Raw genomic sequence first — 243,793 nt, forward strand, 5'->3', positions numbered from 1 at the left:
AATTTCGTTTAAACCCTGGAAATGATGCGAACTTAACCAGAGTATCAGTTGGTTAGTGACAAGATGAAGTTGGATTAACAAAATCCTTTTGCTGATTGACTGCATTTTGCACTTTATAGGACCATTTGAAAACTGTAAAATTCACCAGACACACATAATGCTTAGTACACAATATCCCTGGGACATGAAAGTATCTTCAGGGTATAACTGAGATATATTTTATGGAAGCAAATTTTTAAATTTAATTTATTATATAGAGATAGGGTCTTGCTATGTTGCTCAAGCTAGTCTCAAATTCCTGGCATCAAGCAATCCTCCTGCCTCAGCCTCCCAACGTGCTAGGATCACAGGCATGAGGCACTGCGCCCAGCCTGGAAGCAACTTATAACAGTCTATCTGGATAACATGAAAGTTATTAATCAAATTTAGGAGTTACAATGACTAATCTGAAAAATAAGATATTTTCCAAAATGGTCTGGAAGTGAATGCTTTGTGTACTTCTCTTAATTTGTACTAGTACAATTGTCTCATTGATAACACTACAAAGATGTATATGTATACTCTACCTCCTCTAAAGAGATTAAATTCAATTTTAGAAGTGTTAGTTCAAGTTTTAAAGATTGCAAAAAAAATTATCTATGAGGGGTTACTGTTCCCACTAAATTATTCATGCCATAAAAGGCATCTTTTCTGTTAAGCCATATTTGAGAGTGACTTCCTAAGGACTATTTCAATCAAATTGAAAGTTCACTCTTGGACAAAATAAAATGTGCTCACAAGCGGTGAACAATCCAAATATTAAATTAAGAAAACAACTCCATTTACAATAGCATCAAAAAATTCTTAGTAGTTAACAAAGGAACTATATAGGCTTACACACTGAAAACTAAAAAACACCAATGAAAGAAATTGAAGAAGACCTAACTAAATAGGAAGATGTCTCAGATTTATGGATTGGAAGATACTGTTAAGATTGTCCAACTTTGTTAAGATGGTAATACTTCTTAAACCGATTTACAGATTCAACACAGTTCCTATCAAAATCTTAGCTGGCTTTATTTCAGATATTGACAACCTGATTCTAAGATTTATATGGACATGTAGGAAACACAGAATAGCCAAAAAAGTCTTGATAAAGAAGAACAAAGTGGAGATTTTGCGCTTCCTGATTCCAAAATATACTCCAAAGCTATAGTAATTAATACTGTGTGGTACTGGTATAAATGTAGACATATAGACCAATAGAATAGAAGTGAGAGTCCAGAAATAAATTCACACATTTATGGTCAGTTGATTCTTGACAAGGATGCTAAGATGAGGAATAAGAATGTTAATGGTGCTGAGACGATATTCACAAGCAAATGAATACATTTGGATCTTTACTTCACATCATATACAAAAATTATTCAAAATGAATCAAAATGTAAAACCCAAATTTAAGAGGTAGAACTCCAAAACTCTTACTAGAAAACACAGGTGTAAATGCTTGTGACTTTGAATTAGGCAATTTATTTTTAAATGACATCCAAATCACAAGCAACAAGAGGGAAAAATACATAAAGTGGACTTCATCAAAATTTAAAGGTTTTGAAAGCAAAGCTAACAAATGCTTGGGTATTTTTACAAAAGTATTAATGTATATATTTGTGTGTGTTCCTTATAAATAAAATTTTGTTTGGTGGTGTCTTTTTTTAGTATTTTTATATGACTACTCTGTAATAGTTACTTAAAAAAAATTTAATCCACTAAAGTTGTTATTAAGTAGGCAACACCTAGGGACAAGTAGCCATGAAAAAGTCAAACAGCAAAAATCCCAGTGCAGCAGCAAGCAGACAGTCTCGAATTTCAGCTCTCTTGTCAGGAGGACATTTGTTAGTGACAGACTAGAAAACAACCACAGCACAATGGACTTCCGGAAGACACCCAATCAAGAGAAATTTTTTTTTTTTTTTTGTCTGAAGGCTGAGATTTATAAAATTGTCACCCACCCAGAATTTTGAACCAGCAATTTTGCACATGTCCTTCACTGAGTGCCCTGGCATTGGGAAAGCCCCTCTTCTTGCAGTTCCCTTGTTTATAGCTTTGCAAAGTGATCAACACAAACAGCCAGGGCAGGTGAAATCTAGCCAATAATGCCTTCCTAATGAAAACTAAAAGGGCTTCTTTGTATTTCAGCATTTCTAGCCACTGCAAACCAGACCTCGAGTCTTCCCCAATGAAAGAGGTTGTTGACCTGGTAGTGAAGGAAGCACAGAAGCAAATCAGAAGACAATGTAGAATCAAGTAAGAGTTGAACAGAAATTAGTCTACAGCAAGATAGAATCCCTCTCTTAGTCTCTATCCCAACTGGATTTTTAAAGTATATTTTTCTTAAAGTATAAGATACATAAGGTACATAAATTATAAGGGTACAGATTGAGGAATTTTCTAAAATCAAATACTCCCCTAAGACCACCATTTTGATCCAGATATTGACCGTATCATCCAGTACTCCAGAAGCCTCTATCCCAGGCATTAGCTCTCCAAAGGCAGCCACAAGTCTGGTTTCTATCTTCATCAGCTGGTTTTACCTTCCTTCAAACTTGAAACAGTATCAGAAAGAAGAAAGGCTGAAAATCGGTGATCGAGGTACCTATCTCAAAAGTTAGGAGAAGGCACAAAATTAATCAAGAAAAAACATTAACGATAAGAGCAGTCATTAGTGAAAGTGAAAGCCGACATATAATAGAGAAAATCAACAAGGCCAAAAGTTGTTTAAAATAAAACTAGTAAAATTCACCAATTTCTGGACTGAAGAAAGTATATTACTATACATTCTATATGCATTAAAGTGAGAAAAAATGTATTAAGAATGACTTGATCCAATACATTTGAAATTTCTGGAAACTAAAAATGAAAGAAATGATTTTTTTTTTCTCTTTCTTTCTTTTTTTTTTTTTTTTTTAATTATACTTTAAGTTCTAGGGTACATGTGCATAACGTGCAGGTTTGTTACATATGTATACTTGTGCCATGTTGGTGTGCTGCACCCATCAACTCGTCAGCACCCATCAACTCGTCATTTACATCAGGTATAACTCCCAATGCAACCCCTCCCCCCTCCCCCCTCCCCCCTCCCCATGATAGGCCCCGGTGTGTGATGTCCCCCTTCCCGAGTCCAAGTGATCTCATTGGTATTCATATGGAATACTAAGCTGCTATAAAAAGGGACAAGATCATGTCCTTTGCAGGGACATCGATGGAGCTGGAAGCCGTTATCCTCAGCAAACTAATGCAAGAACAGAAAACCAAATATCACATGTTCTCACTCATAAGTGGGAGCTGAATGATAAGAACACATGGACACATAGGAGGGAACAACACACACTGGGGCCTATCAGGGGACAGGACAGGGGAGAGAGAGCATCAGGAAGAATAGCCAATGGATGTTGGGCTTAATAACAATATGATGGGTTGATCTGTGCAGTCAACCACCATGGCCCATGTTTACCTATGTAACACCTGTACGTGTACCCCAGAGCTTAAAATAAAAGTTGAAGAAAAAAAAAATAAGAGAGAAAGGGCCCTGCCAGGCTCCTGGAAAAACAACCACAAGCAAACAAAAGGAAAGGAAAATACCAAACTCTCCTGAAAAGGAAGAAATTCTGCCGGTCAACTGTCTTTGGACTCAAACTGCAACTCTTCCCTTGGTCTCTGCCTGCTGACCCATCCTGCAGATGTACAGATTTTGGACTTGCCAGTCTCTGTAACTGCATGAACCAATTCCTTAAAATCTTGATACAGATTAGATGTAGATGTAGATGTAGAGTGTAGAGGTAGATGTAGGTAGAGGTAGAGGTAGAGGTAGAGGTAGAGGTAGATGTATATAGATATAGGTACCTGTTGATTGTTTCCCTGGAGAATCCTGACCTATAAACTGGTTTTTGTATTTGGGGTTTGTTTGCTTGTTTGCTGTCCTAAATACAACTTTATGTTGATGATTATCTCAAATCATTATTAAGATTAAGATCTAGGACTAGGTTTCAATTCAAAAAGGGTGAATGTTACAATGCCTCTTAATAAAAGTCCCTAATTTCCCTCCAAAAAAGATTGTACTAACATATAATGCCTCAGTGTTATATCAATATATGTTGGCCACCACAATCTTGTCAGCACAATTCACATTTTAATTTATAATTTTTAATTATTCTGTAGGTAGAATATGACTCTGTACATTTACTTCTTGGGTATGTTTCCTGTTACATAAACCTACTGGGTATGTTTCCTGTTACATAAACTTCTTGTGTGTATGTGTATATATATTGGTCATTTGTTCCTGGAGTTTTAGAGGTGCTATATGAATTCTTCATATGAACACTACTTATGACAGGATAAGCATTGTAATCAGTAAGTCTACATGTGTCATGGTTTAAGTCCATGAGGAATCTGTTCTTTGCTTATGCAGATTAGCTACGCAGTTACTGGGCTGACACACAGCATGCAGCTCATCTCCATTCCAGTTAGCAAGACTAGGGAAAGGAAAGAGAGGGGTATTCACAAGAGGGTTTTTATTAAGCCAGGCCTGGAAGTGAAACATTTATATTTACTGCCAATGCATTCAGTACACTCAGTCATGAAGCCACCCTCATTGCAGAGGTTCTGGAAAATGCAGTCCAGCTGCGTACCCGGGAAGATTTTGTATCCCCATGGATTGTGGTGAGTCGTTATCAGTCATTACCAGGGTATGAAACCTGCTGTGCTCAGTGGTAGAAACATGGACTCCAGAGTGAGACACACTCATGTAACTATCATATCCAGCAAGGTACTTACACTGTCTGATCCTGAGTTTTCTCATTTTCCCAATATAACATAGAAATAAATGTATTATAGGGCAGTTGTAAGGATTAATTTACATAAATATGTGCAAGTTCATGGCATAGAGTAGGCTTATTATGTTAAATTCCTTTCATAATTTTTCTGTCACATTTTTGGTAAATGTGTGTTTATATTTTGATTTTTTTCAATTTACACTTGTTCTTTTTCTCTTTTACTTTTAGTTGATACATTAAAATGACATATTTATGGGATACAGAGTGATATTTCGATAAGTGTATACAACATATAACAATCCAATCAGTGTAATTAGCCTATCCATTACCTAATTTTATCATTTCTTTGTGTTGTAAACATTCAAAATTCTCTTTTCTAGCTTTTTAAAAGTATATAATAAGTTATAGTTAACCATATTGCTCCTAAGTGCTGCAGGCATTCATGTTCCTGTGTTTGGGTATATAAAATGTTGTTTGTATGAAGTTTTACATCGTCTTTCACTTTGTCGTTTCCTGTATTGCTTCCAAGAGTTACAAGCTATCATTCCTCCATTGTCAAGTAGGATGTCTCCTCTTTTATTTTCAGCTTATGGTCTGAATTTTTATTTTCTCCTCTAATGCTCCTATATTGCATGGTCTGAAACAACATCGAGACCTTTCAAAATGTAAAATTCCAAGTGTGAGATAGGACAAGGATCTCTGTGACCGACCTCTCTATTTTCCATCAGTCCTTCCCTCCTTTTCCCCACCCTTGAGTCTTGTCCCCTATCCCTCTCCTGATTGCCCACTAAGTCTCCTCCCTACCATCATTTGCCCTCAAGATGGCAGCTCCATCATGTCAAGATGACAAATACCATATTAAAACAGTGATGTCAAACTTTGGTAGAAAAAAAAAATGACCTGGGGGCTTGTTAATATGTAGATTGGAAAATTTCTGATTCAGAAGATCTTGGTAACAAATTAACATTTTAACAAGCACCTTGAGTAATTTTTAAAGAGCTAGTTCCCCACTTAGAAAGAATGGCTTAATTACTTCCATAGATGTTTTTATATAAGGTCTTCAACCATAGAAGAGAAAAAATATTAACATCTTTTCTTCAGGCACCTGACTATGGATAAGAAAACTATTCTTGAGTGTGAAGGTTTCCTGTCCTATCAAAATTACATGCATTTTATTCTTTACAGTTATAAGTAATATAACCATCTTTTATTTTTACAGTAACAAATACCTAGTGATCTGTGGCTTTATCCAAAATCAAACCAAGTGTTTTTCAATCAATTGCTGCATGGACTCTAAGCCGTGTGATTTTACATTGAAGAAGGCTGAAGCAATTGCTTTGTGAGGTGCTAGTCTTATAGCCAGGGGATAAAATCAAGTAGAAATAGCAAGTTATATTTCTAAATGTGAATTCCTCTGAATGCTCCAGCCACTTCACTCTTACTGAGTCCTCTAACAACTTTTCTCATTTTAAAGAAAATATGTCCCTTTTATCTTTCTTCTGAGAGAAAGTACAGATTTTAACTAATATACAGTCATTTTATTTCTTACCACACAAGGATCACACTTTCCAAACCTCCTTACTGGATTGAGTAGGTAAAGCAAAACTTTTCCTAATACCACAGTGTGACAATGGAAGAATCACAGGACTTGATAGGGCCAAGTTACAGGAGTGGCTTGATGCAGTCCCTGTGGCATTTCACCCTAGGTGACTACCACTTCAGCCATCACCCTGCAGAGGCCTGATCTTAAAAAGACTAAGGATAAGGACAATATGTAATAATACTCCAACATGGAAGAAAGTTCTCAGTGCACTAACACCTGCGCTGCTGATAGAGTAAGGCAGAACTGAAGGCCAAGAGCCTACGGATATAAATATTCTCCTAAGGACTTTCTAAGACATCTGTAACAGAATTATTAGTGGCTTTGTTTGATCATCAAATGAAAGGCTGTTATAAATCAAGAAGATAAAGGATAGTTTTCATCCAGAGGACTGAAAAGTCTTCAAACATCTGGCCTGGAGAAGGTTCAGTGGAGTGAGTGTAACTTGGATATCCTACTGGAAATGAACTGAAGCCTGCAGTTGATTCATGTCTTTTTTCAAAGTACAGGGATTAATGAGAAGATAGGAGAGTTAATGACCCAACCAGGATGGATTATCATTCAGCCTGACTGGCAGAAATCCCTTTGGGGCTATCCTTTGACCCATATTGTCCTATTTATTAAATTAGCTACCTCTTTTTTTCCTTAAAAGGAAAAGTTTTCTGTGTTTCCTTTTCCCCTGCTCTCATTTTTTTTTTTTAATTTTAATTGTGGCAAAATACACACATAACATAAAATTTACCATTTTAACCCTTGTTAAGTGTACAGTTCAGTGGCATTAAATATATTCATACTGTTGCATCTCCCCTTGTTTACAGTATTGAAAACTTAATTTTAAGTTCACTTTTTAATATCAATCAAATCAGTGAACTATTCTATGATAAAACAGAGGGTTCCAATAATAGCAAAAAAATTGTGCCTCTGCGTGTGTCTCTCTTTCTCCTAGTGTTCTCTTAGGACAAATAGCCTCTTTTAAGTCCCTCTTCCAATGCATTCCCTCAAAACACAAACACACACACACTCCACTACATAATGATTTCTGGAGTCCCAGGGGAATCTCAGACCGTGTAGACTTCACTTGCTTTGTGTTCTGCTACTGTCAGAACAGCTGGCACCAGAGTTCCCAATTCACCAAAACAAGGCAACCAGATTTCTTTTTCCTATTACACAGCTCCCAAAGCACAGCAGTTTTAAGTCCCCAACTCTCTCCTGTCTGCTCTGCTCAAAGCCCTCTCCCATGAATCAGTTTTGTGGATTGGGCCACAGGAGGCTCTGAATGATAATTGTCATGGTATCCTCAGGTCCATCCTCCTCTACAAAACCAGAATCTTATTAAACCAAACTTGTCTTGACTCTCTCATTACATAGTATGAGGTGCCTTTTTTTCCTCTTACAAATATCCACTTCAAGAGCCTGTTGCCACAATCCCAGGCATTGCCAGACATGCCCAAAGCCAAAAGGAGACAGTTTACACTCAAACTTGGATCTCCATTCTGTTTTCCTACTTTAGGATAGCACTCTCTGGTATAAAGTTTGTATGCTTCTAGCAGCCCCTTTATCTAGAATTAAAAAATGCATGATAAACATGGCTTAATATTCATAATGTTTATTTGCTAGCCATGGAGGAAAGCAAATCCACTCTTCAAATAAATGATGACTTGAAAGAGCCACCGTATTACATCACATCAAACTCCAAGGCTCATAACCACTTCCCAAGTATTACCACTTGGCAAATTGCCACGGCTATCAAACAAAAACTATTATGATGGAGCTAGGTATAGAAAATGTACAACGGTCTCATGCTGCTGTAAAGCTATGGCAATAATAAAAATGCCTTATATCTATTTGTCTAGGTCTTTCTATAAATAGACATAGTTCAATTCAGATGCTTATGGTAACCATGGTCAGGATGAGAGGTCCTATAGATGAAAAGCTATTGCTTAAAAGATCCTGAGGTAAAATGGCTAGTAAGTAACAGAGCTAGAGGAAGAACTACAATCACCTGACTGAGATTTGTTCTTGAGAATTTTAGGCTTGAGACATAGATTTACCAAGTCACGAAATTTTTCTCACAGTTGTCTCCTTCTAATAATTTACTTGAAAACTCTAATTGATGCTGACAAAAGAGGATCTTGACAACTGATAAAATGTCCTAAACCAACTTGGACGAATCATTTATGCTACAGATCAGAATAATCTGTTCAATGAAGCAGCATATATAGATTATGCATACAGCTGTCGTGAAGATAAGTCAGATGACTTCACTATTTTAAACTGAGTGCCCTAAGCAGTTTTAACTTTGCCATTGACATTTTTCTCAGCCAGCAATGTGGTCAGTGACTACACATCACCAAAAGTGATATGAAGAATGTGAAACTGGGCTGACTATCGTGGTACTCACCTGTAATCCCAGCTACTCAGGAAGTTGATGTGGGAGGATTGCTTGAGCCCAGAAGTTTGAGGTTGCATTGAGCTATGATTATGCCACAGCACTATAGCCTGTGTGACAGAGCAAGACCCTGTTTCAAGAAAAGAAAAGAATGTGAAATTGACTTGCTATCTAATCCTTAACAATAGAGCAAGCCTAAAAGATATGGTTTAAACTTTTCTCATTGATTAGATGAGAAATAAATATAAATCACAGGTCAGTTATCAAATTAATAATACATATTTCCATAAGAAATAACAAAAATAATCCTATAGTTTTTAAAATGCCAAAATTACTATTGCAATAAAAAAGATGTGAAAACAGAAAATTTTGTTCTTGATTTAAAAACTGATTGACAGAATAATAATATCTTGGTGGTAATGAAATATATGTTTTTAAACTGACCTGATAAAAACATAAGAACATAACTGACATTGGCTTTACACAGTAAATTTATTGACTTAAAATTGATAGAGAAATCTATTTAAACCAGGAAAATTGAACTTTATAGAAATAATGCCCATTACGATAGCTCTATGAACCTAGTAGGAGTCATTGAGTTGTATTGTTAAGTTTAAAAGGAAAGTTTAAAAAGATTATAAATAGTAATTCTATCTTTTATCGAAGAAAAATTAAAGTATTGGCCAGGCACGGTGGCTCACGCCTGTAATCCCAGCACTTTGGGAGGCCAAGGTGGGTGGATCACCTGAGGATGGGAGTTTGAGACCAGCCGGGCCAACATGGTAAAACCCCGTCTCTACTAAAAATACAAAAATCAGCCAGGTGTGGTGGTGGGTGCCTGTAATCCCAGTTACTCAGGAGGCTGAGGCAGGAGAATCACTTGAACCCAGGAGGCAGTGGTTGCAGTGAGCCAAGACTGTGCCATTGCACTCCAGCCTGGGTGACAGAGCAAGACACTGTCTCAAAAAACATACATACATACATAAAAATAAAAGTATTAAGAAAATATATATGCTTTTGCTTATAAGAAACACAGGAGGTGAGGCACAGTGGCTCAAACCTGTAATCCCAGCACTTTGGGAGGCCAAGGCAGGTGGGTAACTTGAGGTCAGGAGTTTGAGACCAGCCTGGCCAACGTGGTGAAACCCCGTCTCTACTAAAAATACAAAAATTAATTTGATGTGGTGGCAGATGCGTGTAATCCCAGCTACTCGGGAGGCTGAGGCAGGAGTATCACTTGAACCTGGGAGGCAGAGGTTGCAGTGAGCCGAGATCATGCCATTGCACTCCAGCCTGGGCGACAACAACGAAACTCTGTCACACACACACACACACACACACACACACAGAGAGAGAGAGAGAGAGAGAGAGAGAGAGAGAGAGAGAGAAAACCACAGGAAAGATAAATCAGTAACTAATGAAAGGAAAGAAAAGAAAAGGACACACACACACGCACAAAGGAAAGAAAATCACAGGAAAGCTAAATTAGTAACTAATGAAAGTAATTACCAAGAGCAATGTGTAAGAATGGGCTAGAGGGTCTAGGAATTGGAACAAGGTTTTTCTGATTGTAATTTATATTTTAATTTTGACTTTTATACCATGTAAATGTTTTACATAGTGAATGCATAAAATTAAATCAGAAATGATGGAAAAGGTAAATCCTAAAATTAAATGCAATCAAAACAAATTATCCTAACCATATATGTAATTGGTGACAACCACATGGAGAAAATAATTCATGCAATTATCCACAGAACACAGTACTGTGGATACATTCTGAGGACAAAAAGAACCGAAAGTAATCTTAACCCTTCCTTAATAGGTTTGCTGGGATTGGTGCTGTAATTCTGAAAGTGTAGTATATTGCAATTTGGAATAAATAAGTAAATATAGTGATGTTGTTAGGAGCCAGTAGTTTCACTGCTAAAGAAAGAAGATGCACAATAAAATGGACAAAAACAGGGAAAATTCCAATATTGTTGAATTTGACCAAAAATAGTAGTACGATTGATTTTTAAAAAAATTATCCTAGCTCTATAGGGCCTAGATGTTGGTTTCTAAACATTATTCTCTGTTAAAAGGAACCAGAGCTGTTTGGAGATATAACCGATTTCAGAGCTGGGATGAATCAGGAACACTTTATTGTACTGGAAAGCAAGTAAGTACTCAAACATGAGTGGGGTCATGATAGCAGGACACTGGAGCTGGCTTTTGATGTGGCACACACTGGCTAAATTTGGAACGAGGTTGGCATCAAAAAGAGTAATGATGGTCATGGACTTTATCACACTGAACAGAATAATCCTGAAGGAAAGATGTTCTGCAGGACCATATGCCTCGACTCATCAAAGAAGTCAGTGTCATGAAAAACAGTGAGGCAGTGCGATTGTACTGGTTTGAGGAAGACTCAGGAGGGCCCACAGGATCATTGGAGATGTAAATATATAAAGGTCATGCAGAAAGGCACAAGGGGATCAGCCTACCATAAAAAAAAAAAAAAAATCACCAGTTCATCTAAAAGAAAAAAAGCAAAACTTATCAAGGCTACCCAGGTTACATAGTGTAAATACAACTTTCCATCATGACTAACATACAGGCCAGGTGTCGTGTTTATGTGTGTAATCACAGTGCTTTGGGAGTCTGAGGTAGGGGGATTGCTTGGGGCCAGGGGTTCAAGACCAGCCTGGGTAACATAGCAATGCCCTGTCTCTACAAAAAAACAAAAAAAAACTAACAACATACTGACAAAGATCATAAAATATTAACACTGTAAAAGTTAAGGATAAACTTGCTTTTGCTAAAAAGTTTAGGCTTATGGTAAACGTTCATACTTTGTTTTTGTTTAGTGATCAGAAACATACATGGTGGCTCAATTACCTTTATTTAAGTAACGGTGCGAAGTGCTTTTTCTCTTGACTGTGATGGGTTGTGAGTTGTTAACAGTGGAAGAGTATCAGTCTTGCTTCAGCAAGAGAAACAACAGCTACATAAAAGGCATGAGTTGATTGGCTCCCAAATCAAAAAATAAATAAACAAAAACTACAAAGGACCTTTTGGACACAATGTGGGAAAATTTAATATGGTCTTTATGTTAGTGAATGCTATTGAATTACATTGATCAAATAATTTTCCCCTTCTTAACTCTGGGCCCAAGACAACTAAGGAGTTTGTTTCTGTAGAATGTTCTTGTCCTTGGGACTGACACGCTGAAGTATTTAGGGGTGAATTATCATGATTTTGTATCCTATTCTCAATGATTTGGGGAAAGGAAAATGTTAGCTGGAGCAAGTGTCATAAGAACTAATGATTTCAGGAAAGGAATATATGACTGTTCATTTTATTCTTCTTTCAACTTTTCTGTGAGTTGGAATGTTTTTACAATTTAAAAAATTACAGAAATAAAGGCAAAATAAATTTTATAATGGCAACAAAAATACATATGAATAAAAACAAAATTATCAATACATTTTGGTATAAGCTTTCTATAGAAAAAAATTAATTCTGATGAAAGTACAAAAAAATTAATTCTGAAGAAAATAAAATCGGAAAAAGGTTTAAGTGCTATATAAAAATTTTTGAGTGATTAAATTGAATTATAGAGAATCGTGAAGGCTTCAGTGTTGGCATGATTTCAATTAAAATATTGTAATCATCAATCATTCATTGTAACCTATTCCTTGTTAAAGTAGGGGTCTCTAAACATGGACATGTTAGTTTGGTCAAAATGGTTCATGTGGGAAAAAATATTACAAACTTGTCCTGGGTAAGTGGCAAATGCTACTGTTGAAAAACCTGTGCTTTGGGGAATTGGAATTGCTAGGCCCAGGTAGTTATTGCTATGCAATGAGTAAGAAATCAATTTGAGGGAGAAAGAGGAGAGCAAGAAGGGTGTAGCTCACTAGCAGGTACTGCAGAAAAGACCTAATTCTCAGAGACTTTCACTTCCTCCCCCAGGAAGAGGACTTGGCTTGAGTTTTGGGATTCCTGCCTGTGACACAGGCTCCAATACTTTTGAGCACCATTCTTATGTAACAATTAGCCTCATTTTGTGGATGAATGGGAAGTTAAGAAGCTTGTCCCAAACAAAGTGAAGCAAGACTCCATCCTGTTATCCCTTAATCTGAACCTGCTTTAAAATGTAATGCGGATGCCCCAGAATAAAAAGGTCTCCAGTTTTATTCTAAGCTTTGCATTCTATAAGGATATTGATTTAATGAAGCTGTGTCTTTAAAAAAAAATTGATCCATTGCTTTTGTTCCAGTTGCTCAAGAATTGGAGAAAACAAGATTTTTGTTGTGTTAAATAATTACTAGTAAATCATACAAGCATCAAGTAATTCATCATTGTTGATCATTGTTCTAAAATGACATACTCAGAACAATAAGTACACGGAATGGCCATTTGATAAATGATTAAATGATGTGATCATTACGTAAGAACTTCACAAGAGTGTTCTTACAACTTAAAGGAAGAGAAACAGAACATTCTGTTCTGGATCATAATGTGGCACTTGGTTTGTATTTATAAATGACTCCTAGGTCACCACACAGAAAAGAGGTCTGATTTAATAATATCACTGAGTAATATTTGCTTAATTGTACCATTCCTATTGGTTACAAAAGCATTAAAAACCATGGTATACTTTTTGTTATGAAATTAAAAAGCAAAGAGATCACATCGGCTTCTCCAGTCTGAACTAGGTGCCTAATCTGTTTTTTTTTTTTTCTCTCTTTTTTTAAAAAAATGGGACGGTGGGTGGGGGAAGCTGGGGGAGTGGGAGGGTGAGTGATGGGGGTGTCACGTAAAAAGAAGCCTTCACTTCAAAGGGACGTCTGGCAGGGAGCAGGTGGGCTGCTCTCCAGGGAAGGTGCAAGGACAGTTGCTGTGCTGAAATGCACATGTGGCAGCACAGCAAATGAGGAGCATTGGAAGATCAAAAGGAAACCTGAAAATCACAGGTCACCCTCACTCTGTACCTCTCAACTAGGATTACCAGGTCAGCCATTTGAAAGGGAGCACCCGATCTTTACAAGGTCAAGAGCCACTGACTTCAGCGAGTCTGTAATAGATCTCAGTCAGTTTCATTGCTGCCAAGTACAGAATACATTCCAGCCGGAGAAACTCAGGTAGCTCCCAAAGCTCTTTCGAGTTTGTGGAGGAAACCTGCATTCCACAGGCTTCTAAAATGGTTCTTTTGAAGTATCTCTAGTATCTAAGCAGCCTTTCCAGAAGGGCTTACTTAGCAATGTTCATAAAGAGTGATAAAAGTTCTCCAAAATTTGCCCCATTTTGTTTTGCCAGAGCTGCCATCCAGGTAAAAAGAGGACAGCCTCCTTCCATTTTGCCCTAGGACAAGGTCGCCACTCATGCAATGATACCATTTGTAAATATTTCATGTATAAATACATCTAGTTTCAACACTTCACTCTTGAAGCCCTGGTCTTTGTTTTTGATTAGAGAAAAAAAAAAGACACTATATTTCTAGGTTTATTTGGATTGAAGTTTCTATATGCAGTAGAGCAGAATGAAGGCAGTGTACAGCGTATATTATGCAACTCTGTGGCTGTGGCAGAGGGCCTGGTAGGGGTTGTTTCTTTACTTCCACATTATGAAGAGCAAAATAATCCAGTTATTGATTCTATTAATTGTGACCATGGTAAGTTCATATGATGTTATGTGTTCTGGGTTTCTTCCTTTTTATTTATTTATTTTTACTTTTCATTTTAGGTTTGGGGGCACATGTGAAGGTTTGTTACATGATAAACACGTTTCATGGGGGTTCGTTGTACATGTTATTACATCACCCAGGTATTAAGCTCAGTACCCAATAGTTATCTTTTCTGCTTCTCTCCCTCCTTCCACGCACCTCCTTCATGTAGACCCCAGTGTCTGTTGTTTCCTTCTTTGTGTTCATAAGTTCTCATCTGGCTCTCACTTGTAAGTGAGAACATGTGGTATTTGGTTTTCTGTTCCTCCATTAGTTTGCTAAGGATGATATCCTCCAGCTCCATCCATGCTCCTGCAAAAGACATGACTCGTTTTTTATGGCTACATAGTATTCCATGGTGTATATGTGCCACATTTTCTTTATCTGATCTGAAACTGATGGGCATTTAAGTTGATTCTGTGTCTTTGCCACTGTGAATACTGCTGCAATGAACATTTGCATTCATGTGTTTTACATCCGTCTGGGTATATACGAAGAATGGGATTGCTGGGTTGAAGAGTAGTTCTGCTTTTACCCCTTTGAGGAATTGCCACACTGCTTTCCACAATGGTTAAACTAATTTACACTCCTACCCACAGTGCATAAGGGTTCCTTTTCTCTGCAACTTCACCAGCATCTGCTATTTTTTGACTTTTTGTTAATAGCCATTTTGACTCATGGGAGATGGTATTTGTGATTTTGATTTGCCTTTCTCTAATGATCAGTGATGTTGAGCTTTTTTTCATATGCTTATTGGCCACATGTGTGTCTTCTTTTGAGAAGTGTCTGTTCATGTCCTTTGTCCACTTTTTAATGGGTTGTTTTTCTCTTATAAATTTGTTTAAGTTCGTTACAGATGTTGGGTATTAGAGCTCTGTCAGATGCATAATTTGCAAATATTTTTTCCCATTCTGTAGGTGGTTTCTCGCTTTTTAAAACCCTTAACTCACTCTCAAAGAACACTTGATAGTATTTATAGAAAATTTTGACTAGTTCAACACACCTCAAATGCTGGCTTGAGAATTAAAAAGTCAATCAATAACGTTTTGTTCATGTGCATCTTATAGATCCCATTTCCAAAATTAAATTTTTTATTGACTCTTCCTTTTTTTAACTAAACATATTAAAAAATATATAAAATGTGGTTATGGTTTGGTGTTCCTTGGAGGAAAGACCCTCTAGGTTAAAAAGAATCCATTTTTTTTTTCTAGCTGTAATCACATTTGTTTGGATAATATAAGCCACCATTACTATGGCATTTTCCTCCTCAGCTGGTGCTAAAAAATCTGGACAGCTTAGAGAAAAGTAAATTTTGCTCTGTGGATAATATGTGAGGTTTATTACATTTCATATCTCATCTTGCATGGTTCAGTGTGTCTATCAATACAATTTTACAAAAGAAAAAATCCAGTCCAATACATGTTTAAGTCATGTTCTCTCTGCTTGGGTACCTAGAACTGTTAACTTATTTGATATAATTATACAAGAGCAAATCAATAAAACACAATTACGAGAAAATTTCAAGCTATGCATGCTCAATAAATTTATTCATTTCACCACCAGAAAACATGCCAAAGAGTCTGGCAGAAAATTCAAATGATCTGGTGATATTTGATTAAAACTGAAGTAAAATCAGTGGGGAGAAAACATCAGTCATTTGTAGCGAAACCCCCACAGGAAACTCAGATCACATAAAAATTAAGTTAACTCTTGTATAATATTTAAGATTCACTATCTGAAAACCCTGGTCTTTAGAGACAAGGGCTGAAAAAATCCAATTCAATTAGAAAGGTTTCTGTTTCTGAAATGCAAGTACTGTTAACGTTTTATTATTTTCAGCAAAGAAAAATGACGAGAAATCATCCCCGAGTGGATGGGCGAGGCAGTGCAACAGGGTGGGGGGCTAGGCAGAAATAATAGATCCAGCTGCACCGAGGCAGGTGGAGGGTGGCAGAGCTACCCATGCAATGGTATCCTAAGCCAAGCATCCTGTGACAGAATTTTGGCTGTGCCTAACCTGTCATGGTTTCTGCCCAAGTTGTTTTTCCAGCTTTCCCATAGATTCTGGCAGCCTAGATAGACTTTCAGTAGATTCAATTGCAGCTTGAAGTAGCCATGTTTTTGCTGTTATTTGCAACCAAGGATCCTACAAGTACAAAATACAATGAAGGAAGAGGAGTTATGGCAAATAAGGGAAGGTAAATAAACAAGAACCCAACTAATTTATCTAGCTGAGAAATTGGCAACTTTTCTTAGGAAGTTGTGAAACAGCTGACTAAACAGTTGAATTTTATACCTTAGGGTGCTGAGGCTGTTGTATAAAGGCAAATAAGAAAGATTTATGATGTTGGAACACATTACATATGACTGTTTTGTTCTACAAAAAAAGAAAGAAAGAAATCTGGGCAGATGGTAGCCTGTTTGAAAGCAGGCAGCTTAAATGTGATTCAACTGCTGAATCCAACAACTTCTGGATTTCCTCTTATCTGAGTTAATCAACTTCTTTAATGTTCCATCAGTTTGAGTTGTCAGTTACTTTCCATCAAATCCATCTTAACGGTATACACAAAAAGTTGGGTCCCAGTCTGCTCAAGAGGAGAACAAAGACCTGATATGTGTCCTGCTGCATAAAGCTTCTATTATGGGGCTCTCTACACACACAGGGCTAACTGCATTTTATCTTGATTTATGTTGAGAGGTCAGGCATTCAAAGGGCTGAACTGCCCAGACTCAAGTCTTCCCCTGTATTCCAATTCATATTTGTACCTCCAATTCTCTCGGCAGCACCTACCTCCAGGGCCCTTGGCCATTTGTTTTTGCATCAGCTTCCATGGCAAAAGCCAGCCATGCCTCACATCATGCACACAGCTCCACACCTCTACTCTCCTCCCGGCTTCACCATTGCTGCTGGAGCATGAGAAGCCAGGGATCCTCCTAATGGTTCATTACGTGTACCGTGGAAGTATGGAATTCATATCCCATAAAGAGCTCGTACTCTGTAGGGTAAATCTTTGACCAGTGGGAAATGGAGGCTGTCATATAAATTCTTCTCCTTTTTCTCCCCAGACAGGCTTTCCTAAATAATTTGGTAGCTCATGTGGCCTCTCAGAAAATGGTCTTGTGAAGTAGAGCAATCAGTTGAACTCAGTATCAGGTGGTAGCCAGCTCCATAGTGCACACCCTTGTACTTGCCCTCCCTCCTTCTCTACCTCATTCCTATTTCCCTCATTCCTGCTTCCCTGGGGCTGCACTCCCTAATAATGTATTCCAATATAAGCTTTTGTGGGCTCTAGTTTCTACAGAAGCTGGTCTAAAATGACCCTGATATTTAAAAATATATCCCTTATTTCCAACCATCCTCTTAGATTTCAGCCTTAGCCCCTAATTTTTCCCTAAATTAAAAACTGTTGTACTGCATGTTCTCACTCATAAGTGGGAGTTGAACAATGAGTACATATGGGCACAGGGAGGGAAACACACACACTGGGGTCTGTTGGGGGGTGGGGGGCCAGGGGAGGGATAGCATTAGGAGAAATACCTAATGTAGATGACGGGTTGATGGGTGCAGCAAACCACTATGGCACGTGTATAGCTATGCAACAAATCTTCACGTTCTGCACATGTATCTCAGAACTTAAAGTATAATAATAATTAAAAAAAAATGTTGTGCTATATTCGGGTTGCATCTGCCAGCTTTATATTCAAGGCCTATATATAGCAATTAATTTAGAGGACAGTCTAGGAACCAAAGTGGTATTTGTTGGGTCCAGACCTCAAATTTCTGACACTCCCCAGTCTTGGTGAAGTTCTCCCCATTTTGGGGCTGTGCCACAGCATTTGGCAACACAGTGTCTCTCTGTGTGTTCCCAATTCTTGGAAAGCCATTTGCTATTCATAAAACTTCTTTTCCAGTCTTGTGCACACATGTATGTTCACGCATTTCTCTCAGGGTTCCTGATGACTCCCAACCTCCAATCAAGGGAGAGACTCTGACGTCTGAAATTATCTTAGCCTTTGGAGCCCACACCCTATTTTATTTTTCTTTATTCATTAAATATGAATCTGAATTAGGCTGCTAATGACAGATTTCATCACCGAAAGGCATTATGCATTCTAGAGCCTGCTAATCTGTTCTAATAGTTCATCTGTATGTAAGTGTATCAACTGCCACTCCCTCTCCTCATTACACTGCCATTTTCCCAAGAGTATTGATGAGAAATAATAAAATGACTAAAGTTTATTGGCTATTTATTTTTTAATATAAGCACCTCTTATTATAGGAGAGGTAAAGTCAGAATTAAGGTAACAGCTACTAAGAACAGCCAAAAATATTTCACCCCAAAACATACTCCTTCTTTGATATATTTTGGGATGGATATTCAGAAGACCTGTAGACAGAAATAGTCCTGCAAAGCTGTTTTTTGTGGAGGAGGTTTGCATCTGTAGAGAAAAATCTACATTAGGGAAATAAATAGCCAGGCTTTCTCTGACAACGCCTCCCCTCCAGTCTGGACCTAGGAGACATTTATCCTTTCTGGGAGCTAGTACAAGTGAGGTTGCATGTACATAACAAGACCACTCTTCCTAGCCATGCCTTTTCCCTTCTCTCCATCCCATAACCTGTCGTGGCACACTCCAAGCCTCTATTCTTTCTGGGTAGCTTTTACTCATGGTGGAAGGCAAAGCAGGAGCAGGCATCTTAACATGGCAGAAGCAGGACTAAGACATAGAGTGGGGAGTTGCTACACACTTTTAAACAACAGAATCTTATGAGAACTCCATCACAACAGCACGAAGGGGATGGTGCTAAACCATTCATGAAGCATTCACCCCCACGATCCAATCACGTCCCACTAGGTCCCTCCTCCAACACTGGGATTACAATTGCACATGAGATTTGGGTGGGGACGGAGACCTAAACCATATCAAGTGTCAATTTTCTGGGCCTTTCTTTGAGTTTTTATATTTTGTATGACTCCTGTGCACATGTGTGTATGTTAATTAATTTGATATATCTTTTCACCTATTAATCTGCCCTTTATCAGTTGATTTTCAGCAAACCTTCAGAGGGCAGAGGGAAAACCCTCAGCCTGTACAGTTTTGGTGCTGTGAGCAGGATAACCAAAACTGCACTGCTCTTCCAGAAGCTGCAGTCAAGGGAACCCAGGACCCAACAAGCTGGCAGAAGAGTAGAAATTCCTTAAAGGTTAGATTCTTGGTTGTCTGTGGAATCTGGTTGAGGGGACAGTAAAAATCACTGTCTCTTTTTTCCTCTTCCAAATTTAAGATTGTGGGAGAAAAGCATTTATGCAGACTGGTCTTAGGTTTAACAATTTTGATGTTATTGTCATTGGTTTTGTATAAATAGGTGTATTATCTTATCCTTTTTCTTCCAGAAATAGTCTTTGTTTTTTCTTTGTCTTTGTCTTCCTGTGCTGTTTTGTCATAAAGAAGGATTCTATAGACTACGGAATAAAACCCAAAAGTTGGTCAGGTATGGTTGCTCACATTTGTAACCCCAGCACTTCGAGAGGCTGAGGTAGGCAGATTACTTGAAGTCAGGAGTTCGAGACCAGCCCGGGCAATAAAGAGAAACCCCCCCGCCCCGGGCAACAAAGAGAGACCTTCCCTATCTTTACAAAAACAAAAAAAATTAACCAAGCATGGTGGCATCTGCATATAGTCCCAGCCACTCGGGAGGTGGATGGACGACTTGATTGCCCAGGAGTTTGAAGCTGCAGTGAGCTATAATTGCCACTGCACTCAAGCCTGAATGACAGAGCAAGACTGTCTCTGAAGGAAAAAAAAAAAGCAAAATACCCCCCAAAACACTGGAGATTTCCCTCTCATTTTGTTGTACATCCTTGACTTGTGATCAAGTGGGAGCACTCTATCTTGGTCTCCACCATCTCAGGGGCCAGGATTTTTGGGTCACATCCAGTGGACAGTATGAAAGGGCTGAGAACCCCAAGAAACATAAGATATTAAGAACACTTTTTGTTCCAAATGTGCCAAGCTTTCAGGGGCGTTTGTCTTAACAAATCCCGTCTATAAAGAGTTTTTGTTGTCTCAACTTTTGTTGCCTGGTTAGTTCTGGGAAAGTCTAATCCTAGGAGGGCCTACCCAGTGTCCCGGATCAATGGGTCTGTGACTGGCGCTCCCCTACACACAAATTTGTGGGATACCAGAGGCATCATATGCACAAACAGTATCCTTAACTGTCTGTGGCAACAACAGCCTTTTGTTATCTTAGACTATATCTGTGAGTGACTTTTTTGGTGGGGAGTCATAGGGGACTGCATCTTCTGTGCTGATTTTTAAGACACCGCTTATATCTATGGTATTCTAAATCTGGAAAGTTACCACTAGAACTTATCATTAAAAGGGATTATTGGCCTGAGCTGCTTAGGGAATAAATAAATTGGCTATATTTTTTTAAAAAAAACATTTTAGAGAGTGCTCATCTTAAACAGCTATCTTATTGGTACGTATTAGAAAACACAAACAAACAATAGCCTTAAAAACTCCCTTGGCAAGATCAAAAGAAAAAAATAGCAGATATCAGTTTTAAAACAAAGTTAAAATCCTTTGTATACTCAAACTGTCTGCTTTGGGTCCCCTGCAAGATTTGCAAAGAAGGGACTCTAGCCTGTACTCTTGGGGCCAGGATTCCACATTTTAACCACCATGGTCCGGGTGTGAGTCCTGTCTGGGAGCCCATTCCTTGGAAATGTAAGTCCTTTAAATCAAAAGGAAAAAAAAATCTATAAAAACTGATTTGATATTTGTATGACTCTTAACTTTTAGGGTATCCATTGTTTTGTAATCCTTTTTACCCTCAGGGACAGTTTTGATGTCCTGTCTTACAAGAGATGGTTGTCTCTTGTAATCTTCCATCTATGGGGCATGCTAGATGTCAGGCCTTTGTGTGCAGATGGTCAGCTAAGAAGCTGAGACTCCAGAGAATATGGTCAGACAGAAATGTGGGTTGTACCCTATTTGGGGTGAGTGAAACTTTCCTTTCTTTGAGCTGTCATTGGGGATGGTCTCTTGGGTGAGTTGCAGCTCTCCTCCCTCTTTGGAGACTTTGGTTAAAACCATAAAGGGCTTCTTGCTTTTAGTCTCATGTGTGCTTATTTGTTTTGGTTTTGAATCATTCGTTCAGGCATCCCTCTGCTCTAAAACTTTTATATTTAGAGTGTGATAGCAACTTTCCCCCCCGCCCCCCGGTTGATCTTGCTTGGTCTAGTGAGCCAGGCAGCCATACCTCCCTCCGCCACTGGAAACCAAACTGGTGAGCTGAGGAGGTGGGCCCTACTGCAGCCATCACACTCTCAGCTCTGGCAAAAGGCTGACCGCTTGTAGGAGAGAACACTTGCTGCTTGAATATTTAAAACAAATTTTAAAGAGCTTTATAGCCAAAATTAAAAGCTGATATTTAGGCTATTTTTTTAATAGCCTTTCTGCTTTTTCTCTTTTGGATCCTATTTCTCCCCTGGGAACTTTTTTAGTTGATTCAAACCCCTCTTTAAAATGTATATGTTACATCTCTCTGTTCACTTCCTTTCTTGTTGGCATGATTTTTGCTGAGAAAAATGTAAAACTTCATTGACGTTTTTGGAAGTTTAAAACCTCCCCAAATTGGTTCTCATTTACTTCTACTCTTCTCTCTCTTTTGCTTCCTTCAATATCAAATGAAGAGATATACATGGGATGTCTAGTGACCCTGAGACCTATGTTCTTGAAAAACACAGAAAAAGGTACCACACACTCACTTTGGGGGGCCTTCTATCTTCCTCACAGACCCTCAAGAGTCATAGACAGCGTCCTGTCAGGTCTTAGGCTCTGCTGCCTTTTGCACTAAGTTCCCTGATCTCTCTGGCTTTTGGGAGTATCGGGAGTTACTTTTCACTGTGAGTGAGCACTTGACCTTTGAGTATGCTGTGGCTGGTGAGTCCCTGGCAAGACTGCAATTCAGGAGGCAGCTGACAGCAGTTTTAGTGAATGCTTATCACTACAAGGGGCTACTTGTTTCTTTGTGTGTTTAGATAAGCAAAGCATGGTCTGGGCACTTGGAGGCTGTGGGAACACTTGCCATTGAAGGATAAGACTCCCATGGGGGATGGGCCGATTCCAGAGTGAACTGGTTGGCATTGGATTGCCCACCAGCCTCAGGGGAATGTCCTTGTAGCAAAGTCCACTGTGGAAAGGTATGGCGCTTCCTCTTGGGCTTTTGCCTCAGCTCTGGAGAACCCAGGATTTAGTGAAAAATGATACCTGGGGGATCCAAGTGCCGTTCCAGCTCTGCCTGCTTTCCACATGTATCACCATTAAGCCCCAGAAACTGCAAATGCTTTGATGGCCCTATGCATTGATGGGCTCTGCCCTAAGCTCACTTGGAAAAGGAAGACTTAATTGGAAACTATCTAACTAAATTGTTCTCCTTATAAAATCTGCTAGTAAATTCCTACATTTTTGTGTTATTTTGGCATCCATTTTCAATCTTCCTCTAACACACTCAACTTCTTCTTGAAAAAGCTTAAATTATCTCTCTGCACTTTGAGATGCAAATTAACGACCTATTTTTTCTAAAACTTGGTAAGGGCTTCGGCCATGTGGAACAAATAAACTTTAACTTGTTCCATTTACAGAGGCACAGTTTAATCCAACTGTCCTTTTAAACTAATGAGTTTTACCTGCCTCATGGCTAAAATTTTAGAATCAAAGCTATAAAATCTTTATGTCTGTCTGTTTGTGTGTGTGTGTGTATATATGTGTACACGTCTGTGTTTATATATTCTCTACATGGTACTACATTGACTTACAAATAAGCCAGTACTCATGAGAGGTGAAGCCAGCTAGACTTCCTGGGTCGAGTGGGGACTTGGGGAACTTTTCTGTCTTACAAGAGGTTTGTAAAACGCACCAATCAGGAACTTTCCTGTCTTACAAGAGGTTTGTAAAATGCACCAATCAGCGCTCTATAAAATGCACCAATCAGCAGGATTCTAAAAGTAGCCAATCGTGGGGAGGACTGAAAAAAGGGCGCTCTGATAAGACAGAAAGGGAACATGGTAGGGGCCAATAAGGGAATAAAAGCTGGCCACCCCAGCCAGCAACAACAACCTGCTCAGGTCCCCTTCCACATTGTGGAAGCTTTGTTCTTTTGCTCTTCACAATAAATCTTGCTACTGCTTACTCTTTGGGTTCGTGCCATCTTTAAGAGCTGTAACACTCACTGCGAAGGTCCCTGGCTTCATTCTTGAAGCCAGTGAGACTGCAAACCCACTGGCAGGAACCAACTCTGGACCCACTCATAAATTAAATAACTTGCCCAAATATTTTTCACTTTAGTAATACAGTTGACCCTTGAACTGCAAGGGTCCACTTATATGCATTTTCTTCTGTCTCTGCCACGCCTGTGGCAACAAGACCAACCCCTCCTGTTCCTCCTCCTCCTCAGCCTACTCAGTATGAAGATGATGAGGATTAAGACCTTAAGGATGATTCACTTCCACTTAGTAGTAAATATTCTCTCTTCCTTATGATTTTCTTAATAGCATTTTCTTCTCTCTAGCTTATTTTATTGTAAGAATACAGCATATAATACATAACATTAAACAAAATTGTTAATCAACTGTTAATATGTTGTCAGTAAGATTTCTAGTCAACCATAGGCTAGTTGTTGTTACATTTTGTGGGAGTCAAATGTTTTCAGCTATGTGGGGGATTGGCTCCTCAACCCTTGTGTTGTTCAAGAGTCAACTATATTTGGTAAAGAAAAATAGTTTTAAAATTTGGGGTAAAATAAAATTAAAATGCCTACAGAATTTTAGACATTTTTGCTTGGGTCAACTGGTCAGACATATTTATATTTTCTCTTCTAGATGTTTTAAGGTAATAAACCTGGTATTTTTTTATATTTACTCAATTTACTTTGTCTATGAGGTTATGTCTTTGGTTTTGAGACTTTGAATTTAGGAGTCTAGCCAAGTGGCCATGCTGAGTCCTGGGGACATACAGAGCTTGGGTCACCAGCTGCAGAGCAGGGCCAAGCACAATATGGCCCCATCCTCCCTGGCTCAGCTATGCCTTGTGGATGTGCTGGGAGAGTCGGATCCTCCAGGCATGGTCTTCACAGCTTTGTCCTCTCTCCTGAGCTCTGCACTTTGTACATAACAATTAAAATTGCTTACTTACCTCCTGGATTTTCACTGGAAATTAGGGTTATTAAGAGTTAAAATAATTATATATATGTAATTAAAACTTGTAGATATAAGAAAAACAATTCTGTATGTAAAGAGTACAAAGAAAGCAAGATATGTTTTGGTTAGGAAAATTATAAAGGCATGAGGACGTGTGTTGAGAAAAAATTAATTTTGTCTATAGAGGTTATTTAAATATTGTTTAAAAACAAAGGGGAAGGGTCTCGTTCCAAGATGGCTGAATAGGAAGAGCTCCAGTCTACCGCTCCCAGCGTGAGCAAAGCAGAAGACAGGTGATTCTGCATTTCCAACTGAGGTACCGGGTTCATCTCACTGGGGCTTGCTGGACAGTGGGTGTAGCCCACAGAGTGTGAGCTGAAGCAGGGCGGGGCATTGTCCCACCTGGGAAGCACAAGGGGTTGGGGAATTCCCTTTCCTAGCCAAGGGAAGCCGTGACAGAGGGTACCTGGAAAATCGGGACAGTCCCACCCTAATACTGCACTTTTCCAATGGTCTTAGCAAATGGTACACCAGGAGATTATATCCTGCACCTGGCTTGGAGGGTCCTATGCCTACAGAGCCTTGCTCACTGATAACACAGCAGTCTGAGATGTAACTGCAAGGTGGCAGCGAGTCTGGGGGAGGGCCATTTGCCATTGCTGAGACTTGACTAGGTAAACAAAGCAGCAGGGAAGCTCGAATTAGGTGGAGCCCACCACAGCTCAATGAGGCCTGCCTGCCTCTATAGACTCCACCTCGGGGGGCAGGGCATAGCTGGACAAAAGTCAGCAGAAACTTCTGCAGACTTGACTTGAATGTCCCTGTCTGACAGCTTTGAAGAGAGTAGTGGTTCTCCCAGCATGGATTCTGAGATCTGAGAACAGACAGACTGCCTCCTCAAGTGGGTCCCTGACCCCTGAGTAGCCTAACTGGGAGACACCTCCCAGTAGGGGCCAACTGACACCTCATACAGCTGGGTGCCCCTTTAAGATGAAGCTTCCAGAGGAAGGATCAGGCAGCAATATTTGCTGTTCTGCAATATTTGCTCTTCTGTAGCCTCCGCTGGTGATACCCAGGCAAACAGGGACTAGAGTGAACTTCCAGCAAACTCCAACAGACCTGCAGCTGAGGGTCCTAACTGTTAGAAGGGAAACTAACAAACAGAAAGGACATCCACACCAAAACCCCATCGGTACATCAACATCATCAAAGACCAAAGGTAGATAAAACCACAAAGATGGGGAGAACCCAGAGCAGAAAAGTGGAAAATTCTAAAAATCAGAGTGCCTCTTCTCCTCTAAAGGAACGCAGCTCCTCGCCAGCAATGCAACAAAGCTGGATGGAGAATGATTTTGACGAGTTGACAGAAGTAGGCTTCAGATGATCCCTAACAACAAACTTCTCCAAACTAAAGGAGGATGTTCAAACTCATCACAAAGAAGCTAAAAACCTTGAAAAAACATTAGACAAATGACTAACTAGAATAAACAGCATAGGGAAGTCCTTAAATGACCTGATGGAGCTGAAAACTATGGCATGAGAACTACGTGATGAATGCACAAGCTTGAGTAGCCGATTCAATCAAGTGGAAGAAGGGGTATCAGTGATTGAAGATCAAATGAAAGAGATAAAGCGAGAAGAGAAGTTTGGAGAAAAAAGAGTAAAAAGAAATGAACAAAGCCTCCAAGAAATATGGGACTATGTGAAAAGACCAAATCTATATCTGACTGGTGTACCTGAAAATGATGGGGAGAATGGAACCCAGTTGGAAAACACTCTTCAGGATATTACCCAGGAGAACTTCCCCAACCTAGCAAGGCAGGTCAACATTCAAATTCAGGAAATACAAAGAACGCCACAAAGATACTCCTTAAGAAGAGCAACTCCAAGACACGTAATTGTCAGATTCACCAAAGTTGAAATGAAGGAAAAAATGTTAAGGGGAGCCAGAGAGAAAGGTCAGGTTACTCATAAAGGGAAGCCCATCAGACTAACAGCGGATCTCTTGGCAGAAACTCTACAAGCCAGAAGAGAGTGGGGGCCAATATTCAACATTCTTAAAGAAAAGAATTTTCAACCCAGAATTTCATATCCAGCCAAATTAAACTTCATAAGTAAAGGAGAAATATAATCCTTTACAAACAAGCAAATGCTGAGAGATTTTGCCACCACCAGGCCTGCCTTACAAGAGCTCCTGAAGGAAGCACTAACCATGGAAAGGAACAACCGGTATCAGACATTGCAAAAACATACCAAATTGTAAAGACCATCAATGCTAGGAAGAAACTGCATGAACTAATGAGCAAAATAACCCACTAACATCATAATGACAGGATAAAATTCACACATAACAATATTAACCTTAAATGTAAATGGGCTAAATGCTCCAATTAAAAGACACACACTGGCAAATTGGATAGTCAAGACCCACCAGTGTGCTGTATTCAGGAAACCCATCTCACGTTGCAGAGACACACATAGGCTCAAAATAAAGGGATGGAGAACGATCTACCAAGCATATGGAAAACAAAAAGAAACCAGGGATTGCCATCCTAGTCTCTGATAAAACAGACTTTAAACCAACAAAGATCAAAAGAGACAAAGAAGGTCATTATATAATGGTAAAGGGATCAATTCAACAAGAAGACCTAACTATTCTAAATATATATGCACCCATACAGGAGCACCCAGATTCATAAAGCAAGTCCTTAGAGACCTACGAAGAGACTTAGATGCTCACACATAAATGATGGGACACTTTAACATCCCATTGTCAACATTAGACAGATCAACGAGACAGAAAGTTAACAAGGATATCCAGGACTTGAACTCAGCTCTGCACCAAGCAGACCTAACAGACATCTACAGAACTCTCCACCCCAAATCAATAGAATATACATTCTTCTCAGCACCACATCATACTTAGTCCAATGCTGACCACATAGTTGGAAGTAAAGCACTCCTTAGCAAATGGAAAAGAACAGAAATTATAACAAACTGTCTCTCAAACCACAGTGCAATCAAACTAGAACTCAGGATTAAGAAACACTCAAAACCACTCAACTAGATGGAAATTGAACAACCTGCTACTGAATGACTACTGGGTAAATAACAAAATGAAGGCAGAAATAAAAATGTTCTTTGAAACCAATAAGAACAAAGACACAGCATATCAGAATCTCTGGGACACATTTAAAGCAGTATGTAGAGGGAAACTTATAGCACTAAATGCCCACAAGAGAAAGCAGGAAAGATCTAAAATTGGCACCCTAATATCACAATTAAAAGAACTAGAGAAGCAACAGCAAACACATTCAAAAGCTTGCAGAAGGCAAGAAATAACTAAGATCAGAGCAGAACTGAAGGAGATAGAGACACAAAAAACCCTCCAAAAAATCAATGAATCCAGGAGCTGGGTTTTTGTTTTTGTTTTTTAAAGATCAACAAAATTGATAGACCACTAGCAAGGCTAATAAAGAAGAAAAGAGATAAGAATCAAATAGACACAATAAAAAATGATAAAGGGGATATCACCACCGATTCCACAGAAATACAAACTACCATCAGAGAATACTATAAACACCTCTATGCAAATAAATTAGAAAATCTAGAAAAAATGGATAAATTCCTGGACATATACACCCTCCCAAGACTAAACCAGGAAGAAGTTGAATCCCTGAATAGACCAATAATAGGCTCTGAAATTTAGGCAATAATTAATAACCTATGAACCAAAAAAAGTCCAGCACCAGACGGATTCACAGCCAAATTCTATCAGAGGTACAAAGAGGAGCTGGTACCATTCCTTCTGAAACTATTCCAATCAATAGAAAAAGAGGGAATCCTCTCTAAGTCATTTTATGAAGCCAGCATCATCCTGATACCAAGCAGAAACACTACAAAAAAAGAGAATTTTAGACCAATTCCCTGATGAACATTGATGCAAAAATCTTCAATGAAATACTAGCAAACTGAATCCAGAAGCACATCAAACAGCTTACCCACCACGATCAAGTCAGCTTCATCTCTGGGATGCAAGGCTAGTTCAACATATGCAAATCAATAAACGTAATCCATCATATAAGCAGAACCAAAGACAAAAATCGCATGATTATCTCAACAGATGCAGAAAAGGCCTTCGAAAAATTCAACAGCCCTTCATGCTAAAACTGGAAGTATTCCCTTTGAAAACTGGCACAAGACAGGGATGTCCTCTCTCACCACTCCTATTCAACATAGGGTTGGAAGTTCTGGCCAGGGCAATCAGACAGGAGAAAGAAATAAAGGGTATTCAATTACGAAAAGAGGAAGTCAAATTGTCCCTGTTTGCAGATGACATGATTGTATATTTAGAAAACCCCATTGTCTCAGCCCAAAATCTCCTTAAGCTGATAAGCAACTTCAGCAAAGTCTCAGGATACGAAATCAAAGTGCAAAAATCACAAGCATTCCTAGACACCAATAGCAGACAAACAGAGAGCCAAATCACAAGTGAACTTCCATTCACAATTGCTTCAAAGAGAACAAAATACCTGGGAATCCAACTTACAAGGGATGTAAAGGACCTCTTCAAGGAGAACTGCAAACCACTGTTCAATGAAATAAAAGAGGACACAAACAAATGGAAGAACATTCCATGCTCATGGATAGGAATAATCAATATCCTGAAAATGGCCATACTGCCCAAGGTAATTTATAGATTCAATGCCATCCCCATCAACCTACCAATGACTTTCTTCACAGAATTGGAAAAAACTACTTTAAAGTTCATAAGGAACCAAAAAAGAGCCCCATTGCCAAGACAATCCTAAGCCAAAAGAACAAAGCTGGAGGCATCCCACTACCTGACTTCAAACTATACTACAACGCTACAGTAACCAAAATAGCATGGTATTGGAACCAAAACAGAGATAGAGACCAATGGAACAGAACAGAGCCCTCAGAAATAATACCACACATCTGCAGCCATCTGATCTTTGACAAACCTGATAAAAATAAGAAATGGGGAAAGGATTCCCTATTTAATAAATGGTGCTGGGAAAACTGGCTTGCCATATGTAGAAAGCTGAAACTGGATGCCTTCCTTACACCTTATACAAAACTTAACTCAAGATGAATTAAAGACTTAAATGTTAGACCTAAAACCATAAAAACCCTAGAAGGAAACCTAGGCAATACCTTTCAGGACATAGGCATGGGCAAGGACTTCATGACTAAAACACCAAAAGCAATGGCAACAAAAGCCAAAATAGACAAATGGGATCTAATTAAACTAAAGAGCTTCTACACAGCAAAACAATCTACCATCAGAGCGAACAGGCAACCTACAGAATGGGAGAAAATTTTTGCAATCTATCCATCTGACAAAGGGCTAATATCCAGAATCTACAAAGAACTTAAATAAATTTACAAGAAAAAACAACGCCATCAAAAAGTGGGCGAAGGATACGAACAGACACTTCTCAAAAGAAGACATTTATGCAGCCAACAGACACATGAAAATATGCTCATTGTCACTGGCCATCAGAGAAATGCAAATCAAACCACAATGAGATACCATCTCACACCGTTACTATAGCGATCATTAAAAAGTCAGGAAACAACAGGTGCTGGAGAGGATGTGGAGAAATAGGAACACTTTTACACTGCTGGTGGGACTGTAAACTAGTTCAACCATTGTGGAAGACAGTGTGGGGATTCCTCGAGGATCTAGAACTAGAAATACCATTTGACCCAGCCATACCATTACTGGGCATACACCCAAAGGATTATAAATCATGCTGCTATAAAGACACATGCACATGTATGTTTATTGTGGCACTATTCACAATAGCAAAGACTTGGAACCAACCCAAATGTCCATCAATTATAGACTGGATTAAGGAAAATGTGGCACATATATACCATGGAATACTATGCAACCATAAAAAAGGATGAGTTCATGTCCTTTGTAGGGACATGAAGCTGGAAACCATCATTCCAAGCAAACTATTGCAAGGACAGAAAATCAAACACCACATGTTCTCACTCATAGGTGGGAACTGAACAATGAGAACACTTAGACACACGGTGGGGAACATCACACACTGGGGCCTGTCATGGGGTTGGGGGAGAGGGGGAGGAATAGCATTAGGAGATATACTCATGTAAATGATGAGTTAATGGGTGCAGCAAACCAACATGGCACATGTATACATATGTAACAACCTGTAGGTTGTGCACATGTACCCTGGAACTTAAATAAATAAATAAATAATAAATAAAATATTTTAATATTAAAAAAAAACAAAGGGGAAAAGATGGTTGACTCAAAGCAGCTGGTGTACAGCACTGTCACGAAGAGGAAACAAAGAGGCAAGTAAATACTAGTTCTTCACATGAATCATCTAGGAGATCATGCTGGGATTCAGCAAGGAAGCAATGGGGACATGGGGAGAACAGAGAGGAATAAAGTTGGGCAGTTGCCCTCTTGGAACTGGCATGGAGGCAGGGGAAGCTCCCTAATGCAGAGAAAAGGGGAGTGAGTGACAGTCTCCCGTGGATCCACACTTCAGCTGTGGATCTTTGCAATCTTGGGCACAGGAGACCCCTGGCCCCTCTGGGCCTCCAGAATGACACAGAGAGTGACCTGGAGCTTGTGCAGAGGCACCAAAGTTCACATGGAGCTCAACAGGCCTTGGGTCCCTGGGCAGCCTGGCAGCAGCTGCCATAGCCCTGCCAAAAAGGGATGACAGGCTCTTTTGCACTCCTCTAGGACAAATGCCACCTGCAGACTGCTTGATCCCCCAACCCCTGCTGCTCTGCACCAGGCAGGGCCTGCTGATTTGGGCTCCCAGAGCAGATGACCTGCGCCTTTCTAAACTCTGTGGTCGGTCTAGGATGGAACTCCCAGAGTTAACTCTGCCATCACCATTCTTGCTGTCCCTGCCCCTTCTTTCCTAAGGCCACGGAGAGAATAAAGAGGCTGAGCATATTTGAGCCCTTCAGAGGAGTGTCACAGCCGCCCCACTAAGAGGTGGCCAGACTGTTTACTGTGCAACCCCATCCCTGCTGCTTCTCGCCAGGCAGGGCCCAGCAGCTTGGGCTCCCAGTGTAGCCTCCCTGTCCCCACCTGAACACTCTTCGATGGTGGCTTTATGTTCTTCTGGGAGCAAATCGCCCATAGGTGGCTGATAAGCCCTTCATAACTGCTGCTGCTGTTGTTCCCATCCCTACTGCCCTCAGGCAAGGGAAGGAACAAAGAAACTGGGCACTTCTGTGCACCTGCAGCAAGGATGCCACAGCCAAGACACAGAGGAGCAGTAGACAGACTACCCAGCACACAACTCCCTATCTCTGATGATCCCTGACGAATGGGGCTTGCCCAGTGCACCTAACCTGCTCTCACATGCACATTTCAGCTGTGGTCCAGAGTCCTTCTGAAAATCCTAGCACCACAGGTCTGTGATCTTCCCTCTGGCTCCCACCACCTAAGCATTCCACCTGCCCCGACCTGAGAGTTCAGCAGGTGACCTGGGGACCAGCCCACCCCTCCCCATCATAGTCAGCACCTGAATTCTGGGCTCACCCAATCAAGGTCCAGCCCTTTCAGGACTCATACACATTGTCCAGTGGGCCATCGAGGGGCCTGGAAACTGGGGAACTAAATACCTCTTTGCCAACTCTGCTGGCACCTTACCACTTCCCTAGGGCCTGAGGTTGGGCCAACCAAACCAGCTGACGATACCACAGCCAACACACACCTCTACAGACCCAAAGGTGTAGCCCCCTCCCCCACTTTACCTGAAGCAGCAGTGCTACTACATCAGAGAACAAGGAAGCCATAAACCGATCTGTATCAGACAGAGTGAGAGGTTCTACCCTAAAACCACTTCCATGGCCAGTGGCAAAACAGACATTTACCATGGCTTTCAATCACATTGGGGTCCAGAGATGGACTACAGTGTTCATCTGAACTAGGAGTCATGAGTCCCGGGACAGGGGTATGATAGGGAAACAGATCGTATTCCTGCCTATCTAGCATGTGGAGCTGGTGGAGCCTCCTCACCCCATTGCAGAGACCTCACTGTATTTCTTTAGGAGCTCCTCCCAGCCACCTTTGTCAGGGCTGGTGCTTGCACTCACCACGGGGTATTCGTGGGCAAGCCAGGGGCTCCATTTCTGCTCAGCTGTGTCCCCCATGGAATAGGAACCTAAGGGCACTGGGAACCCCTGTCCAGACCTCTACTTGCAACAACAGAGAATATCTCACAGTAAATGAAGATCAGGTACAGATCCAACTGCTTGAGTCAAAGCGGCCTCTTAAAAGCACTATCTAGTGGCCTCTAAGTCCAATCATACAGCCCAATATAAAGCCCGCTGACAGAAGTGCACAGGGCTATAGAAGCAAATCCAAAGGATTCTACGCAACATACTCTGCAGTCACACTCCCCTAGGGAGAGGGGAAAGGGAAAGAAATATATAGGGAAAGAAAAAAAATCAATATTCGTATGAAAATAATTATAAAAATTGGAAGTATTAGCATCGCCAGATGAGAGTAAAATAGCACAAGAATTCTGGCACTATGAAATATCAAGATAGGATCAAACCTTCCATATCAATATTAACTTTGAATGTAGATGGTCTCAACACCCCACTTAAAAGGCACAGAGTGGGAAGTTGGATTAAAAAATAAACAACAACAACAAAAAGACCCAACCACCTGCTGTCTTCAAGAGCTCATCTCACATGTAATGAAACCCATAGACTCAAATTCAAGGGTTGGAGAAAGATCTATCATGCAAATGGAAAACAAAAAAGAGCAAGAGTAGCTATTCTTATATTGGACAAAACAGACTTTAAACTAACAAAAGTAAAAAAGGACAAAGAATGGCATTACAAAACCACAATGAGATACCATCTCACACCAATTAGAGCAGCTATTATTAAGATGTCAAAAAATAACAGATGCTCGTGAAGTTGCAGAGAAAAGGGAACGCAATATGTTGTTGGTGGGAAGGTAAATTACTTCAGCCACTGTGGAAAGCAGTTCGGAGGTTTCTCAAACACCTAAAAATAGAACTACTGTTTGACCAAGCAATCCCATTACTGGGTATCTACCTAAAGGAAAATAAATTGTTCTATTAAAAAGACACCTGCATTCACATATTTATCACAGCACTGTTCACAATAGCAAAGACATGGAATCAACCTAGGAGCTCATCAATGGTGGATTCAATAAAGAAAATGTAGTACATATACACCATGGAACACTAGTCATAAAAAAAATAAATAAAATTATGTCCTTTGCAGCATATAGACGCAGCTGAAGACCAATATCCTAAGCAAATTAACACTGAAACAGAATATCAAATACCAGATGTTCTCACTTACATGTGGGAGCTAAACACTGGGTACACATGGATATAAAGCTGGGAACAACAGACACTGGGGCCTATTAGAAGGGGGATGTAGGGGGTGCTTTATGGTTTGGCTCTGTGTCCCCACCCAAATCTCATGTCGAATTGTAATCCCCATGTGCTGAAGGAGGGACCTGGTGGGAAGTGATTAGATCATGGGGGTGGACTTCCCCTTGCTGTTCTTTTGATAGAGTTCTCACGAGATCTGTTGGTTTAAAAGTGTGGCACTTCCCTGACTTGCTCTCTCACTCTCCTGCCTCCATGTAACACGTGCCTTGCTTCCCCTTCACCTTCCACCATCACAGTAAGTTTCCTGAGGTCTCCTCAGCCAAGTGGAACTGTGAGTCAATTAAACCTCTTTTCTTCATAAATTATCCAGTCTCAGGTGGTTCTTTATAGCAGGGTGAGAATCGACAGGGGTACAAGGATTGAAAAACTATCTCTTGGGCACTATGTTCACTATCTAGGTGACAGAATCATTCATACCACAAACCTCAGCATCATGTGATACACACTTCTAACACTATTGCATATGTACCCCTGGATCTAAATGAAAGTTGAAATTTAAAAAAAGCAAAAACCAAAATGAAGGGAAACAATTATATAAATAAAAATAAAAACAAATGGGGTCAGAAAGCTGGGGGAAAAGAGAATTTCAAAACGTGGTTAAATTGACCAAAATTAAACAACTTTACTATAAGGGTTTTAAAATTTGTATGAGGTTGTTGAGCCTTAATATAAAAAATATACTAATGCAAAATTTGACTTTCTCTTTTGAAGATTTTAATGTATTTTTAGTAATAGTAAAAAAAAAAGTGTTCATTTTTTAGTAAACTGCAATAAATGGTGGGCGGGAGGAGAGAAGGAGAGAAATTCTGTTTGCCTCATGTTGTATGGAAAACTGAATCTCCTCTCTGTCAAAGACTAAGATATTTTTGCTTTTTGAAATCTTTTAATTATCACTTTGGCTAATGAATGACTATTATTTTATAGCAACCTGTAATCTTATTTTGATAAAGTATTTTAAAACTTTCCTATTTTGATAAAGTGTTTTAAGCCTTTAATATGTCTGATAGTCTTCCCAACATCAAATTTCAAAATCCCTAAATTAAGCTTTTTGAACTCAAACTAGCTTTGGGGTGTTACAGAGAGCTCCTGAAACATCCAAAAGAGAGAAAAATAAGCAACCTGGTTAGATATGTTAAGCAGGTTCGTGAAAAGGAGGAACGACTGACAGGTACTCTGAAGTACGGGCCTGTGCTGATTATTCAACAGGATGAGGTAAGAATTTCAAAACATCCCATGAACAAAACTGGACTCACGGAACTGCTAACCTAACGTCAAGCAGAACAAGAATTAAGTACGTGAGATTGAACTGATGGAGGACTAAAATAACATTACGACTTTTTTGGTCTCCCACTCATCTGACTTATAATTACGAAAAATTAACCCTAGAAACTAAAGCTGGACAACTTGATAAAATTTTGGGAAAAATCACCACATTAACTTATATATGAACAGCCTTCATGCCTACTGATGTATGGACTATTCAGAAAGTTCATGATTCAAACCCAATTTAGAAAAATCCATCAAATTGTCACTGCCTACCCACTCCAACTGAAAATGCTTTAGAGACTCTAGAAAAATAAGCTTATAGATGACTCCAGACATTAATCTTGGTTTTTCTTTTTTCTTCATAGAAAGGTCTCTTGTTGAAGATCTGTTTGTCTACACCATATATAGATGCCTAGCTTTGAGGCCCATCAGCAATGCCATCTCTTGAAATGAGACGCAACTGTTGAACTGAGCTGATCTATCCTCTCAGGACTCAGGATTGAGTCAAGAAGATATGGGTGACTTGTTCCCATCTATGGGTATTTTTTCTTCCCCTTTGTCAATCTCTTATCTCACAACCTCTACCCCAAATCTCTCCATAGCTACCAATCCTACTTTAATATGTGAAACTTTCTGAAAATAAAGTTTCAAATGAGGAACTAAAGGAAACCAAAAATATTTCACCCCAAAATATACTTCTTTGACACATTTTGAGAGGACTATTCAGAGGGCCTACAGACAGAAATAGTCCTGCAAAGCTGCCTTTTGTGGAGGAGATTTGCATCTGTAGAGAAAAATCTACATTAGTGAAATAAATAGCCAGTCTTTCTCTGACAACGCCTCCCCTCCAGTCTGGATCTAGGAAAGACATTTATTCTTTCTGGGAGCTGCTACTAGTGAGATTGCATGTACATAACATGATCACCCTTGCTAGCCATGCCTTTCCCCTTCTCTCCCTCTCATAATCTGTTTTGCCACACTCCAAGCCCCTATTCTTTCTATAACCTCAAGAAGGGATAAAGGTGTCAACCATCTAAGCCCTTTGCGTGTTCATATTTTGTATGAATCCCATGCACACGTGTGTATGTTAATAAATTTGGGATCCCTTTCTTTTCTCATGTTAATCTGCCTTTTGACAGCTGATTTTCAGCAAACCTTCAGAGGGCAAAAGGGAAAAATTGGGGGAGTTTTAAACGTTGCATTTGTTTAAAAGAAATCTTCTGGCCTGGCACAGTGACTCACGCCTGTAATGCCAGAGTTTTGGGAGGCTGAGGCAGGAGGATTGCTTGAAGCCAGGAGTCCAAGACCAGCCTGGGCAACAAAGTGAGACCCTGTCTCAACAACAACAACAACAAAATTTTCAATTAGCCAGGTGTGGTGGTGCACACCTATAGTCCTAGCTACTCAGGAGGCTGAGGCAGGAGGATCACTGGAGCCCAGGAGTTTGAGGCTTCAGTGAGCTGTGATCATGCCACTGTACTCCAGCCTGGGTGACAGAGTGAGACTCTGTTTCAAAAAATATATATAATTATTATAAAAATAAAATAAAATAAATAAGAATCCCATATCTGTAGCCCACATCAGCTAAAGTGAACTAGCCTATACTTGCCAGAACTTCTCTTATTGAGGCTGTAACAGTATTTCTGCAGTTATCATCTAATACTATTACACAATTACAACACATTTGATTAAAGTCCAAATACCAGACTCTTTGTCTTATCTTGCATGTTTCTGAGCCCAGATACCATCACAACGATATGTCCACAGATATGAATATAGAGAAAGAATCAACATTTCAATTCCAAATTAACCAAGACATTGTTTTATCCAATAAAAGTTTGGACTAAAGTGTTTCTTTCTCTCCCATATGTTCATCTCCAAGTTTTTGCCAGAAAACAATTTATTTTTTGTCTATTCACAAAATGGAGAAAAGGTGATGCTACCAGGTGTATGACAGGATTTTTAGAGTATGACAGAAAAAAATCTAAATAAATGTGTCATCTTCTATTTAATTTAATACTGTTTTAAGGATAACCAATAATGTGGTGAAAGACGGCAAAATTCAGTTGCCTAATAAGTATAACGAAAACCAAATGAACACGTATTCTGTGTGATAAGGTCTTATACTTATGTAATAGGTTTAAGGATAAAAAGCAACGGAAGGGCTGATTTTTAAAAACATACTGACAATGTAAGATTTGTCAATGTACTTTGGGAGGCCGAGACGGGCGGATCACGAGGTCAGGAGATCGAGACCATCCTGGCTAACACGGTGAAACCCCGTCTCTACTAAAAAATACAAAAAACTAGCCGGGCGAGGTGGCGGGCGCCTGTAGTCCCAGCTACTCGGGAGGCTGAGGCAGGAGAATGGCGGGAACCCGGGAGGCGGAGCTTGCAGTGAGCTGAGATCCGGCCACTGCACTCCAGCCTGGGCGGCAGAACGAGACTCCGTCTCAAAAAAAAAAAAAAAAAAAAAAAAAAAAGATTTGTCAATGTTTGAAACTCTAAAAATTAACGGGGAAATGTATTCCTTTTCCTAAAATTGTTCCTTGTGCAAAAGATAAAGCTACAGCTATGATTAGTTGGCAACATAGGTTAAGAGCAGCTTTTAAAAAGTGGCAACAGATGTTTTGGCAATTCACTATATTATTCCTTGACAATTAACTGCTAGGAATTATAGTGAGAAACTGAACTAATCAACAGATGGTTTTAGTTCTATTTATAGTGAGAGTAACCCCTTGAATGATAGATTATTTTGTAAATGTTTGATGACATAAAGAAGAGTTTGTATACATTATGCTACAAAAGGAAATAAGTTGACCCTCCAAAGGAAATTATTTGACTTTTTTGGTTTAATATTTGATACCATTATTAAATACTACTATTTTTTAGTCTATCAAATAAAATATTAAGGAAATTAAAATATTGTGAAGTTACATGAATCCCTTTCAAATAATAACCTCTTTCATTTGAAGGTTAAATGAAATCCTTCTTTAGGGAGAAGAAAAAGATTATTAAAGTAAAAGAAAGCTTAATGAAAGTTTATAGATACTTTTACATAATTTTAAAGTAGGCTTGTCCAGAGAATTTTCAGTTTCCATTCCTGTAGCAATCAGAAAATGACTGGTTTAAACTAATGAACTAAATATATACACTCTCAATAGGAAGCTGTTATAATTCTCATATAGACATTCAATGGTCTATATGATTTTTACAATACAATTTTCTGTGATTTACCCGTTTTTAAAAAAGAAATGGAACATGTTAGCCATCATTTTCAGGAAGAATTAACTGAACTAAAAATTGACTTTGAGAGGAAAGCATAAATTAACTAGTGTAACTATAAAAGGCTTACATCCATTAAGACTCATTTTTTTGCAGACCGAACCTAATTACTTATTTATAGCTTTCCAATTACATATATGGTTGAAAAAGTTTTCACTCGAAAAGGGAAATTACCATAAAATATCAAAGCAATTATGCATATGAACAGAAGAAATTGGAGACTATTTTTTACAGTTTTACAACAAAATTTTATTAAATTAACATACACATAAAATGCTGGAATATCATTATTGTATTAATAAGATTGTTTATTAAATATCCCATGTTATTATCACACTTTAAAAAATTTTTGTGAAGCATAATGATATGAGCAACCTAAGGCACTGAAAGATGTGTTTTGAAATTATTTGTCTTTGGGTTGCCTGTTGTTTTTCAGTCTCACTCCAATATTATGGCCAGAAGTCTGTGCCATACAACTTCTCTATTGTTGCTTGCGCTTCCATTATCTTTTCCAGTCCATCTTCTATTCTCCATTACTTATGTAAGGCTAGGATCTTCAAGGTCTTCTTTTTTCACTCGTAACTACATTAGTATGTTTCTCTGATAAATACATTTAAAAAAAATACAACCAGTACTCCATGATCACATCTAAAACTATAAGTTACTCAGGTCAAGTTTGAGAATTGAGTTAGCTATTCAAGTCTTTTGTAACATTATAGATTTACTTTGTATGCTTGCTATTAATATACTTGTTATTGAAATAGATATAATCTTGCACTATAATTGTGGATTTGTCTTACATCATTTCTTGTCTACTTATCATTAATTTGGCTTTATATATTTTGGAGCTGAAGTCATATTATTAGATATATACATGAAACTTGTACAATTTCTTGTTGTACTGATCCTTTTATAATTATGAAGCATCCCCCTCTATGTCAAGAAACACTTTTCCTAAAGTCTACCTTATCTGATATTAGCATACCTGTTGTTTTGTTGGTTAAAATTTGCATGATTTTTTTATCCATTTATTTTCATTATTTCTCTTTATATGTAAGGTGTAGCTCTTAAATGTATTTGTATATGTTTTATTTTTTAAATTGAGCCTCACAATTCTTGATTTTGAATTCCATTTCTATTTAATATAACATATGTATTTGGGTTTGAGTCTACTATATTACTGTTTTTTTTTTCAATTTGGTCCACCTGTTTTATATTACCTTTTCTTCATTTTTGCCTTTCTCTGCATTAGTCAATTATGTTTAGCGTTTCATTACTGCCCTTTACTAGCTTTATATATATATATATATTATATATATATATATATAAAATTTTACACTGCTTTTACTGGATATTAGGGATTATAACATGCATCATTGGCTTTTATCATTTCCCAGACAGTTCAGGAATCTTACAACACTGTAACTGCATTCTTCACTTTCCTGCCTTTTGTGTTATAATTATCATGTATTTTAACTCTTCATATTTTAAATTTCATAAAACATTCTTTACATTGTAAATATTTACATTTGCCCATTTATTTACCCTTTCCCCTCCCTCCTGACCCCAGTGCCCAGAAATTTCCATCAGGCTCAGAAAAAAAAGCAAAGAAAACAGATACTGCATGCAATGGGTTAGGAGAACTCGTGAGCCAACGTGGTCTCTTGGGAACACACAAAAGGGAAAAATTTTTAATAAATGATTGGTATTTTTTTGCTTTTTAAAGGAAGTTTAGTTTTCACTTTTATCAAGGTCTCCAATTACATGGGTGGAGGTGGTAACAAGCAGAATAGTTATGTGTGAAACCCCTTCAAAGTAAAAATGTGTTTTGCTTATTTATGGATATCCTGGGAATTTTAATATTTTCTAGAGGGAGGAATACACCTCTAAAAAAAGAAGATGAATTCATACAAAGAGTGGGAATAGGAAGTTATATGTGGTGGGAAAAGTGTCAAATATACATTTTTACATTTCAATGTCCTACCATTTAGCATAAAACGTTTTTGTCTGTTTGTCCAAGATGTTTCCTTAATCCCTACTAAGAGTTAATCCACTTAATCATGAATAAAAATGATTTACTCTTTCTCATTTATGCAGATCAAGTTGAGCATTTCTCTTGAAAATCAACTAATATTTTTAGGATATGTCTGAAAACAAAATTTCTTCCACCTAATTCCTTTTTTGGAACAACCTACCTCTTCTTCCCAGTTAGAATAAAGAATTTCAGTCTCATGTAGACATCCCTCATCATAAAAGCAGAAAATAGTCCACAGAAATTCGTGAAGATAGGAAAAATGATTATGAGGATCCAAAGTTTGACTTTCAAAAATTCTAGGATTTCTGTCAGTGAACATTTACTGGGTATGTTCCCAGTGTATGCTTACTACAAAGTACCATGAAGTGGAGAGAATAGCTTGTAAGTTGATTCTTGCCCTAGTAGAATTTTAGATTTGCAAGAAAGCTCACTGACAAAGAACTAATATTCTGTCCTTCTACATATAAAAAAATGACTTAAAATTTATAAACTCTAAAACATCACTGAGGACCTGTGTAGAATCATGCTAGAAAGCACTAATAAAAATTTTTTGACCATAATATTTCCACCACTGCTAAAAATTTACAATAGAAATTAATGATTTACTTTAACCCTTTTAAAAAAGATTAGTCTGGCAGTACAGGGAGGGAAAGAGTAATGATACAAATGTCAACGAAAATTTTGTGATCTGTTGATTTGAGATATGTATTCTAAGACTGGGGTTGTTTTTATGCTTCATGTAAAATGGTGCTGTTATGAAACAGTAGAGAATGAAAACCAAGCTGGCTTATTTCCTTTAACAATGAAGTATTTTCTTCCTAAAACATGGCAGTCCCAAAGATATTGATAGCAAGTCTACAGTATATCATGTATTGATTGTACTGTCCCACTTATGTAAAATTGTATAAGACTATCTCTAAACGTACATAGGCTCAGAGTCATATAATATCTGGGATTATGTTCTGGTGGAAAGGTTTGGGACAATTCTACTTAACACTTCATATTTTTCCTGATTGTTTAAGTTGCTTCAAAAAGGACAAATTATTTTTACCAATGTAGTCAAAGCATGTATCAGATCCCCCTACATGAAAATATTGCTTCTCCGGCCACTGTTGTAGTCCTAGACTTGAAGCAAGGCACTCTGAGCTCCACAGAAAATGACCAGGGTTCAGCTTCTTGCATACAGCAGCCCATTGCTCACTAAGTTCCCTGGTTAACACTGCCTATTCACAGAAACCCACCAGTTATCACCAGATTCCATGCTCTTATCCTTCCCTGCTGATAAAAATCACCATACTATGATATTCAGTTTTTGACTCCGTGTGTCTGGGGTGGAGCATAGACATTTGTATTTCAACAGGATCATCAGGTGATGCTGAAACATAATAAACTTTCAAAGCATATGGACTCAGCATATCCCAGTAAATGTTCTCTGCAATGGAACAGAGCTTTCTGTGCCCTACACATCAGTTTGCCTCATCAAAGTCTTAGTAACCAATGAATAGCTTCAGAATCCTGAAACTACACCTCAATGGAATAGTGAATCAGAATCATGTCAGAATAATCTTTCATAGAAGCCAGGCATGACCATTAAGAAATGGCTCCCTCCCTGGCAGATCTAAGACTATAAGGCTCTTTTAAAAGCTACTACAGGTTCTCTCTCTAGCATCATGTTTTAAGACCATGGTGTTCTAAGATCTTACAATATGAGAACATCATGGTCAAGAATCTAGGCTTTGACTTTCACCACACTTACTCAACATCATACTGGAAGTCCTAGACAGAGCAATTAGGCAAGAGAAAGAAATAAAGGCCATCTAAATCAGAAAAGAGGAAGTCAAACTATATGTCAACGATATAATCTTATACCTCAAAAACCCTAAAGATTCCTCCAAAAGACTCTTAGTTTTGATAAATGAATTCAGAAAGGTCTCAGATTACAAAATCAACATACATAAATCAGTAGCCCTGCTATACACCAATAACAACCAAGCTGAAAATCAAATCAAGAACTCAGTTCCATTTACAATAGCTGCAAAAAAGCAAAACAAGGTCAGGCGCAGTGGCTCATGTCTGTAATCCCAGCGCTTTGGGAGGCCGAGGCAGGCGGATCACAAGGTCAGAAGATCGAGCCCATCCTGGCTAACACAGTGAAACCCCAGTCTCTACTAAAAATACAAAAAATTAGCCGGGCGTGGTGGCGGGCACCTGTAGTCCCAGCTACTCGGGAGGCTGAGGCAGGAGAATGACATGAACCCGGGAGGTGGAGCTTACAGTGAGCTGAGATTGTGCCACTGCACTCCAGCCTGGGCGACAGAGCGAGACTCCACCTAAAACAAGAAAAAAAAGCAAAACAAAAACAAAGAACCCCTAGGAATATACTTAAGCAAGGAGGTGAAAGATCTCTACAAGGAGAACTACAAAACACTGATGAAAGAAATCACAGATGATACAACAAATGGAAAAATTCTATGCTCATGGATTGGAATAATTAACATTGTAAAAATGGCCATATAGTCCAAAGCAATTTACAAATTCAATGTAATTCCTATCAAAATATCAAAATCATTTTTCACAGAATTAGAAAAAAAAACTCTAAAATGTATGTGGAACCATATGATAGCCTGAATAGCCAAAGCAATCCTAAGCAAAAATAACCAATCCGAAAGCATCACATTACCTGACTTGAAATTACGCTACAAAGCTGTAGCAACCAAGACAGTATGGTACTGGCATAAAAGTAGACACACAGACCAATGGAACAGAACTGCAAACACAAAAATAAGGCCAAATCCTGCAACCAACTTATCTTTGACAAAGCAGCCAAAAAAAAAAAAAAAAAAAAAACTGGGGAAAGAACACCCTATTCAATAAATGGTGCTGGGAAAATTGGATAGCCACATGCAGAAGAATGAAACTGGATCCCTATCTCTCACCATATGCAGAAATTAACTCAAGATGGATTAAAGACGTAAATGTAACACTTAAAGACATAAACATTCTAGAAAGACCAGGGTGTAGTGGTTCACGACTGTAATCCCAGCACTCTGGCAGGCCAAGGTGGGAGGACAGCTTGAGCTCAGGAGTTCAAGTCCTGAAGTGTGGATGACACAGGGAGGCCCTTGTTTCTACAAGAAAAAAAACAAAATTATTATTATTTTGTTTAAGTTACCTGGGTGTCGTGGCACATGCCTGTAGTCCCAGCTACTTGGGTGAGAGGTGGAAGGATTGCTTGAGTCCGGGAAGTTGAAGCTGCAGTGAGTCACGAAGACCCCACTGCACTCCAGCCTGGGTGATAGAGAGGGACCCTGTCTCACAAACAAACAAACAAAAAAGAATTCTAGAAGAAAACCTAGGAAAAACTCTTCTGGACATTGGCCTAGGCAAACAATTTATGACTAAGACTGCCAAAGCAAATGCAACAGAAACAAAAATAAATAAATGGGACTTAATTAAACTAAAAGCCTTCTGCACAGCCAAAGAAATAAACAACATAGTAAACAGCCAACTGACAGAATAGGAGAAAATATTTGCAAACTATACATCTAACAAAGGACTAATATCCAGAATCTACAAGGAACTTAAAGAAATCAGTAAGAAAAAAACCCAAATAATCCCATTTAAAAACTGGGCAAAAAAACATGAAAAGACATTTCTCAAAAGACATATAAAGGGCCAACAAATATGAAAACATGCTCAACATCACTAATCATCAGAGAGATGCAAGTTAAAAACATAATGAGATACCATGTTACCTTAGTCAGAATGCCCATTATTGAAAAATCAAAAAATAACAGATGTTGGTGCCGATGTGGTAAAAAGGGATCACTTACACACCATTGGTGGGAATGTAAATTAGTATAACCTCTATGGACAACAGTATGGAGATTTCTCAAAGAACTAAAAGGTAGATCTACCATTTGATCCAGTAATCCGACTACTGGGTATCTACCCAAAGGAAAAGAGGTCATTATACTAAAAAGACACCTGTATGCATATATTTATTACAGCACAATTCATAGTTGCAAAGATATGGAATCAACCTGAGTGCCTAACAACTGATAAGTGGACAAAGAAAATGTGGCATATACATTCCATGGAATACTACTCAGCTATAAAAATGAATGAAGTAATGTATTTTGCATCAACTTGGATGAAACTGGAGGCCATTATCCTAAGTGAAGTAACTCAGGAACATAAAACCAAATACCTCATGTTCTCACTTATAAGCTAGAGCTAAGCTATGGGTATGCTAAGGCATACATACACAGTGTTATAATGGACACTGGAGACTCAAAAGGGAGGAAGGTGGGAGCAGAGTGAGGGACAACAAAATCACCTGTTGGGTAAAATGTACACTATTCAGGTGATGGGTAGATTAAAATCCGAGACTTTACCACTATACAATTCATCCATGTAACCAAAAACCACTTGTACCCCTAAAGCTACTGAAACTTTTAAAATAATAAAAAGGAAAGAGAAGCAGGAGAAGACAGTGAGTGAAGGAGCCAAGGTTCCATCCAAAAATTAAAATAAAAGCCCAGATATTAAAAGTTTTTGTAAAATGGGCAATCCAGGTTTTGGAGTTGACATACCACTTTTGAATCCTAGCCATGGTGGCCTTCAGCAAGCCTCGGTTACTTTATTAAGTAGAAAGAATATTTACTTCATAAACTTTTTAAAGTTTTCATTTTCAATAACTGTATTGAGATATAATTCACACAGTATAAAATGCACACATTTAAAGAATACAGCTCAATGGTTTTTAGGACAGATATACTGGAGATACTGCAAGTTGAGTTCCTGACCACCGCAATAAAGCAAGTATCATAATAAAGCGAGTCACACAAACTTTTTGGTTTCCCAGTGCATATGAAAGTTACATTTACACTATACTGTAGCCTATTAAGTGTGCAATAGCATTATGTTTAAAAAGATGTACAAAACTTAATTTAAAAAATACTTTATTGCTAAAAAGAAGCTAACGGTTATCCAAACCTTTAACAAGTTGTAATCTTTTTGCTGGTAGAAGGTCTTACCTCCAATGTAGATGACTGCTGACTGCTCATGTTGGTATTTTCTGAAGGCTGGGATGTCTGTGGCAGTTTCTCAAAATAAGACAACAATAAAGTTTGTCATATTGATTGAGCCTTTCTTTCACAAAAAGTTTTTCTGTAGCATGTAATGTGGTTAATTTGCTGATAATGTTTGACCCACAGTAGAACTTCTTTCAAAGTTGGAGTCAATCCTCTCCAACCCTGGTGCTGCTTTATCAACTAAGTTTATGTAATACCCTAAAGCATTTATCACTTCAACAATATTCATGGCATCATCACCAGTAGATTCCATTTCCATAAATCACTTTCTTTGCTCATCCATAAGAAGCAACTCCTTATCCATTCAAGTTTGAGCACGAGATTATAGCAATTCAGTCACATTTTCAGGCTCCACTTCCAATTCTCGTTCTTTTGCTATTTCCACCACATCTGCAGTGAAGTCTTGAACACCTCAAAGTTACCCATGAGAGTTGGAATCAAATTCTTCTAAACTCCTCTGAATGTTGATATTTTGAGCTCCTCCCATGAAACATGAATATTTGTCATGGCATTTAGAGTGATTAATCCTTTCCAGAAAGTTTTCAATTTACTTTGCCCAGATTTGTCAAAGAAACCACTATCTATGGCAGCTACAGCCTTATGAAATGCATTTTTTAAATAATAAGGCTTGAAAATAAAAATGACTTCTTGATCCATGAGCTGCAGAATTGATGTTTTACCTAGAGGCATGAAAACACATTAATCTTCTTGTACATCCCCATCAGAGCTCTTGGGTGACCAGGCCCGTTGTCAATGAGCAATAATATTTCTAAAGAAATCTCTTTTTCTGAGTAGCAGTTCTCAATAGTGGGTTTAAAATATTCCAATAAATTATGCTATAAACATATACTGTCATTCAGCCTTTGTTGTTCCATTTCTAGAGCACAGGCAAATTGACTTAGCATAATTCTTAAGGGCTTTAGGATTTTCAGAATAGTAAGTTAGCATTGGCTTCAACTTAAAGTCACCAGCTACAGTAGCCCCTAACAAGAGAATCAGCCTGTCCCTTGACACTTTCAAGCCAGGTATTGACTTTTCCTCTTCAGCTATCAGAGTCTAACTAGCATCTTCTTCCATTAGAAGGCTGTTTCATCTACACTGAAAATCTGTTGTTTAGTGTAGATACTTTCAACAGTGATCTTAGCTAGATCTTCTGGAGAACTTGCTGTAGCTTCTGTATCAGCACTTGCTCCTTCACCTTGTACTTTTATGTTACGGAGATGGCTTCTTTCCTTAAACCTTCTGAGCCAACCTCCGTTAGCTTCAAACTTTTCTTCTGCAGCTGCCTCCTCTCAGCCTTCATAGAATTGAAGAGAGGTATAGTCTTACTCAGGATAAGGCTTTAGCTTAAGGGAATATTTTGGCTGGTTTGATCATCTATTCAGACCATTCAAACTTTCTCCATATGAGCAATAAGGCTATTTCACTTTCTTACCATCTGTGTGTTCACTGGAGTATCAATTTTAATTTCTTTCACAATTTTTTCCTCTGCATTCAGAATTTGGCTAACTGGTGCAAGAGGCCTAGTTGTAGCCCTGTCTTAGGTTTTTAACATGCCTTTCTCACTAAGCTTCATTTCTAGCTTTTGATTTAAAGTGAGGGTTGTGTGACTTTTTCACTTGAACACTTAGAAGTCATTGTTGGGTTAGTAAATGGCTTAATTTCAATACTGTGTGCATGAGGAGAGGGAAAGAGATGGAAGAATGGCTGGTTGGTGGAACAGGCAGAACATATGCAACATTTATCAATTAATTTGGCTGTCTTATAATGATACAGTTCATGGCATTCCAAAACAACTGCAACTGTAACATGAAAGATCACTGATCACAGATGACCAAAACAGATATAATAACAATAATGTCCTCATATTTCAATACCAACATTGAATGTAAATGGCCTAAATGCTCCACTTAAAAGATACAGAACTGCAGAATGGATAAGAACTCACCAAGCAACTATCTGCTGCCTTTAGGAGACTCACCTAACACATAAAGACGCAAATAAAGGGGTGGAAAAAGGCATTTCATGCAAATGGACACCAAAAGCGAGCTGGGGTAGCTATTCTTATATCAGACAAAACAAACTTAAAAGCAACAGCAGTTAAAAGAGACAAAGAGTGACATTATATAATAGTAAAAGGCCTTGTCTAACAGGAAAATATCACAATCCTAAATATATATGCACCTAACACTGGAGCTCCCAGATATATAAAACAATTACTAATAGACCTAAGAATAAGATAGCAACACAATAATAGTTGGGTACTTCAATATCCCACTGACAGCAGGAGACAGGTCATTAAGACAGAAAGTCAAAGAAACAATGGATTTAAACTACACCTTGGAACAAATGGACGTAACAGATATATACAGAACATGTCATCCAACAATGACAGAATACACATTCTATTCAACAGTGCATGGAACTTTCTCTAAGATAGACTGTAGAACAGGCCATAAAATGAGCCTCAATAAATTAAGAAAACTAAAATTATATTAAGCACTCTCTCAGACCACAGTGGAATAAAACTGGAAATCAACTCCAAAAGGAACCTTCAAAACCATGCAAATACATGGAAATTAAATAACCTGCTCCTGAATGAGCATTGGGTCAAAAACGAAATCAAGATGGAAATTTAAAAATTCTTCAAACTGAATGACAATAATGACACAACCTATCGAAACCTCTGGGATTTAGCAAAGGTGGTATTAAGAAGAAAGTTCATAGCCCTAAATGCCTACATCAAAAAATCTGAAAGAGCACCAACAGACAATCGAAGGTCACACCTAAGGAACTAGAGAAACAAAAACAAACCAAACCCAAACCCAGCAGAAGAAAGGAAATAACCAAGATCAGAGCAGAACTCAATGAAATTGAACCCCCCACAAAAAAAATACAAAAGGTAAATGAAATAAAAAGCTGGTTCTTTGAAGAAATAAATAAAATTGATAAACCATTAGCAAGATTAACCAAGACAAGACGAAAGAAAATCCAAACAACCTCACTAATAAATTAAACAGGAGATATTACAATTGACACCACTGAAATACAAAAGATCATTCAAGGCTACTATGAACACCTTTACACACATAAACTAGAAAAACCTAGAAGAGAGTGATAAATTCCTGGAAAAATACAATCCTCCTAGCTTAAATCAGGAAGAATTACATACCCTGAACAGACCAATAACAAGCAGTGAGATTGAAATGGTAATTTAAAAATTAGTAACCAAAAAAAAAGTCCAGGACCAGACGGATTCACAGTAGAATTCTACCAGACATTCAAAGATTTAGTACCAATCCTTTTGACACTATTCCACAAGATAGAGAAAGAAGGAACCCTCCCTAATTCATTCTATGAAGCCAGTATCACTCTAATACAAAACCAGAAAAGGATATAACCAAAAAAGAAAACTACAGACTGATATCCTTGATGAACATAGATGTTAAAATCCTTAACAAAGTACTAGCTAACCAAATCCAACAACATATCAAAAAGATAAACCACTATAATCAAGTGGTTTGCATAACAGGGATGCAGGGATGGTTTAATATACACAAGTCAATAAATGTGATACACCACATAAATAGAATTTTTTAAAAATCACATGATCATCTCAACAGCTGCAGAAAAAGCATTTGACAAAATCCAGCATCCCTTTATGATTAAAACTCTCAGCAAAATTGGCACAGAAGGGACGTGCCTTAATGTAATAAAAGCCATCTATGACAAACCCACAGCCAACATAATACTGAATGGGGAAATGTTGATAGTGTTCCCTCTGAGAACTGGAACAAGACAAGGATGCCCACTCTCACCACTCCTCTTCAACATAGTACTGGAAGTCCTAGCCAGAGCAATCAGACAAGAGAAAGAAAGTGCATCCATATCAGTAAAGAGGAAGTTAAACTGTCACTGTTGACTGATGATATGATCGTTTACCCTGAAAACCTTAGAGACTCCTCTAGAATGCTCCTAGAACTGATAAAAGAATTCAGCAAAGCTTCCAAATACAAGATTAATGTACACAAATCAGTAGCTCTTCTGTACAGCAACAGCGACCAAACAGAGAATCAAAACAACTCAACCCCTTTTACAACAGCTGCAAAAAAATAAATAAATAAATAAAATACTTAGGAATATACCTAACAAAGGAGTCGGAATACTTACAAGGAAAACTACAAACTACTGTTGAAAGAAATCATAGATGACACAAACGAATGGAAACACAGCCCCTGCTCATGGATGGGTAGAATCAATATCGTGAAAATGACCATACTGCCAAAAGCAATCTACAAATTCAACACAATTCCTATCAGAACACCACCATCATTCTTCACAAAATTAGAAAAAACAATTCTAAAATTCATATGGAACCAAAAAAGAACCTGCACAGCCAAAGCAAGACTAAGCAAAAAGAACAAATCTGGAGGCATCACACTACCTGATTTCAAACTATACTATAAGGCCATAGTCACCAAAACAGCATGGTACTGGTATAAAAACAGGCACAGAGACCAATGGAGCAGAATAGAGAACCCAGAAATAAACCCAAATAGCCAACTGATCTTCGACAAAGCAAACAAAAACATAAAGTGGGAAAGGACACCCTTTTCAACAAATGGTGCTGGGATAATTGGCTAGCCACATGCAGGAGAATGAAACTAGATCCTCATCTCTCACCTTATACAAAAATCAACTCAAGATAGATTAAGGGCTTAAACCTAAGACTTGAAACTATTAAAATTCTAGAATACAACATTGGAAAAAGCCCTATTAGACATTCGCTTAGGCAAGGATTTCATGACCAACAACCCAAAAGCAAATGCAATAAAAACAAAGATAAATAGCTGGGACATAATTAAAGAGCTTTTGCATGGCAAAAGGAACACTCAGCAGAGTAAACAGGCACAGAGTGGGGGAAAATCTTCATGATCTATACATCTGACAAAAGACTAATACCCAGAATCTACAATGAACTCAAACAAATCAGTAAGAAAAAAACAAAAGATCCCATCAAAAAGTGGGCTAAGGACATGAATAGACAATTCTCAAAAGAAGATATACAAATGGCCAAATAACATAAGAAAAAATGCTCAGCATCACTAATGATCAGGGAAATGCCAACCAAAACAACTATGTGATACCACCTTACTCCTGCAAGAATGTCCATAATCAAAAAATCAAAAAACAGTAGATGTTGGTGTGGATACAGTGAACAGGGAACACTTCTACATTGCTGGTGGGAATGTAAACTAGTACAGCCACTAAGAAAACAATGTGGAGAGTCCTTAAATAACTAAAAGTAGAACTACCATTTGATCCAGCAATCCCACTACTGGGGGAAAAGAAGTCATTATTCAAAAAAGATACTTGCACGTGCATGTTTAAAGCAGCGCAGTTTACAACTGCAAAATCGTGTAACCAATCCAAATGCCCATCAACCAATGAATGGATAAAGAAACTGGCATATATATGTGTGTGTGTGTGTGTGTATATATATATAATTGAATACTACACAGCCATAAAAAGGAATGAATTAACAGCATTTGCAGTGACCTAGATGAGACTGGAGACTTTTTTTTTCTAGACAGAGTTTCACTCTTGTTGCCCAGAGGAGTGCAATGACATGGTCTCGGCTCACTACAACCTCCACCTCTCGGGTTCAAGTGATTCTCCTGCCTCAGCCTCCCAAGTAGCTGGGATTGCAGGTGCCCACCACCATGCCTGGTCAATTTTTGTATTTTTAGTAGTGATGGGGTTTCATCATGTTGACCAGGCTGGTCTAGAACTCCTGACCTCAGGTGATCCGTCCACTTTGGTCTCCCGAAGTGCTGGGATTACAGGCATGAGCCACCGTGCCCAGCCTTGGAGACTATTATTCTAAGTGATGTAACTCAGGAATGGAAACCAAACATCATATGTTCTCGCTGATATGTGGGAGCTAAGCTATGAGGATGCAAATGCATAAGAATGATGGACTTTGGGGCCTTGGGGGAATGGTGGGAGGGGGGCGGGGATAAAAGACTACAAATACGGTGCAGTGTATACTGCTCATAAATCACCACTAAAGAACTTACTCATGTAGCCAAATACTACCTGTACCCCAATAACTTATGGAAAAATAAAATTAAAATAAAATTTTAAAATGATAATAAAAGTTTGACATATTTAAGGAATTACCAAAAGGTGGAACAGAGACACAAAGTGAGTATATTTCATTGGAAGATGCCAATGATTAAGATTTGCTTGATACAGGATTGCCAGAAACTTTCAGTTTGTGAAAAAGTGCAATAAAATGAGGTATGTCTGTATATTCATAAAATTATGCAACCATCCCCACTATTTAATTCTAGAATGTTTTCATCACCCCAGAAAGGAACTACATATCCATTAGCAGTCACTCCCCAGCTCTCTTTCTTCCCACAGCCCCTGGTAAACACTATTTTGTGTTTCCATGGAATTTCCCTGTTGGGTCATTTCATATAAATGAAATTATACATGATGTGGCCTTTTGTGACTAGTTTCTTTCACTTAGCATAGTATTTTCAAGTTTTATTTATATTGTAGACTGTATTAAAAGTTTTTCCTTGTTACACCCAAATAATATTCCATTGTATGAATACATTTTATTTATACATCCATTGATGGATATTTGTGTTGTCTCCATCTTCAGATTATTAATAGTGCTGCTATGAACATTCATGTACAAGAATTTCTGTGGATATATGTTTTCATTTCCCTTGGGTATAAACCTAGGCATGACTGCTGGGTATTATGGTAACTCGATGTTAAACATTTTGAAGAGCTGACACTCTGTTTTTCAAAGTGGCCGCACCATTTTACATTCCCATCAGTTTTATATTTCTCCATGTCTTTGTTGTTATCTTTTTTTATTAATGCCATTCTAGTGAATACGAGGTATTAACTTATTGTGGCTTTGGTTTTTATTTCCCTAGTGAATAATGACGTTGAGCTTCTTTTTCACGTGCTACTATTTGTAAATCTTATTTGGAGGAATGTCTATTCAGATCCTTTGTCCATCTTTTAATTAAGTAGTTTGTCTTTTTATTATTGGGTTGTAAGAGTTCTTTATATATTCTGGCTACAAGTCTCTTATTGGATATATAATCTACAAATATTTTCTCCCTGTGGATTGTTTTTTCAGTTTCTTGACAGTGCTCTTTGAAACACAAAATTTTCAATTTTGATTAAGTCTAATGTATCTATTTTTTTCTTTGGTTCTTTGTGTTTTTGGTGTCACATATAAGAAACTATTGCCTAATCAAAGTTTATTAAGATTTACTCCTATGTTTTATAGCAGGGGACCCCAACCCCTGGGCCATCAATGGTACTAGTCTGTGGCCTGTTAGGAACCAGGCTGTACAGCAGGAAGTGAGCGGTGAGTGAGCAAGCATTACCGCCTGAGCTCTGCTTTCTGATTGTTTTGTTTTTTGAGACAAAGTCTCACTGTGTTGCCCAGGCTGGACTGTAGTGGTGCGATCTTGGCTCACTGCAACCTCTACCTCCCAGGTTCAAGTGATTCTCATGTCTTAGCCTCCCAAGTAGCTGGGATTACAGGCACACGCCATCACACCGGGCTAATTTTCATATTTTTAGTAGAGACAGGGTTTCACCATATTGGTCAGGCTGGTCTCAAACTCCTGGCCTCAGGTGATCCGCCCACCTCAGCCTCCCAAAGTGCTGGGATTACAGGCGTGAGCCACCGCACCTGGCCTTGCTGTCAGATTAGCAGTGGCATTAGATTCTCATAGAAGCGCGAACCCTGCTGTGAACTGTGCATGTGAGGGATCTAGGTTGTGCTCCTTATGAGAATCTGACTAACGCCCAATGATCAGAGGTGGAACAGTTTCATCCCGAAACCATGCCACTTGCAGCCATTCGTGGAAAAGTTGTCTTCCACGTAACCAGTCACTGGTGCCAAAAAGGCTGGGGACCACAGTCTTACGAAATTTTGGTGAAGATTAACTGGGATAATGTATGTAAATTCTGGGCATGTAACTATCAGTGGGAAGTAATATCTGATATTGTCACTCAGACAATTCCTCCAGGCTTCCACCTCATCTAATTTCTTCCACCTTCATCTAATTTATCTGGTATCCACCTCTACCACACCCTCTGGATTTGCCTCTTGGTTGGACTGGCTCTGGCTTTGATTTCAGACTCTTCAGTTTCAAGCAAGTGATGCTGACAGTTGCTTAGCTCAACTGACTGTCCAGGAGGGGGCATCAGACAACAAGAAGAGAAGTCCCTAGAAAAGACAGCTTTAATCAAATAATACTGCCATTCATTGAAAACCTGCTACGTGGCTTCCTCTTTATGGGCATTATCTCTATTCTCTAGAATAACTGTGGGCATTGAGTACAGTATTACTACCATGATATAAAATGGGAAACTGATTTTCTAAGTTTAGTAACTTTCCTAACATTTTCCAGTTTAGTAATTGATGAGGTGGGATTTGACTGACTATAAAGCTTCTACTATTTCTTTTATACCACCAATCTCGATCTTACAGGGCTACAAAAAATCCTGAAGCAAGCATCGGAACTGGCCTCTATCTTTAGTAATTCTAAATAACATTAAAATGTGTTTAGAGCATTAAAATGTGTTTAACAAAATGTGTTAAGAGAATATGTCCTGGACTTACGGGACAAACTAGAAATCAAGCTTCCAGACCTCAGGATCTACAATATAAATTAGAATGCAAAACACAAACAAGCAACATACCCAGAAGGTAGTTATGAAGTAATAATGACTTGATAAAAGTTAACATCATACATTCGATACTTCATTGAAATTTTCTCCTCTGGGCTGGTCTGTGATGTTTATAAACATCTAAACTATGGCTTAACTTCCATGAAGCTTGAACCTGACCAATTTCTTTAAGGCACTGTATTTACAACTTGAGTATCATTCACCCAGGGGACAGTTAGTATTATTTTCTCAAAATGTTGTCTGGGTCTATCTGCAGCAGAATCCCCTGCTATGCTTATTAAAATGCACACTTCAAAGCCACTCCTTTCATTTACTGATGGTCTACGCTGGTGCCTGACATGCTGTATTTTTAAGCAGCTGTTCATTAAACAGCAAGAAACAGTTATTGCCTCACCATTGGACTTCCCTTTTTGCCATTAAGAAACAGCATCTCCCCTTTAACTTCTGCCTCTCTTACCATGAGTCCTAAACATTATAAAAGCAAGAGTTTATAAAGTTAGTCAAATTTCTATCATTTGGCACATAGTGATAATAACAGCTAACACTTTCAGAGGACTTACTGTGCTCCAGGTACTAGTCTAAGTCCTTTACCTATGTATTAGCACACTAAATCCTCACAACTGTCTCCTGTTGTTGATTCTATTAACTTCAAATCTGTTATACAAATGAGGAAACAGACAGTTTAAGACTTGGCCAAGGTCAAGTAGCTTGAAATTGACAGAGTCAAAACTCGAACCCACAGGCAACCTGATTTCAGAGTCTAAGCTTTTGAATATTATAATTATTCTCTTTGAAAAATGATTTAATGGCAAAAGATTTGAAAAAACAAACTGATATATTCATCACTAGGGGAATGGTTAAAGAAATTATGATTCCTCCAACGAAACGCAGCTGTGAAAAAGTAAGAGCTGAAAGGCAAGGTACAGAATGTGTATTACATGCTGACTTTGTTTAAAATAAATCTTTTTTCAAATTGAATTTTGGATCTGTATTAGAAGTTTAGTTTTTGTTATACGAGGTAAAAAATTTTCCCAATTTGTCATTTAACTTTTTATGTATTTATGGTATAATTTGCTATGCAAAAGTTATCTTTAATTTTATGTACTTTCATTATTTATTTCATGGTTTTTGGATTTTGAGTCATCATTAGAAAGAACTTCTCCACTTTAAGGATACAAAGTAATTATCCTAATATTTTCTTCTGGTGCTTTCAGGATTTCTTTCTAAACGTGTGATTTTTCATGTATGTTAAGTTTACTGTGATATACAGGTATGAACAAGCTCATTATTTGTCGCAACACCCAGTATTAAGTTGCCCTCTTTGCCCCACTAATTTCAGTTGTCCTTTTTATCATGAAGTGAATTTTCTTATGTATTTTGGATTATTTCTGGACTTATTTTGTCCCTTTGAGGACTACGTTTTTAGTTTATGAGGCAGCCAGAAGCATTTATTTTTGTACTCAAGTATTATTTTAGTCCTGGAGATAAATTTATGGCCTGTTTAATGTACCATGTTATTGCTGACATCCCTTATCATCCTAGGGAAGTTACAGAAATAATGAACAGTAGTTTTACAGCGATGGCTTCAGCAGAAAACAGATCTAGAGAAGCACTGTCCCTGAGGATAGCGCATTGAACCCCTCACCTGCTGAGATTTTCAAATTCGTATCATTCTGTCTGCTCAACTCTGCAAGTACCTTTCATCTTCCTTTGGGAAGCAGCAGGAATGAGGATTAAGGTTAAATTCCCATTGTCTGTGGTCCAAAGAGAAAGCATACTACCACTGTCTGTTCATATTATTGCCATTGTGTTAAAGTGCAGAACTAAAAGCAAACTTTCCAATTCTTCATACTCCTAGCTTGGTGGGTGTGTCTGCTGAAGGCACCCAGGATCTGCCTATATTCCCCAGAAAGCACATCAAAATAGCAGCTTGACTCTCCTGAGAATGGAGACTCCCTATCAGACTCACAGTCTCAAGTTACCAGCTCATAGTGGATAAGGCGGTGTGAGAGCTAGTCACAGTCTGAATATGATTTGGTCAGTGCTCTTGGCTCAATCCCTGCTCCATGTTAAGCTGCAATAACCACAGGTGGAATGTGTGTTTGTGCCCTCCAGGTCTGAACAGCTGGAAGAAGCCCCGCCCCACCCCCACCCCCCAACACAAATTAAATTAGGAGGTGTAAAATGCTGGGGGAAGAAAAACAAACCAAGATGACAAAAACAGGTGCCAAAAGGCATTTGTTCACAATCCCATCACAGTTTCATTTTTTTTGTGTATGATTAGCAGCTCAGCTGCCTTAGGGCACATTTCATACTTCTTTGATCTTTTAATGTCTTGAAAAGAAAAAGAAACAGCATCTACTGATGAAAGATATTCCAAGAGAATAGCAGGCTCTGTTCTCCAACAATCTCAAAAGCTTAACTATCCTGCTCTGTGGACAGATTTAAAGACTGTGTCTTTTAGAAACCAATCTCTTCAAGAACTAGCTGAACAGTAGAAAACAACTGTCCGTTTATTGTTATTTTCCAATTTATTGTCAGAGGATTATCTGTTAATGAGCCTTAGCTTATTTGAAAGACTTAAGGAAGCTAGAAACTTTCACCACAATAGCACTGATTAGTTTGTCATAGTCTGAAGTAACTCTCTCGTACCTGATGATTCATAAATTCTAAATAGGAGACCAAAGGGGCAGCAGTTGTAAAGAGAACAGCCACACAGCCCCATTGCACAATAAGCTTTGTCAGCACAGCCTGTAGATAAACACTGGGTTGCAATATAGCCACTAATGACTGGTTCTCTCCCTTGTTCATCCACCCTTGGGGACCTACAGGTGCCTTAAATTCTCCCTAAATTGTTCTAGAAGACCTTCTGTGTTCCTTAGCCTGGTCTTCTTGACTACCCCCCTTTTTAAAAAAAAAAAAAAAACTCTCATCTGCTAAGTTTTGTGCCGATTAATACCTGTAAAGGTACCACCATGACTGTTAAAGCCCTCACTGTCACATTTCTGTGCCCAGATTGTAAAGCCATAAGTTCCATGCCAAGTTCCTGACATCTTGTGCTCTCAATGTCCTAGATTTATTCATTTTCGACCTTATCTTTCGTTATACCCTTTACCTTCAGACACACAGCAGAAACAGGATTTGAGGACCATCTAAATGAGTGATAGACATCCCCTTCCTGACCTACTATTGTTGAACGCTCTTCCAACACAGTGCATGCCATTCCAAGTTTCTCAGTCCTTCCTGCCAATGGTGCCTGGCCAGCCTGTGGCATCAGTCCTCTAGACTTGTCTTAGTCTTGGGACAAACTTCTGTAGGTCTTCCTTCTAGTAAAACATTGAGATAGAAAAACTTTGAAACTGTTATATCTTCTTGAAATTAGCATTATGAATGTATCATCCTTAAGCATTCTGAATGTATCATCCTTAAAGTTTCACCTCTGATAAATATTACAAGTCATCTGGATTTCTTTCCAAGTCATTGGAGGGGAGCAAGAATTGATAAGACAAAGAAAATGAATTCATGCTTGTCACTTTATAGAAACAGACCCACTAATTGATATGAAGCATTAATAATGCCTTACATGTCCTATGTCCAGTTTCCAAGGAGTCATCCCCTTAAGTGTTATGTACTCAGAGCTCCCACATTCATGAATCAGTCAACCACATATGCTCGTATCTCATGAGCCACTGGTTTTACTGTCCTAACCATTTGCTCCCATTGTGATTCACAGTCCAGTCTCTTTGCTTGCAAACTTGGCTTTCCACCCAGTGGCTCTCTTCTCTCACTATTTGGAGGCAGAATTACAGAGTGATTAAGAGCAACTTGGAATTCTGGTGCCAAGTCTCGACTGTGTGACTGTGCACAGATGATGTACCCTGCCCCTATAACTAAGTCTCTCCAGCTATAGAATGGAGATAATAATAATAATAATACTTAAATCTTTGGGGGTTTTAAAAGGATTTAAAGCACTTCAAATGTCAAGCACTCATTAATTGTTAGCTAGGATTGCTATTATTCAGGGAAAGGCATGTCATCCATCAATAAAGAACAGCCTCATGAATCAAACTCTAAAGGGCCACTCTGAAGTGGAGAGTTAGAAGATAGAATGTAAAAGTGCCTAATTATTTTTTATAAGTTGTAAGCTGACTCGTGGTAAGCTTATCTCCATGACTGCAGCCCAACAGAAATAAATTAAGTAACTCTGTAAATGGAAGGCTGTATCAATGCACTTCACAGCACCAAGACCAAAGGATGGGCTCTAAGTACCAGCTGGCAGATGAACTAAAGAAACAGAAACTATTTTTTTTTTTAACGCTAATTTGATGCTGTTTTATTTATATAAGAAAATCCTCAATGTAATTTGCAAGCTCAGCAATAATTCAAGAAATACAAATAGCTCTGCAAAAGAATGTGTGGACATCATTTATAAAGCTTAACTTCTAATGAGTGAAAAGTTTCCTAAGAAAAACAAATGACTTAGGCTAAAAGGAAAATAACTCCTAAAGCAACACATCCAAGAAGAGCCAGGATCCAGAATCTCGCTGGGTCCCACGTCTGCCAGAGCTCTGCTTGTCAATGGTTCCCAGGTGCCTAAGATGTGTTCTGTTCTCCAGACACCTGGCACACCAAAGCTGTTCTGCTGAACTGAGAATTCATTATGATTTCATTTCTGGGCTACAATCTTGGCTACGTGGAGTCAGTGCCCTGTGACTCCAAGGTTTTGCAGTGATTTGGGGAAAGCCCCTCTTTGAGACACTGCCCTCTGTGTTATTATTCCTTATTCGTCACTGGAGCAAGGTTATTTGACCAAGTTTTTATTCCAGACTCCCTTTCACTTCCCTTAGGACACATTGTCTTCCAGAGGGTTCATAGGGCCTCTCCATAAGTCAACTATATGTACGCAAAAGCATCTGAATCCTAGAATGGGCACAGCTGAGGCTCAACCTAGCCCCTGCCCTGGAATGATTTTATCAGTGAATAGGGTCACTTAGCCAGTGAGTTACAGAGATAGTATTTTAGTCAGGAGACTCTTATTCCAATGCCCCTTTTCTTTTTATTTCTCTCACTGCACGTTTACTCACTCTGTGAAAGAGCTCAGGTCAGTTACAAGTAGAAGTAGCCAGGAAGGGACAGGGTCTCACCACAACTAATAAAGGAATATCTTTCCAACAATTAGTCTTCAGCAGAGGGAACTAGTGAATTCCTTACAAGCTGTTTTCTATGCACCAAATTCAGACAAGTGGAGTTTTGGTGGGATGTACTTCTGTTGTAATAGGAACCAAGACCTGGTGTCTAATCGTCAGGATATTATTAATTGCATGATTGTAAGTATCATTTAAACAGACTCCTCAGAGGGAACTCATAATTCTATTGCAAATACTTCCTACGTAAAATGGAAATAACTATCGCTTACTCATATATGTATACTCAGAACTTCTGAATGGTATTTCTGGGTTTTAAGACATGTATTTGAAAATTATCTTGATTTCCTTCACCCAAAGGATGATTTTGCTTTTCCTGTTGCCCTTGTAACATCTATTGGACAGGAGTCTGCCACACTTGGGCTGCTGGCCATGACTATGACATCTCTCCATTAGAAATCTCCTTGCTTGTGATGTTCTAGGAGAGAATCAGTGGCAGGCATCCATATTCCATACCATAAAGCACTGCCATGGCTGATGGGACAAAGAATGGCTCCTGATCCAAAGATGACTTCTGAGGTGCTCCACACTGAAATCTCCACCCAACAGAAATGCCCTAAACTGGATGTTGACTGGGTAAATCAATCAAATCCTCTCTCCTGGATTGAGCACAAAGAGAAAAAGGAATGAAAAAAATTCCAGAAATGTAGGACACCACTAAGAGAATATCTGGGTAACAGAGTCCCAGAAAAAGTAAAGGAACCAAAAACAAGAAATAGGTAAAGATAATTTTCCAAAAATAATAAAAGACACAATACTGTAGACCCAAGAAACACAACTGTGAGAAAGATGAAAATACACATGTGCACAGGAGCATGTGCTTACAGACACACACACTCCCCTAGACACATCATAGTCAAACTATAGTAAAACAAGGATTATTGAAGGCACCTAAAAAATTAGAATAATAGAAAAAAAGGTGCAATACATACAAAAAAAGAGAAAAGAATTACAGCAGACTTCTCTAACAAAACCAAGCAAGGCAAGCAATGGAGTGATAATTTTAAAAAATCATTGACTATTTTTAAGTACAGTTTTAGATTTACAGAATAATTGAGAGATAGTACAGAGTTCCATATATCTAAACCATCCCCCTCCTCATTCCCCATCCTCAGTTTTTCCTATAATTAAAATCTTGCATCAATGTGATACATTTGTTATAACTGCTTAAGATAATTAATGTAATTATAATAATTACATAATATAATGATTGCATTATTAGTAACTATAGTCCATCGTCTACACTAAGGTTTATTCTTTGTATTGTACAGTTCTGTGGGTTTTGACACAAGCCCTAATGACATGTATCCACCATTTTGATTTCATTCAGAATAGTTTTCCCCCATCCCTCCCTTCTCTCTTCCCAAGTCCCTGCAACCACTGACCTTTTTACAGTTATGGAGTGGCATATACCAAGTACTGAAAAAAAGTATAGTCAACACAGAATTCTATGCACAGTGAAAATATTGTTCAAAAATGAAGGTGAAATAAAAACTTATAGGCAACAAAAACTGAGAGAAGTCAAAGGCAGCAGACATGTCCAACACTGAATGTTAAATTAAAAATTTTCTGGCAGGAGTATTATTACCAGATAGAAACTTGGATCTGCACAAAGAAATAAAAAGCATTGGAAATGGTAAAAATAAATGTAAATATAAAAGGTATTTTTCTTGTGTTTAATCACTTTTAAGAGATGCTTGACTAACATAAAATAAATAAGCTTATTATAGGGCTTATAGAAATATACCATTATAAGACTCTTCAGCTATAAATAAAGCTGTGTAATATTATTTTAAGGCAGCTGTGGTGAATTAAAGTTGTATATTTCAGATCTTAGAGAAACCACTCATTTTAAAAAGAAAGTAAAACTAATAATAACCCACTAGAGAAGATAAAATGGAATCATAAAAAATATTCAATACAAAAAAGATTAAAACGGGATAAAGAATAAATGGGACAAATATAAAGCAGTTACAGCAAGACAAATTTAAATTCGACCATATCAATAATTAAAAACAAATGGTTTAACTACATTTAACACATTAAAATGACCACATTTAATATATTACATTAATATAAAGTAAAAGGCAGAGATTTTTTTAAAACAAAAAAAGCAGCCGACTCTGTCTTGTCAACAAAAATACCTGTTAAAACAAGAGTCAACACACTACAACCCACTGGCTAACTCTAGCCGCACATATTTTTTTTAAGACCTTAAAGCAAAGAATGGTTTTACATATGTGACCTATATAGTGTCTAAAATATTAGCTATCTACCATTTACGGAAAACGTTCGCCAACCCTGTCTCTCAACAATAAAGACACAAAGAGCTTAAAAGTAAAAGAATGAAAACGATACACTATTCAAACACTAACGAAAGCTGGAGTGGCTTTATAAATATCAGATGAAGCATACTTCAAAACAAAGAATATTGCCAGGGATAAAGAAGAACAGTAAGCAATGATAAATTGGTCAATTCATCATATAGACATAAATATCTTATATATGTATACACCTAAGAAAAAGCTTCAAAAACATGACGCAAAATCTGACAGAAATAAAAGGAAACATAGATAGAATTATAATTTTAGTGGGAGACATCAGTATTCATCTTTCAGTAATTGAAAGACCAAAAAAAAAAAAAAAAAAGTTGGTAAGGATATTAGTCTTAAATAGCACAATCAACCAGCTTGATGTAACCAACAATCACTGAACACGCTACCCAATAACAAGCAAAATATATATTCTTTTGACAAGACAGATCATATTCTAGGCTACAAAACAAACTTCAACACATTTAAAAGAAATCACATTAAGTGTGTTCTCCAACTAAAAAGGAATTAAACTAGGTATCAATAGAAAAATATGAAAAAAATCAAAATATTTAGAAATTAAACAACACATTTCTAACCCATAGGACAAAGAAGAAATCAAATAGAAAAAGAATAACTTCTGAATTAAACTCTACTGAGCTTTACTGTCCAGAGTTCTTATTGGGGATTCATTACACAGGCACAACTGATTAGCCAGGTGACTGAATCCAATCTCAACTCTTTCTCCCCTCCTTAGAGGTCAGCTGGCTCAAAATCCCAAACTCTAATCACAGGTTAAATTTTCTGGGGACCAGCCTCCATCCTGAGTCATCTCATCTTGTTACCATAAACTTGGGTAATCCAAGGGGCTCATGAATCAAACACATTCCTATTACGAGGGAAATTCCAAGGATTTACAGTCTCCCAAGAATGAAAGAAAAAGCCCAAATTCTTTATTATGCAACAATGTTTATAGAAGCTTTATTAATAATCACCCAAACCTTGAAATAATCCAACTGTCCTTAAACTGGTGAATGGATAAAATTGTGGTAGATCCATACAATGAAATATTATTAACAATAAAAGAAACTATTGATACATACAATAATGTAGATGAATTTAAGCATATGACCATTTTTTACACAGACATTGTAAATGGAATAACTATCAATACAGCATCATCTTATGAACTGTAGCATCAGAGAAACAAATGCTTTTTTATAAAGCCGTAATTTAGTTCAGTGTTTCACAGCCTTAGTGCTCTTGACATTTTGGACCATATAGTTCTTTACTGTGGGGAGCTATAGGATATTTAGCCTCATCCCTGGCCTCCATCCACAAAGTCACCAGTTGCAACGTCCCAGTTGTGACCATCAAAAATGTCTCCAAATATTATCAAATGTTCCATGACTGCTGAAATTACCCCCAGTTGAAAACTACTAATTTAGCTAAACACTTTTTTTTATATCTTCATAATCTTAAATGTTTTGTGGAAACAAAAATCTTACCTGACCTATTAAATCAGTGCATAAAATTTATGGCATTCAAATTATGCTTTCCATAGAAAAACATATCAAAATTTTACATAAATTACAAACTTTAGAGTAATATTATTTTTCACATCAAGGCAAAGATATACAGTTGACTTAAATAAAAATTAACTTGTCTAAATTGTCCAAGTATTCACTTTGTTTAGTATTATTACCTGATGTTTTCCCACCATTTACATAATAAATAATAAAAACCTCATGTTTTTTAGAGCTGAGTAATTTTTGGTGATACATACTTGTACATATTAATGGAACATACGTGATACTTTACATGCATAGATTCTGTAATATCAAGTCGGTATTTGGACATCCAACACCACAAGTATTTATCATTTCTATGTGCTGAGAACATTTCCAGTCCTTACATCTACCTATTGTGAAATGTACAACACACTGTTGTTAAGCATAGTTACCCTACTCTACTACAGATTATAACTTATTCATTCTAAATGTATGTTTTTGCCCATTAACCAACCTTTCTTCATTGTCTGCCCCCAACACCCTCCCCACTGACATTCTTCCTAGCCTTTTATAACAATCATTCTACTTTTTACCTCCACGAAACCAACTTTTTTAGCTCCTACATATGAGTTGGGGGGCATATAATAGCTTTCTGTGGCTGGTTTATTTCACTTAATGACCTCCAGTTCCATCCATGTTGCTCCAAATTATGTGATTTCATTCTTTTTTATGGCCAAATAGTATTTCATTGTGTAAATATACTACATTTTCTTTATCTATTCATCCATTGGTGGACACTTAGGCTGATTCCTTATCTTTGCTATTGTAAAAAGTGCTGTATAAACATGGTGGTACACGCATCCCTTGGATATATTGATTTCCTTTCTTTTGAATAAGTACCCAGTAGTGGAACTGCTGGATCATATGGTAGTTTTATTAGTTTTTTGAGAAATTTCCACACTTTTTCCATAATGGCTATACTAATTTAGAGTTCCATCAACAGTGTATGAGAGTTCACTTTTCTCTGTATTCTTTCCAGAATCTGTTATTTTCTGTCTTTTCAGTAACGGTCATTCTAACTAAGGTAAGATGACATCTCATGGTTTTGATTTGCATTTCCCTGATTAGTGATAATAAGCACTTTTTCATACACCTGTTGGTGATTTGTATGCTTTCTTCTGAAAAATGTCTATTTAGATCCTTTGCCCACTTCTTAACAGGATTAAAAACCTCTTATTTAAAAATACTGAGTCTTAGGTTGTTTCCTGTTATTTGATAACATATGCATACATTTGTTTCTTGTAATCTAGCAATCAAGGCCATTAAATCATCACTAACTTCTTCTACCCACCTCAACTATTTGAAATTCCTTAAAGAGCCAGCAAACTTACCCATTGACTTTTTTTTTTTCACTTTCTCTCTGAAAATTATTTGGTTCTTACACAAGTCTTACTTTGTCTGTTTATGCCAATTGAAATAGGAGCTTGTGTTAAGCTGTTCTCGCATTGCTACAAATGAATATCTGAGACAGAGTAATTTATATAGACAAAAGGTTTAACTGGCTCATGGATCTGTGGGCTATTCAAGCCAGCATCTGCTCAGCTTCTGGGGAGGTCTCAGGGGACTTTTACTCATGATAGAAGGTGAAGCAGAAGCAGGATTGTCACACAGTGAAAGCAGGAGCAAGAGAGAGGAGGGGGAGGTACCACATACCTTTTACGCAACCAGGTCTCACATGAACTTATTCATCATCAAGGGGATAGTGCCGTGCCGTGCCGTGCCATGCCATTCATGAAGGATACGCCTCCATGATCCAAATATCTTCCACCACGCCCCACCTCCAACACTGGGGCAACATGAGATTTGGAGGGGACATAGAGCTCCATTAAATTTAAGACATTAAAATCTAATTTAGTACTTATCTCTGGAGAGAAGCAAAGGCATGCAAGTTTATCAACAAACGTATTTAGAAAATATTGTATAACTCATGATAAAATACTTTTATCTAACATTTGGGTACTCTGGAAGAGTTTAGTGCCAAATTTCTTTCCATTTCAGTATTTATGTATGTATGTTTTGTTTTTAAACACAAAACTTTTTCAGACCATCTGATTTGTGTTTGATTCATTTTATTTTATGGGACATTTTTTCTTTTTTTAAAGAAAGGATAAAGAAAACTCCAAGCTACTCAACACCCTTTAGGTTGCTTAGGAGGTCACGAATCTACAGAAAAACCAGAAGTAATTTCCCCATTCAGTCTGCTGTCTCATTCCATTACACTTACATACTCATTAATATAATTTTTTTAGAGGAAAATTCTTAAATCTGAAGTCTTTACAACTATGTAAAACTAATTTCAAATTTTTTACTTAAATCCCTGCATCACTCCCTCACATTTGATGGTTAATCTGTATTTTTAAATTAGATATCACCAGTAGTGCATAGAAGTGATAAATTTTTATGTCTAATTAATATCCATAATTTCCAGAAGTTGAGAGACCATAAAGTGGGTAAATGCCAGCTGCAAATACAAGAAATGTTACAAGTATAAACATCTGTAAAAAGCTTTTACAAGGAGAAGTCCTTTTTTTTTATTCACACACACACACAAGAAGTCTTCTATTTACACACACACATACACACAGAATTAGCAGCCTAAATTTAATAACTTCATCCTTCTTAATCAAAAATAAAGAGTGAAACTCACCAACTTATTGGAGGAGAGAGATCAGAGACACAAAGGATAGCTGAAAGATGGCTTGCTTTCCAGCAAGCATGAAAACTATTTTCTTGAATACTTTTAAAGCTCATAGTACTGTGTAAACAAGACAAGGAACATGCCCAAGAAAGGGAGTTCTCTGGGCTTCTCAGTACAGGGGACCTTAACCTAATGGGCTAGAAAAAGAGAAAGGGAGGTTGAATTCCTTCCTTACAGCCAGACCCTGCAACACAGGTTCCAAGGGTCTAAGCCTCCTGCCCTGGCTGATGCTCCCCGACTCCACCTCAACAGGACCCTAAGCCCACCGCACAGTTGAGCTGGACCAAGCTGAGGAGTTGCTGGAGCAGCAGCTGGAGCTGAACCAGGCCCTGCTGGAAGGGCAGGAGGGGGTCAGGGCTGAAGCTCTGGTGCTCAAGGTCCAGAAGCTGAAGAAAGAAATAAAGAGGCACAGATAGAGTCTGGGAGGAGACACCAAAGCTTCCCACCAGTGCCCACAGCACGCTCTATCCCTGGAAATACTGGGAACCAACCCCCAGGAGCCCCGGGATCAGAAACATCTGTCTCTTTCAGGCCAGATAAAGCAGAAGAGACCCCCACACAGGGCCAGCAATTGGTAGGTAGTAGGGGAGCCAGGACTCTGCAGTCTTAGTCCCATTGCCCCTGACCTCGCAGCAGGGCACCCAGGCCTTACAGTTTACCCTGGACCATGCCCTAAAATAACCTCACCCCAAATACAATAAAACAAGAGAGCACCCACACATTGAAAAATAATAATAAAATAAATAAGACAAGGAACATGAAGGATTCTGCCACTGGCAGAAGAAACTGATCTAGGCTGCAACATGAACCACGTAATCATACAGGAGAGACAAGATATTGGCCTGACCAAGATGCCAGCTGATAGCAAGAGTCTTGAAGACATGAAGACAATCAAAAAAGATAAATAGCTGCTTGGCAGAAAATTAGGTCAGACTACAGAAGTCAGCTCCCTAACACTGTTTCCACCAATTGAGAAATAAAGTAGCTATGCACTAATCAAACTCAAAACAAGACTTGACCGAGACCCAGAAAAAGAGCCATGAGGAGGGGAAAGTAGAAAACAGTCAGCGAGTGTAAAGCCTCTAACTGTTGAATGAGGTCCATCCCTGGAGGCTAGGTGAGCCTGGATGTAAACAGCCAATGAGGCAACACTGGCTCAGGAGGTAAGTCACCGGGGCATCCCAGTGGAACATCCACCTGTCAAAGGAAAACTCACACAACAGCATTTAGGAAAGGAGTTTACTTGCAAAGAAGGCTGCAGGTGTTTGAGAACTTAAGATTTTAGGAGTGTTCCCATCAATTCCCAAAACTGATAAAAATGGCTCAGTAAGCCTAAACTGTACCAAAAATATGGCATATGTTGACCACAATTTTCTGAGAAAGAAATTCCATAAAGGAATTCCGTTATGTGCCAGGCAGAGGGTGCCTAAATAAACTGCCCTCAATAAAACCCCAGGCACCAAGTCTCGAAAGAGCTTCCCTGGTTGGCAACATTTTACAGGTGTTGTCACAACTCCTTGCTGTGGGAGTTAAGTTGCATCTTGTGTGACTCTACTGGGAGAGAACAGTTGGCAGCTGGAGCCTTGTTCCCCCAGACTTCGTCCATGCACTTTTTTTTGCTCTTGTTCTATATCCTTCTGCCATAATAAATCTTAGCTGTATGACTATATGCTGAGTTTCGTAAGTCCTCCTAGTCAATCACCAAGGGGAAAACTCCTAATACATAGTTTTATTGTTTCATTTCACTCTTGATGATATGTAAAAGATCATGTTTACCAATTTAAAATATCATCTTTAACACACATCTCACACACTGCATTGGTAAACCCATGGGTTAAGTTTCATTTTCACTCAGCTACTGCAAGTTTTCCTAAATCAAACATATTACCTGTCATTACATATATGGGTCAATGTCTGGCACAAATATTTTATAAACTAAACTGTATGGCATTTCCTTCTTCCCCTTACATTTTCGAGTTACTATTCTTCTGGTCACATGAGCAAAATCTGTGGAAGTATCTTTCCCGCTTCTCATGAGATGTGCTCTATTATTCCTCACTGAAGTCATTACTCTGGTATTCAGAGCCAAATTCTACTCTTTAATATCTGCTATATAATCAGCTGTTAACTTTCCATCTTCACCCTTTTTCCATCTTTCCCTTTTCTTCCAAAGATTGAACTTTCCATTAAAATGGCAGGCAAGAAAAAAATCTTTGTGCTCCAAATCCACTGGGTTTTCTGTCCAGTTTACATTCCCTAACTAAAGACACTTCACCTTTTTTTCTCTCCTACTAAAGATTTTCCAAACTACATTCCGTGAGAACATCATCCTCAAGCTGCTCGTGACAAAAGATTCTGAGGTTAAGTTTAGGAAATTAGGTAAGCAAAGTTCAACAGGTTTCTTATAGAACATCTCAGAATTTTTGATATAATCATTTGAATTATGAAGGAATATTTTTGCTTTTTGGTTCATATACAGATAGTCCTGTATACGTTACATAAAAGTATAAGACTTTCCCCTCAGGAACATCTTATAGGGAACAATATTTTACCACATGCATTTTAAGAAATATTATGCCAATCCCTGATGGGCTAGAAGTTATCACATCTGATGCCTTAGAAGTCTATTGAAACAGCTCCAAGAAGGATGCAAATATTATGACCAATCTACTTTTAGAAAGGAAAAAGTCTAAAATATTAGTCAAAATATGAATTTAAAATGAGATCAAATAAAATGGATTACTAATTATGAATCTTTTCAACTGTGGGAAAAATATTTTATAATTTTATATGATGAGGAAGTATAAAGTTTCTTTAACATTGTGGTGTAAATTATTTGCCCCATAAAAGAAAAAGCTAAATTCAGTCCATTTAAGTCAGTAATCACTCAAGCACTCATCTACCAACCTGGAACTTGAATTGATTGATATCTAAAATAAAAGAAAATACAAACAGACCTAAAAATAAGACTACTGAACAAGCATCTTAAAAGTAACAAAAATACATTACTACTAAATGAACTCAACAAAAATGTTTGTTAATACTTTATTAGTATTTTCTAATGGACAGAACGCAAACCAAATAAATTTTTTAATCCTTTTAGTTGAATAAAAATAACTGACATTCTGATTGTTGTTTCTTTGTTAAAGAAGGAAAGTATTGATAGAACAGTTAGGCACACAGTTGACACTTACTGTACAATGATATGCACACATTATCTTTTAACAAGTATAATCCTAAAATGTGCTCTTTACATTTTTTCCCTTGTAATACAGGAGCCATGCTCCTATAAGCAAAATTTACTACTAATAAAAGAATTTTCCAAGGAGTGACAAAAAAGACTTTTAAAACAAGTCCTTAAATAAAAGGATGCAGCAACAACGGAATGTAAGTTGTTGGATTAAGAAGACAGTTTAAGCTACATCTCAAAAAATTAAAAATTCATTTCTTACAATTACTCAAATACACATGCATTAAATGAAAATATTGCACAAAATTAAAATTTTAGATTGAGAAATTTATATTATTCTTAATTTTTATAAAAATTGGTACACTTTCTGGTAGCATTTAACTGTTTGATTTTTTTTCCCAAATACCAGCAGCACAAACTTAAAATGAACAAACTGAAATACTCAAGAAAGTTTTTAATGTTTTCTTTTAAAAAAAATTAAGGCTAACCAAGTGCATCCATTGGTCAATGGCACAATTGATTTCAGCAACTATTTGGAATATCCTAATTATAGGAAATGCCCATCTAAGTGATATATTTAAATAATACAATCAACTTTTTAAGGTGAATAAACTATGATGGTTTCTAAATAGTTTACACGTTACCTGAAAAATCAGAAAACACAAAGAATGATTTAGAAAGTTCTTGCCTAAAGGCACTACTGACTTAAAAAACATTCAAAATCAAATAAGAGAAGACATAAAGCCTCTTCACGTATATATTCATATATGCAATAAATGCATTAAATGTAGTAACTTTATTAAACATAGTACACTGTACTTGACTTATGGTTAAATATTTTACACACAGCTTGACCAAGTCATTCAAAAAGTTATCTCTAATTTTAGCACGACCACAGCTCTTTCTGATGTAAAACACAGATGTGCATAGAGAAGATGCACCACCATTTACAAAGACTATCATTTGACATTTTCTGCTTCTGAAATATAAACTCTTTTAAACAAAAATTACTTTAAAAATCTATTTACTCAAATAGTTTTTGGTATGATTGCAGTTATCTTGTAGGGCTCTATTTTGAAAATTTACAGTATTACATGACCTTTCTTTCCCTGGTTGATGGCCAGTGCTCCTCACATTATATAGAAATGCTCTTTCACATGTACACGCTAGGCTCTTACATGAATCATTCCGTATACTCTTAGATTTATTCATGTCAAAAATATACTTGAAATGGGCAGGGGCATATATGAAAATCATTGCACTTATGGCCATGCTGATGCTTCCCACAGACATGTTTCACACATCTTCACTTTTAAAGCCTAGGGCTCAGGGAGGGGCCAAGGCAGGGAGACACCCTGAGAAGAAGAAATACTATTTCTTCCACCAGAGCCACTAAGGATCTCTTCTCACTTGCAAGTTGCAATGAAAGGGATTTCATTTTATGTAATTCTGAAGACATGCAACATATGCTGAATATATGCATACTATAAGTATACACAACAGCATTATTAATAAATATGATTATTATAAAGCTTTAAAGGAAGGCTTTATTCTGTTAATAGGCCTCACTTTGAAAGTAGGATCTAAGTGAAAACAAGACAGTGATATCTTGTTCCAATCTTAAAGCTCCCAAATAACTGGGATACCAATATGCTGTCCCTTTATCTTAAGCACCCAGACTTTCTTTTAATACCAGGATCTTGGCTCAGTGGTCTGATAAGTAGCTTCACTATTTTAAGGTTTTAGTGTTAATTATTTTTAAAACAAAGAAAGCTGACACACCCAAACCCTTAGACAATGAAAATATTTAAAACTACGCAGAAATCCTGCATAGAAGGGATATGAAGACTTCTAAGATGGATAAAATGGACAGTGAGAAAATTATAGGAAATACAGAAGCTCCAAAACTAGAGAAAGTATTTTATTTTATTGGTATAAAATTAATTTATGGGTTTAAAGGTATACACTGAGGGGTTTTGCCTACTAGCTTTATTTTGTAGAATTTTACATTATGTGAAATATAAATAAAAGCATATTTTAAAAAATATTATAGTTCTTTTTTCATTTATTTTCATATATGTACACTGTCATAGAATTAGGAATCTGTATGTTTACTATGACTAATAAGCTCATTAATCATTTAATTTGCTATTTCTGCAGTTACCTAAGGCATGTCTAGATCACATAATTAAAAATTATCATATGGTAACTTTCCAGACTACTATTTAAATTTCCATATTTTTAGAAGGACAAAATGTATTTGGCAGTTCTTCCAATAAATTATATCTTCTGTATAATCAGTAATCTGTTAAAGATAAAACTAATAATTTTGAAATTTAAATGAGAGCCACCACATGCTTCTTTTTTGCACAAAGAATGCCAAAAGGAAACACAAAACTGAGTACCATAAGAGCATAACACAGCCCTTAAAGCACACATAAGAATAAAAATTGTTGTATACCAATGAATAACAAATCCAATCAAATTCTGTGTTTGATTGGTTTTATTTTATACTCAGCTTTACTTTATATCACAAAACTGTAATTCAGGTATAAGGTTATTTCACACTTTAAGGGCATTTTGTCTCTTTCCCCAGACCTGAAAGAGATGTTTCAAGGATCATTCACCTGGCTAATTCACAATATATCAAAATGCTGACACAGACCTACAAAATCATTATGCCAAATTCCTCCAAATCATACATTGCACAGTCTCCAACCGTTAAACAAATTAGCCAATTTATCTCTGAACCATTGTTTTGTGCTTTCCTTAGCTTTCATATATACACTCTGGCATTTTGTCATTGCTGGAGAATGCTGATTAGTTCGAAATGGAAGAAATCAACGCCATTCTTGCTTGAGATGGGGGCAGTTTTCTCTCAATGTTGCAAAATATGCACCAAATCATTTAAGACACAGAAATCTCTCTTGTTAATGGTGGATTATAGATGAGAATGAGAAGAACCACAGACTTATGGATGTATTAATAATCTATTTTGAGACACTAAAAGACTGGTGCAGACACAACAGTATTTGAGTTAAGCCCCAGAAGATCTGTCCATACCATTAGTCCTGGACAAAATGAACACCAGCTTCATAGAGTGGAGTGTCACCTTTTCTGTAAAGAAGGCGCTTGCGTAGTTTGAAGTTTCTGTTTATATTTCTGCATCTGCTTTGACCGTGAATGCAGTTTGTTGAAAAGTTCACGGAATTTATACTGTGGAAATAAGGTTTCTAAAAAGCCTTCCAAGAAGACATAAACCATTCTCCTATTTAATTGGTTATGCTGAAACATTTCAAAAACACGAAGAATACCTTTCCGTGTTGTCTCAGCCCCAATAATGTGCTTCAGTTCATCTAAATGAAGTGGGGGAAAATACACACAATTACTCAAAGGAAACACAAGGCCTAAACTCTTAAATGCTCTTAAATTAAGGTACACAGCAGAGTAACTGATAAACAGTAGGTAACCAGTTAATGCATTTCAGCTATGTACTACAGCTGAAGCTTAATATGCATCTTCGCATGCATGCATCTATTTACCCACTTATGCAAAAGCTACTGGGAGAGAATACAGCACAGGTGTAAAAGATAAAAAAAGTCTCAAAGATCCCAAACTATGATTACAAACGTGTCCCTTAATACCCATGTGATACTTACCCACCACCCTGACTCTTTCCTCATCTGAAAAGGAGAATTTATAATAACAAACATCCTTATAACTATAAGGATTTATAAGTCTTTAAAGAGATAATGTGAAAAGTGATCTGTAAACTTTGTAATATTATACAAATATTCTTAGTACACCTAATGAACAGTAACAAATGCTATAAAGAAACAAACTAATCCATGATGGTGAATAAAGTTTCATTGGAACACAGGAAAAAAAAAAGAAACCGTAATCCCTGATCTACAAAAACCCCTGACATAGTAACCATGCCATAAAAATGCTAAAAGTATAAGAATATTTGTAGTGGGGAGACTTCCAGATGTGGTAACAAAGAAAAGTTCCCTTTAAGAAAGTGACAGGTAAAGGAGACTTTCTACTTGGGCAGGATTTTGATAGGTGCAATGAGATGAAGGATTAGCCTTGGTGAAATGGACATGAATGAGCAAATAAGCAGTAACTAAAATAACAAAGCATGTTCAAGAAATGGGGATAGTACAAGTTTGGTTGAATTTTATTTAAATTCAAAGTGAAGAAAGTGAAGAAAATAGAAAACTGATGGTGTTGTGACTAAGAGTGAGCAAATTTGGCATTTATTCATAAATAACACCAAGTTACTACAGAGATCTGATTATGAGACCAACATGTATGATTATTAATTATTCATATTCATAATTATTCATAATATTGATAATATAAGTATCATTTTGCTGCTTTGGAAAGAAACATACAATTTCCAAAAAGTCTTTATCTAACTAGGGGTACCAAATAATTTATAGCAAAAATTTTGAGAATTTACTAAAAAATAGGCAAGGATTATGTATATATAAATTCATATACTTTTATATGTACCCTCACTTCCTTCAAATCTTCACACCACTGTCATCTTCTCAGTGAGGCCTGCCCTGGCCACCCCATCTAAAACTGCAACCCATCCGACACTACCTATTCCATTTTCCTGCAGTATCTTTCTCTTTAGTACTTACCACTTATCTAACATACTACATTCCATTTATTTGTTTTGTGTGTTTTTGAGTCCCTCTATTTCTATTGGAAAGTAATCTCCAAGAAGGCAAACATAAGTGCAAAGAACAGCATCTGGCACATAATAACTTTCAATAAATATTTGGTGAATAAAGATTTCTTCCAGCTAGATAACTGAGTCAGTCTATATAGCACAGTCAGGTTTACTATAATAGTATATTAAATAATATCCTAAGCAATTGTTTCTTATTTTTCTAAAATGTTATTTCTATAATTTGCTTTTTTACCAACAAATGAAACAGTATATAGGTAAGAATTAAAATCATGTGGCAAATTTTTAATTTAATTGACGGAAGACAAAGCTGGTCATTAAAATTTATGGAGAAAATAGAGTTCTGAATTATAACAAAATTAGAGAAAAAATAAGTATTGTGTGATATTAAATAATGCACAAATATGTCTGTTCATTCTCTACATCCAGAATTAAAATACAGAGAAAAGACATGTCGGCATTTTCAAAGATACTCATTAACAAGTGGCAAAACAACCATCACCACCTCCCAGCCACATTAAATTGCTTTTCACATTATATAACTTCTCTGATTGAAAGAAGAAAAACGAGAAAAAGTAAATCTAAGGTAGTGAGATAGCTGTACCCTAATGAAGTAACTAAAATCAGACCAACAAAATGCTACTAAGTATATTTTGTTTGGGATTATATATTAATAAAGATTAATAATCAGCCAATCAGTTGTTTCTATGTAGATGGAGTTTTTTAAATAATTTGTTTTCCTAAGTAGAACAAATATTCTTCCTGAAAAATTCATATCTTATATTTTATTAGCCCATTCACCTGTCATGTATTTTATTTAACTTAACTCCCAATATGTTTCAAGGCAGCAAAGCAAATGGTTAAAAGCATAAGCTTTCACATCACTTAAAGCTGAGTCAGAATACCAACTGTTGCTTAGTAGCTATAAACATTGGATAGATTATTTAACCTCTCTGAGCTTCTGTTTCCTCACATACAAAGTGGTGATGTTAACAGTCCTTAGCTTTACAGTAGGGTTATGAGGACTGATTAAGAACATATGAGAAATGCCTAGCACAGTGCCTGATATGTATTAAGTCATCAAAAGGTAGTTGTTATAATCCAAAGGCAGTTACACTGGCATGATGAATGCTAAAAATTCAGAAGAATGACAAATTATAGAGATTTTTAACTACACATGCCCACTCACCTGGCATAATTGCAAGTAATTTCGTTTTTCCTGCTACTCTTGTTCTCATTCGAATACTTTTATCTCTGCATGGAACAGTCTCTGCTAAAATGCCATTTGGCCAAAATGCATCTCTATTTGAGAAGATTAAATAAATTTTGTAAACATTTTCATTTTCTAATGATACAAGTTGATAAAATTATTTCAAATTTCTACAGAAAATACAAATGCGAACTTTTATTTATATATTAATATATAGCTTTAATGATATTCAACAAAGACCAAGTGCAGGGTTCAATTTTTGGGGTTCAAAAAAAAACAAACACAAGAAAAAATAACAGATAAATTATGCACCAATGCAGTTTATAAACACTAAGGAAGACAGCAAAATGGGATACATAGATGACTATATCACAGGCATTTAAACTCAAAGTGGGCATCCGCTGATGGAACATCTCATCCAAATGCAACCCTACAATATCTTGAATTTCAATGCCTTAGAGTTTAACACCTATCTCCTTCAGTTATGCCATCCCACTCCTCTTATAATTAAGCCTACATAAGACTAAATTCCAAGCCCACAACTTACAGATGGATTGACTTTCACACGTAAAACAACCCATTCTTCTTAACTTTCAGTGGGCTTTACTCCTGTTCCCCAACTCTTGGTCTGAAGGCAGGGATGAGCACAAAAACTAACCTTTCATCTGGGAATTTGGTGTGAGGGTCAGACTCCCCAGAGCAGCTGTTCTTAACTTTACACATTAGAAGCACCTGAGAGCTTTACAGGCTCTTAATGTACAGGCCTTTCACTGGATTAAGTCAGACTCCCTGGACATGGGATCCAGGCATTAGTAATTTTTAAAGTTCTACAGGTGATTTCAATGAACAGCCAATGCTGAGAATCACCACTCCAGAGGAACATCATTTACCCACCTGAAATAAAATAAACATGCCAGGGCAGGTTGTCCAAGTTTTGGAAACAGTATGGTACAGTGGGAAGAAACTTAGCTTCAGATTAGAGAAACCAGATTCCCCACTTTGTAGCCTGAGAGCCTATTCAACTTCTCTAATCCTCAATTTACTTCTAACAAAATAGAGACAAAATATCTACCTCATAAAATGGCATAAAATCAGAAAGCATACATAAAATACCGTGCACAGTGCCAAGAACTTAGTTAGTGTTCAATACTGATAGTTCCCTTCTTGCTTCCTTTCCTTCCTTTCCAAATACGTGATGCCATGAATTTTTACGCATTGCTTATCTTCATTTTTAGAAAAGAGGTTTATTTCTCTACTAGCTGTACTTTCCTCAAGGGACTGCATCTTATCTCAGCAATGGGCTGAGTGCTAGGCCCAGAGGAGGGGCTCAGTATTTTTTGTATGCGAAGTAGAGTATCTACTTAATTTTTGTTCCTTGTATAGGTTCCAATATTTAATAAAAAATTAAAACATAGCCAAAGAGACTTACTTAAAAAGTTCCATTTAAAATGAAGGTTAGCAAATACAACTGAGAAAAACTAATCCCCAAAACTAGATATTTGATTATACAACCGTAACATTTTTAGGTGAATATTTCAATTATCTTACAGCCACTGTATTGTGATAAAAATGTAGCCTATCATTTGAAAGATCTTTCTTCTATACTTTTCCTATTCTGGTTTTAAAGAAACAAAGATCAATAGGTTCATGAGACAAACGTTTAGTATAATTCTTAGAAGTCTTTTTGCTTATCAATGATAACTAAACCAACTTTATGTCCAGGAAGGAAACAAAAGCAATGAAAGTTAATTAGTGATAACAATGCTAAACTCTGTACTACCTGAAAGAAGTGACTGTGTCTTAAGATATACCTGAAACGTTTCACTGAGTCGGCTACTTGTTCAGGTGAAGTCATCCAATCAACATGGTCAACTATTTTTCTGAAAGTAAAGAAATGTAAATGAGTAAGGTTAAATTTTTAGAAGGTGAAAAAAATAAATATGACTTTCATAGAGCAAGCAACTTAATTTGGATGTAAATTATCCCTGAGAGCAACAGACTGCTTTAACGATGTTCTTAAAAGACCCAGAGAAAAAAAATTCTCTTACAAAGGTTGAGCAATCTACTTCCAGAAGTAAAAGTTTAATAGCTAAGTAAAATCAGATTAGAAGCGAGGAGGAAAAGAGTGGTACCTATTAATAGTATCACCATATGTAGCTCTAATAAGCTGTTGAAGTAGGTTTTTGATATTCCTTCGCAACCACTGATTTCTTTCTTTTAAGTCGAATACTTCATCCATGAGAAGCAGCATTACTCTAAGTGGAATATTGTCATCCACCTGACAAAATATGGGAAGAAATAAGAATAAGTTTGAGTTAGCTATCTACTATGAATGGTTACTTTTGTTGCTTTTACTAAATGACTGGTATTTCACAAGTCAGAGAACAAGTTACATTTTAGCCTTCATAACTTGACATTAAATTCTAATGTAAAAAAAATATTTCTAGCAGTAATTCTGACAGAATACAGAACTTCATAGTCCCACAATAATGAATACATTTTAAGGCTATAGTTTAACATTTTCAAGGCAAAGTAGATTCATGAAGGTCCTAAGAAAAGATAGGTTGGTTCTTACTATTGGCAGAGACTGTATGAATTTGATAAGGCAAATGCTAGACCCTTTGTCTATTTTCTAATGCATCTTTTTCACAAGAATAAGATATTCTCAACATCTCCATATATTTAATAGAACAAAACACAAACTATACAGAATAATGTATTTTGCTTAGTTAGTAAATTGTATGTATTTATGTACTTTCAGGAAAAAGATGCTGAAGTTCAATCCAGCACACAACTAAATTCACATTACAAAAGGCATAGTTTACTAAATTACTAGAATTTTCTTTTAGTTTTTAACAAATAAAAGTCAGTACAGTTTTATTATGGGAGTATACGATCAGTAAGGCAAGAAGGAAGATGATCGGAATGCCCTGATGCGAAAAAATACGTATAAAATAAAAAGCAGGTACAGATTTAGTACCACATACAATTGTTAGTAATTTTATAATTCTTTCATCACTGAGAAACTGTTTCCAATTATTTCCTCATCAACACTGTAATTTAAATACTGGCAAGAAAGCATGAGCTACACAGTTTTCACTGTCATGTTGTAAACATTTCCTTAGTGCACCTTCCATTTCAAAAACTGAAATCAAATAGCTTAATCAAAACCAGTGGGGAGAAGGAGACCCATTTCATCACTGAGACAGAATAAATTCTTCCATATTCTCTGATCAAGTATATTCCTACGAGTTTGATGTCATATGAAAATCTAATAAATAGCTAAACTGTAAAAACCACATACCAAAAGGTACAATGTTATGGATATTATGCCATCAATAAACTTAATAACACATCTTAAAATAATCTTGAAAAAGCAAATAAAAATATTATTTTTGTTTAAGACAGTTGATTATAAACAAATTCAATTGGAAACGGAAAGGAGATAATTACAACCTTAAAATAAATCTGCCTAATAGAACAGAATAAAACAGATCCAAACATATACGGTAACCTGATTTGTGATAAGAGAGAAACAGTACAGTGGGGAAAAGATGGCCCTTTCAGTAAATGGTGTTTGGATCAACTGGACCCATACCTCAATTCATAAACAAAAATCAATCCCAGATGAATTGCAAACCTAAATGTTGTTACAGTAAAACAAAAAAGGTTTTTAAAGAAAATTCTAGGACATGTCTGTGACCCTGTAATAGACACAGATTACATATATAGCACAAGAAAGAAACCTAGAGAGTAGAAGACAATGTATTACATATATCCAACAAAGAACTCACATTCAGATTACATAAAGCACTCCTACTAATCAAAAGAACTAAGACAGCTAAGCCAACAGAAAAATGACAAAAGGTCTTGACAGACGCATAAGACAGAACATTCAAATGGCCAATAAACATATGAAGAGGTGTTCAACATTTCAACAGTTATAAAAACGCAAATTCACATGAAATACAACAATCAGATTGGCTAAAATTAGAAAGACAAAATACTGAGTATTGGCAGGATGTAGAACACTGGAACTCTCATCTCATGTACTGCTGATAGCAATGTAAACGGTACAAATAATTTGAAAAAGTACTCGGCAGTATCTACTAAAACTGAACTTATATATATATATCCTGATACAGCAATTTCATTCCTAAGTATAGATCCAACAGAAACATGTACAGACGTGTATGAATGTTCACAGAAATACTATTCATGATACAACAAATAGATTGTACTATATTCACAAAATGGAATACTATAAAGCCACAAGAACGAAGAAACTACAATCACACAAAACATCATGGAAGAACATCACAATGTTAAGCAAAAAAGCCAGACTTCATGGAACACATACATTACAGTTTCATATACACAAAGTATAAAAACAGAGTAGAAGTTAGGATAGTGATGGTCCCTGGTGGAGGAGAAGGTCCTAACAGGAACAGAGGATGAGGGGCTATTCTGGAGTAGTGGTTATGTTGTTTTCTGATTAGAGTGCTAATTACATGGGCATGTTCAGTTTGTAAGAATTCTTCAAGCTTAACACTCACAATATGTGCACATTAATGATACATATACATATTACACTTCATTAAAAAGTTAAAAAGATATGCCAAGTATGACTTAAACTAAATACTACCAACAATAAAATTAACTCACATTATCGTCAAGTTGAGCCGAAACTCGGCGATGTTCAGGGTCTGAATCAGTCTTAGGAATTAAAGGAGGCACCTAAAACCAAAACCCCACAAAGTAAACACACTAAAGCAGACAGTGAAAGAACACAACACAATAATAAACCTAAATGAGTATCAGCATTTGATCTGACTTTTGGTACAATGTATAAGCCAAATTTAACAATCTAAAATTTGGACCCAAATACAAAGAGTAATTATTTCATTACTAAAAGGGTTTTCTCCTTTACAAAATAAATGACTTTTGAGTTAGAAAGAAAAATTAGTCAGTCAAACTCCCATATTTTTTAGAAGAATTCAAAGCCATGAAAGGTTAAATGACTTGAAAGCCAAAAAGTCATGCATCGCATAACGACGTTTTGTTCAACAATACCAGAGTGGTACCATAAGACTGTAACACTATATTTTTACTGCATTTTTTCTGTGTAGATATATTTAGATACACAAATGTGTACCATTGTGTTGAAATGCCTATAGTATTCAGTACAGTAGCATGCTGTGCAGGTTAGTAGCCTAGGAGCAATAGGCAATACTATATAGCCTAAGTGAGAAGTAGGTTTGCGGAACTTACACATACCATCTAGGTTTGTGTAAGTTCATTCTATGATGTTCCCAGATGATGAAATCACCCAATGACACATTTATCAGAACATATCCCTGTTGTTAAGTGATGTACGACTGTAGTTAGTAGTACTGCCAGGGAACAGAGCTCCAATCGACTTTCTTTTTGCCATGAAGAGCTTTTGATATAGTATGTTAATATGTTTAAGAAATTAACAAAATGTTAGATGGAAAGGACAGAAAGATCAGTATTGGCTGAAAATCATTTTGTCAGCACAGGAAGGATTGTCAAGACCATCTCAAGTTACTGGTGACGACAAAGAGGCCTAGAAAAGTTCAGTGACTTTTGTACAAATTCATATGAGTAATGAAGAGCAGAAGTGGGATTGAACAATACTGATTTCAGTGTTAGTATACTTCCTCGCAAATAGAAATAAAAATGAGGCATCAGAGAAAGTACGAGAATTAACAGAAAAGTACGATTCACACAATTTTAGGAGTGGCCCTTAGATTAAAGAATACCTATGTTTTCATACATTTCCCTTACATTCAAGCATAATCTATCCACTACAAAATTCTAATAGCTATATGTTTTATAGCCTTGATTACAACTTCAAGTAACTATGTCAAAATGATTTTTAAAATGTTAATTAGGAATTCAACAAACTATAGTCTAGTATCTTTATGTGTTAATGCAATTAAAAAAAAAAAATCTCCCTGGGAAATTCTTCTATGACATGCAGAGGTCTATACCCAGTAATGTATGAGCCCAGAGACTGATGGTAATGATGAACTTTTCTTCTCTTTGATCTGGTAATCATTCTATCATGTAAATCAGGAGAAATAAGACTTTATGCTTCCTGAGTGAATACTAGTATAACTCATTTGCACAACAGAATTTATTTGTTTGCTACTAAATTTAATAGTACTTTATGATAAAAATGGCATAATGAAATAAAACAAGATAAAGAAAGTTAACTTTACTAATTTTAAGCTTTGGTTTTAAATGAATTTTAAAACCCTACCACAGCAGAGACTAACAAGTAAGTGGATTTTATAATACTCATTTCTGATAAGAATTTTTCTCTTTAGTTTTTTATTCTTTATGAGACTATGTGTCTAGCAACATTTGGAAAAGAAATAAGGTTAAGGGAATAAGGTAAATCCAACCAGAATTCAATACTTCTTAGTTGACTTAAAAATAGTTTGCTTTAGACATTACTGAAAATGTCTTCTTACCTTAAAAAATGATTGCTTTATGTCTTGACCTAATCTTTCTGACATTTTGCCCATGTTGTCTGACATTTTAGTCATTCCCTCTGCCAAGCTATCAGGAAGGGATTTAACTGCATTTGAAACATTCCTCATAGAATTGCGAAGCGGATTTACAAAAGTGTCCATCTAAAGGGAAAAAAGATATTATACCATGATTTCATTGTACCAGAGTTGTTACCCAAATGACAAGCCTTGGAAAATACAGAGTGCAACACTGGAAAGATGCAATAATTTTCTGGTTTATATTATGTCGTTACATTTTAAAAGTACAGAAATGTTGTCTTCAGTGTGTCTTAAAAATGTATTTTCGGCTGGGCACAGTGGCTCATGCCTATAATCACAGCACTTTGGCAGACTGTAGCGGGAGGATCACTTGAATCCAGGAGTTTGAGACCAGCCTGGGCAACACAGTGAGACTCCATCTCTACAAAAAAAAAAAAAAAAGCCAGGCATGTTGGAACATGCCTGTGGTCCGAGCTACTGGGGAAGGTGAGGCAAGAGTATGGCTTGATCTCAGGAGTTCAAGGCTGCAGTGAGCCGTGATCATGTCACTGTACTCCACAAACTCCAGCCTGGGCAAAAGTGAGACCCTTGTCACAAAAAAACAAAAGCATTTTCACATACACATATATGCTTTGAAAATTTGACAGATGAGGTTATTCTTAGAATATCAATATAAGCTTTGGCTGCCTCTTTATTAAAGAAATTTTGAATAAAAAAACTTTTCCATTCAAAATTGTAAAAGAAAAAAAAATGTTTTCCAAAACAGAAACTGATGCAACGAGAATTAGCCACTATATACTTCTGGCACAGGTCAAAGCAACAATTAGGTATTCTGAGTAGATACTGAACAGAAAACAGGTAAAATAAACAGAAAACTGAAATAACTAATAAATATTTAAGATTTTTTAAAAAAATAATTTTAGAATACATTATATGTGCAATTAAAATCTACAGAGGAAATTTAAAGTTCACTACAAAGAAGGAAAAGAGACGTTGCAAATCAGACATGTAAATCTTATCTTAGCAAGGTGGAATTACAAAAACTGTAAAAGGAAATACGACCAGAGATATAAAAAGGAATCAAAAATCTTCAGAGTGACAGAAAGCAAAAATGGTATTATGGCCATAAAATGTAAAATAATTTCAATTAATAAAGAGATATCTAAAGAAACCAGACTAGAGATGCAGATGAGACTGAGAGATTTTTAACAAAAATAAAGAAATCAAAGAAAAGACACAAAACCAGTCATACAAAACTACAGAAATATTTTCCAAAAAAAAAAAAAAAAAAGTTAAACATCATAAAAGCTACCAGGAAAAACAAATTATGTTCCATGCAAAAAGAAAAAAATGAGTAACAGTAACAAAACTGAATCTCACTGCTTAGGAATCATAGCAACATTAATATAACAAGAAGACAAAACTCCTTCACTCTAATTATATTTTCATGGCTTTCATCAAGAAAAACTAGAAAAGATAAAATGAGTATTAATAAGAAGTGAATTTCAAGATAACTGCACAAGGGCTGAGAGTTTTGGTTGGTTACTCCCTGGCTTAAGCTCAGCCACTAGCACCGCAGACATGCTTGACGGAACATCCACCCCTAGAAGGGACACTGTCAGAGTACAACCAAGAGTAAAATCAAAGGACAGAAACTGGCTTGAATAAGGATTTGAAAAACACGACCACTGGTGGAGAGAAATACAAAGACAAAAAGATGAAGTTAATTCTCACGTGTGGCTAATGATTCTTGTGTGTGCGTGTGTGTGTGCCCGCACGTGCACACTGTGGCCTTTTCTTTTAAATGGTAATAACATATAAATAAGCTAAGTCATGAGAACATAGCGTAGAATTCTAAAGCGAGATAAGCATTAAGCATGACAATACAACATTTAAAATGTGCAGCTTGGGAAAAAACTGCCACCTTGCTAACAAGTTAAAATGTTCACAGAAGAAATAGCATTTCAGAAGCATAAAAGGCATGAATTTCTATTTAATCCCCAACCTGAGTTTATAAATAGTATGACATCCTCAAAAATATTTTAGAAATTCATACATCTTACACTTCACAGCAGAAACTTGAGTTTATCTACTATGCATTGGTTAAATGAATACTATCTCATATGCTTACCCAGGCATGAGGCTATACTACCATTGATACTCTAAGAGAAACTAAATCTATATAATCTATAAAATGAATTTCCCAATAATTAAAAATAGTTGTCTATGTAGTATCCCAGAAGTACAGAAGCATTTTTTTTTCCCTAAAGGTAAAGCCCAAGCATTTGTAGTAGGAGGGAAGTGGGGTAAGAACGAAAAACCTCTAAAAGCGACTCTGTTGCTTAACCATGAAAGAGGCAGAATTTCATAAGCATAAAAGGAAAGTCCATCATTGTATGAAAACATTTCCAAAAACAAGATTTGTTTTAAAGTAGATTCTAAGAAAAAGAGAAAAACTTTCAGATGATCATGCACAGGAGATTATGGATTGCCGGCATAAGTGTACACTTAGCTGTCCTTACACAGATGCTGTATATTCAGTCAATTACCACCCCGGCTGAGTTATATGTAATGTCAACAACATATACAATGGTATTTTAACTTAAATTTAATCTTTAATTATAGTTTAAAATGCCTTCACCATGATACAAAACTGAATAGAAAGATAGTGTGTACAAAGGAGGAAGGCTACTTGTCAGTTAGTCTTTCTAAAAATTGTTTCACAGGTTTTCTAAAGCTACGATACATTGTGTGACCAAGTTAATGTGTTACAAATATTATTTCTCAAGTTCTGAATGGCCACTGATAAAATGTTTGCAGATGATCTACTTTAATAGCTATTTAATTTCCAGTGAAATAAAAAAAATTGAACTATCATTTAGTCAAAAAGGAAATAAAGCTGGAAACCACAAATTCTTTTTTTTTTTTTTTTTTTTTTTGAGACGGAGTCTCGCTCTGCCGCCCAGGCTGGAGTGCAGTGGCCGGATCTCAGCTCACTGCAAGCCCCGCCTCCCGGGTTCACGCCATTCTCCTGCCTCAGCCTCCGGAGTAGCTGGGACTACAGGCGCCCGCCACCTCGCCCGGCTCATTTTTTGTATTTTTTTTTTTAGTAGAGACGCGGTTTCACCGTGTTAGCCAGGATGGTCTCGATCTCCTAACCTCGTGATCCGCCCGTCTCGGCCTCCCAAAGTGCTGGGATTACAGGCTTGAGCCACCGCGCCCGGCCAGAAACCACAAATTCTTAATATGCATAAAAATTATTCTGACATTCTAAAGAGGTCAGCATGATCTTGGTTATCACTAATATGGTTTTTGAAAAACGTGTGTTATGGTGGATTTCCAGAAATTAATCAGAAGGACAGATAGACTCCATTATTAATTAAAAAAAAAAAGTGAATGGCTGGCAAGATGGCCAAATAGGAACAGCTCCAGTCTGCAGCTCCCAGCGAGATCAACGCAGAAGGTGGGTGATTTCTCCATTTCCAACTGAGGTACCCAGTTCATCTCACTAGGACTGGTTAGACAGTGGGTGCAGTCCACAGAGGGCGAGCTGAAGCAGGGTGGGGAGTCACCTCACGAGGGAAGTGCAAGGGGTCGGGGAACTCCCTCCCCCAGCCAAGGGAAGCCATGAAGGACTGTGCCTTGAGGAACAGTGATTTTTGGTCCAGATACTACGCTTTTCCCAATCTTTGCAACCCACAGACCAGCAGATTCCCTCCTGTACCTACGCCACCAGGGGCCTGGGTTTCAAGCACAAAACAGGGCAGCAGTTTGGGCAGACACCAAGCTAACTGCAGGAGTCTTTTTCATACCCCAGTGGTACCTGGAACGCCACCCAGACAGAACTGTTCACTCCCCTGGAAAGAGGGCTGAAGCCAGGGAGTCAAGTGGTCTAGCTCAGCAGATCCCACCCCCATGGAGCCCAGCAAGCTATAAGATCCACTAGCTTGAAATTCTTGCTGCCAGCACAGCAGTCTGAAGTCAACCTGGGACACTCGAGCTTGATGGGGGGAGGGGCGTCCACCATTACTAAGGCTTGAGGAGGTGGTTTTCTCCTTATAGTGTAAACAAAGCCACAAGGAAGGTCCAACTGGGCGGAGCCCACCACAACTCAGCAAAGCCACTGTAGCCAGACTGCTTCACTAGATTCCTCCTCTCTGGGCAGGGTATCTCTGAAAGGCAGCAACCCCAGACAGGGGCTTATAGATAAAACTCCAATCTCCCTGGGACAGAGCATGTGGGGAAAGGTGCAGTTGTGGGCACAGCTTCAGCAGGCTTAAACGTTCCTGCCTGCCTGCTCTGAAGACTGGCAGATCTCCCAGCACAGCTGGGAGCTCTACTAAGGGACAGACTGCCTCCTCACGTGGGTCCCTGACCCCTATGCCTCCTGCCTGGGAGACATCTCCCATCAGGGATCAACAGACACCTCATACAGGAGAGCTCCAGCTGGCATGTGGAGAGTGCCCCTCTGGGATGAAGCATCCACAGGAAGGAACAGGCAGCAATCTTGGCTGCTCTGCAGCCTCCACTGGTGATACTCGGGCAAACAGGGTCTGAAGTGGACCTCTAGCAAACTCCAGCAAACTTGCCACAGAGGGGCCTGATTGTTAGAAGGAAAACTAACAAACAGAAAGGAACAGCATCAACATCAACAAAAAGGACGTGCAGACAGAAACCCATCTGAAGGTCAGCAACATCAAAGACCAAAGGTAGATAAATCCACGAAGAAGAGGAAAAACCAGTGCAAAAAGGCTGAAAATTCCAAAACCAAAAGGCGTCTTCTCCTCCAAAGGATCACAAGTCCTCACTAGCAAAGGAACAAAACTGGATGGAGAATGAGTTTGACAAATTGATAGAAGTAAGCTTCAGAAGGTGAGTAAAACTCCTCTGACCTAAAGGAGCATATTCTAACCCAATGCGAGGAAGCTAAGAACTTTGAAAAAAGGATAGCTGAATTGCTAACTACAATAACCAATGTAGAGAAGATCATAAATGACCTGACGGAGCTGAAAAACACAGCACAAGAACTTTGTGAAGCATACACAAGTATCAATAGCTGAATCGATTAAGCGGAAAAAAAGGATATCACAGATTGAAGATCAACTTAATGAAATAAAGTGTGAAGACAAGATTAGAGAAAAAAGAATGAAAAGAAATGAACAAAGCCTCCAAGAAATATGGGACTATGAGAAAAGATCAAACCTAAGTTTGATTGGTGTACCTGAAAGTGACAGAATGGAACCAAGTTGGAAAAGACTCTTCAGGTTATTATCCAGGAGAACTTCCCCAACCTAGCAAGGCAGGCCAACATTCAAATTCAGGAAATACAGAGAACACCACAAAGATACTCCTCGAGAAGAGCAACCCCAAGACACAAAACCGTCACATTCACCAAGGTTGAAATGAAGGAAAACAATGTTAAAGGCAGCTAGAGAGAAAGGTCGGATCACCCATGAAGGGGAGTCCATCAGACTAACAGCAGATCTCTTGCAGAAACCCTACAAGTCAGAAGAGGGTGGGGGCCAATATTAAACATTCTTAAAGAAAAGAATTTTCAACCCAGAATTTCATATTCAGCCAAATAAAGCTTCACAAGCAAAGGAGAAATAAAATTCTGTACAAACAATCAAATGCTGTGAGATTTTGTCACCACCAGGCCTGCCTCACAGGAGCTCCTAAAGGAAGCACTAAACATGGAAAGGAAAAACCAGTACCAGCCACTGCAAAAACATACGAAATGGCAAACACCATTGACACTATGAAGAAACTGCATCAACTAATGGGCAAAATAACCAGCTGGCATCATAATGACAGGATCAAAGTCACACATAACAATATTAACCTTAAATGTAAATGGGCTAAATGCCCCCCATGAAAAGAGACAGACTGGCAAATTGGATAAAGAGTCAAGACCTGCTGGTGTGCTGTATTCAGGAGATCCATCTCACATGCAAAGACACGCATAGGCTCAAAATAAAGGGATGGAGGAATATTTACCAAGCAAATGGAAACCAAAAAAAAAAAAAAAAGCAGGCATCGCAATCCTAGTCTCTGATAAAACAGACTTCAAACCAACAAAGACCAAACGGGATAAAGAAGGGTATTACATAATGGTAAATGGATCAATGCAACAAGAAAAGCTAACTATCCTAGATATATATGCACCCAATACAGGAGCACCCAGTTTCATAAAGCAGCAGACTTACAAAGAGACTTAGACTCCCACACAACAATAGTGGGAGACTTTAACACCCCACCGTCAATATTAGACAGACCAATGACACAGAAAATTAACAAGGATATTCAGGCCTTGAACTTAGCTGTGGACCAAGCAGACCTAACAGATATCTACAGAACTCTCCACCCCAAGTCAACAGAATATACATTCTTCTCAGCACCATACCACACTTATTCTAAAACTGACCACATAATTGGCAGTAAATGCAAAAGAACAGCAAATGCAAAAGAACAGAAATCGTAACAAACAGTCTCTCAAACCACATTGCAATCAAACTAGAACTCAGGATTAAGAAACTCACTAAAAACAGCACAACTACATGGAAACTGAACAACCTGCTCTGGAATGTCCATTGGGTAAATAACAAAATAAAGGTAGAAATAAATACATTCCTTGAAACTAATGAGAACCAAGACGCAACATACCAGAATCTCTGGGCCACAGCCAAACAGTGTTTAGAGGAAAATTTATAGCACTAAATGCCCCAGGAGAAAGCAAGAAAGATCTAAAATCGACACTCTAACATCACAATTAAAAGAACTAGAGAAGCAAGAGCAAACAAATTCAAAAGCTAGCAGAAGACAAGAAAGAACTAAGATCAGAGCAGAACTGAAGGAGACAGACACACGAAAAATGCTTCAAAAAACAATCAATGAGTCCAAGAGCTGGTTTTTTTTTTTGAAAAGATCAACAAGATAGAGGACTAGCCAGACTAATACAGAAGAAAAGAGGAGAATCAAATAGACACAATAAAAAATGATAAAGGGGATATCACCACAGATCCCACAGAAATACAAACTACCACCAGAGAACACTATAAACAACTCTACACAAACTAGAAAATCTAGAAGAAATGGATAAATTCCTAGACACATCCACCCTCCCAAGACTAAACCAAGCAGTCAAATCCCTGAATAGACCAATAACAAGTTCTGAAACTGAGGCAGCAATTAATAGCCTACCAAAGAAAAAAAGCCCAGGACCAGATGGCTTCACAGCCAAATTCTACCAGAGGTACAATTCTACCAGAGGTACAAATTCTACTATAGGTACAGAGGAGCTGGTACCATTCCTTCTGAAACTATTCCCAACAACAGAAAAAGAGGGAGTCCTCCCTAACTCATTTTACGAGGCCAGCATGATCCTAACACCAAAACTTGTCAGAGACACGACAAAAAAAGAAAATTTCAGGTGAACATCAATGTGAAAATCCTCAATAAAATACTGTGAAACCGAATCCAGCAGCACATCAAAAAGCTTATCCACCACTATCAAGTTGGCTTCATCCCTGGGATGCAAGGCTGGTTCAACATACACAAATCAATAAACATCATCCATCACATAAACAGAACCAATGACAAAAACCATATAATTATCTCAATAGATGCAGAAAAGGCCTTCAACAAAATTCAACACCCCTTCATGCTAAAAACTCTCAATAAACTAGGCATCAATGGAACGTATCTCAAAATAATAAGTGCTATTTATGACAAAAACACAGCCAATATCATACTGAATGGACAAAAGCTCGGAGCATTCCCATTGAAAACCAGCACAAGACAAGGATACCCTCTCTCACCACTCCTGTTCAACACAGTATTGGAAGTTCTGGCCAGGACAATCAGGCAAGAGAAAGAAATAAAGGGTATTCAAATAGGAAGAGAGAAAGTCAAATTATCTCTGTTTGCAGATGACATGATTGTATATTTAGAAAACCCCATCATCTCAGCCCAAAATCTCCTTAAGCTGATAAGCAACTTCAGCAAAGTCTCAGGATACGAAATCAATGTGCAAAAATCACAAGCATTGCTAGACACCAGTAATAGACAAACAGAGAGCCAAATCATGAGTAAACGCACATTCACAATTGCTACAAAGAGAATAAAATACCTAGGAATACAACTTACAAGGGATGTGAAGGACCTCTTTAAGGAGAACTACAAACTAATGCTCAAGAAAATAAAAGAAGATACAAATAAGTGGAAAAACATTCCATGCTCAAGGATAGGAAGAATCAATGTTGTGAAAATGGCCATACTATCCAAAGTAATTTATAGATTCAATGCTGTCCCCATCAACCTACCACTGACTTTCTTCACAGAATTAGAAAAAACTACTTTAAATTTCATATGGAAGTAAAAAGAGCCCATATAGCCAAGAGAATCCTAAGCAAAAAGATGAAAGCTGGAGGCATCACGCTACCTGACTTCAAATCATATTACAAAGTTACAGTAACCAAAACAGCATGTTACTGGTACCAAAACAGATATATAGACCAACGGAACAGAACAGAAGCCTCAGAAATAACGCCATACATCTACATCCATCTGATCTTTGAAAACTCTGACAAAAACAAGCAATAGGGAAAGGATTCCCTATTTAATAAATGGTGCTAGGAAAACTGGCTAGTCATATGCAGAAAGCTGAAACTGGATCCCTTCCTTACACCTTATACAAAAATTAATTCAAGATGGATTAAAGACTTAAAATGTTAAGACCTAAAAACCATAAAAACCCTAGAAGAAAACCTAGGCAATACCATCCAGGACATAGGCATGGGCAAGGACTTCATGACTAAAACACCAAAAGCAATGGCAACAAAAGCCAAAATTGACAAATGGGATCTAATTAAATTAAAGGGCTTCTATACAGGAAAAGAAACTACCAGCAGCATGAACTGAGGCAACCTACAGAATGGGAGAAAATTTTTGCAACCTCTCCATCTGACAAAGGGCTAATATCCAGAATCTACAAAGAACTTAAACAAACTTACAAGAAAAAAAAACCAACCCCATCAAAAAGTAGGTGAAGGATATGAGCAGACACTTCTCAAAAGAAGACATTTATGCAGTCAACAAACATGAAAAAAAGCTCACCATCACTGGTCATTAGAGAAATGCATATCAAACTACAAGGAGATACCATCTCATGCCAATTAGAATGGCAATCATTAAAAAGTCAGGAAACAACAGATGTTGGAGAGGATGTGGAGAAATAGGAATGCTTTTACACCATTGGTGGGAGTGTAAATTAGTTCAACCATTGTGGAAGACAGTGAGGTGATTCCTCACGGATCTAAACCAGAAATACCATTTGACCCAGTAATCTCATTACTGAGTACATACCCAAAAGATGATAAATCATTCTACTGTAAAGACACATGCACACGTATGTTGACTGCAGCACTGTTCAAAATAGCAAAGACTTGGTACCAACCCAAAAGGCCATCGATGATAGACTGGATAAAGAAAATGTGGCACGTATACACCATGGAATACTATGCAACCATATAAAACGATGAGTTCATGTCCTTTACAGGGACATGGATAAAGCCAGAAACCATCATTATCAGGAAACTAACACAAGAACAGAAAACCAAACACCGCATGTTCTCACACATGGACACAGGGAGGGGAACATCACACACCAGGGACTATCAGGGGGTTGGGGGCTAGGGGAGGGATAGCATTAGGAGAAATACCTAATGTAGATGACAGATTGATGGGTGCAGCAAACCACCATGGTACATGTATACCTATGTAACAAACCTGCACATTCTGCACATGTATACAAGTACTTAAAGTATAAAAAATAAAAAATGAAAAAAAAAGTGGTATATAACTGCTGGGACATACACATGTGCTATTGTTGCTTGGTTTTAAAAAAAGTGTACTTTAATATTTCTTTTATCTCCAAAAGCTGTTATCAATTTATCAGTTTATCTTAAAATGGATACAATCTTTAGAGGAGAAAAGATATATAAACATAAAAAACATGGAAGACTAAAATGCATCTCCAGTGACAAAATTGCTCAAAGTTGGAATTTAACTCAATCACTTCAATCAGGAAATACACAGACAAGCAACATATATTTTTCCCCTCCATTGTAAGGTCCACACCCTGGAACTTATTATTAAAATAAAACACTAATTTAGAAATGTTATTAGGTTGGTGCAAAGGTAATTGTGGTTTTTGCCATTTTTTTAATGTCCAAAAACCGCAATTACTTTTGCACCAAATTATACAATCAAAAATTCTAAAGTAATCATATGAACTCTTTTTTTGTTTTTTTCTTGAGACAGGTTCTTGCTTTGTCTCACAGGCTGGAGTGCAGTGGCATGACCATGGTTCACTGAAGCCTTGGCCTCCTAGGCTCAAGCGATCCTCCCACCTCAGCCACTTGAGTATATGGGACTATAGGTGTGCACCAACATGCCCAGCTAGTATTTTTTATTTTTTGTAGAGACAGGGTCTCGCTATGTTACCAGGGTTAGTCTTGAACTCCTAGGCCCAAGCAATCCACCCGCCTCAGCCTCCCAAAGCGCTGGGATTACAGGCATGAGCCACCATGCTTGGCCCAAACTTCCTATAATTGTTAATTTTTACTTATTTTGTATTAATTCCTTAATCTTTTCTAAAAAGTTGGTCTTTTTAGGGGGATGAAGAGTAGTGAGAAAGTCCTTATTCTTTTTACATTTTCATTTTGAAATAATTTCAGACTTATAAAAAGTGATAAAATACAGAGTGGTATAAATAATACCAGCTTCCCCCACTGCTGCTCCTGCTCCTATTGCTACGAGCAAACATTTATTCAGAGGTTTATTATTTTCCAGGCACTGTAATAAACAGAATATTGCATGAGTCACATAATGTTCTAATGAAATTTAAATCTTAATTTCTTGAGTAAACTGAAGTACCAAAGGTTCAGTAACATGCTCAAGGTCACAGCTAGTAAATAGCAGAGCAGGAATTTCAACCAAAAGACTGCCTGATATCCAAGCTTGTGTTCTTACCCACTAAGCTATCCTACCTAATTTAAGCACTTATTTACTGTCTTACCTTATGATTTTATTCCAAGTATAGGTCTTAAATCCTATTTTAAATTATTTAAAATATTTTATATAATAAAGATTTTACTCAAGAGGCAAAAATACTTTCAGAACATATCCTATTTAATATTTTTATCATTATTCCAAATAAATGACATTTTCTCTCAGAACGAAACATTTCCTTCTAAAGATAACAAAAAGCTTGTGACTTGTCTCAGGCAAACTTTTCTTAATGTACCATTAAAAATTTTTTTTTTCTTCCTTTCAAGCATCTGTTGAATTATAATCAACATGTCAAGACAGGAGTTTATATGTAGATATTCCTATCAATAGTGATAAACATGCTGAGGAGAACTTAATAAAATTTTCTAGTTTTAAAACACACATACAAATCTAAATTTATTTTCTTTTATTACAAACAAAGTAAGAAAACAGACCTAAAAAGAAACCCAGTGCAGTGGTCTGCTTACTTACCTTGCGAGCAAAATCCCCTTTTCCTTTACTATAGGCTTTGTTCTCAAGGAAATCATACACATAGTGAGCTAAAGCTGGGGATGCCTTCATCATTTCAGGAGCTAACAATAACTAACAGGAAAAAAAAAAAGAGAGATTATCTTAAACTGACAGGATGCTAGAAATTAACTATTGTTTATAACTTTAGCTCATAAATTTTAAGAATGTAAAGTAAAAAATATCAATTTATATTTTTAAAAACCCAATTATACAGTTAAGATAAAGTCACCAATAATTTTATGACAATTAACAGTTAGGTATACATATTCTTCACATCAGCTATTTTGACTTTAAGTGTACTAATATGAAAGTTGTCTCAATATATTTACTATTTTATTTTCAGATCTTATAGCTTATACTAAGAAGATCCACGTTAGAAAAGTGTTACGTTATTTGCATAGTAATTCTAGAGTTAACATTAAATAATCTGGGCAAGGTGGCTCATGCCTGTAATCCCAGCACTTTTGGAGACTGAGGTGGGAAAATTGCTCGAGCCAGGAATACAAGACCAGCCTGGGCAACAAAGTAAGACCCCATCTCTACCAAAAAATTAAAAAAATTAGCCAGGCACAGTGGCATGCACCTGTAGTCCTAGCTACTTAGCAGGCTGAGGCGGGAGGATCCCTTGAGCCCAGGAGTTCAAAGTTGCAGTGAGCTATTATGGCACCACTGCATTCCAGCCTAGGTGACACAGCAAGACCCTGTCTCAAAACAAACAAAACATTAAATAAAAATGCTATGAAATAAAGTACATAAAATAATCCAAACAAAAACATTCAAGTGTTATACGGAAGCCCCAAACAAAATATTGCTTTCACAACTGGAATGTAACAACATTCTAGCTTGGTCCCTTCAATGGAACAAGTTTTGACATACTGAGTTCATTAGCTAAGAAGTACACAATACAGCAACATCTAAAAGATACATTTATGATAAAAGATTTGGGAAAAGGTAATTTTTCTTAAGAATCTTGTAAATAAATGATACAGACATTTAGTACTTTAAACAAAAAATTCAAATGTTTGAGCCAGGAGAAGACAGGCATGTGCATTTATCTAAACACAAACAAGCAAAATTCCTAACATGGAGTGTCTAAAAACTTCTAAGTTAATCAATACACGCAGAAATAATGTTTACAAATTACTAAGCAGACTGCATGTCACATTTGACATGCTGCACAAAAGTGGTGGCCATCCTGCGATTACAGTAAAAACACTCTGTGTGCTATATTAAATGAAAAACGTTCTATACCTGTGTGCTATATTAAATGAAAATCTGTAGATTATAGTAAGCATGAGCTTACCTGCAAATATGCATTTAGATCCTTTTTTCTCTTTTCTAAAAAATCTCTATCCATATTATTAAAAGTCTTTTTTCCAGGAAGCTTCAATATGCTTGATAGACTTTCAAACTGTAAGACAAAATACATTCAATAGCACTTTTTATAAAGACAAAAGGTTTCCCCAAGTGATGATTTCTCTACATATTAAAAACATCTTCAGGCCAGGTGCGGTGGCTCATGCCTGTAATCCCAGCACTTTGGGAAGCTGAGGCAGGCGGATCACCTGAGGTCGGGAGTTTGAGACCAGCCTGACCAACACGGAGAAACCCCGTCTCTATTAAAAATACAAAATTAGCTGGGCGTGGTGCACATGCCTGTAATCCCAGTTACTTGGGAGGCTCAGGGAGGAGAATAGCTTGAACCCAGAAGGTAGAGGTTACGATGAGATGAAAGTGTGCCATTGCACTCCAGTCTAGGCAACAAGAGCGAAACTCCATCTCAAACAACAATAACAAAACCATCTTCAACAGATAATTTTGCAATATATTACGTGAAAATCAGAAAATAAAAAAATTGTCCAAATATACTCAAAACACGTTCTAATATTATTTATTTAAAAAGTATCTTAAATCAAGAATGACAAATTTGCATAAATGATGAAGATGGATTTTGACCATGTGGGATTTCATTTCATATTCTCCCTAACGTTGAGATTGTTCAAAATTGTTATAATAAAAGGTTTTAAAAAATATTTTCCTTAATAAGTCTTTGACCTGTGAATAAAGTACTAGCAAATAAAATGACAATTTTCAAAATACAGATAGTAGCTATATTATAACCCTGTGTATATACAATTATAATAAATATTGATACCTTTGTCCCATCAACCACATTAAACATAAACTCATAGATTACACTAACCAAAAAAAATTAGTAACAGTCAGCATATACTTTATCTTTGTAAAATCACAAACACAAAGTAAATGTGTATACTATAAGTCTAGCACTTATGGACTTAACATTTGGATGCACCTTCAAAGGTCCATCATCGTAATCTGTAATGCCTTGCTAAAACATAGATTTTTTTTAACCATACTAGCTGCTAAAATAGTTTAACAGCAAAGTCATTTAACTAGTGACTGTACCTGACCAACAGCCTAGTACTGAAATTCAAACAGGCCTCACCACTTTTCCCATGTGATACATATCCTAAAGTGAAACAAACTTTTTTAAAACAATTATTTGTTCAAAAGAAGAACATTTCTGTAAAGAAAACTAATTCTTGGTGCAGAGATTAAAGAGAAATGAAAAGGATTAGGATAATTTCCATCGCCAAACTGGAAGATTCTGATACATTATTAAAAGAAGGACAAATCTGAAGGCTGCTTAGAGCTAAAATGTGAGCAAGTTCATTATATGTTACACATGAAAGGCAAAAGTAGTTTTTTTACTCCAGTATTGGGAGGAAAACCAAAAATGGGTACAGGTAATTTATAGAGAAAACATCATACTATAGCAATATTCTCAAATGTGGTGATTCACAGAAGTATTAGAAATGGGATCCTCACTGAATATCACATGTCAAAAAAAATTTTTTTGGAAGCAAATTTACTTTTTCAAGGTGTCCTAAAAGATATTTCCTGCAATATGACCTATCCACATTCAACTACTGATTCAATTTTAGAAAATACATATTTTTTCTGGCATTACCAAGTCTTCTGTGCTTGTACTGTATTTCCTCAAATTCATGTTGAAGCCCTAACTTTCAGTGCCTCAGATTGTGACTGAATTCAGAGATAAAGCCCTTAAAGAGATGATTAAGTTTAAATGAGCCCCTTAGGGTGGGCCCCAACCCAACCAACCAGACTGGTATCCTATCAGAAAAGAAAATTTGGACCCACTAAGAGACAACAGGAATGCATCACACAGGGAAATGGCCACATAGGGACATGGCAAGAACCCTGCCATCTACAAGCCAAGAAGCAAGGCCTCACGACAAACCAAACTTGTCAATACCTTGATCTTTGATTTCTAGTTTCTGGAACTGTCAGAAAATAAATTTCGGTTATTTGGGCCACCCAGTTGGCGGTATTTTATTAGGGCAGCCCTACCAAACTAATATACCAAGGCAATATGACAGTATCCATTAAAACAACAATTTATTTCAGAAACTTTAAAATATTAAACCTTACTAATAAAAAGAAAAAAAAACTACAAAAACAGTTGTTTTCTTAAAGCCTAAATTACCAAAACAACCTCCGTTGTAAGTTGTCTGTCTGGAACAGAAACATAAATCACTAACACTTTTCTCAAACTATAAAAGCAAGGGAGAAAATGTGAAAATTTACACTCTGTATTAACTCATCATAAACTTGCTATTTAAAATATTATTTTATAGTACGAACAAAACAATTGACCATTCCCTGAAAAGTAATGTAATTCCCTCTGCCAAAAATTCATGAAAATATTTTTAAAGGCATTTAAAAGAAATTAGAAATTCAGCAAAAAAAGAACTAAAATAAATTATAACAGAGGATGTCAATGTTTACAAATAATTCAAATACTACACATAAATCGTAGACATTCTAAAATCAAAGATCTTACTTATCTACATTAAATACACCAAGTTTAGATTCCCAATACACTCCTGGAAAATTTAAAGAACAGACTTAAAATTTTGTATTAAAGCAATTCAAAATTTGCTTAATATGGTGCATATTTTTACTCAGTTATCTTAATGAATACTTAATATTATCATTTAAATCATTAGTAGTTTATTTGTACCCATATAGATTTCACCAAATAAAACAGAAATGCACAGTAACTACTACACTATAAGCTCTTAGAGGCAAGGACTTGGTCTGTCTTGTTCCCTTATATGTTGCTAACACCAAGAAAAGTACCAGACACATAGGAAAAGCTTAATAAATATTTGTTAAATCAATGAATGAGCAGCTCAGGCTGTTTCCAAAATCATGACATTTGACATTTTAATTAGTTTCTTTTAATTCTTACGAGTCTCCATAAAACAACAAATAAGATTATTAAAATCTTTAAAGAAAATAAATGATAGCTCATACATTTAGCTTGGATTTTCACTTATTTATTTATTTATTTATTTACTTACTTACGGAACAGGGTCTCACTCTGTCATTTATTTATTTATGGAACAGGGTCTCACTCTGTCACCCAGGCTGGAGTGCTGTGGTAGGATCTCAGCTCACTGCAATCTCCACCTCCCAGGCTCAAGTGATCCTCCCACCTCAGCCTCCTGAGTAGCTGGGACTACAGGCAGGCACCACCACGCCCAGCTAATTTTTTGTATTTTTTGTAGAGAGAAGGTTTCACCATGTTGCCCAGGCTGGTCTCAAACTCCTGACCTCAAGCAATCTGCCCACCTCAGCCTCCCAAAGTGCTGGAATTATAGGTGTGAGGCACCGAGCTTGGTCTTGGAAAAAATGTTGTATCACGAAATGATATAAACAAAATGAAACTTGTTTTAAAACAATTTTACTTTAAGTGCTCTATGCAGGTACCATTTGGTCATGTTAACAGGCTGTACTGTGACCAACTGCTGAATTACAAGTCATTACATTTTTCTTCCATTATTTTATAAGGGATTTGTTTTTAAAATATAGATAAGGCTGAGCTAAAAGGCAAACACCCTAAGTCTTATTTACAGATACTTAATATTTTACTAAAACCTAATTTTCATTTAAAAAAAGAGTTTTTAATCTCTTAAGTTCTGTGAACAATCTAAACACTTAGATATATCACTACTGTGACTTTATAAGAAACACACGCACACACACCCCCACACCCACACACACAAACACAAAAAAGGAAACACCAAGTCAAAACACGTCCATTTCACTTGCATGAGCTGTTTGAAAAAGAAATTGTGCTGTATCAATGTCATATAATTTCTGGTGCTGAATTGAAAAGGGAAATTTCTGTATGAACTGTCCTCTTAAAAGTTTTCTTAAAAGGTATGTTCTTCATTTACATTTGTCAATATGTAAACATAATGCCTACAGTTCTAGTCTAGTTCTACATTTAAATCAGGGAATGATTATTCCTCTTAACTAGAAAGAAAATTACAACTATTTACACAATAAAAATTTCATATTAAACAATACTCTCATTAATTTGCAAGTAAATTCCTTTGCAAATAAATAAAACTCTTACCAATTCAAATTACTTTTTAAATTATCATGTTTGGTTAAAGTGTAAGGATGGGAATAAAAAGATATATGAGCTATATGCTTTTAAAACAATATCAAACAGGTAATATTTTAAAAAGGTAAAGCAATTATTTCTTCAATGTGGGGCAGAAAGTTATTTCATCTCTGCAAACAAGTCAAGCTAAACATGAAGAAAGGTTATATTTGACTCCAGAACAGAAGAACAGGTACGTCTAAAGTTATTAATTTAATTTTCTTATTAATATAATTCAAAATAGTCCTTTTAATACAGGCTTCAGAAGTCAACATTAACCTGTTTTTCATCACTTTAAAGCTATTAATCTCTACCCACAAGATATTTTAATAAGATTATCATGGTGTCAACTATATATTTTCCACTATATTAAGTTGAAAAAGATATTTTCTGATTTCTAAAGTAGTGCAATGTCATTTCAAAGCTTTAGTTCACCCAATCAGATGTTACTTTTAACTATTATTGGTTTAATACCAGTTGTATACCTAAAAGCCCTGAATGAGTCAAAGACTTTTTAAGAGTTAAAATAAATTTCATAGATCATTTATTCCAATTCATCAAAATTTTTTTTAAGTTGAGAAAATAAAATATTTAATTAAAAAAATAGGACAGGGAAATAATTTCTTTAGATTTGCTATCTTTAAGAGTCCTTTTAAATTATTTCTATAAAACAAGAATTAAAAATAAAATTAAAAGAATTAAAAGAATTAAAAATATTATTTGGTTAATATTAAATTTATTTTAGGTTGTGATTCAAAATAATTTGAGTAATGAATCAAGGATTCATTTCACTGTTACACTGCTGGACGAAACTGCCATTTAAAATAACTTCTAGGTTTAAACTATGCCTTCAAAAACAAAAGCACAAAATGTCCTATAGCAATCCCCATTCCTACTTCAAAGTAAGCCCAAAAAACTTCGAAAAGCACAATACACACAAACAAATTTTAAAATCAGAAACATGTATTCACTTTAATTTTCCAAGGTATACCCTTGATAGTTTGTCACTAGTCCGTAATGGTTAGGACTGATGAAGCATTCAACATCTGATTTATTTGTTAAATGCTCAGATTAATTCTAAGATTTATGGTGATTATACCAAAAATTCTTACCTTATTTTTTAAACGTATCAATATCTGAGCATCCTCAGATTTATAATCAAAATCAAATCAAGAAACAACATAAAGTACACAAGTTTTTAAAAATTCATTACCTGTTCAGTGATTCTCATGTGGAAGTCATGGAAGTCACTATAACGACGATAGGTTTTCCACATCTCCTCACTGTTCAGGTTGCGCCGGTGTACAGTGATGGCATATAATGCATATGTCTTGCCATGATCATTACAAACGCCTGCCACAGCATATGGGTCATAGTCAGCATATACTAGTCATTTAAAACAAAATGAAGAGGAACGAAAGACACAAAAAAGGAGGAAGATGAAGAAAACAAAAAAGATAATATGAAATGAAGAAGAATCTGAAATGATAGACTGAGACAGAAGGATGTCACCAAAGGATAGATTCCCATCCTCCATACTCACATCCATAAGGTATTACATATAATGGCTAAAATACAAAATAAACTAAGTTTAGTACGACACTATCAATCACAAAGTGGTACCCATTACAATTCTCTCTCTTCCAAAAAGCTTGCTGTTACTACATCACTACATCATTACATTACTACATCTAATGTTACCTCAGAGAGTAAAATTAGAATTTCTTAAATTTAATATAGAAAAAATAAACAAAATAATGTTTTGTCCTAGCCTTCACTCTTCAGTTGTGTTATAATTAAAATCTTTTCAACTAAACAGCAACAGCCACGGGGTAACATTTATCTTCTGGTAATTTTCTTTTTCTTTGATATGTTCAATAGTTCACAAGTGCAGTTTATTCTGGGGATTTTTTTTTTCAAAGCATTTTCGCATTAATTTGCCACATATCAAGTCAGGTAATCTCTAAAATCAAAGCCTGTTCCCATTTTGTGCTAATCTTAACTAAGGAGATGCACTTTAAATCATTTTGTCTAACTTGTCTTTCTGATGTTCCATTTCTTTATCTTTCTGCACTCTACAATTAGGTCTCCAAAAGTTAATACTGAGTCTCTTCTCATCTGTATCCGGCCTATTTCTTAATCTATCCTCTGACCTTTATTTCAATCACTGTATTTTTTTATCTGTAGAGTTCTATTTGGTTCTTTTTCATATTGTTTATTCTTGTCTTAGGATTTCTCTCTAGGAATATTTTTAACATACTTATGGCCAAATCTATTAAGACTGCCATCTCCAAGTTCACAGGATGCAAATTATCTGCTGTTCTGTTGGCTTTCTCTTATTGTGGTTCATATTTCTTTCTGTTGCTATTAATTGCTTTCTGTAAGCTCATTTCCAGCTGGTTTTATTTCTCCCTGGGTGTTCTGAGTGCCCTTGGCTAGGGAAGCATTCACATTGAACAGTGTCAAGTGTCATCACTCTAACTGCTGGTTTCAGTGGTTCAGAAATAATTTTAATACTAACTCTCTGGCTTGAGATCTTGCAGTACATAATCACTTGAGGACAGCTAAATCCGGACATACTCATGATGGGATGCAAGCTGGGCTTTCAGTATTTTGTGGGTGACAGATACCATTTCCAATCATGATCTTGACATTTCTTGTTCTTTCTACTGATGGCAGGCTAAGTTTTCCTAGTTCCTCTTTGACATCGAGCTGCCCTTTGTGACTCTAGGCTTTATGTGAAGTACTTTGTTCCAGCTTTCCATGGCCTTGGCCCATCCTGCCTCCTCTAAATGTGAGGGCATGAAAATGCTATCAAAATCAAGATCCAGTCTTTATGCTACTATGAACCCCTTGCTTTAACATCCCTTCAATTCCCTGAATTTATTTTTCTTCATGGTATATGGCACCTGTAGTTTTTCCCCTTCAGCTATTCTTGTAATAATGTTTTCAGCCTTCCTATACGTGGAAGGCATGATTTCCCATAGCAGTTCAGACTACCACACTAACCAGAAGTCTAAAACTGATCTTGTAATAATGGATTACGTTGATTTGTAAGTGTGAATAAAAATGGTCAAGGTCTGGGGCTAATATTTTGCTACTTTGTATACAACTGGGCAGAAGAAGTTCAGTATAGCTTTTTGGTAAATTAATAACATATAAGTTAGAACTCTATATTGGCAAGAGTGGTTGGACAGAAGCTCTTCCCGAACTTTCATAAAAATTTTTCTAAGATTTGCACTTTCTTTTCAAAATTGTCTTTCATTCCCTTTCCATCTATTATCACTGTTTATGATTTGACAAAATATATGACTAGAAGTAGACTTTGGACATCTTGCTCTATAAGTAGCACTATTATTCACTGTTCACCTCGTCCACTTGTCTCTCAGAGACTTATGCAAATCAAACAGCACAACACATTTTAATCACGTTAGAGAACCACCATTTCTCAATGGAGTTAGCGTGGCAACAAGAGAATGGTTTTATCAGGTGTGTCCAAGATAGGTTTGGGAAAGGAAAATAGAAAGCAGAGGCCAATTAGGCAGCTAACCATAACCAATTAAAAATTAACAAGAGCAAGAATAGCAAGAAACAAAAAAGGAGAAGAGCTATAAGAAAGAATAATCAGAATTTGTCAAAAATCGATAGGCTTGGAAGATCACCCAGGGTGCATGCACGGTAGGAAAAATAATGAGGTAATTATAAAAAAAAATGCAGAAGACATCAAGGTAATGTGACTTAAAGACAACGGGGTTACACATATTGGTTTTGTGAAGATGGTGATTTAGCTAGAACGGTTTGTTTTTGTTAGACCAACGTTACTCACAGCAGGTGATCTGCAAACTATTTGCTACTAATTTTTATTATGTAAAAAAAAAGGCACCAGAATGTAAATCAACTTCATTACTAATCATATTGTTTAATTTAGCCAATACTTTTAAAAGCAAGATTTCTCGATGAATGAAGGAAGCAATACACATACTAGATCACCATTCTTGTGTGTGTACTGCTTCCTTTCAGTAGCACTGGACTAGTCTATAAGCTCCTACTTTCTGAAATAAAGATGCTAAAAGATCTAGAATCAAAGAGACTCTGAAGTCCAGTTAGTAAAATAAATATTTAATGAACCAACAATCAAATATGTCTATCATGCATAATTACCAATGTAATTAATTAGTTCCATAACAACCCTATGAGTTATGTATTATTATTATTACTATCCCATCTTACAGATAAGGAAATTAAGGTACAAGGAAGTTAAGGAACTCACTCAGGTTCACCAGCAGCTTTTTTTTTTTTTTTTAAACTAGATCTTAATTTTGGATGGCTCACCCAACTATTAACGGCAGAGCTGGGGTTTGAGCCCAAGCAATTCAGTAAAAAGGTTATACTCTTAACCACTATACTATGCTGCTTCTTCAGTATTTACACGATTCTCAAGAAGAAATAATATTTTTTTTTTTTTTTGAGACGGAATCTCGCTTTGTTGCCAGGCTAAAGTGCAGTGGTGTGATCTCGGCTCACTGAAACCTCCGCCTCCTGGGTACAAGCGATTCTCCTGCCTCAGCCTCCCGAGTAGCTGGGACTACAGGCACGCATCACCATGCCCAGCTAATTTTTGTATTTTTAGGAGAGGCAGGGTTTCACCATGTTGGCCAGGAGGGTCTCGATATCTTGACCTCGAGATCCGCCTGCCTCGGCCTCCCAAAAGTTTTGGGATTACAGGCGTGAGCCACCAAGCCTAGCCTGAAATAATTTCTTAAAAATATACCTAGCACAGTGCTTCCATACATTTTAAGAAGCTAATAAATACTTGTTTTCTTCCAGAAATCTGGCAGGCAACAAATGTAAATTGAGACTTCAGTTCCAGTGAGAAGAAAATGGAAACGAAGATCTATTTTTAAAAGATACAAGTTAATGTCTTCTATACTATACTATACTATACTATACTATACTATACTATACTATACTATACTATACTATAAAATCTCTTCAGTGTCTAAAATGTAACCATGAAATTGAATTGAGGTATATACCTCAGTATGTAATATGACAAACACACTTCTATATTCTAAGAACAGTGAGAGGTCAGATAAGAAAACTACCATTATTTAATACTCATTAGTGTTATCTAATAACTCAATGGCAATGATGAAAATTGGTTATTTTTCCTGGGTTTACTAACAATTCTACATGTACGCTGAATGATCACAAAGCTTTAGAGGTTTCTCACCTCATTCAAGCACTTCTTGAAGTTCTGCAAGTTTCTATACCGGAGGCTTCATTTAACCCAGTTACCTAGCCTGACTTTGCATGTATGAAAACTAATCCTGAACTAAGATCTCTCCAGAAAAGATTTAATGAGAATTATACAGACAATTATCAACTAGACTCAAGCACAAAGAGGAAAAGAATGGTTTCAGAGTTTATTAGAAATAGTAAAACACTTAGAACATAAGCATTTTCAAATGTTGATAGTCACAATCTTAGAGAGATCAAATACATAAGCAAATAAATACAATAGAATTTAATGAAGGACATGCTGCAGAAAAAAAGTAACAGAAATATGACTAGAGAACAAAAAAAGGTTAGTAAAAATTAAGTGTGGAAAATTATTTAGGGATACAATAATACATAGTTTTAATGCAGTAATTATACTTCAAACTCTCTTACCAGTGTCTGAAATGTAGGCATGAAGTTGTACTGAGTCATCAGAAGACACATTTGAAAGGTCATCTAAAGACTGAGAAAAAAAAACCGGAAACAAATTTTTAAAATTTTGTAGGAAAAAAAGTATCAAAGAATTCTACATCATATATGCATTACAATTACTCATTTCCATGCATGTAAACTATATATTATTTGTATACCCTCCATCCCCTCCACACACAATAATCTTTTCCATTTAGGCTAACAGAAAAAAGCAAAGATTAAGAAACAATAAAACAAAATAATTCAGTAATAAACTTATTAGATTAGTTCTCCCTTAATTGCTTGTCCATCTACTGTAACTTTCCTACTTTTCAATTATGGTCCTTATATGGCAAGAAAATCTAGATAAAAATAAGTAGACATATTCTTACGTTAACATTTATGTTGAAATATACTAGAACCAGCTCTGTATTTTTAGCTTAATACTTTTGTTAATATAGAAATAATTGTTATACTTAATTTAGATTCCTTATCTATAAAATGAGAATACTACCTAAGTCAGAGAATTATGTGAAGATTAAATAAGACATGTAAGACATTTAGAAAACTGCCTAATATAACAAACGTTAGCTATTATTCTGATTATTTATTAAATGAGGTAAATCCATAGACTATGATAGATTTTAAATGATCAGTTTTCAAAAACAATTCCACAAACATAAATGCCTATTGATTGACTCAAAACGAATCTTTTATAACTACGACCTTTGGGTCTAAACTTTAAAAATATTTTTGTCACGTATACATATATCCACACATACATAAAAAGGAATATAATCATATAATTAAAGCAGACTGCAGAGTTAACATAGCAGCCTGAAACTGCTCTGCCTAGAAAAGACTGCTTCCAAGGTTGTCCCCTGGATGGAATCTGGGAACTTAAATTTAGGGAAGATTCCCAGCATTCTCCAACCAGTAAGAGTGGTTTACCATACCTAAACTATCTATATAAGAAATGTTTATGCTGAACACCTGCCTTCCTTCTAGGAGTCTAGAATTTTGGTATGTGCTATGTAATCTGCCTCCAATAAAAAACCTGTACATTTAGTCTCCAATGAGTTTTCCTGATGGCAACATTTCACACGTGTTGTCTTGCTGATTTTGCTTTATAACCTTTCACGGTAAGAAATTCTAGCCATGAGTAAGACTATGGTGTGTCCTGTGAGTTTTCTTAGCAAATCACTGAGCCTGGAAGTGGTCTTGAGGGCACCTAACATATATAATCTAGACATATTTCATGTATTTACATTATTCACACATTTCACATATTCATAAAATTCAGATATATTTCACTCTTTAAAAATAATAGGATGTGAATGAGCTTTTGAGTCCTAATGTAATATTATTATTATTACTAAAACAGTCATCTAAATGACTTAAATGCAACCATCCATATGACACAGTCACTTAAATTAAGGCAACAGCATTCTAAGAAGAAGGCCAAAAATGTATCTACTAAAAACTGATTGTTAAGAGAAGTAAAATGTGATAATTCTATGCCGATAATCCACAAGACTTCCCTGGTCAACTCAAATGGCAAAGACATCAAATTAAATTAGATCTAGTCCATGCTCTACTATCAATACCTTAAGAGACTTTAACCATATCAACTACTTTCTCTGATTTCAGTTTTCCCAATGGTAAAATGGGGCTAATACCTACTCTACATCACTGTCAGGACACACTATGAATGAAAATGCTTTGGGAAAAAAAAAAAAGGATGCATTTATTTTTATGTGCTCAAGAAATCATTTTGATAGAAATAGCACAACCTTTACTTCAATATTTTTATGTGAAAGATAGAAGACTCAGAGGAAATGGAATATTCTACCAAATTTATATTTTCTACTATAACTTCTTCTAATTATAAGCCAGCACAGGTAACATAAAATAATCTATTTTTTTTTAAAAAGCATTATTAATAATGGTAACCTTCCCTTGTAAACATTTAAAAAGGTAAATATACTTATCTCTTTAAACATGTTAGCATCTCATACTATGCAATCCAAAAGTTGTTAAAAAGGCTTTGTGGAGAAATGTCTTTTTATCTCTTTTAAAATATGCAATTAGTAAATATTGTTTTCATTACATATGATGAAAACTTTGGAAAAATATTAGTTACAGTTATAATGCATGTAAATATCAAATGGACTACAAAGTTACAATTGGTAAAGTAATATTGACAAAACTACACTTGATTTAGAAATGTAGCAAAAGAGAATTGTGATTTCAAAACAAGTACATTAATGCTATATTGAAATAAGCACAATTTGCAGAGTACTCCTTAAGTTATGATTCTTAAACTCCTTGTAAGAAAGTGTTTTTTAACACTAAGACAAAAATTGAAAATTCAAATTTACGATGATAGTCATCAAACACAACGAAAACGGCACTAAATGCTTGTAACTTACCTACCAAGCTACCAATGGCAAAATGAGTACAATACCAAACACATTAAATATCTCCTTTGTTTAGTATACTGGAATAAACTATCGTGATCTAGTTTATAATCTTAAGCTATTTTTAAAACGCAGATATTCACTAAAATTTGTCTACATGGTCCAAATACTTAACAGTATGAATCAAATAGATTTATGGGAATAATAAAATACTCCAAGTCACTGACTTCAAGAATGACCTTCTTTTTATCCAGAGACTATTCTGGTTTATACTACCATGTGACAAAGGAGACTTATCTTATTTGGAAAAGCATTTATTCCAGACATGGAATAAAGAAAAAAAAAAATTTTAGTAGTGTTTAAATATTTACACAAGCACTACAAATGTGAATACTAAAAACTTTCAAACCAAGGAAGGGTTTCATCACATTTGGAAACTTTTCTATATAATGAACATCATTTTTAACACTTCCTTCAAGTTCTAGGAGCAATTCCTTTTTGTTTAAAGCTCTGGACTACAACAAGTAAATGGTAATAATGCCAAATGATTTAGGAAATATTTCAAAAGTTACAAAGTATCTGACAATTCCACAACAGATCTGCTTTAGTGTTTTACTAAAGGTTATAATACAGTAACAGAACATTTACTCAATAAGGTTATTTTAGAAGTAAACATAAGACAACTAACCTCTAAAACATTTAGCTATTACGAAAGGTCTAAAAGAAAAAGTAATGCAGGTAGGAGGAAAAACAAAACAAACAATACCTTACCTGTTTTTCCCCTCCCCAACCCAGTCAAACTGGACTGAAACCTTCATAGAACACTAATATTTCCTCCTAACAGCATCTTAGGAAATAAGTTATTCAATGGCAAGGTTGGATATATAAGAGAACTAAAATGTTCATTATTTTACACTGTACCTTGAATATATAAAATGCCAATGACAGTTGAGATTCTAAAAACATGTCATTCTAACTTCTAATCATTAAGGATGTAGTTGCTGTAAAACTGTCTAAACTTAACAAAAAATTTTTTTGTTTACAATGACCTGAATTTGTTTTGGTGTAGACTGTAAGAAATATCTATTTGGTGTTGGTTATCCTCACCAGTTTTATATTTCTTTCTAAATACAAGAGGAGAAAAAAACTGATTCCAATATAAACATTTATGTGTCACAAACTTACTGCCTATCATAGCAATTTAGTAATCATAATTTAAACATGCTAAATATTGGAATTAAAAATAATGAAATCAATTTTTTACAAAATGCACAAAAGCAATTATGCAGGTTTAACCTAAACCAATTTTTTAAATAAAGATAAAATATAATTTTTAAGTTCTAATTCATATATGCCTTATATGTGAACTTAGCATTTCTTTAAAAGCATAATAACTTTTTACAACACTAAATTATGATTTGGGGCCTTCTTTATATATCATTTATTTACATATGTTAAGGCTCAGCCTTTTACATTATTTTCAAGTCACTTTAATAAAGTACCCATAATAGTACTTACCAAATTTATGCTTCCTGTAGGAGACCCATTAAAAGATTCTGCAGGGGGGAAATTCAACTTAGTATACAGCAAAAAACTTTAAAACGGTTGCTTTATCTAAGGTTCAAACACCAAGAATGAAAGTCACATAAGCCAAGATATAACATAATAGTAAAAAAATAAAATAAAAAATAAAAAAATAAAATTGTGGAATACTCCCAAAAACTTGATCCCTTAAAGTTCTACGGTTTTCTAAGCCAGGCATTTAAGTGACAATATGGTATGTACCTGATAGCTGGCCAAAAATCAAATAAGTTGCCTAATACAATATAAGCATGAGGAAAACACTGCAGAATGAGGCCCATTAGGAAACATCAGCACTATTCTGTAACTTCTGTCTCACTGGATTAAGAAAGATTACAAATAAAATCAGTCTGTAGTGTGAGGGAGAAACAGACTTATTTTTAATAGGTCTATTAAGTCCTCTTATTCTTGGTGGTAGATTTTCTTGAAAATACTGGAAGTCCAGATTTTTAAATCAATATATAACTAATAGACAAAAAGACACTTAAAACTGCTTATGCAATTCCATTTAATTAAAAAGCAACTGGGAAAAATTAATGTTAGAGAGTAAGTCAATTTTAGATTACTAGTAAACATTAATATCAAGCAATAATCTTTTCCCTTAGGGTTTTATTATAAATCTAAGAAAATTAAGTTACCAATCAAGGTGTTTCTTTATTAAACACATAAACAAATCTATGGTAAAGCAATATTCATACACAGTTTAATATATGGTTTCTAGCACTTAAGAGGTTATTTATGAATTTGGTTCTCTAAATGGGTCTTCAAAAAAGCAAGACTATAATTTCTACAAGGAGGTAGCTGATACTGCCTTCCAAATTTACTCTAAATGCTCAAGAACATTTCTTGGTTCTTCAGCCCTTTGGGTCATTAAAAAAATGGGAATTTCACCTAGGATTATCCCTTGGTGATACTTAAAATGAGTAAAATAGTTCTCTATCCTCCTTATTCAATTATATGCCTCCTACCTCTTCTGTAGTCTGCCCACCTCTTAAATCTTCCCACCAAAGACAAGTCAAGTTAAAGGAGAATTTGGGATCAAAATAGGGCATAGTTTACTTTCTTGATCAACAATAAGAAGATCCAGAAATACAGTATAAAATCAATCTTGGTCGACATTTAATCAAGAATTGGATGACTACCTACAAATATTAGAAAACAAAAGAAAGCACTGTTCAACATGGTGAGAAAAACAATGTTGAGATTAAAATTTAAAAAGGAAAACATATTCATATAGTTTTAAAAGACTATGAAACTCTGTTGTAATAAAGGAGAAAATATCTATTTTTAAAATAATTTAATAACTAAAGAAAGTAATCATGAATAAACAGAAAGGGCAATGGATGAAATGAGGAGACAAAGAGAGAGGAGAGACAGTAAGCACAAGCAAGCCAACCAGCTAATTCTCTACCTACTATTAAGTTTAGTTAAATAGGAATGAAATTTCTACTCAAGCAAAGAAAAACCACCAGAGGATACAGTACTATACCATATGATATGACTTGGTCCATTAATTTTAGGCTCAAATGTAGACTACTTTTAAAAAAATCAGCTGCACATTAATCCCTAGATTAGATAATTATTTCAGAATGTCTAAAAGGCAGTCAAAATTTCAGAATGTCTAAAAAATGCATGTAGTGCTGAGCAGCTTAATTTTAAAAGTCAGAAAACTAATTTATAACAAAAAAATGTGGAAAGGCCTTTTCTTGATTAAATAATCATATAAAAAGAAGTATATCGAAGCATTACTATTTGAAAAAGGTAAACCAGTGGCCTAAAACCTAAACACTGACAAAGACAACAAAGCTGACAGTTATTGGCCCAGCGTGGTGGCTCACGCCTGTAATCCCAGCACTTTGGGAGGCCGAGGCAGGCAGATCATGAGGTTAGGAGATTGAGACCATCCTGGCTAACACAGTGAAACCCCATCTCTATTTAAAAATACAAAAAATTAGCCAGGCGTGGTGGCAGGCGCCTGTAGTCCCAGCTACTCGGGAGGCTGAGGCAGGAGAATGGTGTGAACCCAGAAGGCGGAGCTTGCAGTGAGCCTAGATCGCGCCACTGCACCCGAGCCTGGGCGATGAGCGAGACTCCGTCTCAAAAAAAAAAAAAACCTGACAGTTATTTTAAATAGTAATGTTTCATATTATACCCATCAGTCCACATACTTTCTTCAAATGGTTTCAAAAAAGGGATAATTTCACAGTATAAAACTCATCAATTAGGAAACAAAATATTAGACGCAATGTCTTAGAAAGACAATAAGATATATAAGTATATAATCTCAAACTACAATCAATGATTCAAATGTAAGAAGTTACTCAATGACTGATATATGAGAAGCAAATTTACTTCAGATCAAAACCAGTTCCCAAAAAAAAAAAAAATTTAATGTACTTCATGTTTCAAAAAAGTACAGTATATGATTTTAGGAAGTTTGAGATTGCTTATAGTTTGCTTCCAATAGCTGTACTGAAGAAGACAGACTGGCTGGAAAGCTATCAATGGAAGCTAAAAGTCCATTTAAAAGACTGGAAAGAGTTCTTAAATTATAGGATCAAAAATTACTTCCACAGAATATATTGCTACTATCACCAGTTTAAATTACACGTTACTTAGAAGCCCATACAATTAGTTGGTTATGACTTTGTCTTCTCTCTTTCTGAGTCACATAGAAAATCTACTTCACAAATACTAAGAAATTTCTAAAATAGATAAAATTAGTATGAACAACAAAAACTTTTATGATAGTCATTTTAGGATGGTTAGTTGACACAGAGTTGCTATTGCAAATTTCATATAGTATCTCTATAAAAGAACATTTTTCAACAGAGACAGTAAGTACAGATATATACAACAAACTAGAGGTACATAAAATTTTACTATTCAACTCACAGAGAAGAACTCTATTCTTTTTTTAAAATTTTCCATACTTATGCAATCAAAATCAGTTAATAGATTATTCCAATTGTACACAAAAGTAAACTTGAAAGAGTATTAATTTAAAAACCCAAGGCATCAGATAAACCATCCAAACAAAAGTTACTAAATTTCAAATGTAAACTTCGGTAACTAGATTTCTTAGATTATTTAAAAAACAAAATCTCACTAGTGTAGACAGAGGGATAAGAGATGGAGGAGAAGGGAGACTGAGAGACTTCCATAATAGAGATATTTTTTTAAGCAGTGCTCACGACCTCGCTATTTTATCTCCATTCCCAAGTGTGCTTGTCCATAAAACCTGTTCATTGGTAAATGGTCATAACTGAAGCACTTTCTTAAAATACTTAATCTTTCCCGTTTACTTTTTATTGACCTCATTCATTTACTTGGTAGAACATACCAGAAAGATCATCAAACGTCAGATATTTAATTAGAGCTTAATAAATAATTCTGAATTGAATCACAAGTTAATGATCACTGGGTCTAAGAATTTGGAAACTTGTGTTCTAAAGACTATCCCTCCCACTATTCTTATATAACTCACTATTTACTAATAAAAATCGATACTTGTGTTTTACTTTATAAATCATTTTCAAATGCATAATTCCATTTAAATCTAACAATGACTAATTTAAGATATTATGAGGATATTGTTCCAGATTTACCAACTCAGAAAAATGAGGCTTGAAGAATTTAAGTACTTGGACAACACATAGGTAGTAAGTGGTAGAATGGGAGTAAAATCTAAACATTCTGACTCCTAAAACATGTTTTTCACTATAACATGTTAATAGGTCTCATTATCCTCATTTGAAAAAATTGAAGGTTGGAATAAACGACTCTTACAGCTTTTTCTAGCTCAAAAGTCTCTCACACTGTGTAGAATTTGGAAAAATACACAATTAAAGATATTTAAAACTGTAGTTTTTTTTATAATGCTTTATAGTTTATGATATACTGAGTCATTACTTATTGCATATTAAATCTTCTCAATAATTCTATTGTTAATCATGAATATTATTACTTACTCGCAAAAGGGAAACTGCCATACAAATATTTTAGTGACTCACCTGAAGAAAACATTCTTCTTTAAGAATTCAAGGTTTCTATAGTTATATTCTAAACCATTATTAAATTTTCAATATTTTAATTTAGTACAGTCACTAAACTCTGTCATTCATTTGTAGATTTTTAAATATATTACAGTTTATATTTGGATTCCAATAACATTTTTAACTTATATAAAAGCTCTTTTGGTAAGCCGAATATATACAAATATATATGCATATATGTGTAAAATGGGTGCCACCTTACCTCCATCCCCATCATCGGATCCTCTGAAACTAGGATCTTTTAACATGTCAAGCTCAGCTAACATGCGCACATAAAGTGCATTCTGTCTGAAGGAAGGATAAAATCTTTCATCTCGTAGCATCAGTTCATATACCTTGGTGAAATAAATCAAGATAGTCAACAATTAATACAGGTATGTGGTGATTTTTACGAAATAAAATTTCACCAAAAGACACACCGAGGTCTTGTCATAATGTATCATAGTTACACGCTGTCAGCAATAAGACTTTTTCACAACAAATTATTTCCTCTGATCCCTCCAGTAACTAAATTATATTGAAAAAAATCCTACTGCAACACAAGTCACAGACAGCATGTTCTGGGAAGTGTTTTCTGAGAAATAAGTACATGTAAAGGTTCAAGGCTCATGTTAATATCTAGCTCTACAATCAAATTCAAATAAAACAACCCAACTTAAGGATTTTCCTCAGAAAATAAACGAAATAAACAAAAATACTGGTTTACATTTCTGGAATTGAGAAGTATAATTGCCATAGCTTATCTTTTTAATACCACTCTACTTTTAAAAAGTTTTTAAAAACTAATTACATTACATAAAAGTATTTTTTCTCAAAAAACATAAAATGATAAATGCTGTACATAATAATACCTTCCTTTGAATGTCATCAAAGATTTCAGGGGTTGGATCTTCATGATTCAAAGTATCTGCTAATTTTGCTACTAAATAGTCATCAACAGTAACTCTTGGAGATGCCTAACAGAGAAAAATAATAGTAATGATCTCTGTAATTTCTTAATACAAGATGATACTTGATAGTATGATAATAATGGAATATAATATTGAAAATAACTGGCAGGTAAGAATCACTGGTTTGTAAATGACGCCTTGACATTTAAGAAGGATGAAACAGGACTAAATCCTTCTCTTCCTCATGTACTACATAGCAGACTTGTAAACAAACACGGATTTAAATCTCGACTTTTGCCTAACAAGTTATCTCTCACTAAGCTTCATTTACCCCATCTGTAAAATGGAGATAATACTATACAAGGTTATTTAAGATTATTGTAAGGATTAAAAGAGATCTATATAAGATATATACCATAGTGTCTGGCACATAGGAAACACTGTCATTAGGAGTTAGTGTTTAGTATTCAGTAGTACTAGATGTGTATTAATATGACTGATCAACAAATAAGTGATTTCATTTATTATCTGACACTAGAGAATCCTTTTGAATGTCCTTTAAAGAGACTACTATTATCCTAAATTTAGTTTTATAACCAATGCTGCAGCAAAGTTCCAGTGTGATATGGGGAAAGAAATCCTTAAAATTAATTCGTTTTAAGAACTTCCATTTCAAAGCATATAGTAACACAGATAACACAAGGAAATACAAAATTTGACATTTCAACTTCAAAAATTACTTTATTAAAAGAAAAAGTGCTGAAAAGCTAGACATGTCAACAGCTTCAGCACATCAACTTTTGCATTTTTAGTTCTGAAAAGTCTGGAGAGTAAATGAGCCCTAGAGACAACTTTTAGAGAAACTAACAAAAAAATTATTTACATAACTTCTCTAATTTATCCAATAAAATAAGGAACAGGTTGGATAAATCAAGAAAGGAGAAAAAAAAGTAAACATCAGGGTATAAATATGTAGGAAAAGGGCTATACAACTTCTAATGCCCCATTGTCAATTCGACACTTTTGTTAGTAAACCTAAGCAGGTTGTGTGGTTGTTGTTTTTCTGAGTGGGATGCTTATTTGTTTTGTGTTTTGGGGGGTAGCAGAGTTGCCCCGAAATAAAAACAGGAGAACTAAACAGCTTCGAGTATGTAACAAATATTAGAGAGGAATATGATGTTACTTGGTTTTGCCCTTTCATCTGCCCTCTAAGCTCACTAAACTCACTTTCTAGGAAATAAAAAGGGTGAATTTGAAAAATAATATTTTACAATTATTTAAACTTTACTTTTTCCTATATATCTCAAGTACACAGAATGGATTAAGCCACATCTTTGGTATAGGATGACCAACACTTTTAGTGTACCAACATGAAACACAACCAGTCAGGATCCCCTCTTCCAAAAAAAGTAACACAAAAATAATATTTATATGGCCAGGCATGGTGGCTCATGCTTGTAATCCCAACACTTCAGGAGGCCAAGGCAGGCGGATCACTCGAGGCCAGAAGTTTGAGAACAGCCTGGCCCACATAGCAAAAACCCTGTCTCTCTAAAAAAATACAAAAATTAGCTTGGTGTGGGTGCATGCCTGCAATCCCACCTGCTCGGGAGGCTGAGGCAAGAGAATTGCCTGAACCTGGGATGCAGAGGGTGCAGTGAGATTGTGCACTCCAAACTTTACGACAGAGTGAGACTCTGTCTCAAAAAACAAAACAAAACAACAAAACAACAACAAAAAAGAAATATTTGTACGCGTGTTATTACTTTAACGTGAAAATATAAAAGTGAATGCTTTCCCAAAATTCTCTCTTAATGTGTATTCTTTACTTTTCTATTACAGAAATGTGATTATTTAAACAAACCAATGGGACTAGCTAATAGTGGCAAATAATCTGTGTGAGACAAATACAATAATATGTAATTTACAATGTTTGTAACCTCTGATGTACCATTAAACCTTTTATAAAATCTATTGGATACTTAAATGTTATAGGTTATATTGTTTTGTATTCTTAAAATATAGAAAGACTTTTTAAAAGGCAAATGTACATAAAAGCAGAATGTATGTGCAAAACAGGTATTATCTATATTTAACAAAAATAAATAATGACTTTTCTATCGAGTCCATGATGCAGTAGGATATTTTTGCTTTTTCTGTTTCCTTCTCTAATAATACTCTTCTGAACTGCCTGAAGCCTTTAGGACATCTTTTTGTGCAGTGTTACCACTGAATATAGTCAAACATAAAAATTCACCTTGATTTTTAGATCTGCTCTTTTCAAGCCCACCTCACACTTATTTCTTGTGTCAATCCAAAGTGAAGGATCAAGTTAAATAACCTTTCTTTAAAAAATTTTTTTAGAGACAGAATATCGCTCTGTTACCCAGGCTGGAACACAATCGTGTGATCATGGCTCACTGCAGCCTTGATATCCTGGGATCAAGCCATCTTCCTGGCTCAGCCTCCCAAGTAGCTAAGAATACAGCCTTGTGCCACCAACTCCAGCTAATTTTTTCTCTTTTTCTTTTTGTAGATACAAGGTATTGCTATGTTGTCCATGCTGCTCTCGAACTCTTGGCCTCAAGCAATCCTCCCACCTTGGGCTCCCAAAGTACTGGGATTTCAGGTGTGAGCCACTGCGCCTAGCCTAAATAACCTTTCAACAAAATAATTTGGGCATGTAATAATTGGGATTTTATTTATTAAAAATAGGTTTTTAAATGCGTAGAAATTTGATTTTGGTGCTCAAAAAAAAGTCTAAAAACCATATACATGGCTTGTTTGGTAGGTATATCAATTGTTTGTCAATCAGGTCTTTTCCATCTATAAATTCATCACACAGGCTATCCATGCCTACAATGCTCATTTTTGAATACTTTGAAGCATAATGATGTTATCATAAGTTAAATCCCTTTATGAGGAAAAATGGTTTTTAAATAGACAAACTTTTGAAACTGAAGTTCAATTCCAGATAAATTAGTTTTAGTAAAGAAATTTAGAAAATCCTGTTTAAGTTGGCTTTTCTGGTGACACATTTTTTTTTTTAAATATTCAAGTAGTCTTATTTCAAAAACAGGAGTCATTCTGTTAACTATATGAGTTTTTACCACAACCTACATGTAACATCAAACAACTCAGGTCAGTCTGTCAACTCTTCTCTAGGCTGCTTTTGGCCTCGTCAAAGATCACCTACCAATTTTAGAGAAACAGTATATAAATTTCTGTTTACTGTAATCCTTTTCTCCATTTTCATTTAAAAAGTATTTCAAATTAGAGAAAAACATTTTTTTGTCCTATACTTAAAAAAATACGATTTTACCACAGACCAAGATTTTAGCATTTTTTCTATAGCCAGCAAAAATTAGACCTAATTAAGTAAATTATCTTCTTTTCTATTTCTTGAGTTAGTGTGGCAATCTGTGTCTAAAAATTTGTCCACTTTAAGTTGTTTAATTTGTTGTCATAAAATTGATCATAGTATTTGCTTACTCCTTTTAATTTCTGTAGGGTCAGGATTCATGTCTCCTCTTTCATTTATGAATCTGGTTATCTGTGTCTCCTCCCATTTTTTCATGGCCAGTCTAGCTAAAGGTTTGTCAATATTGTTGATATTTTCAGAGAACCAACTTTTGGTTTTAGATTTTCACTATGGTTTTTCTGTTTTCTATTCACGATTCTCATAATAATCTTTGTTTTCCTTCTTCTGTTTGGCTTGGGTTTTTCATTTCTAGATTTTTAAGGTAAAAACTTAAGATTGTTGATTGTAGATCTTTTATCCTACACATTTTTAGAGCTACAAATATTCTTCTAATCACTAAGTAGCTGCATCTCATGAATTCTGATACAATGCATTTTCATTCTCAATTAAAAATATTTTCTAGTTTCCTTGTCACTTTTTGTTGACTCAGAGGCTATTTAGAAATATGTTGTTTAATTTTCGATTATTTGTAGTTTCCCCAAATTTCCTTTTGTTGATTTCTAATTTGATTCCATTCTGATCAAAGAATTATTCCAATACTTTTAAATGGAGATGACTTTTATGGCCTTGCAAATGATTTATCTGGGAGAATGTTTCATGTGTTCTGGAAAATAATGTGTATTTTGCTGTCATTAGAGGAAACAGCCTATAGAATAATATACATATATGTATTACAGTATTACATATATTACATATTACATATATTACATATAATATATACATAAATTACAATATTATATTAGAATTATTATATTATTAGAATATTACATTATTAGAATAATACATGTATTCTATAAGTTCTAAAGCAATTCTATCCTATATATGTATTCTATACATTCTATAAGCTATATAATCACATAAAATATACTCTATAGACACTACAGATGTATTACATTCTACAGAATTATAGTATAGTATATATATTCTTCTATAGGATTGAGTGAGTTATAATGTTCCTGAAGTCTTGTATATCCTTGATGTTTTTCTAATTGTTTTATCAATCATCGCAAGTGGGGTATTGAAGTCTCCAACTATAACTGTTGAATTGTCTCTCTTACCCTTCAATTCTGCAAATTTTTGTTTCATTCATTGGGGGGCTGTTATTAAATGTATATGTGTTTAATACATACATTTAAACATATATACATTTTTTAAAAATATATATGTACTCTCTTTTGTTTATTTTTGCATGGTTTATCTTTTTCTATACTTTTACTTTCAGCCTGTGGTGAATCTAATATGTGACCTTGAATCTTGATTCTGTCATTTACTATTTGCATGACTGTGGACATGATAATTTGACTGCCTAAACATCAGAATCTTCACTTAAACGAGGATACAGACAGACAGGAAGATTGTTATCGATTAAAGGAAACAACGTTTTTGAGGTAGTCAGCCTGGCATAAGCAATGGATTACAAAAATTATTAATAATACTGATAAAGAAGAAAACAGTAATCAAAATAAACTCTCACCTTTTCTGATAAATACTGTTCATAAATTCCAACAGCAGCTGCTCTTAAAAGACCTTTGGTTTGGTTGGTTTGATGTTTTCCATCTCTCTGACGACTTAATAAAACTTCTAGCTGCTGTTGGGCGGTAACCCGGTATCCTTCCACTGTCATCCAAAAGAATAGATGTGCTTGACCTCCAGTTTGCTGCATGTAATCTACCAATCAAAAATCCATAATAACATAAATATTAGTGTCACACAATTTGGGGTCCATGTAGTTGTATGACAAGTAAAGAAGGACTAAAGTTTCAAGTGTTTAAAACTCCACATTTTGAAAATGTTTTAGCAAATCCCTGAGGTGAAAATATAGTTGTAAATTAGTTATGCTAAAAAAAACAGTTATGTTAAAAACAAAAGTGAAGGAATATATTTCATAATTTTTTAAATCCCACTTTTCATGATAAAATCTCTAGTGAATAAATTTGTTACATAAAACATTCAACATTTGTTCTCAATAAAGACTGTTATAATATGAATATTTCTAGATATATTTTTTAAAATGACTCAACAAACCACATATTTATATTTTTATCACAAAAATGAAAATGTATAGAGGTTTACTGAAAATGTCCTCCAGATAAAAGCAACTCTAATGTAATAGTAGTAAAATCTAAATTAAAAATATATATATTAAAATGGTATAAAATGGTATTAAAATCCCTCATGTACACATGAACAAAAATGATACAAACAGGTTTATACATTGTATGTTCCCAATAAAGTACTCTTTCTCAATGAATTTTAATTTGCATTAGAATCTCCTAGAATTTATTTTAAAAGCAATTTGGTAAATGCACATTAGTTTTGAAAACTATTTCCTTCAAAACAAAATAAAGCTCTACCTCCATGGTTTCTAAAGAAAAACATTTCAGAGAATAAAGAGAGGACTGAATTTGGCACGCAAAATATTAACTACTTAAAATTTAATAATATTTAAAATTCATAAAAATTTCAAAGAAGATGTGGGAGTGTGAAACACCAGAATTCTCTCTCTCCACCTCCACAGCAAGTGCAATGGCAGAATCTGATGTAACTAATTTGGAACTCTGGAATCTACTGAAGATTTGCAATATTTAGGGGAAGGCTTGGGAAGTAAGCTTTGGTTAATTTCAGTTCATTTCAGCTGCGGCACAACTGCAGCTACCCATTCCCCACTCCCAGACCCCTAGAACAAGTAGCTATGCATGCACTCCAGAATTAGCTTGTACACAGCAAGCAGGAACCAGGGTGGACAAAAAACAACTTGTCCTTCAAATATTCAGAATCTAGGCTCTGACAGCACACTGCTGCTTCTGATCACAGAGGTGCACACAATATAGGCAGCCTTTGTTGTTGCATATCTCTTGATTGGTCCAAGCCCCTTTACTTCCTGCTGAAGTAACGAGCAAGGTATTTAGAAGACTGGCACCCTTTCTCCCTTGACTCCCACAGTTTTATATTTTTCTCCCTTTGGGAGCTATGCATTAAAAATGAGGACATTCAAAAGCAACCACATATGTGGGAAAATTAGAAAATGACTATACCTGCCCAGGGAAAAGCACAAGCTCAGAATAGTCTTGAGAAGACTTTAAGTTTATACCTCAGGCTGATCCTTAGCATAGACAGCCTACATATTAAAAATAAAAACAGTAACAACAATAAAGAACAGCAAACCCTAAGGAAAGGGAAGAAAGTGATTTCCAGAGTTACTACATTATTAGATTCAAATAGCTAGTTATTTATACACACACACACACACACACCCCCCACAAGGCACACAAAGTATGTGGCAAGTGTGGCCCATTCAAAGAGGAAAAAAAATCAACATACATCAACAGAAACTGTCCCCAAAAAAGACCTGACGGAATATCTACTAGAAGAAGACTTTAAAATAACTACCTTAAAGATGCCCAAAAGACTAAAGAAGGATGTAAAGAAAGTCAAGAAAACAATCTATGGACAAAACGGAAAGATCCATAAAGAGACAGAAAACCTAGAAGAAACCAAAATAAAATGATGGAGGTGAAAAGTACATAACTAAAATAAAAAATGCACTGAAAGAAATTTAAGGTAGATTTGAGCAGGCAGAGGAATCAGCAAATGTAAGGATAGAATAATAAAAGTTGTAGATTCGAGAAACAGAATGTAAAAATATAAAGAAGAGTAAACAGAGCCTAAGGTACCTGCAGGATCAAGTTACATGTGGGAGTTCTATAAAGAGAAGACAGAGAGAAACAGTCAGATCATATTTGAAGAAATAAGTGAAAATTTCCCAAATTTGAAGAAAGGCATGAATATAAATATCCAAAAAGCTCAACAATCTCCAACTAAGATGAATTCAAAGATATCCACATGGAGACACATTATAATTCAACTTTCAAAATATAAATCATCCGAAAGCAGAAAGAGAAAAACAACACATATAAAAAACCCAAAAGATTATCAGCGGATTTCTTTCAAGAAACTTTGGAGGCCAGAAGGTGATGGAGTGATATTCAAAGTGCTAAAAGAAAAATATTGTCAACCAAGTTCCTATATCTGACAAAACTATACTTCACAACGAGAGAGAAATAAGGATTCACAGATAAACAAAAGCAAAGGAAGCATCTTACCATAAGACCTGCCTTGCAAAATGTGCTGAAGGGTAAATTAAACAAATGGACACTAGATAGTAACTTAGTACCTTGAAATCATATGAAGAAATAAATATCTCAGTAAAAATAAAAATATGGGCAATTATAAAAGCTAGTATTATTAACAATGATTTGTAACTCCTATTTTTTTTGTTTTCTATGTGACTGGAAAGACGAATATGGTTTTTAAAAAATTAATTATCAATCTGAAAGCCAGAAATATTGTACTTTGTTACTGCACATCCTGGTTTCTACATAATTTACAAAAGTAACTCATTTAAATAAGAACTATTAGTTCATATTTTGAACACACAATTTGTAAAGACTTAGTTTTGTGACATCATCAAAAGAGGGATGGTGACAGAGCTGTAAAGGAGCAAAGTTTTGACTGCATTTGAAATTAAGCTGATATAATTTCAAATTACAGTGTTATAAATTTAGGATGTTACATGTAATCCCCATAGTAACCACAAAAAAATAGCTACATAATATACATAAGAGGAATTAGAAATTTAAACATGTTACTACAAAAAATCAACTAAATACAAAAGAAGTCACTTATGTAGAAAATGACTATCAAAAAAGATATAAAGCATGTAGAAAACAAATAATAAGATGACAGAAGTCTTTCCTTATTAATAATTACTTTAAATGTAAATAAACTTTCTAATCAAAAGACAGAGACTGGCAGAATGGATTAAAAAAATCAATCCAATGATATACTGTCTACAAAGATTTTAGATACAAAGACATAAATAAATTGAAAGTGAAAGGATGAAAAATCACATCACATGCAAACAGCAACCAAAATAGAGCAGGGGAAGCTATACTAGTATCAGGAAAAATAGACTTTAAATCAAAAAAGGTTAAGATATAAATAAGGTTATTATATATTAATAAAAGATTCAGCATAACAAAATGATACAACAATTATAAACATTTTCATACCTAGTAACAGGTCATCAAAATATATGAAACAAAAACAGACAGATTTGAAGGGAAAAAGAGATAGTGCCACAATCATAGTTTGAGATTTCAATGCCCCACTCTCAGTAACGGATAGAACTAGACAGAAGATGAGTATGGAAATAGAGGACTTAACACAATATAACAGGTAGATTTAACAAACATACAGAACACTTTCCAACAACAGCATACAGCTTCTTCTCAGGTACACATGGAACATTTTCTAAAACAGACCATACAGTGGGCCACAAATTGAATCTCATAAAGTTTTTAAAAATGGATATCATGCAAAGTATCTTCTCCAACTACAATGGGATAAAATTATAAATCAGTAACAAAATTAAAACTGGAAAACTCATATATTTTTGGAAATCAAACAACACACTTTTTATTTACCCTACTTATCCTTTGAAAACATGAAAACACACTCACACAACCAATAGATCAAAGAAGAAATCACAAGAGAAATTGGAAAATACATAAAGATTAATTAAAACAAACATAACATACCAAACTAATGGGACACAGCAAAAAGGAAAATCTCAAATCATCTTTCCTTATGTTGTAAAGCTTTCTAACTGTATAATGTAAGGAAATAGAAAAAGAACAAATTAAACCCAAAGCTAGCAGAAGGAAAGAAACAGTAAAGATTACAGCAGAGATAAACAAAAGAGAGAACAGAAAAATAGTAAAAGTCAATGAAAGCAATAGTTGATTCTTTGAAAAGAGTGACAAAATTGACAAACATTTATCTAGGAGGACAAAAAGAGAGAAGACTAAAATTACTAAAATTGGAAGTGAAAGTGAGGATATTACTAATGACTCTACAAAACTAAAAGTACTATGAACAGCTGTACGCCAATAAATCGGATATCCTAGTGGAAATGGAAAAATTCCTAGAACACAGAAAATCTACCAAGACTAAATCATGAAGAAATTGAAAATCTGAGGAGACTGATAGGTAGTAAGGAGACTGAATCAGTAACCAAAAATCCTCAATAAAGAAAAGACCTGCACCTGAATAGCTTTACTGGTGAATTCTATCAAATATTTAAAGAAAAAGTAACACCAATCCTTTTTAAATTTTTCCAAAAAATTAAACAGGAAACACTTCCTAACTCACTCTATGAGGCCAGCATTATTCTGAAAACAGAGCCAGATAAAGATAGTACAAGAAAACTACAGACCAATGTTCCTTATAAATATTGACATAAAAATCCTCAATAAAATACTAGCAAAACAAATTCAGCAGCATATTAGAGATTATACACCATGACTAAGGTAGCATTTATTCCTGGAATCCAAAGATGGTTGAACATACAAAAAAAAAAAAAATCAATGTAATACAGCACAACAGAATGAAGGATAAACACCACATATCTTAATTGATGCACAAAAAGCATTTCACAAAATTCCACACTTTCATGACAAAAAGACTCAATAAACTAGGAACAGAAGGCTACTACCTCAAAATAATAAAAGCTGTAAATGAAAAAGCCCACAGTGAATATTATACTCAATGATGAAAGACAGAATACTTTTCTTTCAGATCAGGAACAAGACAAAGATGCCTGCATTTGCCACTCCTGTTCAACGTAGTACTGGAAGTACTAGGCAGAGAAATGAGGAAAAGTGGAGGGAAGGGAGAAGAGGTAAAGGGAGAAGCGAGTGTGTGCACGTGTACACACACACACACACATGAATATTATTCAGCGTTAAAAAGGAAGGAAATTCTCACATATGCTGTAACATGGATAAAACTTGAGGGCATATTCATGTTAAGTGAGTAAGCCAGTCACAAAAAGGCCAACACTGTACAATTCGACCTACATGAGGTACTCAGGAGTAGTCAAAATCATAGAGACAGAAAGCAGAATGGGTTGCAGGGGTTGAAGGTGTGGGGAATGGAGAGAGTTGGTGTTTAATGAGTAGAGTGTCAGTTTTGGAAGATAAAAATAATTCTGGATATTGATGGTTGTAATCTCTGTACAACATCATGAATACATTTAATATCACTGAACTATACACTTAAAAATAGTTGAGATACTAAATTTTATGTGTATTTTACCACAATAAAAAATGGAAAAAGAAATTCAATGGCTGTATCATTTAAACAGAATTGATCTACCTACCCATAAAAAATTGTAGTGCAACATTGTCTACAAGAATGCTGTCCAGGGGGACTGTGCAAAGTTTCCCAAAGTTTGCTGCAAGTTTCACAGTATTTATTTCCTACAGGCAAAAGTGAATATAAGTTAATATTTTATCTAATCATTCATTGTTAAAGATGTTTACATAAATATAAGGAAAAAAATCAAGCTAAAATGGAGTAAAGATGAAGTTCTTCCCTTCTCATGCATGTTGTTTCCCAATAGATATACATTCTGTGAATTTAAATTCCAAGTGTCACTTAGCAAATTAAAAATATTAGCACATTAAAAATATTAGCATTCAACTCTTTCAATATAAAATAAATAGAAATCACTATATTTTCAATTATTCTCTCTCTATATATATTCCAAATGAAAATGAACATTCCAGAGGCTAAAAGGGTGAAGGAAATGTTTAATATATGCAAGAATTTTTAAAACTCAACATTTTCATGTATAAAGTCTATTTATTACTAGGAAAACAAAATATGCCTAAAGAGTAATTTTGCTCCTAACTCAATAAAAATCTCTAATTATTACAGAAAATGTGTTTTTTTCCAGACTCTCTAAACAGTGAATTTCAGACATACTTTTCAAAGTCATAGAGCAAGGAAACAACCTACACATGAAAAAAAAAAAAGGAAAAGTTGGGTTCAAAATTTAAAGAGCATCTACGTATCAGGCATTGTGCTAGTTACATTACACATATTACTTCATTTAATCTGCACAGCAATACTGTTGGATCTGTATCACCAAGCCTACTTAACAGATAAGGAAAACGAAGATGAAAAAGGTTGCCTATTAAGTCGCAAAGCTGGTAAGTATGACTATGTGTTTTCAAATGCTGCTGCCCTTTCCATAACAGCCATAATGTTTCTATGAATTATTCATTTTCACTGGCTTCTCTATATTCCCAAATCCATATTTCAGAACCCTCTATTTAAAAAAGAAAAATAGGCAGGTTTACCGTAAATGAAGTAGGCTGCCATATTCAGAGGCAGATACTAAATTAAGCATAAGTGGTAAATAAAGGAAAATGAAGAGAATTAAAAAAGAAAAACAAATCCATCTCTATAATTTGTATTTTCCTTCATGTAAGTACTGAATAATAACAGCGAATTGACTTTCAAAGTCCGGTAGAGAGCAATCTAGAGCCAGCACATGATTTCTAATAAGTCTCCCTTCTTCAAATTGTATCACCTCTTTATCCTGCCCAGCAGCGGCTCCACAGATACAGGATGGGAAGGAAAATTCACTGAGGATAAAGGTTTCTAAGATTTCAAGATAAGTAACATAGCTACGTAACTGCAAATCCGTGGGGATTCTGAGTTTATTTACAAAGGAAAACACTGTATGATCTGAGCTCATTAAAAAATAAAAGCTTGTATTCAAAATGGAATTGACAGGCTTGCAAACAAAATATCTAAATTTTAAAAGGATTCAATATCAAAAAGTGCCTGGGAAAAAACACTGAGTAATGACACTCAAAGATCACTACCTCTGAGATCTAGATAAGGAAGTAAAGAAAAGCACAAGTGAAACTGTATCTTTCTTCTATGCTAATTTGCATGAGTATATAAACTAGTTTTAAAATATAGTTAACCAAAACAAAGGTACACACACACACACGCGTAACAAATATGGCCCTCAAGTAATGTTTCTTAAGTTATAATTCATCTAGAAAACTAAATTTAACGTGTTTTTTTGTTTTTTTGAGACGGAGTTTTGCTCTTGTTGCCCAGGCTGGAGTGCAATGGCATGATCTCGGCTCACCGCAACCTCCACCTCCCAGGTTCAAGTGATTCTCCTGCCTCAGCCTCCCGAGTAGCTGGGATTGCAGGCATGTGCCACCACGGTTTTTAAAAATAATTCTTCTATTCCTTAGGGAATTTAAATACACTGTAAAATTATAAGACCAGAGAGTCATAAATAAATTTTCAAAACAGAAAACCACAGCAAAAATGTGACCTCATTAAAAACCTAAGGGTATTAAGAAATGCTTTTTCCTGCTTTAAAGCCCCAAATGTCTGCTCTCCTTTAGGGCAAAACTTCTCTAAAGAGCAACTATCATTCCTGTTTCTAATTTACCTCTTCTCATTCTCTCATGGACGAACTCCAATTAAGATTTTCTCCACTACTCCACAAAAAAATGTTCTCATTAGATCACCAATAATCTGGAAGGTAGTAAGTCCACTGATCAATTCTCAGTCTTCATCTTTCTCCATGTTATCCTTTGATACACCTCATCTTTCCCTTTTATAAACACTTTTTGCATTTGGCTTCTGAGATATTGATAGGGAAAGGGTGCACAAAATTCTAGGCAGAAAAGGGCAGTCCCTAGCGAAACACCACCCTCAAGCCAAAAAGCCTGAGACCGGAGCCCTAAGTGAAAACTTACATCCCTGTTTTCCTGCTCAAATGTTGCCTTTTCCTAAACCGCCCATGGCCGCACACCACCGCATTCTGTACCTATAAAAACCCCAGACTCAGTTGATAGCCAAGACTACGGCTGGATATTGGAGAGAAGCGACTGGACTTCAAAGGGACAGCTTGATGGCATAACTTCAGAAAGAATCCAAATGGAGACAGTCGGACTTCAGGGGAAGATTACCTACCTGCCCCATTCCCCTTTTCAGCTCCCCTTCCCACTGAGAGCCACTTTTATCGGCCATAAAATCTCCAGTATTTACCATCTTTCAACTCATTCATGCAACTTCATTTTTCCTGGATGCCGAATAAGAGCTCAGAAGCCACGAGTGCAGACACAAAAGGCTGTCACACTGGCCCTTTGCCCTCACCGGCGGAGGGCAACTGCCTCATGCAAAAAGGCAAATGGTCCACTGAGCTGTTAACCCTTAAGCCATCCACAGACAGCAGAGCTAAGAGAGCACTGTCACACACCTTCTGGGGCTTTGGGAGTCACAGGCACCCCCAACTGGACAGCTGTAGGGCCTGAACAGGGTTTGCTCTTGCCAGCACTAATGCATCTGGGCCAGTTCCTCCATCCACTCACTTGTGCACTCCCTGTTGTGAGGGGTGGAATACAGTGGGCCCGAGTGACTGGAGTTTGATCTCGCCAGTACCGAAGTGGCAGGCTTGTTCCAGCACTCCTTCACTCAAGTTCTCACTCGTTTGCTTGCACGCCCCCCACCACAAGAAGTTGAGAATGGCAGGATGAGTAAACAAGGCACCCCTGCTGCAAGTCCTGCGAAGGGGTCAGGGAAATATCCTGCTTCAATATCACATGCTCAGGTCTTCCTCCAATCTCACTGGCTATTTACTCTGTTTCTTTGGCTAGACTCTTTACTTTGTCTTAAACTCTATTCCCTGAAGTGTAGTAGGACCAAGTCACCAATGCATTCCTACTTACACACGCTCTTTTAGATAACATCATCCAGTCTCTCATTAAACATCTGATAATTGTTGAGAATTTACAAAATTCGTCTCCATCACTAACTTTTCCTGAGAACTCAAGATTACCAAGTAGCATGTCTACTTGAATGTCAAACAGGGATATCAAATTAAAATACCCAAAACTCAATTCTCTTTTCCAAACCTCCTCCTCTCTCTGTGTTACCCAATTCAGTAAACAGCACCACTATTTATACAGTTGCTCAAACCAAAATACCCTGAAATTGTCCTTGAGTTATTTTTTTTTCCTTCTCACCCCATATTCACTCCATTAAGAAAATCCTACTAGCACTATATCCAGTCTCTAATCGCTTCTCACAACCTCCATAGACATCTCTTACCTAGTTTTAAATCAGGAGTTATCGCAAATAATCTTTCAGTTTCCATTCTTACCCACATCGTCTCACACTTTGTGTCTATTCTTCACAAAGAATAAAGACAATAATTTTAACTTTTAGCTCGTAAGTCAGGTAATGTCACTTGCCAGGGCAAATCTCCAATTGACTTTCATCATAATTAGAATAAAACTCTTACTATGGCCAGTAAGACCATATATGACCATATAAAAGATCTAACCCCCCGGTTCTTCTATGACTTCATTCCTAGCACAATAGCTCATTCATTCCATACCAATCACAACGACCTCCTCCAATTCACCAAAGACATTCTTACCTTAGTGCTCCTGCATCTGCTCTCATGACTGCCTGTAAGATCGATACTTCAAAGGCAAGCAAAAATACAGCACAGGACTAACTGCCTCATGTTATTTAGATCTCACTACAATCAAGTGTCATCAAACCTCTCAGCACCTATCTAAACCAGTCCAAGACATTTTCTATATGCTACTTTGCTTTATTACTGTTTTTTTGCAGTAGATATCACCACCTGATATTATGCATCAGTTTGCTTACTGATTTATTTCCTGACTCTGCAACTAAAATGTAAACTCCATGAAAAGAGTTTGTCTACTTGGCTCTTCTAAAAAGCACCCAACTCACAAAACTGAATAAATGTAAATTTTGAGAACGATACCCAAGTAAGTGCATAAATAAATCAAGGAATAAAATAAAATCTTCAATTACTTTAACATTTTTCAGGCAGCACTTTAGTTAACCTTTTTGGCATGTTTTAACAAATATTTATATCACATTGTCGAAAAGAAAACTCTTTTTAAAGTCCTCTTGTAAAGTGCTGCACTGGGAAATGTCCTACTTTTTGTCCTTTACTGTGCATTTTAATCCCTATAAAGTATTTATAACTAAACATTAATTACATTAATTCAAAAGTACTTTACTTACTTTGCCTGACTGCAATCGCTGTATTCTTGAGTCACATACCTTCTTTACGAATAGTAAGCTATTTATTTGATTTTTGATAGTGTTGATATCTAAAAGCAAACAAATCATGAACTAGAAAGTGGTAATGTTATTTATTAAATACTCATGCACTTACTGTAATTTAACAAAATAACCAACAATACAGCAATTGTTTTATTCAATAAAAGAAACCATCTGAAATTATACAGTGAAATTATTTCATTAAAAGTAAATCATGCCAATTACCTCCACTCTAGGGATAATTACAAAAATCACATTCTCACATTCTGAAAATAATCCTTTTACTCTAACTAAGCACATGTTAATCTAATAAGGAAGATTTAATTAAAGTGAAAACATTAATAGCAGAAAATGACATTTAGGTAAATTAACCAAAGTTTTGAAGATATAATAATCCTTCAAAAAATACTTTAAATTAAATACATTACTTACCATCACCAGCTGTATCTAGAGATCTAAGATACTGTAATTCTTCTGCTGCCTTATCTCTGACTGCTTCTAGCTCTCCAATATTGTCACTCAATTTAATAATGTTCATAAAGGCCTCATAGTTGCAGTTAGAATCACGGATCTGAAAACAAGTTTAAGAAAAATAGGTGAAAGAGGAACTCACTTATTAAAAGGAAAACTGAATCCTGAGTGCCTACTATGTGCTAGGACAATTTGCTGCATACTCAGTGCTTACAACAAAAAGAAAAAAGCTCTGTATTTGGGCACCTATATTTGGGCACCAATGGTTCTTAGACTGCAAATAAAATAAAGTAAGTATTATATAGCATGCTTGAAACTGCAAGAATAGGAATATGCTCACAATATTTGATGATAGCAAAGAAGCCATGATGACTGGAAATAAACCAAAGACAAGCTGAGCAGAAGATACGGTCAGCAGCAATGGACAGCAAATCTTCTGTTATAGTATAAAGGTTTTAGCTTTCACTCTGAAGCAAGTCAGAAGTTAAACTGGAAGGTTTAAACAGAAGAGTAACACTCTCTAACCTAAAATATAACACAATCACTGTGTTGCTGTATAAAAATAAAGGCAGAGCCAAAAACACAAAAAAAGACCAGTTAATAATACAAGTGAAAGATAATATAGTCAGGGAGCAGGGTGGTGACAGTGGTGGTGTGGTACAAAGTGTTTTATAAAGTGTTTTCTGGTAAAAAGTGTTTTATAAAGACAACGCCAAAAGAATTTGCTGATAAATCAGATATGGCCATGAAATGAAGAGAACACAGAACTACACTAACATCGTTGGCCTGACAACTGGAATAGTGGAGTTACCACTAAACAAGACGGAGAAAAAAATTAAGAGATGCAGCATTTGCCAGGGACAGTGGCGGGGAGACAAAATATTATGAGGGTGCTTTTGGCAAAATTAAGTGTGAGATCTCATTAAATATAAAAATGGTCATTAGCATGCTTTTGAGTATGATGGACAAGAGTTCAGAAAGGAGGACTACACAGAAATATGCATTTAAAAGTCATTGACATGGCCGGGCGCGGTGGCTCACGCCTGTAATCCCAGCTCTCAGGGAGGCAGAGGCGGGAGGATAGCTTGAGCCCAGGAGTTCGAGACCTGCCTGGGTAATATAGCGAGACCCCGTTCTCCACAAAAAGGAAAAAAAAAAAAAAAAGATAAAAGTCATTGACATGGAGATGACACTTAAAACCATGAACATGGATGGAAATAATCAAGAGAATGAGGGTAGAGTGAAAAAAGAAGAGATCTAAGGAGAGATACTCAGAAGATTTACTTACACAGCAAAAAGACTGAGAAAAGCCAAAAACGTAGAAAAAAAAAATCAACAAACTTTGGTGTTCTAACAAGCTAAGTAAAGAAGTGTTTTTAAAAAATGATGGCTGGGTGCAGTGCTTGTAATCGCAGCACTTTGGTAGGCCAAGGCGGGCGGATCACCTTAAGTCAGGAGTTCGAGATCAGCCTGGCCAACATGGTGAAACCCCGTCTCTACTAAAAATACAAAAATTAGCTGGGCATGGTAGTAGGTGCCTGTAATCCCAGCTACTTGCAAGGCTGAGGTGAGATAATCGCTTGGGCATAGGAGGCAGAGGTTGAAGTGAGCTGAGATCGTGCCACTGCACTCCACGTTGGGCACCAGAGTGAGATTCTGTCTCAGAAAAGAAAAGAAAAAAAGAGAGGGAAAAATGTAGACAGCCAACAGTCAACCCTCTTATAAAGCTTTGCTGTAAAAAAAAATAAGCAGCAGAAAAGAGTACTGCCTAAAATGGAATGTAAGATCAATGACTTGCTTCATCTCTTTTTTAAGATGAGAGAGATAATGACAAAGGTGTATGATAATAAGAATGATCATATAAAGAGTAAAAATGTGATGGTACAGAGAGAAAGTGTAAAATTGCCAAAGCAATAAAATGAAATTGTCTAGAAGAAGTTGGTTACAATGCACACATAAAGGACTTGCTTTACCTAGATACATGGGTATTTCATCCACAGTAACAGAAGAAAATATAAAACATACATGCATAGATACAAGTTATGCATGTATGTGATAACAGGATATTACAAAACATCTCTTTTGATTTCCTCAATTTTTTCAGTGGAGTACTATGGTCATGAGCTAAGAGAAAAGATGTGAAAAAAATATGCTAAATGAAAGTGAAGGAAGTATAAAAGAGTTGATCAGAAGAGTGGAGCAGATAACATAACAGGAAAAATTTAATGATTGCAAGGCAAGAAAGAATAAGGGCACAAATGAGATTCGTGCTCATGAATTTAAAATGAGACCAGTGTAGGTTTCTTTTTTTTCATCAGCCACATTCACCTGCTTAAAAATAGGAATGGAGAAGCAGTTATGTTGGATTTAACCAGTGTTGTAGTGTCAATAAGCAAATAAAGAGGTAAAGAAGTCAGGATGTTACGGCCGGGCGCGGTGGCTCAAGCCTGTAATCCCAGCACTTTGGGAGGCCGAGGCGGGTGGATCACGAGGTCAGGAGATCGAGACCATCCTGGCTAACATGGTGAAACCCCGTCTCTACTAAAAATACAAAAAACTAGCCGGGCGTGGTGGCGGGCGCCTGTAGTCCCAGCTACTCGGAGGCTGAGGCAGGAGAATGGCGTGAACCTGAGAGGCGGAGCTTGCAGTGAGCCGAGATCGCGCCACTGCACTCCAGCCTGGGTGACACAGCGCGAGACTCTGTCTCAAAAAAAAAAAAAAAAAAAAAAAGAGGTAAAGAAGTCAGGATGTTATGGAGGGATTAATAACTATGACTGTAAATAAAATTTAAACTAAGCAAAGCAAGAAGAGTGGGCTGTGAAAAGGTAATAGACTTGAGATGTTATCTATTTTAAACAAAAAGCCAAATAACTGAATACTATAAAAGCACAAGACTATGTAAAAAGATGCATTACATAGAAGGGATCAATTATACAGTGGAAGCTGACTTCTGATTAAAAACAGAGGCAAGAGGAAAATAAAACAATTTTTAAAGTACTAAAAGAAAAAGTAGAGCAATTCTACATCAATGAAATATCCTTCAAACTTGGCAGTAAATGAAAATATTTTCAGCGAATAAAAAGGTCAGATAATTTGTCACAAGAAAATTGGCAATAGGCCGGGCACAGTGGCTCACGCCTGTAATCCCAACACTTTGGGAGGCTGAGGTGGGTGGATCATGAGGTCAGGAGTTCAGGACCAGGCTGGTCAAAATGGTGAAACCCTGTCTCTACTAAAAATACAAAAATTAGGCAGGCATGCTGGCAGGCACCTGTAATCCCAGGTACTTGGGAGGCTGAGGCAGAGAACTGCTTGAACCCGGGAGGCAGAGGTTACAGTGAGCCAAAATCATGCCACTGCACTCCAGCCTGGGCAACAGAGCAAGACTCCGTCTCAAAAAAATAAAATAAAATAAAATAAAGCAAATTAAAAAAAAGAAAGAAAGAAAGAAAGAAAATTGGCAATACACAGAATCCTAAAGAAAGTTCTTCAGAATGAAGAAAAATGACCACAAAACTAAAATTTGTACCTACAAAAAATAATAAGAGTACTGAAAATACTAAGTAAATGTATGAGCGTAAACAATTTTTTTCTGTTCTTTATTTCTTTAAGAAAGGGTGTTTAATGCAACAATAAGCATGGCACTGTGGAGTAAATTATGAGTGTAGATGTAAAATATATAATGAAAAAGAACAAAGGATGGGGGTAATTAAAATTATGCTATAGCAAGGTTCTTCATATTTCATATGAGGTGATAAAGTACTGCCCTCTAGGCATATGATGACAACTTAAAGAGGACACTAATTCCTAGAGCAACCACTAAAATAATAATGGTTGTAGTAACAAGGAATAGCTGGAAAGTCATTAAAATAATTAAACAGAATACAAGAATACCTTGTTTCAATTCCACTGTGCTTTACTATGACACTTCACACTGTGTTTTTTTAACAAACTGAAGTTTTCCAGCAACCCTGTGTCCAGAAACTCTTATCAGCATTTTTCCAACAACATGTGCCCACGTCATGGGCATAGTCACATTTTAATAATTTTCAGAATATTTCAGACCTTTTCATTATTACTGTATCTACTATGGTGATCAGTGATCTTTGATATTATTATTGCTTTGGTGCACTACAAACCATACTCATTTAAGATGACAAAATTAATTGATAAATTGTTTTGTATATTCTGACTGCACCATAACTGACCATTCCTCTGTCTCTCTCCCTCTAGCAGGGCCTCTCTATTAACTGAGACACAACAACACTGAAGTTAGACCAATTAGTTACCCTACAATGAACTCTAAGTGTTCAAGCAAAAGGAAAAGTCACATATCTTTCATTTTCAATCAAAAGCTAAAAATGACTAAGCTTAGCCAGGAAAATGTATCAAAAGCCAAGACAGACTGAAAGCTTGCTCTCTCACACTAAACAATTATCCAATATAAGAATACCGCCCCCCCCCCAAAAAAAAAAAAAAAAAAAAAAAAAGGTTCTTCAGGCAAATTAAAAGTGCTGCTCCAGAACAGATGAATGATAAACGTAAAGAACACTTATGGGTGATATGGAGAAAGTATTAGTGGTAAAGGATAGAAAATCACACCAGACAACATTCCGTTTGTCCAAAGCCTATTCCAGAACAAGGCCCAGACTAGCTTCAATTCTATAAAGGCTGAAAGAGGTAAGGAAACTGCAGAAGAGTTCGAAGCTAGCAGAAATTGGAGGTTTGAAGAAAGAAGCTGTCTCCATAACATAGAAGTACAAGGTGAAGCAGTAAGTCCTGATGTAGAAGCCATATGGCAAGTCATCCAGATTTAGTCTAGATCATTGATAATGGTGGCTACACTAAACAGATTTTTCACTGTAGACAAAACAGCCTTATATGGAGAAAAGATGCCATCTACTACCTTTACAACTAGAGAGTAAAAGCCAATGTTTGGCTTCAAAGCCTCAAAAGACAGAATGAGTACCTTGTTAGAGGCTAGTAGTGACTCTAAGTTAAAGCCAATGCTCATTTACTATTCCAAAAATCCTAGGGTCCTCAGGAATTATGCTAAATCTACTCTACCTTTGCTCCAGAAATGGAACAAGAAAGCCTGAATAACAGCACGTCTGTTTACAACATGGTCTACTAAATATTTTAAGCACACTGTTGAGATGTACCACTTACAAAGAGATTCCTTTCAAAATATTACTGCTCACTGACAACACACCTGGTCTCCCCAGGGCTCTGATGAAGGATATCAATGTTGTTTTCATGCCTGCTAAAACAATATCCATTCTGCAGCCCTAGGATGAAGGAGTAATTTCACCTCTCAAGTCTTACTATTTAGGAAATGCACTTTTTGTAAGGCTAAGGGTATTTGCCCTAGTGATTCCTCTGATGGATCTGAACAAAGTAAACTGAAAACCTTCTAGAAATGACTCATTATTCTAGATGTCATTATGAATATTCATGATTCATGGGATGAGGTCAAATATCAACATTCACAGAAGATTGGCAGTTGATTCCAATCTTCACAGATGACTTTAAGGGGTTCAAGACTTCAGTGAAGGAAGTCATCACAGATGTGGTAGAAATGGCAAGAGAAGTAGAATTAGAATTCGACCCTGAATGATATCAACAATGTAAACTGAAACAACAAAAGTCAAAATGTGGGAGGATTAAAGTTTAAAGTTCTTTACAATTTTCTTTGTTTCTTTCTTTGCAATCAAAGTTAAGTTGTCATCAGTTCAAAATAACTTGTTATAAATTTAAGGTATCTTTTGTAAGCCTCATGGTAGTGACAATCCAAAAACCTGTAATAGTTAAACTAAAAAGCAAGAAATTAAAACATACTACCAGAGAAAAATCACTTAACCACAAAAGAAGACAGTAAGAAGGAAGCAAAAAGTTACAACTAAAAAATAGTTACCTCCTTACCTATCAGTATTTATTTATTTTATCAGTATTTATCTATATTTCTATAAAGCTAAATGTAAGTGGACTATATTCTCCCATTAAAAGACATAGAGCAGCTGAATGTAGGCCACGTATATGGCTCCCACTTGTAATCCCAGCACTTTGGGAGGTTGAGGTGGGAGGACTACTTGAGCCAGAAGTTTACGACTAGCTGGGCAACATAGTAAGATCCTGTCTCTACAAAAAAATTTAAAAAGTAGCCAGGTTGACGTTGCAATGAGCTGTGATCATGCCACCACACTTGAGCCTAGCTGACAGAGTGAGACTCTCTATCAAGAAAAAAAGAAAGAAAGAAAAGAAAAAGGAAATTCACCTGAAGGAACTAGAAAAGCAATAACAAACCAAACCCCAAATTAAGATTTAGCACAAAAATAAATGAAATTGAGACTAAGAAAACAATACAAAAGATTGAGTTGAAAAGTGATATTTTAAAGGGAGAGACAAAATCAATAAATGTTTAGGCTAGACTAAGAAAAAAAGAGGCACCAAAAAAATACAATCAGAGATGAAAATGGATATACTACAACGATACAACAGAAATATAAAGGATCATCAGAGACCATTACAAATAATTATGCTCCAACAAACTGGAAAACCTAGAAGAAATGAATAAATTCCTGACACATAAAATTACCAGGAATAAACCATAAAGAAATAGAAAATCTGAACATTCCAGTAACGAGTAATAAGATTGAAGCAGTAATAGAAGTATCTCATCCAAGAAAAGCCCAAGACCTGATGGCTTCACAGCTGCTGAATTCTTCCAAATATTTTTAAATGAACTAATATTGATTCTATTCAATGTTTCCAAAAATTAAAGAGGAAGGCATACTTTGAAACTCATTCTACAAGCCCAGCATTACTCTAACACCAACACAAGGACACAACAGAAAAAGAAAACTACAAGCTCATCCCTGATGAACAAAGATGTCAAGATAGATCCTCAACAAAATACTAGTAAACTGGCCAGGCCTGGTGGCTCACACCTATAATCCCAGCACTTTGGGAGGCCGAGGTGGCGGATCACCTGAGGTCAGGAGTTCAAGACCAGCCTGGCCAACATGGTAAAATCTCATCTCTATTAAATATACAAAAATTAGGAAGGCACGATGGCAGGCACCTATAATCCCAGTTACTCGGGAGGCTGAGGCAGGGAGAATTGCTTGAACCTGGGTGGTGGAGGGTACAGTGAGCTGAGACGGCGCCACTGAACTACAGAGCAAGACTCCGTCTCAAAAAAAAAAAAACTAGTAAATTTAATTCAACAACGCATTAAAAAGATTATTCACCATGATCAAGTGGGATTCATCACAGGAATGCAAGAACGGTTCAATATATGAAAATTGATAAGCATAATACATGATGTTAACAGAATTAAGCACAAAAAACATTATCATTTCAATAGATGTTGAAAGGGCATTCAGTAACATTCAACATGCCTTTACAATAAAATCTCCCAAAATATTAGGTATAGAAGGAAAATACCTCAACTCAATTAAACGCCATATATGACAAACTCACAGTTAACATCATACTGAGTGGAGAAAATCTAAAAGCTTTCCCTTTAAGAACCAGGAGAGAAATGATGTCTACTCTTAACACATTTTATTCAACCTAGTACTCAAAGTCCTAGACAGAGTAATTAGGCAAGAGAGAAATAAAGGGCATCCAAATTGGAAAGGAAAAAGTCAATCTGTCCTTGTCTGCAGACCACATAAACACCTATTTAGAAAAACCTAAAGAAACCAAAAAATGTTGCATAATACAAAATCAACGTATAATACTCAGTATCATTTCCATATGTCAATAGTAAACAATCTGAAAAATAAATCAAGAAACAAATCACATAACAGCATCAAAAACATAAAATATTTATAAAAATTTATTTTAAAAATGTGAAAGATACATAAACTCTAAAAACTACAAAACAATGCTGAGAGAAATTACAGAGGCTTCCATAAATGGAGAGATGCCATGTTCCTAGATAAGACAAAATGTTAAAATATCCATTATTCCTAAATTCATCTATAGATTCAATGTAATCACAATTAAAATTCTAATACGTTTTTAATAAAAACTAAACCTTTGATAAATTTTATGTGGAAAATAATCAAAACAATCCTAGAGAAAAAGAACAACTGTAAAAGACTCATACTGTCCCATTTCAATATTACCATAAAGCTAAAGTAATCAGAAAGTATGATATTTGCATATGGGTACACAAAGAGAGTAACAGAAAAGAACACAGTCCAAAATCACAACCAAACATATTATAGCAAACTGATATTTTAGTAAGGTGCCAAGGAAATAACTTTTATGAAAAAGTCTTTTCAACAAATGGTGCTAGAATATCTAGATATCTGTATTTTAAAAATCAATCTAAACTGTCGTATTTCACACACATAAAAAATGGGAGATAAATCATAGAACAAAATATAAAAGTAAAAATTATAAAACTTAGCATAGGCAAATAACTTGGTAATCTTCAAATAAACAAGGATTTCCTAGAGAAGACTATAAAAATACTAGCTGTGGAACACGAATTGGGAAATTATGTTTCATCAAAATTTTTAAATTGTCATCAAAAGATATCACTGAACGAGAAAAAAAAAACAAGTCATAACTTGGGGAATAATATCTGCAATACATATACCTGATAAAGAACTTCTATGTAGAATACATGAAGCATTCTTACATTATCAATTTAAAAAAGATAAACAGAAGGAGAGAAAATGAGCACTTGGAAAAAAAGATACAAAACAGGCCAATAATCACAGGAAAAAATACTCAGTATCATTAGTAATAAAGAAACTGCAAGTAACCACAACAAAATACTAATTCACATGTACTAGAGAAGTTGAAATTTAAGACTGACAATGCTAAATGTTAATCAGAATGTGGAAAGACCAGAACTATCAAACACTGCTACTGGAAAGGCAAAATTATAACAAAACTCTGAAAGACAATTTGTTCATTTCCTTCTTTTTTCTACTGTGGTCAAAAACACAAAACATAGAATTTATCACCTTAAAACATTTTAACAGTGGTATAAACTATCAGAACACTGTTTTTAACATTTCTCTGATCTTTTATCTTGAAAACTGAAATTCTAGTTCCACTGAACAACAAATCCTGTATGTTCTCTCCTCCCAGATCCTGGCAACCAACATTTTACTAAGAGTTTGACTACTCAAAGAGGGATCATGCAGTATTTGTCTTTGTGTGATAAGCTTATTTCATTTAACACAGTATTCTCAAGGTTCATCATGTTGTAGGATATACAGGATTTCCTTTTTTTGTAAGGCTGAATAATATTTTATTGTATGTGTATACCACATTCTCTTTACACATTCATCTGTTGATAGACACTTAAGGTAATTTCCACCTCTTGGCTACTGTGAATACTACAATCATGATTACACAAATATCCCTTTAAGATCCTGTTTTCAATTCTTTTGAATAGAGACCTAGACGTGGGATTGTTAGATCATACAGTAACAATTTTGAGAAGAACCTCCAAACTGTTTTCCAAAGTGTCTACACCATTTTACATTCCATAAATAGTGCTCAAGAGCTGCAATTTTTCCACATCCTCGCCAACACCTGTTATTTTGTTTTTCTTCTTTTAATAGTGACCAAATGGTGTAAGATAATTCATTTACTATTATGGTTTTGATTTGCATTTCCATAATGATTAGGGATGTTGTGCATCTTTTCCTATCACTCTTGGCCATCTGTATAACTTCCGTCGAGATATGTCATTACAATATTTTGCACATTTTTAAATACTTTTCTTTTTCCTGTTGTTGAGTAGTATGAGTTCTTTATATATGATGGATGCTAACTCCTAATCAGATATATGGCTTGCAAATATTTTCACCCATTCTATAGGGTACTTTTTCACTCTGGTGATTGCTCCTTTGCTGGGCAGCTTTTTAGTCTGATACACTCCCACTCACTATTTTTGTTATTTTTGTCTGAGCTTTTGGTATCATATCAAAGAAATCATAGTCAAATCTAAGAAGCTTTTCCCTTACATATGCTTCTAGGAGTTTTGTCGTTTCAGGTCTTTAATCCATTTTGAGTTTTTACATGTAGGGCAAGGTTAAGGGAACACCTTCATCCTTTAGCATGTGGCTATCCTGTCTTCCCAATACCATTTGCTGAAGAGATTATTCTTTCCCATTTTGTAGCCTTGATACAAACCCATGCAGATTATTTGAGTACACATATGAGAACTTCTCGGTTCTCTACTCTGTTCCACTAAGTCTACACTTCTATCTTTATGCCAGCACCATACAGTTAATTACTGTAGCTTTGTAATAGGTTCTGAAATCAGGAAGGGTGAAGTGCAAAGAAACATCATTGGGATTTTGGTAAGAATTGCACTGAATCTGTAAATTGTTCTGGGGAGTATGGCTGTCTTTACAATATTAGGTCACTTCATGAACATAGTATGTGTTTCCATTTATTTGTGACTTTTCGTGTGTGTGTGTGTGTGCACGCGTGTGTGTGTGTGATGGGGTCTTGCTCTGTTGCCTAGGCTGGAGTACAATGGCACAATCACAGCTCACTACAGCTTTGATCTCCTGGGCTCACATGATCTTCCCACTTCAGCCTCTGGAGTAGCTGGGACCACAAGTATGCACCACCACGCACAGATATTTTTATTCCTGATATTTTATTGCAAAGTACAATAGAGATTGCATTCCTGTTCATTAAGTAAAAATATGGCAAGGCAGGAGAACACCCCTTTCAACCCACCCCTGCTGAGAGGTGACAACGTGCTAGCAGCCCTCACTCGCTCTCAACACCTCCTCAGGCCACAGCGTCTACTCTGGCCAAACTTGAGGAGTCCTTCAGTCTGCCACCGCATTGTGGGAGTCCCTCTCTGGGCTGGCCGAGGCCAAAGCCGGCTCCCTCTGCTTGCGGGGAGGTATGGAGGGAGAAGCGCGGGCGGGAACTGGGGCGGCGCATGGTGCACGCAGCCGGAACCCACACTTGGAGCAGCTGGCCGGTGCTGCTGGCCCCGGGCAATGAGGGGCTTAGCAACTGGGCCAGCAGCTGCTGAGGGTGTGCTGGGTCTCCCAGCATTGTCGGCCCACCCGGAGCTGTGCTTGAATTCTCACCGGGCCTCAGCCACCTCCCGACTGAGCAGGGCTTGGCACCTGCAGCCCACCATGCCTGAGCCCGAGTCCACCCCCAACCCCCACCCTCCCCACCCCCTGGGCTCCCGCACGGCCGGAGCCTCCCCAACAGCCACCGCTCCCTGCTCCAGGGCGCCTGGTCCCATCAACTGCACAAGGGCTGAGGAGTGCAGGCACACGGCGGGGGACTGACGGAAAGCTCTACCAGCAGCCCTGGTACAGGATTCACTAGGCAAAGACAGCTGGGCTCCTCAGTCGGGTTGGGACTTGGAGAACTTTTATGTCTAGCTAAAGGATTGTAAATACACCAATCAGTGCTCTGTGTCTAGCTCAAGGTTTGTAAACACACCAATCAGCACTCTGTGTCTAGCTCAAGGTTTGTAAATGCATCAATCAGTGATCTGTGTCTAGCTAATCTGGTGGGCACTTGGAGAACTTTTATGTTTAGCTAAAGGATTGTAAACACACCAATCAGCACTCTGTGACCAACTAAAGGTTTATAAATGCACTAATCAGCACCCTGTCAAAACAGACCAATCAGTTCTCTGTAAAATGGGCCAATCAGCAGGATGTGGGTGGGGTCAGATAATGGAATAAAAGCAGGCTGCCCAAACCAGCTGGGGCAACTCACTTGGGTCCCCTTCCACGCTGGAAGCTTTGTTCTTTCGCTCTTTGCAATAAATCTTGCTGCTGCTCACTCTTTGGGTCCACACTGCCTTTATGAGCTGTAACACTTACCGCAAAGGTCTGCAGCTTCACTCCTGAAGCCAGCAAGACCACAAACCCACAAGAAGGAAGAAACTCTGGACACGTCTGCACATCTCAAGGAACAAACTCCAGACACACCATCTTTAAGAACCGTAACACTCACCATAAGAATCTGCGGCTTCATTCTTTAAGTCAGTGAGACCAAGAACCCACCAATTCCGGACACACTGCCAGGAATGTCAGGCAGCCATCAGGTGATGGGTTTGGCAGTTATCACACTGCCTCTTTAAAAATAATTTGCAGCCCACACCAGGGAAAGGCAATTTCCTGATGGTCCACAGTTGTCACACTAAAGTAATCACTGGTCACAGGTACCAGGAAGTGGCAATTTCCCAAACAGATAAAAACACTTGAAATTGGTAACTAGCTTCCAATAAAATATCAGGAAATAATCAAGTGAGCTCGAGGATGAGCATTAAGAGACAAAATGACAGAGTATGACCTTCCAGTGGAATGCCCCCAGAAAAGTGAAGAAAGTCTCAGATGGGCATGTGTACAACTTCCTAAACACACTGCGTGTGCTTACTTCCCAAGTGTAAGGAGGGCACCGTGCACGCAGGGCAGCCCACCCAAAGGGAAGAATCATGGGAAGAGTGATGCAAGCCGCCAGAAGTGGACCAGTACATAAAATCATAGGATCAAGGTTAAACAGGGCACGTGACCTCCAAAGTGCCCACTTGGGTCTCTTCCAGTGTACTTTCTTTTATTTCCTGCTCTAAAGCTTTTTAATAAACTTCCATGCCTGCTCTGAAACCTACCTCAGTCTCTTTTACTGCCTTGCGCTTCTCAAATTCTTTCTTGAGGAGGCAAGAAGTGAGGTTTCTGCAGAACCATCAGTAATTCAGCTATTTGCTGCCTCCAACAGTTTGAAATATTTTTAGAATATAGGTTAAGGCTGCTCCAAAATGTTTTTACTATATACGTAATTACAGTTAATGCAATTAATACACGCTCAGGAACAGAAAACTGAACACTACAAAATAATATGTATAGAGAGAGAGGAGAATAAAAATAATTCCTAATCCCATGAGTGAGAGATAACCATAACATTCTGTTGAACATGCTTCCTTTTTTGGACCAGAATTAATAACATACATTATTATATCCTGATTAGTTATGTTTAGTATACAATATCCATTTTCTGTATTACTAAACAAATTTTATTACTATTCACCCTTAATTTTAATTTAAATGTTTATAAATTTTGTCTGTAAGTTTCTACCGCTTAAAAAAATACTGTTTTATTACATAATCCATACTCATTGCAAGTGAAATGAAATATTTAAGAAAAATTACTACCTTTCTATTAACATTTCAGTCTATATCCTATGAGAATTATAGTCATTGATAAATATATTTTTCTAAAGAATGGGATATTTATCTAACATATATGCTAATTTTAGTTATCTTTTTCATGCAAAAGATATGAACAATTTTTCAAGTTCATAAGGATATACTATCATCATTTTAAATGGTTACATAGTATTCAATTGCATCAATGTGTTATTATATATTAATTAATCCCCTATTTGGGACATTTAAGTTGTTCTCATTTCTTGCTACTATAACAAATGCTGCCATGAATGGTCTTAAATATACATTATTGGAGAAGGCCGAGCAAGTTGGCCAAGTAGAGCCTTCCAGCGATCATCCTCCCCACAGGAACACCATATTAAACAACTGTCCATGCACCTTCCTAGGAACCATAAAATTAGTTGAGTGATCACAGTACCTGGTTTGAGCATAATATCAAGGAAAGTGGCATTCAAAAGGGTAGGAAAGACAGTCTTGCATTGCCTCTACCATCCCTCCCCTCAACCCCGGACAGCACAGCACAGAAAGAGAATCTGTGGGTTTGTGGGAGAAAGAGTGAAGTGAGTATAGAACTCTGCTTTGAAACTGAGAACTGCTCTGTCATGGCACAGGACAGAATTCCACTAGCACCCAGAGAAAGAGCATTTACACCAGCCCTGAGGCAGAGCAGAATTCTTCAGCTCAGGAGGAATAACTCGAATCCAGGTGGCTTCACTATAGGCTGGCTGAAGTGACCTGGGGCACTAAATAAATGGTGAGTAGCAGTCAGGCCACAAACACTGCAGTCCTAGGGCAAGCCCTGGTGCTACATACACTCTTCTCAGCGGTCAGTTGACCTGGGGTATGACCCAGTGTAACACCAGCTATGGTGGCCAATAGAGTGTCTGTGTCATCCCTCCACCACTTCCAGGCAGTGTAACTCCAGCAAAGACTCCTTCCACTTAGAGGAAGGAAAGGGAGGAATACAGAGGGCTGTATCTTAAAACTTAGGTACCAGCTCAGCCACAGTAAAACAAAAAAACAGGCAGATTCCTGAAGCCCAAGAATATACATCTTTCATCAGGGACAGCATTTCTAGACCCACCCTTAGCCAGAAGGGAAGCTGTTGCCCTGATGAGACAGACCCAGTCCCTAGCAGAATTCACAATTTGCTCACTAAAGTGGTCCTGGGCCATGAATAAATAGCAGCAGCAGCCAGGCAGCAGTGGCCACAGGCCTTAGGCAAGCCCCAGTACTGGGCTGCTCTGCAAGGCTTGAGGTGCAACTCTGCACAGTGCCAGCTATGGTGACCATGACAGTGTCCATGTCACTGTTTCCCCAACTCCAGGGAGCATTACACAGAAAGAGACCCTTTGTAATTAAGAGAAAGAGAGGGAAGAGCATGAAAGACTTTGTCTGGTAACCTAGGGAATTCTCCTTTATCTTAATAAAGTACATCATAGCAGTGTACTAAGGAGTCTCCAAGAGTCATAGTATTCCTGGGCTTAGGGATCCCACTAGCGCTGAAATAGTATAGTGACCATAGGCTTAGGTTACAACATTCAATCCCTTTTGACTTCATGAAAAGCCTTCTCAAGAAGGATGGTACAAATAAGCCCAGATTGAGAAGATTAAAATAAATAATTAACTCTTTAATGTCCAGACATTAAAGAACATCTACAAGCACCAAGAACATCCAGGAAAACATGACCTCAAGAAACTAAAAAAGGCACCACTGACCACTCTGGAAGTGAAGGAGATATATGACCTTTCAGACAGGAAATACAAAGGAGCTATTTTGAGGAAGCTCAAAGAACTTCAAGATAACACAGAGAAGGAATTCAGAATTCTATCGAGAAATGTAAGAGAGGCTGAAATAATAAGGGAAAGTCAAACAAACTCTAGAACTGAAAAATTCAACTGACAAACTGAAAAATTCATCAGAGTATCTTAACAGCAGAATTGGTCCAGCAGAAGGAAGAACCGAGCTAAGACAGGCTCTATATGAAAATACATAGAGAAAAAAAGAATCTGAAAAAAATGAAGCATACCCACAAGATCTAGAAAACAGTGTCATAAGGGCAAATCTATGATTTATTGGCCTTAAAGAGAACATAAAGAGAGAGACTGGGTTAAAAGTTTATTCAAAGAAATAACAACAGAGAACTCTTCAAACCCAGAAAAAAACATGAATATCCAGGTACAAGAAGGTTGAAAAACACCAAGAATATTCAATCCAAATAAGATGACCAAAGGCATGTAAATCAAACTCTCAAAGGTCAAGGATAAATAAAGAATCCTAAAAGATGCAAAAAGAAGAAGGAGAAGGAGGAGGAGGAGGAGGAGAGGGGGGAGGAGGAGGAGAGGGGGAAGGAGGAGGAGAGGGGGGAGGAGAAGGAGAAGGAGGAAGAGGAGGAGGAAGAGAAGGAGCAGTAGCAGCAGCAGCAGCAGCAAATAACACAAAGGAGCTCTGATACATTTGGCAGCACACATCTGAGCAGAAACCTTACAGGCCAGGAGGGAGTGGGATCATTCATACATTCAAAGTGCTGAAGGAAAAAAAATGTCTTCCAACCTAAAATACCATATCCGGCAAATTTATCTGTTAACTCTGAAGGAGAAATAAAGTCTTGGCCAGACAAACAAAAGCTAAGGGATTTCATCAATACGAGACAAGTCTTACTAGAAATCCTTAAGGGAGTTTTTCAATCTGAAAGAAAAGCATGTTAATGAGCAATAAGAAATCATCTGAAAGTATAAAACTCATTGACACTAAGTACACAGACAACTACAGAATAACACTGCAACTGTGGTGTACAAACCACTCATATCTTTAGTAAGATGACTAAAACACAAGTCAACAAAAAATAACTGATAAACAAATGTAGTAAAGCTTCAAGATACAAAACGAACATACAAAAATCAATAGTGTTTCTATTTGAACAATTTGAGAAAGAAAACAAGAAAAGTAATCCCATATAATCACAAATAAAATAAAATACCTAAGAATAAACTTAATCAAGGAAATAAAAGATGTCTACAAGGGAAACTGTAAAACACTGACAAAAGAAATTGAAGAAGACACAAAACAATGAAAAGATGCTCCATGTTCATGGATTGGAATAATCAATATTGCTAAAATGTCCATACTACAAAAAGCAATCTGCAAATTAAAAGCAAACCAATAACTTTCTTCAAAATACCAATAACTTTCTTCACAGAAATAGAAAAAATAATCCCAAAATGTATTACTATATGGAACCACAAAAGACCCAGAATAGCCAAAGCAATCCTAAGCAGAAAAGAACAAAGCTGAAGACATCACATTATTTGACTTCAAATTTAACACAGATATAAACCCACACATTCATAGTAAATTCATTTTTTACAAATGTGCCAAAAATATGTCTTGGGGGAAAAAGTCACTTTAATAAATGGTGCCGAGAAAACTGGATATCCATATGCAGAGAAATGAAACTAGACCCCTATCTCTCAGCATATAGAAAAACCAATTTAAAATGGATTAAAGACTTCAATCTAAGATGTGAAACTATAAAATTACTAGAAAAAAACAGTGGGGAAACAATCCATGGCACTGGTCTGAGCAAAGATTTCTTATATAAGACCTCAAAAGCATAGGGAAACCAAAGCAAAAAATGTACAAATGGGATCACATCAAGCTAAAAGGCTTCTGCACAGCAAAGGGAATGATCAACAAAGGGAAGAGACAATCCATCGAACAGGAGAAAATATTTGCAAGCTACCCATTTGACAAAGAAATAATAACCAGAACACATAAGGAGCTCAAACAACTCAATAGGGAAAAAACTAATAATCCCATTAAAAATGGGCAAAAGATCTGAATAGACATTTCTCAAAAGACAACATTAAGAAATGCTCAACAGCACTTATTATCATAGAAATACAAATTAAAACTACAATGAGATACTATTTCACTCCAGTTAAAATGGCTTTTATCCAAAAGAGAGGGAATAACAAATGCTGGCAAATACGTAAAGAAATAGATAAACAAAACATGGTACATACACAAAATAGATTATTATTCAGCCATAAAAAAATGAAATATTGACTGGGGGACATTATGTTAAGTCAAATTAACCATGCACAGTAGGCTAAATATGTGGGAACTAAAAACAAAACAAAGACTGAACTCATGGAGATACAGTGCCAAATAATGTTTCTTTACCAGAGGCTGGGAAGGGAAATAAAGGAATGGCTAATGGGTATAAAACACAGTCAGACAGAAAGAGTAAGATCTACTATTCAGTATCCCAACAGGGTGGCTACAGTTAACAATAATTTATTGTATATTTCAAAAAAAGCACAGGAGTGGAACTGGAATGTTCCTAATGCAAAGAAGTGATAAATGCTGGATGTGATGGATACCCCAATTATCCTGATTTGAACATTACACATTGTATGCTTATATCAAAATATCACATGCACCCCATAAATACGTACAACTATCACATATTCATAATTTTTAAATATTAAAAACTTGTCAAAATTTTTAAATATAGGTTGTCACAAATTTGATTATCACTTTAGAATAACTTCTTAGGAGTTGAATTCCTAGCCAAAGAAGACCCATTTTATTATATTTTTAATTGTGCAGATATGTATATTTTCAAAGCTTTTACAGTGCCTAATGCAAAGTCTAAAAAAGTTCACAAAGGAAAAGAAGAATCAAGTTCCACAGTCTCGAGGAAAGGCTCTAGAAATACACAATTAATAACAATTTTTGTGTGCAGGTACCACAACCTGGTCAAAGGGTAAACCTCTGCAACAACAATAATAATAAAACAATAGCAGTCAGGCATGATGGCTCACACCTGTAATCCCCAGCACTTTGGGAGGCTAAGGCAGGCAGATCGCTTGAGCTCAGGAGTTCATGACTGGCCAGGGCTACATAGCAAAACCATGCTTCTACCAAAAGTACAACAAATTAGCTGGGTGTGGTGGTGCATGCCTGTGTCCCAGCTATTCGGGAGGCTGAAGTGGGAGACAGAGGCTGCAGTGAGCCAAGATTGTCACTGCACTCTAGCCTGGATGAAGAGTGAAATCCCACGTCAAAAATAAATAAATAAAAATAGAGTAAAAAATAAAACTATGGCAAGTCTGACAATGCCTAAGGGAAATCAAAGAACAATCAAGTAATTCTTTCTTAAGAAAGCTAGACTGAGTTAAAGGAAGACAAATGTAGAGAAGAAATACCAGATTTAAGAAAACAAATCAAAGATCTAGAAGTAGGTTATCAAAGTATTCCCAGAACGTAGCCCATTTACAATTCTTCCTTGACCATGAGTTTATTAAGGAAAAGTATATGTTATAAAGAAAAAAAAAAAATAGGGCTTGTGAACTTAGTAATCACTAAGTCTTTGATATGTCTGACAGGAGAAAACCATTGAGTTAACTACTATAGACACTAGGCAACTTACAGAAACATCTAGAATACAGATCTTCTGGTTCTCATTCTACTGTCTGTCCTCCATATTTTCCCCATTATACAATGTAAAAATGTGAGTTACATGTCAAGTAGTTCAAATCCCAACTTGTATTTAAAAATCAAATAGTAGCCATTAAAAATATTCATCATCTATACATACAGGTAGTGAAATATTCTATTTTTTTAAAGAAACAGTAGTAGTACCATAACTGCAAGAAAGATAATCAACAAAATTCTTAAAGAGAATTTGGCCAACACATTCAAAATATAAGCAAATAAAAACATTGGAAACACAGAGATTACTTCAGAAACAATTCTACTTAATTTCTTTAATAAATTACTGCTTAAATACCCTATCTCCCAAATGTATTTTTCCATTTCAAAAATTATTTCTAAAACAGAGTTATAATTTTAAAAGGCACTTACCATCCATATGACATACTGATTAATATAATCAGGATCACTGAGTTGATTTATTAATGGAAGAAGAATTCCTCGTGCAAGGATTTCCTGAAAAAAAAAAAGTAAAAAACAAAAACAAATTTAATCTATTTCTCAAATCAACAGCATAATGTAAATATTCCAACACAATGCTGTTACTTAAGAAAAGTATGATATACATGCAAGTAAAACTTGATAACCAACACAGTCTTATAAAAAGATGACTATGCCTCAGTTTAGATAAATGAGATAAAGTTACCTGTATCAACTTGGACACATCTCCACAGTAACAACTGTGGAATGAAATAAAGCAAGATGATACCTCTAGTATGTTAGCATTGATGTCGATTTTAAAAAGACAAAATGTAAGACTAACAGTGTTTATGGATTCATTTATCTTTATTAAAATTATAGAAACAGAAAAGAAAAGGAAAGGATACACACTGATTTTAGAACTGCTACCAAGGGAGGAAACAGAGCAACTATAGTACATTATCAACACTGGTTACATCTAGGTGGTTGGTACATAAATGTCTACTGTATTATTCTCTATGCTTCTCTGTGTTTGAATAGTTTCCTAATAAACATTTTTAAAATAATAGATATGTTAATTGACTCGACATTCTCTAAAATCTACCTTCCCATTCTTTGCAGTTGTTTATGCTTCTATATATTAATATTCTGCCCTTCCTTTAAAAACTGACTGCAGAATCAATTACCCTGTTAAATAAAACTTGATCATTCCAACAGAAATATGCTTGAAATACTCATGCCCTGTATCTACAGCATTTATCACTTGATATTTTCTCTGTAATTATAAGTCTTACATTTTTCTAATAGATGGCAACTATCTAGGAACCCTCTATATGAGTGGAATTGGTCAACTTATCTATTAAATTATTTATCCTCAAAAATATTTACCTTCCTCATCCCATCTTCTCAAGGTCATTGTTTTAAACAGGGCAGGCATTTGATAAATGAATAGAAAAAAGGAAACTAAGAATTTAGTACTGATTCTATAAATACAATGATTTCACCTGGTATTACCCTTTAGTGCCAGTAATATATAAATTTATGAAACCTAATTTCTTAAGAATATTAGGGGAGATAAAATAACAATAAGCTTAACAGGATGTTTAATTTTTCTAATTAAAGGATCATTTTCTCTTCCCAGATCTCTAATTTATTTGTGCCATTTTCTCGTGTAAGTTCACAGAAGGTGGTCTTTATTTTTAGTAAGCTGTACAAGTCTCTTTTGTAAGCTATACAAGTCTCTGCCAACCATTACCCCCATGATGAATCAGTATTTCCAAAAAGCTGATTTGGAGGCGCCAGTAATTTTCTGAAATGTCTTTGGAGACACTTCACAGTCTGAAATGACAAAAAATGGCTTCTTTCAAGGTTAGTTTTAATCTCCTACTTCTTTAAAATTGTATTTGTGTATGTAATTCCTTCCTTCAAACTATGTCTCCGGTCACATGTTCAAATTTTAAAATGTACTTTGTTAGGAGAAAATTCACACACACACATACACACACACACACACACACACACACACGCACTTTTTCAAATGTTTCTTTTCAAAAGGAGAAAAAAACACCTGGGGAAAATTTCTGATTAAATTATGTGTTTCTTATTAGTTGGTGTAATTAGTCGATTTGTACTAGAAAACTCCTAATCTGTCACATTAAAGGGTTTGGTTAGTCAAGGGCTAATCATATGACTCAAGGTCCTAGTGAGAGCTCTAAATATTCCAAGCAAGTAGCCACTTCCACATAATTCCTACTTTAAGATCCCCAATTTTTAGAAGACAGCACTGTTTGTCAAACATGGGGCCTAAAAGATACAAAGTCATTGAAGCCATATGTTAAAGGAATAAAACATAGTAATGGCAAGAAAGTAGAGGCAATTAAATAGCAATTATCTTAAATACAGTGACTTACACAATCTATACAAAGTATCCGTACAAAGAAAATTAAAACTCTTTCATCTGTTATTTAATCTAAACAAAGTATCTTCTGAGAAATCTTAGAATTACTGACAAAAGAAAACAAAGAAAGAGCTAAAGGAAAAAAACTGACTTGCTAAATGCATGGTCTGTAATTATCCTCGCTCAATTAGATTCAACAAAAAAGAAATAAAATACTGGCCTAAAAGAGAAATTTATTATAAAAAAAAATGTGCTCATTAAAATCCTACCTATTTTAAATAACCTCATGTAACAAGGAAGATTTTCATTTGTGGCTCTTAGGAGTCAACTTAATCTTCAAGAAGCTGCAGTAGCACATGCACCACAGCCAGCAAGAGGGTAAATGGGTTTCCTTTTGCAATAAAACTGATTGTCTGACTGAGCATCTGCTATGTGCCAGTTATTATGTTAAGCACTAAGTATATATTTATGATAAATACAGATATAGTCTCTGTCCTCATTAGAGTTACAATTCATCTGGGAGAAAGAGGTACCAAATTAACAACCAAATTACCATCTTAAAATATGGTAAATGCTATGAAGGAAAACAATTGGATGTTATCGATAATAACAGGGAATTATGAGGGAGATTTAGATTGGGTGGTCAGGGTGGGCATCGCTAAGGAAGTGACATGAAGTGAGATGAAGAATGAATACAATTTAGCTGACAGAATAAGAGGAATCGGTTTTTTGTTTTTTGGTTTTTTTTCCTGAGATGGAGTCTCGCTCTCTCGCCCAAGCTGGAGTCCAGTGGCGTGATCTCAGCTCACTGCAAGCTCCGCCTCCCGGATTCACGCCATTCTCCTGCCTCAGCCTCCCAAGTAGCTGGGACTACAGGTGCCCACCACCACGCCCGGCTAATTTTTTGTATTTTTAGTAGAGACGAGGTTTCACTGTGTTAGCCAGGATGGTCTAGATCTCTTGACCTCGTGATCCGCCCACCTCGGCCTCCCAAAGTGCTGGGATTACAGGCATGAGCCACCGCGCCCGGCCGAAGAATCATTCTTAACAGAGAAAAAAAGGACATTAGAGAAGCAGGGAGAAAAACGGCACTTTTGGGGGAAAATGCCAGTGTGGCTAGAGTATAGTGACCACTAACAAAGACTATCCTTGACCAAACTTAGGCTCCTCTGAATCCTCCACCCATTTACACCCTAACCTTTGAGATTCCATGTCTGTTCATCTTTTCATTGTTGTTTTAGCAAGAATTCTATCAAGTGGGTTTAGACAGACCTCCCTCACCCTAAATTCCTCAGTCCCCACCCTTTGTGTCTGAATATCCCAGCCTGCTCTCAACAAGAATCCTATTAAGTCTGTTTACCCATAATTCCCACTTAAACCTGATGTTTCCTTTCAGTAATTTGCCATCCACTGATCCCCGGCCTGCTCCTTGGCTATAAATCCCAACTTGTTCTTGTTGTATTCAGAATTGAGATCAATTCTATACCGAGGTCACATTTCCCCTACTGCAACAGTTGCTAGATAAGGTCTGTTTTTTAGTACACTTTACTGTCCAGCTCTGGTTTTCCTTGACATTGCTTGGCATGAAGGCTAGAGAGGTAAATAAAGCCACACTACATGCAAACCTGTAAGCCTCTTGGAGGACTTGAGATCTGAAAAATTTACTAGATGATCATACCACTTACTAGGATGGAGAGAAGACTAAAAGGCAGACAGGATATGGATGTAAGAATAAGACTTCCACTTTGGACATTTAAGTTTTAAAAAGCTATCAGTCACTCTAGTGGTGACTTCAAGAGGGCAGCTCAGAGTTGCCCGGAGCTCAGAAGGTAAATATGAAATAAAGCTATAAATTTCAAACTCATTAGCATTTGGAAGGCGTTTCAAGCCACAGTAATGGATGAGCAAGAAAAAGTCCTGGGATTTAAGATCTTGAATATTCAAAAATTAAGCAGAAGAGAAGTTAAGGAGTATAAACATGACTAAAAAGGAAAACAAAGGTGACTAAAAATGAGACCAGTGACATGAAAGAAAAGAGAAAATAGAGTTTCAAAAAGGAAAAGATGGCAAGACATGCAAAATGATGCTGAGATTCCACATAACAGTAGCTGGCTGGAGTATTATGGAAACAGATTATTATGCCAAATGGATATTCTGCATGAACAAGTGCTATACCTGATTAGTACTATCTTCCTTCAGTGGCAGATATGAATCTAGTGATAGACATCCAGGTACTTGTCACCCTTGATAAAGACCAGCTCAAATAATTGGCCTTAACAATATATAATAAGGCTCCTCCCATCAACACTAAGCACTTTCTATTACTTCACGTAAGTACCATTAACATACCTGAGAAGTACACTGAACTCAAGCTAGGTAGATGTTAGGAAATTGTATGGTATTGCTTATAAACAATACCATACAAGCATAAAAGCAAGTCTCAGGATTTGTTATCTATTTTGCAGACACAGATATCTGTATCTACGATCTCTTTAGTCTGTCTAAAGAGTAAAGAGATCATAAGCTTTCGTTTTTAGGAAAATCCAAAACTTTCATTTCACCCATTCAACCAGGACATGGTCTTATGTAGCTAGCATTTCTAAATCATTACCAGCAGCCAAAGGCAAATGTTATTCCTTTAAATTTACACACAGAGCTTTACTTTGAAGGTTTATACTCAGGGAATAAAGAGTCCAAGACTACTATTCTCATCTGACATTAATTTTCCAATTACAAAAAAACATAATCTTAACTGCACAGTTTTTAAAGTTTCTGTCCAAAAATGTTATTTTTATCTAACCTGATTTAGATAACACTAGGGTATAAGAAAATTTAAAACAAACTTTTGTCATAACCAAAAACCAAAGCACTTATCAGCCAGAGACTCCTGGGGGATTGGGGGGAGGTTTCCATGAACCTGAAGTTCCCTTAGAAGCTTGGGTTTCAGGTGACCCTTTCAACACCATTTTCATAATAATGCTAAGACATTATTTAACTTTTCACTCTTGTTCTTTCATGTACATAGAGTGACCTTTACAAAAGTTACATAATGCTATGATGCTCTATCTATGTATCAGGTAATGAAATATATGCTTGTATATTTTCATGTTTTAAAAATTTCTTAGTTTTCACTTATAATATGTAAATATTTTAAAGAAAACCCACATAAACAAAAGCTCTTTAGAGTTTTCAATAAATTTTATGAGTGTAACAGGGTCTTAAGACCAAAAATTTTGAAAACTCCTGCTCTACGTTTTTTTACAGGTATGATTTGGTATGAGTTTAAGCTTACCCTGACAAAGTATCGCATGATCTTGTTCTGGAAATCTCCAGGAGGTAGCAATAAATATAATAAGACCTCACACAAATCCCTTAGGAATCCTAAAAATAGAAAAAGTAGCTATCATAACATTAGAAAATATAAAGTCTACACTTACTCTTGATATATAAGGTACATAAAAAAGGTGGAACTAAGCAGTTCTCTGCCTAAAATGGCTTATTATTTTAGCAATTAGTACACATCAGTATTCATTAAAAATTCCTTCATTATTCTTCAAGTAGTAACTATTCATTAATCAACTTAATTGTTTTTTAATTTTGCTGTTTTAACCAGTTTTTTGAATCATAAAAAATTTCATTACAAGTCTTTTCTCCCAAAATAGTTTTAGATGGACCAGGTACTTTGTAATTCTACCACACATTAATTAGCTTTCCATACTTAAAAGTTATTCACACATTTTAAAATATAGCTGTAATTCTTCTTTCAAAGAAAAACCTCCACCATCTCAGCAGGCTATAACAAAGGAAAAAAAGAGTATGCTCATCTACTCTGCTGATTTAAGAGAGCTCAACTTACATAAAGCTATTGCACATCAGTATATCTATGAGTTACATTCTAAGTTACTATAATACAAATTGACCCTTGAACAAAGAGTCTGAATTGCTCAGGCCCACTTTTATGTGGATTTTTTTCAGTAAATAAATTAGAAAATTTTTTAGAGATTTGTGACTATTTTAAAAACTCAGAGATGAACCGCATAGCCTAGAAATATAAAAAAAAATTAAGAAAAAGGTATGCCATGAATGCATAAAATATGTGCAGATACTAGTCTATGTGTTAATCAATTTTTTACATTATTGGTAAGGGTTATGGTTAACAGTGGGCTGTTAGTATTTAAGTTTTTGGGGGACAAAAGTTATGCACAGAATTCTGTTTGCACAGGGGGTCAATACCCCCAACTCTCTCACTGTTCAAGTGTCAACTATATTTCTTAACAGTGCTAATAAACTGGCCATTAAAAGCTGAACTATACAATAAAAATAAAAAGAAAAGGGAAAAGAAAGGAAGAACAAAGGAAATAAATAAAAATATTTAAAACATTTTCAAAATCTAAGAAAACAATTTCCACAACTAGAAGAGCTTTTCTATCATTGTTCCTGTGCTGACACTTCCTGGGAATATAATTGCATAAGTGATTCTCTTAATTTAAAACTGTGCCAATTAACAAAGACTTAATACGTGCAAAACTGGGGAAAGATAACGTCCTTAGCTAAAACTTGTCTAGTGTAAACTCCTACAAATAAAAGACAAGCCCGCTGAAATCTGTAAATTTTATTTGAAATCACTATATTCATTCCCTTAGGAAATATTTTATGGTAACAGGTATACTTCTGAAGCAAAAATAATGAATTCAAGAGGAAGAGAAATCACTACAGATAAAAAAAATCCAATTATAAAATGTTTATGTTTGCTATATTTTAAAAGTAGATTGATAATTTCTTTTCTTTTTTTTAGACAGGGTCTCACTCTCGTCACTCAGGCTGGAGTGCAGTGGCATGATCACAGGTCACTGCAGTCTTGACTTCCCAGGCTCCGGTGATTCTCCCACCTCAGCCTCCTGAATAGCTGGGACTAAAGGTGTGCACCATCACAGCCAGCTAATGTTTCGTACTTTTAGTAGAGACAGGGTTTTGCCATGTTGCCTAGGCTGGTCTTGAACTCCTGGGCTCAAGCAATCCAGGCCCTTCGGCCTCCCAAAATACTGGGATTACAGGCGTGAGCCACTGCACCCAGCCAGGACCAGTTAATTATTAAAGATGACCTTTAAAGAAGAAAACAGAATCTGGAAACTACTTTTAAGAATTACAAAATAAAATAAAATGAATAGCATCTTTACTATGCTACCTGCCCAAAGTAAGAATAATTTTACCCTTAAGATTTGTTCACTGGTTCTGCTAACTTGACTCTAGCCAGTTACTATTGTCAAAAAAGTTAAATTGAAAGAAAACCTTCTTCATCTTTGGGGGAAGTGCACACTAGATCACGGCAAACCTCCTTTTCCATTTCAACTTCAACTTCAAAGAAGGTATCTACAAGATCTTCTGCTGTACCTAAAGAAAAACAATTCAAGATATATAAAATGATAAAAGGAAAACAGATTTTTAAATCCTAGTTTTCAAATGGAATAAAGATATTACCTTTTACTTGATCATCTTTCTCTGTTATTTTCTGTTGAGCCTTTCTGAATACTCGTAAGTGTGTGCCAAAATCATCTACAATGCGTGTAGTAAAATAAGGTTGCCAGTCTATTTCTTTTGACCTTATAAAAAACACATTACATAAAAGAATTATATAAATGCTTTATCAGAAAATATAAATTCATTTTAATGACTACTGACAACATGATTGTCTGAGACTGTAAATTTAAATTGAGATTTTCATTCATTATTACCTGTTAGTATTGTTTCACAAGATCCAAAGTAAATCTTCACTAAGTCTTCTAACAATATTACTTGAATTATTTCATGTGCCAAAGTTTAAAACTACTATCTAAATGCTTAAAATAGTAAAAGAAATTAATTTTTTTCCAGTTAAATTTGAAGTGAATCTGATAACAGTATATCATGTAATTTCTCAGCCCCAACATAAGAATACATAAGGAATTCTGAATAGTTTTGTTTGCTTTTAAAAGAGCATTTCAAACATTTCTTGGTTTCTTCTGAATTGTTTCTGAATTCTCCACATTCGTCTTTTTAGCGATGCAACACATGTTCTGAACGTTCTGTTTGAATACACTAGCACTTAAAAACTTGGCCATGGTCAGGCACAGTGGCTCACACCTGTAATCCCAACACTTTGGGAGACTGAGGCAGAAGGATCACTTGAGTCCAGAAGTTCAAGACCAGCCTAGTTGACATGGTGAAACTGTCTCTACAAAAATTAGCCAGGCATGGTGGCATGCACCTATAGTCCCAGCTGCTAGGGAGGGTGAAGTGGGAGGATCACCTGAGCCCAGGAGGTCAACGCTGCTGTGACCACACCACTGCATTCGAGCCTGGGTAACAGAGCTATCTCACCAACAACAACAACAACAAAAACAACAAAAAGCCTTAACCATTAGAAATAACTAATTAAACGAATGGTTTAAAGAATGATGTAAAATATCACACATATAAAAGCCTTTAGAATACTGATGAAAAAGGTAATTACTAATTTTAGGAAGTCACCTAGTACTCCATCTCAAAAGCAACAGACCTCAAAAGATCCTGTTAATTCAGTATACCAGTGAAACAGGTAAAAAACACAATAGATAACTCAAAAACAATTTATATCTCTCCCTGGACTGCGTGACTTTTTAATATAATGTTCTTTTTCATAAAATCGCACTAAAATTAATTCACCCTTTCAGGAACATACCAAGTAGATAGAAAACAAAGAGTCTATTCGGGAAGATGCTGGACAATGGAGGAACCAAAAAAGTACACCGTAACTCATTCTGGTAATTACCCAAACATACAATAAAGAGGCTAGTGAAGAAGCTGACTTAATTACTGTAACTTTTTTGGGGGGGGAAAAAAACCCTTAAAGAGTCAGTATGATATTGAAAAATAAATGGCTGTTTTCAAGTAAAAAATAAGTTATTAACACTAAGGCACAACTATGGTTTGTTTGTATACATGAAACTAAAGAGAAAGCCATAAGTATATGAACAGGAAAACAAATCAACACAAAAAGGTGGATCCCTAAGCTCAGTAATCCGAGGAAGAATTAATTAACATTATATAGACTATAAGAGCCAAGCATATAAGCATATAACTAAACTTGGTAACAATATTCAGTCTCAACATAAAACCTAAAATAAAAATTTAAACCTAACAGTCTCTAGAATCTCTTTTTTCTTATTTAAAAAAAAAAATCACAATCTGTATAAGCATCTTTCAAAAATCTTTATATGAATATTTATTCAAAATCATCCATACTTGAAAATTTTATAAAAACAAAATTTACTTAGTATAGGCCATAGCTCATTTAATCCATAAAAGGTTCATTCTGACAAACTTAGAAGAAAGCAGAATATATAATCTTTCAAGTTACATCTGTCCTGTTTCGTGGTACAATGCTGTTTATTTAATTTACTGAAACTTTCAAACAAAATAAAATTTACCAATTTAGAAGGCATTTTAAATCCATCTTGATTCATTATAGAGGACATAATCACATTTTAGACGAACAAAATTATCAAGCAATGCAAATACATACAAATTATTTCAAATTTGATGTACAGATTTCTATTTTCAATACAGAAATATGTTGAGGGTAGGAAAAATAGGAAAAACAGTACAGATATCCTGTATCTCTTTCTGAGGTTATTATTTTCCTTCTGCTTGACTTATTTCCACTGACTTCATGCAAACAATATAAATCTCAAAAGAACTTTCTAGATTAGGAAGAACAATAGCACACTGCTTCCCATTTATAAATTAGAAGGATATATATTAACAATTTCTAGTAAAGTTTGTCTTAACAAAATTGGAAAATATTTTGATGACAGTGAAGTACTTTCTAAAATCATGACATGATAAATATGTAATAAATGCAATGTGAAAATGAGTAAGAAATATTTCATTATGTAATAGCCATAATTCTACTGCATCTACTACATAGCTTTCTAGTAGAGCTCTTAATATCAATTCTTCTTACATTATGCCAACAGTCAAAACTCTTTTTCACTTTGCTTAAAATATTCCCCCATATAATTCTTAGTCTAGTAAAACAACCGGGCTATTACATAACTCATCTTATTACCGACACTTGAGTTTTATTATTATTACTAATAAGCTGTAATTTCTTGAATTTAAAAATAAAAGAACATAATCCCTATATGACCAAAAAAAGTGATACAATTAACCCTAGCCTGAAAAAATTTACAGTAGGCCCCTGAAGCTTATGTATCTTGACAGAATGGTTGCAATAAAGAATTAAGAAGGTTAACTAGGAATGCAAACAAGTAATGAAATTTTAATTGAAAGCACAAAAGCAAAACAAAACTATAAAGTATGTCTCTCTGAACATAAATTTTGCAAGCCCTTATCTCTGTCTCTAATGCTACCATCCTATCCCTCGCCACCATTCTACTTATAGGTCTCCCACATCCACTGTCTCCCTTGCATTCCAATTTCCATAAAGCAGTCAAATTTTTAAAATAGGATATATACAGCTTTAAAACTGCAATAACACCCCATTATTATTAGAGCTAAGCACAAACACCTTCTCTAAGATCTTTCTTACCGGAGAGCCCTTGTGTATTTCCTCCTCATCACCATCTATCTCACCTTCTCCCTGCCTCTTTGTTATGCAGATCCACAGGCTTTCTTTCCATTTGTCAAATGCTAATACGCCCCTTATACTCTCAGTGCCTCTGGACAGACTATTCCCTCCCCTACATTTGCTTGGCACTGCCTACTCTCCATAAATTTTCCTCTCCCCCCATTCACTTGACAATTCCCACTTATACATTAAAGTTTATCTAAAACGTCAATTCCACATGCCAGCCCTCATTGACCCCCATCCTCTCCACTATTCCTTCAGACTAGGTCCTGTCTCCAGTCATGCATTCTACCAAACTTTCCACTTTTTATAGCTCTTACAAGCTACAGTTGAATTATTTGCTGTTAGAACATTAATCTCAGTAAGGCACAGATTGACTGGGTCTGTTTTTTGTTATTGCAGTTGTTGGTTTGTTTAAATAGAGTCTCACTATGTTGTCCAGGCTGCATTCACAGTGCAGCCTCAAACTCCTAGGCTCAAGTGATCCTCTTACTTCAGCCTTCTGAGTAGCTGGGAGTACAGGCACATACCACTGCACTCAGCCAACTGTGTTTGTTTTATTCATAGTTGTATCCCCCGTGGAAAAGTAATGTTTCAAATATTATTGGAGGCACTAAATGCACACTGATTTATTGATTCCTTTTTCAGGGTTAGAGCACTGTTTACGATGGATGTTTGGAGAATGGCAACAGTAGGCACAAACAACAATTGCTTCCTTATTCCCTGAAGTGTTAAAGTAGAATATGTACTGAGAAGCTCTTTTTGACTCACGGCTACTTAATGCCAATGCCTTAAAAAGGCAAGTAAAGTCCCAAATATGTGTGAGTTTAGAATTATAAATTGCCTCACTTGTTCCATCTATTCTAAGCAGTGTACAGCTCATCATCAGTAACACAAAACACGACCAAAATCAAGTATTTCTGGAAAATGCACTGGACTGGCACAGATGCCATTGATTCGAACAAGTCTTCCCCAAATGATGGGTCTTTTACTCAAATCAAAGGCATATGTGCCAGTCTATGAAATTCAGCAAGTCACATCATTTCCCAAAGTTTGTTTTCTCTAACAACACTTATTATATCTTTGAGTCTGATTGATTATATTAGCTACATAAAACCACACATACACATACGCATACGCATACACATACACATACACACACACACAGGGACAGAGTGTATAAAAAACTGGTAATTGGGCAGTAGGTAAATTTAAATATTTGATCAAAAGAGGGAGTCATGAATATATTTCACTTTAACTTCAATGATATAAATCTTCCTGTGTAGGACTAAGATTTATTCTTTGGTTAAGGCTCTGCTGAGTGGTATTAACATGCCTTGGGTCTTGAAAAAACTACAAACTGTTCCCACACTGCAAAACCTATGGTGTCCAGTTTCTTTAAAATGGCAAGGGAATAAAGACATTTGTGAACAAATCTGCATGAAGAGTCCCTGAAGACTTTCAAATTTCATACTTGCCTTTCACTCACTTAATTCAACTACAATCTTCCACCAGCTTTGAGTAATTCCAAAGTAAGTGATTTAGTTTTCACAGAAACTACCCTGTCATATTCATATTTCTTCAATCTAAGTTGAGTGTTAATTAAACCACCTGATTATCATAAAAAAGTGTAACTGGGATATATGGGCTCAGAAACAAATACAACTTTTTTTTCAACGTGTTTGATTATCTGTCTCCTCTAAATCACCAATGTTCAGGTCACACCACAGACTAACGGTATCAGATTTTCTGGAGGTGGGGTCCAGGCATCACACAACTGACTTTTGATAAGCATAAAACTCAAAGGGTGGAAACAGAAGTGGATAGATGTAATAGAGCCTAGTCTTAATGTTAAGGTTATCAGTCATTATAGCATACAAAGGGAATGAAGAGCACTGGCTAACTAAACATCAGTTAAGAGAACTTTCACTGCAATAGCACAGAATTGGAACCATTTCAAAATCAGCTCAAAATTTTGTTGACAAGAACTACACACACACAGACTATAGATTAAGTGATATGTAGTAATTTAAAGAGGCTTCAATAAAGAGGCTACACTTAAATCTTGATGAAAGAGCAGTATTTATACGAGAGAAGAAAGGACACAGGAATGAGCAGAAGATGGGAACGAGCATGATAAATATATATGCAAGGGTCATCTTGTAGACTTGCCTGACTAGGAGAGGGTGATCGTTTGGCAGTAAAGGCGATCTTCATATTCATGGCAGAATACTTTCCTGGAAAACGTGCCTTATGTCAAAATGATAAAAGTAAAAGCTGCTTTTTCCACAGAAAATAATCCTATAATAAATGGTATGCTCCTGATGCTACATTAGTTTTTCAGAGAAATGACTATGAAGACCTTTTTTAAAAACTGTAAGAATGACAGAGTGTACTATATACTACATGTGCAGGTATACATATAGACACTATATATATGTACACATACACACATACATACACACATACACACACACACACAGACAGAGAGGTCCACAGAATCGTAGTATTTTAGAACTGAAAGGAATCTCAAGGGAAGAGGTATATACATATATACATACACACACAAACACACACACGCATGTTAAGACTTGGCTTTTTTAAAGGTACGCTAATAAGGTCAATATAATAACCAATCACATAAAATTATAATAATATGTATTAATCTTCTACAAAAGGTCTTTATCTTCTATGTAAAAAACAGAAATTTTTGAAAAATCATTAAAATAGAATTCCTAGTTTTTCTGGGTAGATTTTTGACAAGTAACTTTGAGCAGATTTTGGGAAAAGTTTTACTCTATTAGAGGGCCTTTTGATCAACTGACTCACAGACTTTTTTTTGTTGAGAGAGAGCAACTGAGTGGCTTATCTGTGAAAGAAAAAAATTCCTTCTCCTTTGAGCCTCTGAATCAGATACTAACTTCCCCTCTTAATTCACTATTAGAAAGGATATACTACTCTTTACTCTAAGTACATAATCCTTTACTTGTTTCCATCCTTCAGAGTCCTTGAAGAACTACTTTGTTCTACAGTGTCAAAAACTCAGCCTGAAATTGAATTTGGGTAAAATTGTAAAGGCACAGAATTGTAAGCTTCATTTTGAATCCACTAAATCAATCCCCCCTACGTCAATTCAGTCATAAATACTACGTGTTACCATAATCATCTCTCTAGAGTCCCCTTTTTTTACCCTTTTATCAACCACTTTAAGGATTTAGTTGTCAGTATTGATTAAAATAATGAAACTAACTTGACCTTCTTCACAAACATTCCTGAACTTACAGTAAATGTATGATTACCCCCTACCATAGTCCTCAAAAATAAATGAAGAATTCTTCCATAGGAGTTAAATTAGCAAACACACAAGGAAATACATCTCATTACTTCAGGTTTACAAATCTGCCTCTGCCCCCTCTTCACTTAGCTGTATCCTCTCCAACTGTGAGCTGGAGTAGGCAAACAATTACGTGAATCTCTTCCTATTTCCATGTTCAGTGACTTCATGCTGATAGCTTAAAACTGAATGTGGTGGGAGAACTTACACCTCAGAAAACTTAAAAAAATATTAAACTCATAACACTACAGATTTATTGTTTTCAGCATTCTATAAAGAACAGCAATAGTCTAGTTGTACAAAAACTTTTTATTTCATTGATACAAGTGTTTTAATCGAGAAAAGATTAGTAAACGTATTTTATATTTAAAATCAAGCATTATTTCTGATCATTTAGAAATATATTAAAAGGTTTAAATAAATTTTGTTATCCTACTATAAGACCCCTACTAACACCTGTAATCCCAGCACTTTGGGAGGCCGAGGCGGGCGGACCACCAGGTCAGGAGATGGAGACTATGCTGGCTAACATGGTGCAATCCCGTATCTACTAAAAATACAAAAAGATTAGCTGGGTGTGGTGGCGGGCGCCTGTGGTCCCAGCTACTCAGGAGGCTGAGGCAGGAGAATGGCATGAACCCAGGCGGGGGAGCTTGCAGTGAGCCGAGATTGCACCACTGCACTCCAGCCTGGGCGAGAGCGAGACTCCGTCTCAAAAAAAAACAAAAACAAAAAAAAAGACACCTACTAATAAAACAATAGCTATGAAGAGTACTTTAATCCCAAAGTAAATTAACTCTAATTAGCAATCCTATATACTTAAAAAAAATAACTCCCCAAATGGCATTCAAAATGTGGAGTGTGATGGAGTAAGTTAGTGTGTGTTTTGGGAGGAGACACGATTGAAAAGAAATCAAGATTAGTAACAACCTGACCAGAGAATCTTACTATTTTAGAACTGAAAGGGATCTCAAATCACTATCACAATTCCCTGTAATTTCAGAGCCAGAATTTAAATTACATATTCTAGGAGACACAGTGAGACCAAGGTTTTGTTAAACAAACAGGGTTCCTGGAAGGGCGGAGGTTGCAGTGAGCTGAGATTGCGCCACTGTACTCCAGCCTGGGCGACAGGGCGAACTCTGTCTCAAAAACAAAAACAAAAACAAAACAAACAGGGTTCTTAACTTTCAGTTCAGTGTTCTTTCTACTCTACCTTAACAAGAAAACAAAACATCCTGATTCATAAAATTGGTGGAAACGAACTTAGGCATGCAGCTTTACATGACTGTATTAAGGGAAATGGTATTTAGTGAGCGATAACACTGCTTAAGAAGTGCAGTCCCATATCCTATGTTTCAATGCTTCAAAGAGATTCCAAAATCCAGATGTTCTGAAGGACTTAGGTCTCAGAAAATAGTAAAAAGTTTATACAGAAGTACACACATAAAGTATAGTCATCATTTCAGCAGTATAAAAAACAAGACGTGAACACCTTAGTTAAGACAAAATACAGGAAAAAAAAATAACATGGGGCTAAGTGCACATCTTCTTAAGTAATAAAGTATAGAAAATTAAACTCATGATGTTAACTATTTTAGTAAACAGGAGTATTAATAAAATTACTACAACTAAGATCTAAGTCCTTCAGAACATCTGGACATTTCTTCTACAGAGAAATGTCTATTCAAATTCTTTCCCCATTTTTTAATTAGGTTACTTTTCATTTTATTATTGAGTGTGCTGCTGCTTTTTTTTTTTATACTTACTTTTAATTCTGGGGTACATGTGCAGAATGTGCAGGTTTGTTATATAGGTATACACGTGCCATGGTGGTTTGCTGCACCCATCAACCCGTCACCTACATTAGGTATTTATCCTAATGCTCCCCCTCCCCTTGCCCCCCAACCCCCAACAGGTCCTGGTGTGTGATGTTCCCCTCCCTGTGTCCACGTGTTCTCATTGTTCAACTCCCACTCATGAGTGAGAACATGCAGTGTTTGGTTCTCTGTTCCTGTGTTAGTTTGCTGAAAATGACGGTTTCCAGCTTCATCCACGTCCCTGTAAAGGACATGTACTCTGCTGGTTTTTATAAATATAGTTTTATTGGACAGTTATGCTCATTTATTTGCATTTTGTCCACAGCTGCTTTTGTGCTACAATGGCAGAACTGACTAACTGTGACAGAAATGATGTGGCCTACAAATCCTAAAATAGTTGTTTGGGTCTTTAGAGAAAAAGTTTACTGATTCCTGCAATAGACAGTTTTATAGCCATTAATATATATAAGAAGAATTACAAATATATAGAAAACATATTAGAATCAAAACTGTACGAAGTAACATATGCTGTATGATTTTTAGCTATATAAAAATCGTAACCATGTATGCACAGCTAAAACATTAAAAGGAAATATACTAAAACATTAACAGTAATCTTTGGATTGTGGGTCTATGGCTGAATATAGCTAATTCAGAAAATCTAAAGAAGAAAATTACATTTTACAAAATAGGTATATATTACTTTACAGCCAGAAACAGAAACATCTGGTTGTCAGTAATAAAGATACCTACTATGACTTTTTTAAAAATTAATCTATTTGTCATTTTTCTTTTCTATTCTTTGTGTTCTTATGAATGAAAACTTAAGAATTGTTTTTTCAACTATAGATAACAATTTTGTATAGGCAGTCAGTATCTGGAAACAAATGCTTACTATCATGGTTTGTACATGATGGAACAGTAAATACGTAATAAATTATTGTAGATAGAGTTCCCACTTGTGACTTCCATGTTAATTTTTTCCACACATTTTAATATGCTTCCGCTGGATCTATGAACATTTCATTTTTCAGACACTGGAAAACACATGATTGAAAACAAACCATCTATCTGTAGAACAAATCACATATCTACAGAAAATATACAAATGACCAATAAGCACACGAAAAGATGCTTGATATCATTAGCTATCAGGGAAATGCAGATTAAAACGATAATGTAATACTACTTCACACTCACTATGATGGTGACAAAAAGACAGACAACAATAACTTAAGTGTTGGTCTAAGAGGAGCTTTCATATGCTGCTGGTGGAAATGTAACAAAGTACAGCCACTTTGAAAAAGTTTGCAGTTCCTCAAAAGGAAATTATATTCCCAAGTATATATCCAAGAGAAATGGAAACATTTGTCCCTCAAAAACTTGTACATGAATACTCATAGTAGCATTATTCATATGATTCAAAGAGTAGAAACAACCTAAATGCCCATTTACTGATGAAAAACAAATGTGGTATGTGTTCAATGGAATATTACTCAGCAATAAAAAAGAATAAGCACTAATTTATGCCACAATATGAATGAAACTTGAAAACATAATGCTAAGTAAAAGAAACAGGAAAAAAGACCATATATATTATTTCATTCATATAAAATGCTCAGAATAGGCAAATCCAGAGAGACAAAAAAAAAAGATTAGTAGTTACCTAGAGCTAGAAGCATGGGGGAACGCAGAAGTGACTGACAATGGATATAAGGTTTCTTTGTGAAGTCATTAAAATGTTCTTAAATTGATTGTGATGAAAGTTGTACAACTCTTAACTAAAGCTACTGACTTTAAGTGGTTGAACTGTATAGTTTGTGAATTGTATCAGTTAATAATGAACTATTACCCCAGGTCTATTCTATAGATTATAAAAACATTAGGCTGGGCGTGGTGGCTCACACCTGTAATCCCAGCACTTTGGGAGGCTGAGGCCAGTGGATTGCCTGAGCTCAGGAGTTCGAGATCAGCCTGGGCAACATGGTAAAACCCCGTTTCTACTAAAATACAAAAATTAGCCGGGCGTGGCAGCGTGCAACTGCAATTCCAGCTACTCAGGAATCTGAGACAGGAGAATCGCTGGAACCTGGGAGGCGGAAGCTGCAGTGAGCAGAAATCGTGCCACTGCATTCCAGCCTAGGAGGTGACAGAACGAGAGTCTGTCTCAAAACAAAAACAAATAACATTAACCATTTCCCCTTCTTTTAAATATTTAGATAAAATTTCTAATTTTAGTTTCTAATTATTTTTGCTATACTGTAATAAATATAACTGTCTTTCCGAGGAATGTCAGTTTTCACCCAAATTTCAAATTGCAAAGAATATAAAATGGTAAAACAAAAAAAGGACAAAATTTTGTTGCAAATGTCCACTATTTGAGTTTCGTTTGCCTTTTAACAAGTGTAGGGATATACCATTTATTTTCATTATTTCTATGGCAAAAGGTAAAGGAAGAAAATAGGGAATATGTTCTTGAATTTTTACCAATCATTCCCTGTGATACTATGTCATTAGTATCACAGCCAGCGAATCCTGAAACCTATGTATCTATCCCTCCTCCCTCCACGGGAAGATCTTTCAGGAAGGAACACAGTGGCATTAGCACATATCTACTTTCCCTGGCGCGGGGGTGGGGCACAGTGACTCACACCTGTAATCCCAGCACTTTGGGAGGCTGAGGCAGGTAGATCAGAGGTCAGGAGTTCAAGGCCAGCCTGACCAACATGGTGAAACCCCATCATCTCTACTAAAAATATAAAACTTAGTCGGGTGTGGTGGCGCGCGCTTGTAATTCCAACTACTCAGGAGGCTGGGGCAGAAGAATTGCTTGAACCTGGGATGCAGAGGTTGCAGTGAGTGTGCCACTGCACTCCAGCCTGGGTGACAGAGCAAGACTCTATCTCAAAAAAAAAAAAAAAAAAAAAAAAAAGAACAAAAAAGAATATATGAACTTTCTGCTAATCTTGGATTAAGAGGAACAAAGATGGAGGGATTTACCACCCATATTTCACTTTCAAGATCAACAAGGTTGCTTGTTATAGTTTCTACTACACTATCCTTATCTTCTTTCTTAGAAATTTGCTCATACTATTCTTATTTCCTAACATATCCTTCCTCTCTATCTATCCAAATAACCCATTCTTGAAAACCAGTTTTGCTCTCAATTCCATTGAGGTCTTCATCAGCTACTCTAGTTCACTCTATCTCTACATGAAAAACCACTCTCAATACCACAGAAATGATTGTTTTATTTCTCCATGTTTCATGTGCCTTAATTTTGCCCTCTCTACCTCCCTTGCTGTACAAAAAAATAGCTAAGACAGGGTCAAAGAATGTGTGTACACAACCTAGGAACATAACAGCAACAACAATAACAGAGAAGTTAATTTTACTGAACACTTACTATGTGCCAGATTATAGAGGCACAGAGTCAACTGATTGGCTAAAAATGTCATTTATTGATTGGTAAGTACTTTACTAAATGTTTCACCCACATCATCTCATTTTCCCCTTACAACTCTGAGTTTGCTACAAGTACTAGTATTACTATTTTACAGAGATATTAAAAATTTTCTTTTAGATACACTACAACTTAATGGTAGACAGAATTATAGATTTTCTGACACAGGCCAAAGCTGTCAATATCACACTATAATATCTTATTTAAAGGGGGAATAAAAAATACATGGGTTATCCAGGATTCATCCCCTGAGGCTTCTGTCTAATCCACACCCAAATTCCACAGAGAAGGAGAACTCAAGGGTGCTGGAGGAAAGTTTCCTTCCCCAAGCTGTTACCGGAATAACAAAAGTACTAATACTAAATAAGATGTTATCACTACAGAGTACTCTCCCACACATGATGTCATTTAATCCTAACAACCACCTGATAAGGGGATACAAGTTATCATCTCCAGACAAAAAATATATGTGTTTTGTCCACTCAAGACCAAGAGCTTAACAAGTAATAGAGCTAAGTTCAAATCCACAACTTCGGACTCAAAACATACATTATTTTCTTCCCATCTTTATTCAAAGTTAAGCACTTCATTTTACAGTGGCATTCTCTAACTGTTTCTCAAAGTTGATGAGTAAATACAAACACCAAAAATCATAGGTTCTAAACATTTTCTGAGTTCATGGCCCTTTAAAAAAATCAAACCTATGAAACCACTGGAGAGGAAAAAAAAAAAAGTTTTTTTCCACAGTTGTGGGCCCCATAAAGGACTGTAAGTTAAAGAATAGAGGTGATAATTTTTGCTGCTATCATATGCTTCACAGTATACAGCAGACAGCACAGAATAAGGTTTTTTAAAGTATATGAATGATTGTAAACAGACTAATTTTCTTGATACTGGTACTGGAAGTCATGGAGCCTCTAGTAAGTCATATATTTGCGTAGTAATAGAAAAAGTCTATGTAGAAAAGTAATTAACAGAGAAGGAACAAACCAACAATTAATGAGTTTTATCGCATGCTAAGAACTTTATTTCATACCATTTTTTAGCCTCAAAGCAGCCTCTAAAGTAGTTATTATCTGTAATGTTTTAATTCGCCAGAAACTTAAGGTAAATGGTCAAGCAAAGATATAAATTTAGATCAGTGTAGGATGCAAAAAAACCTTGCTTTTTCATTAAGCTTGATAGCACTGAATGTTTTCAAAAGAAAAAAAAACTTAAGACCTACAGTGAAAAGAAAGGTGACCAGGGGATCAAAAATAGGGAAAGTATTGCAATAATAGGAAAGAAGAGCAGGAAACTAAGATAAATAACCTAGATTATAAAATATTTAATTGGGTGGGAGAAAAAATACCAAACTTAAGAACAATTTGATTCTAACTCTAACTCACTGGATAACATTAGACTAACCACTTTACCTTTCTGGACCTTAGCTTCCTCATCAGTAAAATTATGGGTGTTGGATGGCATAAAAACTTAAAGTTCTAAATTCCTTCACAATTTTCAAAACACTATCACAGGTATTTCATTTCACTCCACTGAGCAGGGACTTTGTTTTATTCACTGCTGTATCCCCAGCATCTGGTTGGTACAAAGTATGCCCAAAATATTAGTTGAATAACACGAATTTTGATCCTGACAATTATCCTGAGAGGAACACAGAACAGGGTAGTTATTATTACACTTATTTTACATATGAGAAAAACCAAGGTTCAAAGTTTAAAGACACTTGCTCACAGTCCTACAGCCAGAGGTGGAGCTAGAACGCAAACTCAAGTTTTCAAATTACAGAGCTCAAATCTCTTTCCAGTTCTAAAATGTGTTACACATTTTTATATATTTTCCAATAGTCAGGCACAAGAATAATGAATTCTTCTTATCCTCACCCTTTCTAAGAAAAAAAAAAGTCATCAGGATAGCGTCACTATAGAAAGCAATAAATAAATATTTAGAAGAATTATCTGAAAGAATACCTAACACTCAATAATGGTGCACATGAAATAAAAGAGATTACATTCAAGTTCCGACTTCCTTTGATTATACCAATTACATGTTCTGTGTTCCACAGTGAGTCTGCATCTGTAATTCTGGCTAGCTCCTTTGCAAATGCTTACTCCTAATCATGAGGGAGGAGAAGTACAAATCTATCTCTATAACTATTATTGTTCAAACCATAAACCTTGTACCAGGCTCCCCAATGAGGTTGGGAAACACATCTCATGCCCCTCCTCTAGCCAACTCCAAATCTAAAGCTTTAGAATCAAATGGAGATAGAGGAAAGGGCCTGAAAGGGCAGCATGAGCTGGAAATACATAGCAGGGCAATCTTTGTGTGTGATGGTAGCAACATATTTTAATGGAATAAAAAAAGAAGTCTACAAACTCATCCAAACATAAAATCTTTCTTTCAAAAATAAATAATTTCTAGAACACAAGTATTCCCTTTCCTATAATGTTGCCCATTAAAAGGCTTTCAAAAAGTTAGACGTCAATGATAGGGGAAAAAAAACAAAAGCCTTCAAATATAAAAATGAAAGTAAACGTAATTTAAACAGGTGTGAAACAGCCTCCCATCAAAAAAAATCAAGCAGTTTAAGTAAAATAGAAGCCAAAATACTTTCATCATATGGGAGGCAGTATACAGCTGGTTTGTAAAGTAAGAATTTTAGTACATCTGACAAGAAAAGTTCCTTAAACTCACCAAAATAAACTTTTCTTCTGAAAAATATAAACTTGAATATTCTCCACTGACTTATGTTCCTTTGGTCCCTTCTCCTCCCTCTAAGAGAACTTCCAATTGATATGTGTCATAATTAGGAGAAGAGTTATAGCAAAAGGAGAAGAGCAGTTACTCTGAAACTAATCTATTTTCATAGCACTCACATAAAACAGAGGGTCTAGGGAAAAGCGGGGGGAAAAGTATCAATAAGTGGGGTAACAGATTTAAAAAGTCACTGATTTGGACCCTAAAGAAAAAACTACCAAACAGAAAGCAGTGCTTAATCAAAATAAACATTCTGTAAAAACCTAAAATCTGGGGTAAAGGTTTTAAGAGCTCTAGTTCTAAAATCCTGGAGTTATCCCACAATAATAATCTGCTGTTCTACTTACCTTTTAATAAACAATTCCTCCCCTTAAAAGTTATTTTCCTTAGTGGTACAAACCATGCATCTACATTTTTCTGCATAAATACAATGCCATGTCCTTACCTAGTAGCAAACTGAATGAGCGCATTTTGAAGAGTCTGCCTAATTTCAAGAAGAAAAGATTCATCATCGCTTAGTGTATAATACCAATACTGGACATAATCTCTCAAGGAAAACTGGATAACCTGTAACAAAAATATTGGGAAAAAATTACAACATTTTAGGATTTAAAAAGTTACAGTGGCAAACTAAAAAAGCATGCTGTATCTGCCAATTTATATTTACTCTCTACGTATTAATTTATGGTGGTAAATACCTGCCCTCATTACAAAAACATCAACATACTAAAAACCACTTCAAACATTTTTAAATTATTCTGGTATCCAAACTTACCTACTGCCTAGATTTAAAAAAAAAAAAAAAAATTAAAACACTATATATGGCCAAGTTCCATATAAATCCAGGTAAAGACAGTTTGCAGAAAAAAAATAAACTTTCCATGCTATAATCTAATAAATAATATCAATCAGTTTAATGGAATGAGATGTAAAATAATAGAGAATTCAAAAAAAAAAAAAGGTTTTTTAAAGATTACATCATCGGATCCATTGCAGTCTAATTATAAAAATTATACAGGAGTTCACTTATTTCTACTAACATCTTTGATACTGCCAACAGTATTTAGACAATAAATAATACATAATACAATTCAATGTATAATTTTTACAAACCAGATAAACTAAATATTAGTAATAATAATGTTAAAATTCTAAAGTACACATTTTTATAATCATATAATCAAACATCAATGAAAAATATTTCAGGGGGCATAGCTTTTTACCTAGCTCTAATTTTTTAATGTTTTTAGATCAGATATTTCATTTCCATTTTTAAAAGGTAACAAGTAGGAAAAAAACAGTCTGATTTACCACACCACTAAGCTTATTAATCAACAAAACAGTAACACTTTAACTGTAAAATTTTAAGAAACACTATCAAATGTCAATAAAAACTTTTTTTCTAAATCCAAACTCAATCGAAAGGCTTTTACATAAAGTAAACCACCTCATTAGAAGGGAGTTAATAAATAAGGAAGCATCTTCAAGTATAAAATTCAAGGATAACATAAAGAAATTCCAGGATATTATTTAAAGAGCAAAAAGTATTTCCTGGTATCGTCATAAGAAATATACCTAGAACACAATATATAGAATTCAAATACCACACGCTGAAACTCACTTGCTGGAGAGGTTCATCAATTATATTGGCACCCGTCAATCTTCTATCAATCTTAATAGTCCTGGCTTCCCGTTTCATTTCTTCTAAGCACTTAAAGGAAATCAAAACATCTTACTGAGTAGTTTTCTGATCTAAAATCTCTCTAGTTTAATTCCAGTTGAATACTCAATGTAACATCCCTTCATTATCCTCAAGTGAATAAATAACCTTATTTGAGGTGCTACTACAAGCCAAACACTGTTTCTCAAGTTAACAAAACTAGACACTCCCAAAAAAATGATTATCGTCAAAAATTTAATTAAATCAGCAAACATTTAGAATGTGGGAAAACTGCAAATGTACAGGTATGCTGCTGCCATATTTCAATGAAACTTTACAACTATAAAATCAGTGTTTCATGTGAGTCAAACTGTCTTTATTGGACACTCTCCCTCTTGCCCCTCCCCTTTCCCAGCCCAAAACAGCATAGCAGCTGCAAAATAATTTTTAAACAGATTTTATTTAGGGATAGTTTTTGGCAACTTACGAAAATGTATTTCTCTAGTTTTTTGTGTTCAGAAAGATCAGTGGCCTGAAAATTGGGTTAAAGGCAGTGGGAGACTCTTAAAAAAAACAAACCATAAATATATACAATATAGATACAGATATAGACATAGATATCTATATTAAAAATATATGCTTCAAGTTATAATATGAAACCACTGAAATTTTTTCATAAAACATACTTATAAATCATATTTTAGAAATAGAAAATAAAAACCACTGTTTTTATACTATCTATTAAAAATGGATTATAAAGACTTAACCAGTCTTGAATATAATTTATTACTGTAAAGGATCTTAATTCTTAAAATATTTCCTAACCTCTCTATCTACCACTCAAATGAAGTACACTATAAATAGCTAAGAAATGGTTCAAAAAAGGAAAGGTTAATTTCGTAAGACTTATAAGTAAAAAAAAAATACATATGAATATGAGTCCTAAAGGAGAGAAAGGTTTCAGATCATAAAAAAGTTTAAGTATTAAAAAATTTGTTTATCAATATAAAAGTCAATGGAATAGAGTGAAATTCTTTTATTAATGTAAAATAATATTGGACATTATTTACCTCTACATCTCTTGCACCTTAGCATGTAACAGACAAGTTAATAACTGTAAAGAAAGTTGTTATTAGCATCAACTCCAGGCCATTTGCCTCTCTTCATACAAAATGAAACCAACCCAATTCCACAAGAATTGAAGACACTACAAATCTGAAGCCTACGCAATTCCAATTTTATTTATAGAGTATGATACTAAAAAAAAATAAAATAGCACCATTCAAGATGATAAAAATTAGGTCTGAATTATTAAAATTCAGATACTGCATAATCTAATTACAAGCTATATTTTTCAAAGTAATGAAAAGTATCCATTTTTTCCCTCTGGTTCCTCTGCAATTTATTTCATTCAAACCAGAACACTCATTGACATTGTTACAAATCATACGCATGATGCTTTGAAATACTATGATAAGACAGCAGGAAAAATATCCAAAATAAACTAACCAATTTCTATCATTTTCTCAGGTTTGTATTCCCACTTTATAAATCTAACACTAAGAAAGTTTTTAAGATGGCCTTTTAAAATATATTTCCTAAGTATAATTAGACAATCTCACATAAATTTCAGTGAGCATTAGTAAATTATAGGAAAATTTGTCACGCTATATACAGATGATTATTATCATTGCAAAGAACTGGACTTTGAGGTTTTATATTCCCTCAAACTATTTACCTTAGGAACCCCAGTTGATGTTGGAGGAAGAAATGAGTGTTCACACTGTTCTAGGTACTTCTCTGAGTTTGTTTTTCCAAACAGGAGAGTAACCACTAAACCCCTAGAAAAAAAATTTAATCACAAATATAAAAACAAAACTTTCTTATAATTTAATGACTGTACTACCAAGTATGTTTTTCAGAGTTCACAGATGGCTTATCATTTACTAAAAAGTCAATTTGTGACTTTGGCAAAGCAAGAAATTGACAGATTGTATTAGGTTCTGAAGTTTAAAACAATTATAAACATTTTGTGAATTACACAATAATACTTTTTAAAGTTTTAATCCAATATATTTCCTAAAGAATCTTGTGACAAGGCCGGGTGTGGTGGCTCGCGCCTGTAATCCCAGCACTTTGGGAGGCCAAGGCAGGCGGATCACAAGGTCAGGAGTTCGAGACCAGTTTGACCAACATGGTGAAACTCTGTCTCTACTGAAAATACAAAAATTAGCCAGGGTGGTGGCACACTACTCGGGAGGCTGAGGCAGGAGAATCGCTTGAACCCGGGAGGTGGAGGATGCAGTGAGCTGAGATCACGCCACTACACTCGAGCCTGGGTGACAGAGCAAGACTCCGTCTCGAAAACAAAAAAAACTTAAATGACATTTTTCAAACTTAAGAAAAATCAGGCTGAGCGCAGTGGCTCATGCCTGTAATCCCAGCACCTTGGGAGGTCAAGGCAGGTGAATCATCTGAGGTCAGGAGATCGAGACCATCCTGACCAACATGGTGAAACCCCGTCTCTACTAAAAATACAAAAATTAGCTGGGCGTGATGACACGCACCTGTAATCCGGGCTACTCAGGAGGCTGAGAGAGGAGAATTGCTTGAACCCAGGAGGCAGAGATTGCAGTGAGCCAAGATCACGCCACTGCACTCCAGCGACAGAGTAAGACTCCGTCTCAAAAACAGAAAAAGGAAAATCAGCCCTTATTAAACAAGTATGCTAGCTAATAACCATGGATAAAGGCAAATGAGATCTAAATATGTAGCTAAATGACCAAATTCTATAGTTCTGTTAACCAATTAAGGTGAGGTATTACATTACTACAACTTGCCAGTATGAATACAGAATAAAAATAAAGGCCATTGGGGGAAAAAAAATCTAATCTATGATTTGTTTAAAATAAGGCTGGAATTAAAATATAAATGTATCCCAAAATAAGTTAATTATTTTGAAAAATAATTACAGGATCAAGGAAGATAAATGGTGATTTTGAACTGCTTCACTCTAAGTATTAATTAAATATTATCAATATTTCATAGATTTAAAATTTACCAATAAAGCAAAGTGTTAGAAATCCATCAAAAAACATTTAATCTTATAATGATCTTACAGTAATGTTACAATGATTCAAAGACTGTAATGACAGGAAGGGAACAGTAAGACATTAAATATTATCAGTCTCAACTACTGAAAGGAAGATTCTCAAAGTCCTCCAATTTTTGTGGCTACCTTTCCATGTTTGTTGAGAACAAGGAAAAAGTCAAATCAGTTTATGTCATTAATTCTGTTTTTGTTGTCTGTAAAAGGCTGGTCTCAGAATTACTGCTAAATTTCATCTATCTGTGTTATATCTGGTATTATTATTAAGATTCAAGTTGGCCCTGTATTTCAGTTTTACCTGGTTATTAAGCATATTTACAGACACAATAAAATGTTTATATTAACACTGTGTTATTAAAAACATCATCAAGAAACAGACTGATAAGACATTAACTTTTGCCCACAAGTGTGTGACGACAGGAAGACAAGATAAAGAGCAGTGTGATTTTAAAAGAACCTAAATAGTAGCTTCAGCCGTAAAGTTTAAATAATAATTTAAACTGTAGTTAGGTGCAAGAAATAATTATATAACCCAACTAATATAACAGAATGCCACAAAATAACCATAATGCAATGGGATGAAAGTATCCTACAACAACAAAAATGAAAAATCCCCATGTATTTTTCTTTCCAAAAGTATTCTTTATATTAAAAAATAAGGGGTTAACTTTGACTATAAGCAAAATAGAGACATTATCAACACTTCAGAAGAATAAACTGCAGCACTTAAAAACTTAAGTTTTATTAGCAAAACAAAACAAGAGAGGATTCCACAGGCCTACCATGTGACTCTTAATTTTCTCTAAAGAGTTTTTTAGTATCCATTATCCTCTAGTATCCCACCTTATCTTCAAATTTTTACAGAACTTTGTAAGCATCTGAAAGATTTTTTGAAATTATTCCTTGATAAATTACAACATTTAAAAAAGGAACAACAAAGGTTCTCATGACTTTAAAAATGAATAAACTTTGTGCAGGATCTGGGTATATTTAAAGATTTAAAAACTTAAAAAATTAATAAACTGATTTCTCTTTTTCCTAAATCTTATTTGGAGCAGTTGAGTAAAAAAAGAAATAATTATTCACTTATCTACCTTCTAAGGGCTCCTACCTTAGCCTATAAAGCTGCAATATCCTCCCTTGCCAAAGTATTGGGAAATACTCTGAAATCCTTTTCCTTCACTCTAACAAGGGCTAATACAATTAGCGCAATTAGAAGACATTTCTACCTTTCCAAAAAAAAAAAAAAGTCAAGACAATTTCCTTTCCAATTAATAAATGCAGCCTTGACTCTGAGAAGGAGTGGTGCAACCTTGTCGCTATTCAGCCATGCTGTGGCCTTAACTGTGACTGAGGAGTGTAATTAGGAAACCCATTTGGCTGCAGATCTGTATTATCTTCAATCAGCTTTATCATCAATAAAGATACTCTGAACTCCATTATCAGACTATTATGGCTAAAATAAGTTTAAATGTTTCAGTACACAGTATTATATCTAGGCCATAGATATAAAAATACTAAATCTAACAAAATATAGTTTTATGGAGAGTCTCTAACATAGCTGCTCAATTAAAGAAATTCTCACTTGTTCAAGCATATGCTCCCTATAGAAAGACCATAACATGACTATCAAATCTGTATCCCCAAAAAAGTGACAGATATATTTCGAAGCTAACCCTTCAGTGTCCGATATAGTTTCTCAAGCTACTGTTTATATAAGCTATTCAATTCAGCTAAATCTTCTAAACCTATAGGCTCAAACAACTCCTCCAAATATTTGGGGTCTCAAAAGATTTTTCAGGATGAAATCAGTGTTCATTCCACAACTGATTACATAAATATGTCATATAAACATACATACAAACACAGTAACAACAAAATACTCATTTCAACTAAGCTACTTTGGTAACAGTGTCTAAATAACAAACATCCCTTGTCTATATATTTTCTAATATTTCCTTGTAATTCATGTCTGATACCAAACCTCTGCATACAAAGCTACAATAAATTATGACTGAAACCTCTCTTGTAAAGGTTTATCAACTTAAGGGAAAATATAAACGTACACCAAATAACTACGAAGAGAAAACTGTGAAATCAGGTATCTGAATTTTCTAGACCGAAATGACAACATTCATTAAAGGAAAAAATTAACATTATTGTCTGAAGTCTAATCACAATTTCTATAATGTAAAACTTCATGTGTAGTCTCATTTTAACTTACTTATTATTATTAACATAATGCAAAAGAAAATTTCAAATTTAAAGGAGAAACAACACCAAAAGGAATCTGAAAAATTTTTTAAACTTTACACATTATCACCAAAAAAAAGTTCATACCTTTGGAAATGGACATCTATTATTGAAGGACTACCCATATTTATGATACAAATAATGACAATCACTGTTTTTATTTTTATGGGTATCCTTATTTTTTTAACTTTAGTAAAAGCAATTTATTAAAAATGGCATTCACAAATAAATCATACTCCCATTTCTCATAGTCATTTGTTTCCATTTTAACAAGACATGACACAAGAATTATAAAATTGTAATTGAGTATACTTACCCACCCACAAAGCAGAGGATATAAAATGTCAAATAAAATATTACAAAGGGTCCAAAGGTTATCAGAAAAAGGACAATGCCAAGGCTTCCCCATCCCCATATGGATAGACTGGTCTGAAATAAAGAAAAAATATAAGTAAATAAGTAAATAATTCTCCACATGAATTAGAAAAGAACCAACAAAACTTTAATACAGTTCTAAATTTCTTCTTGTAAACATTTATGGTATTATTTCAGTAACTTTTGAAAATGTAAAGTGTACACTTGAAAATTTATCTCCACAAAACAATATACAAAATTTATATGTATAGAGAGATTTATAGAGCATCTGCAATTACTTTTTAAAAATATCCTAGTGGTAATGCAAAGGTAAGGAACAGAAATAGTTACACAAACTGTTAAATGAAATTCTGGCATGAGAAATACAACAAAGTATGTATAAAAACATCTGTACATTTATATTTGCAAACGTATATATAAAAGGATAAGTAGGCTACAAAGTTATACTTACTTAGAATTAATATTTCATCTTGAAACTAGGTTCCAATATAACTACAGCATAAGGAGACATTTTATTAGAAATTTAAATTTCAAGGTAAGAAATTCTTATCTCATTGAAAATTGTGATATTATTTTACTCAAATTATGTGTAGAAACTCATACAATTATAATTACAAAAGTTCCAACTTCCAGTTACCAAAATTTACTATAAGCTCAACAAAACATCACCAAAAAGTATTCATACATTTAAAAAAAAACCTATTTCATACAGAATTATACAGTTTCAGCCAATAAAAAAATACGCCTTTTATTAAAGGCAAACTGGATTTTGGCAATTTAAGTCATTATGAACAAATACATGTGTTCAATTCAGCAAGTTCCTACATCCATTGGCCTTGCACTGTGAGGTAGTACACAAAGGAAGCATTTGTCCCACTCATGCCATCAAGGAGCATGGAGAAGAATGTCCTATAGGAATGAAACAATTAGATACTGAACCAAAAGAAAATAATAGAAAGCATTATAAGATGCTAAACTGAACAAAATTAACAACCAAAAAACTATAGAACAGACAGTAAGCACTGTGGATTATGAGAGAAAGGAGGGTTTTATTTATTCATTCATTCACTCACCAGTCATTGCTTCCTTTGTGACAAGCACAGCTTAAGGTAGTGGGGATACCACAAGGGATAAAACATATCCTCATAAATCTACATTCTAGTAAGGAGAGAAACAAAGTATACCCTCATAAGTTCACATAGCTTCATAAGTTTACATTCCAAAAGTGGGGAAAAAGAAAATTAAGCAAATATGTAGTTATATCACATGGGGATAAGTGCTATGGAGAAAAATAAAGCAACTGTATAGGGCTAGTCTAAGCAACTCTAAATGATTAGATGACAAATGAACAGAAATCCTGGACAAGATTTATTTAGGGAGACATATAATACTGAGTCTTCCTATCCCAAAATGGTAATTTTCAACTTAATCATATCTTCTTTTATGTCTCTCAGAGTTATACAACTCTTATTCTTTTGTGTTTTATTATCCTTTTTCCACATCTTGGTCACTTTATCTTTTAAACAAAGGACAGAATGCCTGCTAATGAAGTTTCTGCTCTGCCTCCATGTTCTCTCCTCTCTGAATCAGGAGGGAATACTATTTCACCTACAGAAGTGTTCTCTGACTTCCTTCTAAGAGCTGGTAAGTAGGACATAGTTATTTAGAATAAAGTTCAGAGCCACTCAGTTTCTCTAATACTTTGCTGAAGTTCCTAATCCACACTAAAATACGGCATGCCACTCTCTCCTGTCCTGTGCAACTTCCACTGAGAAGTCTGCTGGCAAATGTACTGGAGCATCATTACATGTTTTTTTTCTTTTGCTCTTGCTGCTTTTAGGATCCTTTCTTCTTCATCCTTGACCTTTGAGAGTTTAATTATTAAGTATCTTGAGGTAGTCTTGGTTTAAATCAGCTTGGTGTTCTATAACCTTCTTGTATTTTAATATTGATATCTTTTACTAGTTTTGAGAGGCTCTTTGTTATTGTCTATCTGAATAAATTTTCTACCCCTAACTCTCTCTCTACCTCCTCTTTAAGGACAATAACTCTTAGGTTTGTCCTTTTGAGGCTATTTTCTAGATCTCGTAGTTCTGCCTCGTTCCTTTTTATTCTTTTTTCTCCTCTGTGTATTTTCAATTAGCCTGTCTTCAAGTTCACTCATTCCTTCTTCTGTTTGATCAATTCTGTTAAGAGATTCTGATACATTTGTTAGTAGGTCAACTGCACTTTTCAACTCCAAGATTTTTGCTTGATTCTTTTTAATCTCTTTGTTAAATTTATCTGATAAGATTCTGAATTCCTTCTCTGTATTATCTTGAATTTTCTTGTATTTCCTCAAAACAACTATTTTGATTTTTCCACCCAAAAGGACAAATATCCGTGGTGTCTTATTTAGTTCATTTGGTGAGGTCAGCGTTTTCCTGGATGGTCTTGATGCTTGTGGATGTTCACTGATGTCTGGACATTGAAGAGTTAGGCATTTATTGTAGTCTTTACAGTCTAGGTTTGTCTGTCCCAGTCCTTCTTGGGAAGGCTTTCCAGGTATTCGAAGGAACTTGGGTGTTGTGATCTGTTTCTAGTCACTGTAGCCATATATACATTATGGGCACCTTAAGCCTACTAATGTTGTGGCTCTGAAAGACTTGTAGTGGTATTGCCTTCATGGTCCTAAATAACATGTGGAAGAATTATTTAAATTACCAGGCAGAAACTCTTGTTCTCTTCCCTTACATTCTCCCAAAGAGAGTCTCTTTCTCTCTCTGCTAAGGTGTGTGGAGCTGGGGGAGGGGTGACACAAGCACCCCTGTTGCCATCTCCACTGTGATGGCACTGGATCATACTTGAAGTCAACAAAGCACTGAGTCACACTAGAGGCCTGTGGTAACCATCCCAGTGGTTGGAACCTGAGGCCAGTAAGCCTTGCCACTGTAAAGTGCTTTGGAGTCCTAAGTAAACATGAAAGGCAGGCTAGGCCACAAGAGTGCAAGTCCTGGGCTGTGCTGGGTTCGGAGCCACCACACCACCCAGTGAGACACCAGCTGGGGCGACGAAGGGAGCACTTGCACCACCCTTCCTCCCACCCCAAGTAGTGCAGCTTGCAATTCCGGGAAAGACTCCTTCTCTCTGCTTGAGGAGAGGAGAGGGAAGAGTGAAGAGGACGCTGTCTTGTAACTTGGATACCAGCTTCGCCACAGTAGGACAGGTCACCAGGCAGAGTCCTGAGGCTCCTGTTCCAGGCCCTACCTCCCAGACAGCATTTCTAGACACACCATTGGACAAAAGGGAATCTACTGCTTTGAAGGGAAGGACCTAGTTCCCGCAAGATTGATTATCTGCTGACTAAAGAGCCCTTGGGCCCTGAATAATCAGCAGCAGTAGGTACCCAGGCAGTACTTTCCATGGGCCTTGGGTGAGATTTAGAGACATGCTGGCTTTAGGTGTGACCCAGTACATGTCCAGTTGTGGTAACTATGCGGGGAGACTTCTGCTTGAGAAAAGGAGAGGGAAGAGGGAGGGGACTTTGTGTTGCACCTTAGATACCACCTTTACTATTAGTTGTGTAACCACCACATGCCTTCATTTCTTCACCTATGTCATGTGGTTACGGTGGGGAGCAAATGAGTTCACAGTCCAATGGTCAATTTTGGCTTAATCACTATTATTATGCAAAGTTAAACAATAAAAAAGTTTTTAAACATTGCCCAAGGTCACACAGCTATAAGGGTAAGATCTGACACTAAGCCAATCTTGACTCTTTAACCCATAAAATTTGTCAGCTGACAATTGTCTTAAAAGTCCTAGTAAGACTCGGTACTGATGGAACGTATCTCTAAATAATAAGAGCTATCTATGACAAACCCACAGCCAATATCATACTGAATGGGCAAAAACTGGAAGCATTCCCTTTGAAAACTGGCACAAGACAGGGATGTCCTCTCTCACCACTCCTATTCAACATAGGGTTGGAAGTTCTGGCCACGGCAATCAGGCAGGAGAAAGAAATAAAGGGTATTCAATTAGGAAAACAGGAAGTCAAATTTTCCCTGTTTGCAAATGACATGATTGTATATTTAGAAAACACCATCGTCTCAGCCCAAAATCTCCTTAAGCTGATAAGCAACTTCAGCAAAGTCTCAGGATACAAAATCAATGTGCAAAAATCACAAGTGTTTCTAGACACCAATAACAGTACAAACAGAGAGCCAAATCATGAGTGAACTCCCATTCACAATTGCTTCAAATGGAATAAAATACCTAGGAATCCAACTTACAATGGATGTGAAGGACCTCTTCAAGGCGAACTACAAATCACTGCTCAATGAAATAAAAGAGGACACAAATGGAAAAACATTCTACGCTCATGGATAGGAAAAATCAATATCGTGAAAATGGCCATACTGCCCACGGTAATTTATATATTCAATGCCATTCCCATCAAGCTACCAATGACTTTCTTCATAGAATTGGAAAAAAACTTCTTTAAAGTTCATATGGAAATAAAAAAGAGCAGCATTGCCAAGACAATCCTAAGCCAAAAGAACAAAGCTGGAGGCATCATGCTACCTGACTTCAAACTATACTACAAGGCTACAGTAACCAAAACAGCATGGTACTGGTACCAAAACAGAGATATAGACCAATGGAACAGAACAGAGTCCTCAGAAATAATACCACACATCTACAACCATCTGATCTTAGACAAACCTGACAAAAACAAGAAATGGGGAAAGGATTCCCTATTTAATAAATGGCACTGGGCAAGCTGGCTAGCCATATGTAGAAAGCTGAAACTGGATCTCTTCCTTACATCTTAGACAAAAATTAATTCAAGATGGATTAGAGACTTAAATGTTAGACCTAAAACCATAAAAACCCTAGAAGAAAACCTAGGCAACACCATTCAGGACATAGGCATGGGCAAGGACTTCACGTCTAAAATACCAAAAGCAATGGCAACAAAAACCAAAATTGACAAACGGGATCTAATTAAACTAAAGAGCTTCTACACAGCAAAAGAAACTACCATCAGAGTGAACAGGCAACCTACAGAATGGGAGAAAAATTTTGCAATCTACTCATCTGACAAAGGGCTAACATCCAGAACCTACAAAGAACTCAAACAAATTTAAAAGAAGAAAACAATCCCACCAAAAAGTGGGCAAAGGATATGAACAGCCACTTCTCAAAATAAGACATTTATGCAGCCAACAGGCACATAAAAAAATGCTCATCATCACTGGCCATCAGAGAAATGCAAAATCAAAACCATTAATGAGATACCATCTCACACCAGTTAGAATGGCTACCATTAAAAAGTCAGGAACAACAGTAGTGCTGGAGAGGATGTGGAGAATAGGAACGCTTTTACACTGTTGGTGGATTGTAAACTAGTTCAACCATTATGGAAAAACAGTATGCATGCATTCTCAAGGATCTAGAACTAGATGTACCCATATGACCTTGCTTATCCCATTACTGGCATATACCCAAGATTATAAATCCTGCTGCTATAAAGACACATGCACAATGCATGTTTATTATGCACTACTACAATAGCAAAGACTTGAATCAAATAACCCAAATGTCCATCAGTGATTGATTGATTAAGAAAAATGTAAGTACCATATACACCATGGAATACTATGCAGCCATAAAAAGGATGAGTTTGTGTCCTTTGTAGGGACATGGATGCAGCTGGAAACCATCATTCTGCAAACTATAGAACACAAAACCAAACAATCGCGATGTTCTCACCTCATAGGTGGGAACTGAACAATGAGATCACTTGGACTTGGGAAGGTAGACATCACACACCAGGGCCTATCATGGGGAGGGGAGGGGAGGGATAGCATTGGGAGTTATACCTGATGTAAATGACGAAGTTGATGGGTGCTGACGAAGTTGATGGGTGCAGCACACCAACACATGGCACAGTATACATATGTAACAAACCTGCACATTATGCAATAATGTACCCTAGAACTCTTAAAGTGCTAATAATAATAAAAACTAAATTAAAAATAAAATTAAATAAATAAATAAATATTAAAAAAAGAAAAATGTGGCAGATATACACCATGGAATACTATGCAGCCATATAAAGGATGAGTTCATGTCCTTTGTAGGGACATGGATGCAAAGAAACCATCATTCTCAGCAAAACAATCGCGAAGACCAGAAACTGAACACCGTACGTTCTCACCATAGGTGAAGGTTCAACAACAGGAACATCGGGACACACAGGAAGGGGAACATCATACACCAGTGAAGTTCACCTGGCATATTTAAATACATTGCATGATGAAGGCCAAATAGATATGGCTAAGTAAGTGGGGGAGCTGGGAGAAATAAAGCATTTAGGAGATATACCTAATGTAAATGACAAGTTATCAAGGCAGCACACCAACATGGGCACATGTATACATATGCAACAAACCCGCCGCGGGTGCACATGTACCCTAGAACTTAAAGTATAATAAAATATTAATTAATTAATTTTAAAAGTCACAGTAAGAAAAAAATGCTAATATAATAAATAAATGCTTTTATTTAAATATTAATCAGCTTAATATGCCTCCAAGAAAGTAGTCAGAAAACTACCTGCAATATGAATATAATAAATTCCTCATCTGAAAATCAATTTAACCATGTATCTTCTAAATAAATAACAGAAAATTTGAGTTTCAAGCATGCTTAGATAATCTACCTGTATTGGTCTGAACTCAAGGACACAATAAAAGACATAAAAATGACTTCAACTTCCAATGCATTCTGAAAATTAAAGAAATGGTAATGCAAAATTACATATGCATCCTTCCTGACCATAGAAAGGACGTAGAAATAATTTATCTTGTGATATTTTCATCTATCAAGGCACAATTTGACATTTATCTCAATTTGATCCTCAAAAGATATTTATGATAGGAAAGGCAGCATAATACAGTACTTAAGAGTCAGAAATCACGGATTCCAGATTGCCACTAACTTTCTGTATAACCTTTGGTAAAATCACTAACCCCTTTGATCCAGAATACCCATCAGCACCATGAAGTGGCTGAGTTGTGATATCATCTCTCTCAAGTCTAGTAGCAGACTGGTTCAGTAACTCTTCACAATCACACAACCAATTCAGTGCTTAATTTCGCCTAGGTTATCAGTGCTTTAATTCAGCCAATCTTGTGTGTAGATTATCCTGGTTCATGCAGAGAGTGGGGGTTATGGAAAATGCTGTTTTAGATCAGCTCTTTTATTCCAGCTATCTTAGAACAGGCTGTCAGAACTACCATAGAAAGGAACTTAGACTGTGAGATGAATCTCACCAGAATGGGTCAACCACTCAACTTATATTTAAATACATTATACAGCTTAGGCTGCCAAGCAGACTGGGCTAAGAATCTTACAGTTGATACTACTTCAGTGCCAACTTGAGTCATAATAATTATATATATAGTTCCACAATAAAAAATAAGTAGCCATAAGAAGAGTGACCCTATAACAAGTACAGACTGTTTTCCTCCCAATCTTATTCTCCTTTTTTTAATTAATCCTATTATTATATTTTAAGTTGTAGGGTATATGTGCAGGGCTAACGCAGGTTTATACATATGTATGTTTTGTGCCATGCTGGGTCTGCTGCACCCATCAACTCACATTTTACATCAGGTATAACTCCCAATGCAATCCCTCCCTCCCTCTGGGCGATAGGCCCCGTGTGATGTTCCCTTCCTGAGTCCAAGTGATTCATTGTTCAGTTCCCACCTATGAGTGAGAGAACATGTGGTGTTTGGTTTTCTGTTCTGTGATAGTTTGCTAAGAATGATGGATTCCAGCTGCATCCATGTCCCTACAAAGCACACTACAAACCAACTCTTTTATGGCTGCATAGTATTCCATGGTGTATATATGTGCTACATTTTCTTAATCCAGTCTGTCACTGATGGACATTTGCTGATTCCAAGCCTGCTGGTTATGAAATAGTGCTGCAAAATAAAACACACTTGTGCATGTGCAATTTTATATAGCATGAATTTATAATCCTTTTGGGTATATACCCAGTAATGGGACACAATATATGGTACATCTAGTTCTAGATCCTTGAGGAATTCCCATACTGTTTTCCATAATGGTTGAACTAGTTTACAATCCCAACCAACAGTGTAAAAGTGTTCTCCACATCCTCTCCAGCACCCTGTTGTTTCCTTGACTTTAATGATTCATTCTGAATCTGGTGTGAGATGGTATCTCATTGTGGTTTTCCTTTGATTTGCATTTCCTCTGATGGCCAGTGATGATGAGCATTTTTTCATATGTCTGTTGGCTGTATGAATGTCTTCTTTGAGAAATGTCTGTTCATATCCTTTTGCCCACTTTTTTGATGGTTGTTTGTTTTTCTTTGTAAATTTGTTTTGAGTTCTTTCAGGTGTCTCTGGATATTAGCCCTTTGTCAGATGAGTAGATTGCAAAAAATTTTCTCCCATTCCTGTAGGTTCGTTCACTCTGATGGTAGTCTTTTGCTGTGCAGAAGCCTTTAGTTTTAATTAGATCCCATTTGTCAATTTTGGCTTTCGGCTGGCCGCTGCTTTGGTGTTTTAGACATGAAGTCTCTTTGTCGCCTATGTCCTGAATCAGACTACCTAGGTTTTCCTAGGATTTTATGGTATTAGGGTCTAACATTTAAGTCTCTAATCCATCTTGAATTCAATTTCGTGATAAGGAGTAAGAAAAAGATCCATTTCAGCTTTCTACTTATGGCTAGCCAATTTTCCCAGCACCATTTACTGTGTCAACATTACATCAACGGCATAAGTTAACAAGCATATTCAGAATTGAACTCAATCTCTGCAGCAAGCAGACCTAATAGACATCTGTAAACCTCCACCCAAATCAATAGAATATACTGCTCTTTTCTCAGCACCACATCGCATTTCACCCAAAATTGACCACATAATTGGAAGTAAAGCACCCTCAGCAAATGTACAAGAACAGGAACATAACAAACTGTCTCTCAGACCACAGTGCAATCAAACTAGAACTCCAGACTAAGAAAACTCAACTTCAAAACCGGGCCAACTCACATGGGAAAGCCGAACAACCCGCTCCTGAAATGACTACTGGGTACATAACGAAATGAAGGCAGAAATAAAGATGTTCTTTGAAACCATGAGAACAAGATACAACATACCAGAATCTCTTGGACACATTTAAAGCAGTGTGTAGAGGGAAATTTATGCACTAAATGCCCACAAGAGAAAGCAGGAAAGATCTAAAATTGACACTCAACATCACAATTAAAAGAACTAGAGAAGCAAGAGCAAACACATCTCGAAAAGCTAGCAGAAGGCAAGAAATAACTAAGATCAGAGCAGAACTGAAGGAGATAGAGACACAAAACCCTCCAAAAATCAATGATCCAGGAGTTGGTTTTGAAAAGATCAACAAAATTGACAGACCACTAGCAAGACTAATAAAGAAGAAAAGAGAGAAGAATCAAATCGACGAATTAAAATGATAAAGCGGATATCACCACCCAATTCACAGAAATACAAACTACCATCAGAGAATACTATAAACACCTCTACTAAATAAACTAGAAAATCTAGAAGAAATGGATAATTCTGACACTTACACTCTTCCAAGATCAAACCAGGAAGAAGTTGAACTCTGAATAGACCAATGGTAGGCTCTGGAAATTGAGGCAATAATTAATAACCTACCAACCAAAAAAAAAGTCCAGGACCAGATGGATTCACAGCCGAATTCTACCAGGAGGTACAAGGAGGAGTTGGTACCATTCCTTCTGAACGGCCCCAATCAATAGAAAAAGAGGGAATCCTCCTAATCATTTTATGAGGCCAACATCATCCTGATACCAAAGCCTGAAGAGACACAACAAAAAAGAGAATTTTTAGACCAATATCCCTGATGAACATCTATGCAAAAACTCTCAAAAAAATACTGGCAAAACCCGGATTCAACAACACATCAAAAGCTATCCACCATGATCAAGTGGGCCATCCCTGGATGCAAGGCTGGTCTAACATTCGCAAATCAATAAACATAATCCAGCATATAAACAGAACCAAAGACAAGAACCACAAGGATTATCTCAATATGCAGAAAAGGTTTCGACAAAAATTCAACAGCCCTTCATGCTAAAACGCCAATAAATTCGCATTGATGGAACGACTCAAAATAATAAGAGCTATTTATGACAAACCCACAGCCAATATCATACTGAATGGGCAAAAACTGGAAAAATTCCCTCCCACCTTATTCTATCTACAGTAAGTTGAACATTCTTCTCCAGGTAATTTCAATAGAACACGCTCCTGATGTGGAACCTTGTCCCATTTAACATCAAATAATAATGTAATCAAGGCCAAGTACACAGAAGCTGCTCATTAAGTATGAAAATTACTAACTAGACAAGTGAAATGAGGGAAGGAACAGAAAAAGGAGAGAAAAGGGGAGACCAAGGGAAGGGGGAAAGGACAGTGAAAAGGCAAAGGACCTTAAAGTGTTCCTCCTCAGTCTCACCTGATGGCTTCAGATACAACGCTGTATACTCCTATGATTAGTTTATGGTGGAGCAACATATGCATGGCTATACGATTAAGAAAAAAATTGCTTTAAATATAAAACTAAGTAATGAGCCTTAATATTCTATTTTATGTGTGGGTATGCGTACATTTAACATAAAAACTACTGTCCTCCAAACCAATTACTTTGGAGGCTTCACATTGATTCTATTGTTACTAGGTGGGTATGTGTTAGGCTTTAATGATACAAAGATGAATGAGGCAGTTTCTGCCACTAATATGCTCAGAAGCTAAAAAGGTAAAATATACATGTAATGATAACATAAGTGTAGTAAATGCCACAATAAAGAGATTCACAAAGTGTTTGGGGAATACAGAAAACATAATGCCTTTAGAGCTTAAATATTTTTGGAACTCCTTTTAAATTGTCTTCAAAAGGCAGTTTTGCAGGTGAACAATAAAAATCAATCTCTTTTATTTATGATTACCCAATTCTTTCCACCAAAATGGTACTACCCAAAACCAGTTACTAACTTTATATGCTAAAGTTTTGGTAATTTCCAAAAACAAAAACTTGAAGTGAACAAATATTCACAAATGTTGAGGCTGCTCAACAGTGTACCAACAGGGAAAGTACTCTTTAAAACTCTTGATTCAAAAGGAGAACATAAAATAACATTTGTTTAGTGAACCTAAGCCCAATGCTCAAGGCTATTTACACTTTTACAGATTTTGTTTGTTTAAAAAGATGGAGTCTCTCACTCTCTTTCAGACTGGAATGCAGTGGTGCCATCACAGCTTAATGCAGTCTCCAACTCCTAGACTCATAGGATCCTCCCACCTCAGCCTCCTGAGTAGCTGGGACTACCAGCATGTACCACTTTACCTTGCCCTGGCATGTCTAAATATATATAAATATTTCATTTATAAATGATAATAAAGAATATGATTCTTATTCTACATATACTAATTTGTGCAGGATAAATGCACTATTCAAGAGTTTCCAAAAAGTAATTTTAAAACCACATATAATCACAAGTACAAGATGATTTTACAAAAGAGGGAGAATGACAGCCAGATGGCACTAGCCATGAATTATAATAAGCTGATACATGGTTAGACTTATCAGTGCCCAAAAGAACAAATGAAAGAGAAAAAAATGTAAAAGTCACAATTCATTCGACATTTAATAAAACACAGAAAAAACTATTTCCACATGATATTAAAATTAACTGCTTAGATTTATCTCATAGCTTTTATGATCCCTAACATTAGTATAAGGAAATAATAGATCAACAACTCTGGTACAGAAAACCTTAAGGGAAACTATAAACATATATAAAATAAGAACCACACAATTTTAAAAAATCATTTGATCAAAATTTTAGTTGATATGGTAAATTCACATGTACTTTATTTAGTTCCAACTACACTCCCACCTCAAAGAAAAAAAAAAAAATCACACCTCCTTTACTCAGGAGGCCTACTCCATAACTTCCTCTCATAATCTGATATGGCTAAAAGGTGGTTAGATCAAGAATCAATGATCAAATTATAATATCTTGTGACACATTTTTTAATTATAATTTTTTAACTGTGAGATCTAATTGTTATACAAGTAGAATTTATTTCCAGGGAAATCTGTTCCTAAAAGTGAACACACACACTCAAGGAATTATGACTCTTTCCTTCCACAGGGTCAACCAATAGAAGAGCCAAAGGTCAGTTCCAACAATCTCCTTGATTTTTCTATAGAATAAATAGGAGACTTCTTGTAAAAATTCTTTAAACTGATTCAACAAAAATAAATAAATAAATATAAGAGAGCCAGCCCTAACAATCATCCTGTGAGTTCATCTGGTATATTAGCTGTTCAGATTTTGAAAGCCACAGGCTGACAGGAACATTTCCATTCATATTGGTTATGTTCTTGGGGCAAAACACTAAGTATTTTTTGTATTGTGTTTATAATTTTGTACTAAAATATGCCGGACAAAATAATAGAAAAAATCCTCCCTAACAACCATTCCAGTTTCAAGTCCCAGAAACAACAAGACCTCAGCAAATAAGGAACCAAAAGTGGCAATGATTGATTCACTGCCAGTGCAGTCACTACAGATGGGTCTCAACCCATCTGACTTATATCCTCTATTACTCACTCAATCTCTAAATCTTCTAAGCCCAGGGATTCAGTCTGTCTCCTTTTCCACTATAATTTTCTGTAGCTTCCAGTCAAGTTTTTTCTCTCATCCTAGTATGCAACAGAAACAAGTACATTTCAATACCTCAGAAGGTGATACTAGTTGCTCTTTGTTACAAAGAATATAAGGATTAAGAAAGGTATCAGAAACTGACAATGTTTTATCCGACCAACACAGCATTTTTTAAAATTCTGAGTAAGCATTTAAAAGTCTGTAAAAATCAGGATTTCTGGCTTTTCTTGAAAAATGGAAATACATGGAATCAAGAATCAGTGAAATTGTACACCTGCAAGGCAATAACTAGATAAACCTGAGTTGGCAGCAACATATCCCCTGAAAATGAGCCATGAATGTTTTAGTACTGCCACAGCCCCACACTTGCTATAAAGTTTATCTGATGCTAAGTCCAAGACATGATATAGCAACATAATTTTATTGCTTTTTTGATTAAAGTTGGGAAAGCATACAGGAAATAAAAGGGACCAAGAAAAATTACTACTACTTTGCAAGTATGCCCTTGATTACCTTTAAGTAGAAGAAAGCTTGCAATTCCTAGGGTTCTGTTTTTACCTTCTTATAGTCTTACTAGATATGCAATCCTTGAGTTTTCTAGTCCACTACTTATAACTACCCATATGTACTTGACTTCCAAAACTGTGCCTCCAGCTCAGAAATATCTCCTGAGTTTCAGAAACTTATATTCAACTACATACTGAACACTTCTACCTCAATTTGTCATAAAGATCATAAACTTATCATGCCCAAAATTAAATTCTCTGAAGATCCCAAATGTTTCCTGTATTCCTTTACTTTTTTAAAAGGAGGCATCAATACCTACCCAATTACTGAGAAGAGAAATTCTAGAGTTGCCTTGGATTACCCTCTTGGAATTTTTCAGCCAATTAAGCTATCAGGGCCTGACTGCCCATTTTATATCTTAAGTATCTTTTGAAACTCTCCCTCCCTCACAGTCTAAGCTTGACACAAAACCTTCATTTTAGCTGCATGACTATATCATTCCTGCTTCTCCCTGTACTCCATCCTCCTTGCTGCCAAAAGGACCTTTGAAAAAGATTCTAAAATACCTGGCTTCTCCATGAGCATGACTTGCTCTCTTGCTTCTGTTCTCTAGGATGGATTACTTTTACTCTCTAGCAAAAAATTCTAGCAAGTTCCCCTCAAGAACCAGCTGATTTTGTTATCTTCCATGAAGCAAACCTTCCCTCATAAACATTTCACACTCTTACCAAATATGTTTTTCCTTGTATTCTCTGCTTCCACTGCAAAATTTACAATTCTACAGTAGTTATTCGTGCATATTTACCTCTTCTAAACTAGAAGCTTCTTTCATTCATTCACTAAACATTCACTGAAGTCTATCATGTGCCTAGGATAGCAAGGTTCTGCAATTTCAAAGGTAATTAAAGCATAGTTTTCCTGAACTCAAAAAGCTCACAGTTTTGTAGGAGACAACACACATATAATTACAAAAAATACAGTAAGTAAAATGACATGCTTCAGTTATTGTAAGACATTAGGAAGGAATACATCATCTGACTCAGCTAGAAAGGGTGGAGGGAGGTTCAGTCAGAGGAAGCATCTTGGAAAAAGTGACACCTAAGATTAGTCTCCAAGAATTATAAGGATATAGCCAGGTGAAGAACAGAATAACTGATAAAGAGACCATAACATGAGTAGGCACTGAAGCAAGGAACAATGTTCTGTGTGTTAAAAGAAAGCCCTTAAACAAACAAAAGACATAAAGAGACACTTCGCGAAAGAAACAGATGAAGAAAAGCTCAACATCACTAACCATTAGAGAAATGCTAATCAAAAAAAAAAAAGTGAGATACCATCTCACGCCAGTCAGAATGCCGATTATTAAAATGTCAAGAAACAACAGATGCTAGCGAGGTTGTGGAGAAAAAGGAACGCTTTACACTGTTGGTGGGACTGTAAATTAGTTCAACCATGTGGAAGACAGTGTGGCAATTCCTCAAAGACTAGAGGCTGAAATACCACTTGACCCAGCAATCCCATTACTGGGTATATATCCAAAGGAATAGAAATCATTCTATTATAAAGATACATGCACATGTATGTTCACTGCAACACTATTCACAGTAGCAAAAATATGGATTCAACCCAAAAGCCCATCAATAATAGACTGGATAAAGAAAATGTGGTACATATACACTGTGGAATACTATGCAGCCATGAAAAGGAACAAGAGAGTAACAAGGTCACATCCTTTGTAGGACCATAGATGGAGCTGGAAGCCATTATTCTCAGCAAACTAATGCAGGAACAAAAAAACTGAACGCTGCATGTTCTCCCTTGTAACTAGAAGCGGAATGATGAGAACATATGGACACACAGAGATAAAAAAAATACATACTGGCACCTGTCTGGCAGGTGTGGATGGGAGAAGGGAGAGAATCAGGAAGAATAGCTAATGGTTGCTGGGCTTAATACCCAGGTGATGTGATGATCTGTGCAGCAAACCACCATGGCACACGCTTACCTATGTAACAAACCTGCACATCCTGCACATGTACCCCTGAACTTAAAATAGAAGTTGAAAAAGAAGACAGATTTGAATAGTATTTAACCTATCTTAAACCATTTAAGTTTTCTACAAATCCACTGATCAAATATAAGAAATTGTTTTAGTAAATATGTCATAGCAATACAATGGCCTCAAATTTAAGGAGACTCAAAACCGAGCCCTACAAACTGACTCCTAGAGCAAAGGTAGAAGACAAAGAGATTTGACCTGTACTTACGTCAATTAAAACCTAACATAACTCCTTCAAAGTACTCAAGACTATTTCAGTGTTGCTATTTCTTTTTGATTATTTTCCTTTTATTTTGTGCAATAAATAGACTGATATTTAATTAGACCTCCAAAATCCCGTAGGTTCTAGGCACATAAACATAATAAGGGAAAAGAAATTCACCTCAGTTTGAATGAAAGGAACAAAACAAAATACAATTCAACAAACCACTGGAAAAATGACAGACAAAACTGGCTGAAAAATCTGTTTCAAAAGATGTACCGAGAGTTCATACCTCAAACAAAATGACTAATTTTTGGCTTTCTTTTTCAACTCAGCACGATCTCAGCATGATGGAGGACAGGGGACATAAAAACACACTGGAGGTATGTACAATGGTGCTGCCACTGTGTAAAACAATAGGCAATTTCTCAAAAAATTAAACACAGAATTATGATATGACCCAGCAATACCATACCTACGTACATACCCCAAATGATTAAAAACAGGTACTCAAACAGAAACATGTACATACATGTTCATAGCAGCACTAATTACAATAGCCAAAAGGAAGAAATGCCCCAAATGTTTATCAGTGAATGAACAAAGTGTAGTATCTACCTATAATTCAGCCATGAAAAGGAGTAACATGCTAGTACATGCTATAATGTGAATGAGCTTAAAAAATTTATGTTAAATGAAAGAAGCCAGAAACAAAGGCCACAGTTTGTATGATTTCATTTATGTAAAATATCCAGAACACGTAAATCCATAGTGACAGAATTCAGACTGGTGATTGCCACAGGCTGGGGGGGAAGAGGAAAATGGCTTAATGCATACAGTCTTCTTTTTAGGGTGATAAAAATATTCTGACACTAATTAGAGGTGGTGGTTGCATACCATGGTGAATGTACTCAATACCAATGAATCACTCATTTTTAAATGGCTAATTTTACATTATGTCAATGCTAACTCAACTTCCAAAAAGTTAAAAAAGAAAAGAAAACAAAACAAAACAAAACAAAACAAAACTGGGCCTGTTGTTAGAAGACACGATTTCTAGACCAGGTTCTAGGCTAGCTACTTATCACTGACCTCAGCCATGGTTTCTTCATCTGCAAAACAGTTAAAAACAGATGATATCCAAAGTCCCTCTCATTAACTGTATCTGTAGCACTGAATTTATAAAGAATTGTATCATATAGGAATGTATCTGAAAGACAAAGTGTGAAGTACTAGTTAACGTTCTCAGCAACAGTTTTTCAGGAAAGTCATTAGAAAGCTAAACATAATTGCCGGGCACAGTGGCTCATGCCTATAATCCCAGCACTTTGGGAGACTAAGGCAGGCAGATCACTTGAGGTCAGGAGTTCAAGACCAGCCTGGCCAACATGGTGAAACCCTGTCTCTACCAAAAATACAAAAATTAGTCAGGCATGGTGGTGTATGTCCATAGTCCCAGCTGCTCTGGAGGCTAAGGCAGGAGAATTGCTTGAACCAGGAAGCGTAGGTTGCAGTGAGCCAAGATCACGCCACTGCATTCCAGTCAGGGCAACAGAGCGAGACTCTGTCTAAAAAAAAAAAAAAAAAAAGTTTAACATAATTGCTTCCCATAATGACTTTGCTTAAAAATGGATGTAAGTATTAAAAGATAATGTAATGAAGGCAATGCTGCAGGGAGTACAATATATTGTTTAGATTATTATCTTTTAGCGGTCAAACTATACCTAAGGATAGAAATCAGAGAATCAAAAGTAAATAAGTAGATTTTTTAAAAGAGAGAGAGAGAATCTACAAAAAAAGGCTAGACTAAATAAGTCTTGGGCATTTTCCCCAGTATCAGTTCTTTCAGGCTTTGAGAGATACTCAAGAGTATCATATAGTCGAGGTCACTAAATGTTGGCATTCTATATTTGCAATTAGAGTCAATTCAGGCAGATTTTTTCCCAAGATTGTGGATTAGAGGTTTTCAATGTGCCTCAGCCACTTGGAATTAGCAAAACAGTACATAAAGATCAACTCTGAGAGCTTTAATTCAAGAAAGAAAACAGGATTCACCAGAATGCAAAGAACACCCCAGAACCCAGGAAGGAGAAGGTGGGAAGGCAGCTCAAGGGACAGCATTTGGCTGACAAAAGTAAGTGAAGCTCCAGTACATGAAAGGGACAGGCAGTATCCCTCTGTGACTTACGTTTTCCACTAGGGATCTATGCAACCCAGGCCACAGAAGAGCACCCTGTTTCCCCCAAACACTGACACTAAATTGGGAAAAGGCTGAGAGATTGAAACAGGAAAAGACACCAGGAAAAGCTGCAGGCATTTTCCCAGGCATGGGAATAAGAGGAAAATGCCTTTTTTGGGAAAGGAGTCTCTCTGTTGCCCAGGTTGGAGTGCTGTGGCATGATCTCAACTCACTGCAACCTCCTGCCTCCCAGGTTCAAGTGATTCTCCTGCCTCAGCCTCCTGAGTAGCAGGGATTACAGGTGCCCACCACCACACTCAGCTAATTTCAGTATTTCTAATAGAGACAGGGTTTACACCATGTTGGCCAGGCTGGTCTTGAACTTCTAACCTCAAGTCATCTACCTGCTTTGAACTCCCAAAGTGCTGGGATTACAGGCTTCAGCTACCACACCCGGCCAGAGGATGCCATTTTTAATCTGGGCTCATACAAAGTAAGTCACTGTTTGGCTACCTAGCAGCAGCGGCCATTGCAGGCATTTTAGTCTCAGGCCAGAGACTGGAGCACTTGCCCTGGAGCGGGGAAAGGACTCTCACAGCCAGAATTGAGTGGCGAGTGTGGAAAGCACCCAAGCAGCAAGCACTGGTATTAGACTTCCCCATCACAGGACTGGAGCAGGAAGAGACTTGTGAAGCTGAGGTGTCTCCTAGGATGCAAGACTCGCAGCCAGGAACAGCTCTGCGACCTAAAACTGGTCTACTTGTGTCATTGCTGGGCACCCCAGTCCACTTTCGTGGACAGTTCAGGGAGAGTGTCCCACTAGTTCTGAGGAGCGGGAGGGAGGCAGACTCCACTCCCATGGAAATCTAACCCTTGGCATGGACTGCCCCTGAGGAAGAAGGGAAAGCACCCCACCAAAACCCACCTTGGGTCAAAGGAAACACAACTGTGGTGCCAGCCACAAAAGGAGGGACCACCAAAATCCGAGAATGAACTTGGAGAGGGGGAATCTCTTAACCCCTACCTACTCCCCAGTACACTGTTGCAGAGACAGCAGTGGCTCTTCCCATTGGGGTCCAGGGAACGGGGGCTGAAAGAGGCCATTTCTTAGACTTCTCCAGAAACTTCACCCTCACCAAAGGTGGGGCACTTTTCATGCTTCTCTACCGCCTCCACCTCTGCTAACAGTGAGCATGCGCAGACTTAAGAGCCTACCTGCCAACTCTTAATCTTAAGTACCACCTACTGGACTGCAGCCTGAATCATACCACCAAACAAAAATATGTTGCTACAATAAACAATACCTGACAAAACCACCATATGAATTTATCTGCAACCAAGGAACCCATACAGAGCCTTGGCCCTCTGAAAGCACCCAGAAACAAAGCCAACTGATCCATGCAACATACATCAGTCATACCCTCAAGGGAAAACAGAATTTAAAAATAAAAAAGTCCCAGCCAAATGAAACCAAATTAACAACAAAAAAAAAAAAAAAAAAAAAAAGCAGCAGCATCGGCTCCCTCAGATGAGAAGGAACCAGCACGAGAACTCTGACAATACAAAAGCCAGAGTGTTTTGTCACATCCAAAGGATCACACTAGCTCCCTAGCAATGGATCCTAACCAGAATGAAATATCTGAAATGACAGTATAAAATTCAGAATATAGAGGGAGCAAAGAAACTCAATGAGATCCAAGAGAAAGATGAAATCCAACACAAAGAAGCCAGAAAAACAATCCAATTCAAAAGATGACATAGGTGTAATAAGAAAGAACCAAACAGAACTTCTGGAATTGAAAAATTTCAAAATGCAGTTGGAAGCCTTAGGAATAGACTAGACCAAGCAGAAGAAAGAGTTTCAAAGTTCAAAGACCGATCCTTCAAATCCACCCAGACAAAAGACAAAAGAATTTAAGAAAACGGGGGGAAAAAAAAGCCTTCGAGAAATATAGGATTATGTAATGCAACCAAACCTATGGCTTACTGGCATTCTTGAAAAAGATGAAAGTAAGCAACTTGGAAAACACATTTGAGAAAATAATTCAGGAAAATTTCCCCAATCTGTCTACAGAGGTCAACATACAAATACAAAAAAATCCAGAGAAATCCTGCAAGACACTATACAAGATGATAATCTGCAAGACACACAGTAATCAGACTATCCAAAAATGAAAAAATCTTAAAGGCAGCTAGAGAAAAGAGACATATTACCTATAAAGGCAAACCCATCAGACTAATAGCAAACTTCTCAGCACAAATTTTACAAGCCAGAAGAGACTGGGGGCCTATTTTAAGCATTCTTAAAGAAAATGTCATATTCCACCAAATTAAGCTTCTAAGTGAACAAGAAATAAAGTCTTTCCCAGACAGTCACTAAAGAAATTTGCCACCATGAGACTGGCCCTACAGGAGAAGCTTAAGGGGGTTCTAAACATGAAAGCAAAATAACAATACTTGCTGCCACAACTAACAATCAAGATTACAAAGCCAACTAGCTAACAACACTAGGCAGGAACAAAACCTCACATATCAGTATTACCCTTGAATGTAAATGGAATAAACACTCCACTTAAAAGACACATGTAATGACACCCACAGGCTCAAAGTAAATGGTTAAAGAAAGTCTATCACACAAATGGAAAACAAAAAAGAGCAGGGATTGCTATTTGATTGTATCAAATAAAACAAACTTTAAACCAAAACACTAAAAAAGGACAAAGAAGAGCATTATATAATGACTAAAGGTTCACAAACAGGAAGATGTAACTGTCCTAAATATACACACACCCAACACTGGAGCACCCACATTTGTAGAATTACTACTATTAGGACAAGCTGCTCCAGGACCCCCACCCCTCTATGCAGTTAACCCTTACCCTGAATACTCTGCAACTGCATTCCTGAACCCTTATCTTAAAGGCCCCACAGCAAGGTCAACAGACTTGTGAGCAAAACCCTGATTACAGCCCCCTAGGCAGCACTGGGGAGGTCACGAGAAACATGGATAAACCTAAGTTACACCCTCTTGTAAATTCTTATATTGTAAGCCCATCAGGAGATGATATGTGGTAAAGTTAACCGACAAACCACCCCAGGATCTCTCTCCCCCATACAAACCCCTCATTTTGTAAGCTCAGGGCTGCCTCCTCTGACTGTGGTGGAGCAGCCCGACAGGGTAAGGAACTTACTCACCTGACCTTGGAGGTGTCTCTCTCCGCCTTTCTCTCTCTCTCTCTCTCTCTCTTTTTTTTTCTCTCTCTCTCATCCTTTCTTTCAGCTAACCTTACAACTACTACACCTAAAACAAGACTTAGTCACACAATAGGGACTTCAACATCCAACTGACAACATAAGATAGATCAACAAGGCAGAAAACTAACCAAAAAATCCTTAAGTTAATTTGACACTTGACCAATTGGACCTAAGAGACATCTACAGGTCACTTAACCCAATGACTGCAGAGTATACATTCTTCTTATCTGCACACAGAACATACTCTAAGACTGTACACATTGCTCTGTCACAAAGCAAGTCTCAACAAATTCAAAACAACTGAAATCATACCAAGTATCTTCTCAGACTACTGTGGAATAAAAATAGAAATTAATACCAAGATGATTCTCAAAACCACAAAAAATACATGGAAACTAAACATCCTGCTCCTGAATGACTTTTGGGTAAACAAGGAAATTATGACAGAGAACAAAATCATTTGTTAAAAAGTGAAAACAGAGCAAAACCTCTGGGTTGCGACAAACACAGTGTTAAGAGGAAAGTTTACAGCACTAAACGTCTACACCAAGGAGCTAGAGAGACGTCCAATTAACAACCTCATCTCGCACCTAAGGGAACTAGAAAAACAAAAACAAACCCCAAAAGCTAGCAGAAGAATAAGCTCATAAGCTAGTAGAAGAAAGCAAATAACCAAAATCACAGCAAAACTCAAATGAAATTGAAAGCCAAAAAGCATACAAAGGATCGACAAAATGAAAAGTTGGTTATTTGAAAGGATAAATAAGACTGACGGACCATTAGCTAGCTAAGCAAAAAAAAGAAAGATTCACAAATAACCACAATCAGACATGACAAAGGTGACATTACAAGCAACCCAAGAGAAATACTAAAGATCCTCAGACTACTATAAACATCTGTATGCAAACAAACAAGAAAATCTAGAGGAAATGGATATATTCCCGGAAATTCACAAACTCCCAAAATTCAACTAGGAAAAAATGGAAACCCTGAACAGATCAATAACAAAGTTCCAAAATTGAATCAGCAATAAAAGAAGAATGTATCAACCAAAAAAACACCCTGGACCAGATGGATTCACAGCCAAATTCTACCAGATATACAAAGAATAGTACCAATCCTACTGAAACTATTCTCAAAAAATCTAGGAGGGGGGATTCCTCCCTAACTCATTCTACAAAACCAGAATCATCCTGATACCAATTTCTGGCAAAGCCACAATAAAAAAGGAAAATTATAGGCCAATATCCCTTATGAACACAGATGTAAAAATCCTCAACAAAATACTAGCAAACTGAAGCCAACAATATATGAAAAAGAAAATTCACCTCCAACAAGTGGGCTTTATTCTTGGCATGCAAGGATGGTTCAACATATGCAAATCAATAAATGTGATTCACCATATAAACAGCATTAAAAACAAAAACCATATATGATTACCTCAATAGATTCAGAAAAAGCATTCAGTAAAATCCAACATTCCTTCAAGATAAAAACCCTCACAAACTAGGCATTGAAGGATCATACCTTAAAATAATAAGAGCCATCTATGATACACCCACAGTCAACATCATACTAAATGGGCAAAAGCTGGAAGCATTCCCCCTAAGAACTAAGAACTGGAGCAAAACAAGGATGTCCACTCTTGCCACTCCTATTTAACATAGTACTAGAAGTCTTAGAGCAATCAGGCAAGGAAAACAAATAAAAAGCATTCAAACAGAAAAAGAAGTCAAATTATTTCCCTTCACTGACAATATGATTTTATACCTAGAAAACTCTAAAGATTCTGCCAAAAGACTCCTAGACCTGATAAACAACTTCAGCAAAGTTTCAGGATACAAAAATCAATGTACAAAAATCAATTATTATTTCTATAGACCAATAAGGGAACAGTCAGGCCAAAAACCAAATCAAGAACCCAATCCCATTTGCAATAGCAATAAAAAGAATAAAATACCTAGGAATACAACTAATCAATGAAGTGAAAGATCTCTACAAAGAGAACTATAAAACACAGCAGAAATAAGTTAGAGAAGACAAAAACAGGAAAAAAAAATCCATGGTCATGGAATAGAATAATCAATACTGTTAAAATGTCCATACTGCCCAAAGCAATCTACAGATTCAGTGCAATTCCCATCAAAGTATTAACATCATTTTTCACAGAGTTAGAAGAAAACTATTCTAAAATTCATATGAACTAAAAAAGAGCCTGAATAGCCAAAGCAATCCTAAGCAAAAGAAAACAGGCATCACATTACCTGACTTAAAACTATACAAGGCTACAATAATCAAAACACCATGGTACTGGTATAAAAACAGACACACAGACCAATAGAACAGAATAGAGAACCCAGTAATAAAGCCATACACCTACAACCAACTGATCTTCAACAAGGTCGACAAAAATAAACAATGGGGAAAGGACCATTCAATAAACAGTGCTGGGAAAACTGGCTAACCACATACAAAAGAATGAAACTGGACTACCTCTCACCATGTATAAAAACTAACTCAAAATGAATTAAAGACCTAAAACTGTAAAAACCCTAGAAGAAAACCTACGAAATACGCTTCTGAACACTGGCTTAGGCAAAGAATTTATAAGTCCTCAAAAGCAAATGCAACAATACCAAAAATTGACAACTGAGACATAATTAAACTAAAGACCTTCTGCACAGCAAAAGAAACTATCAACAGAGTAAACAGACAACCTACTGAATGGGAGAAAACATTTGCAAACTATAAATCTGACAAAGGAATAATATCCAGAATCTGTAAGGAACTTCAGATGAATCGACAAGAAAAAAAAATTTTTAAATGGGCAAAGGATATGAACAGCCACTTCTCAAAAGACATACAAGCGGCCAACATACTTTTTTAAATGCTCATGACTAATCATTAGAGAAAAGCAAATAAAAACCAAAATGAGGTATCATCTCACATCAGTCAAAATGACTATTATTAAAAAGTCAAAAAATTACAGATGTTCGTGAGGTTATAAAGAAAAGGAAATGTTAATACACTGTTGGAAGGAATGTAAATTAGTTCAGTCCCTGTAGAAAGCAGTTTAGAGATTTCTTAAAGAACTAAAATTGGAATTACCATTAGACCCCACAATCCCATTACTGGGTATTTACCCAAAAGAAAATGAATCTACCAAAAGGTAATCTGCACTCATATGTTTATCACAGTACTATTCACAATAGCAAGGACATGGAATTAACCTAGGTACCCATCAATGGTGGACTGGATAAAGAAAATGTGGTACATATACTACGCAGCCACAAAAGAGAATAAAATCATGTCCTTTGCAGCAACATGGATATAGGTGGAAGCCATTATCCTAAGCAAAATTAACACAAAAACAGAAAACTAAATACCACATTCTCACTTAAAAGTAGGAGCTAAACACTGGGTACACAGACACGAAGATGGGACCAAAAGACACTGGACACTGCAAAGAGAGGAAGAATGGAGGGGGCCAAGGGTTGAAAAACTACTTATTTAGTACTATGTTCACTATTTGATTGATGGAGTCAATGGAAGTCCAAACCTCAGCAATGCGCAATATACCCATGTAACAAACCTGCATATTTATCCCCTGAACTTAAAATAATTTGAAAAACAAAAATAGTTGGTCCATACACATATAAAAATCAGAAGAGCCATAAATACTAAATAACCTAACTAGTGTTCTCACCACCCTTTTATAAGGTGACAGACTACAGCAAAGTCAAGTAAGAAAAGCCAAAATTCTCCTCAGAAAGCAGCTTCGAATACATTCCAACGTAACTAATGTTGACCTGAGTTACCAGAATTTCATACCATACAGTTCAGTAGAAATAACTGTGGTTAGAAATTCTCAGTCAAATGATGTCACCTACCATAGCCAAAGAAAAATCTTAATAGCATTCCTACAAATAGTCTGAAACTGTATCTATAAAACAAAACTTAGAAATGTACCCCCAGATGACAATTGATCTAATGTGCAGAGTTGTATAACAAATACCCCTGAGTTTTAGAACAATTGATACTATTCATATCCACCTAAACATCAGATAAGTCAATGAAAGTAATTCAGAAGGAGGAAAGTGAAACAAGCATCATTTAACCTAATTGCTCTTCAGTTTTCATCTTGTACATCTGAAACATCTAAAACACATCTAAAACCATGAATACAAAATATACATTACAAAAATGTATGTCACTCAGTTACTAAAAGTATCCTTTTGGGCTGGACAGGGTGGCTCACACCTGTAATCCCAGCACTTTGGGAGGCCAAGGCAGTAGGATCACTTGAGGCCAGGAGTTCAAAGCCTGCCTAGGCAAAAGTGTAAGACCCCCATCTCTAAATAAATTACTTAAATTAATGAATGAGTAAAGAATAAAATTTTAAAAAGAAAAAAAAAAGTGTCCTTTTGATGTGGCCTAAATCCCCATGACTCAAAACAGGCTTCATCTATCTGGTGTCATAGCCTCAAAAAGTTACCTTGCATTTCACAATTCAAACACAGGTGAAATAAGACAACTATACGCAAAATAGACTAATGTTTAAAAGTATAAAAGCTTTAATCATGATGTATATTTCGCTTAGTAAAAGCACATGGGTTTTAATTACTAGTTCACATGATATCCTATAATTATGTGAAAGTCTTGTTTTCACTTAGCATACAATTTTCTTATTTCTACAACAAGCTGTTACCAAATTTACCATTTTACTACTTACCTTATTCTGACCAAAAATATATTTGAGTATTTTTGAGAATGTTTGAATGAACTCTTCATTCAAAAGCAATTTCATAGTTCTCTTGCATAACTAGAGTAGCTCTTAAAACCTACACATACACTATACTTTTAAAAGCTTTCTTTAATTGTAAAAGAAAAATAAATTTGAAGCGATCTGTGGGTGGTGATGTCTGATGTTCTTATATTTCAAAGTTTAACAGTGAAAAATACAGAAATCAAGTTACGTGTCAAATTAATAAAATGAGTTGCAGTCAACCCATTTATTCTTACAAAAACTTTGAATCAGTGCAGCAGTTATAAATTTCCAGTCCCATATACAGTTTATACTTTATGTAAGAGATTTGTGAATTTCATTTTGATTCTCTATGCATAAAAATTCTAATGCATAAATAAGAGGAGTTTGCCTACATAATATATAAGGCCCTTTTTTACTCTAAGTCTATACCATTTCTTGTATGTTGAAAAAGTGAAACCTATAAATAGTTGCTCATGAATCTAGAACTGGACAATTTAAAGTGTTCTTGAAAAATATGAAGTATAAACAAATAGTAAAGGCTTTGCCATCATTTGGTACAGCAGAGTGTACTCAGCCAAGCAGCACAGTGGAGTGAGAAGAGCAAATCTTAAGACTTCATCAACCCTTAAGACTTCACAGCCTCCCCCTGCCAGTGTTAGAACAGCCTCCAACCACTATCCAGGAGCCTGTGGGACAACAGACCCAAACTCTGGGGCTCTCCTTAGATCTTGCACAATCAATACAAACCCCTTACCAAAGAGGATACAAGGATAGGACTTTCTATAAAATTCAATTTATCAAGATCTGGACTGACTCCTAAGAACTGTTTACCCAATTCCCAATTACTGTCCACTACAGGACTGCCGGATGCATTCTCTAGACTAATAATGAACCCACTAAGCCCTATTATCCTTGTTCATCACAGAGAGATAAATACATTCAGTTATCAATTCTCTCCTACACTCTTGACCACTGTACTGTTCTTGCTTTTTCCTCCCTTATACAATTCCCCACTGATTCCATCCCTCCTAAAGTTTCCCTCTAGGATCACTCTGTTCCAAAGTCAAAACAAACACTTCTATATCACCGACAACTTCACTATTTTTGCTTCAAGTAAAAGCTGCTTCTCCTGCAGCTCTCTCAAACAAAGGCTGCTTATTCTTTCATTAATCATGTACCCAACTTCAGGATGCAGGGTCATGATCCCAACCATAACTCCCAGCCCCTTTCCTGTAAAAACCCCCGTTGTTCCTGTATAATTCCTGCTCATTAGCATTACCTGGGGGAGTAGGGGGATTTTAAAATCCCACTACCCAGCTTACGCCACATACAAATTAAATCAAAATAGCTAGGCTGTGAGCCATTCATCAGAATTTTCAAAGTTCAGGAAAGCTGAGATAAGGGCATTGTCAGTTTGTGAACTTCCCCAGATGACTGCAATATGCAGTTACTTGTGAGAACCACTGATGTATGTACTACTAATAATTTACAAACATTCCTCTCTATCAGGAATGCTGAATAACCTTCAGTTATTTTAACATACATGTGGATAATCCATCAAACATGCTACTTTTAATATCATAAGCATTTCACCTCCACCAACATTCACTACAACTTCACTTTAGACACTACAAGACCACACACCCTCATTTACATAACTCACTTCTGTAGTCACTTTCCTATCTATATTGGACTCCATGGTTCACCATTTCAACCCTTCTCTAGCAAATATCCTCACTTACAACATTATGTTGGAACTGCCTGTCTACTAATGGAGTAAATAGGTCACACAGGCAGGGAGTGCAGGGTTACAAATACTCATTTCTACTTTTGAAGGAGTCCTCTTCTAGTTTGGCTAATCAGGGAGAATACTCACAACAGGGCAGTGGAAGAGGACACTGCAGAATTTAAAGTTAGTGGGGTCTTAGTTTCTACTACAAAGCACAGCGGTTGTTAATTATTCAGCACTGCTACATGTAAACCCAAGCTCCCACTGCCCTCATGTATATACCACATATTGTAAGTCTCATGAGGGCAAAAACTGTGTATGCTTTGTTCAGTGTTGTTTGTCTGATGCCAAATATAACAACATCTGCCACAGACTAGGCTCCCAGTAAGTATGTGTTGACTAAGTAAAACAAAAATAGAGTAGAAGTTCTGATTAATCATCTAAACTAATGTTTTCTAAATCAAGACTTTTTTTCTCCAGTGAACATCTTCACCAGTTTATTTTCCTTTCTGATCATTAATTGGCATCAGAACATTTAGGTTCAGCTTGACCTTGGTTTCAGTATCCAGTCAATTTACTGGGTAACTACTATCTTCAGAGCAGAAAGAAAGGGAGAAGATTAGAATACGAAGTGTAGCAATAAACAAAAACTACTGGGGGAAAAAAAAAGATAAAGAGAAAATTATCAAGGCAGAAAAAGATAATGCAAAACACTACCTTTAAGAGCAATTTCTTAAAATGTAATGAAAAATTATCTCATGTGTGCTTACTCAGGGAAAGGTATGAAAGTAGATATGCAGACTGTTTTTAAAATGAAAACAGTAAACAATATTTTAACTTTTTTACTTAATACACTTTCACACTGGTTTACTTTTCAAGTAGCATGTAATATTATAAACAAAAACGGCATTGCAAATAATATTTTATTTTTAGATAGCACATACCACTTTCCTACAAAGAACACACCATATGGTTAACTCATTTACATTCAGTTAACACTCATTTAAAATATTTAAGTGAAGACATTACTCCTAACAGTTATTTCTACCATGCAAAAGTCATAAGGCTGTCCCAAAACTTGTACTCCACCACATGAAAAAAACATGAAATATCCTGTTTGAGAAAGCAAAACAAGAAAGTTGGTCCAAATTGTGGTAATAATCAGGAAAAATAACTTAGCATACACAGGATCTTTAAAACAGACTTGCATATAGAAAGTTTTAAAAAGAAAATGAATATGTATTTATATACTGTCAAAGTTTAATTATTTAAATGACAAATAAAACTTTTAAAACCCCTCAATGAGAAAAGGTGTAACATTATGAAGGTGGTAGCAATGAGGGCAAACAGACTGCTGCCAAGTGACTCTGTAAAGATGCAGCTGACCAAAAACAGATGATCCTCAAGAATACCATGATTTGAGCTATAATTCCTAGACCTGAGTGCTACTAAAAGAACGGGTCAGCCCAGTAGGGATCTCCAAAGCTAAAACCCAGAGAGAATGTGCTGGGAGAAAAAATAAGAGAAAGCACCCCAATAATCCACGAGATTATAAAGCAAGGAGAAGAAAACAGATCCCATATGCAGGGAGAACAGAGTTGCAAATACTAGTTTCTACTTTTGAGAGTCCCCTTCTTCTAGGAGTTGTGACTAAACAGGAAGAATACTCACAACAGGGCAGTGGAAGAGGACACTGCAGAATTTAAAGTTACTGGGGTCTTAGTTTCCACTACAAAGTACAGTGGTTGTTAATTATTCAGCACTGCTACAATGTAAACTCAAGCCCCTACTGCCCTCAAATCCTCAATAAAATATTCTATAAATATATACACCATCTAGATATGATAGAATTCACGAAAAATACATTTATTCAAAACTCAATTTGGGGAAAACTATAATGGTTTAACTTCAGCTCTTCTTTTATCTATTTATCTTGTATATATGATATTTGACACCACTAATGAAGCTAACTTTTTAATGCATTATAGAATTTAAATAATTACCTTTTGACACCAAAAGCAACAAAGTAAATTGGACTATATGAAAATTAGAAAATTCTGTGCTTAAATGATACCATCAAGAAAATCAAAAGCTGTCCCACAAATGGGAGAAAATATTTGCAAATCATGTACCTGATTAATAGACTTCTACTCGGAATATACAAAGAATTCTTAAAACTGAGTAAGAAACATGAATAACCCAATTTAAAAATGGGCACAAGACTTGAATAGATTCTCCAAAGAAGATATACAAATGAAATATGAACATAAACGCATGAAAAGGTGCTCTCTAGAGGCAATAGAGAGATGCAAACAGAAACCACTATGAGATGCTATTTGCACTCACCAGGATGACTGTAATCAAGTGTTCTGGAGGATATGGAGAAAACAAAACCTTCCTACATTTCTGGCAGAAATGTAAAATAGTGCAGACACTTTGAAAAACAGTTTGCAGTTTCTCAAAAGGTTAAAGAATTACTGTATAACCCAGCAATTCCATTCCTAGGTATAGACTCAAAAGAAATGAAAACATATTTCCACAAATGTTCACAGCAGCATTATTTGTAGTGACCAAAAAGCAGAAATAACCCACATGTCCAGCAACTGATGAAAGGATAAGCAAAATGTAGTATATCCATACAATGGAATGTTACTTAGCAATAAAAATAAATTTGAAGTCCTATTACATGATACAATGTGGATGAATCTTAAAAACATGCTAAGTGAAATAAGCCAGTCACAAAGGCCCACATATTGTACAATGCCACTCATATAACATGTTCAAAATAGGCAAAACCAGCCGGGTGCAGTAGCTCACCCCTGTAATCCTAGCACTTTGGGAGGCCAAGGCGGGCGGATCACTTGGGTCCAGCAGTTCGAGACCAGCCTGGCCAACATGGTTGAAACCCTCTCTACTAAAGATACAAAAATTAGCTGGACATGGTGGTGTGCGCCTGGAATTCCTGCGACTCAGGAGGCTAAGGCAGGAAAATCACTTGAACCCAGGAGGCAGAGGTTTCAGTGAGCCAATATCATGCCACTGCACTGCAGCCTGAGCAAAAAAGTGAGAGTCTATCTCAAAAAAAATATGCAAAACCATAAAGATAGATTAGTGATAGCCTGCTGTGTGAAGGAGAAAGAAGTGGGGAGTAATGGCTTAAGAGGGAGGAGTTTTCAGTTTGGAGTAATGAGGTACTTCAACTTACTTTGATGACAGATGCCCAACTCTGTGAATATAGCAGAAGCCATTGATTTGAATGCTTTAATTAGGTAAATTGTATGGTATGTGAATTGTATCTTAATAAAGCTGCTTTTCAGATTACAACTAAACAACCCAGAGAAGTAAAATAAATAAGCAGAATAGGCTAAAGGACAGACATACAGATCAAGGGAACAAAACAGATTCAAGATAAAACAAAATAAAAACAATTCTACAAATAAGTATTTTAAAATACAAGATACCACCTCTAGTGCAGTGGTTCTCAGCCAAGGGCAATTTTGCCCCCCATGAGACATTTGACAATGTATGGAGAAAGAATGTATTATCACACCTTGTTAAGGAAGGCACTATCACAGACCAGGCCAGGGATGTTGCCAAGCATCCTACAATGCACAGGATAATCTCTCACAACAATGAAGAGGACGAAGAAGGGGAAAAACAGGAGGAGGAGAAAAAAGAGGAGAAGAGGAAAAAGAGGAAAAGGAGAAAAAGAGAAGAAAGTGGAGGAGGAATAAAGGTATTCTATATTAAAGAGACAAATCAATCACATTACTCAACTAGAATCTGGTTCTAACTGGGAAAATTTGAACATACCAAGTATTAGATTATAATCGGGAATTGTTGGTAATTTTACTAGGTGTAACAATAATGTTGTGGTTATATGTATTTTTTAAATTCTTATGCCTGGGAGATTCAGGAGAGCATTTTAAAAAGTGGCATAATATCAGCAATTTACCTTAAAATAGTTGAGCTATAATAACAACAAAAGTAACAGAGAAAGTTAGGGCGTGTCCATAGAGGCAAGGTAATAGAAGATAAACACGAAGAAAGTAGAGAGAAAGCAAATATGACAGTTTTAACAAATCTAGGTAATTGTATAATGGGTGCTAGTGACAGTATTTTTTTTTTCAGGGTTTCTGTGTGTTTGAAAGTGTGCTATATAAAAAATTAATTTAAATTAGGAATACTTTTCCCCTACAAAACACATCACAAAAACACTAACAATATGTAGAAAACTGCTTGGAAATTCTGGCTTAAAAAAAGGTAAATTGTTGTGTTACCTAGGTCTGGGACAGCTCATTTTTAGAAAGGCAAAATCTATAGAAAAAGATTAACATATTTGAAAACATAAAATTTTGTCTTAGTAACAAAACAAAATCATAAAGTATACATATACTTGTAAAAATACATGCACCATATGCAACAAAGTATTATAATCCATGAGTAAACAGATGTTTATAAATCATTAAGAAATAGACTACTACTCCACAGCCGGCACGGTGGCTCACACCTGTAAATCCATCACTTTGGGAGGCTGAGGTGGATGGATTGCTTTGAGCTCAGGAGTTCGAGATCAGCCTGAGCAACATGAGGAAACCCCATTTCTACAAAAATATAAAAATCAGCTGGGCATGGTGGCACGTGCCTGTAGTCCCAGCTACTTGGGGGGCTGTGGCAGGAGGATCGCTTGAGCCTAGGAGGTCAAGGCTGCAGTGAGCCATGTTCGTGCTACTGTACTCTAGCATGGACGACAAAGTGAGACCCCGTCTCAAAAAAAGAAAAAGGAATAGACTACAACTCCAAAGAAAAACAAGATATGAACAGCAATTCAAAACAGGAAATATAAAAGGCTAATAAGCATATGAAAAGATTATCTACCCTACCAGCAATCAAAGAAATCCAAAATTTTAAAGCAAGAATGTAACTTTTCACCTATGTAATAAACAAAGATAAAAAGTTATAAGTCAAATTTGTTTGTTTTAATAAGCCAAACATTTCTGTTTTAATAAGCTAAACATAAGATTAAAAAATATAAACTATGCTCTTGGCATTTATTTTGACATATCTATATACATATATATACACACACACATATATTGTGTGTATATGTATATTAGAAACAGTGTCTCACTCTGTTGCCCAGGCTAGAGTGCAGTGATGTGATCATAGCTCACTGCAGCATCCAATTCCTGGACTCCAGCAATCCTCCCACCTCAGCCTCCTGAGCAGCTGGGACTACAGGCACACACCACCATGCCTGGCTAATTTTTTAATTTTTTGCAGATACAAGGTCTCCCTACACTGCCCAGGCTGGTCTAGAACTCATGGGCTCCAAGCTATCCTCTCACCTCAGCCTCCTGAAGTACTGGGATTACAGGCATGAACCACAGCACCCAGCCAGAAATTAAAATATTCTTGACTGTCCAGGTTTCTCAATAATTTTCCTATTCCATAAATACTCTGTTCTCTTTAGACGGCCTGTCCTTATGACACTAAACTAAAATAAAATGTATTATTTTGACATAATACAACACTACACTTTGCATTTCTAACCCAACCTTCTGTCTACCTCCTAAGCACTCTGTTTGGGCCACATTATAGTACTTAAAATCCTCAAGCATCAAGACCATTTCTGTCATTACCTCATACTAAAAATAAGCTCAGTTACATGGAAATTCACCTTCAATTCCTTTAACTGAATTAGAACAAATTTAGTTTATCTATCAGAAGATTTCCACTCACAAAGTGTTCCTCCACTAAATAAAGTACACAAAACTTTTATCACAGCAGTTCCCTGGTACAAAGGCAAGATAAAACAGGCCATATTCACAAATGTCCCCCAATCCTTCTATCGTTCATACAGGACAATAACAATACAAGAATAAAAGTCCTAGTATTTACAAGTCTTGATTTCTGCTTTTCTCCATAATATAGACTCCAAGGGGAAATCAAAGCAACACAAGCCTATCACAGCAGAGAAAGCTAGATCCTCAGTGCATGGTATTAACACTTCATTTCTTTCTTACGAAAAGGAGCACCCTCTAAAACAACAATAGGAGCTATCATTTATTAAGTGCTTACTTGGCCAGGCACAGTAGCACATGGACGTAGTCCCAGCTACTCAGCTACTTGGACTGAAGCAGGAGGGTTACCTGAGCCCAGGAGTTTGATGCCAGCCTGGGCAACACAGCAAGACCCCATTTCTAAAAAAAAAAATAATATATTAAGAGCTTACTGCTGGCTAGGATTTGCTAGCCACTTGAACTATATCTAGTTCTCACAACTCTATGACATAAGTTATATTAACTATTCTACAGATTTAAGAAATAACAGCTAAGTGACAAAACTGGAGCATGAACTGAGCTTTGGCTTAAAACCCAAGTGTGTTCTTGAATCATTACTTTACACTGACTCTCAAGGTTTTTTAAAAGGGAGGATGGGCAAAATTCTGCACATAATATCTAAATAATCAAACAAAACTGATTTATTTAGATTCAAAAAATTCAATTTTTCTGAAATTTTGACAGAACTAACCTGTCACTAACATCTTAAAGTCCTTGATGCTTTTTAGGAATCCGATGTAGATTTTGCAGGTGTTAAGATAACTTTTAGGGTATGTTCTAGAGTTAGTAACAACTCAAGATCAGAACAATGACTCTGACCCTGAAAATACTAAAAGATTCTTTTAACTGACAATAAAAAGTAAGATTTATAGTGTTCATTTAACTCAGAGATGATGTCTTTTCAATCAAGATAAATTCAGATAAGAGGTATACAAGGAAACTGTACTGGGCTCTACTGTTCATGAAAAAAGTATATAAACCATTCTATTTGTTCCCCTTTTAAATTAACAATAAAAAGTATTTTTTAAACCCATAAATAAAGTATAACATACAAATAGAAGTTACATTTTCTATTTGGGCTTTTTTAATCTATTTGAGAAGGAGTAGAAAGATTAAAGGCCAGGGAATAAACCCTGAGAGAGCATGCTGGCAGGCCTGTAGACACAGAGAAGAATAACGAAGACAGAAAGGAGAAAAAAGAAATCAACAAATACACAAAAGATCAGTGACAAGAAAGAAAAGATGGAAAGCATGGAGTATAACTATATAAAGGAACAGAGACAGATATAGATTCACCCCCAAAGGACCTTAATGGCATAATCTCCAACCAAGTAAAATGTTACTGTAACAGGCGGAACACCCCACTCCTTAAGTTTAATAGTTTAATCTATCATTATATGAACAAGATCAGCAGCTGCTGCATAAAGGGACTGAAATTATGTATATGCTTAATATCTACAATTTAAATTTACATCAGTACAAATTTTATCTGTAATACCTTAGCCCTAAGTCTCTTTACCTACTGCACAGTACTATTAACACCACTCAAGTCAACCACATATTTTTTAAAAAAAGATTTTTAACATTCCTCACCTTTCTGCTCTAAGACAATTCAATAGAAGAGATTATATAAATTGTGAGCCACTTTACATAAAACTTCATCAAACTGACAAGAACCATAGTACTTCTCATGTCAGAAAACTACAATAATAGCATTTCAAAAGCATAATATGCAAGTGTACTACAATCTTTCCTTTTCATTTCATCTATAGTAAAAGTTTTAGTTTCCAGAAGAAACATATTGGTTAGCCAAAAATTCTGGTTATGATCAATTCGTATTACACAGGTGTCATCCCTTTTGATTTCCTTCTGAAATTCAGTCTAAATCTCGCTCTTAGTATTCACTTTGGAAATGCAATATGTAAATTGAAAAGTTAGTAAAAACTGAGATAGAAAGTAAGGAAAGAATTAGATCATCTGGGTCACAGAGGATTACTCTGACATTTTAAGACTACCACAATCAAAGAACACTAAAACAGCTTCAAACATTAAATTCTAAGTTTTGAAAATAAACCACTTGCTATTTATATCAGAGGAAATAAGAATAATGCCTCAGATTTATTGTTACTGTAGAAAACATTGCACAGTACCTGTGTTACTTCACTTAATAGTTGCAACAAACCTATGAGGTCAGTACCATTAATTTATAAGTCACATATACGAGAAGAAAGCTGAGGCTCAGAAACGTTAGTAAACTTTCCAAGGTCAAAATGCTCGGAATCAAGAAAACTTAGATTCAAATCCAAATAATCTGACAACAGCCATCACTCTTAATCAAAAGGATACATTTTTATTCAGAAATTAAGAATACTTGGTTTGGGATTAGAGGAGATATAGACACATATCTAAAAAGATGATTAACACTGAATCCTAGTATAATCTAACTTTCATCGTCACATAAATTTTGTGTTAGTGCCTATTATATGACTGAATATTCTGAGCTACTGACATTAATTTCAGGAGTTTTAGATTCATAAAATACATTTTTAATAAACCATAAAACACTCTCAAGTCTATTTGGGTTTTTCTAAAACCTTTATGTAACCAATACTCACTATTTGTAAAGTATATTATTTCGGTTTCTTTTCCTGTATCTTTGTGGTGTTCTGCCCTTCAACCCCTGGGCCACAGAGCACTACAGGTCCATGGCCCATTAGGAATCAGGCCGCACAGAAGGTGGTGAGTGACGGGGAGTGGGCTTTTCCGCCTTAGCTCAGCCTCCTGTCAGATAAGCTGGGACATTAGATTCTCACAGGAGCACAACCCCGATTGTGAATTGCACATGCAAGGATGTAGGTTGCACACCTTATGAGAATCTCATGCCTGATGATCTGAGGTGGAACAGTTTCATCCTGAAACCATTCCCCACAACAGCCGTCCGTGGAAAAATTGTCTTCCACAAAACTGGTCCCTGGTGCCAAAAAGGTTGGAGACTACCATTGTAGCCCATTCATTTTACTCTCCTGACTCCCACCAGGATTAAGACTATTGCAATACTTTTAAGTGTTGAGCAGTTAGGTACTGTACAAGAAAAAGATCAGATGTTAGTAACTAACACCAGATGTAAAATAGCTGATTATATTGATAGTTGCATCTGATTAAAGGCCAATTGTGTTTCTAAGCTGAGAAAAATTCTGAGAAAAGAAGCTATCTCAAACTCGGGAAGAGAATAAATTGCAAAATACAATATTACAGCTTGGAGAAACACTGGATAACACAACTCTGTATCTTAAAGTCAGACCATTATTTCCTAATATTTTCATAATAACAGAAATAAGGTGAAATTTTATTTCACATTTAACTCTTCCACTAAAATTGTACAACTTCAGTTTTATAATTTCCAAACTTCACATGACAATGAATCCAAAGGCCATTATCCACAACTCTAGCCCAAAAATAAAAGAACTCACAAAACAAAGAATCACAACTCTTTCCTATGCTAAGCCAGCCAGGCTAAAAATAGCCCCAAGTTTCAGGTACAAAACCAATTCAGGTTTAAATGGAATAAGAACCATGGATTCTCCAACAATGCACGGCTAAGGTCAAGAGCAAAGCTGGATTCACCTTAGGGTCTTCACAGATGCATCAGAATAAAATGACCCTTACGAAATCAGAGAAAACAGTGCAATAAGTCAACAATGGTGAAGTATTCCTGTTGATATACATGATCCTCTCATAAGTATATTTATAGATCATTATTCTACTTTAACAGTGGAACAGAGCAGAATCATCTTAATGAACTTTTCTGGTATATACTATTTCTGAATATACAATGGAATTATAAATGGGCAAAAGACATAACAGTACTCTGTCTCCAACATTGAACAGAGAAGCATTTTAGTCAAGAGTCTGTGGTAGCAGCTGCCCTCCTTAAAAATGGACCCCCAAAATTTCCAACTTTGAAACCATAGCCAAATTTTTACTGATACTTACAAAACTTTCAAGATAGCATTAAAGGTCATACAAACTGAAACACTCTAACAAAGTGCCATGGAAATCAGCATTATTGTACTATTATAAACAAAGCTTTCTTTAAATGCATCTAGCGTAGGAATTAAATTTTAAGTAATATTAATGAAATTATAATATCAAGTAGTAAGAGATACAAAATAAAATCCAATTCCTTCTTGCATTTATAACTGGTTATATCAAAATAACAACCTAATCAGATCTTTCCCTCTAGGAAAAATTAAGACAGAATTACATTCCTAACTAAAAGCCTCACATTCAACTTTTTTTTTTTGTCCCATTGCTCTTAAACACAATATTCAACCAATGTGCTTACTATAAAAAATGTCTGGGCCGGGCGCGGTGGCTCAAGCTTGTAATCTCAGCACTTTGGGAGGCCGAGACGGGTGGATCACAAGGTCAGGAGATCGAGACCATCCTGGCTAACACAGTGAAATCCCATCTCTACTAAAAAATACAAAAAACTAGCCGGGCGAGGTGGCGGGCGCCTGTAGTCCCAGCTACTCGGGAGGTTGAGGCAGGAGAATGGCGTAAACCCCGGAGGCGGAGCTTGCAGTGAGCTGAGATCCGGCCACAGCACTCCAGCCTGGGCGACAGAGCGAGACTCTGTCTCAAAAAAAAAAAAAAAAAATGTCGGGCCGGGCGCGGTGGCTCAAGCCTGTAATCCCAGCACTTTGGGAGGCCGAGACGGGCGGATCACGAGGTCAGGAGATCGAGACCATCCTGGCTAACACAGTGAAACCCCGTCTCTACTAAAAAATACAAAAAACTAGCCGGGCGAGGTGGTGGGCGCCTGTAGTCCCAGCTACTCGGGAGGCTGAGGCAGGAGAATGGCGTAAACCTGGGAGGCGGAGCTTGCAGTGAGCTGAGATCCGGCCACTGCACTCCAGCCTGGGCGACAGAGTAAGACTCCGTCTCAAAAAAAAAAAAAAAAAATGTCTAATTAACGTAGATGGTAACCAATCCTTTAAGGGTAATTAATGTGATAGTTTAAATTTATCATTGACAATTTCATCTCAGTAATTTTTCACTTTAATCTTAATTTTTCTTGAGGAAATACTCAACATTCATTCATTCAACAGATATTTAGTGAGGTCTACTAAGTATCAAGCTCTATTCTGGGCTCTGGGAGTTACAACTATGAGGCCCATCCTCAGGAGTTTACTCTATTAAAACATGTAACGAGCAAATAAATATACACATAACACATGGAGGTGGGAACTGCAGGATCAAGTATTACTTTCACCAGGTTGACTATTCAGTTGCAAGAAATCCATTTCAGAGCTGCTGTCTCATCCAAACTAGTAGATTTACCAGGAGTTGTAAAGCTAACCCAAGTCATAGTTATCTTTTAATTATATTCTCCAATCTTTTCCCCTCTTAACTTTTCACCCTTTAGTGGTATCATTTTATTCTGACACAAGACCTCAAGGCTCCCACTTTGATGGCCAAAGTGGTACAACGCTAAATTTAGCGCTGATAGTGATTTCTGAGGACAGGTTTCCCAACTGACTCATCATTTCAACACCAGAACTTATTAGCATGTGCCTAGTATAAAGTAGGCATATTCTTGTTTGGTGAAGAAATTAATCAATAAAAATCAATCTCCAGCACAAGTTATAACCAAAGGCTTATAAACATGACCCTTAATAACAGCTTTTCCTTTTAAGGATTTACCAAGTGTGATTAAAAATAAAAGATTTCTCTTCCCACAAATGTTTGGGAATATGTACAGACAAATGACTGGTAACCCTCAAATAAATCATCTTTTTCAAAACATTTAGAACTCTGCTTTATTTTGAACTCTGCTTTAAGGAGGCAGGGCACAGTGGCTCACGTCTGTAATCCCAGCACTGTGGAAGGCCAAGGAGGGTGGAACACAAGGTCAGGAGATAGAGACCATCCTGGCTAACCTGGCGAAATCCCGTCTCTGCTAAAAATACAAAAAATTAGCCAGGCACACTGGCACGTGCCTATAGTCCCAGCTGGTCAGGAGGCTGAGGCAAGAAAATCGCTTGAACCTGTGAGGCAGAGGTTGCAGTAAGCTGAGCTTGTGCCACTGCACTCCAGTCTGGGTGACAGAGCAAGACTCTGTCTTAAAAAAAAAAAAAAAAAAAGAACTTGCTTTAAGGCATTCATTGAAATCAGTTTATCAACCTTACTAATTTAATTTGTAAGATATGCTCTCAGTCCACTTTTTTCTTTCACTTCTTTTAGTCTATTCCCTGTCTCCGCTGTAACTATACCACTAGCCAGGGGACTCCCCTGCTAATTTCCCGTCAGGACCCACCCACCTATCCACCAAGAAAATAGTGAGTAATAAATAAAACTACATGAAGCCTAGGATTTAAATTCATTAGTACAAGGAATATACAGGGGGGAAAAAAAAAACCCGATGTATTAACTACTAACATTTGTATAATAACTGACAATTTGCAAAGTTATACCCTCCATCATCTTATATGATCTTCATAACAATGCGAGAACAGCGAGAAAGGTGCTATTACCCCAATTTTACACAGAAGAAAACTAAAGCTTAGAAAGTTCAAACTACTTCCTTAACATCCCATCAAAAATAAGTGGTAAAGTTGAGACTCATCCCTTACAGTGCTTAACATATAGGTTTGTGTGTTGCCGTATGTATAATTTGTTGAGAGACATAGTATTTACCACTATAACTCCAGCCTATTTATTCATTTAATTCCAAATACCTTTAAAATGTTAAACAGTTTAAGAGCTATCTGCTTGCTTCAATGTTTCCTCTCCTTACACATATTTAAGGCACTGTAACATCAAAATTAAACTTAACTCTGAAATAGAAAGTCAATTCCAGATTACAATCAATTGAGGAGGCACTTCTTGGTCTATTAAACCACAAAACTTCAAAGCACAGTTTAAAAAGCCATAATCTGAGAACCTCACTCAGGGAAAGCTGTAAAGTCATCGCGGTGGAATATTTTAGATGTCAACTTGACTATATTAAGGAATACCTACAAACCTGGTAAAGTGTTCCTTTGGGTGCGACTGTGAGGATTTTCCAGAGGAGACTGAGATTAGCATGTAAGTCTGAGTGGACTACCTGGAGGTCTGCCTTCCACGTGGGCAGGCACCACCCAATCTTCTGGGGGCCCAGAGATAACAAAAACGGAAAGATGTATATCTACCGGAGCTGGAATACACTTTTCCACTTCAGAACTGGGGAGAAACTGTAAACCATACATGTGATAAGGGGTTAACAGACTAAATATAAAAGGAACTGAATTCAATTTCAAGAAAATAACCCATTTTTTAAATGGGCAAAGGGCTTCAACAGACATGTCTCAAAAGAAGACATACATCTGGCCAACAAATACATGAAAAACTGCTCAGCATCACTAACCACTAGGAAAATGCAAATTAAAACCACAATGAGATATCACCTCACACCTGTTAGAATGGCTATAATCAAAAAGATGAGAGGTAAGTGATGCCATGGATGTGAAGAAAAGGGGAATCTTGTACACTGTAGGTAGAAATGTACATTAGTACAAGCATTATGAACAATGGTATGTAGGTTCCTCAAAAACCTAAAAATTGAACTACCATACAATCTCACTCCTGGGTATATTTTCAAAAAATGGAACTCAGTATATTGAAAGGATATCTGCACTCCCAGGCCCACTGCAGCATCAGTCACAAAATCCAAGATACAGAATCAACCTAAGCATCCATCAATGGATAAACAGATGAAGAGAAGGTGGTAGATACAATTGAATACTAATTGAGCTTAAAAGAGAAGGAAATTCTGTCACTTGCTACAACATGAATGAACATGGAGGACATCATGCTAAGTGAAAAAAGCCAAGCATGGGAAGACAAACACCACATGATCTCACTTGTACATGGAATCTTAAAAAGTCAAACTCACAGAAGCAGACAGCAGAATGACAGATACCAGAGCCTGGAGAACAGGGAGCAATGGGGATATACTGTTCAAAGAGTACCAAGTTTCAGATAGATAGAAGGAAGACATTTTTAGATTAAACAACTGTCAATAATCATGTATTATATATTTTAAATAACTAAATTTCAATTGTCTCACCACAGAAAATAATCAAGGTGATATGTTATTCAGCTGTACTTAATAATTCCACACTGTGCACACATTTCAAAATATCACCCTGTACCCCATAAATGTATAAAAATATGACTGTCAATTAAAATAATATTAAAAAAGAAAAAATTCTTTAAGAATGTTTATCAATATTCTTCTTGGTTTGTCAAAAGATGCCAAGTAAGGCTGTGTGTAGAGGGGCAAGCCAAATTCATTTTAGACACTGATGTTTTGCCACTCCCATTATAAATTCCCTTTCCTACCTCTTAACACCCTCTGAATGCCAGTGGACCTATGGTCTTCTGGATTTGGTTAGTAGCTCTTGCAATATCATTAATAATTAAAGAAATAGCTTATATAGCTTAAGGATTAATCTACCCCAAGAGCATTTCTATTACAAATATATTAATCAACAAAACCAAGTCACAATATTTTACTAAGCACTTACGGGCAAGACAGCTGTGTGTGAGAGTGGATGTATGTGCATGTGTGTGTTCAAAAGGACCCCTGGATGTTCAGGGAGCCTTTCTTGATACATAACTCATCACTCAGGCTTTCCCTAAGTGAAATACAGGAAAGTATATTCATCTCCATGGTTAAATGACTTTGCAATATGCTGTAAATTCTATCATCTTCTTTGAAAATAAATCACCTATCAAAAGCTATGGGAAGTCCTCCAGAGAAGAAACCTATTAACTTTCTTTAGGCAAATATCCTCCAAATTTATTTCAACTACAAAACCTTTTACTTCTTTAACAACTACTAACCTAGAACCTATCAAAGTGTTGCAGTTTATGCCTTTTCCCATTTGTATCAGATCTGTTAACTCTGAGAATCAGTGTTAATATTGAAAATTCAACAAATCTGGATGGAAGTAACAACACAAATAGAAACTATTATTACTTAATAGTCACTTAATGATCCACATTTACAAACAACTAACAACTTTAAATAACTACACTTTTTATTATTTTTTAAAACACAGGACAAGTGACAACAGGTTGATAACTGGTTTTTATGCAAAAACAACCTCCAAAGTATGCCACAACACTGGAAAGTATTCAGCACATTTTCCCACATTTCTTACCTTTAGTTTTCTGTAATAATAAATGCTCAGAATTATAATCCTAATTGCTCCTGAATTATCAAGAAAAGTTTCAAAGTGTGTTTAATGAAAATTCACTGATAAATATTTCATTATCTTCTAATGTTGTGAAAACTCAAATTAATTAAAACAAATTATCAGGTAAACAAACATCCCATGCCCTAATTTTGATATATGAAGTTTACTGTTAGGAAAAAAAAGATAAGAAAAGAAGGGATAGAGGGAGAGTGGAGTGAGTATTAAATAAATTTCATATACACTATAACAAATTTTTTGCCAAGTATAGTAGGAGTCACATTAGGAGTAGGAAGCCCTAACAGGAGCAAGGACAACAGAAGGAGAAAAAAATCTAACATTAAAAAAAAATAATAAGGCCGGGCGCGGTGGCTCACGCCTGTAATCCCAGCACTTTGGGAGGCGGAGGCGGGCGGATCACAAGGTCAGGAGATCGAGACCACGGTGAAACCCCGTCTCTACTAAAAATACAAAAAATTAGCCGGGCGCGGTTGTGGGCGCCTGTAGTCCCAGCTACTCGGGAGGCTGAGGCAGGAGAATGGCGTGAACCCGGGAGGCGGAGCTTGCAGTGAGCCGAGATCGCGCCACTGCACTCCAGCCTGGGCGACAGAGCGAGACTCCGTCTCAAAAAAAAAAAAAAATAATAATAATAATAATAATAATAATAAAATCTAGCTAGACATTACATACAGCTCAGCCCTGTATGTAAAATGCAAAAAGAAATAAATAAATAAATAAATATGACTAGCAAGTTTTCTAAATAATTCCATTGTATTTAGGACAAAATAATACAAATTGAAGCCAAAAAGTTAACATTGAGAACTATATGGGGGCTATACTTTCAATTTACATTAATCTATCATATTTCATAGGTTCAAAGTTCAATGCACATATTAGTTTGCTCAACTGAGTGATTTTCCATTTTAGCTTAACTTAAAATAGTCCTTAGTTGATCACTTGTGTGGCTTCTCATTTCTGAAAGGTTTCAATTAGAGATATATTTTTGGCCTGGCACGGTGGCTCACGCCTGTAACCCACTTGCTTGGGAGGCTGAGGCACGAGAATAGCTTGAATCTGGGAGGTGCAGGTTGCAGTGAGCCAAGATCGCGCCATGGCACTCCAGCCTGGGCAACAGAGCAAGATAAAAAACAAAGATATATTTCGACAAAACGCAAAACTGAAAAGTTTCATATGAACATTTATCATTACTATTCTCATTATGTATCTGTACTTAGTATCCTCACCTTGGTTAAAAAAAAAAAACTAAGAATAGTATGCTGATTTTATCAGCTACAAAGAAAATTAATGATGCATTCCACACTGAGTCACAAAAAGCACACAATGTGGAATAAGAGGACTTAAATGTGATTTCTGTCTCATCCACTCTTTATACAACTTTAAGCAAGCTCCTTTAACCTTCTCAACCTGTTTTATCATTGGTTAATGGGGCTATCACCTACCTCAGTGTTGAGATGTAAAGAATCCAATCACATAGTACAATTCACCACTTTCTGAGCACAGTAAATGCTTGCTGAGCATGACTAATATAAAGACAGGAGAATCTTTCATAGCACAGCTCATCACTACACATTTTGAGACCTAACATGAATTAAATCACATCTCCTAAAATCTGCTGATCTAAATCAGCAATGTCTACCAGAAGCAATAAAAAGGAAGTCTCACACTAATTTTTTAGTAACCAATTTTGAGTGAAATTTTATATCTAAAATATCTCAAAATAATACTAGTTTACGAGGCTTAGAAGCCTTGTTTAAAAAATGAAAAGGAAAAAAAGCTAAAGTAAAGCAGAAAGTTTTTTTCAAGTAACCATTTTCAGTTTACTCACAATATTCAGACAAGGAAGTACAACAGCATGTTTTCAAATCTGTCAAGAGAGCTGAAAACTACTTGAGAGGCAACCGAGCAAAATGGTCAGAGCTCTCTACTGAGAGGAGATGAGATTCCAGTTTCAACTGTCACTAAAATTTAATAATTGACCTTGCACAAGAGTCTCTGTGCTTCAGTTTCCTAATCTATAAACGACTACTGAAAACTATAGAGAAGACTTTAGTACAATTTAATCTGGGCCTTACTTTGGCGAGGCAATCTAGAAAAGTTAATAGAATGGGCTAGGTAGCAACTGCTAAGGTTGGAATCCTGGTTCTGTCACTTAAAAGCTACGCAGTTTTCCCACAAAAAGCACTAAAGTACAGTTTACTTAATACTATCATTGATTTACCGTTTAAAATATTTCCCTAAAACACAAAATTGCATTAAAATACAGAAGCTGAGAAAGTTCCATCTTTCCAAATCATTTTACTGGCAGACACAGAAGTAGTTCATTTGAAAATATTAAAATTCTAAAACATGTTAACATAAGCCAAGTTTAATCAAAAGATTATATCACATAATATTACACATTAGAGACAACACTAAACACTTATTATAAGGTTAACTGTTCCCATCAAAATATCACACTTAAGGTAAAAATGAAACTTCTGCTACTTACAGGTTTTTTTCTAATCTATTACTGCTAATCACAACACAAACTTACGATATAACCATAATCTCCAAGAATAAAATTAACTCCAAGAACGATAAATCTGTAGAATTTAAAAATATAAAGCGAACTTCAAACAACTAAAAATACGTTCTGTAGGAGTTACAATCAACCAATAAGTATTTATCATATGCCAGGCTCTGTGTTTAGATTAAGTACAAACAGCAAAGTATAAAGTTCCTCAAAGTTAGTCAAGTTCCAAGGACTTGAAATTTCAGGCAAGTACGTGCTTTATCATCACTTTTCACAAAATAAAAGCCACTCACCTACAAATGTTTGTATTTCCTTTTTGGACCATGTAGGAATACTTCCCACTGCCCACTAAAATTGTTTCCTATTCTCAGTTCAGCCCATAAAAATGCCCAATCCAGTCAGTTCCTCACCTCAGGATCCTCACAGTACTTAAAGTGAACGGCTTCGAAAAAGGTGTTTCATCAAATCACAAGGTTCAGTATTTTATGTTCAGTGACACCTACACCTGCAGATGCTACAACACATAACTGGGCTAACCAGGATCAAGTACCTAGTTGCACCAATTTATTTCTTCCCCTTAAAATGTTGGTAGTAAAGGCAAACTCTACTTCTTCAAAAAGTCGGCTTTTTGCAATGCCCATTAGGCACAGAAAAGGGAAATTGATTGGTTCGTCATAGTTGCCCTACTTCCATTTCAGGTCCAAGTAAAAAAACTATTCCATAGAGAGTAAAAGGGGGCCACACGCAAATCAAGGAAGCAGATGCTAAACTGAACTTTGTGATGACCACCATTTAAGCGAAAGGTGATGGGTGTGGGGGAGGGGATGACACAACTGAGCCATACAAGTGCAGCTTGAGATAAAAAGTCCACTTCATGAAGCAGTCAAAGTAGGCGGTGGGAAACAAACCGGGTCGGGCCGAGCAACAACCCCAAGTTGCTGACCGAGCTCGGAGGCGGAGGGCCCTGGAGCTCAGACACCGGAGAAAGGAGACCTCGGGCAAACCACAGGATAACAAGAACCAGCAGTAATGTGGAAAGGCCAACGCTCCCACAGAGTAGCGTATAAGGGGACAGAAAAAAGGAGCGATGAGTTAGAAGGGAGTGACAGCAGGAGGGAGACCAGTGCCGGGGCGAGTGGCAAGTGGCAACTGCGAAAGGCGAGGCACGGGCAGCCGGAGGTGGTGGGACTGTTGAGTCAGCACAGCTCCTACTCTGGGGGCACTTGTAGGATCCCCGCCGCTCCTGGGCCCTGGAGCCCGCGGCGAAGGGTCAGGCCCACCTTCCGGAGAGATGATGTTCTCTGACGGGCTGGCGCCGGCCCCTTCCCCATTTCACAGGTAAACACCGGCCACCGTCGCCGCTTACCTCAGTTAGCATTATTACACCCCGGGGAAGTGAGGTCCTCCCTAGCCTCGCCTCATGGCAACAGCCGTAGCAGCAGCGAAAACTGCTCGGGCCGCTGCCAACGGCGGCAACTGCTCCTTCAGTCCTCTCCCGGGCGGCGGCTTTACTCGGCTTCGCTGGCTTCCCCCTGGCCCGGTCGCTTGCGACGGACGCGCCGCCATCTTGGAAGAGCGACGTCCGCGTCTCGCCGCAACGTGCGCTCCCATTGGCAGGCGCAGGGGCTGCCGGCGTCTCGTGACCGTCTCCATAGCGCTGGCGCGCGGAAAAGCGGAGGCGGGCGCTCGGCAGTCGACTTGGAGTTGATAGTCGGCTTGGCGGTGGCTTGGAGGAGTCCGGGACAGGGTGCCTGGGCCAACTTGGGACCACTGGGAGTGCAGAGGGGCCCCAGCGCCCTAACCTCCTGGGAGCAGACGTGCGCGCCCTTGGGGCGGCGCATCCTCCGCCGCCCACTAGCGTTGGCTGGCCCTGGGGAGGGGAGAGAATGCGAGAGGCCGACACTTCCGACTGATGGCCCTGCTGCTAGTCTCGGGGACAAGGCGACAGATTTCCTGTAGAAAAACTTCCCTCTCGCGTCTCCCTGGCCCCGCGGCGACCGAAGAGTTGGGGTTCGGCTTTCTTCTGGGATTTACGTGTTTCTTGAAACAGCTCCCTACGCGACCCTTTTCTCTTAAACTTTGACAGGAACTTTCCTTTGTCCCTACCAATCCTCAGTGAGTTCTTTACAGGGGTCCGAGACAGGTTGTAGATATGATACGGCTTATCGGCTTTACCCCGATCCTAGCAGAGTTAGGACTGTCGCTGATGTGATTGGCCAGCACCTGCCTAACAATGAAGGTTTAGTTATGCTACAAGTAAGACGCCTCTAAAAAAATGTAAAACAGGCTTTACGTTTTACCTGCTATCTCCACAGGTTTACTGGTTTCTTAATACAATATGTTTGTATATCAAGGTGAGCAAATTTCAGCAAATGTCGTTGTAAATAGTCCCAACTTAAATGGAATTGAACTCTAGAAGTCAATGTGCATAGAAGTCCCTGAGACTGACGCCATTCTAGATCTACCACTAGATGGTTTGCGATGTACGGAATTAAAGGCAGTCACTTCTACCTGAATTGTGATGAAAGTAGTTTACCTGAACATGCTGGGAAAGTGTGCTACCCTGTTTTATATTAGAAACCAGTTTCCAAATAAATTGAAAAGTACATTTTCAGATTTGACATTAAAAACACCTCCATGTCATTCTTACAAGAGGTACAAAAGCTTTTTAGAAAACTAAAGCCAGGAGTTTCTTCCCTTTTACCAGAATCTTTTCCCTCCATTTAACAGTACTATTGTGCTAAATGAAATTTACTTAATACATTACTCTTATATTCTCAAAACAATAAGGGCATTACAAACCTTGTATTATCTCTATTGTGTCAAGGAAACAAAACAGTTCGTTTAAGCAGTCATGCAAAAAATTCAAGAAAAACTGATTTTGCTCAATTCAACTAATTGAAGCAAAGTAGTTTTTCTTTTTGTTTTAATCTGCATTTTGTACATCATTTCCACATTGCTAAACCAGCAAAATTCTGACCTCTGCAATACAATAAAATGTGTTACTGATATTGACAGATTATGCCACGAATAGAAAATTAGCGTGGAAATCCTACCTGGACTGGGATATCAAAGGAAACCAAGAGATACTAGAGACAACAAGGAACCTGGAAAAAGATAGTGTTCCAACCTGTAAATAAGAAAACAGAGAAGGAGGCTCATGAATATTTAAGATACCAGCTAGTGAATTAAAACTGCAATGTAGTTGTCTGGCTTGAGTGTTCAGTTTTATTCACTACATCTTTTTACTAGAAGCAAGTCATTTCACTTATTTTAAAGGTAGTAAATTAAGCGTTGACACTTGAGGTTTGAACCAATCTGTGATGTGACATAAAGATGCCTTTAACATTCAGAAGTTTGTCTACAGACTTAAGAGGAAACCAAAAGTATTAGCTCTTCCAATGGCTTCCTAATTTTCTCAGCCAGAGTCTTTTCTGCAACCTAAAAATTCAATGCTAGCTGGCCTCACAAGTCCTACCTCACCTCCACCCCTCTGACCTCATTTCTGCTATGCACTTTGTTCCAGCTACACAGACCTGCTCCCTGCTTCTATAACACCAAAGCATCTCCTTGCCCTGAGGCCCTTGCACTGTGTATAGTTTCTATCTGGAAAGATCTTTCCACCAAATACCTGCATGGCTAGATCTTCCACTTCTGTCCAATCTTTGCTTAAAAGTCATCTTTTTTCAAAGAAGCCTACCCTAATCATCTCATTTAAAATATTGCCCCATGGCCGGGCGCGGTGGCTCAAGCCTGTAATTCCAGCACTTTGGGAGGCCGAGACGGGCGGATCATAAGGTCAGGAGATCGAGACCATCCTGGCTAACATGGTGAAACCCCGTCTCTACTAAAAATACAAAAAACTAGCCGGGCGAGGTAGCGGGCGCCTGTAGTCCCAGCTACTCGGGAGGCTGAGGCAGGAGAATGGCGTAAACCTGGGAGGTGGAGCTTGCAGTGAGCTGAGATCCGGCCACTGCACTCCACCCTGGGCGACAGAGCGAGACTCCGTCTCAAAAAAAAAAAAAATAAAATAAAATAAAATAAAATAAAATATTGCCCCTTCCCCAGAATCCTCCCTTTCTTGCTTCTGTTTTTTTCATAGTGCTTACCTTCTAACACCGTCATTTTCTGTTTTAATTTTCTATTGCCTTCCCTCCACTAGAAAGTTAGCTCCACAAGATCGGGGATTTTTTTTTTTCATTTTGTTGAATGTTTCCTTAGTACCTAAAATACTCGAATAGTAGATGGCACAGAGTAAATGCTCAATAAATATTTCTTAAGTGAATAAATGAATGGATGAATGATTGCCTAAAAGACACCAAAAGGAAAAGACCTAATTAAAACTGTTTAAAAAACAAAATCCCTGGTGTTGAAAGATTAAATTATTGCTGGGCGCGGTGGCTCAAGCCTGTAATCCCAGCACTTTGGGAGGCCGAGACGGGCGGATCACGAGGTCAGAAGATCGAGACCATCCTGGCTAATACGGTGAAACCCCGTCTCTGCTAAAAAATGCAAAAAACTAGCCGGGCGAGGTGGCGGCGCCTGTAGTCCCAGCTACTCGGGAGGCTGAGGCAGGAGAATGGCGTGAACCCGGGAGGCGGAGCTTGCAGTGAGCTGAGATCCGGCCACTGCACTCCAGCCTGGGCGACAGAGCGAGACTCCGTCTCAAAAAAAAAAAAAAAAAAAAAAAAAAGAAAGATTAAATTATTTAAAAATTGGCCATTGTGTGTTCTCTTCCAATTAATAGGAACATCACTTCTGCCACTAGAATGTTAAAAGTGTGTGACAGGCTGGGCGCAGTGGCTCACGCCTGTAATCCCAGCACTTTGGGAGGCCGAGGCGGGCAGATCACGAGGTCAGGAGATCGAGACCATCCTGGCTAAGACGGTGAAACCCCCTCTCTACTACAAATACAAAAAATTAGCCGGGCGTGGTGGCGGGCGCCTGTAGTCCCAGCTACTCGGGAGGCTGAGGCAGGAGAATGGCATAAACCTGGGAGGCGGAGCTTGCAGTGAGCCGAGATCGCGCCACTGCACTCCAGCCTGGGCGAGAGCGAGACTCCGTCTCAAAAAAAAACAAAAACAAAAAAGTGTGTGACAATTGTTACTTCCACTAGAATGCTACAGAAAACTTTATGACAAAATTGTGAGCTATGCCTTTTCCTTCACCTTTTTTCTCTTCTATTTTTTTTAATTTTTGTAGAGATGTGGTCTATGTTGCCAGACTAGTCTCTGGACTCCTGGCCTCAAGGATCCTCAGGCTTTGACCTCTGAAAGTGCTGGGATTGCAGGCATGAGCCACCACACCTGACCTCCTTCACTTTCTTAAATACATCTTGGGCATGAGTCAAAGTTAATTTGCTGGTAAGGGAAGCAACAAAGCGATTAAGGTATACTATATAAGAGTTATGGAAATTAAGGAGTTATATAGTTGGAAAAGAGAATGCTTATAGACACAACTGGCTTTTAAAAAAAAAAAAAAGCACCTAATTTGATACAGATTCAATGTCTTAAAACCATCCTATTCCTATCAGTTGTTACAGAGGAAACGTGGGACAGGGTGATCTGAAATGCGTGGTTCTTTGGCTATCAGAAATTAAAACAAAGCAAGCTATTTTAAGAAGCACGTGATGAGGATGCATCTGTGACTATTACTGCAAAAGGTTTGATTCCTCAACAGCCGTGTCCAATCTGTCTGATTAACACAGGAAAGCATGACAAAAAGAGGTAAGAGGCAAAAATCGAGTGTAAGATGTTTTTAAACAAGCCACTGCCAGTGATTTCTAAACCTACAAGCAAAGATTCGGAATATCCAAGTTGCCTGTTTTTTAATTTTGAAACAAAAACAATTTCTTCTACATATTCAGGTTGTCACCAATTGGCTCTAATTGCTTTTTGAGAAACAGGAAAAGTATGCCTTTGACCTCCTAGGCAAATTGCATCTAGCAAGCAGTTATCTCATTTAATCTTTTGATGCCTTAAAGCATTCTATTAACTCCAGTTTCTTCATAATGCAATATTATCAGTGTCATCTACCATCTCTACTGAACATTAAATACTATATACTCATTAACAAGGACTGGTGTCAAAGCCTGCAAATTGGTATTGAAATAATGCATTGACAACAGAGAAGACATCCTAAGAACAGGTAAGAGTTGGATATCCTCATTCTTTTTACAGCTTTAATAGGGCAGTAGTAAGCAGAAATCTCAGAGCATTTAAGAGTACTCTGAAGTCTAGCCCAGCATGTGCTTTTTTCTTGCATGATACTTTTTGAGGCAATTTTGAGCCAACTCAAGACAGAAAGACAGAAGCAGAAATAATATGAGGCTTTACTAACAAATACAGCCATAACAAAATAATAATGTACACAAATGTCTTCAATATTAGCTCTGCAATGCAAAGATCTAAATAGAAAGAACCGCATTATAAATTTGTAAAAGTCTACAAAATAATTAAGAGGTATTACTACATCAGTGACACCTCAGTCAATCATTTTGAAAACAAAAATTTAGAGCCCTTTTCAAACATTTAATTCTTAATTATGGATACTGTTTTTCAGTATCTATTATGGGCCAGGCACTGGTGGTAGACATTTTGCATGTATTATATTTAACATTTGAAAAAGATCATTACAGTAGATCTTACTACCCTTAGACGCCACTAGAGGTTTAGTAATTTAGTATTTCCTTTTAATATACTCCCATCAATGTGGTATGGTTTTTCGTTTGGTTAGTTTTGTTTTTAAGCACATGCTTACTTTCTAGTACTATAACATGCCCTGGGGTCATCATGCCCCAGGTCTAGAATCCGCCATATGTTTCAGAAATCTTGGTGTCTTTTGTTGGAGAATGGTGTCAGAAACCAAAATCTAGGCTCAAGAAGTGCTATTTGCTGCTTGGGTGTCATTTCTTTTAAGACCTGGTAGCTGACAGAGCAAGGAATTAACTACTTGTATACTAACCCTTGTATATATACCTGTGTACAAATATTTCAGCATGTAATCATTTGTATTTATATTAAGCTAAACATGAATTCATACTGGTATCCAACTCTAATCCATTATCAGATGGATCATTCTAGTCTCTTCCCCTTGCTTATCTGTATGTAATTTCTACTTCGACAGTGAGAAACCTGACACCTAACATCTACCATCCATTTACTTAATTGTTAAGTTTCAAAATACATATATAGCAATTTCAGAATTGTTAACCCATACCCCCATGGGAAACAAATTTATCAGCTAGAGTACATTGCCTATGTGCAGTTCCTTCAGTATAGACCAATTCCTTATAGACCAATCATTCCTAAAGTCACTTAGTTCAGCACCTTTTCTCCCAACCCTTTCATTGAGATTGTTTCATACGTTTGTGATACATTTAAATTCTCTTGTCAAAGTCAGCATTCTTTCCTGAGATTTGCCTACCTCCTAAATGATTTGATTTGTAATTTGCATACATTTTCACTCTTTGTGCTGCAAAGTTCTACAAGTTCTGACAAATGCATTATGTCATGTCTCCACCATTGTAGTATCATACAGAATAGTTTCATAGCCCTAAAACATAAAGGAAAAGAGAAGTACATAACGAAATTGCTTTTATATGTTTATCTGTAGACCCAAACAACTGATCATTGTATTGAATAAACTTCACTTGAATCAGAGATATTTATATTGATAAATAATATATAATTGATTTCTCTGTAATACCTAGTTACCTAATACTTGTTAAAGTCTTACCATATACTAGTAGCTGTTCTAGGTGCTTCACAGCAATCCTATAAGATAGGAACTGTTATTATTTCCATTTTACAAATGAGTAAACTGAGGCTCAGAGAGTTAAAATTTTTTGCTGAAGTTTACACAGCTAGTAGAAGAGCCAATATTTAAAGAAAAAATGATACATTTATACATAACTATATATATGTGTAAGCTTATCTATATGTACGTATATATGTTATGTGAAGTTGTATGATACAAAATTGTGTGTATACTGTATCAAGTATATTAATTGAGCTAACTTTAAGAACTAAAAATTTTCAACCATCTTTGTCCTTCATTTTTTATGTGAATCGTAAATGTTGTGGTGGGTCCTTGAACTCCTGTTTTTGCCTTTAGCCAAAGGAGGAAATGAGAAAAGGAATCAGTACTCATAGATGAAGCTTAATACATGCCTATATTTAAGGCTTACCTCAGCTAGTTTCATTTTTACAGAAGAAGGGTGAAATCAAAGGCTTTCATTATATTGCTTCCTGTTTTACTATTTTAACAACTAAGGTAAAATAATAAAATTATTCTAAGAATTACTGTTGTTTTTAAATGATAATATGTTAATTTGCACAGTTAATTTGGCATGCCTTCACCCTTGCATATATGGTGATCTTTTTGTTTTGAATGAAAATTTTAAATTGAAAACTATTTATAATAAATGTACATACAATTAGATGGAAGAGATGTTACACACATGCCCCACAATATTGGCTGTGGAATAAAAAGAATAAAAGTCTGGAAAGATTTGCACTGTGGCCTTGCCTTTGCTATTAAATGAAATTAAACCTTGGAAATGAAAGATCACCATTTGTTGAGCTTCAGTTTCCTTTTCTGTAAAGTAATGACATTGAAACATATAATTAGAGTAACACGAATATACTGTCTACATTAATATGGTGGGTTGTTATTGTAATCATTGGACAATGCCTTGTGGCTCAAGATCAAATGCTTCGTAAGGTTTCTTTTTGTGTTAAAACTGTTATACTTAGTGAAAGTAAGTTGCAGTTCATTTTCTTATCACTTTCCTTCAACAAATATATGCATCATCACCTTTTTACAAAAACCTTGCTACCAAGCAGTGGCACAGACTGCTGTGAACTATTTTGCGTATGGTAATGAACTCCTTGAATTACCACCTTTCTATTTAAAATGAGACACCTCCTACCTTATAATGGCCATATGTGCAAATGAACAGAAAAATCAGCAAAAATGTCAAGAAAAGTTCTGGTGTATAAAAACAAATCAAATTATCAAATAAAAGGCATATAAAATCCGGCTATTTATTCTTGAAATCTATGGAATGTTCACCTAATCTGGATGGGTAAGATTTGTATTCTGTCTTGTTCACTAAATCAGCAAAATGCTGAGGGCTTCACATTTTATTTTTAAAAATAGATGTCCTTTTCGAGTTTTCCTGTTGCTGGGGAAGTGTTCTTGCTGTTGCTAACAGAGAGCTAAATGTTCTGCTTTGAATGAGATGTGTTTGTTTTTATTGGTAGGAGTGGCAGAAGGATGAATGAAGGAATCCATGTTTTTAGCTGTGTTTCTTTAAGTGAGATGTCTGCCTTCTGGGTAGAGGTACCCTATTGGCTATTTACCAGATAATCCATCTATAGAATCATAGAATATGCTAATTTGTTTACATATTATTTTATTCATTAAATCTTAAATGGGCTAACTATTCAAATTTAGAGATCATAAGGTTATGGAATTCATATCAGGAACATCAATTATCGCTCAACATCTAGTGGTTAGAAGGTGCACAGAAGATATTTAAACCCTTTACATTTTTGCCTAATGTAATTTAGCCTCAAAAAAAAGGGAAGAAAAATAGATGAGATCTGGCTTTTTCTTTAAATCTTTTGATCATATAATTAAAATACAAGCCATTTTTTTCTTAATCTTTATATATTACTCTTTGCTCTATTTACCACAGGAAACTGATGGGAGAAATATCACAGATAAAATATTACAAAATATTACTTTGGTATATACTGTGCTTAAAACTGCATGGAAAAACAGTAGTTCTTCTGGCTATCCCAACCTTACATAGGAATTACAGAATTACTTTTTAATGTAATTTATTGCCCTAAAATTAAGTTCTATATTATTATGATTTTAATTGTGTTGTAGTACTATATAAAAGATTGTTGATTTCATAAACAAGAGCTTTTACCTTGTTTACAGTCATGTCTGTTCTGAGTAATTCATTGAACTTTATGGTTATGCCAAAAAATGTGGTAATGCTGAAACTCTACACTGTGAAAATATAATTGAGTTTCTAAATTTCATGTTTGTCTTTAGGGTAAAGTTGTTAATCTGTGAGTCATTGGTTTATGGGGAGGAGGCAATATTTCATAATAGCTCTCTAAATCTATCTGTAGCATGACGATGCTATGTGTTCACCTCATCATTTCATTTTCCTCATTGATATTGAAAGAGATTACATGCTCTACCTATCTGGTTAGGGTGGTCTAACTAGCTTAAATCAAAGGAGTGTAGCAATCCTCCCCTCTATCCATCTTCCAAGGTGACCTTGGATGCTACAGATTGAGATAAAAGAAACTCAAATTGGAAGGAACTACACAGGAGAACCCATCTACTAGATCAGGAAAAAAATACCTTTGGACTTTGCATGAGTGACAAATTCTTTTATTATTATGGGTGGTGGTTACAGCAGCTGGCAATATATGCCCTGAATAAAATACCCTCTAACTCTACTTTCTGAGAATAGAAAGTTTCTAACCTAAGGAATGTTTGCCCTCTTTTTCCCCCCACCCCTCAGGATCAGGGGACTGTTTTAATTAAGTGATATTAAGTAGATCTCCAATTGATATACAATCCTCTAAGGACTATGGCCTTAATAAATCATGTCGTAGGTGTTATAGATTAGACTACACACACATACATACACACACACACAGAGATTAAGATTTCTGGGTCAAAAGGGTGACCTCAAAACCCTGCTCTGGCCGGGCGTGGTGGCTCACACCTGTAATCCCAGCACTTTGGGAGGCCGAGGTGGGTAGATCACTTCAGGTCAGGAGTTCAAGACCAGCCTGACCAACATGGTGAAACCCTGTCTCTACTAAAAAAAAATACAAAATTAGCAGGGCGTGGTGGCACACACTTGTAATCCCAGCTACTTATGAGGCTGAGGCAGGAGAATTGCTTGAATCCGAGAGGCGGAGGTTACAGTGAGCCGAGGTCACGCCATTGCATTCCAGCCTGGACAACGAGAGCAAAACTCTGTCTAAAAAAGAAAAAAAAAAAATACCCTACTCCAACCAGGTTACACAGAAAAGAAAACCAAGGAAGCGATGAATAGCAATAAGGATGAATAAGAGAGTTACGGACCAGAAACAGGGAACATCCTGAGAAACTCTCCAGAGAGTTCCAATAGCTAATATAATCCAAGGATGTGGTAAAACTGGAAACTAAGAGAGTAGTTGGAGAGGATTCCGATTTTGAAAGATGTTCTATTGTGGGCCAAATAGTATCAAACAACATTGCATGCTGCACAGAAATCTTTCATGAAAAGAAGAGTCAATCAGTGCAGCAAACTTCATTGTTATCTTATTTTCAGAAATTGCTACTAGTGCACATCTTTGTGTTCAGTAATGTCCTGTCGGTAGCTTAAAACCAGCTATAGTGGGAGAATGTACACAACAGAAATAGCCAAATGACAAATTAAGGCTTGAATTATTGCTTTGCTGGTTTTTTAGAGTTAAGACCAAGAGAAAATGTTAATAATGAATAGTAGGCCAGACGTGGTGGCTCACGCCTGTAATCACAGCACTTTCGGAGGCTAAGGCAGGAGGATTGCTTGAGGCCAGGAGTTTGAGACCAGCCTGGGCAACATAGTGAGATCCTGTTTCTACAAAAATAAAATAGAAAATAGCCAGGCATGGTGACACATGTGTGGAGGTGGCACCTACTTGGGAGGCTGAGGCAGGCGGATCACCTGAGTCCAGGAGTTCAAGGTTGCAGTGAGCCATGATCATGCCACTGCACCCCAGCCTGGGCTACAAAGTGAAACCCTGTCTCAAAAAAAGAAAACACACACATAAAGGTGTCATGACTAGCTGTACATGATGTATAGCACAAACAAAGAACTATCTTTCAAGTATAGGCACAGCCTTTTTGTTATATGTAGTTTGTTTTATTGCAATTTGCAGATATTGTGGTTTTTACAAATTGAATGTTTGTGGCAACCCTGCATCAAGCAAGTTTGTCAGCACCATTTTTCCAACATGTGCTCACTTCATGTTTCATTTTCACATTTTGGTAATTCTCACATTTCAAACTTTTTCATTATTATTATATCTGTTATGATGGTCTGTGATCAGTGATTTTTGATGTAAATATTGTAATTTTGGAGGGGCAATATGTACCATATCCATATAAGACTGCAAATTTAATCAATAATGTTGTGTTCTGACTGTTCCACTGACTGGTCTTTCTCACTGTCTCTTCCTTTCTTCAGACCACTTTATCCCCTGAGACACAAGAATATTGAAATTAGACCAACTAATAACACTATAATGGCCTCTAAATATTCAAGTGAAATGAAGAGTCAGATGTCTCTTTCAATCAAAAGCTAGAAATGATTAAGCTTAGTGAGGAATGCAGGTCAAAAGCCAAGATAGGCTGAAAGCTAGGCCTCTAGCACCAACAGTTAGCCCAGTTGTGGATACAAAGAAAAGGTCTTGAAGGAAATTGAAAGTGCTACTGCACTGAACACATAAAAGATATGAAAGTGGAACTGCCATATTACTAATATGGAGAAAGTTTGAGTGGTCTGGATAGATCAACCCAGCTACAACATTCTCTTAAGCCAAAGCCTAATGCATAGTAAGGCCCTAACTCTCTTCAATTCTATCAAGGTTGAGAGAAGTAAAGAAACTGCAGAAGAAAGGCTTGAAGCTAGCAGAGGTTGGTTCAGGAGGTTTAAAGAAAGAAGCTATCTCTATAACATGAAAGTACAAGGTGAAGCAACAAGGGCTGATGTAGAAGCTGCAGCAAGTTATCCAGAAGATCTAGCCAAGATCATTGATGAAAGTGGCTATCTTAAACAATATATTTGCAATGTAGATGAAACAGCTTTCTATTGGCAGAAGATGTCATCCAGGATATTTACAGCTAGAGAAGAGAAGACAATGCCTGGCTTCAGAGCTTCGAAGGACAGGCTGACTCTCTCATTAGAGGCTAATGCAACTGGTGAGTTTAAGTTGAAACCCATGCTCATTTGTCATTCTGAAAATCCCAAGGACCTTAAGAATTATACTAAATCTACTCTGCCTGTGCTCTAGAAATGGAACAACAAATCCTGGGTAACAGCACATCTGTTTACAACATAGTTTACTGAATATTTTAAGCCCACAGTGGAGACCTACTGCTCAGAAAGAGGGATTCCTTTGAAAATATTACTGCTTATTAACAATGGACCTGATCACCCAAGAGCTCTGATGGAGATGTATGGGAGAGAAATGTTGTTTTCATGCCTGCTAACCCAACATCTGTTCTGCAGCCCATGAATCAAGGAGTTGTTTCAACTTTCAAGTCTTAGTGTTTAAGAAATGCATTTCATAAGGCTGTAGCTGCCATGGATTAGTGATTTCTCTCATGGATCTGAGCAAAGTAAATTGAAAATTTTTGGAAAGGTTTCACCCTGCTAGGTGTCATTAAAAATATTTGTGATTCATGGGAGGAGGCCAAACTATCAATATTTATGTAGGAGTTTGGAAGAACTGGATTCCAACACTCATAAATGACTTACAGAGGTTCAAGACTCCAGCGGAAGAAGTTATTTTAAATGTGGAAGACATAGCAAGAGAACTAGAATTAGAAATATAGTCTGGAGATGTGACTGAATTGCTGCAATCTCATCATCAAACTTGAGTGGATGAGGAATGGCTTCTTATGGATGACCAAAGAAATGCCTTCTTGAGATGGAATGTACTCCTAGTGAAGATGCTGTGAACATTGTTGAAATCACAACAAAGGATTTAGAATATTACATAATATTATTATTAATATAATAATATATTATTAGTTGATAAAGCAGCAGCCGAGTTGGAGAGGATTCCAATTTTGAAAGATGTTCTATTGTGGGCCAAATAGTATCAAACAACATTGCATGCTGCACAGAAATCTTTCATGAAAAGAAGAGTCAATCAGTGCAGCAAACTTCATTGTTATCTTATTTTCAGAAATTGCTACAGCTACCCCAACCTTCAGCAACTGCTAGCCTGATCAGTCAGCAGCCATCAACCTTGAGGCAAGACCCTCCACCAGCAAAAAGATTACCACTGGCTGAAGGCTCAGATGATTGTTAGCAATTTTTAGCAGCAAAATACTTTTAAATTAAATTATGTGTATTTTTTAGATATAATGCTATTGCATACTTAATAGATTACAGTTTTATATAAACATAACTTCTATATGCACTAGAAAGCCAAAAAATTTTTGTGACTTGCTTTATTGAGATACTTGCTCTATTGCTGTGGTCTGGAACTGAACCCACAATATCTCCAAGGTATACCTGTATTCAAAAACTTAATTATCCAATTTAGCGAAGAATTTGCTCACATGAAGTTGTTCATTGACAAATGAATGAAGTTCTGACATTTACGTGCTAACAAAAAAGAAAATATCAGCCAACACTCATGTTTATGGAACACTTTTTATTAATTGCAACCATAATTTAGGGAGGATAATTCAGCAAAAGTCAGAAAAAGCATTAGAAGAGGTTTAATTGGCTATATGAAAATCATAACATGAATATTATATCATTTTTAATAATTGTGTGCCATTTATTCTTCATGTTAGTAAGGTATATTTCAAAAATATATACGTGTGTGTATTTTCTTTCCTAGAGAGCAAATTTATCAGCACAACACTGACACTCTTTTATCCCTTTCACACTGCCTTAGTTTATCTATTAATTGCCAGCTCATTTCCTTCTTTGACATTCTCACATTTGTTTGGCTGAAACTTGAAATAGTTGTCAGAAAAAAGTTGAGAAAGGTAATTTCTCACCATCATCTCTGTTGTCTTAGATACTTGATACGGGAAGCTGTGGATATTGGTTATAGTATTTAAGGTATTCCATTCTCTTTCTTCTAGTTACAAACTTCGCCTCTCTTGCCTTTCTGCCACAGAAGAGACTATGGAACTCAGACTTGATTAATTTGAGCAACAGTGATTAGTGGATTATCAAGTGTCGTAATCAAACAGAGAATTTGTCTCTGGGTTTGATACATAGATTCTCAGGGGAACTTCTTCCTAGGGTGGTTAAGCTGCATCTTCTGGCAGATTAAGTTCTCCACCACGTGAAGAAGGTATCTCTGCAGCAGGAGAAAATGAGATTACTGTGCCAAGAGAGGTAATTCCCACAGTAGTGAACAGCAGATAGAGTACATCCTGGTAATGCTGACTCTCCAGACCCAGTTCTTGTGGGCATTACTTCTTGCAGCCATTGAGTTATTCTACTATTTTCCCAGCTATATGGGCAATATATTGATATTTGCCTTAAGATAATTTGAGTTGACTTTCTCTTATTTGCAACAATAGTGTCCTGACTCATAAAAATCCCTGTGTATTTAGTGGGCAGGCTTCATTGCGTTTGCAAACGTTCTGAAATTCTATGCAAGATTTGTGTGTTTCTGTTTAGGTGCATTTTTACCCTCTGGGAATAGGGTTCCTGGCTTTCCTCAGATTTGAAAAAAGAATATATGCCCACAAAAGCTGACTAAAGTTAACGTGAGTCAAAATAAGCTAAATACATAGCTTTGTATGTCAGAATTTGTTCAGTATTACACAAATCAAGTGGTGGTTACATTCACCTGAGCATGAATTTGAGTCTTTCTTTGATGTTTTTGACCTAGATTTCAAAGCTTCCTAGGAGTTTTAAGTCCCAAAGGCACTTAATTTTCATTTGATTTCTTCCTAGTTACTTTCTTCACATAGTAACCTATTTGTATATGTGTGGTATTGTTAGCATATTTCTCAGGAGAGACTAAAATGGAAGGCACTTGTTATTCACTTGATTTATGAAATTTCAAGAAGGATGAACAGTGAATATGGAGTCAGTATCTGTATTTTATCAAAACTTCAAAAAATGACTTTTATCTATCTTTAGAAATAACTTTCAAGGAAATGACATCAGGCATTAAACTCAAATTTGGTAACTATTTCTCAGATGTTTTAAGATTACTTTTACAAAGACTTCTGGGTTAAGAGGACAATGAAATTAAGTTATAGGGTGGGAAGAACCTTTGTTGGGGGCAAATTAAAACTAGACTTATTGTGAATGAGAAAACAGTAAAATATAAGAAACCTATCTTTTTCTCTTGTGATATTAGCTATCAAGTGGAAAATAATTGCATTTGGTAAAAGCAAAATAAAGTGTTCCCAATACTATGCATTCAATACCTTTACTTCAGAAACAGCTAAAGCAATTTCAGAGGATGATTTTTGTCTAAGAAAGTAATTTATTGCTTGAATAAGCATGACACGGAAGGCTGTGCAGGTTCTGCTCGCCTAACTGAAGCAATATTTTGTCAGCCTCTGTGAGAGTTTTGATTGATTTTATCTATGGCACTAAAAAGAAATTATTTAAATCTTCTTTAAAATGTAATGCACACAATAAAGTAATATAGTGAGTTCTTTGAAAATAAATCTTAATTGAAAATTAAAATGCAGCATATTTAACTTTATAAAAAATAAAAACACTTTCTCACCGGAGCCAATAGACAACATTATAAATATCCTGTCAAAGTTGAAGTAAATACACAATGTTTAAGGCTTACAGAAGAATACAAACAGACTAAAATATCAGATTAATGGATAAGTCTAGTAATGAGAATTTAAGAGCTAAAGCTATGGAATTAGCTGGCCTTTTTTTTTTTTTTTTTTTTTTTTTTTTTTTTAGACGGAGTTTTACTCTTGTTGCCCAGGCTGGAGCACAATGGCATGATCTCGGCTCACCACAGCCTCCACCTGCTGGATTCAAGCAATTCTCCTGCCTCAGCCTTCCGAGTAGCTGGGACCACAGGCATACACTACAATGCCCAGCTAATTTTGTATTTTTAGTAGAGACAGGGTTTCACCATGTTGTTCAGGCTGGTCTCGAACTCCCTACCTCAGGTGATCCACCCACCTCGGCCTCTCAAAGTGCTGGGATTACAGGCGTAAGCCACCACGCCTGGCCAACTGGACCATTTTAAGAAGAATTTTACTACATTTAAATTTGTGCACTTAGTTGAAATTTAGTGTTGCTTCTCTAAATCATACAAACCATTAAGTTGTTAGTTGAGAATGATTAATACACAGAAAGAAATTCTATCCTTAGTTCTAAGTCTGCAGTAGTTTATACCTATTTAATGGGTAGTTGGGCTAGTCTGACCTTTAAGGCTAGCTCATATTCTTGGAATCTACATCTTCATTAATACCTCTTATGCTATTGGCAATAATATTAATTCAAACATATGCACAGATAGGTTGATATATAAGCTTGACACAGAAAGCTATTAAGTCCTTGTTCACTGAACTGAAACAATATTTTACCATCCTTTACATGAGTGTGTGTATGTGTGTGGGTGTGTCTAAAAGAAAGGTTTGGGTACAAGATTAATGAATTGACCCCTGGATGTTCCTGATGACAGAACTCAGATTTTCATGAGAATTCATTACAATAGAACTGCAAATTAACATGGTTTTAGGTGTTGTGTTCAGCTCCGAGAAGAAAAAGTTAGATGCAAAGAAATCTGGTTTGAGACAAGAAATATGTGACTTATTATTCTTTATTATCTACTTACTGAAATTCTTTATTACCTCCATAAGATACCTTACCCTGATGTCAAAAGTAGTAACTGGTCCCGAACTAAACCATGCTGTGACACAGTTTGGCACTATTTAAGTTGTTATTTTATGTGACATGCAGATAGAGTTTTAAAACACAAAATAAATAACCAACAGACCCATGTGGCAATTCCTCATTCCTCACACCAAAGACTTTATAGATACTAAGGAGTATATAAAACACCACACTCTCACCCATGGATAATACTAATACCGAGTTAGAAGGTTTTCACCCTTATACTGCCAGAAAGGAAATTGCAAACAGATGATATACACAGTTCATTGATATGCTTAATACACTTACTCCATGAAGTGTAGAAAAACTGCCAAAAAAAGAAATTATGAACAGCATTCCAAATGCTTAGGAAGTTAATGTTATATTTTAGAAAAGTAATGACCGAAAACCATTTTCTACTTCATACATGCTACTTAGATATCTGCACAAGCTTTCCCCTCACATATAAAAAACTGAAAGTAAATGTAAAACACCAATAAACCTGGCCACTAATATTGCCACTTCAAGAACATGGACAATAATGTGACATCTTTCATAGCTGACAGGATTTCTGCCAGAGGCTTGATAGATTGTCCTCTACCGAGTTACTTCTACCTATTTCTCAATTACAAGCTTATGTTCCTGCAAAATACTAACCTAGCCAAATAAATAACCATTGTTTCTGAAAAGAGCATCTGCCCTGTGTCCCTTCTTCTATTCTATTTTAATAAATCAGGGTCAGCACATGACCAAAAAAAAAAAAAAAATCTGAAATCTTCTCTACTAGTCTCTCCGGAAATACAGCATCTAAAATTAATCCTAAGCATCCACTTTTGTGCTTTCTCTCCTCATACCTTATAATGACACCTCTACCTTTTCTGATTCACAGGTAACTCCTAAACTAAAGGTACATCAGACCCAACAGGCAGAAAAAGAGCCTGCAAGGCAAGAGAATGAGACCCAAATGCTGCACCAGTGTAAGCTGAAGTACAAAGGAGGCCAAAAGTTTACCCTACTATGTTTGATTTTTAAAATTCTATAGCCCATTTTATGTTAAAAATCCTATCACCTCTTTTTTCAAAATGTCTACCCCCATCCCAAACATGAGGACCACTTTTTCTACCCTCTTCCAAATGTGAAACCTGCTGAGAAATTAAAAAGAACAGAAGTCAATAGGCACTGAGGAAAAAGATGGGTCTCAGAGTAGGTTTGTGGTAGGTACAAAACATTTAAAGTATTAGTATAACTCCTTTAACAAAAGTAAGATAATTCTTTTACTTTCAGAATTTTTATTTGCATAACTTTGTTTAATAGACAACTGATTGAACTTTGATTATAAAATAATTATGAAAACCCCAAAATGAATGTGACTGCTTGCCGTAACTGATGCAGTTACAGTTTGAAAGTAACACATGTCTCAAAGAGAGGACACAGCAGAAAATTTAGAATCATAATTTTTAGGCAGTAACTGTTGATGAATGCCAATTTTGAATTATTTTAAAAACCAGAGACTAATAAATAGTTTTATAGGACACAGTTTTATAAAACTTAAAAGTAAATTTTTTTGTGAACTCTCTAAAGAATAAGTTTTCGCAAATATGCTAGTGATGCAACACTTTCTATTCTGTAATAATTATATTGTATGCAGTCATTATTTTGTATGTCTTTACTACATCGAGCTTCTCAAAGTAAAGAGCCTATCTTTGTATCTCCAGATCCTATACAAAATGTAACTAAATAAATGTTTGCACAGTTGATTATTTTACTTATTTATACCTTATATTGTTATAGAATACATTCTTGAGAGTTTACATTAGAATCAGTTCTGAAGCTTTTTAGAAAACAAATTCTCGGGCCCCACTCTGCACATAGGGCTAGATATGTTTTAAAAGCTGTACAAATTGATATACATGCTATGACATGATGGATATATAGAGACATGATGGAAACATGCCCGCCAAAGTCAGGAACAAGGTAAGGATACCTATCAGCTCCACTACTACTAAACTTAGACCAAAGCTATTAGCTGGTGAAAGCATACAAGGGAAAATAAGCAGCATTGTAAGAATTTGAAAAGAAAGAACCCAGTGCAGTAGTGCATACCTGGCAACTGAAGTCCTAGCTACTTGGGAGGCTGAGGTGGGAGGAGGGCTTGAGCCCAGGAGTTTGAGGCCAGGCTGAAAAACACAGGAAGATCCTATTTCTTAAAAACTAAAACTAAAAATAAAAAAATTAGAAAACAGAGTAAAACTGTATGTAATGACATATGATACACTGGTATACCGAAAACACAGAAGATAATCAATGCTAAGACTAACACAAGTAAGAAAAAACATTTAATAAGGTAGCAGATATTAAAAATATATAATTAAAGAAGCAAATGTTTAAAATAAGGGCAGAAAGAAATATTTAGAAATAAATCAACAAAAACTGTGCAAAACCTATGTAAGAAAAACCTTAAAATACTCAAATTCAGAAAGTAGGCCTGAAGTAATGGAAATACATCCTTTCTCTTTGGGAAAGAAAACTCGATATTATAAAGATATAAATTCCCTTTAATTTAATATATAAATTAAATGTGATCCCAATAAAGATACTCTGAAGTTGTTGTTGTTATTTGATGAAGATAGATTAATGCTAAGATTCATGTGGAAAAGTAAACATGCAAGAATACATAGGGAAACTCCAAATAAAGAAAAGCTAGGCCAGGCCAGGTGCAGTGGCTCACGACTATAATCCTAGCACTTTGGGAGGCCAACGTGGGCAGATTGCCTGAGCTCAGGAGTTTGAGACCAGCCTGGGCAACACGGTGAAACCCCATCTCTACTAAAACACAAAAAATTAGCCTGCTGTTGTGGCATGCGCCTGTAGTCCCAGATACTTGGGAGGCTGAGGCAAGAGAATTGCTTGAACCCAGGAGGTAGAGGTTGCAGTGAGCCAAGATCATGCCACTGCGCTCCAGCCTCAGTGACAGAATGAGACTCCATCACCAAAAAAAGAAGAAGAAGAAGAAATAAAAGCTGGCCG

General features: G+C 36.3%; 1 protein-coding gene and 1 long non-coding RNA gene across 16 annotated transcripts; one reads left to right on the forward strand and one right to left on the reverse strand.

Annotated features, from left to right (window-relative positions):
* Positions 1 to 64,681: 64,681 nt before the first annotated feature.
* Positions 64,682 to 224,736, reverse strand: SNX13 (sorting nexin 13). Of its 11 annotated transcripts, XM_017956877.2 has the most exons (28): positions 224,507 to 224,714; positions 190,770 to 190,861; positions 178,521 to 178,561; positions 178,011 to 178,123; positions 174,071 to 174,173; positions 172,294 to 172,383; positions 171,118 to 171,239; positions 156,166 to 156,287; positions 155,977 to 156,078; positions 153,980 to 154,068; positions 148,743 to 148,826; positions 129,642 to 129,780; positions 129,171 to 129,259; positions 124,444 to 124,543; positions 118,696 to 118,889; positions 113,702 to 113,806; positions 113,053 to 113,185; positions 108,733 to 108,770; positions 104,777 to 104,846; positions 100,317 to 100,489; positions 94,907 to 95,014; positions 93,565 to 93,675; positions 81,985 to 82,146; positions 80,150 to 80,221; positions 77,617 to 77,762; positions 77,296 to 77,364; positions 75,464 to 75,576; positions 72,544 to 72,928 (listed from the first exon to the last, which is right to left on the reverse strand). In XM_017956877.2, exons 6-28 carry the CDS (start codon positions 172,369 to 172,371, stop codon positions 72,681 to 72,683), a joined length of 2,667 nt encoding a protein of 888 aa, XP_017812366.1. In that variant the 5' UTR covers positions 172,372 to 172,383; positions 174,071 to 174,173; positions 178,011 to 178,123; positions 178,521 to 178,561; positions 190,770 to 190,861; positions 224,507 to 224,714; the 3' UTR covers positions 72,544 to 72,680. The 11 variants fall into 11 exon arrangements, 8 of the variants coding, with proteins under 8 accessions (XP_017812365.1, XP_009201553.1, XP_009201556.1 ...); XM_017956876.3 differs by lacking the exons at positions 178,521 to 178,561; positions 190,770 to 190,861 and adding an exon at positions 64,682 to 65,470 and having other exon boundaries at positions 72,887 to 72,928; positions 224,507 to 224,735; XM_009203290.3 differs by lacking the exon at positions 178,521 to 178,561 and having other exon boundaries at positions 224,507 to 224,711.
* A 59-nt stretch (positions 224,737 to 224,795) lies between these two features.
* LOC103883008 lies at positions 224,796 to 242,521 on the forward strand. 5 transcript variants are annotated; one of them, XR_645035.3, is made up of 6 exons: positions 224,796 to 224,887; positions 228,674 to 228,866; positions 229,166 to 229,287; positions 231,256 to 231,414; positions 238,036 to 238,294; positions 241,656 to 242,521. It is a non-coding gene; the product is annotated as an uncharacterized LOC103883008 (long non-coding RNA). The 5 variants fall into 5 exon arrangements; XR_002521037.2 differs by having other exon boundaries at positions 224,796 to 225,494; positions 229,166 to 231,414; XR_002521036.2 differs by having other exon boundaries at positions 229,166 to 231,414.
* The last annotated feature ends 1,272 nt before the right edge of the window (positions 242,522 to 243,793 follow it).

Source organism: Papio anubis, chromosome 4 (genome assembly GCF_008728515.1).
Source record: "Papio anubis isolate 15944 chromosome 4, Panubis1.0, whole genome shotgun sequence".
Classification (NCBI taxonomy): domain Eukaryota; kingdom Metazoa; phylum Chordata; class Mammalia; order Primates; family Cercopithecidae; genus Papio; species Papio anubis.

What these genes read in the sequence shown, in the direction of transcription:
- SNX13 (XM_009203292.4), bottom strand. An exon ending in GAAAGATGATCAAGTAAAAG is followed by an intron (nt 156,079 to 156,165) that starts GTAATATCTTTA and finishes GTTTTTCTTTAG; the next exon opens with GTACAGCAGAAGATCTTGTA. An exon ending in AAGGGGATTTTGCTCGCAAG is followed by an intron (nt 82,147 to 93,564) that starts GTAAGTAAGCAG and finishes TTTTCCCTTTAG; the next exon opens with ATGGACACTTTTGTAAATCC.